General features: G+C 41.4%; 2 protein-coding genes across 5 annotated transcripts; one reads left to right on the plus strand and one right to left on the minus strand.

The window, feature by feature from the left end:
* Positions 1-25,436: 25,436 nt before the first annotated feature.
* Positions 25,437-48,263, minus strand: LOC126415391 (GTP-binding protein SAR1b). The gene is made up of 6 exons (XM_050083428.1): positions 48,116-48,263; positions 47,699-47,749; positions 39,372-39,491; positions 36,848-36,913; positions 26,190-26,425; positions 25,437-26,085 (listed from the first exon to the last, which is right to left on the minus strand). Exons 2-6 carry the CDS (start codon positions 47,739-47,741, stop codon positions 25,969-25,971), a joined length of 582 nt encoding a protein of 193 aa, XP_049939385.1. The 5' UTR covers positions 47,742-47,749; positions 48,116-48,263; the 3' UTR covers positions 25,437-25,968.
* A 180-nt stretch (positions 48,264-48,443) lies between these two features.
* LOC126415345 (uncharacterized) lies at positions 48,444-180,798 on the plus strand. 4 transcript variants are annotated; one of them, XM_050083425.1, is made up of 8 exons: positions 48,444-48,693; positions 76,472-76,670; positions 106,188-106,379; positions 113,833-113,950; positions 141,815-141,963; positions 155,998-156,880; positions 171,657-171,768; positions 180,337-180,526. In XM_050083425.1, the coding sequence occupies exons 1-8, from the start codon at positions 48,660-48,662 to the stop codon at positions 180,372-180,374; spliced, it is 1,725 nt and encodes a 574-aa protein (XP_049939382.1). In that variant the 5' UTR covers positions 48,444-48,659; the 3' UTR covers positions 180,375-180,526. The 4 variants fall into 4 exon arrangements, with proteins under 4 accessions (XP_049939382.1, XP_049939380.1, XP_049939381.1 ...); XM_050083423.1 differs by lacking the exon at positions 171,657-171,768 and having other exon boundaries at positions 180,337-180,798; XM_050083424.1 differs by lacking the exon at positions 171,657-171,768 and having other exon boundaries at positions 141,818-141,963; positions 180,337-180,798.
* Positions 180,799-238,354: the final 57,556 nt, after the last annotated feature.

Raw genomic sequence — 238,354 nt, forward strand, 5'->3', positions numbered from 1 at the left:
TCCCGTACGAAATCATGATAATGTGCTCCATTGAGCGTAGGTGGAAGAACATGGGGCCCAATCAAGACATCACCAACAATGCCTGCCCAAACGTTCACAGAAAATCTGTGTTGATGACGTGATTGCACAATTGCGTGCGGATCATCGTCAGCCCACACATGTTGATTGTGAAAATTTACAATTTGATCACGTTGGAATGAAGCCTCATCCGTAAAGAGAACATTGGCACTGAAATGAGGATTGACACATTGTTGATTGAACCATTTGTAGAAGTGTACCCGTGGAGGCCAATGAGCTGCTGATAGTGCCTGCACAGGCTGTACATGGTACGGAAACAACTGGTTCTCCCGCAGCACTCTCCATACAGTGACGTGGTCAACATTACCTTGTACAGCAGCAACTTCTCTGACGCTGACATTAGGGTTATCGTCAACTGCACGAAGAATTGCCTCGTCCATTGCAGGTGTCCTTGTCATTCTAGGTCTTCCCCAGTCGCGAGTCATAGGCTGGAATGTTCCGTGCTCCCTAAGACGCCGATCAATTGCTTCGAACGTCTTCCTGTCGGGACACCTTCGCTCTGGAAATCTGTCTCGATACAAACGTACCGCGCCATGGCTATTGCCCCGTGCTAATCTATACATCAAATGGGCATCTGCCAACTCTGCATGAACACTGACCTGTTGATGCTACATACTGATGTGCTTGATGCTACTACTGTAGAGCAATGAGTCGCATGTCAACACAAGCACCTCTTGACAGCAAAAACAGAGATCATTGGAGGGATTATAGTAACTAGTGGGCTGAGGTACGAGGACTGCAGCCTCTGCAGCAGTGTCAGCAGCCTCGTTTCCTGGCAGACCGACATGACCAGGAACCCACATAAACGTCACAGTGGCTTCACCAATGAGTGAGCAAGTGAGTTTTCCAGGACCCATTGCACTAAGGGGTGGGCAGTGTACAGCGTACATGGACTCTGAAGGCACAGAGAGTCTGAGCAGAGGACACAATTGAAAAGTCTGTGTCACCAGATGTACTCCGTGGCCTGATATAGGGTGAAGAGCTCTGTTGTAAATACTGAGCAGTGTGCCGGAAGACAATATCGAAAGACGTGGGCACCAATGACAAAGGCACATCCACGGTCAGTCAAAGAGCCACCAGTGTACACAAAGGTAATATCACAAATTTCCATGCAAAGGTCATGAAACTGCAGGCAATAGAGTGAGGCTGGAGCAGTGTCCTTAGGCAGCAAATGAAGGTCAAGGTGAACATGGGCCAAGGTGGTGAAGGACTCACACCCACCGGGAAAGTTGCAGCTAGTCCGAAATGAAGCTGGCAGAACAAGAGCTGAAAGTGAACTCCAGGGGGTAACAGGGAAGAGGGTCATGCCTCATACAGGTGATCAAAGAAGTACACATAGGATGGGTGGGCACATTTGGTAGAAAAATGGCATGCGTACCTACCGAGGAGAAAGTCACGGCAGTAGGACAGTGGTAGTTCAGCAGCTTCAGCATACAGACTCTCAGCCAGGCTAGTGTAAAAGGTGCCATTGGCCAAACAGTTCCCATGATGGTGGATAGTGTTGAGACAGCATAAGAGGGACGGATGTGCAGATGCATAAAAAAAAAGCACGCAGTCTAGTTTCAAACGGCCAAGGGAGCGGTAAAAACGGAGAAGGGTGTGTTCGATCTGCACCCCAGGAAGTACCATTGAGAAAACAGACGACACTGAGGGACTGCGTACAGCGGGCTGCCAGGTAAGACACATGGAAGGACCAAGAGTGTTTCCTATCGAGCATGAGCTCCAGGAATTTCGTCATTTCAATGAATGTAAGAGCAACAGGCCCAAGATGTAAAGATGGTGGGAGAAACCAATTGTGCCGCCAGAAATTCATACAGACAGTTTTGTCAGTGGAAAAATGAAAGCCATTATCAATGCTCCAGGAGTAAAGGAGATCAAGACTATCACTTAAGATGCCGGTCAGTGAGACAGGTCTGTGGAGAACTGCAGTAGATGGCAAAATCGTCAACAAAAAGGGAGCCACAGATGCCCGGTGAGAGACAGGCCATTATAGGGTTAATGGTGATAGCAAAGAGGACGGCGCTCAGGACAGAACCCTGAGGCACACTGGTTTCCTGGATAAATGTGTACGACAAGGCAGAACCCAAACACACCATGAAAACTCAGTCTTTTAAATTTCCTGAAGGAAACCAGGCAGGCAGCCACCAAAGCCCCATAAGTAAAGAGTATGGAGGATACCAGTTCTCCAGCAGGTGTCATAGGCCTTGTCCAAATCAAAAAACATGGCCACAATCTGGTATTTCCATAGAAAACCATTCAAGACGTGGACAAAATGCTCAAAATCCACACTGTCCAGTCATTAGTAAATTGTGAGACTCAAGCCACCATACCAGCCGGGCATGAATCGTATGTTCCATCACCTTGCAAACACAGCTGGTGAGCGAGATGGCGCAGTAGCTAGAAGGAAGGATTCTATCCTTACCGGGATTAGCTATGGGTATGACGGTGGCTTCACGCCAATGTCCGGAAAACTTGCCCTCGGCCCACATGTGGTTGTATGTACTAAGCAAAAAGCGCTTGCCCGCAAGAGAAAGGTGCTACAACATCTGAATGTGGCCAGAGTCTGGGCCTAGGGTGGAGGGTTGGGATGAACTGAGAGCATGATCTAGCTCCCTCATAGCAGAGGCGGCATTGTAGCATTCTTGATTCTGAGAAGAGAACAGTATCGCTCGATCCTCCTCTGCTCGTTTTCGATGGAGGAAGGCAGGGTGATAGTGGGAAGAGTTCAAAATTTTTGCAAAATGACTGCCCATAGTGTTGGAGATAGCAATAAGGTGCATGATGACATCATCTGCTAATGTCAGGCTGCAAAAGTGGGGAATGGATCGTGGTCCCAGAGACCCAGCCAACGTTGGCCCACACAACAGTGGAATGGGTGGAACCATTAAAAGAACCAGTGCATGAAATCCAGCTAGCTTTTTTGCTATCCCGAAGAATGTGACGACACTTTGCATGCACCTGTTTATAATGAATGTAGTTTGCCATTGTAGGATGGTGGTTAAAAAAAGAAGAGATCATGTTTCCACGCACAAATTGCATCGCAGCATGCCTCAGTCCATCAAAGACTAGGGCACGGCGTCGTGGTAGATAGGAAGTGCAAGGAATGGAATGTTCTGCACCAGTAAGGATAAGGTTTTTGAGATATTCCACCTGGTCATCACAACTGGGGAAATCGTGTTCTTCAAAGGTCGCCAGGGAAGAGTAAAGCCGCCAGTCAGCCTTAGCAAGCTGCCATTTGGGTGTGCACGCAGGTGGGGTAGGAATCAGCAAATGGATAGCACATGGGAAATGGTCGCTCAAGTAAGTGTCAGAAATGACGGTGCACCACTCAAGATGATGGGCAAGCTGGGCAGTGCACAAAGATAGGTCCAAATGGGAATAGATGTGTGAGGAGTTGAAAAAGAATGTGGGTGCTTCAGTGTTAAGGCATCAGAGGTTGAACTGTTTAAGAAGGTCAGCCAAGAGGGCACCTCTCTGACAGGTTCTAGGAGAACCTTAAAGGGGATGATGCGCATTAAAGTCACTGAATAGCAGAAATGCAGGACGTAGCTACCGAATAAGCTGAAGGAAGTCTGCCATTGTGACATTGAATGATGGAGGAACATAAATGGTACAGAGGAAAAACGTCAGGTGAGGAAGGAAAAGTCAACTGCAACAGCTTGGAGGCAGGTAGTCAGGGAGATGGGTCAGCTATGAATGTCATACCTTATGAGTAGCTTGATGCCCCCATGAGATGGAATCCGACCTCAGGGGGGGAAGTCAAAACATACTGGGAAGAAATGTGAAAGCTCAAAGTGGTCATGAGGATGCAATTTTGTTCCCTGAAGGCAGAGTATAAGGGGACACTGTGACGCTAAAAGCAGCCATAAATCCTCTTTGTGGGACCGAAGGCCATGAACATTCCATTGGAAGAGTGTCTTGATGAGGAAGAAATGAAAGTGGTGTCCCCCGGTAGCTGCCAAGTGACAGCCTGTGAACACTTGCTGCTACAGGGCACAGAAGCACAAGGAACCTGTTCCATGAGGTCCACAGAAGCATTGGCTTGCTTGTGCTGTTGGTCTGTAGTGTTCAATGCAGAAAAGCTGTCAACATGGAGGCCAGGCGGGCTAAGATATCACGTGCTGTTGAAGAGGATCTTTGCGTCAGCGAAGGAGAAGACCGTTGGCCTTTGTTGGACTTCTTTTAGCCTTTCCAGTTAGTAGAAAAGACTCAGGTGATGGTTGGCTGGAAGGATGTAGGAAGTCTTCATGGAAGCACTCCTTCTGTTCTTTCCAGCCTACCAGTTGTGTAGCTGGTGGCTTTGTCCCTTCAGGTGAGAGTTTGATGGATTGCTGCACAGCTGGACAAGGGGATGATGATGCTACCATCATACTAAGCGATTTCATAACCTCAGAGCTGAATCTGAGGTCGCATGTTTGCATGGTCATGTCCTCCATGTAGCAAGAGGTAACAAGACCAGAACTATAAGTGCCAGACGTGAGAACACAGGGTTTGCGACTAGTCAGTAACTTGCGAGCAACTGGGTAAGGCACTTTTTCCTTTACCCAGATCTCCTGGATAGCCCACTGATCAAGATAGGTGGGACAATCCTGTGAAGTGGAAGCATGGCTGTCATTGCAGTTGATACAGTTTGGAGAAGGAGGCAGACAATCACACTCATGCACATCCCTACCACAGGTTACACATTTGGCTGGGTGTCGACAAGACGTTCGAGTGTGGTTGAAAAGATGACCCTGTTAGCAGCACATCAGGTTCGGAATGTATGGTCTGACTGTGATAATTTCATAATTTGCTTTGATCTTGGACAGAAGCACCACTCTATCAAAGGCAAGAAAAAGAGTGCAGGCGGGCACTAAAAAGGAATCTCTACCTTTTTCATCACCAGATGGATGGCAATGACACCCTGAGCAGAGAGGTAAGATTGGATTTCAGCCTTGGTTAGACCATCGAGCACCCTAGTGTAAATAACACCACGGGAAGAATTCAAAGTTCTATGGGCCTTGACATGAACAGGATAGCTGTAGGGAAGTGAGGTGGCAAGCAGTTGTTGTGCCTGAGAATCAGAAGATCAGAAGTAGTCGGCAAAAGCAAAGTGCCTTTCCGTAAACGAGAGCAGGATTTCACAGAGCCGGCAATGGCATCAACACTTTTCTGAATAATAAACGGATTTACCGTTGCAAAGGACTGACCATCTTCAGTACATAAAACCATAAGGAACCGTGTTGCAGCTAGAAGGGTCTTTGAATCGTTAGCCACATTCAGTTTATGTTTTATCGATATTGATGGTGTAGATGATTGGCTCGTTGCAAGAAAATCCCCCATGATCGCATGTCTCCAATGAAGTGCTCCTTCGAACTGGGGGCCCCCTTCACAAGGGGCACATTCACCTTAGGTGATTGTTCACACCTCATGTCACACCTCCGAACATCTGAGACAGAGACCAGTTGGCAATTTGGGAAGGTAGCAGCTCAGGCAATCACCCCTCCCTGGGCCTGGTCTGTACCAGGGAGTACATGCAAACTCGACCTGTCTACCCAGGGCTGGGAATCAAGCGTTACCCAATCACCTGTTAAGCATCAGAAGTGTGAGCCTGCTGTCAGTAGTGCACAGGGAGGAAGAAGAAAAAGAGGGAACTCAAATGTCAAAGCAGAGGAACGAGCCCCCTGCAGGTTCGGGGGTAAGAATAGGCCCGCGGTATTCCTGCCTGTCGTAAGAGGCGACTAAAAGGAGTCTCAAACGTTTCGGCCTTCTGTGATGGTCCCCTCTTGGGTTTGACCTTCTTTTTTCCAAATTTCCGTTGTTAGTGCGTGCCATTTGGGGAAGGACACCTTACGTGGTGTTTTTCTATTGGTCCATCATGCACCACCATCTTGCATGTTACCTATTGTCGTGTGGGGGGGATTACACCCAACATCTTCTGGGTTGTCTCCTACTCGTCTTGTGCGCAATCCTCTTCTTAGCGCCCACGACAACTGTGGACCCTTTCAACACCTAAAATCCAGCATGGTAGCCAGTCTGTTGTGGTGGGGTCGTCATGTACCCTCTTGGTGGTAGCCCCCTGACCACGCAGGGATCACACTACAGATGCCAGAGCTGTTTCCTCCCCATGCATGCCAAGGAGTATGTGCCCATCTTGTCTGGGACACGGGGACTCCGGGCAACGGGATATCGGCCAGGTACCCATTGCTTTGGCTGGGTGGCGCCCTTGGGGAGAGCCCTCGTTCGGAGTAGGTGGCATCTGGGTGGATGTGGCGCAATGAAGCGCAATAAATCACACCAAGCTGGTGGTCGCACGGCCACCAGTGTCTCTAAGCGAGGCAGAGTTGAGTTTGATGCTGCGCAATATGACCCTCAGTCGTTCCCCTCGTTGGCTGCGCCATGGGAGGGACGCCGATCTAGTGCCAAGCGGGGGCCTTATGTACCGCAATACCTTGTCTGCAGCAGGACTGATGGTGACTCCTTTCTTACGACGAAGCCTCTGTTTTTTGTGGAACACCTGGAGGATAAGTTTGGGGAAGTGGCGGGGTTGTCTAAAATGAGGAATGGGTCCATCCACCTCAAGACGTCCTCCCCAGCCCAGTCATGAGCGATGCTCTTGTGTGATAAGCTGGGTGACGTCCCTGTTACCGTCACTCCCCACAGTAGCTTAAATATGGTCCAGGGGATTATTTACCATCGTGACCTCTTGTTACAATCCGATGACGAGCTGAGAGCCGACTTGGAACGACGTGGTGTACATTTTGTCCGTCGTGTACATAGAGGACCCAAGACTAACAGGGTGGCCACCGGTGCCTTTATCTTGGCCTTCGAGGGTCATGTCTTCCCCGAGAAGGTCAAGGTAATGGTTTACCGTTGTGACGTCAAGCCATACGTCCCTCCCCCGATGCGGTATTTCCAGTGCTGGAAGTTTGAGCATATGTCCTCCCGTTGCCCATCCAGCGCTACATGTCGAGATTGCGGACGCCCCTCTCATCCCGATTCTCCATGTGCGCCTCCGCCTGTATGTGTCAACTGTGGGGAGCACCACTCTCCATGCTCACCGGATTGCCCCGTTCCTCATAAGGGGCGGAAGATAATGGAATTTAAGACCCTGGACCGGCTTACTTATCGAGAGGCAAAACTGAAATATGAAAGGTTGTATCCTGCTTCCATTCGAACATCTTATGCTGCAGCCACGTTATCGTCACCCACGCGAGTGACGGTTGTCGCCTCATCTGTGCCGCCTTCAGTGGGCCCTCGGGGCCGTGCATCTCTGTCTGCCCCCCTCGTGTCTGGGGGCAAGCCTTCCTCTGTTGCCCCCTTAGCAGTTGGGGGCACTCCCTCTTCTGTCGCTCCCCTCACGCTTACTTTGGGAGTGACATCTCCTCCAAAACCGGGGGGCTCGATCCCTCCCCCACCTTCTCCGCCGGCGTTGCCTCTGCCGGTCCCTCTCTTGCGGAAGGGGTCCCTCGGGGCTCTCCCTTCCTCCGTTTCTTCTCCTACCCAGCCAGATGTCAGCCAGTGGCTGAAGGTTCCGCCACCTGCTGGTCGTAGGGCTTCTGCGTCGTCGTCAGCCTCCGATTCTCCTTCAGAGAAGCGCTCCCAGCCCTCTCACCCTAAGGGCCGACGTGAGAAGAAGGAACGGAATGTGTCCAAGAAGAAGGACGTTCCGGCGGTTTCAGTACCGCCTGCTGTACATAGTCCTGGCTCCGGGAATGAGGTGGAGATCCTCGCCTCTGCCGCGGATCTCGCCCTCACGGAACCCTTGGGGGCCTTTCCTATGGACACAGCTGACTCTCCCCCGGTGGCGGCAGTTGGCTCTGAGGTGCCGTCTGCCTCTTAGTCGCATTCACGCCCTCCCAGTCCCTTCCTGCTTCCATTCTCCAGTGGAACTGCGGCGGTTATTTCCGCCACCTGGCTGAGCTCCAGATGCTTCTGAGTGTTTCCCCTGTTCTCTGCATTGCTCTGCAGGTAACTTGGTTTCCAGCAATGCGGACCCCCGCCCTTTGCGGTTATCAGGGATACTATAAGAACCGTGCTGCCTGTCAACGAGCGTCAGGTGGGGTTTGCCTCTTTGTTCACCACTCTGTCTGTAGCTCGCCAGTACCCCTTCTGATGCTTTTAGAGGCAGTTGCTGCCACGGTTGAGCTCTCGCCGGCTATTACTGTTTGCTCTGTTTACGTTCCTCCGGATGGGGAGCTCCCCCAACATGTCTTGGCTGCGCTGCTGGCTCAACTCCCGCCACCATTGCTGCTTCTGGGCGATTTCAATGCCCACAACCCTCTATGGGGTGGGCCTGTCTCCGATGACCGCGGTCGGGCCGTGGAGCATGTGTTGGCTCAGCTCGACCTTAGCCTCTTGAATACCGGTGCTCCCACGCATTTCAGTGTGGCCCATGGCTCGTTCTCGGCCATCGATCTCTCTCTTTGCAGCCCCGGACTTGTCCCATCCCTCCACTGGAGAGTGCATCCTCACCTGTGTGGTAGTGACCATTTTCCTATCTATTTGTCACTGCCCCAGTGTCACTCTTTTGGGCACCTGCCCCGCTGGGCTCTCAACAGGGCTGACTGGCCGGCTTTTACTTCCGCTGCAACCATTGAGTCTCCCCCACAAGGTGACATTGACGAGGTGGTCCGTATCTTAACCACGTCAATCATTTCGGCGGCCGAGGCTGCCATCCCCCGCTCTTCTGGACTCCTTCGGAGGAAGGCTGTACCCTGGTGGTCGCCGGAGATTGCTGAGGCTATTTGCAACCGTAGGCGGGCTCTCCAGCGACATAGGTGGCACCCGTCTCTAGAGGCCCTCATCGCCTTTAAGAGGCTCCGTGCCTTGGCCCGTCGTCTTATTGCACGGCGTAAGCAGGAGTGCTGGGAGCGGTATGTCTCATCCTTGGGCTCCCGTGTCTCCCCCTCGCTCGTGTGGTCCCGGATCCGGCGGATTTATGGATACCAGACCCCTATGGGTGTCCCTGGGATCTCCTTGGACGGCGCTGTCTGCACGGACGCTGCTGCCATTGCTGAACACCTTGCCGTGCACTTTGCTAAGAGCTCTGCGACTGCCACTTACCCCCCCGCCTTTCGCTCTCTAAAGGAGCGAGCCGAGCAGACGCCGTTATCATTCCACACGCGTCGTTCTGAAAAATACAATGCTCCTTTCAGCGAGAGGGAATTCCTCACTGCCCTCGCCAATTGCCCTGATACAGCACCAGGACCGGACTGCATCCACGTGCAGATACTGAAGCATCTCTCCAGGGACTGCCAGAGACACATCCTCACCATCTTTAACTGCATTTGGAGCAAGGGCGTGTTCCCGTCGCAATGGCGAGAGGGTGTTATTGTCCCCATCTTGAAGCCCGGTGCGGACCCACTGGCGGTGGACAGCTATCGTCCCATTACCCTCACCAACATTTTGTGCAAATTGCTCGAACGTATGGTGGGGCGGCATTTGTGTTGGGTCCTTGAGTCGCGCAGTCTCCTCGCTCTATCCCAGGGTGGCTTCCGTCGGGACCGGTCTGCTACGGACAATTTTGTGCGGCTGGAATCTGCTATCCGTACGGCCTTTGCCCAGCGTCAGCATCTCGTTGCTGTATTTTTTGATCTGCGGAAGGCGTATGACACCACATGGAGGCATCACATCCTTCGTACATTGCATGAGTGGGGTCTTCGTGGTCGGCACCCAGCTTTTCTTCAAACCTTTTTATTGCGCCGCTCTTTCCGGGTGCTAGTCGGTGCCGCCTCTAGTTCATCTTATACGCAGGAAAATGGGGTCCCGCAGGGCTTGGTGTTGAGCGTCTCCTTATTTCTAATGGCCATTAATGGTCTGGCTGCAGCCGTGGGGTCATCTGTGTCTCCTTCTTTGTATGCCTACGACTTCTGCACCTCATTTAGCTCCACGACTACGGGAGTCGCCGAACGCAGGCTGCAAGTAGCCGTTCGCAAGGCAGCATCGTGGGCTCTGACTCATGGTTTTCAGTTCTCTGCAGCCAAGACTCGAGTTATGCACTTCTGCAGGTGTCGGACGATCCACCCTCATCCTGAACTTTACCTCGACGGCCACCTGCTTGAAGTGGTGGACACTTGCCGCTTCTTAGGACTCGTCTTTGATGCCCGGCTCACATGGGTTCCTCATATTACTCAGCTGAAGCAAAAGTGCTGGCGGCACCTCAACGCCCTCCGCTGTCTGAGCCACACATGTTGGGGTGCGGATCGCTGCACGCTGTTGCGATTATACAGGGCCCTTGTGCAGTCCAGGCTTGATTATGGGAGCCTGGCCTATGGGTCTGCATCACCCTCAGTGTTGACGTTGTTAGACCCCATACACCACTGTGGGGTTCGGCTCGCAACTGGTGCTTTTCGTACGAGCCCCGTGGATAGTCTACTGGTGGAAGCCGGGGTTCCCCCGCTGCGGATTCGCCACCAACGACTACTCGCCGACTATGCTGTCCACGTGCATTGCTCGCCGGGCCATCCCAATCGTCGCCTGCTTTTTCCTGCCGTGGTCCTCCATCTGCCTGAAAGGCGACCTAGGTCTGGGCTTTATATAGCTGTCCGCGTCCAGTCCCTGCTGTTGGAACTGGGGTCATTCCCTCTTCTCCCTCCCTTCCGAGTCAGTGCACCTACGCCTCCCTGGTGTTTGCCCTGTCCGTCTGGACTTGGCACGGGGACCCAAGGACTCGGTTCCGCCTGTGGCCCTCCGTCGCCGTTTTCTTGCGCTCCTCGCCTCGATTTCGGGCTGTGAGACTGTCTACACTGATGGTTCCGTGGTTGATGGTCGCACTGCCTACACTTTTGCACACACTGCCCATGTTGAACAGCGCTCCTTGCTGGCTGGCTGCAGTATTTTTACTGCAGAGCTGGTGGCCATATTGCGCGCTCTTGAGCATATGCGTTCCTGCTCAGGTACGTCCAGCGTCATCTGCAGTGACTCCCTGAGCAGCCTCCAGGCCATCGACCACTGCTATACCTCTTCTCCTCTGGTGTCCTCTATTCAGGAGTCTGCTTCCGCCATTACCCGCTCTGGTCGTTCGGTGGTCTTTATTTGGACGCCAGGTCACGTTGGCATCCCAGGGAACGAACGTGTCGACAGGCTGGCCAAAGGGGCGATCGACGCCCCAGCTTTGGAGATTGGCCTCCCGGCTCGTGATCAGCGGTTGGTGTTGCTCTGTCAGGTGCTTGGGATGTGGGCTGCTGAGTGGCGTGGCCTGACATCCCCGAATCAACTGCGGGCTGTTAAGGAGATGACCGATGTGTGGCGGTCCTCCCTGCGGGCTTCTCGCAGGGACTCTGTAATCTTGTGTTGGCTCCGCATCGGCCATACCTACCTGACGCACAGCCATCTTTTGCATCAGGAGAATCCCCCCGTGTCGGTGTGGGTCCCAGCTGACGGTCGCCCACATTTTGTTGGAGTGTCTCGACTGCGCACCCTCCGGCAATCTTTTAATCTCCCGGGCACTTTGCCTTTGGTTTTATGCGACGATGCCTCCATGGCTGACGATGTTTTAAATTTTATCCGTGGTAGTCCTTTTTATGGTTCCATTTAGTGAGGTCCTGCACTTTTCCCTTTCTGTGTCTTTTGTCCTCGAGTCTCTCACTATTTGTTGCTGTTTTGGTGTGTCGTCGGATGGTTGACTCTTTCCCTTTTTTTGTTCTCGTGGTCAGTCAACCAGTCTCCGGCTATCTTCTTCTCTTCTGTTTCTTTCTGTCTGGTGTTCATCTGTACTCTTCTTGTCTGTAGTGTTTGTTGCTGCATTTGTGTTCTTTTAGCGCCTGGGGGGCGTCTCCTCCCCCCTTTGGTTTTTACCTGCTCCGCCGATTTTCGGCTCGCCTGTTTTTGGAATGGAGGACTGATGACCTTAGCTGTTTAGTCCCCCTTAAACATCCCAACAACCACCACCACCACCAGAGGAACGAGAGGAGAAAGGAAACAAAGAAAGGAAAAGGGAACAAAAAACAGTGGTGACTCTATTCTTATGTCAGCAACAGACAATGCGGAACATCCCAATAACACCCCAGACCTGTTCCCCAAGGGAGGGGGGAAAAAGTAGCAAGAGGATAGACATGCAGCACAGAAGGGAAAAGATGCTGCAAAGGCTGGGGCCCCATGTTAGCCAAGCACGAACCTGCCGATGAGTGGCGAGCCCCCTGAGGGGAGAGAAAGTAGTTGGATAACACAGGTAAGATTGGAATATCCCAAGAGTGTGTACATGCTATCACTGCAATACTGTGGTACAGACACCTGTTTGTACAGTAGGGTGTCTCAAATGCTCATTCCTGACATGAAACAGCATTTTTAGCATGAAGGTGAAGGGTTTCGTAATAACAGTCTGACAACTGATGAAAGCTGGTTTCACCATTTTGACCCCGAAAACAAGAGTGTCTCAATGGAGGTCTGCCACAAAAGTTTAAGACAATGCCATCAGCAGGCAAAGTCATGTTCACAGTTGTCTGGGATGTTCAAGGTGTGGTGCATGTGGAACGCACCACCATAATCTCTGGAAGGTTCTGTGAGACCATCAGAAAACTGAAAGCCCAAATTCAAAGAGTTCATCTACATGTGAAGGACTCTCTCCTTCAGCATGACAAAGCCAGACCACACTCAAGTGTTGCAACATCAAACACCTTGGGTTGACTGTCATTGATCGTTTTCCTTAAGGTCTTGACTTCACCTGTTTCCAAAACTTAATGAATACCTTCAAAGAATTTGCTCTGACTGATGAAGTGGTGCAAGCAGAGGTGAGGCTGCAACTCTGTCAACAAAATCAAACTTTCTACAAAATGGTATCAACAACCTGTTCTCTCATTAGGAGAAATGTGTTCTTTGCAAAGGTGACTGTGTTGAGAAATAAATACATAGATGTGAAGAATAAAGATGTAGAATATTAATAAACTTTATTTTAAATAAAGAGCTTTAAGAATTTTCACATAAAAAACAGAAGCATTAATTTTCAGCACACCCTATTAACAATAATGAAAAGAAACTGGATTGGACATATAATAAAAAAGGTGAGTCTCTGAGGGGTATGTGGAATGCAATATGTGGTGATCATCATTTTCTGCCAAAAGGCATGTTTTCACATGGTAGCTCTCCAGGCTGTCCAATCTTCTGCCATCCTCTTCAGGTCCGCATTATTTCGTCTTCCCTTTATGTCGTCTATAATCGTGTATCTCCTTCTTCCTCTCCGTCTTCTCCAACAAAGCAGTCCTTCCAAAGCATCTGCTAGCAAGCACTCCCTTCTCAATGAATGTCCCAACCAGTTCTTTTTCCATTCTCTTATAACTTTCAGCAGACATCATCTCTCACCAACCCTTTCCAATACTCTCTCATTACACACTCTTTCCATCCAGCTTATCCTCTCCATTCTCCTCCACATCCAAATATCAATTGCTTCTAACCTATTTTCATCCTCTTGTCTCAGCATCCATGTTTCTGTCCCATATAGTGCCACACTCCAGACGTAACATTTGCCAAGCCTTTTCATTAGACCTTTATCTAATTTGCCACATAAGAGTCTCAACTTTCTGTTGAATGCCTCCTTCGCTATGGCAATTCAAGTTTTCACCTCCTGGTGACATCTCAAGTCTCCAGTTATTGTGCTTCCAAGGTATTTAAATGCACTTACTTGGCTAATGGTAGCTTGTCCTATTTTAATACTGGACAGTCTGCATCTTGTAATGATGACCATTCTCTTTGTTTTTGCTGTGTTTATTTGCTTCCCGTATTCCACACAAGCTACATTCAGACCTTTCAACATGTTATTCACTGGCCGCTCACTTTCTGGCACTAATACCATGTCATCAGCAAATCTTATACATTCTATTCTCTTTCCACCAATACATATTCCTCTTTCCCATCTAAGCCATTCGCAATCATCTCTTCAAGATATGCACTAAACAACAGTGGGGAAAGGCAACAACCTTGTCTAACACCTCGTCCAATGCTTCTTGCTTTTGACATTTCAATCCCAGCCCTTATCCTTACTTTCTGGTGTAAATATAGATTCTGTATCAGTTGTCTCTCTTTCCAATCTACTCCTTTCCTCTTCAAAATATCCATCAGCTTGTTCTACTGAACTCTGTCAAAAGCCTCTTCTAAATCTATAAAAACAGCAAAGATCTTTTCCATATATCTTTCCCCTATAGTTCTAAACAGGCCAATAGCGCCTCTCGTTCCTTTTCTTCTTCTAAATCCGAACTGCTCCTCAGCAATCCATCTATCCAGCTTGCCATATAGCCTTCTATTCAACACTCTAAGCAACACTTTAGCTGCATGAGAAATGAAAATGATGGTCCTATGCTCTTCACATTTTTAGTGTTTCTCTATTGGTATAATAACTGTTGCAAGGAAGTCCTCAGGCCATTCTCCTTTGTCATATATCTCATTACAGAGTTAGACTTTCTTTTCTTGCCTTGCTTCCCAGACTCTTCAAAAGTTCTGCTGGCAAATCATCAATTCCACATGCCTTCCTATTCTTAATCTCCTTTTCTACTTCTGCTTCCAAGATGGTGAATCCCTGTCCATATTCTGGCACGTATTGGTCCTCTTCAACCTTAATTTTGCTTTGCATTTCATCCCTCTTATACAGACATTCAATATATTCTTGTCATCAGTTCAAAACCTCTTCTTGTTGTTCTGCTAGAGTACCATCCACTACTTCTATTTCCATATTATTCCTCTTTCTTTTATGTTCAAAAACTATCTCACTAGCCAGACTATACATCTTCAGTTTCTACATTTTTCAACATTCTCCACTCTTCCATCTTTTTCAACAAGTTTTCTATTATCCTTTCTTTCCTGGTACTTTGGGATACTCTAATTCCTTGCATTTCCTTGGCAGAGTCCATGAGTCCTTCCCTTATTTTTAGACATTTGCCATTAACACTTTCATTAACACTACCTCTTTCCCATTTTTCCTTAAATCTGTTTTCCAAATCTGATGCCTTTCCTACTTCTTTGAGTCTTTCTATTTTTAATCTTTTACCTCTCCAGACTTGCATTTCTTCTGCTGCTAGCTTGTGGTCTGAATTTATGTCTGCTCCTGGATAAGCTTTGGCATTTTATAACAGTTCCTAAACCTTTTTTGTATCAGGATGTAGTCCAACTGATATCTTTCCCCATTAAAATTCGATATCCATGTGTAATGTCTCCTTTTGTGGTGTTCAAATTATGTGTTACCCACTGCTAATGAATTTTCTTTACAGAAACTAATTAGTTGTTCATCTCTCTCATTTCTTATTCCTAATCCAAATTTTCCTACTGTTTCTTTATCTCTTCCTTCGCCACCATTGCATTCCTATCGCCCATGATGATAATGCAAGCATTTATATTTTCTTTCTCAATGAGTTCTTGTATTTTCTCATAATATTCCTCCACTTCCTCATCTCTACACTGGCTGGTTGGCATATATACCTGTATTAACACCAAATCTTTTGAATTACCCTTCAGTCGTACCATTATCAGTCTTCCATCTATATATTGTACCTTCATTACTTTATGTTTCAGATTTATTCCTACTCAGTTTTCACCATTCTTGATTTCCCCCGAGTGAAAGAGCTTATAATCTCCACTTTCTATCACCCCATTCTCTCCCCCATCTCATTTCACACAAACCAAGGGTATCTAATCTGTTCCTTTTCATCTCCTGTTTTGCACATATGGTGCGAGAGGAAGATATTTCAGATCTCAGATGATATGATGAATGGCAGCATGTAGTAGTAGTAGTAGTAGTAGCAGCAGCAGCAGCAGCAGCAGCAGCAGCAGCAGCTTTATTCATCCATAGATATCTTTTTATGTGGATATAGGCCATGTCGAAGTATTTACAAGTTTAGACCAATTTAAAATAAGCTAATTTGTATACCCACACATTTTCAGACTTTCAGTTAGAGGCAATCATTAGATTTACTGCTGGTATACAATATTTTTTTTACAAATAGCTTATTACATAATGTACCGCCACACTGTTCACTCATATCTCACTATTAGTCACTGCACACACTATTCACACATTGTTTCGTAACACTTCACTCACTACACACACACACACACACACACACACACACACTCTCTCTCTGGTGATCTCTGGGCCATTTTCTGTACCACAACTTCCCATTTGCTATCCTGAAAAACTGAGTCAGCATCCCTCCATAATGAGTGAGATGTTGAGCTCAGAAAGAGAAAGAGGTTTTAGTATAGTGCTACGCGTTGCTTGGGGTAAGTATTTCTAGAAAGGAAAAAAGAAGGAAAAAACAAAGTGAAGGTGTTATGTGGAATGTTGGTTGTTTTACAATAATTATTATTAATTTATTTGTATAACTTTTTTTATCAAACCCTTACTCTGTTTTATCTAAGTAATCTTTAATGTATAAATGTATTGCATAATAGGTACTTTTTAGCTGCCTTCTTAAATAAGTGTAGTTTTGCAATTTCTTTAATCTCTCTTGATAATTTATTGTACAGTTTTATTCCTTGGTAGAAAATGCTGTTTTGAGTTTTATATTTATTTTTTCTTGGTAAATGTAAGTTGATCTGTCTCTTGTTGCATGGTCATGGGCAGAGCTGTTTGTGCAGTAATTACCAATGTTATTTTTGATGTGTACAAATGACTGGTAACTTTATTCACATGGTGCAGTTAAAATCCCCAGTGTTCTGAACAGATCTTTACAATGAGTTTGACTAGTATTTTTGGTTATTATTCTTATATCTCTTTTCTGGCATTTGAAAATTGTGTTCGTATTTTGTGTATTTGATTCTCAAAAAAGAATGGCATAGCTAAGAATTGAGTGGACATATGAATAATATGTAACTAAAAGACACTGCATGTTACACACTGATGATAGGATTCTAAGGGCGTAATATGCTGATGACATTCTGTTTGCAAGTACTTTTGTGCGTTCACACCACTTCAACTGAGAATCAATATTTATTCCTAGAAGTTTTGCATTTTTTACACATTCTATGAAGGTGCCTTCTACATTTAATTTAATGTTGTCATTTTTCCTCTTCCAACTGAAATTCATGGCATTAGTTTTCTTTATGTTCAATGTCACTTTATTGCTTATTGACCAATCATAAACTTCCTTGAGAGTTTCATTTGCTTTCTCAGCAAGGAGTTCTCATGTTTTCTCAGTGACTATAATATTGCTGTCATCAGCGAAAAGGGTTTTTCACCATGAGTAACACTACTGGAAAAGTCACTGATGTATATCAGGAGCAGTATTGTTCCTAATATGCTGCCTTGTGGAACCCCTATATTATTGTATTTTGGTTCTGATAAGTGTTTTACTAAATGTTTAGATCTATTTGAAGTATGTGTTATCTCTACTCTTTGTACCCTACCTGGTAGGTATGATCGAAACCAATCATTAGCTACCCCTCTTCTTCCTGATGTTTCTAATTTATTTAATAGAATCTTGTGGTCGACTGTATCAAACACCTTAGAAAGATCAAAAAATATGCCTGTGACACACTCATCTTTATCAAGAGCATCAAGTACAGTTTTTGTGAATTCTACTATGGCTGACTCCGTATTTTTGCCACTTTGGAAACCAAACTGTGATTCGCTTAAAAGATTGTATTTATTCAGGTAATTCATTAATCTGTCTTTTGCAATTGCTTCTATTATTTTTGAGAATACTGACAGCAGGGAAATGGGTCAGTACTTTTCTATATCTTCTCATTACCTTTCTTAAGCAAAGGTACAACTCTTGCCTGTTTAACTGCTCTGGAAATGTCCCTGATGTGAAGGATTCATTTACTATATTTGTTAAGGGGCCTTGTATAACCTCTATGCATTGTTTCAGTACACACACTGGTACTTCATCTAAGCCTACTGACTTTATTTTTTAGTTTTTGAACAGTTTTATTGACTTCATTCTCTGTGGTTGGAAGTAACATCATTGTATTTAGTGCAACATTATTTACGGTGTTATATTTGTTTTGGGGAATTTTTGCTGTAACTTCTCTGCAATACTTGAAAAATACTCATTTACATAGTTAGCTAAGTGTTGTGGATCATTTATTAACTTATCCCCCTCCCTTAGCAGTATATTATTCTGTGTTTGTTCGCCTCTCCCCGTTTCCTTTTTTTTTTATATATAAAACATCCCAGACTGCTTTGCTTTTATTCTCTGCATTATATATTATTTTATCATTAAATTTCTTTTTTGCAGCAATCAGCACCTTTGTACAGATCTTTTTGTATCTTTGATAGAAACTTAAGATTTCTGGATCATTGTGAATCTTTTTCATGGAACTGAGGTGTTTAAGTGTTTGGGAGGACTTCTTAATGCCTGCTGTTATCCATCTGCTTTTGTGAGATGTTGATACAGACATGAATACTTTTGGAAATGCCTTTTCAAAGTTCAATTTAAACAATGTGGACAATTTAAAGAATTTCGTATTCACATTGGTTTCCTTATACACTTCATCCCAGCTTTGTTTTTCTAGTTCTTTTGAAAAATCTTTTATTTTGATTTCTGATAGATGTCGTTTGTAGGCTTGAAGTTTTGGGTATGATCCAATGCCTGATTTTACCGTTGTTATTTGACAGTGATAGTCTGATACTCCGAGATCTTTTACAACTACATCACATTTTTCCCTGTCCAAATTTGTGGCCACATGGTCAATTATTGACGCAGTCATTGTGGTAACCCTTGTTGCACTATTGACCAATAGGGACATGCCAAAACTTTGAAGGATATTTATGAAGGTGCTGCTGGATTCATTTATGACATTAGTGTTGATGTTAATGTCCCCACACAGAATTATGTTGACCTTTATACTTGGGGCTTTATCTAGAACTTCTGTTAATTTATTGAAAAAAGTGTCCACACTACCACTGGGAGATCTATACACACACAAAATCATTAAGTTCTCAGTGAGATCAAGCTCTTTTAATTCAATAGCATACAGCAACATTAAACTGGAAGCAGTGGATCACAGGAAATGGAGATGCAAGGAACCTGTTAACATGACAGAATACTGATTATATCTGTGTCTTACTTCCTTTTTTTTTAAATGTATTTTCTGGATAACTATTTTGGAAAGCTAGTTTCAGATATTGACACAGCTTACTATGGAATATATTGAATTTCACATTAGCATATCTTTCCACGTACACCTCATTCCATGCCAACTATTTTAAGAATGTGATACACATTGTTGGAGAATGAGTATTGTCTATAAAAATGTTATCGATCAGGGTCTGCCTATGTTGCTGCATTGAGCTGAAAAATTTTCTACTGAAACCAGATGGAAGCAGCCAAATAATGATTCTAGTTCATTTTTCCTGTCAGCATCTTTCGAAGCTAGAAACTGAGCCTTCTTGCCTGACAGGTAACTCAATAATGCACCTGGATTTAGCATAAATAAAAGTTTTCTGGAGGGGCGATCTGTAGACTTACAATTACAACAGAATTATTCTACAGTAACAGCTCACAAGCACGTTTATAAGTTCTGGTTTATGCAAAAACTACTTATTTCAGTATCTTTGACTTTGTATCTGACTTTTACTTATGTAGCAACTCCTTTTTCAATGCTAACTCTACATGGACATGATGGTAGTTTATAATCCCAGCTATTTAACATCTCCTCAATCATGGTGGCAAATACCAGCAGCGTAACTGACCATGTCAGAAAAGATACAGAGATTTGGGGAGCATGTTAGTGTCTTGGCCACAAATTTGCCACATTTGAACCGAATGGCCCACATGTGGCACAAGCTCCATGTCCACTTAACCACTGGTTCCTAATTTACAGAAACTGCATGGTTGCTCTGTGTACATTGGGGAACACACATCTCTGTAAACCTACCAAGGACTTGTTGAATCTATGCCACACACTATCACCATTGCAGTGTTCCAAAGTTGGAGCAACACATTGTTCAGCAGGTAGTCATAATGTTTTGGTTCATCTGTAACTACATGATTATACATTTACTTCAAGGGTAAGGGTGAATTTACTAAGGAATGGCTTCACACAAATAAGAAATCTCACCAATGTGCTCTGCCTCTGATGAATGGATGGAAGACTTACTAAAGCCAATATGTGACAGCAAAACACACTACAAAGGGATCATGTAGAAATTTTAATGTGAAAGCAAGGCACCCAACATTCTTCACCGGGGACTTCTGGTATCATAACTGAAGACAATTTTGGATTTTCTCAAGAACAACTCCACACTGTTCTGACATGTCTTCTAATGCTACCTACCCAATAGTGTTGAGAATCTAGCAAATGACTGCTGTGGTCCACCTGATTATATTTCTCATTTCATTTTTGTTACAGATATAATTGTCTTTTCTACTCCTGTTTGTTTCCTGATCCACTTGTTTGTTTACACAGTTTAGTGTTTTTATTTTTCACATGAAAAGTTGTCTCACTGCCATAAGTTTAGTTTTGAAAAACTCCAGGCAATTACGTTTCTTTTGCTATTCTCTAACTGCTCCAAATACAAATTAGCCCTATAATAGTTGATTTTTCAGGTTCAGTTTCAAAAGAATTGTTAAAAAAACACAAACATCTGAGATAATGAAAATCAGTTTTTATACATAAGTTAAGGGACTAATGGATAAGGTACACAAACATTTGCCAATTATGACAGTTCTCAGGCTTATGCTGACTGCTGCACACATGGATATTTTACCACCAAGCCATGGCGTCAGGCGTGAGGCTCTACTGTGTCTGTTGACGAGCACATTGCATCAGGCGTAAGTCTCTGCTGTGGCTGGTGGTGACCTCGTGTCAACATATTACAGCATTGCACAATGATATAAAGAGAACTATCTCAAACCTAGAAAGATGGAATAGATTCACTTGCTATGCTACCAACATGAATATTTTTTTCTCTCTTTCAGACTCTATTCCATACTTCATACATTTACATGCTTTTACAATTTCTTATTCAAACTGTATTTTGCAAAATTTTGTTAATCAATGCGTTATTTACAGTCTGCAAGATAAGTATAAACAGCTCGTTCAGAAACGTTTTACTTGAAGTATTCACATTTCCCAGTTTGTGAAAATTCTTGGCACATTTTTGTAGATCCACATGCACACAGGTGCACCAATACTTCTGTATATAAAAGAAATAATCATTTATGCCAACTTCTCTACTCCTGCCTTACATTACTATTGATAGTATACTTTGTGGTAATTGTTCTTAACGTGTCTTTAAATAGGTGTAATCAAACAATGGAAAATCCAGGATGGAATAATGACAATATTATGAAAAGGGTAGTTGCTACTGACCACATAGCAGAGATGCTGGGTCGCAGATAGGCATAACAGAAAGACTGTCAAACAAAAGATTTCGGCCAAATAAGCCTTCATCACACACACACACACACACACACACACACACACACACACACACACACACACACACACAAGAGCACAGTCTGTCAGTAAGGATGACACTTGGGTGGGCAGGGGGAGGGATGGCAGGGCAGAAGGACTGTAAAGTGCTGCTTGTGGGAGCATACAGGGATGAGGTGTGGAGAGGGTAGGGCAGCTAGGTGCACTCAAGAGGTTAGACAGAGGGGAGGGTGGGAGTCAAAAAGAAGAGAATTAAACAGACTGTGGGTGCATTGGTGGGATAGAGGATTGTTTAGTGTTGGAATGGGAACAGGGAAGGGGATAGGTGGGTAAAGGATAACGACTAACGAAGGTTGAGGTCAGGAGGGTAACAGGAACATAGGATATATTGTAGGGCAGCCTGCTCGGCAACTCGATGGTCCAGCTGTTTTCTGTGTAGGTATTGTGCACAATGCCAGAAGCAGCCAGCAGCCATAATTCATCTTGTAAAGTTCCATTTCATTTAGGCTAATTCTAAGCCATCCAGTATTCAGCATGCAAAGGTTTGTCAGTCAGTCAGTGGCAAGCATTAGTAATGTAGAGATAACGTATAACCGCCACTTACATGACAGTTGACTGGCCGGTTGGGTGAAATATATGAAACTCAATATGAAGATCATCATTGTCATTGTCGTTGTGACAATGTTAGAAAATATATTAACTAAAAAAAAAATCTGTTCCAATGTAGCATGCAGTTATTTAAAAAATTAAAGATCCTTCCAAACAACAAATGAACTTTGAGAAGGCTACCAAGGAACATGATTGGCAGGTCATTTGTGTGGCTCCAGATTTTAATGAGTAGCACTATCCTTAGTTTCTGCTTGAGTGAAATCAGGTAGGCTAGGAAAGTGTATCATTCAGTTGCTGTATATATTTTGTGTATGTGAGTACTAAAATGTGTGTATGTTTCATGTCACATGGGGAATATGCTAGCAAGCGATACAGGCGGTGTTCTACCAGCGCAGCTCTCGGAAAATGCAAGTCACTAAAAGAAAGGGTGCCGAGAACATTGTGCTACCACTGTCACATCTGCTCTTCATTCTTATTAAACAGATGTTTGAAATTGATTTATAGAGGATGTACTAGTCCACAAGAGGTCTTTAACATGTAATGACCAATGTGTATTAAAGTGTTATCAATAAAGTGTGTTAATTTAAATGTGTGTCAACTACTTGTGTTGAGTAACACAGTGATTCTACCAAAAAGTATGGAAGAGATTTTTCAATTTTCCTGATTTCTGAATGACAGTGAAAAGCCTTTGTATCATGTACATTTAAAGGAAAGGGCTTCAATTTTAACTTTTGTTGACCTGTTAACACTGCTTTGGAAGTTATTAGCAAGCAGTCTGTTTTGTAAATATTAGGAACACTGGAACCTATACTGAAAGTCATCCACGGACAATAAATGAAAACTAATTTGTTTGAATCATAATTCTGAAAAACAGAAAGAGGAAGGCCTTAATTTCTTTAAAGTGACTAAATTTGAACAATCCCTTGACAGTGTTTCAATTAATTCCTTAAACCGAAAATTGACTGATGGTAACTCAAAATAACTTTGGAGAATAACAGACCATACATTCTCCCAAAAGTATTGATTGAAATTTTGTTAGAAAAACAGTTTGAAGTGATATACCTAAATAGTATCTATGGCACATCATTTTGTGACACAGTTAAGGCAATTCTTGGACTGTGGTGGTGATTTCCATAAAGTTTTCGGAGCAGTCCCTTCTGTGCTAGGAAGACTGAACAATCAGGTGGAGAAAAATTGTCACGAAATTTTAACCATGGATGGCTGATGCCAGGAGGAACCAAAATTACTAATGTTGTGTAGGTCAACAACGCACCATTTTTAAACTACGGAAACTTCGCGCCACGCACTCCGATTGCCCTGTTGCCGGATGCTCTGGACAACGTATGAGACAGGAATCTCTTTTCCATCAAGAAGAACATACAATTAACACAGTCACTTATACCTACCAAAGAAGGTAGCTGAAGGACATTAACTCCATGGGATACTGAAGACAGGAAAGCATATAATTATTCGTATGATCCAAGCAGTGTAAACAGCTGTTGGAGTATATGATTGTGGATTATATTAGGACGAGATATGTCACATTCACCTTACATACTCACCAACAGAATAAACATGAAGCAGTGGACACGTATTTACTAAATAATCCTGATACACTCTGAACTCATTGGGAGAGGGGGGGGGGGGGGGGGGGGGGAAATCAGGAACTGAGACAGCTCTCAGAGGTGCAGACACAAGGTGGTGGCCATTTACCCACGTAACTGTCTGGAGCAGAATAAAAGAGAATTAAGAAATCACTGCACGTAAGGCTATTCAAGATAAAGTAGTAGTCCACAAAGAACAGTGAGTGTAAAAATATTGTACAAGAGTGTGCAGAGATCTACTGTATGTAGTTAGTAGTGGGCAGAGGAGGCGTGAACAAAGTAGAAGAGAGTATTCCAGAGGAATTCGCATAGTATGATTCAAAGAGGTTGATGCCGAAGATAATTTAGCTTAATAATGGTTGAGAGATCAATTGTTGCGAATGACCATGTGGCGGTCACTTACAACAGTAAAGAGTCTTGATACCAAACTTTCAACACCAATGTACAAGCTTATATTAGAATATGTCTGGCAAGAGATAGGTTTTGACCCTGTAATGGATACATCATCTGAAATATAGTTGTTTTTGAAATTATATTCCTTTTGTACACAAATGACACTGCACGTGAAAAAAAAAAAAAAAAAAAAAATAATAATAATAAATAAAAATAAAAACAAAAAATAAAAAAATGCATTGATCAGGTTTGTGTATTTATTTAGTTTCAAATTGGCTTCGATTACTTCACTGAAATCTCGACAGATAAGGGATGCCAAGGAATTAACTTAGACCTTTAGAAAAACATGTACAGTCCACAAAATTTTTCTGTTTTGTGATGAATAATGTAAACTGATTATATTATAACAAAACAGACATTTTTGTTCTGTTGTAGAGATATTTTGATGCATTTCATTATAAAAATCACAATCTTAAATTTTGAGTTAGGTTATAATTCAAATATCACTTGTAATAACCTGCACCACGTTGAAGCCTCACCAATTTTCCCCCCCCCCCCCCCCCCCCCCCCTCCCCCCTCAACTGACCAGCTTAACACTTGTAGCTTTCACATTTCATACATGACTTATGTCATTCAAACGGCATAGGATATATGTGTAACACTATCTTTAAAACACCTTCCAAATTCTGCAAATTTGTGTTTCCTGGCTTTAGTTTACCTTGTGATGTATGAATGTTGAGGAACTCCTTAGTTATTGCACAAAGCAACGTGACATTTTTGCACTTTAGAATGTATATACACCAAAGTTTTTGTTATGTAGCTTCTCAAAATTTTTATCAGCTGTATTCACTAGCCTTTACCTTTTGCAACAATGTTTCTACCTTACTGAGAAAGTAGAGTACACATTAGTTCTTTTGGGTTATTTTACCTCAACTATTTTAATAAGACTCTAACCTAATCATTCAAAGTCAAGACAAATATTCCATCACCTCAATGAATTTTACAACAGCTTGTTACATTAAACAATTTAATATCATTCAGAATCTTACACATGCACACAACACAACAGTACTGCAACAAAATTTGAACTTTATCACTGATAAAGCTGTTCTACATGGAGATTTGGCCAACTATACACTATGGCATTTTACACAATTGTTACGCCTGTATAAAAAGTGATAACTCATTTGTTCTTGTTTAATGCAAAAGTATGTGTCAAAGTATGAACTACACATGAATGTTTTAGTATGAAAGCTCAAAGAACACTCCACATTACACAGGTTTGCTTGGGTACAAAAGAGAACTATATAAACTAAGTAAAAATTTAACTTGCACTGTGACGCAGTACACTTGACAGCTGAGCTGCACTGTAAAATACTGTACATTTTTTCCCAAAAACATGTCTGAAAAACTTTAATACTATACTAATGTCAGTAAATGTCAAACAGTTAGTGCAACTAAATGTTTTCAAGCTGACTGGTTTTTATTTAAGTTTGTCATTAACAATCCTATGAAAATCACATTGACAGTACATTTACCAGTTACAGCAAATGATAAAAACTGTTAATAGAAAATTGGTATATCAGTCATCACATATTCTCTACACTGATTAGTTTTACACATAAATAGTTACAACACACACACACACACACACACACACACACACACACACACACACACACACACACGTGCACCCGCACCCTTTTTCCTTTACAAGTTAATGCAAAGTAACCTCAAATAGTTACCATCCTATCACACAAATTGGTTTGGATCAACAATTTCACAACAAATAAACATCAGCATCAGCTTAGAAATGATAACTGAGATGGATTTTTTTTTTTTTTTTGAGCAGCAGATTCCTTAATGAAGCAACTGTCCACTTTAATGCAACTGATATATTACAAAATTTCACACGGTTTCATCTTAGAAATGAAATCACTATACTTCCCCATCACAACATTTGCATGAACATTCCTTATCTGCAACTGCTGATTTTTCAGTCAATGTACTGAGCTAGCCATCTAAAGCCTTCTCCATAGCCTTGTCTTTTCAATACAGAGCACATGAAAAGCTCCAAAGGGCGCCCAGGAAGTTCTGATCTGGGAATCTTAGCCTGTAAATAACACCAAATTACCAATTACTCTTAAATCACAAATAACATTTGTAAATAAACAATTAAAAATTTATAGTATTAGATCAGCAGTTTTTAAAAGTTACCTTTCCTGTCGTCTGTCCATAAAGAGCAAACACGTTTCTTAACTCATCTTCCGAAGCAGCACCAGGTCGGTCAATTTTATTCCCTAAAATGAGAACTGGGCAGTTGCTTAACTGCTCATCAGTCAGTAGTGAATCTAGTTCTCTTTTACTTTCATTGAACCGATCTCGGTCACAGGCATCAATGAGAAAAACAATAGCATCTACAGCAGGGAAATAATCTTTCCAAACTCTTCTTGCTGGAAAAAAAGGTAAAGCAGAAATTAATTTTTTAGTAGGCATTTGTATTAACTACAAGTGACTAATTTGTTTTTAGAATGACTGTTCCAGAATGTTACTCCACTACTATGGTACACAAGATACCATAAGAAGTGGCTAGGTAATGGTTGGATTAAAGGGACCAAACTACGAGGTCATCTCTCCCTTGAGGAAGAAAACTTAAGATAAATCCTAATTAACTCAATTGTATCCAAGAACCAAGAAAACCAAGAAACAGAAGGAAGTAGAAGGGAGAAACGGGTAAAAGGGTGAAAGTGGGAGAGTTGCCTCACCCAGAAAGCAGCTGGAGGCCCCTGGGACACATTATGCAACTGGAAACACACCCTTTGCATCTGACCGGTGCTTCGACAACCATTGTTATCACAAAACTAGCTACACAGACAAGATAAAATTTCAGGAAAGATAACAATGACAATGAGTCTGTCAACTATTGATGGATGTAAAAGAATAAGAAGAATTAAAAAGGTGAGAAGAGTAGGAGGCAGGTTGGATGACCGAACAAGGGCAGTCTGCGCTCCTTGGGTCAGAGCAGGTGATGGGGGTACCCCTCCAATCCCTCAAGCGGCCAACAAGGCTAATGTTCGTGTCACAGAGAAGAGTAAAAGAACACTTTCACGGGTAAAATGTAAAATCTAAATCAGCCACTTTGGTGTCAACCAGAGGTACTAGCGTATCAGCAAGATTAAGGTTTTGCTGTAAGGTGACCAAATTAGGGCAGCCCAGTAGGTAGTTGGCCATCATTAGACGGCCACCACGCCGGCAGTGTGACGGATCCTCATGCCCGAGGATGTGGCTGTGGGTCAACCAAGTGGGGCCAATGAGAAGCTGACAAGACAGTAGATTTCCTGCAAGAAGCACAAATGGAAGACTGCCAAATGGTCTTGCTCTCTGTTATGGTTTGCAATCTATTTGTACAAACGATGGCCTCCAACAATTATTAGCGTACAGTGGATCAAAGATCCGGTTCTGATACCCCCACCATCTCCAAAGTCAACATCCTGGTAGCCAACTTGAACAACCAGTCAGCATGTTCATGTTCATTCCCTAGGATCCCAACATGACCAGGCATCCATACAAAGACAACTGACCATCCAGCATGGTGGAGGTAATACAGGAGATCCAAGATAGTCACAACCAATAGGTGTCGTGTGTAGCACTGGTCGACAGCCTGAATACTACTCAAGGAATAACAGCTGATTCAGAACAACCTGCCAGTGCCAAGGACGAAGGTGGCCCAGGGCTCTAGCAATGGCCATCAATTCTGCAATGAATGCACTATATCCTTTTGGCAGGGAGCATCATTCACTATATCCAAACCATTTCATCCGTTGAACATATAGCTGTCAGTGTGTACCACATCCTAGCCTGGAAATACAACGATGTCCAGGAACAGACTGCGAAAAACAATAGTGTCTACTGAGTCTATTGATCTAAAGGAGAGATTGCAGCAGATCTGAGGATGGGGGTACACAGCATGGGGGCATGTGCAATTTCTTCCTGACAAGAGATGACAGTAGGGAAAGATGAAATTCAGAGCAGAGACTCTGTACGTGAACTGCAACAGTGACTCCAGATCTTGGCCTGTGTGTGTGTGTGTGTATGTGTGTGTGTGTGTGTGTGTGTGTGTGTGTGTGTGTGTGAGAGACAGAGAGAGAGAGAGAGAATCCTACCAGGAAAAAGGACACTATAATTCAGATGCTCAGGGGAGCAGCGAATGTGTATTGCACAGTGGAGCAGCAATTGTTGGCACATAACATGTAGGGAAGGGATGCCATCCTCCACAAGTATGATGTTCACAGAGCTGGTCAAAAGGCACATGTCAAGTCAGACCTCACAATGTTGTATTGGGGCCATGATCCACAATCCTGAAGGCAATACTGAGCCAAGCACTACACTCCCATAAGCAAGATGTGACATGATCAGAGCTTTGCAGAGCATTCTGCACCCCAGCCAGTATTACATAGACAGAAATAAATATTAAGATGTGACCATAATATTTGCTTAAGTTTGCCATGTCAACCAGGCATTGACGACAAATTCCAAAACATGATAAGACTCTACCACATTCAGCATTTGGTCCTCAAGATAGATATGTTGGGGATGAACAGTATGAAGGTAACAAAATGCTTGTCCTGTCTTGGCGGCACAAATCTGGATGCCATGTGATAGAGCCCAGGTCTGCACCTTTTGTATGGCACCCTGCAGTCAGCGCTCATCAAAACCCACAGTTTAAGAGCAATAGTAGATGCCGAAGTCGTCTGCATACAGGAGGTTGACGCTGTAGACCCCAAGGCTGCTGCTAAACCATTGGTAGTCACAGGAAAAAGGGGCACACTCACTCAATAAAGAGCCCTGTGGGACCCGTTTCTCTTGCATATTAGTAGTACTGTTGGAACCTGAAACTGGGAAGTACGGCAAGACAAGAACTTCCGCACAAAAATCTGGAGTCAGCTCCAGAAGACCCCACTATTGGGGGATAGTGAGGATGTGGTTATGCCATGTGGTGTCTTAAGCCCTATGCAAGTCAAAGAAGACATCAATAAGATGTTGATGCTGGGCAAAAGCTGACTGAATAGCACACTCCAGGCAGACTAAATTGGCAGGAGTACACTCTCTCCCATTTTCGTGATAATACAAAACATGCTGCCCTTCTTTGAACTTTGTCAATGTACTCCGTCGGTCCTATCTGATAAGCCAAAAGTCCCCCAACTGAAGGTACCAACACAGCTGTTTACTCACCATGCATTCGAGCAACTTGCAGATAATATTAGTGGGGTAACTGGATGATAGCTCGAAATTTAGTGCAGGCTTCAATGCAAGATGCTTAAAACAGTTTCCACAGCGAAACTTTGTTTCGGAATCTGGCAGAAAATCCAAAGAGATTCTGGTCATATGTGAAGTATGTTAGCGGCAAGGAACAATCAATGCCCTCTCTGCACGATAGCAATGGAGATACTATCGAAGACAGTGCTGCCAAAGCAGAGTTACTACACACAGCTTTCCAAAATGCCTTCACAAAAGACAACGAAGTAAATATTCCAGAATTTGAATCAAGAACAGCTGCCAACATGAGTAACGTAGAAGTAAATATCCTCGGAGTAGTGAAGCAACTTAAATCACTTAATAAAAGCAAGTCTTCTGGTCCAGACTGTATACCAATTAGGTTCCTTTCAGAGTATGCTGATGCATTAGCTCCATACTTAACAATCACATACAAACATTTGCTCGACAATAGATCTGTACCCAAAGACTGGAAAGTTGCACAGGTCACACCAATATTCAAGAAAAGTAGTAGGAGTAATCCACTTAATTACAGGCCCATATATTTAACGTTGATATACAGCAGGGTTTTGGAACATATATTGTGTTCAAACATTATGAATTACCTCGAAGAAAATGGTCTATTGGCACACAGTCAACATGTGTTTAGAAAACATCCTTCTTGTGAAACATAACTAGCTCTTTATTTGCCTGAAGTGTTGAGTGCTACTGACAAGGGATTTCTGGTCAATTCCATATTTCTGGATTTCCGGAAGGCTTTTAATACTGTAACACACAAGCGGCTTGTAGTGAAATTGAATGCTAATGGAATATGGAATATTATCTCAGTTATGTGACTGTATTTGTGATTTTCTATCAGAGAGGTCACAGCTCTTAGTAATTGATGGAAAGTCATCGAGTACAATAGAAGTGATTTCTGGCATTCCCCAAGGTAGCGTTACAGGCCCTTTGCTGTTCCTTTTCTATATAAACAATTTGGGAGATAGTCTGAGCAGCCATCTTAGGTTGTTTGCAGATGATGCTGTTGTTTATTGACTAATTAAGTCATCAGATGATCAAAACAAATTGCAAAACAATTTAAAAAAGATATCTGAATAGTGTGAAAAGTGGCGGTTGACCCTAAATAATGAAAAGTGTGAGGTCATTCACATGAGTGCTAAAAAGAAACTCGTTAAACTTCAGTTACACAATGATTCAGTCAAATCTAAAGGCCGTAATTCTACGAACAACTTAAACTGGAAGGAACACACAGAAAATGTTGTGGGTAAGGCTAACCTTTGACTGTGTTTTATTGACAGGACACTTAGAAAATGTAACAGATCTGCTAAGTAGACTGCCTACACTACACTTATCCATCCTCTTTTAGAATACTGCTGTACCATGTGGGATCCTTATCAGATAGGACTGACGGAGTACATTGACAAAGTTCAAAAAAGGGCAGCACGTTTTGTATTATCACGAAAATCGGAGAGAGAGTCACTGAAATGATACAGGGTTTGGGCTGGACATCATTAAAAGGTGTTTCTCATTGTGACGGAATCTTCTCACAAAATTTCTATCACCAACCTTCTCCTCCGGATGCGAAAATATTTTGTTGAGACTGACCTACATCGGGAGAAACAATCTCCACGATAAAATAAGGGAAATCAGAGCTCGTACGGAAAGAGATAGGTGTTCATTCTTTCCGTGCGCTATACGAGATTGAAATAATAGAGAATTGTGAAGGTGATTCGATGAACCCTCTGCCAGGCACTTAAATGTGATTTGCAGAGTATCCATGTAGGTGTAGATGTAGATCTCAAGGGGGGTGTTCACTCTGGTGCAATCATGCTCTCTCGGTTCAGATACAGTTAAAAATGGCAAGTATATGATGTTGGCAATCCACTGATGCATGTCTGAGCATTTGGTGTGGTATGGTTGTGGTGCCGTGTCAGGGCATCAGGATAGGGCACTGAGGAATTCCCACTCACTGAAAGGAGCACTGTAAGGTTCCAGGTGACGTGCAGTAAATGGTAAATGAAGTCTTTATGCCTACTGTTCAAGGACACAAAAATGCGGGCTGATAATTCTCAGATGCAGAGCCTCAAGTGTTATAAAAAGCAAAATGTTTGGCAACAGTGTTTGGATCAGTGTAAACATCACCATTCACACAGATACCAGGTACAGCTACAGGATACTGGTGTCCATAGAGGCGTCAAATCTTCCTCCAAACCTGTGAAGGAGGGGTATACGGTCCAATAGTAGCAACATAACTATCAAAGCATTTTCGTTTCTGTCATTTTGTGATATGGTGGACCTGGGCAAAGAGTCGTTTAACAGCAATGAGGTGTTCCATCAACAGATGTCACTTAATGGTGTTGGAGAGGCCGCCTGTGATCTCTAATAGTCCACCATGATTCGGCAATATAGTTTGGATAAATGGCTGCATCAGTCATGAAGACTGAAAACCTTTATTTTACAGACTGATTTTGGTCGCTGTGTGACCGTCTTCAGTACACATCCCAGAGAGCGGGCGTAGTTAAGTAGCCTGGAGGGCCAGGTGTAGGAGATGCGGAGGGCGATGGCATAGTCACTACAGAGGATGTCGTCATCATAGTAGTAGCTTAAGTCATTGTCATACGTGTAGGATGTAGATAATAATACTTCTTCTTGGTTTCTTCTTTTGTGAGGCAGTCAAGTGTCTTGTGTTACTGGATTTTCTTTCTGCTATTTGAAAATGGTGCTGTCCGGTGAACAGGGAGAATTGTGCTCCCACAGTTGAAATGGGCACAACAAGCATTTGTGTGCAACTGATGGACGCAATCCCTACAGATGAGGCTACGAAGGCTGGACTTGCAACGCAAAAACGTGTCCAGATCGCATGCATTTGTAGCACTGCATGGGAGGGGGAATGTACGGTTTGCCCAGTGATAACCCATCACCTTTACCCTCTCAGGCAACAAGTCACCTTCAAAGGCCAAGATGAAGGCTCCAGTATTCACTCTGTTGTCTTTGGTCGCTGCTGGACATGACGAACACATTGCACACCTCATCATTCCAAATTAGTATCAACTTTTCATCAGGCTGTGAATGAAGATCTCTGTGGCAAATAATACCCTCTACAATATGCAGATTTCAATTGGAGGTGGGGGGGTATAGTGACAGGAATATTACCAGCTTGTCACAGGTAAACAGTGCCTGTGAATGAGCAAGAGAGGCCATTTTGAGCAGAATGAAGCCATTTTTCTTTTTTAAAATTGCTTGGTCACTTCCCCAAACCTGTCCAAAAGGTATTCAATGCAGAACAATGGCTCTGTAGTCAAATCCCTGTCTGTCCTAGAACTAATCAGTATTTGGAGGGGGGGGGGATTATTTCTTGCCTTGTCTCTGAGCCCTATGTTTCGCCCATGGCATAACCTGGGAGGGGAACATTTTGGGGTCATACTTCTTCACACATTGTAATATGTCTTAGTTTCAAGAGAATGCTGGAGCTGTGCGGCCACCAGTGGAAGGAAGTTTAATTCACTTTAGCTGCAAATATTCCATCTTGGTACCACCCACTCTAAACGGGGGTTCTCCCCTTGGGCACCTCCCACCCACAGCAATGGTTACCTGGTCAGTAAACCATTGCCTGGAGCCCCTGTGCCCCAGCCATGATTACTTTTTGGATTGCATGGGAAGTTTCCAGCCCAGGCAGTAACAATGCAATCTCTGTGTGGTCACAGAGGGTTACCACTGCACAGGTATTTGACTGCCCCCCCCCCCCCCCATAATGGAATGCTGGGTTTTTGGCACAGTACCATTGCAAGAAAGAAAGATGCAAAGAGAGAAAGTAAAAAGGCGGAATATGTGCCACACTAGGTCACCTCCCCGCACAATCCACACTTACATAAAATTTAGAAAAAAAGTAGCAAGTCAAACCCAACAAGAGGACCACATAATTAGAAATGAAAAGTTTTAGAAGGCTGGAAGGCAGGAAAATGAGAGCCCTAAACACAAACCAGATCCAAGCACATTCGGCAATGAAGAGTAGAGAGGAAAAAAAATTGGAGGAAGAGAGACTTCCAGCATGGAAAGGAAGTAGTAATGCAAGGGTTGGGGCCTTGTGGGGTCCAAGTACGTACTCACGAAAGGTGGACAAGCACATACTCACAAAAGAGGATGTGATAGTTGGGATATTAACCTATGTCACTGTACAGACAATTTCTAAAAGTCACTTCCATCGCTGGGGTCCTCTCACTCCACGATGTAATCTGGAATATGATTTACTAACACTGGAAAAAAATTAACAACTTAACTGGTCATGCAAAGTGGCACAGTGGTTAACATAGTGGACTTGCATTTGGGAGGATGGAGATTGAAATCTGTCTGCCCATTCAGATTCAGCTTTCCTTCTTCAGTAGATGCTACATGCAGATGTCAGGAAGGTTCCTTTATAAATGACACAGTTAATTTCCTTACCCATTTTCGATAACCTCTGTTTAATGACTTCTTTACTGACAGGGTGTGAAGTCCTAATCTTCCTCCTTTCAGCAAATAAAACACAATGAACAAGCAGCATAGGTCCCAAATTTGTTGAACTACATTCACCAGAGAACACTGATAGGGTGTATACATCGACAAGGAAAACAAATTCCTGGATTTTTCCCGGGGGCGGGGAGGACAACTTTTTCCCTGATGACAATACACTCTTTCCCCGATGAAAATACTTTTTTGTATTAAATGACATAATACTTTCTCTCAGAACTGTAAAAACTATCAATCCTTTGATAGGTTAAGGTTTTATACACTGGCACAGAACTTTCCGGCACTTCAGAGAAAAACGTGTTTTGGGAAGATTTTTTTTATGTGCAGCAACATATAAGCTGCATATTTTTGAATTAATTTTTTCTTTCGTATTACAGAAGTATAAATTTGAATGCCATGAAACACAACACGTTAGTTTCTGAAACACTGAAATCTAGATTGTTATGTGCTTTTGTAAGCAATCATGGTCATGTCACGTGATTTTGCCAGTAGATCTTCAGAGCACAGGACATGTGATTAGTCGGTCAATAGCAACGTCAGTCAAGTTGGGCGAACACTCAAATAGGAAATGTTAATGGTTTAAATTAATATATGCAGTGAAGCTATAAGATAAACTAAACTTTACATATAATACTGCTCTCTAAGATTAATAAGGTACAAGACAAGCTAAGCTTTCACATATATTGATTTTTTTCTGCGTGTGTTACACACCAAGATACATCACAAAAAGGTGAGAATAAAATTCTAAATAATGACAATGTCTGGTCTTCTGGCCTCAAAATTCTTCTAAGGGGCTGGTCCTCAGAGTGTTGAGTTTTAAATGAGCGTCAAACATTCTGTGGTTAAGAAAGTCATCGCACATTCTCGCACATAACATAATTCATGTTGCTTAAAAGGAATTTTGCTTTGAAAGTAATGCTATTCAAACCACCATTCGCAATGTTTTCCCACAACCTGTTCGAAATACATTCTTTTCAGCAGTTGCTAGATGGCACCAGAAAACAGGTGTTACTGCCCATGCGCAGCTACTTTATGTAGGAAGCCCGTGTGGTGTTATGTATAAAGCATTAAGAGATCTTACATCACGCTATAAAAGAAACAGAACATCAGAGGATACTTCACGAACTTCATAAACCATAGTAACATGCATAATTTGGCTTAAAGTTCACATTCATTATGTTCAGATTCACAACGAAGTATGTCCCAACCTTGTATTAAGGTTTTCAGGATGTAAATTTTCTTGGGAGTACGAGTACTGTGTTATCTCATGTTTGGTTCTTTATTACGGCCTAACGCCATACATGCTAGAAGATGAAAACATGCACTTGAAATTCAACGAACAGTTGAAAACTAGCCAAATAAATTGACTGCCTAAGTGGAAAACATTAATAAAAGCCAAATTTCTTTAGCATACTGACAAAAATGACTTCATTGCTCTGCAAGGCAGTTAATTCTTGACTACCAAAAACGTGGAAATAAAATAAAATCGCATATTTTAGCCTTACGTAATTATGTGAACGTATTTTGATTCACTTGTAGCTCTCAGCCACAGACATCAGATTTCTTTTCACTTGATGCGAGAGCTGTAAACTAAGGTGAAACAGAAAAGTTACTAAATGTAAACAAGGATCATGCAGACAGTACCTTCCTTCCCACTACAACCGATACTGCTCTGCGCACGTGCAAATCTAGCAGCTTGGGTGCACCAGAAAAGTTTTTCCAGGTAGCATCTGGCTGCTTGTTGTTACTACTGATACAGCTAACAGCCACACTGAAAGTAGCCAGAAGTGGGAGAAGGTACTGTTCATACACAACTCAACTGTGCATGCGCATGAGCCCACTGGCAACTCAAATAAACCTAATGTAAACAGTTATGACGAAACGCTCATCGGAAGCAGTTTGTTGTTATGAAGTCTTTGTTGGCAGACATCTGCGTATGCAGTGCATTTTGCTGTTGTAAAAGGCATATTTCCTTTGAGATTTGAGTTTAATTTTTTTTCTCGTGCATATTTTATTGTTGTTGTACTATTCTACAGTAGTGGACAACAGTACTATTTTTTTGTTAGTGTATCAGTTCGTAGCAGTTAAAATTACAAAAATTTAACTGAAAACCAAAACAATGAAAAATTCCTGGAATTCTAAAAAATTCCCTGATTTTTCCCAGGTGAAAAAATTTCCAGGTTTTTCCCGGTTGTCCCAGGGTGTATACACCCGCATGATAATTTACAGATTTAAAATCAACCATATGTAAAGTACCATGGGTTTTAAGCACTCGAGAAGCCCGGAATTTTGAATATCCAAAATCCACAAAATTTATTTTTAAGCATCTTTGGCTTCGTTGGAACAAGCTCATAATACTGGCACAACAATGAACATTAAGTGAACACAGCAGTTTTACTGTCAACTTTTATGCCTCATGGGGGAGGAAGAATGTGACTTTCAATACAAAACCCTATCTTCCACATTTAAGCTCTCAGGTTTTCAAATCTCATCCTGTGCAATATCCAACAATCAGACTTTCCTTCTCATGCCACCCGGTAAGTCTCCCCTGACTCGGTGTTCTGGACCATTTTTCTGAATTCTACTCCTTTTTTAAAAACTCTCCAGTCCTTTTTCTTCAATCCTCTTTCTTCCCCTTCAATCCTTCTGGCAGAAGAAGAAGAAGCCAATGGCCCCTAATAACTACAAATTCATGGAAAATTCAGTTAACATGCAATACCTGTTATATATGTGTTCTGCCGCCACTTGGTGAGTAGATTTTTAACCAACCCAATTACATTATAAGGCATACTTTATTGTTAAGGCACACAACAGCATGTACAGTGGCATAGAAGCAGTCATTCTTTACACAGCCCATCTCTGAATATGACAGAAAGACATCTCATCTCATGTAGAGAGTGCAAGAAGTACCCCTGTGATGTACTTTGCAGCCTCCACAGAGAGTAGATGTAAACGACAGGTGTGAAAAGGTACAATACTTGAACAATTCGTCATAACAACTGAAATAAAACTTTAAGTAGTGATACACATCTCTGCTATAACTATGAATTTTTCCTCCAACACATGTATTCAGGATTTTTTAACTGCTCACATACCTTGATGATGTCCACCAAGATCAAATGTTGTAAATCTCATATTACCTATGGAAAGTTCTTCTGAAGCTGAAAAATAATTTAATTATATTAGCTATGTTGCATACACAATGAGGAATTTGTTAATTGCTCACATAGAAAAACAGAGGTTACACATCTAGCAATAGTTCAGTCCAAAACAGCAGCTAAGAAAAATGCTGTAACACGATTAAGCCATATGAAATCTAGAACTACAGTCAAGCAAACAGCTATATGAAACACAAATGCTGTTACTCAGTGAGAGATTAGTTATATATGAAATATATTCTGGAGGAAACACAAAAATATCAGAGCTAATTTCAATTTTGAACAATGGAATACAATAACTTACATGGCTGTAAGTATTTTATTATCTTTACAATAATCTTGTCAATTTACAGTAATCAGAGCCCTCTACCAACCGCTATAAATAACAGATACTAATATGACCTCTCCGGTTGTCTTCTGAAGCTGACACTATGCTATGAGTAATGTGTTCATTAAGTACTCTTGTGTTACCATTTTGAATTCCATGCAAACTCATAATGGCTGGTAAGAAAATGGCATGTGATCTGGGCTAAAATGCTTCTCTTGTTCCAGAAAACAACTATCTTAGAGTTGAATGTAATCCACAACATAGCTGAATGTTTACAAATAAAACCAACAATAATGATAACTTTCCAGTCTTGGAAGACTATGAGACTTTTACATGCAAAAATAGGCTTTTACACTAAGGTTCTCCATGTCTTTACCCTACAGATAATTAATGGGAGATAGAATCACCACCAAATTATGTGTGTCTTCCATTCACCACTATTTTAAAGCATCACCATACATTAGTTAATGCAGAAAAAAGTCTGGTTTACATTTAAATGAACTTTTGTTACATATCTAGCAGAATGGCTCAAATGTGAGTTTGTGTTTCACTTACAAGAAGTTCAAAATGGCTCTGAGCACTATGGGACTTAACGTCTATGGTCATCAGTCCCCTAGAACTTAGAACTAGTTAAACCTAACTAACCTAAGAACGGCACACAACACCCAGTCATCACGAGGCAGAGAAAATCCCTGACCCCGCCGGGAATCGAACCCGGGAACCCGGGCGTGGGAAGCGAGAACGCTACCGCACGACCACGAGCTGCGGACTTACTTACAAGAAGTAAACTGTCCTCAGATACATATTCATCTCTCAACTATGGCATCTTAATATAAGTCAACATCTGATGCTACTCCTGCACTTTGTCCTTTAATGTCTGTTACATCATCCTCCTCTTCTCCCATGTCTTTATGAATTGCATTCACACTATCTCAACAATTCATGGAGGGTAATTTCACAGTCCAAACACAGGAATTACATATCTTATTTTTTGGTATTTTTGTGTTTACTTAAGAATGTATGTAGAATATTAACTATTTGCATTACTCTTGAAAACATGTTCACTGTAAATCTTGACATGATACCCATGCATCAAATCAAATGATCTGAGAACTGTATGTAATGAGAGGAATAAATCTTATCGCATTTCTTTCTATGCATCCTATCCTGTTCTTTTTCTTTCACTTTAACTTATCCTTCTGTGGTGGTCCCCCCCCCCCCCCCCCTCTCTTTCCAGGTTACTCTTATTCACTTGTTTCTCTATCCTCTCGCTTCTTAAAGGCTTGCTGATCAGCCTTACTTCTGTACTATTGTAGCTTCGTTTCACTCCACAGTAGGCTTCTTTTGAGCAGCTGACAGTTCCTTGAAACATCATTTATGCACGTGCCATTCAACACATAGCAGAAAGCACACACGCACACACACACACACACACACACACACACACACACACACACACACACACACACACACACACAAAGTGTCCTCCAATATACTTCACACAGCTTCGTGCAATGAATTTATAAATGCCGCAATTTGCTTGATCGCTCTCTCATTCAGCTCTACAATCTGTGTGTAGGGTCTACATCAAAAGCTGTATATAGCAATGGAACAGTACAACTATTACAATATTATTATTTTATTTCTGTTTTTTACAAATTATCATGACAAAGATTACAATAACAGTGTACCCAATTTAAACGTAAGTGTTAGACAGTTCCAAAATTGGTAACACCTGTTGGTGTCCAGGAAAGAGGAGGAGCTTCTACAATTTGTTCCCTTTCAATGATTTAATAATTGTACTACATCTCTGATAGATTAACATGTAAGTCTATGCGCTAAATCCTTTCATGGTGTCCAGTAGACACTACAAAATTCATGACATGACAAACAATTTTTACTAATCAATGTCTTAACATCAGTCAATACTATGAACAAGAGTTAAATATATATTTATTAGAATAAGCCACAATAACTATGTAGACCTATTGAATTTTAATCCAGCACATTAACTATTTTTTACTGTATTTGAAAGTGCTAAAGCAAACATAACATTTAAAAAATGAAGTAATTTATTTCTATTGAACAAAACTGTCTTTCCTACAGTTTCAAATAAATAAAGGAAGTTCTTACTTGGATGCAATGTGGGAACATGCTGAGCTAAACGATCGTCCTTCAGCATGTGAAGAAGAGTGGTTTTACCAGCATTGTCCAATCCTAAGAAGAGCAGCTTGCCAGACTTTTTCCATAATCCTGTGAAAATGTTAATCATGCAGCTCTCATCATCTTAACAAAAATTTTCAATAAGTCAACTTACAGGTCAATGGAACAGGATCGACGAGATCTTCCTCCAACAACAGCTGCATTAATGTTGATTTCCCAGAGTTATCCAATCCTAAGACTGCATATATAGCCTTATGGCGGTTTAGGCCTTCCATTACACAAATGAAAAAGCACACCAAATAAAAATTGCAAGTGTAATTTTCAAAATGCACACCATTAAAATTTTATTAATGTTACAAATGACATACTCCATTTTAAATAATCAGGAGCAAAGAGCCTCCCTAAAATCAATACATTTCTTTGATGACAAACTTATTTAACTGCACTTGAAAACCAATTAGCTACAATTTTAATTTATGGACAGCTCTCTTAAATATTTCTCAGTAATAACTCCCTCGCCCAACTCCCAACTGTAAGAAACATTTTGGAATTTAATTAATTAATTACAACATTAATCACACAAAAAATCAATTATCTTTTTTTTTGTCTGGTGTGGCCTTATCTACAGATATATTTCAAAAATTAGGAGGAATGTGTATCTAAGGTTAAGGATGTACTAATTGTACATGTTAAACTATGTATAAATTATAAAATGACAGTATGTTCTTTCTTCCCCTGAAATACCTTTGTTCAGTAAACAAACATTATTTCCAGAATAAATCATCTCTCTAAAGCAGAGCATGCACTGATTCGTAACTACATGAAAGATTAAAACTGTGCGCTAGACTGGGACTGTTTTTAGGTTAGAATTAGGATTTGGACACACTGTTTTGAAAAAAGTGAAAACAACAGAGGAGCTGAAGAAAATTCTTAAGGCTGCACAGGAAAGTAATGTTAGGTTGTTTCATCAAATTATTGGAGGACTGAATAATAAGGTAGATGAGTTTCTTGTCTATGAGGAAAACTGACAGCTCTGAAAGCATCCTGTGCCTATCTGAGCAACAAATAACTGCAGGGTTAGATAAGTTGCCTATAAAAGATTACACTCCAGCAGCATACTCACGCAGAATATGGAAAAAAAAGAGGTGTTACAGATATTAATACAGAACAAAAGCTCAACAACACTGAGACAGATTTTGTGATGATCAGCACATAGATGTGTGCACTTGCAAATTAATACATACTGAAAAATAATTCACTTTTGATTTTAATCTGGATTCGTTGATGTGCTATCCGTCAGATAGCAGCATGCAGTTGATAGTCCGATTTTCTGAAGGATTCTGAGGAAAAAATCATCTGGAAACCTTCTTTGGTTCCTGCAATTTGATCTCAGTAATTAACTTTGCAACACAGTGGGTAAAGAAAACAGAACCCTACTTGATACTGTTTTCTTTGGTGAAGCCCAAAGCAAAAAAATTACTGTTTACCCTGTAGCAAATACTCTCTCTGATCATGGTGCACAATTAGTTACGATAAATAACAGTGCCCTACAGTATGGGTACTCCTAAGTGGAAATTAGATAATTAATGACTCCACGATAAATATTTTTAAGAATAGTTTACAAGAGATGACCTGGGCTGAAATTTATAATGAACAAAATGTTAAAAGAAAATTTAACCTATTCCATGACAATATTATTTGAAAAAGCTATCCACATAAGCTAATCAGAAAGGGCATTTAATATCCATGCAAAAAATCATGGACCGCTGGAAGGATTAAAGTATCTTCTGAAAAGAAAAGGGAAATATATCTGTTGTAGAGAACAAGCAGAGATCCTGCAATTATTACACATGACAAAAACTACTCAAAGTTACTAAGAAAGGTTATCAAAAATCAAGGAACATGCACACAGTGCCAGAAATCAGTAATTATGGCAACAGATTAAGGCTACATGCAATGTTGTGAAACGAGAGACAGGACAACCAGCCACAGAACAGAAAAACATCACTATTGAACTGAATCGAATGGCTATAAATGAGGAGTCCCACATAGCAATTATATTTAATGATCATTTCTTAATTTTACTAGGAAGTATTAGGGCAAACAGTTCAAGAGAAAAATCACATGAGTATGTTGAAAAAGTAACTCATAAAATTCAATCATACGAATGTACCAGCAACTTGTCCTTCCTCAATAGGGAGAAATCACATACTGAGTTCCCCAAGGTGCAATCTTAGGTTCGCTGTTGTTCCTTATACATGTAAACTACTTACGTCTAGTATACAACAAGCAGAATTAGTTCTTTTTGTGAATGACACTAGTATTGTATCAATTCAAGCATACATAAGGCAGCAGAAGAAATTGTCAACAAAGTTCTTGATAGTGTCACTGCTTGGTTTTCTATAAACAGTCTCACTCAATTTTAATGAGACGCAGCATATTAAGTTCTGCATATGTAGAGGTATTGTAGTACACCAATGGTAAGTGTAACATACAGTGAAGAAATACTAAACAGGGTGAAAACTTGAAAAATGTTAAGGGCCCATAATGATGATAATGTGAACAGTTTAGAATTTCGTTCATCCACATTTGCACTTAGATTCATGGCATCTGTTGGCGAGAGATAAACCAATAAGTTGACATATTTTGCATATTTTCATTCAATAATGTCATATGCCCCCCATGAACCATGGACATTGCCGTTGGTGGGGAGGCTTGCGTGCCTCAGCGATACAGATGGCCGTACCGTAGGTGCAACCACAACGGAGGGGTATCTGTTGAGAGGCCAGACAAACGTGTGGTTCCTGAAGAGGGGCAGCAGCCTTTTCAGTAGTTGCAGGGGCAACAGTCTGGATGATGGACTGATCTGGCCTTATAACATTAACCAAAACGGCCTTGCTGTGCTGGTACTGCGAACGGCTGAAAGCAAGGGGAAACTACAGCCGTAATTTTTCCCGAGGAAATGCAGCTTTACTGTATGATTAAATGATGATGGCGTCCTCTTGGGTAAAATATTCCGGAGGTAAAATAGTCTCCCATTCGGATCTCCGGGCGGGGACTACTCAAGAGGACGTCGTTATCAGGAGAAAGAAAATTGGCATTCTACGGATCGGAGCGTGGAATATCAGATCCCTTAATCGGGCAGGTAGGTTAGAAAATTTAAAAAGGGAAATGGATAGGTTAAAGTAAGATATAGTGGGAATTAGTGAAGTTCAGTGGCAGGAGGAACAAGATTTTTGGTCAGGCGAATACAGGGTCATAAATACAAAATCAAATAGGGGTAATGCAGGAGTAGGTTTAATAATGAATAAAAAAATAGGAGTGCGCGTTGGCTACTACAAACAGCATAGTGAACGCATTATTGTGGCCAAGATAGACACAAAGCCCATGCCTACTACAGTAGTACAAGTTTATATGCCAACTAGCTCTGCAGATGATGTAGAAATAGATGAAATTAATGACGAGATAAAAGAAATTATTCAGGTAGTGAAGGGAGATGAAAATTTAATAGTCATGGGTGACTGGAATTCGTCAGTAGGAAAAGGGAGAGAAGGAAACATAGTACGAGAATATGGATTGGGGGGAAGAAATGAAAGATGAAGCCGCCTTGTAGAATTTTGCATGGAGCATGACTTATCATAGCTAACACTTGGTTCAAGAATCATAAAAGAAGGTTGTATACTTGGAAGAATCCTGGAGATACTAAAAGGTATCACATAGATTATATAATGGTAAGACAGAGATTTAGGAACCAGGTTTTAAATTGTAAGACATTTCCAGGGGCAGATGTGGATTCTGACCACAATCTATTGGTTATGAACTGCTGATTGAAACTGAAGAAACTGCAAAAAGGTGGGAATTTAAGGAGATGGGACCTGGATAAACTGAAAGAACCAGAGGTTGTACAGAGTTTCAGGGAGAGCATAAGCGAACAATTGACAGGAATGGGGGAAAGAAATACAGTAGAAGAAGAATGGGTAGCTCTGAGGGATGAAGTAGTGAAGGCAGCAGACGATCAAGTAGGTAAAAAGACGAGGGCTAATAGAAATCCTTGGGTAACAGAAGAAATATTGAATTTAATTGATGAAAGGAGAAAATATAAAAATGCAGTAAATGAAGCAGGCAAAAAGGAATACAAATGTCTCAAAAATGAGATCGACAGGAAGTGCAAAATGGCTAAGCAGGGATGGCTAGAGGACAAATGTAAGGATGTAGAGGCTTGTCTCACTAGGGGTAAGATAGATACTGCCTACAGGAAAATTAAAGAGACCTTTGGAGAAAGGAGAACCACTTGCATGAATATCAAGAACTCAGATGGAAACCCAGTTCTAAGCAAAGAAGGGAAGGCAGAACGGTGGAAGGAGTATATAGAGGGTTTATACAAGGGCGATGTGCTTGAGGACAATATTATGGAAATGGAAGAGGATGTAGATGAAGACGAAATGGAAGATAAGATACTGCGTGAAGAGTTTGACAGAACACTGAAAGACCTGAGTCGAAACAAGGCCCCGAGAGTAGACAACATTCCATTAGAACTACTGATGGCCTTGGGAGAGCCAGTCATGACAAAACTCTACCATCTGGTGAGCAAGATGTATGAGACAGGCGAAATACCCACAGACTTCAAGAAGAATATAATAATTCCAATCCCAAAGAAAGCAGGTGTTGACAGATGTGAAAATTACCGAACTATCAGTTTAATAAGTCACAGCTGCAAAATACTAACGCGAATTCTTTACAGACAAATGGAAAAACTGGTAGAAGCGGACCTCGGGGAAGATCAGTTTGGATTCCGTAGAAATGTTGGAACACGTGAGGCAATACTAACCTTACGACTTATCTTAGAAGAAAGGTCAAGGAAAGGCAAACCTACGTTTCTAGCATTTGTAGACTTAGAGAAAGCTTTTGACAATGTTGACTGGAATACTCTCTTTCAAATTCTGAAGGTGGCAGGGGTAAAATACAGGGAGCGAAAGGCTATTTACAATTTGTACAGAAACAAGATGGCAGTTATAAGAGTCGAGGGGCATGAAAGGGAAGCAGTGGTTGGGAAATGAGTGAGACAGGGTTGTAGCCTCTCCCCGATGTTATTCAATCTGTATATTGAGCAAGCAGTAAAGGAAGCAAAAGAAAAATTCGGAGTAGGTATTAAAATTCATGGAGAAGCAGTAAAAACTTTGAGGTTCGCCGATGACATTGTAATTCTGTCAGAGACAGCAAAGGACTTGGAAGAGCAGTTGAACGGAATGGACAGTGTCTTGAAAGGAGGATATAAGATGAACATCAACAAAAGCAAAACAAGGATAATGGAATCTAGTCAAATTAAATCGGGTGATGCTGAGGGGATTAGATTAGGAAATGAGACACTTAAAGTAGTAAAGGAGTTTTGCTATTTAGGGAGTAAAATAACTGATGATGGTCAAAGTAGAGAGGATATAAAATGTAGACTGGCAATGGCAAGGAAATCATTTCTGAAGAAGAGAAATTTGTTAACGTCGAGTATAGACTTAAGTGTCAGGAAGTCGTTTCTGAAAGTATTTGTATGGAGTGTAGCCATGTATGGAAGTGAAACATGGACGATAACTAGTTTCGACAAGAAGAGAATAGAAGCTTTCGAAATGTGGTGCTACAGAAGAATGCTGAAGATTAGATGGGTAGATCACATAACTAATGAGGAGGTGTTGAATAGGATTGGGGAGAAGAGAAGTTTGTGGCTCAACTTGACTAGAAGAAGGGATCGGTTGGTAGAACATGTTTTGAGGCATCAAGGGATCACAAATTTAGCATTGGAGGGCAGCGTGGAGGGTAAAAATTGTAGAGGGAGACCAAGAGATGAATACACTAAGCAGATTCAGAAGGATGTAGGTTGCAGTAGGAACTGGGAGATGAAGAAGCTTGCACAGGATAGAGTAGCATGGAGAGCTGCATCAAACCAGTCTCAGGACTGAAGACCACAACAACAACAACAACAACAACAACAACGTCATATGGAATAATGTTTTGGGGTAATTCATTTTTAAGAAATAAAGTCTTCATAGCTCCAAAACATGCTGTCGAATAACACGTGGTGCTTAGTCATGATCATTCTGTAGACATCTGTTACAGATTTGGGCATTTTGACTACTACTTCACAGTATATTTATTTCCTCATGTAGTTTGTTGTAAATAATCCACTAAAGTGCAAAAGGAACAAGGATGTAATAATTACAATACCATAAGGAAAAACAACATTTGTTAGTCCACATTAAGGTTATTTTTAACACATAGAGTGGTGCATAATACTGCAAGTAAAATTTTCATTACTTATCCAGTGATATAAATGTCTGACAGAGCAAAGTAACATTTGTAAAGAAACTGAAAAAGTTAATTCCTGTCTCCTTGACAACTCCTATTTCATCAAAGAATTTCTATTATTGTAATGTGTATGAGATGGTGTGTGTGTGTGTGTGTGTGTGTGTGTGTGTGTGTGTGTGTGTGTGTGTGAGTGAGAGAGAGAGAGAGAGAGAGAGAGACCTACAAAATTGACAGGAGGTAGTCACAGAAGTTAATGTGCAATGTGAATCATGTAAAACAAACTGTTCCACATCATTACAATTTATAGTGCAATATGATTCATGGAACATGAAACTAATTAACTAACCAACCTGCTACCTTTCGCTTTCGCAGGCAAATGATTTGATACTCAGCTGGCAGAACACTTGCCACAAAAGGCAATGGTCTCAGGTTCAAATCTATGTCTGGTATGTGTTTTTCATCTGTTAGGATATTTCAAACTGATTCCTTCCTTTTGCAATGGAAAGATATGTGGTGGAACATTTAAATTAAGACCATGGCAAATGAAATTTAACTCCACTTTCTAATATGACAGGACCATTTTTAATTTGTGTATTGGGTGATACAGTTGGGAAACTTAATAATAAACTACGTCTACTGTTTTTATAGTATTTTAGCTGTGCCAATATACACAATACACATTTTTAAGTCACAACATAATCACGGATTTCTATTGTCACGAAGAGCCTTCACTGCTGTGTCAACATGACAAACATTTACCTATGCAAGTTCAAGTGCATTCTTAACACCTATTCGTGAAAGCTTGCTGGAATATATACAGAATTTCAGAACAATATACATTGACTTTTGTTAAAACTTTTAATATATGGGTTACCTGTGAATTTAGTGTACAATATGGATACATAAAAAATCAATTCAGCATGCAGTGGGGAAAACATGCCTAGTGGCTCCTCCTCGTGGCAGAAGGAAAAGAAAGAGGCATGAAGGGAAAGGACTGGTGAGATTTAGCAACTTAGAACATGAGGTCAGAGGAGGCTTACATAGGTCCAGTAAATCTTCCCTGACCTGGTATTTAAGATGACTTTTCCATAGCTATCTCCATTTCAAAAATCTAGCCAGCTCCTGTTCATCTTTCTTCCTTTTCCCTTAAACATTCTGCCACAAGGAAGCCACTTATCTGAGAGTTTGGGCATTTCTATATCTTTTATACTGTGTTCCATAAATTTTGTATCTTTTGTATGGTTCACACAATGAAAAGCCTTAACCAATTTTATCAAACTTTTTGGTGGTTATTCCCTAAGTAAATGTTCTGTCCTAATTTATCTAATTACCAGAAACAGATGATTAAAAGTTTTTAAATTTTGTAGTCATCTACCTTCAAAGAAATAGTATCAGAGCATTACTAGAAAAAGCAGGAATGAATTTAGGAAGGTTATGATTTAACATCCCGTGGACTGTGAAGCCATTAAAACTCTGGTGTAAATTTGAACGAGACAAGGAACAGGCAATAAATTTTCCATGGGTTATCCAAGAATCTATCGTGGAATTCACAATGAGTGATTTTGTGGTACCTTAGGAACTGTGAAGTGAAATGGTTAAAAAGAATTACTGAAACAATACAGTAACAAGTGTAGGCCTAAGTAGATTGACAAATCCAGACACTTTGAATGATGTTGCTGTAATCTATTACCAATGTCAATTTCCATGTTTGTCAACATTTGGAATCATATGGCTTGGAACAGGGCCATTTAATTTTTGTATACACCATTAATGTAAGCAAGAAAGCAACTGTCATTGCATTACACCATATGTTGAGAGATTTAAATGTTTTCAAGTGAACCAGCTGCTACTTGAGGCTTAACAAAAAACATTAACATCATCGGATTCGAAGAGATTTATCTGACAATGCAGTGGTCCTCCGTTCTGATGATTCGCCTCAGGCCTTGCAACGACACTACAGAAACTGACTACTATCAACATATAAGGTTTTTTTTTAAACATACCTAAATATCCCAGAACACCAGTGAACCAATCCCAGAGAAACATCGCGAATCCTGAAAATGAGCATATCAGATGTAAATTACACGAAACATTCATTTAAACGCCATAAAAATCATTAAATCGGGTAACACTGTTACACTACTTACTCACAGATTCTTTAAGTATATCGTTATTACAATGATCAATAGGATTTACAAAAAGGCGAAAAAAAATCAGTCTGCGTCCTGTCATTAATATTATCTTGGTATATATTAATACAATGCGTCAAAATTTGAATTACAAAAGTTCTTTAATCACAGGCATCTAAGTCAAGAGAAGAGTTTTCACGCATTGTCATTAAAATTAAATTAAACACGATAAAAAAAAGAAAATGTAGTGGTATAAGTCGTTGCAATAGTGCCTACACAGGCGTGGCTTACCTAGACAGTTTATTTACACGTACAGGGAAATAATTTCAATAATTTTGTAACTAATCCGAATCAGAATAACCACGATCACGATGACTAGCAACCTCCAGAGGTGATGCTACAAGGTGCATGTCACACAGAAACAGTTGGCATGAGGATGACGTACACTTCCTGACGACATAAAATTATTCAGATCGCAGATTGTACAAACAATTTGTTTATTAAATGTTCTATTTTTAAAAGAATTAGATAATTATAAAAGGTTCAACTGAATGACTGTTAATTGATAACGGTATAATATAACATTTTAACCAGTCAGATATTTGGCTCGTACTTCCGGCTTGAACAAATGAATTACCAGTTGAACACCTGCTATGAAATCCTGCGAAGGTGTTATCGCGGCTTGCCCAGGTTCCGAAGAGATTGTTAGTAAACACGAATGAAAAAGCTTTTTCAGCGGTGACAGTTACTAAGCCGGTGTAGTGAATATCTGGTCGTTTTAGAAGAAATGAAGAATGTAACATGCTTGTTGCGATCAGTTGTTAAACTGTGAATAATGCAATGTCCAAGAAGACGACGCGGCGTTTTGTGTAAGTATTTGTTCTCCCTTCTACAATAAGGTGCTAAACTTTTGATATAGATTGGTAATGAGCTGACATTATTCGATGACCGTGAATGAAGCGATGTATTATATAAACACGAAATTAAACTTCAGGATTTTGTGTCGTTCAATAAATAGCTTGATCAATCAATAATGCTTGCATTGTTTGATATTGTGTTTGCTATGCTGTTAACCAGTTACTAACCCGTGAAAGTCAAGTGATATCCGTCCGTCAGGGTATTAATTTCTGCCATTATTTGAAAAAAAAATTATTTGCATGTGCCGATTTGTTGAGAACTGGAAGGTAAGAGGTACTGAGAATTGTTACTGTGTGGATAGTTACGAAACAAACATCCAAAATAAAAGTGCCCCATTTTAAATGATTTCAGTTACGTGTTTAACTCGGTTTCTGCTTAGTGAAAAATTTTGCTTGTTTCGATTGAATGGAAATAAAGAAATGGGGGCTAACTTTTCTGTAACGTATACCGCGAGGTGTGGTCTCTGGGACCCCTATGTTGGAATCTAGATTTAAAGCGGCAGTCATTTGAAATTTTTAATTTAATTTGTATAACATTTATTTATAGTTAGTTAAGTGTTCTCTAAATATTCCTTGTTGCTTTTGTTGCGCTAAATGAATCACGTAGTATCTTGCGCCCCCTCCCCCGTTTTTTTTACGCACAAATTTAATTTTTCGAGAACTGAATTTTACATTCTAAAAAAATCATATCGTCTCTGTAGTGACTAAATTTTCACTTGAAATTAATTTTAAAGTTTCAATAAAATTGCTTTTGATAGGTACAAAAAGAAAGTGCAAAACTGACATTCGATGCTGGGATTAATATTTGGTTGTAACCAATATTTAAATATTTTCCTATAGAAACAGAAAGATCCACATCTCAATTGTCCTGAAGCTCTTTCTGTGCATGAGTGTCATGTTTGCTAGCATCACTGGCTATAGTAAAATTGTCAACTTATTCATCTATTTCTTGATCTATATCACTGACGTCGTCTTCCAGCTGCTGACCAACAGTTTCATCAGACTTAAGAATTGTTAAAACTCTCTTGTTCCTGTGAATACATTTTGCTTTATATCAAAGAAAATAGGCACTTAGTTCAGGGAGGTGCAGTCTAGGAGACCCCAACACATCATTAACATGTGTCAACAACAAACAAAGAAGGGGATAATGCAGCCAGTAACAAAACATTGTAGGGTTGTCAGTTTAAGGAGGATATAAAAGCATTCACCAGAACTAACCTTGGAGAGTGAATTTGAAAATTTTTGCATGGTCTGAGAGACCGCACCAAGTAAGTTGAGGATTAAAAGTAAATTCCAATAGTGAACAAATATGGAAGAGAATGGAGAAGCAGAGCAGAAAAATGAGTAAATCAAGACCAGGTAGACCATTACAAACAGATGATGCTAGTATTTCAGAGAATAGAATTTGAAAGTACTCATGCTAGGTGGAGAAAGAAAACTAACTGGAGAGGTGGAGAAAAAAAATAAACTGGAGATTGGCATTGGTGAAGTAGTTAGTTTGTCAGTCATTCACACTGAATAACAGATTGGTAGGCCTAGTGGTATGCTGCTATAATATAAACAAAACTTTCAAGTTTATTGAATGTCACTGTTGTTGCCCCCTGTTATTTTGTATGTTTTGCCAGTGGAGCAGTCTGGAATGTGTGGTGCTGTAAGATAAACAACAAAGCTTTTGTATGAACCTAAGAAATTAATAATTTTTATTGCCTTTGTTTTGCTAGATTTTACATTCAGTACCCAGTCATTCTAACCTATTTCATGTGCCGCTGCATGCATGCTGAATCAATAGATCGAAGTCCAAGGGCAGTTTAGAGCCTGCACATTCTTTTAATGTCCAGTCAGGAGGCATTGGAGAGGGGCCATGTGACTGTTTGCTGCATCTGTCTGCAGAGGAGTGCTTGTCCACCCACTTATGTTGATGATAAGACTGACACATACAGAATGTAGGTTAACCCCAAACAATTCCTTTGTAATCCAAATTTGCAATAAACACAGTCATTATCTTTAAACGTATGACTCCCTTCAGATGCCCACACCCTTCCACATCCTAACCAGGACCCACTACAAGTCTTCACTTCGTTATGCATCTTAAACGTGGACAAGAACTATGATGGTAAGGAAGCATGAGAAAGAGTTCCAAGATTGCCAACAGGTGTATTATTGAGTCTGGACACATGGTTGAAGCTTACTTTCTTTACCATAATCCTTTAAAAGTCATCAATTATCAGTCAGAATTAAGATGTGGGAGTAAAGTGAAAATGCATCTTGGGCTGTTTGCCAAAAGGATTCATTTGCTCAGCACCAAGACATACATATGCCTCATGTTGTGTATTATGGCACTAAAAGTGACAAGAATGATATTCGGTGTGATAAGACTGATAGTTGGGGACTGCGCCAGATGAGATTTGAAAATCTGTGGGCCACCTTTAAGGTGGAATATAGGTTAATATGCAAAGAATAAATTTCTCCCAAAACACACAAGTTAATAAATGCAAAAAGCTAAGTGCTTTGCATGTGATACAGGTGGGAGGGACAGCAAAATAATAGACAGGTCAGAAAAAAAAGATATAGAAAACTAACAGGGAAAGAGGAAAGAAGTAATTACCGAGAAGGAATGCTGAGACTGAAGAAATCAATGTAAATTATGGCCAGTTGGCTGCTAAGAGCCAAGAACATGTTATAGTGCCAATTCCCACCTGCAGAATTCTGAGAAGTTGAAGTCTGAGAGGGAAGGGGGGGGGGGGGGGGGGAATCAGAAGGCAAGTGTGGTGACACAGGCACCAAGATCTGACTGTCATGTTGTAGAGCAAGCTCAACAGGGTAATGCATACAGCATACTCTCCTATGGCCATTCATCCTAACTGGCAACTTTATGGTGGTCATGCCAATGTAAAAGGCCGAACAGTATAACAGCTGGTACATGACGGGTCATTTCACAGATGGCTCTCCCTTTGATTGTATATGTGTTGCCAGTTACATGAATGGTATAGGCGGTGGTAGGAGGGTGCATAGGGTAAATCTTATAGCAGGGATGATCACAGTAATCTCTTTCTTGCATATGCCCTATCTTCCATTTTCAAGCTTTTCAGTTTTCAAATCTCATCTGGTGCAGTCTTTCCTTCTCATCGTGTCCCGTAAGTCTCCCCAACCTGGGGTTCTCGTTGACTCTTATAGATTCTTTCCCTTTTCCAAAAACTCACCAGTCCTTTTCCGTTGCCCCTCTTCCTTCCCCTTAAACCCTTCTTCTAGGAGAAGGAGCCACTAGCACCAAAAGCTTGCAAAAATTCGGCATTACAGAAGTGTCCGATTCCATCCATCTGCTTTGACCTATGACGTCACCAGTAAGGCAAAAACGGCTACTTCCAACATATACAAAATTGTAACAGTGATGCCACTAGATATGCACACCAACATGTGGATAAAAATAAAAAATGACACAATAATGTCTCACTCCAAAAATAAAATGAAACTAATGGACAACATTAGAAAATGAGGGTTTGTGGTGGGCACAAGCTAAATATACGACAATAAAAAAAACACCGCACCATCCTAAAACAAATCATGTAACAAAAAATTAAATTACAACATTCCGCTGCAAAAACAAAACCATGGGAACCGGACATTTCCCTTGACTAATGTAGCTCAACCGCAGAAATTGAGACAGAAACCAACACCAACAACTCCAAAAAGTGAACTCTGACATTTCCCTTGACCTGTATAGCCCAACTGCAGTTATCAGTACCAAAAAACCAGTACCTACAACTTCAAAAAGTGGAACCAGAACCCCAACAACTCAAAAACCCAAATACATCAGCTAAAACGCAACCAACCTACCATAAATATATAATGGGAAAAACATCACTATTAGTATAGAATAAAACAAAAACAAAAATTATTTACCAATAAGTCTCTGGTGATATCACCCAGGTTGACCAACACACACACACACACACACACACACACACACGCACACAAACAAAAACCTTATTAACTCACCAAAAACTCTTCCACAACCCATGTTATTGCACCCGTTATCTAAACCCAAAACCATGTAGCACAATGCAACCAAAACTCAAATGAACCCAATACCACATGTTAAACTCAACATGTCCACATCCACCAGGGGGCACCACCAAATACAACAACTCGGACATCCACAAACACAACCAACTCAAAATCACTGCACCGTAGTGACGTCACACACCACAACATGGGTTAAACCCGACAGGTGGAATTGGGCACTTCCACTGACGCCATACTTTAATACCTTTCATGTATGCTTTTTCCTGCCACCGCTTAATGAGTAGATATTTTTATCCATTTAGTTATATTTTCAAAGATTGATTGTTATCGTTGAATGAAATATTTAAGATGTTCAGTTAATATTCTGAGGAAAGTAAAAGAGCTTAATGGTTTACGCTATGTTCAGGAAGGGGGGTCAATTAAAAAAAGTTGATGCGAAACACCAAACTGGGACAATTGGGTTAAGATGATGATCTTGTAGCTCACGGGCATTGTCTCGCCACCCAGTATGGAAACATTACTTGCTGACAGTTCATGAGCCATCAAAATGTGTTTACTCAGCTGCCAGAAAGTGATGGGAAGTGTGATAAAATTGCATGAACCCACACTTTGCTAGCTCATGTGACAGTAATTTAGATGTTAGGCTCTACATTAAATGTAGGTATTAGGCAACATTTAGTTGCTTGATACCCTGCCCATCATGAATTGTGAAGAATTTTTCTTTTGAGGGTAGTTCTGTGGGAGTTTTCATTGATTGGTTTCACCAAGTCACCTCCAAACACTCTCATTCTAATGTTACCTGGACTCCAGGTTTCTCTATTAGTCAGTCTTATCAGCACAACAAATTTTTTAAAGGCATCAAATAAATATGACAGGCAGTAAACAACCAGATCACTAAAAGTTACCTGACACTATCCATATCAAAAACAAATTAATCAAATCATATCTTCTGCTGAAATAAGTGATAAGATTTATGATAACATTAATGATTTGTCAAGATCAGCATTCAGCACACAATGTAAGAGATTATGACATTGTAAGTGCACTTTAGTCAACAGACCTTCAAAAACAGGAAACTTGATTGCTTTTCTTTGGGCTTGAACCACAGTGGCGCAAAATGTGTTGAACCTGATCATTTTCCTCCGTAGACTGTGATTATTATTTATTTTCTACTGTTGACCAATTCTGGCTTGTGTGCATTTGAAGTATTTAAATTATCACCGTAATTGTAATGAGTGTCTTGCCTTGAATTATGAAACATTAGTTTGTAGACAAACAACAATTGGCTGTAAACAACGCAGAATGTTGGTCATTCAACATCCAACTCACATTATTCTCACAACACATACTGAAAGCCGTGGATCAGGGCCGTCAAATTGTGCCTCAGGGAAGTATTTTGCACCCTTTGCTGTTCATGTTGTATGCTAATGGCCAAGTGGCCACTATTAATAGTAAATTTGGACATAATGCAGTTGTGTATAATTGATGTACTATCTGGAAAAGCAGATCTTAATTAGAAAGTGGCACAAAGACTGGAAACTTGCTTTACAAGTTCAGAAATTTAAAATTGTTCATTTAATGAAATACAGAAAAATAGTGTGCTACAACTATAACATCAATGAGTCACAGTTGCAGTCAGTCCATATGAAGTGATCCAATGAGGGTTGCTTGACCATTTTTAAATATTTTGATTTTTTGTATGTTATTACCTTATAATTGAGAAGTCATTTGTAAGTGCATGACGGTTTTTCAGTTTGGAGACGTTATCGTTAATTTGAATATCTCTGTGCTGGGTTAAGTTACAACATTGCAATTTACGTAATTGATTTTAGAAAAGTCTCCTCTACAACATTGTTTATTACACTGAATTCAAAAATAACATTTGAAATGACCTCCAAAGTTTGGCACTGAAAACTTAGAAAATCCAGAATGGGATTTTCACTCTGCAGCGGAGTGTGCGCTGATATGAAATCCACTATTTAGACCCAAAAATAACAACCAAGGAGTGATTTATCAGTGTGTATCTTTTTCTGTAGTTAGATGTCATAAATTACTAGTCTTAAATAGAGTGACAATGCTGACAATCGTTTCCTTAATTTTTTATAAATTTTTGGAATTTGAAAATCTTTATCTTTTGTAATGTTCAGAGCTAGTTATCTCCAGTGGGACTGAATATAAAAATTTGATTTGTGCACCTATATGATAGCAAACTACTGTAAAAATTTCCAACATTGATATGTGACTGTGAAGAAAGACATGAATTTTTGAAAATGACAAAATAATTCACATTGTGCTACAATTGATCTTATGGATGTTGCCTATTTATGTGGTTTATTGTAACATTGTAACAAAATTTAGTTGTAACATACATTTAGTTAACACTACGATCATTTGTTTAGTCAGCATTATTTATTTCAATAATAAAATATTAAACAATAGGAGCTTTTGGTTTATTTCTATGTTAAAAAAATTTGCCTGTTTAAATCTAGGTTTATTCTCAGTTTAGCACATTATTACAGGTTCAAAAATGTTGCAAGTAAAATAATAAAAATGTGAAATTTGTCTGCTGTTAAAAAGGCTACAGTTTTGTGCATGACTTTAGTCCTCAAGACAAAAGTAACAGGAGCTCAGTGGACAGACTTAACAGATTTTAAAGTCTGCACAGGAGCCCAGTAGTCAGTGACAAGTCTGTATATGAATTGTGCAGCACCACTACATTGGCTGGGTGTGGCATTGTTGTAAGCAGTTTGTTGAGAAACCTCTCTTAGAGTGGATGTACATACTCCATTGACAGTGCAGAATATTTTATCTGCTTTTGTTGTAAGTGTAATTTTTAATTAACTAAAATAATTTTAAAATTTAATAATAAATAAATTTGAAAGACTAACTGGAATGTGATAATATGGATGAAAAGTGCTCTATTGGACATATGGTAAGTGTAGTGTGTCACAAATCAGTGTAAGGTTCAGTTAAAAAAAAAGTTAATGACTTTGATGAAGATAGGCAAACTTTGTTAAAATTACAAGCAGTGTCCTCTGTTTCATCTGTTTGAGTACGATGAGAAAAATATACTCTGAAGTACAATCAGATTTTTGGAAAAAAATTCTCAGATACACTCAAAGTTCATAAAAAGCCAGTTATTAAAAGTTTGAGGGAAATAAAACTTGAACATTTGTACTTGCTAGTTACAAGTAAAGCTTAATTTGATTCCTGGAAATTTCCTGTGCCCAAATCGTTACTCAAAAATATTTGTCTTGAATTCAGGACCAGAATCATGTAACCATGTTAATGTAACCTTGTTAATGTCATGTAGATTTGTCATGAGGAAGCTATAAGTAAATTGGATTTTGCTGGTTCTAATTTGGAGGTGTCTTCTGCTTCAAAAATAGGAAATAAGTAGCGGAAAAAGAAATGTAGTTATCAAATTTCACACAAAATTAGAAGAGACTTAGAATCGCGCTTTAATAACGCAGATACCAATTGTACTTCAAGTAAGTGTTCAGTGATAAGTGTTCAGTGACACCTAAAGAGGAAAAAGTGTGGCTGAGCGGTTCTATACGCTTCAGCCGGGAACCGTGCGACCGCTACGGTCGCAGGTTCGAATCCTGCCTCGGGCATGGATGTGTGTGTGTCCTTAGGTTAACTAGGTTTAAGTAGTTCTAAGTTTTAGGGGACTGATGACCCCAGATTTTAAGTCCCTTAGTGCTCAGAGCCATTTGAACAATTTGAGGAAAAAGTTAAAAAAACAGTTCAAAAGGTCATAATTTCTGATTGTTTGGTTAGCTAAATCAAAAGTTAGTGAAAGAGCAAGGCAGTCTACCAGTTTTAAGAAAGAAGAAAGGAGTAGATGTAAGGGGAGAAACAGTTGAAAAGATCCAGCAGTTTTTTCATGACAATGAAAGCAGTAGACTGTGCAAAGATAGCAAAAGAGTTGTTACAGATGGAGTAAAAGTAACAAAGCAGAAACAACTAGTGCTGACAAATTTAAATGAATTTTAGGTAGCTTTCAAAATGCCCATTCTGAATGCAAAATTGGAAGGCTCAAATTTTGTGACCTTCTTCCTAAGTGGTGGTTTTGGCTGGTTCCTCAGGAGCCCACACTCTGTGTGTTTGTTTATATCGTCTTTGTTTATATCCAAATGTCAGACTGTTGACAGGAGGTGCAAAACTTGATAATGTGAACTACAAAGAGTTACTAGATTTAATGGTCTGTGGCACTAACAATTATGACTGCACTATGAGTGTGATGATAAATGTCATGCTAAAGAAACTGCTCTTGAATGGTTTAACAAATCTGAGGAGGAAATGCCCGACAGTGTTACCTTCAAACAGTGGGTCACAATGTACGGGGCTGAAATGGTATCAATGGTTAAATGTCAGGAAGAGGATTTTGAATCTTTGAAAATTTCAAAATCACTACTATGTTTCTAACATCCAGATACGTTTTTGGAGGACAAAAAGGCACAACTTTGTGAAAGTGAATGCATAGCCCTAACAAATTTTTCAGAAAACTTAAAGGCTGAAATATGAGGGTACCACTGGATCTTTGACCAGGCAGCAGTGCATCCATTTGTTCTGTACTTAAAAAATGAGAAAGATGAAGTTTGCAGTTCTTCAACTTGCATTCTAAGTGACCACTTGGAGCGCAGCACTTCGGTTGTCCATGTGTTTCAAAAGTATGTAACAAATTACATAAAAGAAAAGTTGCCCAAGGTTGAGAAGCTCATATACTTTTCACATGGAATTGGTTGTCAATCTACATCCACATCCATACTCCGCAAGCCACCTGACGGTGTGTGGCGGAGGGTACCCTGAGTACCTCTATCGGTTCTCCATTCTATTCCAGTCTCGTATTGTTCGTGGCAGTAAGGATTGTCGGTATGCTTCTGTGTGGCCTCTAATCTCTCTGATTTTATCCTCATGGTCTCTTCGCGAAATATATGTAGGAGGGAGCAATATACTGCTTGACTATTCGGTGAAGGTATGTTCTCGAAACTTCAACAAAAGCCCGTACCAAGCTACTGAGCGTCTCTCCTGCAGAGTCTTCCACTGGAGTTTATCTATCGTCTCCGTAATGCTTTCGCGATTACTAAATGATCCTGTAATGAAGCGCGCTGCTCTCCGTTGGATCTTCTCTATCTCTTCTATCAGCCCTATCTGGTACGGATCCCACACTGCTGAGCAGTATTCAAGCAGTGGGCGAACAAGCATACTGTAACCTACTTCCTTTGTTTTCGGATTGCATTTCCTTAGGATTCTTCCAATGAATCTCCGTCTGGCATCTGCTTTACCGACGATCAACTTTATATGATCATTCCATTTTAAATCACTCCTAATGCGTAATCCCAGATAATTTATGGAATTAACTGCTTCCAGTTGCAGACCTGCTATTTTGTAGCTAAATGATAAGGGATCTATCTTTCTATGTATTCGCAGCACATTACACTTGTCTACATTGAGATTGAATTGCCAATCCCTGCACCATGCGTCAATTCGCTGCATATCCTCCTGCATTTCAGTACAATTTTCCATTGTTACAACCTCTCGATACACCACAGCATCATCTGCAAAAAGCCTCAGTGAACTTCCGATGTTATCCACAAGGTCATTTATGTACATTGTGAATAGCAACGGTTCTATGACACTCCCCTGCGGCACACCTGAAATCACTCTTACTTCGGAAGACTTCTCTCCATTGAGATTGACATGCTGCGTTCTGTTATCTAGGAACCCTTCAATCCAATCACACAATTGGTCTGATGGTCCATATGCTCTTACTTTGTTCATTAAACGACTGTGGGGAACTGTATCGAACGCCTTGCGGAAGTCAAGAAACACGGCATCTACCTGTGAACCCGTGTCTATGGCCCTCTGAGTCTCGTGGACGAATAGCGCGAGCTGGGTTTCACACGACCGTCTTTTTCGAAACCCCTGCTGATTCCTACAGAGTAGATTTCTAGTCTCCAGAAAAGTCATTATATTCGAACATAACACATGTTCCAAAGTTCTACAACTGATTGACGTTAGAGATATAGGTCTATAGTTCTGCACATCTGTTCGACGTCCCTTCTTGAAAACGGGGATGACCTGTGCCCTTTTCCAATCCTTTGGAACGCTACGCTCTTCTAGAGATCTACGGTGCACCGCTGCAAGAAGGGGGGCAAGTTCCTTTGCGTACTCTGTGTAAAATCGAACTGGTATCCCATCAGGTCCAGCGGCCTTTCCTCTTTTGAGCGATTTTAATTGTATCTCTATCCATCTGTCGTCTATTTCGATATCTACCATTTTGTCATCTGTACAACAATCTAGAGAAGGAAGTACAGTGCAGTCTTCCTCTGTGGAACAGCTTTGGAAAAAGACATTTAGTATTTTGGCCTTTAGTCTGTCAATCTCTTTTTCAGTACCATTTTGGTCACAGAGTGTCTGGACATTTTGTTTTGTTCCACCTACTGCTTTGACATAAGACCAAAATTTCTTAGGATTTTCTGCCAAGTCAGTACATAGAACTGTACTTTCGAATTCATTGAACGCCTCTCGCATAGCCCTCCTCACCCTACATTTCGCTTCGCGTAGTTTTTGTTTGTCTGCAAGGATTTAGCTATGTTTATGTTTGCTGTGAAGTTCCCTTTCCTTCTGCAGCAGTTTTCTAACTCGGTTGTTGTACCACGGTGGCTCTTTTCCATCCCTTATGGTCTTGCTTGGCACATACTCATCTAACGCATATTGTACGATGGTTTTGAACTTTGTCCACTGATCCTCAACACTATCTGTACTTCAGACAAAACTTTTGTGATGAGCCGTCAGGTACTCTGTAATCTGTTTTTTGTCACTTTTGCTAAACAGAAAAATCTTCCTACCTTTTTTAATATTTCTATTTACAGCTGAAATCATCGATGCCGTAAACGCTTTATGATCGCTGATTCCCTGTTCTACGTTAACTGTTTCAAATAGTTTGGGTCTGTTTGTCACCAGAAGGTCTAATATGTTATCGCCATGAGTCGGTTCTCTGTTTAACTGCTCAAGGTAGTTTTCAGATGAAGCACCCAAAAAAATTTCACTGGATTCTTTGTCCCTGCCACCCGTTATGAACGTTTGAGTCTATATCCGGCAGATTAAAACCTCCACCCAGAACTATAACATGGTGGGGAAATCTACTCGAAATATTTTGTAAATTATCCTTCAGGTGCTCAGCCACAACATCTGCTGAGCCAGGGGGCCTATAGAGACATCCAATTACCATGTCTGAGCCTTCTTTAACTGTGACCTTCACCCAAATTATTTCACATTTCGGATCTCCGTCACTTTCCTTCGATACTATTGCACTTCTTATCGCTATAAACACGCCTTCCCCTTCACTGTCCAGCCTGTCTCTGCGATATACATTCCAATCTGAGTTTAGGATTTCATTACTGTTTGCTTCTGGTTTCAGCCAACTTTCTGTCCCTAGTACTATATGGGCATTGTGACCGTTAATTAATGAGAGCAGTTCTGGGACCTTTCTATAGACGCTCCTGCAGTTTACTATTAGCACATTAATATTGTTATTCCCTGTTGCATTTTGCCTACTCCTACCTTGCCGCGTCTCAGGAGACGTCTTGTCGGGCCTAGGGAGGTAATTCTCTAACCTAAAAAAACCCCCATGTGCACTCCACACGTACTCCGATACCCTTGTAGACCCTACATTTCTCCACCCGATAGCGGAGGTCGAGAAATTTGCACCCCAGATCTCCGCAGAATCGTCTGAGCCTCTGGTTTAAGCCTTCAACTCGGCTCCAAACCAGAGGACCGTGATCGGTTCTGGGAACGATACTACAAATAGTTAGCTCTGATTCCACACCGCGAGCGAGGCTTTCCGCCAACCGCCTGCACGAACTGAGGATGACCTCTGAACCCAGACAGCAGGAGTCATTGGTGCCGACATGAGCAACAATTTGCAGTCGGGTGCATCCAGTGCTCTCTGTCGCCGCCGGCAGGGCCTCCTCCACATCTCGGATGAGACCCCCTGTCAAGCAGACAGAGTGAACACTGGCCTTCTTCCCCGACCTTTCCGCTATTTTCCTAAGGGGATCCATCACCCGCCTAACATTGGAGCTCCCAATAACTAATAAACCACTCCCCCCATGTGCCTGCTCGGACCTTGCTGAAGGAGCAGCCACGTGTCCACTCCCAGGCAGAATGGGCGATGCCACATGGCCAGCCTCCATATTTACCCTCCGCCTCATGCGCCACGAACACCGCTGAAAAGCAACTGGAATCACTCAACAGAGGAAAGTCCACTGGACCTGACGGGATACCAATTCAATCCTACACAGACTACGCGAAAGAACTTGCCCCCCTTCTAACAGCTGTGTACCGCAAGTCTCTAGACGAACGGAAGGTTTCAAATGATTGGAAAAGAGCACAGGTAGTCCAAGTCTTCAAGAAGGGTCGTCGAGCAGATGCGCAAAACTATAGACCTATATCTCTGACGCCGATCTGTTGTAGAATTTTAGAACATGTTTTTTGCTCGAGTATCATGTCGTTTTTGGAAACCCAGAATTACTATGTAGGAATCAACATGGATTCCGGAAACAGCTATCGTGGGAGACCCAACTCGCTGACCCAGAAAATGTTAGATACAGGCTCCCAGGTAGATGCTATTTTTCTTGACTTCCGGAAGGCGTTCAATACAGTTCCGCACTGTCGCCTGATAAACAAAGTAAGAGCCTACGGAATATCAGACCAGCTGTGTGGCTGCATTGAAGAGTTTTTAGCAAACAGAAGCCAACATCCCCCAGTGAACCATGGACCTTGCCGTTGGTGGGGAGGCTTGCGTGCCTCAGCGATACAGATGGCCGTACCGTAGGTGCAACCACAACGGAGGGGTATCTGTTGAGAGGCCAGACAAACATGTGGTTCCTGAAGAGGGGCAGCAGCCTTTTCAGTAGTTGCAGGGGCAACAGTCTGGATAATTGAATGATCTGGCCTTGAAACATTAACCAAAATGGCCTTGCTGTGCTGGTACTGCGAACGGCTGAAAGCAAGGGGACACTACAGCCGTAATTTTTCATGAGGACATGCAGCTTTACTGTATGATTAAATGATGATGGCGTCCTCTTGGGTAAAATATTCCGGAGGTAAAATAGTCCCCCATTCGGATCTCCGGGCGGGGACTACTCAAGAGGACGTCGTTATCAGGAGAAAGAAAATTGGCATTCTACGGATCGGAGCGTGGAATATCAGATCCCTTAATCGGGCAGGTAGGTTAGAAAATTTAAAAAGGGAAATGGATAGGTTGAAGTTAGATATAGTGGGAATTAGTGAAGTTCGTTGGCTGGAGGAACAAGACTTTTGGTCAGGTGATTACAGGGTTATAAATACAAAATCAAATAGGGGTAATGCAGGAGTAGGTTTAATAATGAATAAAAAATAGGAGTGCGCGTTAGCTACTACAAACAGCATAGTGAACGCATTATTGTGGCCAAGATAGACACAAAGCCCATGCCTACTACAGTAGTACAAGTTTATATGCCAACGAGCTCTGCAGATGATGTAGAAATTGATGAAATGTATGACGAGATAAAAGAAATTATTCGGGTAGTGAAGGGAGACGAAAATTTAATAGTCATAGGTGACTGGAATTCGCCAGTAGGAAAAGGGAGAGAAGGAAACATAGTAGGTGAATATGGATTGGGGGGAAGAAATGAAAGATGAAGCCGCCTTGTAGAATTTTGCACAGAGCATAACTTAATCATAGCTAACACTTGGTTCAAGAATCATGAAAGAAGGTTGTATACCTGGAAGAATCCTGGAGATACTAAAAGGTATCACATAGATTACATGATGGTAAGACAGAGATTTAGGAATCAGGTTTTAAATTGTAAGACATTTCCAGGGGCAGATGTGGATTCTGACCACAATCTATTGGTTATGAACTGCTGATTGAAACTGAAGAAACTGCAAAAAGGCGGGAATTTAAGGAGATGGGACCTGGATAAACTGAAAGAACCAGAGGTTGTACAGAGTTTCAGGGAGAGCATAAGGGAACAATTGACAGGACTGGGGGAAAGAAATACAGTAGAAGAAGAATGGGCAGCTATGAGGGATGAAGTAGTGAAGGCAGCAGAGGATCAAGTAGGTAAAAAGACGAAGGCTAATAGAAATCCTTTGGTAACAGAAGAAATATTGAATTTAATTGACGAAAGGAGAAAATATAAAAATGCAGTAAATGAAGCAGGTAAAAAGGAATACAAACGTCTCAAAAATGAGATCGACAGGAAGTGCAAAATGGCTAAGCAGGGATGGCTAGAGGACAAATGTAAGGATGTAGAGGCTTGTCTCACTAGGGGTAAGATAGATACTGCCTACAGGAAAATTAAGGAGACCTTTGGAGAGAAGAAAACCACTTGTATGAATATCAAGAACTCAGATGGCAACCCAGTTCTAAGCAAAGAAGGGAAGGCAGAAAGGTGGAAGGAGTATATAGAGGGTTTATACAAGGGCGATGTACTTGAGGACAATATTATGGAAATGGAAGGGGATGTAGATAAAGAAGAAACGGGAGATGAGATACTGCGTGAAGAGTTTGACAGAGCACTGAAAGACCTGAGTCGAAACAAGGCCCCGGGAGTAGACAACATTCCATTAGAACTACTGATGGCCTTGGGAGAGCCAGTCATGACAAAACTCTTCCATCTGGTGAGCAAGATGTATAAGACAGGCGAAATACCCACAGACTTCAAGAAGAATATAATAATTCCAATCCCAAAGAAAGCAGGTGTTGACAGATGTGAAAATTACCGAACTATCAGTTTAATAAGTCACAGCTGCAAAATACTAATGCAAATTCTTTACAGACGAATGGAAAAACTGGTAGAAGCGGACCTCGGGGAAGATCAGTTTGGATTCCGTAGAAATATTGGGAACATGTGAGGCCATACTAACCTTACGACTTATCTTAGAAGAAAGATTAAGAAAAGGCAAACCTACGTTTCTAGCATTTGTAGACTTAGATAAAGCTTTTGACAACATTAACTGGAATACTCTCTTTCAAATTCTGAAGGTGGCAGGGGTAAAATACAGGGAGCGAAAGGCTATTTACAATTTGTACAGAAACAAGATGGCAGTTATAAGAGTCGAGGGGCATGAAAGGGAAGCAGTGGTTGGGAAATGAGTGAGACAGGGTTGTAGCCTCTCCCCGATGTTATTCAATCTGTATATTGAGCAAGCAGTAAAGGAAGCAAAAGAAAAATTCGGAGTAGGTATTAAAATTCATGGAGAAGAAATAAAAACTTTGAGGTTCGCCGATGACATTGTAATTCTGTCAGAGACAGCAAAGGACTTGGAAGAGCAGTTGAATGGAATGGACAGTGTCTTGAAAGGAGGATATAAGATGAACATCAACAAAAGCAAAACAAGGATAATGGAATCTAGTCAAATTAAATCGGGTGATGCTGAGGGGATTAGATTAGGAAATGAGACACTTAAAGTAGTAAAGGAGTTTTGCTATTTAGGGAGTAAAATAACTGATGATGATCGAAGTAGAGAGGATATAAAATGTAGACTGGCAATGGCAAGGAAATTGTTTCTGAAGAAGAGAAATTTGTTAACATCGAGTACAGATTTAAGTGTCAGGAAGTCGTTTCTGAAAGTATTTGTATGGAGTGTAGCCATGTATGGAAGTGAAACATGGACGATAACCAGTTTGGAGAAGAAGAGAATAGAAGCTTTCGAAATGTGGTGCTACAGAAGAATGCTGAAGATAAGGTGGGTAGATCACGTAACTATTGAGGAGGTATTGAATAGGATTGGGAAGAAGAGAAGTTTGTGGCACAACTTGACTAGAAGAAGGGATCGGTTGGTAGGACATGTTTCGAGGCATCAAGGGATCACAAATTTAGCATTGGAGGGCAGCGTGGAGGGTAAAAATCGTAGAGGGAGACCAAGAGATCAATACACTAAGCAGATTCAGAAAGATGTAGGTTGCAGTAGGTACTGGGAGATGAAGAAGCTTGCACAGGATAGATTAGCATGGAGAGCTGCATCAAACCAGTCTCAGGACTGAAGACCACAACACCACCCCAGGTGTTACTTGCTTCACCCACTGTCCCTGCTGTCGAGACATCTTCGCGGGTATGGGGCGCGGTTGGGCCAAACTCTCCCGAAGGGGAGTGGCGGGTTCATCTACATCTACATTTATACTCCGCAAGCCACCCAACAGTGTGTGGCGGAGGGCACTTTACATGCCACTGTCATTACCTCCCTTTCCTGTTCCAGTCACGTATGGTTCGCGGGAAGAATGACTATCTGAAAGCCTCCGTGCGCGCTCTAATCTCTCTAATTTTACATACGCGATCTCCTCGGGAGGTATAAGTAGGGGGAAGCAATATATTCGATACCTCATCCAGAAACGCACCCTCTCTAAACCTGGCGAGCAAGCTACAAAGCAATGCAGAGCGCCTCTCTTGCAGAGTCTGCCACTTGAGTTTGTTAAACATCTCCGTAACGCTATCACGGTTACCAAATAACCCTGTGATGAAACTCGCCGCTCTTCTTTGGATTTTCTCTATCTCCTCCGTCAACCCGATCTGGTACGGATCCCACACTGATGAGCAATACTCAAGTATAGGTTGAACGAGTGTTTTGTAAGCCACCTCCTTTGTTGATGGACTACATTTTCTAAGGACTCGCCCAATGAATCTCAACTTGGTACCCGCCTTACCAACAATTAATTTTATATGATGATTCCACTTCAAATCGTTCCGCACGCATACTCACAGATATTTTACAGAAGTAACTGCTACCAGTGTTTGTTCCGCTATCATATAATCATACAATAAAGGATCCCTCTTTCTATGTATTCGCAATACATTACGTTTGTCAATGTTAAGGGTCAGTTGCCACTCCCTGCACCGAGTGCCTATCCGCTGCAGATCTTCCTGCATTTCGTTGCTATTTTCTAATGCTGCAACTTCTCTGTGTACTACAGCATCATCTGCAAAAAGCCACATGGAACTTCCGACACTATCTACTAGGTCATTTATATATATTGTGAAAAGCAATGGTCCCATAACACTCCCCTGTGGCACGCCAGAGGTTACTTTAACGTATGTAGACGTCTCTCCATTGATAACAACATGCTGTCTTCTGTTGTTGTTGTGGTCTTCAGTCCTGAGACTGGTTTGATGCAGCTCTCCATGCTAATCTATCCTGTGCAAGCTCCTTCATCTCCCAGTACCTACTGTAAGCTACATCCTTCTGAATCTGCTTAGTGTATTGATCTCTTGGTCTCCCTCTAAGATTTTTACCCTCCATGCTGCCCTCCAATGCTAAATTTGTGATCCCTTGATGCCTCAGGACATGTCCTACCAACCGATCCCTTCTTCTAGTCAAGTTGTGCCACAAACTTCTCTTCTCCCCAATCCTATTCAATACCTCCTCATTAGTTACGTGGTCTACCCATCTAATCTTCAGCATTCTTCTGTAGCACCACATTTCAAAGGCTTCTATTCTCTTCTTGTCTAAACTATTTATCGTCCATGTTTCAATTCCATACATGGCTACACTCCATACAAATACTTTCAGAAACGGCTTCCTGACACTTAAATCTGTACTCGATGTTAACAAATTTCTCTTCTTCAGAAACGCTTTCCTTGCCATTGCCAGTCTACATTTTATATCCCCTCTACTTCGACCATCATCAGTTATTTTGCTCCCCAATTAACAAAACTCCTTTACTACTTTAAGTGTCTCATTTCCTAATCCAATTCCCTCAGCATCACCCTACTTAATTCGACTACATTCCATTGTCCTTGTTTTGCTTTTGTTGATGTTCATCTTATGTCCTCCTTTCAAGACACTGTCCATTCCGCCAAACTGCTCTTCCAAGTCCTTTGATGTCTCTGACAGAATTACAATGTCATCGGCAAACCTCAAAGTTTTTATTTCCTCTCCAAGGACTTTAATACCTATTCTGAATTTTTCTTTTGTTTCCTTTACTGCTTGCTCAATATACAGATTGAATAACATGGGGGGAGGCTACAACCCTGTCTCACTCCCTTCCCAATCACTGCTTCCCTTTCATGCCCCTTGACTCTTATAACTGCCATCTGGTTTCTGTACAAATTGTAAATAGCCTTTCGCTCCCTGTATTTTACCCCTGCCACCTTCAGAATTTGAAAGAGAGTATTCCAGTCAACATTGTCAAAAGCTTTCTCTAAGTCTACAAATGCTAGAAATGTAGGTTTGCCTTTCCTTAATCTATTTTCTAAGATAAGTCGTAGGGTCAGTATTGCCTCACATGTTCCAATATTTCAACGGAATCCAAACTGATCTTCGCCGAGGTCGGCTTCTACCAGTTTTTCCATTTGTCTGTAAAGAATTTGCATTAGTATTTTGCAGCTGTGACTTATTAAACTGATAGTTCGGTAATTTTCACATCTGTCAACACCTGCTTTCTTTGGGATTGGAATTATTATATTCTTCTTGAAGTCTGAGGGTATTTCGCCTGTCTCATACATCTTCCTCATCAGATGGTAGAGTTTTGTCAGGACTGGCTCTCCCAAGGCTGTCAGTAGTTCCAATGGAATGTTGTCTACTCCCGGGGCCTGGTTTCGACTGAGGTCTTTCAGTGCTCTGTCAAACTCTTCACCCAGTATCATATCTCCCATTTCATCTTTTTCTACATTCTCTTCCATTTCCATAATATTGTCCTCAAGTACATCGCCCTTGTATAGACCCTCTATATACTCCTTCCACCTTTCTGCCTTCCCCTCCTTGCTTAGAACTGGGTTTCCATCTGAGCTCTTGATATTCATACAAGTGGCTCTCTTTTCTCCAAAGGTCTCTTTAATTTTCCTGTAGGCTGTATCTATCGTACCCCTAGTGAGATAAGCCTCTACATCCTTACATTTGTCCTCTAGCCATGCTTGCTTAGCCATTTTGCACTTCCTTTCGATCTGATTTTTGAGACGTTTGTATCCCTTTTTGCCTGCTTCATTTACTGCATTTTTATATTTTCTCCTTTCATCAGTTAAATTCAATATTTCTTCTGTTACCCAAGAATTTCTACCAGCCCTCGTCTTTTTACCTACTTGATCCTCTGCTGCCTTCACTACTTCATCCCTCAGAGCTACCCATTCTTCTTCTACTGTATTTCTTTCCCCCATTCCTGTCAATTGTTCCCTTATGCTGTCCCTGAAACTCTGTACAACCTCTGGTTCTTTCAGTTTATCCAGGTCCCATCTCCTTAAATTCTCACCTTTTTGCAATTTCTTCAGTTTTAATCTACAGTTCATAACCAATAGATTGTGGTCAGAGTCCACATCTGCCCCTGGAAATGTCTTACAATTTAAGACCTGGTTCTTAAATCTCTGTCTTACCATTATATAATCTATCTGATACCTTTTAGTATCTCCAGGATTCTTCCATGTATACAACCTTCTTTTATGATTCTTGAACCAAGTGTTAGTTATGATTAAGTTATGCTCTGTACAAAATTCTACCAGACGGCTTCCCCTTTCATTTCTCTCCCCCAATCCATATTCACCCACTATGTTTCCTTCTCTCCCTTTTCCTACTGTCGAATTCCAGTCACCCGTAACTATTAAATTTTCGTCTCCCTTCACTACCCGAATAATTTCTTTTATCTCATCATACATTTCTTCAATTTCTTCGTCATCTGCAGAGCTAGTTGGCATATAAACTTGTACTACTGTAGTAGGCATGGGCTTCTTGTCTATCTTGGTCACTACAATACGTTCACTATGCTGTTTGTAGTAGCTTACCTGCACTCCTATTTTTCTATTCATTATTAAACCTACTCCCGCATTACCCCTATTTGATTTTGTATTTATAACCCGGTATTCACCTGACCAGAAGTCTTGTTCCTCCTGCTGCCGAACTTCACTAATTCCCACTATATCTAACTTCAATCTATCCATTTCCCTTTTTAAATTTTCTAACCTACCTGCCCGATTAAGGGATATGAGATTCCAAGCTCCGATCCGTAGAATGCAAGGATACTGGCCGGTAATTATTGACATCTGTGGTTTCCCCCTTTTTTGTAGAGAGGCCTGACAATGGCATATTTTAACCTGTCCAGAAAAATACCCTTAGTCAGTGATGCATTACATATGTGACTTAAAACATCAGGTGTAATTGCTCCACATTGTTTTAATAACTTGTTTGAGATGTCATCTACTCCAACAGAACATTTATTTTTCAAAGATTTAATAATTTGCCTTATTTCACAAGAGGTTGTTAGATGAAACTTAATCTAAAATTTTTCAAAACTGCCTCTTCCATGTACTGCCTGGCTTTTTCTTTTGAACTATTCTCATCAATTTTTTCTCCAGCACTTAAGAAGTGCTACCTGTGTTCTGTTGGTTAAGGTGGTCTCATTCTCTTTAACAGTAATACTAACTACCCCAGTGGTTACTTTTCCTGTCTCCCTTCTAACAACATTCCACATTGATTTGATTTTACTGCTGGAGTTGTTAATTTCTTTTCTAACATACATATTTCTTGATTGCCTTACAACTTTTCTCAGTATGTTACAATAATTTTTATAGTGTAAAACTACTTCTAGATCTTTACTAGTTCTTGCTGTCTCATACAGTTTTCTTTTTCTTTCTGAAGACACTTTAATACCTGTAGTAATCCAAGGTTTCTGTGAAAAGTTTGTGGTGTTACATTTAGTAAGTTTCTTTGGAAACAATATTAAGAAAGGGATATAAATTTATCAAGAAATATGCTGCATTTATCATTAACATTTGGCCCATTATATACATTTTCCCAGTTTACATTTCCTAAACTTTCTCTGAAGTAATCTATAGATACTGGGTTGAGCACCCTCACACTTTTACTTAATGGTTTCTGAAGTGTATACCCTGCTAGGTTAATCAGTTGTGCATCATGGTCAGATAATCCATTTACCACAGGGAAAGCATGTGTTTGTTCTGCATCCTCTTGCTGTAGAATTGCATTATCTATTAGAGTACTACTATCCTGAGCTATATGTGTAGGGAAATTGAAAACTGATTCTAAGTTATATGTTGTTAACAACACTTCTAGTTCACTTTTCCTGTCAGAATATCGTAGAAAGTTAACATTGAAATCACCACAGATTAATAACTTCTTCTTTTTGTCTGACAGACAGCATAATAGGGAGTCAAACTTTTTTTATGAATAGCTTCCAATCTCCTAGTGGAGACCTGTACACTGTTGCTAATATCAACACAACATTATCTAGCTGAAGTTCACATGCACAAACCTCAAAGTGCTGATCAACACAAAATTTGCTTACTTCAACAGTTCTGTATTTATACCCTTGTTTTATGAAAGTGGCAACTCCTCCTTTATCCATACTAGATCTACAAGTGTAAGATGCTAAATTATACCCATTTATACTGACATTTTCCATCCCCACAGTTACATGGTGCTCACACAGACAAAGTATATTGATCTCATTCTTATTTTTGAGATCATCTAAACACATTATCAACCCCTCCTCCTTTTTTTTTTTTTTTTATTCCCCTGAATTCTGGTGAAGTAAGTTGATACCACCCTTAGCGTTATCCCTACTTGTTGTGCATGAAGTTTCTTTTCTTCTATTTTCCTTGGTTGTTGTCTGTCTGGAATTTGGCTTTAACCTAAAAAGCCTGTCTGCCTGGTCCCAATAGCCAAAGGGATCACCCCTTGTGTGACTGTGCCCCCCCCCCCCCCCCCTCCTTTACAGTATCTGCTAATAGAGAAGCTAACTTTTCTTTCCATTCCTATTAAGGTGCAGGCCATGTGTAGTGTAACCCCACCTGCCAATAGCAACTGGAACAACACTCATGTGAGACTTTGCCGGTGTCTGGTGCATCCCGTTCAGCTCGGTGTTAACACACCTTACAGCAGTGTTTACCCAGGGCTGATCATGGCGCAAAGACCTCCACAAACCCCACATTTGTGTGCCCAGTTTCTGCTCCTATTTTATACAGGTCACTCCTAATACTATGTCTTGTATTCCTAGCCAGGCTGTTTCCTGCTCCCCCAACTATAATTACCTGATCTTCCTTCTCAGAGTCCTTGCATAGCTGACCTAAGTTTTCTGTAACCTGGCTAAGGCTAGCACTTGGTTTCACAAAACTTGTGACCTGGTACTCTGTCCCTAATTTCTCCTGAAGCTGTTGGCCCAAACCGCTCCCATGACTACTACCTATAAACAGAATTTTTTTTCCTATTCTCATTTGATCCCAACCTGTCTTTTTTTCTTTAAGCTAGTATTCTGCTTCAACCGACATTCAACTACATCTGGATGAGGCCCTTCCTGTACTACTTCAGATAGCGAGCCAAACTGATGTGCTAACTGAATTTCAGAAGTTTTATCAATTGTTTCCCTGTTCGCCCTTTGCTTGCTACCTTTTCCCAGCACCCAGAGTCCTTTTCATCCCTTAACTTACATAATTCCAAATTCGCAATTTCTAATTCAGCCTTAAGGGCACAAATCTTTGCCTCCTGTTCCGCAATTTTTCTGTCCTTTCTACATAACCTACACTGCTATGGAAGAGCCTCATTATCTATCCTCGTTTCCTCTCCGCTGCACTCGCCCCAATGAAACCACAACCTACAGTCTATACAGAACACCCCCTCTTTCAAATTTCTACAGCAACCACCACACTTGTCACACATGGTTTGATAGTAAGACGTAACACAGAAGCAGAAAATAACTTCAACAACACAATAGTTTCATAACCCATACTAATACATAACTAAAACCCTAATGTAAACAAACTTATAAACTTGCTTCTGAAACTTTTAACTAAACACACAAATTCTGGATGAGAGACACGAATTAATTTAACTTTGAAGCGCTAAGTCTAGTCAAAAACAAATATCTATGCTCATATGAAATTTACGCCTAAGTACTAAACAAACTCGCGACTGCCGGCCTTTATGAAATTCTTCCTTTTCGTTTAGAAAAGCGAAACCTTCAATAGATAATTACGTGAAAAAAACCACGACGTATGAAATAAAAAATTCAAGAGAAGCATTTTGCATTTTACAAATACAACATACCTGTATTTTAAGCATATCGAACAAAATATAATCTGTTTTCCCTTCTCATCCCATTCTACTAACCAAGAATTCCGGGTGACCTTTCCGAACTCTAACCTGTTTCCTAATCCTCTCCAGTTCTTTTCCCTTAACCACTCTTCCTTCATCTTCAGCCCTTCTGCCAGAAGAAGGAGCCACTGGCTCTGAAAGCTTGCATAAGTAAAACCTGCCGCCTCTTGGTGAGTGATCCAGTTTAAGACAGGTATTTTGCATTTGTCTTGAAAGTGTCTCTCCCTTAAGGATCATGAAGACATTAGACCCATTGCAGCATGCACAGAGACATTTAAGCACTTATTCTTCCCACACCCTATGTCTGAGTGGAATGGGAACAAATCCTTGTATATGGTACAATGGGAAATACTCTACCATGCATTTCACAGTGCTTTGCAGAGTATGGATATAGATGTAAGAGAATATAACTTCAATATAATAGAGGGAAACATTCCATGTGGGAAAAATATATCTAAAACCAAAGATTCTGTAACTTACCAAACGAAAGCGTTGGTACGTTGATAGAGACAATAACAAACACACACACAAATTTCAAGCTTTCGCAACCCATGGTTGCTTCATCAGGAAAGAGGGAAGGAGAGGGAAAGACGAAAGGATGTTGGTTTTAAGGGAGAGGGTAAGGAGTCATTCCAATCCCAGGAGCGGAAAGACTTACCTTGGGGGGGGGGGGGGGGGGGGGGGGGAAGGGACAGGTATATACCAGCACCCCCCCCACCCCCCCACCCCCAACAAACACACACACATATACAGACACAAGCAGACATTTGTAAAGGCAAAGAGTTTGGGCAGAGATGTCAGTCGAGGCAGACATCTCTGCCCAAACTCTTTGCCTTTACATATGTCTGTGTGTGTGTGTGCGTGCGTGCGTGTGCGCGCACACGAGTGTATACCTGTCCCTTTTTTCCCCCCGCTCCCGGCATTGGAATGACTCCTTACCCTCTCCCTTAAAACCCACATCCTTTCGTCTTTCCCTCTTTCCTGATGAAGCAACCGTGGGTTGCGAAAGCTTGAAAATTGTGTGTGTGTTTGTTATTGTCTCTATCAACGTACCAACGCTTTCGTTTGGGAAGTTACAGAATCTTTGTTTTTAGAATATAACTTCAAATTGAAATGTAAGGTAATATTGGGTTCAGTGTAGAGGATGTGATATTAATATCTGGCATTCTCTAAGTATAACGGTTTGTGCTGACCAAGAAAATGTAAGTGCAGATTTGTCATGTATTTGTTAGTTTTTTGTGGAGTGAGTTTGAGAGATACTTTCTTTCCTCAAATCTGGATCAAGAGCCGGAGTATAAGATTTAGAACAATAACAGCAGCCAGTCATCATAGAAGATGATCTCATTTAATGCATGACCAGTTTCAGGCTTGTGTCTATCTTCAGATAGTTTTACACTCAATTACATGTTTCAGTGCTCAATGTTGGAAGACACTGTTAAAAAAAAGTAATGTGATGACTAAATAGATCCAACTGAAACAATTGGAAGTTGCTAACATGGATCTTCCAGTTGTATGTAATTAAAATAATGATTTACAACGTCACTTAGCCACTTTCAATTGTTTCAATTGGATCTATTTAGTCATCATCAAATTTTGTTTTTTATTTAAACAGCTATCTCCAACATCAAAGCATTTAATGTAAATCCACACGAAGATGGGCACAAGCCCGAAACTGGTTGTGAATTAGATAAAATTACCTTCTATTGTGAGTGGTAGTGGTTATTATTCTGAATTCTATAAAGAAACAGCCTCTTAGTTCAACTGTGTCCTTTATGGAAAAAATTCACTAAACCTAATCGTCATGTCACAGTGATAGACTGAATCGTAGCATAGCCGGTAGCCTAGGTTAGGTACGAAGGTGTCAGTTTGATTGTGGGTTGATGAAGCCATTGCATATTGTCGCAAGATAAAGCTATTTTTTGCTAAACGCAGTTTGTGGTGAGAGATGTGTTTTGTAGACAGAGGCCTAGATTAGGTTGGAAGGTGACAGATTGATTGCGCGTTCGTAAGACCAGCAAATGAGTCTGGACAATCTTTTACATACATTGCACATTGTAGTTAAATTTACATCCCTAATGAGAACTCCTGTTTCCCCAAGCGTTTAGTTATTATTTTCAATTTTTTAAAGGCGTTTACAACAAGAACTTGCCTAGCCCAAAAACCTGTATTACTGTGGAGGTCCCATTAGTTCGTTGGAGCCTATGTTAATACTGCTTTGTGTTGAGTGTTTTCAGCAAGGCTCCTACCACTGCCATGCCAGTGACGCCATCAGTCTGTCAGTGTAGTATCACATTGTTAACTAATTCTGTTTCCTGTCTCGTGTCTGTATCGACAGAAACTTTTGGTGTATTGTGGTTCACTTTCTGTTGACAAACTGGATCTTGGTATTTGTCCAGACTTTACTAAAAGCAGTGATAACTGCCTGATTGTAACCACTAAAGGTAAAACAGTAATCAGCCTGAAAGTTGATTTGAACACCACAGTGCTTTATTAGGCTTTGTCCTATTGGTGGAGGTGTGAAGTTGCCTACTTCCACCTTCTAAACTGAATTGACTTGCCCAGTGTGTTAAAGGGGAGCCTACAGTTTGACATGTGTTCTGAGCCATGGTGCAACTTGGCATTTTTCACATGAACAAACATTTATGGAAGCAAAAGGAATGGTAAATGATGGAAAGAATTGCTAGGACTGAGTGTTGATTGATTCTTGATTGATTGAAGCTCTACACACACACACACACACACACACACACACACACACACACACACACACACACACAGTGTATATAAGCATGCTTTTATGAGGATGATACAGGGGTTTTGATGTGACCTTGATGAAGCATTTGCCTAAAATGGTTTAGGAAAATGATGGAAAACATAAATCAGGATGACTGGATAGAGAAAACACCTCCCAAATATGAGATCAGTCTCTTAACAATTGCACTGCCTCATTTGGTTAATCCATATTGAACAATTTTCTCAGACTTTTGGATTTTTAATCTGGCGTTTTATCACTGCACCACCAAGCACAGTACTTCACGATTACACTATGGTTACTTTGGTCTCACCTACTGTGGAGTTGTGGCAGCAGCAGCAGTTGTTGTTTCCATCTGTACTGCTTTAACAATGGTGTTGCAGATGTCAGCTCAATATTTACCTGAAGTAATTTATGGAGTCCATGAAAGAACTAAATTGCAATGGCCGGATGTGGATTAGGGCCTCCATACTTCCAAATAGAAGGTCAGTCTGTTAACAACAGCGCCGCCTTGGTCAGTTTATACCTAGTGAGTAGTTGGTCTCCTTTATACATTCTTACAGAATAATTATCTCGTCGTGTAAAAGGCTAATGCTACACTGTTAACGAATTTCTCTGTACCAGTCACTGTGCGCACCATCAGCTGACAGAATTGTGACGTTTGGTTTCCATTTAATGTATGAAAATTTACCATTTGCTTGTGTGACAAATTGAGTTATTATCCTTCTATTACGAGTAAAATGTTGAGTTCATAAAGAAAATACGAAGCAGAACTTCAATATATGATTTTTCCAAGGGGGAAATAATAGTGTGTAAATACACTGTGAAATTCGGGGGAAATAATAGTGTGTAAATTCACTGTGTAATAACAATTGTTTGACTGTCATTTACTGGGTTTAAATTTTTGTGTCAAACCCCCTACCATTTTGTTATTTTACTAATTCTTCATTGTGTAGCATGTATTGCTTAGCAGGTACTTTTAACTGCTTATTTAAATAAAATTGTTTCAGTAATTACTTTCATCTCCGTAGACATTTTAGTGTAAAATTTTATTCTCTTGAAGAAAGTGTTGTTTGTGTTCATACTTAAATGATAAATGTATTTTCAGTCTAGATCTTGATTCATGAACATGGCGAAAACTGTGTGGTTTTTTTTTTTTTTTTTATTTTTTTTTTTTTTATTTTTTTTAATGAAAATGTCAACAGGAATTTCCAATTCCTGCAAGATGAATATTTTTGTTGTGTTTAACTGATTCGTAGATGTCATTCCGTAGTGTAGTTAAAATCTCCAGTGTATTGACCTACCTTGACATAGAGCCTGATTACTATCTATTTATTTCATTTTTTTTATTCTTTCAGTCCTTTTCTGTTGCTTGAAAACTATTTTCGTGTTTTGTGTATTCCTTCCCTAGAAAAGAATTCCGTAGCTAAGAACTAGTTGTACATATGAATCATTTGTAACTAAAAGGCTTTGGCCTGTACTGTATGGCCTTTTAAAAACCAGGCTGAAGTGCTTACAAAAAGGCAACACTGTTTTGTTGGCTGCCTCAAAGCACATGCTGGATTACTTGTGTGTTTCGTTGTTGTCTTGTTTATTAGCTGAGAAATGAGAAGTTGCCTTTCACGAAATAGCTCGTACTGATGACATATTTCTTCTGCGAACTTTGGAATTATAATAACTCTTTATTAACAATGAAGTGTAAGTATATTTATTGAAATTAAACTAAAATAATTGAATTAACAAAATGATGTGTTAGCTGTTAACATTTACTATCAGACTATTTTTATTGCAAATGCTTGTAGCTTTAACGTAATACATTGGCTGATCTGATGCATCATGGTATATATTGTATTTTTCGTTTTGCAGATGGCTCCAAAATATTGCATCCCAGGACGTTTCAGCAACTATGGAAACTCCATGAAAGAAACAGGCTACTGTATTCTGATTTCCAACTGATGGGGACAGGGCAGCTACATTGTATAAAGCTATTCCACAAAAAGACTGGAAACCTTCAAAATATGCAGTTGTTTGCATCAAACATTTTGGAGACAGTGATTTCAATTATGTAGGTGTATCTTGCAATGAGGAAGGAAATATTCAAGAAGTTGGTAGTGATAGGAACCTATTGTAACCCAGTGCAGTGCCAAGTATATTCTCAGGTTTACCAAAATGTTTTAATAATGCCAGTACTTCATCTTATGTTGTCATGGTATGAGAAGAGAGAGATAACTTAAAATATTGGAAGAAAAACTGAACCAGTGGTTGAAAAAGGATTCAAATTAGCAGTAAGATAAATGACAGCAGTGAAAATAGTTCCAAGTGAAAACTGCATGTAGAAAATTCTTTTGTGTGCTTTTGGGTTTTATGGTGTGAAAGTCATACCCCCCCCCCCCCCCCCCCCCCCCCCCAATTCCTGTTAGTGGTGGTATACAAGAGAATTTAAAAGTTCAAATTTGTATTAAAAATTAAATTCTTAGAGTATCACAGCTGTCTTGAATACTTGCTGGCCAGAAACAACAGCGATGGTCCAGTTGCAGACCTGGTTGATTAGGTATGTTTGACACAGAAAATTTTGCTTCTAATAATTTAATATCTGACTTGGAAGGGGTGTCATTTGTATACAAAAAGATCCCATCTAGTGAACAAACAACAGAAGAAAAACTATATAAGGAACTACTTTTTCTAGTGGGTCAAATAGTGCTTATCCTCAAAAAGAAGAGAAATTACCCTTGTGAAACAATATCCTCGCATTCCTTTTGTATGAACAGTCAGCCTTGTAATGTTTTAAGGCATACCATATTAGTTTTGCCACATCCCAAGTACACTTTACAACATCCCAAATACATGCAAAGTCTGCAAAGAAAGCTTTGTTTGTCTGCTAATGTTGCAAATGAAAACAGGAATTTAGAACCAACTTTCTAATGCTAAGTGACAGAGATTAGCATGTTGTTGTCCAGATGGATGAAATCTATGTTCATTAGAAGCTTTCCTTTTGTAATGGCTCTATAATGGGGTTTGCTGAAAGTCAGCCTGTTTGTAGCACAATAACTTTGTTGGCTTTCATGATTTCGTCTACATTTGGTCATTTGAAAGAAATTGTTAGTTTAATTCCAGTAAGATACCTCACACGTTGTGAGTTAATGCAGCTTACATTAAAAGTATTGACTTTCATTTCAAGCTGTTGTTTCTGATAATTGCTTGAACGAAACATGTTTGTTATCTTGAACAATGAACCATCAGTTTAGGTCTGTATGCTTTTGATTTTGTACATATATTCAGGTATATTAGAAACATCTGGTTATGAAAGATATTGACAAACAGAACCCAGTAGAAAATTTACATCTATATGCAAAGTTTCCTGCTATTAAAGACCTATACAAAAGTGAAAGTATTTATTTATTTAGCAGCTGAGATACAGCATCTGTCATGATTGAAAACTACTCTTGTATGTCTAGATTACGAATGTAGTCTATAGTTTGTGGAGTCACGAGAGCAAAGTCACCAACACTGCCATTATCCTTTCTTGTCCTACATTCGGTGATGATGTGCTGGATCATCTGTTGTGTAGCCCCACAGTCACACCCAGGCATTGAACTTATGTTCCACTTGAAGTGGGAGGCTGCACAATTCACATGGTTAGTTTGGATTCTGTTTAGTGTCGACTATTGTCTGCGAGGGAGGCTGAAACCAGGTGGCGGCGTCTTGTTCACAGGCAGCATTTGTCGTTAAGTTTCTTCTGCCACTCAATGGTAGTTTGGTAATTGCTGTTCCTCAAGTTCATGCCATCTATTGTTGGTGGTTTCCTCAAACGCAGCCGACTAGCATTTGCGTTGCTGATGTCAGAATGTATCGGTAGTTCTGGATTGTCCATTACTTTGTTGAATTATCTTAAGAGAATATCTTTATGTCTGAGATCTTGCGGAGGGGTATGACTTAGTACTGGTAGCCAGTGTATGGGAGTAGATTTGATTGTGCCAGTGATAAGACGCATTGTGGCATTTAGTTGGGTATCTGTGATATTTGTATGGGCACTATTGAGCTGGTAAGCAGCACAGTATTCAGCAGTTGAGTACACTAACCCTAGAGCGGAGCACCACAGAATTGCGGCTGTAGATCCCGAAGTTGTTCCACATAGTTTATGAATTATGTTGTTGCGAGTTCTTATTTTTGTAGCAACATATTGAAGATGATGATTGAAAGACAGCATTCTATCCAATATGACCCCTAGGTATTCAGGGTATCTGTTGTGTCTCAATTTCTGGTTGTCCGTGCACATCTTTAACTCCGTATTACCCATTTTGTTGTTGAGATGAAAGCAACAAACTTCAGTGTTACTGGTGTTTGGTTCGAGTCCCCACTTTTTGATGTACTGAGTCAGCTTCTTGAGGTCTTCTGTCAGGATCTCTTTCGTTTGTTCAATGTTTTGTTTTCCGGTAGCAAATGCCCAGTCATCTGCATATCCGAATTTCCTTGAAAGCTTCTCTGGCATGTCTGAAATGTACAGACTAAACAACAAGGGAGCAAGAACAGACCCTTGAGGCAGCCCATTGTTCTAGATCTTTTATTGCTTACATCAATCCCCTTATACACACAATTGTCTTTGGCTCAACATGGATTTAAAATTTGTGCAGTTCTTCTACATGAGATAACTTTAAGGAGTGTGTAGAGTACTCCGTCTTTCCATACTGTATATAGGCCGCTGTTAAATCTATGAATGCCACTGAAGTTTTGAGTTTTCATTGATAGCCTGCTCCTATGTAAGTTGTAAGAGACATAACTTGATTTGTTATATTCCTGTATGGTCTAAAGCCCACCTGTTACACTGGAATTATCTTGAGTTATCAGGACCAATTCTGTTCAGTAAAAGTATTTCCAGGAGTTCATATGCAATGCTGAGCAAGGCAATAGGTCGGTAGCTTTCTGGCTTTTCACTTGGTTTATTTTTCTTCAATATAGCAATAATCTTTGTCAGTTTGAAGAGCATTGGTATCTGGTGTCTTTCAAGAATATCAGTGTAGAGTTTGGCGAACCAGGCATGAGCCTGTTTTCCACAGTGAGCAAAGAACTCTGGGTGTAGGCCGTCCTCACCAGGGGCTTTACCTAATTTAGTGTTACTGATGGCGGTGTTTATTTCTTCCACGTTGAATGGTTTGGGTTGTGTCGTTGGAGAGCTACATTTAAGGAGTTTCATTTCTTTCTTTATATCCTCAGTAAGATTTTTGCTCCTTTTGCTTTTGCAAATTATGACTATATACGAGGCAAGTTTGTTTGGATGGATTTCTGATGTCCGTGCAGTTGTTTTTCCATCTCCAAGCTTCCTTAGAAGAGACCAAGCTTCTCTGCTTGATTTTGTGTAGTCAAGTGAGCTAACTTTACCTTCCCATTTTTTCCTCCTGGCTGCATCTAGGCTGTGTACATCTACATTTATACTCCACAAGCCACCCAACAGTGTGTGCCAGAGGGCACTTGATGTGCCACTGTCATTACTTCCCTTCCCTGTTCCAGTTGCGTATGGTTCGCAGGAAGAATAACTGCCGGAAAGCCTCCATGCACGCTCGAATCTCTAATGTTACATTCATGATCTGCTTGGGAGGTATAAGTTGGGGGAAGCAATATATTCTATACCTCATCCAGAAACGCACACTCTCGAAACCTGGACAGCAAGCTACACCACGATGCAGAACGCCTCTCTTGCAGTCTGCCACTTGAGTTTGCTAAACATCTCCGTAACGCTATCACGCTTACCAAATAACATGTGACGAACCGCACCGCTTTTCTTTGGATCTTCTCTATCTCCTGTGTCAACCCGACCTGGTACGGATCCCACACTGATGAGCAGTACTCAAGTATAGGTTGAACGAGTGTTTTGTAAGCCATCTCCTTTGTTGATGGACTACATTTTGTAAGGACTCTCCCAATGAATCTCAACCTGGAACTCGCCTTACCAACAATTAATTTTATATGATCATTCCACTTCAAATCGTTCCGTATGCATAATCCCAGATATTTTACAGGAGTAACTGCTACCAGTGTTTGTTCCGCTATCATATAATCATACAATAAAGGATCCCTCTTTCTATGTATTCGTAATACATTACATTTGTCAATGTTAAGGGTCAGTTGCCACTCCCTGCACCGAGTGCCTATCCACTGCAGATCTTCCTGCATTTCGTTGCTATTTTCTAATGCTGCAACTTCTCTGTGTACTACAGCATCATCTGCGAAAAGCCACATGGAACTTCCGACACTATCTACTAGGTCATTTATATATATTGTGAAAAGCAATGGTCCCATAACACTCCCCTGTGGCATGCCAGAGGTTACTTTAATGTCTGTAGACGTCTCTCCATTGAGAACAACATGCTGTGTGCTGTTTGCTAAAAACTCTTCAATCTAGCCACAAAGCTGATCAGCTATTTAATGGTCATTGCTCTCAGTAAATCGCTGGTAAAGCTTTTCACTTTCTTCACTCCATCCAGGAATATATTCTTTGCGATACCCTCTAGGGACATGTTTCTTTGCTCCAGATATCATAGCTGCTATGGATCATTCATAAGCTTCATTTGTAGGTGGTATCCAACATATGCAATTGTCAAGTTCTTTCGTGAAGCCAGGCCAAATGGCCTTATTGAAATTCCAATGTGGTTGAGGGCTGGATGTGATCAGGGGGATTTGGGTGCAAATTTCGTGTATCACAGGTCTGTGCTGGCTATGAGGGAAGTCATTGAGCACCTTTCAATTAGTTGGTAGAGGTTTGTTTCCTTCGTCTATGGACACAAAGGATAGATCAGGACAGTACCCTCTTTTTCCAGGCTGCTGAGTTAAACGTGCTTCGGTCTTTGGCATCAAAGACGTGGAAGAGGTTGTTTCTGTCCATCCATTCCGCTGCTGCTTCACCATTTTCATCATTAGTTTTGTATTTACAATTCTGGTGGTGATGGTTGAAATCTCCAATGTAGACTCCTGGGTGTGGTCAGATGTCTGCAACATGATTGGGCCACTTGGAGTTCGGAGGTTTGTAGATGTTTGAAACCTCAGTGTCGCCTACTCTAATGACAATGGAGTGGATGTCCTCCTCAGTGCTAGTAGACAGAAGAAAGGCTTTATCTATAGTATTTCGCACATTTGTAGCATTACCATAGGCATGATGATATGTTGCTCCTAGAAGATCGCAGCCTGGTATTTTTCCTCTGGTTGCAGCTGCTGTTCCTCACTGGTGTGCGTTTCTTGTATGGCTACCAGATCAACTTCATGAGAGAGTAGCAGTTTAGATAAGGCTTCACTTTTAGCACGACTGATACCTTCAATATTTAGTTGTCGCACACGTAGGACAGATCCCAGGATCCTAGTGGTAGAAGAACCCTTTGAGAAATCATTCGTAATTGTCATAATTCCGTGTTGTATCTTGATCAGGAGGTTAAAAGAGACTTTACGTCTGATCGCATATTTGTTGTTGCTCCCTTAGCACCACCCAGGGGTCACATGAAGGTTACGTTAAGGTTAGACCTACGGACATGAGCAACATTGGACCCCCAAGTGAAAGGAATAAATTACTGAAACCTGCACAAAAATTTTGTCATAAAACTTTATTCCAAAATACAGAGATACAGAAAGTTATTTTAGTAGATAATACGAGGGCGGTTCAGAAAGTAACCTCCGATTGGTCACAGTGCGGGTTGTGGGGGGAGTAGCGACGCCATCTGTGCGTTCACGCACGCAACAAGTCAGTCGGCATCAAGCCGTGGTCGAGTGAACGTCGTACCTGCGATAGTTTAGTTTTTGTGGCAGTTTGAAATGTGTGCTGCAATAGAAAACCCCGCCAAATGTGAAGTGCGTGCTGTCATAAGGTTTTTTACAGCCAAAGGATATTCTGCAGCAGCTATTCATCGTGAGCTTTGTGCCGTGTACGGACCAAGAGTTATGAGTGAAGGAGTTGTCCGTGAATGGGTACGTTTATTTAAAAGTGGACGAGAAAACGTTCATGATGAAGAGAGGAGTGGTAGACCATCATTGGTGACTGACGAACTCGTTCAGACAGTTGATGCAAAAGTTCGTGAAAATCGACGTTTCTCAATGTCGGAGTTGTCTACTGGTTTTCCACAGATTTCTAAGACTCTCTTGTACGAGATAGTGACAGCAAGATTGGGTTACCGTAAGTTCTGTGCACGATGGGTGCCCAAAATTCTTACCGACCACCACAAAACTCAAAGAATGGCCTCTGCATTAGACTTTCTGTCACGTTATGAGGACGAAGGAGAACCATTGTTAAACAGAATCGTGACCGGTGACGAAACCTGGATTAAGTACGTGAACCCTGAGACAAAAGAACAATCAAAGATGTGGGCACATTCAAATTCGCCTACCAAACCAAGAAAAGCCTCGCAAGATTTTTCTGCCAGAAAACTGATTGCAACGGTGTTTTGGGATGCCAAAGGGGTGTTGTTGGTTGAATTCATGAAACGTGGTACGACCATTAATCAAGACGTGTACTGTGAAACAACAAAAAAGTTACGACGGGCTATACAGAACAAACGCCGTGGTATGCTGCCTTCCGGTATCGTTTTTTTGCACGATAACGCCCGTCCTCACTCTGCTCGCAGAACAACGGCCCTTCTTGAGTCCTTCAAGTGGGACGTTATCAACCATCCACCTTACAGCCCAGACCTGGCGCCAAGTGATTATCACCTCTTCATGCATTTGAAGAAATGGCTCGGGTCACAGCGGTTTGATGACGACGAAGAGCTCAAAGATGCGGTCACAGGCTGGCTCCAGGTACAAGCGGGTGATTTTTATGCAGAAGGAATTTCAAAGCTTGTGAAGAGATACGATAAGTGCCTCAATCGCTATGGAGACTATGTAGAAAAATAGTGCAAAGATGTAGTTGTAAGATGTATATATTAAAATATTTTTATTTAACTTGGTGTATTTTTTTAAATCAACCGGAGGTTACTTTCTGAACGGCCCTCGTATTTTTCAAGAAACTAACCTCTCTGCACTGAAATTAAGTAATGATGACTCAGGTACACTGATATTCCTATAAATTATTCACAAATGGTGGGAAAATTTTAATACGAGGGTAACACAAAAATTATCTGGACTTCCTTGAAAAAAACAATTTTTGCAGTAGTCATACTGCATCCTGCAAATGGGTGCTTACAGTTGGTACTACTATGGTGACTGTGCGCCTCACTTGACCTTCATCACAACAAGTGAGTCAGCAATGGCAGTGTAAACATGTCCACCCTGCTAGCAGTTCACACAAAGGAAGAGCAAAGGGCAGTGATAAGATTTCTTTTGTCAGGAGGAGTCAAAGGGGCAGAAATTTATTGCAGACTGTTAGCGCAGTTCAGGGACTTACTTACATTGCCATGGTTAGACATTTCAAGTAGATCAGAAAGTTCAAAAGTGGCCAGACAAATTTGACACAAACAGGAAGCAGGGTCCCTTCAGCAACTTACAAAATGGAGCAAGCTCAATTTATGGTTTTGCCAAATGAGCAGGTTACCATGAGTGGCGTAGCCTCTGCTTTGGTTCTGCCTGTACCATCATCCATAATGAATTTCGTTAAATTTGTGCATGATGAGTGCCACATCAGTTCACTGAAGAACGCACTCAAACGTCTTTAGATCTGCCAGTGCGTACTAGGTGATTACAAAAGAGAAGGCAAATCATTTTTGGAAAGAATAACGACCTATGATGAAACGTGGGCTCATCACAATGAGCCAGAATCAAAATGCCAGAGTTTTTAGTGGAAGTACCCCAAATCACCATTGAAGAAAAAATTTAAGTCTGCGGCTCAGCGGGAAAGGTTATGCTGACTGTACTTTGGGACACAAAGGGCTTACACTGAAAGATTGCATCAAGAAGGGAAAAACCATAAGAAAAGATGACTACTGTGAATCATTGACTAACGAACTTAAACCAGCAATTCACAGCAAACGGTGGTGTTTTTGTCATGGGAAGTGTTGTTGTTGTAGGATAACACTTGTCCTCACATGGCTTGCTTTGTGCTTGAAACCATCCAGAAATTGAGTTTGAAGCTTCTGCAACTTCCGACTTACAGTCCAGATCTTGCTCCATCAGATGTTTGTTTGTTTGAACTGCTGAAAGATGCTTTGCGAAGTCACAAATTTTCTTCAGTGGCAGAAGTGCAATATGTGGTGCATCAGTGGTTGCTGCAACCATTTGAAAACCTTCATTTCAGTGGAATACACAAGCATGCGAACTGCTGGACCAAGTACATTTCAAAGCAGGAAGACTATATTGAAAAGTGTGTGAATCAAACTGTGTTTTTGAAGTAAATAAAGTGTTTTATGAAATGTCCGGATAATTTTTTTGACTTACTTGCTTTGCAGTCCAATGAAATGAACATCAAAGAGGAACCTGCTGGAGCTGCCATTTTCATCTGGAGATGATGAAAGTTTCAAATTTACCAACAGTTTCCTAAAGTGGTCAGATGTGTGGAACAAAATGAGTGTTGCAAATAATTGCTAAGAAGATTCTTGACAAGGGACACATTTTTTGCAATGCATGATGCAGCTAAAACAATTAGAGAAGCAATTATACACTTTTCAATTGAACTGAAAATATCGTGCGTTCTACCATGTAAATTTAAAATTGATGGATTAGAAAACAACATCAGTTCATATTGCTGCATAAGAAGCTGAGTAGCACTGTGGTATAGTGGTTGTGATACTAAACTGTTGCGTGGAGGGTCGTGAGTCCAAAACTCACTTGGACTGTATAGTTTTAATTTCTATATTTGGCTCGAGTACATTCTAGAAGTATCCACAAATGTCAAGAATCATTGTACTGGAATGTTCTGTAGCTGTATATATATACTGTATGTGTTCTGGCCGGAGGCAGTTCACTCCGCGCTCTTGTATGTGCAAGTGCTGAATAAACCTTCGTTAAGTGAAGTTAGTGTTCATCATTCATCTAATTACACCTTCCTCTACGTGACATTATTCTTCACTGTTTAGAAGCTCCAGCTGATCTCCTAGCCGCCGCAACTAAAGGGTGTGACCTTCCTTGGAGGTGAGGCTGCAAAAAAAAAAAAAAAAAAAACCAATGGCAACCTCTGTCGTTGATCGCTACAAAAATAGGAAACTATGTTGATATCCTCGTGGATGGCCGACCAGCCCAAGCTCTTGTGGACTCTGGAGCATCATATTCAGTCATTTCAGAGAAGTACTATCGCCAGTTACAAGAAACCGTATTTGTCGACAGCAAAACATCTCTGCTGAAGGTGGCTAATGCGAAATATGTAAAACCTACAGGAAGATGTACCATTCATGTGGGTATAAGTGGCCATACACAGCCCTTAGAATTCATCGTCTTACAAGAGTGTAGTCATGACTGTCATTCTCGGACGGGGCTTTTTGAAAGCTGCTCAGTTAATTATAGACTGTGGTCGTTCGAAGATTATGCTAGACGAGATGAGATACTATTGACAGGAAGATGCGCATCTGAGTGTGTGGAGACTATGTGTGCTGGATGAAGTGATCATTCGTGTAGTCAGCGCTAGAAAGGTAACTGTCATGTGTCATGCCATGCATCAGCCCATGGATCTTGTAGTGGAATGTAAGAGGAACATACCACTGAAAAAAACTTGGTCATCCCAGCTTCTGTCATCTCGTTTGAGAATGGATTCGGTGAATTGTGGATAGTTAACTGTCGACGAGAAACACAGATCCTTCCAAGACGCATGTGCGTAGCAAACGCTGAGCTGTTAATTGAAGAACAGCTGAGTGTCATAGAAACCTTCCATGCTGAGTCTGTGGGTGAAATTAGCGCTACCGCTACGAGACAAGGTCTTCTAGGTCAACTATCATCAGATCTCACTAAGGAACAATAGAAGCAGCTACTTGCCATTCTTCAAGTTCTCTGAATGTTTCAATCTACAGGTGGAGAGCAAATTAGACAAATTGATTGTGAAGCACCATATTAGCACTCAACCAATAAGCCAGAGTGCATACCGTTTGTCAGCAACGGAACGTCGAATAATTTGCGACGAGGTAGAGAAAATGATGAAGAATGACAGCACTCAGCCTTCGCAGAGCCCATGGTCATCACCAGCGGTCTTCGTCGGGAAGAAGGATGGCAGCTGCCGCTTTTGTGTTGATTACAGGAAGCTTAATAAGGTAACTAAAAAGGACGTTTACCCTCTTCCACGAACTGATGATACACTAGATCCTCTGAAGGTGGCTAAGTTTTTCTCAACCATGGACGTGTACTCGGGATACTGGCAAATCAAAGTAGATGAGGCTGATCGTGAGGAAACTGCATTCATCACCCGTGAGGGCCTGTATGAGTTTAAGGTAATGCCGTTTGGTTTGTGTAATGCACCAGCACCTTTTGAATGGATGATGGATAATCTTCTAAGGCACCTGAAGTGGATGATGTGTCTTTGTTGTTTAGATGACATTATAGTGTTCTCAGAGACATTTGATGAACATATAAAAAGACTGAGGGCCGTTCTTAAGTGTCTCCAAAAAGGCAGACTGAAACTCAATCCAGGAAAGTGTCTCTTTTGGAGCAAAAGAAATCAAAATTCTTGGACACCTTGTGTCAAACGAAGGTGCGCTGCCAGACCCAGAAAAGGTGAGATCTATAACGGAATTTCCTATTCCTAAAAGTATCAGAGTTGTGAGAAGCTTCCTCGGATTATGTTCTTGTTATCGTTGTTTTATCAAACACTTTTGTATCAAAGCCAGACCACACCAAGAGTTGTTAAAAGCTGATGCTAAATTTATCTGGGGTGGTGCTCAACAAGATTCTTTTGATGTGCTGCGAAAAGCTCTGATGACTGAACCTGTACTTGATCTGTATGATGAGTGAGCACCTACAGAACTACACACAGGTGCTAGCGGGTATGGGATTAGCGCTGTTCTGGTGCAAATTTCAGGTGGAAAAGAGAAGGTTATAGCCTATGCTTCTAGGACACTTACAAAAGCCAGGATAAACTACTCAACTACAGAAAGAGAATGTCTTGCTGTGATTTGGGTCATGTGCAAACTTCAACAGTATCTCTATGGAAGGCCATTCACAGTTTTTACAGACCGTCATTCACTTAGCTGGTGAACAGGTCTTGAGAATCCAACAGGACGACTCGCCAGGTGGACACTATGTCTTCAAGAGTATGACATTACCATAGTGTACAAAAGTGGAAGAAAACACCAAGATGCTGACTGTCTCTCAAGAAACCCTGTGCAAGACCATCAAGACTTTGATGAAGATAGTGACAGTCTCGCAGCACTCCAGGATATCTCTGCTGTGCAGAAGAAGGATGCCAAGATATCTCAAATTAGGCTTGCCTTAAATCGGTCAGAGGATGTGAAAGGATAATTTAAGGTAGTTAATGGATTACTTTGCAAGAAAAACTTGATCCGTTTGGAAAGAGGTGGCTACTAGGGATTCCTAAACACATGCGCTTAGATGTTCTACAGAAATTCCATGACACACCTGAGGCCGGACAATTAGGATTTATTAAGACATATGATAGGATCCACAAGAGATTTTTCTGGCCAGGTTTATTTAGGAGTGTCCATCACTACATGTCGCACTGTCGAGAGTGTCAGAGGAGAAAGACAGCTCCTCAGAAACTGCCTGGCTGACTCATACCAATTCCACCAGCTGAAACGCCTTTCCAGCATGTTGGGATTGACCTCCTTGGACCATTTCCAACGCATGCTAGTGGCAGTAGATGGATTATTGTTTGCACTGATTATCTGACACAAAAGCTGTGAAAACAGCCGAAGCATCTGAGGTAGCCAAATTCACCATGGAAGACATTGTACGAGGTGTTTTTTAAGTAAGTACAGTTTTGAAATGAAAAAAAAAAAGACGTACTAAGATATCTCAATAATTTTATTTTTACATGAAAGCTTGTATCTTAATCTACGTACTGACACCATCACAGTCTGATTCTTCGCCGACTGTGAAGGACAGGTTGTTATAAGATTTATTAGTGCTAAAGGCCTAAAAGCGATCGATATTCATTGTGAGGTCTGTGCAGTTTACGGAGAAAACATTATGAGTGATGGAATGGTAAGAAAAGCATTTAAAGATGGCCGCACAAATGTGCTTGATGAACAATGGAGTGGGCATCCTTCAGTCGTTAATGAAAGTTTGGTGCAGGAAGTGTACAATAAGGTGAGAGAAAACAGACGCTTCATGATTTCCTCCATGCGGGATGACTTTCCTAATGTTCCTCGTAGTGTTTTGTATGGCATTGTGACCAAGCACTTGAATTACCGAAAATTGTGCGCACGTAGGTTACCGAAAATGTTGACGGATGTGCACAAAACCAAATGTTTAGACAGTGCATTGACTTTCCTTGAGCGGTACCACAATGACGGTGATGATTTCTTAAGCCAAATTGTTACGGGCGATGATACATGATTGGCCTACGTCACACCAGAATCAAAGCAACAGTCCATGGTAGTTGAGCAAGGGCATCGTTTTGCTGCAAGACAATGCCCGTCCACAAGTGGTGAATCAGACCAAAGATTTCATCACATCTTTTTGATGGGAAACTCTTATCATCTTCCGTACTGCCCCGATCTTGCGCCCAGTGACTAACATCTAATCCTGCACTTGAAGAAACACCTGGGCGGTCAGCGTCTTCAAGACGATGATGAAGTCAAAACAGTGGTGATGCAGTGGTTAACAAGTCAGGTGGCAGACTTCTATGAGGAGGGTATTCAAAAACTGGTACAACGTTAATGGCAGATGCCTCAATATTGACGGAAAATATGTAGAAAAGTAGATTAAGGTAAAGGCTTTAATGTAAAAATAAAATTATTGAGATATCTTAGCATGTCTTTTTTTAATTTAAAAACGGTACTTACTTCAAAAACATGCCTCGAATTAAAACACAGTGCCCCAAGGTAATTAATTACGTATTGTGGGAAAGTTTTTCAATTGAATCTTGTGACAGAGATAAACCGTCGGTGCAACATTACTCATCACATGATGACTGCCTACTGTCTGCAAACTAACAGGCTTACTGAATGCCTTCGTAAGACCTTGGCTGACATGCTATCAATGTTCGTCAATGTTGAGCAGAGCAACTGGGATGAGGTGCTACCTTTTGTGATGTTTGCCTACAACACCACCAAACAAGACACCACAGGATTTACGTCATTTTTCCTGGTGCATGGGCGGGAGGCGACTACGATGATGGACACTGTTTCTGTTACGTCCTGATGACGTGGACGACGTCTACATCGGCCACGTGTTAACCAGAGCTGAGGAAGATTGGCAGTTAGCTCTACTCCGCATGCTCTAGGCTCAAGAAAATGATCGCCGAAGGTATGACATGAGCCACCACCCTGTTGTCTACCAGCTTGGCGACCTTGTCTGGATCTTCACTCCTGTTCAGAAGGTTGGTCTCTCTGAGAAGCTCCTCAGGCACTACTTCGGCCCTTATAGGGTTGTAAGACAGTTGTCTGATGTTATGTATGAAACTGAAGATTTCGACCCTGACATAAGACGCTGAAAAATCAGAGATGTGGTCCACATCCTTAGAATGAAACCCTATAAGGATCCTGCAACCCAGGGTAAATTTGAAGCTCCAGCGACAGGCAACAAATGGAAACGTGATGAAGAGTGTAGCGGCAAAAGAAGTTCTAAGATTACTGCCAGGGTGAGAATCGGTCATCGGGAGTCGGAGTATGCAGGACCGATGACTCGTTCCTGGACTAGGATGATGTAACACCGAGATGCTGTTCTCTTGAGGAGGGAGCAGTGTAGCAGAAGCTGAGTAGCTCCTGGACTGTACAATTTTAATTTTTATATTTGGTTCGAGTATATTCTAGAAGTATCCACAAATGTCAAGAATCATTGTACTGGAATGTCCTGTAGCTGTATATATACTGTATGTGTTCTGGCCGGAGGCAGTTCGCTCCGTCCTCTTGTATGTGCAAGTGCTGAATAAACCTTTGTTGAGTGAAGTTAGTGTTCGTAATTCATCTACTTGCACCTTCTTCTATGTGACAATATTGACAGCTGTCATGTGTGAATTACAGTGTTTCAGTTGAACAGATTTTGGACTCTGAAAAGAAAATTAAGGTAAAAAAAAGCATTTAGGAATTCATTCTGCAGAGTATGGTAGATTGAAGTTTGAAATCTCCTTAATAGAATTTGTAAACACAGGGGAACCTAGTGAATTTGTTACCATAGAGCAAGGTTTTTTGGAGTCAACTGTAACTGAATATTTCACAACAGATTTTGATGTTTTTTGATATGTCTGATGTTATTTGTATGAGTTGTTGTGTTGCACATAAGGTTGTACATTGCTAGTTGTAAAACTACTGCCAGCTGTTTCAGTTGTCTTAATAGAAGTGGTTTGTGTTGTGAGCTATCAGAAGTGACATTGGAGTTTTATATATTTAAAGTATTCAGAGTATTGGTTAGACTACTTTTTAAATGCCCAGTTCTACAGCAAAATAATCGTAAAGTGTTCTCAGTTCTACAGCAAAATAATCGTAAAGTGTTCTGAGCATGTGTTGTGAACTTATAAAAGTGGAAGAGGCTATACAAAATGATACTGAATGTATTTTCCATAACTCATCTTTCAGTGTTCTCAATGTGATGTTACCATATTTCAACAGTATTTTTATCTCAAATTACCTTAAGGTAATGAATGACAGTTGCAGGAATAAAAACTTAGGAAATAAGAGGAAGCTTTTCAATCTGATGTAGTGTGCAATGTTTTTGATGTACAGTACTAAAATAAAAACAAATGTTACCCATAGCATTGTATTATTTATATATATATCCCTTCTACTGTTCCCTTAATATTATGTGACTAGTGCTGTAATTTAGAGCTAGAAATGTTTTTGCCCAGTGCAAACTGCACTGCAGCCACATGATGTTTGTCTGTTAAGTGCTTTATGGGTATTTTACAATTTACAAATATTGACTGTGAAATTGCTGATGGATTCCGTGCTTATTTTGGTGATGCTGGGCTGTTTCATCTTTTAACTCTAGTTCACACCCTTATTTGCAGTCTGTTGCACAGTAAAACTTCAAAACACTTCTCTCCTCACACTATTAGTTCAGGTGTCATAACTTAACGCTTTTGATGTAGACTCAAGTAACAAGGAACTCTATAGTCTGGTAGATTTTTACACTGCTAGGATAAAATTTCTATTATTTTTCTCTTTCTCACAACTGGTATAAAACAGCAAACATAAAGTCAAGAAATAGAAAACACACACACGCACATGTGAAATATATATTGCTTCCCTCATTGTTGAGTGTAGGTCAGTGGAGCTACATCTTAAAGAATGTGTTTCAGGAAATACCAGAGCAGCCAATTTTGAAATATTTTTCTTAAAATGATGAGCATTACCAATGTGTACAAATGCATAAAAAGTGCTGGACACTATTACCTTTTAACTACTGCCGTATTGTTTCCAGAGGGTCTAATTTGTCTTGTCAAGTTTAAGAATTTCTCAGCATTGTACTTTCACGTATTGGCTTCTCTACTGACGACCATGACAAGTGGCGTAGTAATGCTTAAATTAGATTAGTGGCAATGAATACTGTGATGTGAACTGAAAAAGACAAAAGTGGTACAAAGCTGTAAAGCTGTTAGTTTCTGCTTTACTGCTGGCATAATTATACATACACAATAAGTCGGTGAAAATGTCGGATTGGAAAAATTATTTTGAAGAAAGAGGTTGGCACTGGTTATGAAAAACACTGCTTGGTATTTTTCAGCTTAATTGTACAATTTTGAGACTAATGAACATTAATTAGAACTCCATTTATGCTTGATGGTGGTAGAGGGGTGTTGAAATTGGCAGTTAATTCTTTTAACATATGAATATGTTTTAAATTACAGATACTAAAATTCAATAAATATTCAGCTGAAGGGACATTTGAATAAGTAGCTATAAGTACTGCGAAACTATATTTAACTCTATTCAAATTACCCATATACCACAGCAAGTTTATTTGTATTTGGCAAATTCCCACAGTGATGTTTTCTGGCCACAGTAATTGGCCAACAAAAAGCAGCGAGCACAGCATTTCCCAACCAAACATTCCAGCCAATTAGTTGGAGGTGGCCGTGTCTTTAAACACAATGCTGATGAAATTATGTTTCTAATACGTGTCTCTCACAACTTTAGTTGACAATATTCATTCTTGGTAATTTTGCATTTGTTACACTATGGGTAGCAACGGCATCTCATTCAAATGTAATTTTCCTCTTATAACTGAAATTCGTGGCATATTTTGTTTTTATGTGTAATGTACAACAGAGCAAACTTCCTTGATTGTTTAATGTGTTTTTTGTTCTAGGAGTTGATTTTTTCCCCTCCAGTGGTTGTGATGATGTCCTGTAATCAGCAGAGAGAGTTATTGCCTTGTGACTAAGACTGTTTGGGAAGGGGATTGATCTCTTATCGCAGTTAACGTTGCTTCTTATATGCTGCGCTGAGGAACCCTTACATTAAAAAAACATGGGACACAATTTCTGGCTAGCACTTCCCTTCAGGAGGCAAAAAATTTAGTATAGTGCATGCAAAACACCATGGCTGGTAGATGCGCAGATAACAGGGCATGTGTGGGGAGAGTGGTAGTGGTGGGGGCTGCAAGTAGGCATTGTAGGGGAAATGCTGAGTGCTGGAAGGGAAGTGCTTTTCTAATCAGAAGCCTACACTCACATTTTTTGTAAATATTACACGGGTCCCATGCACAACCACATTTGCATGGTGACCATTCAGAAAGATCTGTCACATAGTCTTTGGTTAGTATCTAAAAAGAATTCCACTGAAAATGTGGCTATTTATTTTCACCTGGTTCATTAACCATTTGCAACTTCCAGAGCAGTGCCATTTGTAATCTCCAGAGATTTGTCACAAGTGGGGAATCTTTAAGTAAAACCTATGCATTTCTGTTGTTGCAATGTTAAAATTTGCTTATTTTAGTGGAGTTTACCCAGTCTCACCTCACTAACATGTTGGACAGATGCAATTGCAAGAGAATTCTGAAACAGTGGCTTATTACGTGAGGAACTGAGGAAAAGTAAGACCTGCCAGGGTAGCCGAGAGCGCTAATGTGCTGCTTCCTGGACTCGGGCGCACCGGCCCCGAATCGAATCCGCCTGGCGGATTAATGCTGAGTGCCGGTGTGCTGGCCAGCCTGGATGTGGTGTTTAGGCAGTTTTCCACATCCTGCTAGGTGAATACCGGGCTGGTCCCCACGTTCCGCCTCAGTTACACGCGTCACAGACATTTGAAAAACATCTGCACTATTTCATGATTTACACTAGACGCAGACAGTTGGGATGCACTGATTCTGTCCTGGGGGGTTCGGGCTGGCGGCAGGAGGGGCATCCGGCCATCCCTAAAACTACCATTGCCAAATCTGTTGTAACTACGCCGACCCTGGGATCGCTGTGGGACTATGGCATAAGGGAAAGAAAGAACTGAGAAAAAGTTAGGTCAGCATCTTATGAAAAAGCGCATCCTCAGTACAGAATAAACATTTAATGACTTCACTTATTTTGTTCCAAAACCCATAGCATTTCCCATATCACCAGGTACCGATGGCCTTTAAAAATTAACTCTTTCATTGGAAAAGTCAGTAGTTAGTGGAATAGCACATTTGATAATGAAGTTTTGCATAATAACTATACGACAAAATACTGTCCTGTCTGTGTGCTATAATTTGCCAAAATCTCATTTCAGTATCTCAAACTGTTTGTGAAATATGAGGAATGTTGTCGATATTTCAGTCTGGCTTTATTGCTGGTGCAGTCTGATTGCAAATGATTGTGCTACGTCAAATCAACTTTATCGAGAATTGTGACAGACCTCCACACAGATCTAAAGAAAAATTCAATATGTTCGCTAAATTTAATATGCAGGAACACATTATGTAATACATACCAAATGCAAAATCATACTGACACCTACTTTTCATTGCAAACTTTTTTGAATTACTTGCAGTGTCTTACTTCCACATAAATATCACACTAACTATGACCATTAATGAAATGATGGGCACATCATAGGGAACCTGACACATAAAGCTACAAGTAAAGCAAAAATTAATTTTTTTTTTACCCAGTAGTTTCCGTAAAATCGTTTGAGAAGGAGTGCAGGGCGTGCACATTGATTCTGTCATCTTTGACTGGCCAAAAGGTGGCAAACACGTGTCGGCCTCACCTTATGAACAAATGAATGAACGTGCCCAGCATTTTGGGCGAAAACTGGGTACTGCGCATTGGCCACCATATCCTGTTTGACCTATACTGCTGTTAGACACACACATATAAGTACACACGTTGTTAGCCTTCTAAACTACTTCCCTTCATTGTTGAGGAGAAAATAGTAGTTAGGAAAGGTTAAAAAGAAAAGCCATGTCACTCAGACTGCAGAATGAGAGGAATCTAGTTGTTGTGAGGACCATGGGAGACGAAGAAGGGGGAGAGATTAATGAGAGTAGGAGGTTGTAGATAGTACGTTGGTGTGAACATTGTCGACTATTGTTCAGTGGTGGTGACAGAGAGGAGTAAGGATGGATTAGAGAAGGGGTGCTCAACCTTTTCAGGCTTGAGATGTACTGCATGCAATTTGTTCATTTAGTGATCAGCTGACTTAAAAATTTGTTAATGTTTAAGCACAAACCAACACCACAGACAAAATTAACAATTTTAATTGCACCAAATACATAAGTTAATTTTCTCTTCATCAAAGGTTGTAGGCCTGCTACTCAATTTTCAGGGGATTACGCATGTGAAAAAAAAAAATTAAAATGCATACCATCATAAACGTTGAAAAATGTTTAGTGAGATACTTGGCTATGCATGTCATTGGCAAGTTTACAATAATCTCGTGAATAATTTGTCAGATAAAGCGTTGCACAGTCTGAAAGACGAGGACAGGTCTGTTTATTTCTTGCTGTGTAAATTGTTGCCTCTCATAGGTATGTTGATCCAGAAAACAATAAAATGTATGATGGCACTTTTAAAATGTTAGGGTAGGTTTCTACATTCACTAATTTCCAGAAGATATCTTGATTGTATCGTGACTTTTAGGAAAAGTCATTTTGAACTGATTTATTTCCTTACGGTTCAGTCTCACTGCATAGAAAAGAGTACTCATTTCACTTGAAATATCTTCCACATCCAGTTTTTGGAAAGGTTGAGTTGTGAAAGCTAGAACAGATTCCACTGTCTCGAAATCTAAAAATTTATTTTCAGACTCTGTCTTCAGTGCTGTCAGGTTGGCCATATACTACTTTGCAGACTTTTGCTCTAATGATTTTTGTTGATCCTTCAGGTGTGAATATATTTAAAGAAAGTGTGTACGTTCTGTTTTCTGTAACTGTACTATTCGAAGGTCAACTTTTTGCATGAATCACCTTAGATTTAGAATTATGATGGTTTAGTTTTTCCTTGAAGTTCTTTGTTTAACTCATTTAGCTAAAATGTTGTATCAGTTACAGATGGCAGGTTCAACAAGCAGCTCAACTTGTACAGTTATAAGTAATCTCCCTCTCTTTCAGACACAAAAGATTTTATTGCTGGCAGAAGTTCTCTAAATCTGTTACCTCTACTCAGCCATTAAACTTTGGTGCAGAATAGCAGGTCTCCACATAGGCTAACCATCTCTTCTAGTAGCATTCTAAACTTTCTTCTCAGCAGTGATTGTGATCAAATTGAATTTACAATTTTTGCAAAGATACTCATAATGTGTGCCATTTTCAAAATGTCTCTACAAAGCATGCACAGTCATACTTATAGGCTTTACAAAAAGTGATTGTTGTGATTGTAATTTACTTATAATATTAGAAAGTTTCTTCATCCTCAACTCACTACCAGCCACTGCTTCCAGTTTGGAGCTTTTGTGAAGTGTTCTAAAATGTCATTCAGTATTTCCCATTTTAGATATGACTAAAGCAGCATTACGTATCTTTATGCACTATAACAAAAAACTGTTCTCATTCCTCAGAGAAGTGGTAAACTTTTCTGTGTTTAACTGCATTTTCTTGCCAGTAACACATTACTAAGTGAGAAGTATAACTTGGCACATTGTAAAGCTCCTCACTTTTCTCATTAATGACTTTTCTGTTTATTTTTGCACTGTCTGACTGTCAGACTAAAGTATGGAAGGTTTAAATAGAGATTACACGAAAATAACATGACCATGTGCCTTAAATGAAAATGTGTCACTTATACTTCTCAAATTTTATAGTTACTTAATTAAAGAAGAAAGAATGTCGCTTTGAAATAACAACAAAACAAGTCAAATTAGTTTCTTGTTTCTTTTGCACTTAACACATTTCCTTAACAATGCCTACACTGATAAAGTCTCATTTAACAGTTACGTTTATTTTGCCTTCACTCTAAACCATTAATTGCTGCATTGCATTTCCACATTAATGAAACATAGAAGCTTATTCGTTTACATTTCGTTATCAATGTGTTTCTCTACCATGATGGCTGTGTTTCTCCATAACAATGACTGATCCTCAAATGTGAAGCTGTATCAACCATAAATCTCTAAATTATTCCCATGTGCTTTTCCATGAAATTATTGAAATACTTTGCTTCTATAAACCGATGTAACACTTTCAGATATACTGATGAATTCTTCTCTGGTTATCAGCTGGGTGGTGGCGTCGTCTTGTTGTAACATTTCAATGAGTTTTCCGCCCATCACTTCGCCAGAAGATGATGGGTACGAAAGTCATTGAAACGTGACAAGATGACGCCACCACCCAGCTGATGACCTGAGAAGAATTCGTCAGTGGAATACGCCGAGAAAGACTGCAATCGCATATACTTTCAAATATAAATTCCAAATTCTACCAGGTTCTACATGTTACTTATCTATGGCATGACAATGCATGACCACTCCATACAGAAGTTCGATACTATCTCTTCTCTCCATAAAAGATGGCACATGACCCTTAGTGCTGAGGCTTTGTCTTGATCTAGCAAGACAGTGCTTTCACAGAGAAAAGGTGTACTCCAAAAGTTCCAGAAGCCAGTGGTAAGTAAGTACAATATCAATATGTTGTGCCATCAAAGATAGCAGTACTCCTTAAAGCGTAGACTCTATTTCCAGTCATTAGCATTCGGCAACGGTCGGCAGACTTCATGCTGTAATGGTTTGGAGATGTTCGTTGCCAGTTGTACAGCATACTATTTGCTGGTATTGATTGTAGTGTCGCTGAGCTGTGCTAGCATTGTGATGTGTATTGTACTATTTTGATCACAGTTGTTTTGAAAATGACTGATGAGGCGGTTATTTGACATGTCAATACGAACAGCAATATCTATTTCCATAACACAAAGTATTTTACGCATCACCACCTCCGTCATTCATATTGTTCGTTCATGTAAGATCAAACATAGAAGTTTGTGTTGCCTACTGGAGGCAGAGCTGCTTCCTTTCCTCCACCCCCCTCCCTCCCCTCCCCACCCCACCTCACCCTGCCCTCTCCCACCAGACCACCTTCCTGCACACTGCACCTCATGACACAGCAAACGCTGAATGCTTTCCCTGCAACCCTCACTCACAAAGTGCCAAGTTTGTGAGTAGCAATCTTACCAAGCTGGAGGAAAGGCTGTTGCTTGGTGTGAGTGTTAAAGGCACTAAAATACTCTGGATATGAAAGAGGCAAAGACAGTGTTGTCAGATTTATCTTCTCATAACACGTGCAAAATACTTATTTTCAAAAAACACGTATTTTACAGAAGTAGCTTCTGTAAACAGAGTTTGGACAAAGATCATGAAAGATCAGCTCATGAAGCCAAGCAAATTGACTGGTTCATTGCAATCAACGGATTGAGCCGTCCTGGTTTAGACGGAGGGAAATAAACTTGGGGTTTGCCACTAACACCATAGGACTTGGACGAGCAGTTCAATGACATGTATAGTATCTTCCAAAGGGGTTGTGAGATGAAAATCAATAAGAGTAATGAAATGTAGTTGGCGAGAGCATTAGATTGGGAAATGAGATGCAGAAAGCAGTAGATGAGTTCTGATCTGCTGAAAGCAAAATGATTGATGGCAGAGGTAAAGATGATACAAAAGATAATTTCGAATAGTAAGATCAGGTTTCCAAAAAAGAAAGAGACTTTTAACACCCAACATAAAGGAATTAATTTTGGAAATTTTTTGTGTGGAGTGTAGCCTTGTACAGAAATGAAAAAATGGATGTTAAACAGCACAGATAAGTAGAATGCAAAGTCCAAGAAGAAAATAGATGCTTCTGAAATGTAGTGCTATCGACAAAGTTGGAAGTCTTACCTTCATAACAGAGAATCTCACTGATTTTGTGTCACAGGGATGAACTCAACCTCAGAATGGGTAAATGTAAAGTGGGGTCCCAAGAGAGGTGGTACAGGGCCTAGTCTTGATCTTAATGTGCATAAATTATCTTTCAGTGGCCTTAAGGTTGGTTCAAAAATTTTGTTTATGACAAAAACACACTAATCAACAGTGCAAAATCAGCTCAACCAGACAGCTCAGTGACAGCTAGAGAGACCAACAACTGGTTTACAACAGACTGTTTTAGTTTGGGCTGTCACATATGTACAAGTCTCAGATTTCATAATTACAGCGATGCTCTCAGACACGTTGTGACTTTAATCATTATTATTGGCAGACATTTGTGTCTCACAAATCACTTATCTCAGGTTTCTTCCAGTTCCAATAATAGCATTTCATCATCACCAGTATTGTAGTGTAGTGGCATTAAACATTTCTGAATTGCAGTCGTGTAGGCTGCAGCCTGGCTGTCTGACTGTGTGCCAGATGTTTGCCCACCTGTGTGCAGGAAGGTCTCGAGTCATTGCATTGCCTTGGCACTGCATCTGGACTGAAGTGATGACCTGTATGAGTTCCATATTGTAATGGGACAGGTCCAGGCAGGAGCCCATTGCCAAATTCAAGGCATTGGTTGCAGTCAACCGAAGCAGCATTTCAACATACTGACAAATTCCTCAGTACCAACCCATTTCTCTGGTTATATCCAGCCTTCAAGAAGGTTCAAAGGTACTGAAGTATTCACGAGTACTTTTCTTCCCCATTAACAACCCCCTTTTCATGTATATATACTTCTAGGCTAGCCTAGTAGATCATTGATACAGTTGGGCTATCCAGTGACATCCATTGTGTGTCAGTCTCTGCTATGGAGTCACTGACATTCTTCTGAGGCATTTGTCATTGATGCTGCTGGTCTGCAAACTGACTGCTGCCTAAGGGCCTAGCCATCATGTCACCTTCACTTGGCTGCCATCTCCATGACACTGTCAGCTGGAGGTCCTCCGTCCGCCACAGGTCCAAAGTATGGATGGAGATCATCCCAGTTCCATGCCACTGGCGTCCTATGATGCCAGATGCATCACCCCAGAGATCGGTCCAGGGTTTGTCATCTGGATGTTACTGCTGTCTCAACTAGGCTAGCCACTGGCCTACCTCACTCAGGACACCCAAGGCAAGACCCTGTCATGCCATCCTGACTTGGTAACAGCCAGCTGCTCAGCATGCACTGATAACCGAAGTTGCTGGCTACTGGACTTACTCTTTGAGAAGCGCTTACAGGGATGCATCCACACTGGTGTTCCTGAGTGCAAAGTTAAATGCTTGTTGCCTGCTTACTGCAAGCATGCTAGTTAACAATAAAGAACTTTTGACACCTGCACCCTCCACCCATCTCCAGCAGAGAACCACTTGCCCATTCCATTCTCTGTATTAACTGTACGATATCAATCAAAAGGAAGTAGGCAATCAGAATTTGAACAAATCAGCTGTGGTTTATCGCAGTATTTTATTTTGCCTCTTCTGTTGTTCATATGTATCTTCTGTTGTTCTTATGTATCTTCTGTTGTTCTTATGTAAATAAATGACCTGCCACTTGGCTTATCATAAGATAGATGTTTCGTTCTTGAAGATGACACAAGTGTAGGAGTAAATAGTAGTGCCAGTCCTTGTGCAGAAAAGGCAGCAAAGTATTTGAAAAAAAAAAAAAAAATAAATCTGCAAATGGTTCAAGTCAATAATTGATATACATACTCTGCTAACCACTGAAGATTATGTCAATAGAAAGCATCCATCATATCAAATATTAGGGCTTCTTCATATTCCAATTTTATTTGGAGTGTGTGGGGAAAGATAGTTGAAATGCATTTGTGTGCTCTGTAAATTAATCTAGTTTTGTCTGCGAAGTCACAGTGGGAGCAAACGATGCATACCAGGAGGAATACGAGGGGGTGGGGCCTCTACTATATTCCTTGATTCTTCTATTATTTATTTTCAGAATTGTGTGGATAGTATTGAACTTCTTCATCCACACTGTGCAAACCACTGTGAAGAGCATGACAGTGGGTACTTCCCATTGTCCCAGCAAGTTATTAAGGCTTCTTCCTGTTCCATTTGTGATAGAGCACAGGAAGAATGATTGTTGAAATGCCTCTGTAATTAATGCTGTTATTAATCCTAATCTTGCCATCACAATCTCTACGGCAGCAATAAATAGATCATTGAAAGCCAGTTCTTGAAACTTTGTAAGTACTTTAGTGGGATAATTGCCGTGTACCTTCAAGCATCTACCAATTCAGATTTGTGATCTTTTCTGTGAAGCTCTCCTGTGAGTCAAAAAACAAATTCTAGTTTTTTGACTGCTGCTTAACAGTATACACTAATGAACTAAAACAGTATAACCACCTGCCTAATAGCTTGTTTGTGCGTCTTTGGAATGAAAAACGTCACCAGTTCTGTGTATCAGGGATCTGATGGTATGTTGGTAGGTTTTTGGAGGTATGTGGCATTAGATGTCCATGCACAAGTCGTGTAACTTGAATAAATAACAGGCTGCTGATTTGCATATATGGTGATGGCACCTGGTAGTGACCCAGATGGCTTCAATATGACTTACATCGGGTGAATTTGGTAGCCGAGACATCAATGTCAGTTCACTGTAATACTCCTCTGACAACTGTAGCGTGGTTCTATTTTCGAGACATGGACAATTATACTCCTGAAAGGTGATATTGCCATCAGGAAAGACATAAAGCATGAAGGGATGCAGATGATTCGCAGCTGTCAGCGTGTCTTCGATTACTACCACAGGTCCCATACAAGTGCAGGAGAATTTCTCCCATAACACAATATTGGTCACACCAGCCTGCATCGATGATGTGCTGTACATTTCGAGCTGCGGTTCACCTTCATGATGACTTTTGTGTAGACAACCACCAACCTAGTGTAGCAAAAATGTGATTCGCTTGAAGAACCGACATGTTTCCATTGATCGGTGGTTGAATCCTGATGGTCCCATGCTGACTGCAATCATAATTGACTTTGTCGTTGGGTCAACATGTCAACACATACAGGTGGTCTGCTGCGGAGGTCCATGTTCAACAATGTACAAATAATGATGTGCCTGTTTGCACCAGCATTGTGCTCTTTCAGCAGAGAAGCCACAGATCACCAATATCATACTTTATAGAGCAGACAAGTCTCCGAACCTCACATTCTGTGAAGAGCCGTGCACATGCAATGATTTAGCGTCCAGTGGTAGTTTCAGTTCCTCCTACCTCTCACAGTAGATGCCACATTTGACGAGCTTCACTGTTTTCAAGATACTCATTCAGAGGCTCTGCGTAATAATAATCTGCTCTTGTCAAAGTCACTTATCTCAGTGAATTTCCCCATTTGATGCCCATATCTTCGCTAGGGGCATCATCATTATTTGTACATTGTTGAACATGGACCTCCGCAGCAGACCACCTGTATGTGTTGACATGTTGACCCAACGACAAAGTCAATTATGATTCCCCATTTGATGCCCATATCTTCGCTAGCCCCCCCATGAAGCATGGACCTTGCCGTTGGTGGGGAGGCTTGCGTGCCTCAGCGATACAGATAGCCGTACCGTAGGTGCAACCACAATGGAGGGGTATCTGTTGAGAGGCCAGACAAACGTGTGGTTCCTGAAGAAGGGCAGCAGCCTTTTCAGTAGTTGCAAGGGCAACAGTCTGGATGATTGACTAATCTGGCCTTGTAACAATAACCAAAACGGCCTTGCTGTGCTGGTACTGCGAACGGCTGAAAGCAAGGGGAAACTACAGCCGTAATTTTTCCCGAGGGCATGCAGCTTTACTGTATGATTAAATGATGATGGCGTCCTCTTGGGTAAAATATTCCGGAGGTAAAATAGTCCCCCATTCGGATCTCCAGGCGGGGTCTACTTAAGAGGATGTCGTTATCAGGAGAAAGAAAACTGGCGTTCTACGGATCGGAGCGTGGAATGTCAGATCCCTTAATCAGGCAGGTAGGTTAGGAAATTTAAAAAGGGAAATGGATAGGTTGAAGTTAGATATAGTGGGAATTAGTGAAGTTCGTTGGCAGGAGGAACAAGACTTTTGGTCAGGTGAATACAGGGTTATAAACACAAAATCAAATAGGGGTAATGCAGGAGTAGGTTTAATAATGAATAGGAAAATAGGAATGCGGGTAGCTACTACAAACAGCATAGTGAACGCATTATTGTGGCCAAGATAGACACGAAGCCCATGCCTACTACAGTAGTACAAGTTCATATGCCAACTAGCTCTGCAGATGACGAAGAAATTGAAGAAATGTATGATGAAATAAAAGAAATTATTCAGATTGTGAAGGGAGACGAAAATTTAATAGTCATAGGTGACTGGAATTCGAGTGTAGGAAAAGGGAGAGAAGGAAACATGGTAGGTGAATACGGATTGGGGCTAAGAAATGAAAGAGGAAGCCACCTAGTAGAATTTTGCACAGAGCAGAACATAATCATAGCTAACACTTGGTTCAAGAATCATGAAAGAAGGTTGTATACCTGGAAGAATCCTGGAGATACTAAAAGGTATCAGATAGATTATATAATGGCAAGACAGAGATTTAGGAACAAGGTTTTAAATTGTAAGACATTTCCAGGGGCAGATGTGGACTCTGACCACAATCTATTGGTTATGACCTGTAGATTAAAACTGAAGAAACTGCAAAAAGGTGGGAATTTAAGGAGAAGGGACCTGGATAAACTGACTAAACCAGAGGTTGTACAGAGTTTCAGAGAGAGCATATGGGAACAATTGACAGGAATGGGGGAAAGAAATACAGTAGAAGAAGAATGGGTAGCTTTGAGGGGTGAAGTAGCGAAGGCAGCAGAGGATCAAGTAGGTAAAAAGACAAGGGCTAGTAGAAATCCTTGGGTAACAGAAGAAATATTGAATTTAATTGATGAAAGGAGAAAATATAAAAATGCAGTAAATGAAGCAGGCAAAAAGGACTACAAAAGTCTCAAAAATGAGATCGACAGGAAGTGCAAAAGGGCTAAGCAGGGATGGCTAGAGGACAAATGTAAGGATGTAGAGGCCTATCTCACTAGGGGTAACATAGATACTGCCTACAGGAAAATTAAAGAGACCTTTGGAGATAAGAGAACGACTTGTATGAATATCAAGAGCTCAGATGGAAACCCAGTTCTAAGCAAAGAAGGGAAAGCAGAAAGGTGGAAGGAGTATATAGAGGGTCTATACAAGGGCGATGTACTTGAGGACCATATTATGGAAATGGAAGAAGATGTAGATGAAGATGAAATGGGAGATATGATACTGCGTGAAGAGTTTGACAGAGCACTGAAAGACCTGAGTCGAAACAAGGCCCCCGGAGTAGACAACATTCCATTGGAACTACTGACGGACTTGGGAGAACCAGTCCTGACAAAACTCTACCATCTGGTGAGCAAGATGTATGAAACAGGCGAAATACCCTCAGACTTCAAGAAGAACATAATAATTCCAATCCCAAAGAAAGGAGATGTTGACACGTGTGAAAATTACCGAACTCTCAGTTTAATAAGTCACAGCTGCAAAATACTAACACGAATTCTTTACAGACGAATGGAAAAACTAGTAGGAGCCAACCTCGGGGAAGATCAGTTTGGATTCCGTAGAAACACTGGAACACGTGAGGCAATACTAACCTTACGACTTATCTTAGAAGAAAGATTAAGGAAAGGCAAACCTACGTTTCTAGCATTTGTAGATTTAGAGAAAGCTTTTGACAATGTTGACTGGAATAATCTCTTTCAAATTCTAAAGGTGGCAGGGGTAAAATACAGGGAGCGAAAGGCTATTTACAATTTGTACAGAAACCAGATGGCAGTTATAAGAGTCGAGGGACATGAAAGGGAAGCAGTGGTTGGGAAGGGAGTAAGACAGGGTTGTAGCCTCTCCCCGATGTTGTTCAATCTGTATATTGAGCAAGCAGTAAAGGAAACAAAAGAAAAATTCGGAGTAGGTATTAAAATTCATGGAGAAGAAATAAAAACTTTGAGGTTCGCCGATGACATTGTAATTCTGTCAGAGACAGCAAAGGACTTGGAAGAGCAGTTGAATGGAATGGACAGTGTCTTGAAAGGAGGATATAAGATGAATATCAACAAAAGCAAAACAAGGATAATGGAATGTAGTCTAATTAAGTCGGGTGATGCTGAGGGAATTAGATTAGGAAATGAGACGCTTAAAGTAGTAAAGGACTTTTGCTATTTGGGGAGCAAAATAGCTGATGACGGTCGAAGTAGAGAGGATATAAAATGTAGACTGGCAATGGCAAGGAAAGCATTTCTGAAGAAGAGAAATTTGTTAACATCGAGTATAGATTTAAGTGTCAGGAAGTCATTTCTGAAAGTATTTGTATGGAGTGTAGCCATGTATGGAAGTGAAACATGGACGATAAATAGTTTGGACAAGAAGAGAATAGAAGCTTTCGAAATGTGGTGCTACAGAAGAATGCTGAAGATTAGATGGGTAGATCACATAACTAATGAGGAAGTATTGAATAGGATTGGGGAGAAGAGTAGTTTGTGGCACAACTTGACCAGAAGAAGGGATCGGTTGGTAGGACATGTTCTGAGGCATCAAGGGATCACCAATTTAGTATTGGAGGGCAGCGTGGAGGGTAAAAATCGTAGAGGGAGACGAAGAGATGAATACACTAAGCAGATTCAGAAGGATGTAGGTTGCAGTAGGTACTGGGAGATGAAAAAGCTTGCACAGGATAGATTAGCATGGAGAGCTGCATCAAACCAGTCTCAGGACTGAAGACCACAACAACAACAACATCTTCGCTAGGGTTATCACCTGTCCATGTCTGATCCACTTACAAACTTTTGTTACTGCGTCTTGTTCCTCCAACGCCACCAAGTGGCATCCGATGTTGTGGTTGCAATGGTCATAAGGTTTTGGCTCATCAGTGTATGTATTCATTAATGCCATTTATAGTTACCAATATTTATATTTTCTCAAAAAATAGTGAAAAACTGTGATTGTAGTACTAGGACTTCAAAGAGGCTAACATTAAGAGAGAAAAGTCAGATACACGTATTCAATAATTTGCTGAAGTATATATGTCTTCTAGGGTTTTTTGTTGTAATTTATTATTGTTTGAATGTTCTGGCATTTGGTTTACCATCATTCGTTTGTGTGAATAGTTTAAAGTTGGATTAAAAAACATTCTGCTGGGCACTTATAGTGGAAAGGAATTACTGATGAAATATTTTTTGCCCTTTACAGAACAAGTGAAAAAATTCAGCTTAGACACAGACAGCAACTTCCAGAACCAGTTGATGAAATGACAGCTGATGTTATGCATTATGCCTCGGATTCAAAGGATCCTTTCAATCTCTCTCATATGGCATTGTCAATGCCAGTAAATATTCATTATGGAAGTACAGCTGGTGCTAAACAAGAAGACAGTGACAACTCGTGAGTTTTATCTGCTTTCTTTAAATAATTAAGTATTAAAGCAAATTATTTTACCTGAGACATTGTGGCATGGAGCAAGTAAGTACACATTTTCTATGTGATCTGATGATAGTTTTAAGTTGTTATATTACTGAAGACCACACATTATTTTATGAAAAGAGTGGGTAATTGTGACTGTCATAGTTGCACTCCTGACAGGTCATAATTGCACCGTTTTCTACTTTAAACTTAATTTGTATTTTCGTAATTTGACCATACTAATACATCTGACTAATAATGGAATGAATGAAATAACTACTTGCACTGTAATTCATTGAAGTTGAACATAGAAGCTTAACATTCAAACTTACATCCCTCCCCCCTTGCCCCAACCCCAACCCCAACCCCAACCCCAACCCCAACCCCAACCACACCCACACCCACACCCACACCCACACCTACACCTACACCTACACCTACTCCTACACCTACACCTACTCCTACACCTACTCCTACACCTACTCCTACACCTCCTCACCCTTGGCTTCTGCCACTCTGCCCCTGCACATACTGTCCCTGTCCCTCTACTCCTAGCTACTGTCTTACGTCTAACCCCCTCACCCCTAACTCCCACCACCATAGCCTCTACACCCCCAGTGTAGGTCCTACCCCTGCCACCATAGATCCTATCCCACCCCATTGCCTCTACATCTACATAGATACTCCTCAAGTCACTGTAAAGTGCGTGGCGGATGTACCCTGTACCTCTGTTTGTCATTTCCCCTCCTGTACCACTCGCAAATAGAACAAGGGAAAAGCAATTGTCTTTAATGACTTTGTATGAGCCCTAATTTCTTGTATCTTATCTTCATGGTCCTTACACAGAATGTGTGTTGGTGGCAGCAGAATCGTTTGGCAGTCAGCTTCAAATGCTGGTTCTCTAAATTTACTCAATAGTGTTTCTCGAAAAGAAGGGCGCCTTCCCTCCAGGGATTCCCATTTGAGTAACCGAAACATCTCCTTAACACTTACATTTTGTTGAAACCTACCAGGAACAAAACTAGCAGCCCTCCTCTGAATTTCTTCAATGTCTTCCTTCATCCGACTTGACGCGGATCCCAAACCTTGAGCAGTACTCAAGAACAGGTCACACCAGCGTCCTATATATGGTCTTCTTTACAGATGAACCACTCCTTCCTAAAATTCGCCCAATAAATGGAAGTCAACCATTTGCCTTCCCTATCACAATTTTCACATGCTTGTTCCACCTCATATTGCTTTGCAGCATTTCGCACAGATATTTAAACTGATTTGATTGTGTCAACAGGACATTACAGGTTTGTTCTTCCTGCTCATCCACATTAACTTACATTTTTCCACATTTAGGGCTAGCTGCCATTCGACAAACGCCCACTTTGTCTTGCATCTTCCTACATTCACTCAAGTTTGACTTCCTACCGTACACCACGGCATCATCAGCAAACTACAGCAGACTGCTGCCCACTCTGTCCACTAAATCGTTTATGGATATAGAGTACAGCAGCAGTCCTGTCACACTTCACCAGGGAACTCCTGATGATACCCTTGTTTCTGATGAACACTCACCATCAAGGGTAACATGCTGGGTTCTATTATATAAGAAGTCTTCGAGACACATATTTGAGAATTACTCCATATTCTTGTACCTTCATTAACAGCCTGCATAGGAGCACTGTGCCCCTCCCCCCCCCACCCTGCTCCTCCTCCTCCTCCTCCTCCTCCTCCTGTCATCACCATAGCCACTACCCACAATAGAGCATCTGCTCCTGCCCCTGTCCATAAGCACATCAATTGTTGCTTCACTCTGCACTCACATGCCCACGCCTTGTTGACTCTACACCCATCAAACCTCCTTGTGCACCTAACCACCTTCTTGACTCTGCACCCCCAACCCCACCTCTAACACCTGCCAACTTTCTCGACTCTACACAACCTACCCCACCAATCACCCCTACAACTTTTCTTAAATCTATATCCCCACCACAACCCAGTACCCCCACCACAACCCTATATCCTTCTACCAAGCCACTACACCCCAACCCCTACTGTGCTGCCCAGCTGCTACCCCTCCTCCTACTTTCCCTGACCCAGCTAACCTCACCTCCTGCTGCCCTAGCCCTCGCTCCCACCACTCGTGACCCCCCTCCCCGCGCTATTGTCCCTGACGCCTGCTTTCCCACCACTCGTGCCCCTCTGCCGCCATTGCCTCTGATGTCATTGTCCCCCCCGCCCACTTCCCGTCGAACCTTCCCCCCACTCCCCGTCAACCCTTCCCCCAACTACCCAACGAACATTCCCCCCACTCCCTGTTGAACCTTCCCCCCACTGCATCGTCCCTTCCCCCACCCTTCCTTCATCCCTTCCCCCGCCCCTCCCCGTCCCTTCCCCCCTTCCCCCATCCCTTCCCCCGCCCCTCCCCGTCCCTTCCCCCCTTCCCCCATCCCCCTTCCCACCCTTCTCCCGCCCCATCGCTGTCTCTTCCTTTGGCCCTTCCCCTCACCCTAAGCCCTCCCCACTCTCTTCCCTTGACCCTTCCCCTCTCGCCCACTGCTCTCCCCACTCTTCCCTTGGCCCTTCCCCCACCCACTCTTCCCTTGGCCCTTCCCCTCCCCACTCTTCCCTTGGCCCTTCCCCTCCCCACTCTTCCCTTGGCCCTTCCCCTCCCCACTCTTCCCTTGGCCCTTCCCCTCCCCACTCTTCCCTTGGCCCTTCCCCTCCCCACTCTTCCCTTGGCCCTTCCCCTCCCCACTCTTCCCTTGGCCCTTCCCCTCCCCACTCTTCCCTTGGCCCTTCCCCTCCCCACTCTTCCCTTGGCCCTTCCCCTCCCCACTCTTCCCTTGGCTCTTCCCCTCCCCACTCTTCCCTTGGCCCTTCCCCTCCCCACTCTTCCCTTCGCCCTTCCCCACCCCAGTCTTCCCTTGGTCCTTCCCCTCTCATCCTCTGCTCTCCCCCCTCTTCCTTTGGCCCTTCCCCTCTCATCCTCTGCTCTCCCCCCTCTTCCTTTGGCCCTTCCCCTCTCACCCTTTGCCCTGACCCCCTTTCACCCTTTGCCCTGCCCCCCTTTCACCCTTTGACCTGCCCCCCTCTCTTCCTTCGGACCTTCCCCTTTCACCCTCTTCCCTGCCCCCTCTCTTCTTCAGCCCTTTTCCCCTCTCTACGTTTGGCTCTTCCCCTCTCTACCTTTGGCTCTTCCCCTGTATCTACCTTTGGCCCTTTCCCTGTATCTACCATCGGACCTTACGTTCTATCTTACTTCGACCCTTCCCCTCTGACCTTCCCTGCCCTCTTCCTTTGTCCCTTCCCCCTTGTTCTCTACCTGTCCATGCCCTCTTCCTTTGTCCCTTCCCCCTCGTTTTCTGCCCTTCCCCCTCGTTTTCTGCCCGCCCCCCTCGTTTTCTGCCCGCCCCCCTCGTTTTCTGCCCGCCCCCCTCGTTTTCTGCCCGCCCCCCTCGTTCTCTGCCCGCCCCCCTCGTTCTCTGCCCGCCCCCCTCGTTCTCTGCCCGCCCCCCTCGTTCTCTGCCCGCCCCCCTCGCTGTCTGCCCGCCCCCCTCGCTGTCTGCCCGCCCCCCTCGCTGTCTGCCCGCCCCCCTCGCTGTCTGCCCGCCCCCCTCGCTGTCTGCCCGCCCCCCTCGCTGTCTGCCCGCCCCCCTCGCTGTCTGCCCGCCCCCCCCCCCCAGTTCCCTGGCCTTGCCCCTCGTTCTCTGCCCTCCCCTACTTTGGCCCTCACCCTCTCACCCTCTCCCCATCGTCCCTCCCTCTCTCCCCCCGTCCCTCCCTCTGTCCCCCTCGTCCCTCCCTCTGTCCCCCTCGTCTGTCCCCATCTCCCCTTAGTCCCTCCCCTCCCCTCCCCCGTCCCCATCTCCCCTTAGTCCCTCCCCTCCCCTCCCCCGTCCCCTGCGACCCTCCCCCACTCCCCTTCGTCCCCCGCCTCTCCCCTTCGCTCCTCCCCCTTTCCTTTCCCCATTGTCCCTCCCCCCTCCTTTTTCTCGCACCCTCTCCCCTTGCCCCACCTCCTCTCATTTCGTCCCCCTCTTCCCTTTGTCACGCCCCCTACCCTTTCGTCCCTCTTCCCTTCATCCCTCCTCCTCCTCTTCCTGCCCCCTCTACACCTCGTCCCACCACCTCTCCCCTTCCTCCCTGCCCTTCCTGCCCTCTCCTTCGTGCCCCCCTCCCCACTTCGTCCCTCCCCGTCGCCCTCTCCCCTTCGTCCCTCCCCGTCACCCTCTCCCCTTCGTCCCTCCCCGTCACCCTCTCCCCTTCACCCTGCCACTCACCCCTTGTCCCTCCCCTCCCCCTCTCCCCTTAGTCCCTCCCCTCCCCCTCACCCCTTCGTCCCCAACTCCTTAGTCCCTCCCCTCCCCCTCTCCCCTTTGTCCTCGCCTCCCCTTCCCTTTCGTCCCTCCTGTTCCCTTTTGTCCCTCCCCTTCCCTTTTGTCCCTCCCCTTTCCTTTTGTCCCTCCCCTTCCCTTTTGTCCCTCCCCTTTCCTTTTGTCCCTCCCCTTCCCCTTTCTGTCTGTCCCTTCCACTCCCCTTCCCTTTTGTCCCTTCCACTCCCCTTTTGTCCCTCCCCTTCCCCTACCCTTCCCTTATGTCCCTCCCCCTACCCTTCCCTTTTGTCGCTCCCCCTACCCTTCCCTTATGTCCCTCCTCTTCTGTCCCTCCACTTCCCTTCCCCTCCGTCCCTCCCTCTCTCCCCGTCCCCCTTTCAGCCCTCTCCCCCCGTCCCCCTTTCAGCCCTCTCCCCGTCCCCCTTTCCGCTCTCCCCTCCCTACCCCCTCACTCTTTCTGCCCTCCCCTCCCTACCCACTCCCTCTTTCCGCCCTCCCCTCCATACCCCATCCCTCTTTCCGCCCTCCCCTCCCTACCCCCTCCCTCTTTCCGCCCTCCCCTCCCTACCCCCTCCATCTTTCGGCCCTCACCCACCCCACCTCACCCCCCCTCCCTTTTTTGGCCTCCCCCACCCCATGCCCCGCCCCTCCTTCTGCCCTACCCCCTCCCTCCTTCAGCCCTCCCTCTCTCTACCCCCTCCCTTCTTCGGCCCTCCCCCCTCCCTTCTTCCTCCCTCCTTCGGCCCTCCCCCCTCCCTTCTTCCTCCCTCCTTTGGCCCTCCCTTTTTCCTCCCTCCTTCGGCCCTCCCTTTTTCCTCTCTCCTTCGGCCCTCCCTTTTTCCTCCCTCCTTCGGCCCTCCCTTTTTCCTCCCTCCTTCGGCCCTCCCCCCTTCCTCCTTCCTCCCTCCTTCGGCCCTCCCCCTTCCTCCTTCCTCCCTCCTTCGGCCCTCCCCCCTCCCTCCTTCGGCCCTCCCCCCTCCCTCCTTCGGCCCTCCCCCCTCCCTTCTTCCTCCCTCCTTCGGCCCTCCCCCCTCCCTCCTTCCTCCCTCCCCCCTCCCTCCTTCCTCCCGCCCTCCCATCTTCCTCCCTCCTTCGGCCCTCCCCGTCCCTTCTTCCTCCCTCCTTTGGCCCTCCCCCTCCCTTCTTCCTCCCTCCTTCGGCCCTCCCCCCTCCCTTCTTCCTCCCTCCTTCGGCCCTCCCCCCTCCCTTCTTCCTCCCTCCTCCCTTCTTCCTCCCTCCTTCGGCCCTCCCCCCTCTCTTCTTCCTCCCTCCTTCGGCCCTCCCCCCTCTCTTCTTCCTCCCTCCTTCGGCCCTCCCCCCTCTCTTCTTCCTCCCTCCTTCGGCCCTCCCTCCTTCCTCCGGCCCTCCCTTCTTCCTCCCTCCTTTGGCCCTCCCCCCTCCCTTCTTCCTCCCTCCTTCGGCCCTCCCCCCTCCCTTCTTCCTCCCTCCTTCGGCCCTCCCCCCTCCCTTCTTCCTCCCTCCTTCGGCCCTCCCCCCTCCCTTCTTCCTCCCTCCTTCGGCCCTCCCCCCTCCCTCCTTCCTCCCTCCCCCCACCCTCCTTCCTCCCGCCCTCCCATCTTCCTCCCTCCTTCGGCCCTCCCCCGTCCCTTCTTCCTCCCTCCTTCGGCCCTCCCCCCTCCCTTCTTCCTCCCTCCTTCGGCCCTCCCCCCTCCCTTCTTCCTCCCTCCTTCGGCCCTCCCCCCTCTCTTCTTCCTCCCTCCTTCGGCCCTCCCCCCCTCTCTTCTTCCTTCCTCCTTCGGCCCTCCCTCCTTCATCCGGCCCTCCCTTCTTCCTCCCTCCTTTGGCCCTCCCCCCTCCCTTCTTCCTCCCTCCTTAGGCCCTCCCCCCTCCCTTCTTCCTCCCTCCTTAGGCCCTCCCCCCTCCCTTCTTCCTCCCTCCTTAGGCCCTCCCCCCTCCCTTCTTCCTCCCTCCTTCGGCCCTCCCCCCTCCCTTCTTCCTCCCTCCTTCGGCCCTCCCCCCTCCCTCCTTCCTCCCTCCCCCCTCCCTCCTTCCTCCCGCCCTCCCATCTTCCTCCCTCCTTCGGCCCTCCCCCGTCCCTTCTTCCTCCCTCCTTCGGCCCACCCCCTCCCTTCTTCCTCCCTCCTTCGGCCCTCCCCCTCCCTTCTTCCTCCCTCCTTCGGCCCTCCCCCCTCCCTTCTTCCTCCCTCCTTCGGCCCTCCCCCCTCCCTTCTTCCTCCCTCCTTCGGCCCTCCCCCCTCCCTTCTTCCTCCCTCCTTCGGCCCTCCCCCCTCCCTTCTTCCTCCCTCCTTCGGCCCTCCCCCCTCCCTTCTTCCTCCCTCCTTCGGCCCTCCCCCCTCTCTTCTTCCTCCCTCCTTCGGCCCTCCCTCCTTCCTCCGGCCCTCCCTTCTTCCTCCCTCCTTTGGCCCTCCCCCCTCCCTTCTTCCTCCCTCCTTCGGCCCTCCCCCCTCCCTTCTTCCCCCCTCCTTCGGCCCTCCTCCCTCCCTTCTTCCTCCCTCCTTCGGCCCTCCTCCCTCCCTTCTTCCTCCCTCCTTCGGCCCTCCCCCCTCCCTTCTTCCTCCCTCCTTCGGCCCTCCCCCCTCCCTTCTTCCTCCCTCCTTCGGCCCTCCCCCCTCCCTTCTTCCTCCCTCCTTTGGTCCTCCCCCCTCCCTTCTTCCTCCCTCCTTCGGCCCTCCCCCCTCCCTTCTTCCTCCCTCCTTCGGCCCTCCCCCCTCCCTTCTTCCTCCCTCCTTCGGCCCTCCCCCTCCCTTCTTCCTCCCTCCTTCGGCCCTCCCCCCTCCCTTCTTCCTCCCTCCTTCGGCCCTCCCCCCTCCCTTCTTCCTCCCTCCTTTGGCACTCCCCCCTCCCTCCCTCGCCCCGTGTGTCTTCCTCTCTTCGGCCCCTGAGTGCCCCTCCCTGTTGGTGCTTGCGTCCCCTCCCCTTTGGCTATTCCCAACTCTCCCACAGCTCTTACCCCTTGACATTTCTCCTTACTCTACTCCTCGCTGTTTCCCCCTTGCTCTCCACCTCAAGCGTTTGGTTCTTGCTGAGTTACTTCGTGGGAAGGGTATATTAATATGTGCAATCTGGGGTTTATTGACGAATGTTCAGTGAGTACTGAAGCTAATACCTTTACTACTTTTTTTCAGTGCTTCATCAGATGATCCTTTTAGGGACTCTTTCAGCAAATTGCAAGATTTGGAGTATTTTGATACTGATTCATCTAGCTGGGATCAAAGTGCAGCTAGCTTCATGTCTTGGTCTGATGTAAGTTGTTATTGTTTGCATTTCTTTTTTGATAATTTTGTACTTACCTTAGGTAGGAAGATAACTAATAAATTTAATGTTTTATACACTTAAATTGTTAGTGATAATGTAGGTTTTTGTGCATAAGCTTTCCAGATTGAATACAACTAATTGGAATCCCAATATATTGTAGTGTACTAGATAATGGGATATGACTTAATTCCTGAAATACTTGGCCAGCATTAGTTGAACTCAGGTTTTATGACTCAAGGAACTTCAACCATAAAATTAATTGAGGGAGGATCGGAAAGTAATAAACAATAATTTTTTATCCCCTGGTACTGCAGCTGGCATGTTGAAATTTCCTGACAATATAGTTTGAAGTTTGCACTATAGAGGGAATCTTGTTTTCACATGCTGCTCTAGCAGGAGAAGCCTGAGCTACAAAACAAAAATGGCGCACATGTTACCTTTGTCAACTTGTGAAGAGCTGCACAGTGTAGTTGAATATTTGTGGGCCAAAGAGCATAAACCAAGTGAAATTCAGAGAGACATGTGTGACATGCACGGGGATGACTGTGTGGACAAAAAAAATGTCTCCAGGTGGTGTCCATTCTTCCAAGAGGGCCATGTGAACCTTAGTGATTAATCACTCGCTGGGCAGTTGGTAACAGCTGCAACTCCGCAAAGTGTCAGACCCATTGAGACAGCAATTTTGAAAGACTGGCATGTGCAGCTGCGAATATTATTGCAAAAGTTCAACATTTCCTATGGTGCAATGTACATTATTGGTCATGACACATTGAAATTTTGTAAAGTTGTTTCTTGCTGGATACCTAAGAACCTGACAGACAACCACAACGTTTGGCGAATGATGATAAATGTGGATCACTTAATGCATTCCCTACAAATGGGCATGACGTTATGAAAGGAATTGTCACTGGTGATGAGTTGTGGGCATACCACTACATGCCCTTAAACAAGCAGTCTTCTATGGAGTGGAAACATGCCGATTCCCAAGTATCAAAAGAATTCAAAGTGATTCAGTCTGTTAGGAAAGCGCTTGTGACAGTCTTCTGGGATGTGCATGGTGTGTTATTGGTGGACTTGGCTGAACGCAGCTCCACTGTAAATACTACTGTCTACATTAAAACATGCTTAACTTGACAAATGACACAACTTTAATGCTGACGGTGTCAGACTTCATCATGACTATGCCCGCCACCATGTTGTTGCTCCTGTTCATGAGAAAATTTGGATGGGAAGTGCTCCAACATCCACCATACAATTCGGACCTTGCACCATTGGACTTTCATCTGTTTGGTTCCATGAAGAAATTCCTGACCGCCCGACGCTTTGCGATAGATGCAGAAGTGAAATCAGCAGTACACCGATGCCAATACTCTGACCAAACAAACTTTTACGAACAGGGAATATTGACATGGGGTGAAGCTGACCAACACAGATCTTTAATTTTCCAATTTGTCACATGACAAAGTAATAAAGACCAAAAGTTGTATTACTACAGCTCAGTACATGTGCTCTGATTATCTGTTATGTGATGATTATGGTTTGCAAGGTGACTTTAGTTATTCTGAAACTTCATCAGTAATTGAAACATAAATATGGCATACTAATTAAATTTTAATACTAATTTCAGAGTAACATTCAATGAAAGTTTAAGAACAAAATAATTGCTTTCTGAAATTCCAAAGAAACACCCACAAAAACATTTACTGTTCACTGAATTACATGTCGACAAAAAGGAAAAAAAATCCTGCATTGTTCTGACAACTCTGCAGATTCTTTACAACATCTAAAACACAATTGTGTCTCTCATCAGTTACAGGCCACACAAAATGAACTGTGTAACATTTAGCTGTTCTTGGCATTTTATAACAACTTTTGAATAGTAAGTAGGAGGATGGTTTGATAAGTCAGGTAAAAAAGCAGGAAAAATTTTTTGTTTTGTAAACAACTGACCTTATTTCTCGACAGAGTCCCTGTGAGAGATATATGCTTGGTCCAGCAATCCTGCTGCTTTTTTGTTCCATTGGAAAAGTAGGTTTTGTCAAACTCTGCAACATACTCAATCAGGGCACCCAACTTGCACACAGCTTCTTCGTAGTCAGTTCTCTATGCAGGATGCTATGTACTTGGTAAGTTGAGATGTGTAAAGTCTCATGAATTTTTATTCTGCAGTCTTGCATTACCATTTCATGGATTTTGTCAATGATTTCTTTTGGGGTGACCTCAAATGGACGACCAGAGTGTGGTTCATCTTACGTGCTTACCAGACCATGTTTAAATTCATTAATCTAAAAAAAATGGTCTTCAATGATATTGCAGAGCCTTCATGAACTTAATCCAGTTCTGTTTTGATATGTGCTGCAGTCCAGCCCTTCAAATGACAATGTTTCATAACAGCACAAAACTCGATTTTTTTTTTCATTTCTAGTTGCAATTGATACGCTAACCAATATAGACAGCTGTACACTGTACAGTGGTGAAATTCTTTATATGATCCTTGGAATAATCAAGCTTTCCAACCATGGAGGCACATCAAAAATGTTTCATTCTTTCATGGAAATTTACCACAAAGTATTAAACAGGTTGTATGCGTCCCGGAACGACCATGAAATCCAGGAAAAACTCAGAAATTTTTTTCATTGCTTTAATTTTCTGTTAAATTTTTGTAATTTTGAATGGTAGGAACCGATACGCTAATAAAGGCTATTATTGTATCCTACTACTGCAGAATAATACTGCCGCATTAAAACATGAACGAGAGAAAGAAATGAAAATGAAACTTAAATTGCAAAGGAAATTTGCCATATAAAATAACACGTACAAGCGTCTGACCAACAGCAAAATGTGTCAAAGGCTTTTGGAAGACTATGCAGTGCTTCATAACAACAAATTGCCTCCGATGAGCGTGACGTCACAATTGTTTACATTAGACTCATTTAATCAGTTACGAGCGGGCTCATGCACATGCACAGTTGAGTCGCACCTTCTCCCACTTCTGGCTACAGAAATGTGGCTATTGGCTGTGTAAGCAGCAGTAGCAGCAACCACCCACATGCTACCCGGAAAAGTTTTATTGGTGCACCCAAGCCGCCAGATTCACACGTGCACAGCAGGCCCGGATCTAGTGGGGGGGGGGGTGGAGGCAAGCTGGGGTATCTGAAATGGGCAGTAGTTTCGGGGGAGGGGCAAAATTCATATTCTTGAGGGAAAAAACCTTGTTTCACAAAGCACCTAGCATCCAGCACACGTCGATCTATCGATTATTCATATGATTTTGAAACGCACCTCTGCTGGTTTTTGAACACATTCTAAGTTGATTTCTGAACGAATTATAAGTTGATTTTTGAATGTGTGCATAGTGTATGTGATGTCTCTGCCAGGGGAATCCTCATCGCATCTAGAAATAAACTTTCCTGCAGACAAAACGGGACGGGGCTATACGAGCTGAGCACAATAAAGCCGAACCGGTGAATGCTAACTGCTGCTTGTTAATGTGGTTGATTCGGTTTGTGAATGTTCAGAGTTGTTTTAATTACTAGAGAAATCCATAGATTCAGACCACCAGAGTGGAAATAAACGACTAATAGGAACAACAGGTAAGAAAGTGGGGCAGGATGTCAAACCGGCTGACTGGAAGCAGGAGAGGCACTACAGGACATTTTAAATTCCACTGTCCTGAAATAGTTTGATGGCATCCATTACAAAATATACATGTTTGAGTTCCACAGAGCGAAATACAGTGACATGCGTATGAGATATGAGAATGGTGTTTGAAGAGGCGTGGCATTGCACTGCACACTTAAGACCAAATAATGTGTCATACATTTCCTCGGAGATATATGTTTTATGTATCTGACTCTTCAGAAAGATGGGTGCTACAAAATGAACTTATTTTTTAAAAGTTTTTTTAATTTTTGATGTTCTGATGGGCAGAGCAGTCTGAGTTATAGTGGTGGGGAGGAGGGGGGGGGGGGGGGGGGGGGGAGAAGAGTCTCCGCGTGACCCGTGGTTACATTTAGCGATTTTTCTGTTTCCTCTTCATTTACTACTCTCACATTAAATGAAAACTAGATGAATTTCTGTGGCTGGAAGCTATCAAATGAATTAAAATACATTCACATAATTACGAAAGCCTAAAATATGTTATTAGTTTCAGATTTTGTTTTATTTCCACCTTTCTGACAGTCGAACATTAATCGCATTGCAAAACAATAAAGTTATTTTTATTGGTTTGCTAAAGAAATTCGGCTTTTATTAAGCTTTCCTGCTGAGTTGACTAGTTTCAACTGTTTGCTGCATTTCAAGTGCACGTTTTCATGTGGCATTATGCCATAATAAAGAACCAAACATGATATTAATACTGTACTAGTACTTCAAGAAAATTTACATCCTGAAAGCCACACTGAAAAGCTTCATATCAGGTCGAGGCGTACATCATTGGGAATCTGGACATACGAACGTGCACTGTAAGGCGAACTATGCATTTTAGTATGGTCCACGAAATTCCGACGCTCTTGGAGTATACTCTGGTGTCTTGTGTTTCTTTTATGACATAATGTAAGATCTTTTAATGCTTTACACATATGAACAAATGGGCTTCCTACGTCACCTTTGCTGCACAAGCGCGGTGACGCCTCTTATCTGGCACTCTCTGGCAACTTTTGCAAATTTATATATGTGTACGTATAAATAGGAATAATAAGAAAGGGTACATAAATAAAGAGATTAATAGAAATCAATTATTTTCAATTAATGCCCAAATTTTAGTTTTTAGAGTTTCTCTCCTTTGAGTCCATATTAAGCTGAACTTAACTTCCTTTTAGTAGAGATCTACACACTCCATGTTAGATGCTTCTTCACTGATGCCGCAAAGCTTATTCTTCTTGACTGTGTAGGTAATGTAAATTTCATTTATCGGACTTCTTGCATATACATGCAGGCTGCATTGGTGACATGACATTTATGTATTGCACGGAAGAAAGGAAAACTTTCGTGGTTTTGCACAAATAATCATTATTATTCAGACAACACAAATGGCTACCACACAAATCTTACAAAAATTATGTCTTCTCCCCTCAAGAACTAAAGACGGAGTCTCCCTATTTATTAAAAAAAAAAAAAAAAAAAAAAAAAAAAAAAAAAAAAAAAAAAAAAAAAAAAAAAACATACAGCGGCCGCGTGGTTTTAAATTTTTGTTATAGTTTGGTGGGGCTTTTCCTTATGTACCTATACAATTGCCCCCACACTGTGACATGTGCACAGTGTTTTGTATAAATTTGTACAGCTTATTTAAGTTTGTGCCGAAGGGGGTACAATGACCTTTATTTGTCAGTGCATTTCTCTTTGTATTTTTGGGTTGGATATGTCAGCTTGTCTTGCTTACACATTATCTTACAGGAAATACATAACTTACATGTTGTTGTTGTTGTTGTTGTGGTCTTCAGTTCTGAGACTGGTGTGATGCAGCTCTCCATGCTACTCTATCCTGTGCAAGCTTCTTCATCTCCCAGTACCTACTGCAGCCTACATCCTTCTGAATCTGCTTAGTGTATTCATCTCTTGGTCTCCCTCTACGATTATTATCCTCCACGCTGCCCTCCAGTACCAAATTGGTGATCCCTTGATGCCTCAGAACATGTCCTACCAACTGATCACTTCTTCTAGTCAAGTTGTGGCACAAACTCCTCTTCTCCCCAATTCTATTCACTACCTCCTCATTAGTTATGTGATCTACCCATCTAATCTCCAGCATTCTTCTGTAGCACCACATTTCGAAAGCTTCTATTCTCTTCTTGTCTAAACTATTTATCGTCCATGTTTCACTTCCGTACATGGCTACACTCCATACAAATACGAGGGCTTTCCACAAAGTACATTACGTTTTGGAATTAAAAATCAATAAAGTATTGGAAATTTTTTTATTATATACAGATGAAACCCACACTTATATACAACTTTTCTACATAGTTGCCATTTAAATTAAGGCACTTATCATAGCGATGGACGAGCTTGGAAATTCCTTCGTCGTAAAATTTGGCCGCCTGCGCCTTCAACCACGTGGTTACCTCTTCTTGAAGCTGTGCATCATCATCAAAACGCTGCATAGCCAACCACTTCTTCATTGCTGGGAATAAGTGGAAGTCGCTCGGTGCCAGGTCAGGACTGTACGGCGGATGAGGAAACAACTCCCACTTAAAAGATTCGAGAACTTCACGAGTGGCATTTGCCGTGTGGGCCCGGGCATTGTCGTGAATCAGCAAGATCTTTGAGCCCAACTTTCCCCTACGCTTGTTTTGTATTGCTCTTCTGAGGTTGTGCAGAGTTTGGCAATACCTTTGAGAGTTTATTGTAGTGCCTCTTTCCAGGAAATCCACAAAAATCACACCTTTTCTGTCCCAAAAGACAGTCACCACGTGGTTGAAGGTGCAGGCGGCCGAATTTTACAACGAAGGAATTTCCAAGCTTGTCCATCGCTACGATAAGTGCCTTAATTTAAATGACAACTATGTAGAAAAGTAGTATTTAAGTGTGGCTTTCATCTGTATATAATAAAAAAATTTTCCAATACTTTATTTATTTTTAATTCCAAAATGTAATTTACTTTGTGGATAGCCCTCGTACTTTCAGAAACGACTTCCTGACACTTAAATCAATACTCGATGTTAACAAATTTCTCTTCTTCAGAAACGCTTTCCTTCCCATTGCCAGTCTACATTTTATATCCTCTCTACTTCAACCATCATCAGTTATTTTGCTCCCCAAATAGCAAAACTCCTTTAGTACTTTAAGCGTCTCATTTCCTAATCTAATTCCCTCAGCAACACCCGATTTAATTCTACTACATTCCATTATCCTCGTTTTGCTTTTGTTGATGTTCATCTTATACCCTCCTTTCAAGACACTGTCCATTCCGTTCAACTGCTCTTCCAAGTCCTTTGCTGTCTCTGACAGAATTACAATGTCATCAGCGAACCTCAAAGTTTTTATTTATTCTCCAGGGATTTTAATACGTACTCTGAATTTTTCTTTTTTTCCTTTGCTGCTTGCTTAATATACACATTGAATAGCAACGGGGAGAGGCTACAACCCTGTCTCACTCCCTTCCCAACCACTGCTTCCCTTTCATGCTCCTTGACTCTTATAATTGCCACCTGGTTTCTGTACAAATTGTAAATAGCCTTTTGGTCCCTGTATTTTACCCCTGCCACCTTCAGAATTTGAAAGAGAGTATTCCAGTCAACATTGTCAAAAGCCTAATTGTAAATAGCCTTTCGCTCCCTGTATTGTACCCCTGCCACCTTCAGAATTTGAAAGAGAGTATTCCAGTCAACATTGTCAAAATCTTTCTCTAAGTCTACAAATGCTAGAAATGTAGGTTTGCCTTTCCTTTCTAATATAAGTTGTAGGGTCAGTATTGCCTCACATGTTCCAACATTTCTACGGGATCCAAACTGATCTTCACCGAGGCCAGCTTCTACCAGTTTTTCCATTTGTCTGTAAAGAATTCGTGTTAGTATTTTGCAGCTATGACTTATTAAACTGATAGTTCGGCAATTCTCACATCTGTGAACACCTGCTTTCTTTGGGATTGGAATTACTACATCCTTCTTGAAGTCTGAGGGAATTTCGCCTGTCTCATACATCTTGCTGACCAGATGGTAGAGTTTTGTTAGGCCTGGCTCTCCCAAGGCTGTCAGTAGTTCTAATGGAATGTTGTCTACTCCCGGGGCCTTGTTTCGACTTAGGTCTTTCAGTGCTCTGTCAAACTCTTCAAGCAGTATCACATCTCCCATTTCATCTTCATCTACATTCTCTTCCATTTCCATAATATTGTCCTCAAGAACATCACCCCTGTATAGACCCTCTATATACTCCTTCCACCTTTCTGCTTTCCCTTCTTTGCTTAGAGCTGGGTTTCCATCTGAGCTCTTGATATTCATACAAGTGATTCTCTTTTCTCCAAAGGTCTCTTTAATTTTCCTGTAGGCAGTATATCTTAACCCTCGTGAGATAAGCCTCTACATCCTTACATTTGTCCTCTAGCCATCCCTGCTTAGCCATTTTGCACTTCCTGTCGATCTCATTTTTGAGACGTTTGTATTCCTTTTTGCTTGCTTCACTTACTGCATTTTAGTATTTTCTCCTTTCATCAAGTAAATTCAGTATCTCTTCTGTTACCCAAGGATTTCTACTAGCCTTCGTCTTTTTACCTACTTGATCCTCTGCTGCCTTCACTATTTCATTCCTCAAAGCTACCCATTCTTCTTTTACTGTATTTCTTTCCCCCCATTCCTGTCAATTGTTCCCTTATGCTCTCCCTGAAACTCTGTACAACCTCTGGTTCTTTCAGTTTATCCAGGTCCCATCTCCTTAAATTCTCACCTTTTTGCTGTTTCTTCAGTTTTAATCTACAGTTCATAACCAATAGATTGTGGTCAGAGTCCACATCTGCCCCTGGAAATGTCTTACAATTTAAAACCTGGTTCCTAAATCTCTGTCTTACCATTATATAATCTATTTGAAACCTTTTAGTATCTCCTGGGTTCTTCCATGTATACAACCTTCTTTCATGATTCTTGAACCAAGTGTTAGCTATGATTAAGTTATGCTCTGTTCAAAATTCTACCAGACGGCTTCCTCTTTCATTTCTTAGCCCTAATCCATATTCACGTACCACGTTTCCTTCTCTTCCTTTTCCTACTGTTGAATTCGTCACCCATGACTATTAAATTTTCGTCTCCCTTCACTACCTGAATAATTTCTTTTATCTCATCATCCATTTCCTCAATTTCTTGGGCATCTGCAGAGCTAGTTGGCATATAAACTTGTACTACTGTAGTATGCATGGGCTTCGTGTCTATCTTGGCCACAATAATGCGTTCACTATGCTGTTTGTAGTAGCTTACCCGCACTCCTATTATTTTATTCATTATTAAACCTACTCCTGCATTACCCCTATTTGATTTTGTATTTATAACCCTGTATTCACCTGACCAAAAGTCTTGTTCCTCCTGCCACCGAACTTCACTAATTCCCACCATACCTAACTTTAACCCATCCATTTCCCTTTTTAAATTTTCTAGCCTACCTGCCCGATTAAGGGATATGACATTCCACGCTCCGATCCGCAGAACGCCAGTTTTCTTTCTCTTGATAGCGGCGCCCTCTTGAGTAGTCACCGCCTGGAGATCCGAATGGGGGACTATTTTACCTCTGGAATATTTTACCCAAGAGGACGCCATCATCATTTAATCATACAGTAAAGCTGCATGCCCTCGCGAAAAATTATGGCTGTAGGTTCCCCTTGCTTTCAGCTGTTCGCAGTACCAAAACAGCAAGGCCGTTTTGGTTAGTGTTACATGGCCAGATCAGTCAATCATGCAGACTGTTGCCCCTGCAACTACTGAAAAGGCTGCTGCCCCTCTTCAGGAACCACACGTTTGTCTGGCCTCTCAACAGATACCCCTCCGTTGTGGATGAACCTACGGTACGGTTATCTGTATCGTTGAGGCACGCAAGCCTCCCCACCTACGGCAAGGTCCATGGTTCATTGGGGGGGGGGGGGAGGGGCAAATTACATTTGGAATTATAATTTACCAAGTATTTACATGAGGGCACTCCAAGAGTGGTTACTCGTCTCTTTGCAACATTGCTCGTCTCTGTGCGCATGTGCGCTAAATATGTTTGTTGACTGCGCAACAACCTTTAAATGTTCCACATATCATTGGGTACGGTCGTTTGCGATTCCACTCCCACTTTTAGTGTCATTTTCACTCTGAGTGCCATATTATCCATCGAATAGGTCGTTGGGACATAATTTTCAAACGTGAGTGCGATGCATGTGCGTTTACTTTTCAAGAACCAGTGCTGTGGAAGATAATTCACCTTTCTTACGGCCTGGGAAGGATCTTCTCCGTTGTATCCACATTTTCTGTGGGGTGAATATGGCACATCAACACCTGACATCTAGGTAAGTGGTGCTAACACAATTGTAGTTTGCTGATTAATATATCAGACATTGTGTAGCATGACATTACCATAATTGATTTGTTGCACTATTGCACAAGCGTTAGGATACCACTATCTATTTCGTTGTTCAATTTGGCGTAGTCCTTGAGGTTTTTTCCCTTTCTGTTAATTTTTCAACTTCATCTTTTACATATGGCTCGATATACACTTAAAATTCACATAAACATTTTGACATAACAATGCATATTACAATGGCTTACATCTAAGGCTGACACTCCACCCATTATTTGTATCAAACGTAGAAAATTCTTAAATACTAAAACATTACAAAATTCCTTTACCAATTACAGTTACTGGTTGTTTGTTAACTTCAAAAAAATTAACAAGTAGTTTATTTACATTCCTTTACATTGTGTTACTATATGTGCATATGATACTAAAAGGTATCAGATAGATTATATAATGGTAAGACAGAGATTTAGGAACCAGGTTTTAAATTGTAAGACATTTCCAGGGGCAGATGTGGACTCTGACCACAATCTCTTGGTTATGACCTGTAGATTAAAACTGAAGAAACTGCAAAAAGGTGGGAATTTAAGGAGATGGGACCTGGATAAACTAAAAGAACCAGAGGTTGTACAGAGGTTCAGGGAGAGCATAAGGGAGCAATTGACAGGAATGGGGGAAATAAATACAGTAGAAGAAGAATGGGTAGCTTTGAGGGATGAAGTAGTGAAGGCAGCAGAGGATCAAGTAGGTAAAAAGACGAGGGCTAGTAGAAATCCTTGGGTAACAAAAGAAATATTGAATTTAATTGATGAAAGGAGAAAATATAAAAATGCAGTAAGTGAAACAGGCAAAAAGGAATACAAACGTCTCAAAAATGAGATCGATAGGAAGTGCAAAATGGCTAAGCAGGGATGGCTAGAGGACAAATGTAAGGATGTAGAGGCCTATCTCACTAGGGGTAAGATAGATACCGCCTACAGGAAAATTAAAGAGACCTTTGGAGATAAGAGAACGACTTGTATGAATATCAAGAGCTCAGATGGAAACCCAGTTCTAAGCAAAGAAGGGAAAGCAGAAAGGTGGAAGGAGTATATAGAGGGTCTATACAAGGGCGATGTACTTGAGGACAATATTATGGAAATGGAAGAGGATGTAGATGAAGATGAAATGGGAGATACGATACTGCGTGAAGAGTTTGACAGAGCACTGAAAGACCTGAGTCGAAACAGGGCCCCCGGAGTAGACAATATTCCATTGGAACTACTGACGGCCGTGGGAGAGCCAGTCCTGACAACTCTCTACCATCTGGTGAGCAAGATGTATGAAACAGGCGAAATACCCTCAGACTTCAAGAAGAATATAATAATTCCAATCCCAAAGAAAGCAGGTGTTGACAGATGTGAAAATTACCGAACTATCAGCTTAATAAGTCACAGCTGCAAAATACTAACACGAATTCTTTACAGACGAATGGAAAAACTAGTAGAAGCCAACCTCGGGGAGGATCAGTTTGGATTCCGTAGAAACACTGGAACACGTGAGGCAATACTGACCTTACGACTTATCTTAGAAGAAAGATTAAGGAAAGGCAAACCTACGTTTCTAGCGTTTGTAGACTTGGAGAAAGCTTTTGACAATGTTGACTGGAATACTCTCTTTCAAATTCTAAAGGTGGCAGGGGTAAAATACAGGGAGCGAAAGGCTATTTACAATTTGTACAGAAACCAGATGGCAGTTATAAGAGTCGAGGGACATGAAAGGGAAGCAGTGGTTGGAAAGGGAGTAAGACAGGGTTGTAGCCTCTCCCCGATGTTGTTCAATCTGTATATTGAGCAAGCAGTAAAGGAAACAAAAGAAAAATTCGGAGTAGGTATTAAAATTCATGGAGAAGAAATAAAAACTTTGAGGTTCGCCGATGACATTGTAATTCTGTCAGAGACAGCAAAGGACTTGGAAGAGCAGTTGAATGGAATGGACAGTGTCTTGAAAGGAGGATATAAGATGAACATCAACAAAAGCAAAACAAGGATAATGGAATGTAGTCTAATTAAGTCGGGTGATGCTGAGGGAATTAGATTAGGAAATGAGGCAGTTAAAGTAGTAAAGGAGTTTTGCTATTTGGGGAGCAAAATAACTGATGATGGTCGAAGTAGAGAGGATATAAAATGTAGGCTGGCAATGGCAAGGAAAGCGTTTCTGAAGAAGAGAAATTTGTTAACATCCAGTATTGATTTAAGTGACAGGAAGTCATTTCTGAAAGTATTCGTATGGAGTGTAGCCATGTATGGAAGTGAAACATGGACGATAAATAGTTTGGACAAGAAGAGAATAGAAGCTTTCGAAATGTGGTGCTACAGAAGAATGCTGAAGATTAGATGGGTAGATCACGTAACTAATGAGGAAGTATTGAATAGGATTGGGGAGAAGAGAAGTTTGTGGCACAACTTGACCAGAAGAAGGGATCGGTTGGTAGGACATGTTCTGAGGCATCAAGGGATCACCAATTTAGTATTGGAGGGCAGCGTGGAGGGTAAAAATCGTAGAGGGAGACCAAGAGATGAATACACTAAGCAGATTCAGAAGGATGTAGGTTGCAGTAGGTACTGGGAGATGAAGAAGCTTGCACAGGATAGAGTAGCATGGAGAGCTGCATCAAACCAGTCTCAGGACTGAAGACCACAACAACAACAATGTGCATTTAATGCACCCGCATTTTTTATTTTCCAGTCATGCGTACATCAGTTATGAGAGTTTAATATTTTCACAAGGAGAAACAGAGAAAAACAATTTAATCAGGATTTTACATTATGCATTGCTGACTTAAAGGGGCTCCGGAAAGGCTCAAAATCATGAAAAGTTCAATTTTTACTTTTTTGCGTTTTCTGAATCTGCAGACTATTACCTTTTAATAGATATATAATTTATTCAATTCCGAAGACTACAACTATTTTTAAATTTTTTTTTAAATGTGTTCTACATGGGCGTGACCCACTGTGGCGCTGTTAAACTGCTGTCAAATGGTGTTATTATTAACGTCCGTGTTCATCAGGTACATTTTAGTGATGTGAGATAAAGTATGTGTTGTGGCTAACCTGTGATGGTTCAATATATATCGCTGGTGTGATTGTCGATTGTTTCATGTTTATTTACTCTGTTGTTATCTCGAAAATATTCGTAATTAATTCTGTTTCTTGAGTCTCTGTTTTGTTGAAGTATAATAATGAGTAAAAGTAAAGTTATTAGAAATCTTCTGAAGGCTTTTAAGAAAAGGAGAAATGTTGGAAAGCCAAAGGTATGTGTTATTACTGTAAAGAATAAAGACGATAACCAAGTGAGTGAACCTAACCTCTCAAGTACACCTGCCCATAGCAGTCAAAGTGGGAAAGAAAATACTTCACAGAAGAAGCTTGGTTCAATGAGTGAAAGCTATGAATGTTTTATGGGCGAATCGGATGTGAATGAAATATTTGATACGTCGGTTCTCAAAGGAACTTTTTCAAACTGTGTAAGATGTATTCATTGTAGTGAAGTTGGTCTGGAACTCTCCATAATAAAGCACGTAGGACTTGCTAGTGAAATACAACTGAAATGTGATAAGTGTTCATACATGACCACCTTTTGGAACAGTGTTGCAGTAACTGCAACTGAAGAAAATGGTAGCAAAATCTACGAACACAACATTAGATTTGTTTATTCCTAGCGTTCAGTTGGTAAGGGTGCTACTGCAGGTGCAATTTTCTGTGGCATCATGAATCTTCCAAACCCCCAACCAAGTTTACGACCTACAATAAATTAATAGGGTCTAAAGTAGAAGATGTCTGTATAGAATCTATGAAGAACGCTGTGGAAGAGGCAGTAATGGATAATAATGGTAACAGAGATTTGACTGCAGCGTTCGATGGTACCTGGCATAAACGGGGACACACATCTCTTCATGGTGTAGTATCTGCCACCAGTATGTATACAGGGAAAGTTTTAGATGTAGCAGTAATATCAAAGTATTGTAGATCTCCACAAAAATATAAAGGTACACATGAAAATAATTGCAAAGCTAACTATAGTGGCAGTAGTGGAGGAATGGAAGTGGTTGGTGTTGCCAGTATATTCCAGCGTACTGAGGCGTGTGATAAAGTGCGATATGTTAATTACCTTGGTGACGGTGATTCTAAAAGTTTCAAACATGTTCAAGGACTGAAGCCCTATGGTGATGATGTTGTAGTGCAGAAATTTGAGTGTATTGGACACGTACAGAAGCGAATGGGAACAAGGCTTCGGCGACTGAAAGCTTCGTACAAAAAACAAAAACTCAGTGATGGTAAAGGGTTGGATGGGAAGGGAAGGTTAACTGACAGTGTAATTGACAAAATACAGAACTATTATGGAATGGCTATTAGGCAAAATGCACAAAGTGTCGACGAAATGAAGAAGGCTGTTTGGGCTCTTTTTTTTCATACTTCTTCAACCGATGAAAATCCCCAACATAGCTTGTGTCCCAAAGAAGAAGACAGTTGGTGTAAATATAACAAAGGATTGCTAACTGGTGAAGTGTACACTCATAAGCATAGTCTGCCTCAAGCAATAATGGAGGTGATAAAACCTATTTTCAGAGACTTAGCAGCACCTGAACTGTTGAAAAAGTGTATTCACGGAAAAACTCAAAACCCCAATGAAAGTTTAAATAGTGTTATATGGTCGAGAATCCGCAAGACTGTATTTGTTGGAATAGAACCACTTCACTTTGGTGTGTATGATGCTGTTGCAACTTTCAATGATGGCAACATTGTAAGGTGCAAGGTATTTAGAAATATGGGAATGAAGATAGGTTCTAACATGGTACGAGCGATGCTTGCTTTAGACAAGGAACGCCTTCGGGCTGCAGACAGGGCTGTAAAGAGTCTAGAAATACAAGCAAGAGTAAACAGGAGGAGGAACAAGAGGAAGCTGGAAGAGGAGTTTGCAGAGGATGAAGATAATCCATCCTATGGACCTGGAATGCACTAAAAAGTTAGTCCAACCTTTGTCGCTCGATTCCCAAAACTTTTATTTTCTCATACTAATTACATGTTTTCTAAGAATCTTCCAAACATATTTGTTTCAAACTTTCAGTAAATGTTACACAGTACCTTCTGCATAATTTAACACAGCCTTTTTCCAAAAAACAGTATATTTTTGAATATGTAAATAAAAAATTGCAAAAAAATGTTGTGATTTTTCATTACAATTGAAAAAAAATCATCTTTAATAACTGAACTAAAATTTTGTAAAATCCCTGTGTTAAGGTGTAGCCCATATTCCAATAAATAATCTGTAAAAAGTTCAACTTCCTACCTCAAATACTTTGTGAGGAAAGATGTAATTTATAAGCGTTATTTTAACATTGCAAGTATAGGGCGTTCCGGAGCCCCTTAACTGCGCTTTGGCGCCGCTTCCTGCATTGGGGAGGGAATAAGGAATACTATTCTACTCATTTATGGATTACTAAGGAAATGCTATTCATCCTTTCTTAAATCACTTATCAGGGAACTCCCTTTTCATGGAACCGAAACATGTTAACGACTCGTGTACTATATACCATTGTGTTGCTTATAATTGTTTACGTGTAGCTTTGTGTTTGTAACGCAAAAGTTTTTGCATTACGCCGTGCTTACCTCTTTACGATTATGTGGAAATGATGTCGTTTATATTCTCATGTGACGTGATATAAGTTGATTAGTTTTATTTGAGGTCACTTGCCTCCATGTTTATGCACACTTTGTAGTCAGAAGGTAGGGGTATTTTGTAGTTGCACTGCTACGATGTAGCTCATCTATTGCTGCTGGTATATTTTCGTAATCCTTTACTCCAGCACTGCAGCCAGCAGAGGAGCCACACCTGATCGCCCAGCTCCTCCCCATATAGTCTGTTGCGAGTCCATCCCAGCCAAGTAAAATGCGCCTCACTAACTGTTTGATCCACATGACCTCCCCCCCTCCCCTGGTGCAACAGTTTGAGTACTTCCTACTGGAGGGACTGAGGAACCATTAAGTGAGCAGTGTCACTTTCTGAATGCTTGAGAAGGGCGCCCATCTTCACTGAGATGGCTCAACGGTGCCCAAAATAGCGGGGTGCTACAGGATTGCAGATGTCCTTTTAATGCTATGAGGCCACCCATGGTGAACACAGTCCAGAGCTATGCTCAAGCTGGTTCCAGTGCTGTTTCATTTACTACACAATTAAAAGCCACAGGGAAGCCTTCCAACAGATGAATCTCCTCAGATTCTATATGCAAGCAGGAGTCCTCTGACGTACAAAACTTGGCATTGGAGCCCACTGGTAGCTGAGACAGGAGGTCTACATTGAGACCTTAGTATTGGACCGTTACAACAAATCACATTAATAATTAGACAACAGTAAAGCCCAACATGTCTTTGCTGTCCAGGCTGGTACGGGCTAAGAAGAACTTAATAGGCCCATTAACAGCCTGTGGTCTGTAACCAAGTACAAATGGCACCCATACAAGCACTAGTGGAAGTGAATGACCCTGTACACAATAGCTAAAGCTTCATTTTCCAATTGTCTATAATTGCATTGCACCTTGTTCAAAGTTTTGGAGCCAAATGTGATTGGCCTGTAGTGGAGTCCACCCAATGTGACAGCACCTCTCTGATACCATAGGAGAAGACGTCAAATGCCGGCACGGTAGCTCAGCTTGTTCGGTCAGAGGGCTGCGTGCTCTCTGTAATAAAAAAAAAAAAAACTGAGGCAAGGAATCAACGATCAACTTGAACGGTTGTCTTGTGACGTCTGCCCAGACCAAACACAACAGACTATATGGGGAGAGGGGGGGGGGGGGGGGGGGGTGGAACCTTGTTGTGATAACAGATCATATGGCATCACGAAATATAACTGTATCATCCGAACCTCGACTGGGCCAGAACCAAACTTGTTCGACTACTCGGACTGACAATACTCCAATCTGTCTCCTATAAATTTACCATGCCAAGAAATTTTAAGCTAAATGAATCAAGAATAATCAACCTTTCTTCAAATTGGCTGAACATATCATTCACTCATGTAAGTAATTACCCAAAAACTATAACAATACGAATGATCACCCACGAAACCAAATCAAGTAGATTCCCAGTGATGAAATATTCTAAACAAGCTGAACAACTCGTGGCGTGTTTTTACCTACAAATGCAATGGTGGTTAACACACAATGCATAAAATTAATCAACAGAGCACACTAATTCGTAAAAGGTTAAATGTAGAACAGAAAAACATGAAAATATAGGTAAACACTTACAGACTACATAAACAAAGAAAACAGGCAACTAAAAGCAAATGAAAAGAAACCAAAACTTTTTAACTCTTGTCTCATTAGTATTAGTTACTATTGTTTGCAAAGTTTGTATGGCTGTGAAAAGAAATAATTAATTGAATGAAACTAAGTTTTAACTATTGTGAATGTTTTTGAAGATAAAGCTGAACAGTATTACAATTTACAATTATGTAAAATGAATGACTAAGAAAATTTATTGTTTTTTCTATGTAAAGAATTTTTACATCACTGATTAGAACACTGTAGTTAGTGGTTTGTCTCAGTCCAAAAGGGGGAATAAAAATGTATATCAGCATGTAGTGTTACCTTCATACACTGCAAGACCAGCAGGCTTGGTACAGTCAAAGTGTACAAGACATCGATTACTTAGAAGTTCACCTTTAAATCCTGAAAAGTGGTCTGACAATCAGTGGCCCAACGAAACGGAACACCCCTGTGGCACCTACGATTCAAAGGAGCCATGATCTGAGTGGCATGTGGTATGAAATGAATGCAGTATGTCAACTTTCCCATGACTACTTGCAGTTCTGATACATTTGAGGGAGCAGTCAAGTCACGAATGACTGCTAAATGTGACTGTGATGTATGAGTGTTGTGCACATCAACCACGTTACCCAGATACTCCATTTCTGTGTTGAAAAATGAACACTTTGAATTGTTACACTTTAAACCTGCCTCCGATAACACTTTGAACAGTGCCTCCACGTTCTGCAAATTTTGAACTGACATGTGGCCAGAGATGACTGTGTCATACAAGTAATTAGTACACATGGTGCTTGCAATGTAAGTTGCTCCTACTACCTCTGAAAAATTGCTGGGTCCAGTGTCCTGCCGAATGATAAATACTGAAGTTGGAAAAGATCCAGATATATGTTAGTTACAAAAGTGTGTTTAGATCCCTTGTCCAAATGCAGTTGCAGGTATGCCTCTTGTAAGTCAATCTTTGGAGGGGTGGGAGGGGGGGAAATCTTGCCCTAGCTTAACCATTAAATCTTCTGGGCGGGGAAAAGGAAAAGAATCAACCACAGTTTTTGGGTTAATATTAACATTGAAATCTACAGACCTGATGGCTTCAAAAGAACAATCAAAGTGAACGCGCATTGGCTGGCAGACACTGGTTTAATGACATCATAATCCTGCAACCTCTGCAGCTCAGTTGCCACCAGTCCCGTGAATTGTGGGGCTCAGGATGGGCAAAAGAAAACTTTGGCTGTACATTGTCTTGTAAAGTGATGAGGGTCTCAGACCCTTGTGTCTTGTTCAACTACCACCAAACAAAGAACTATATTTATCAAACAAGGCACTGACAGAGGCAAGTGGCACAGCTGAATTTGCTTGCAGCACGTTGTCATGAATTGTTGATCCAAACAAGTCAACTTATTCACACCAAAAATATTTTTCCAGTCACATGAACATAGAACACGAAACAAAACTGTATTTGTAGAACCACCAAAAGTGGCAGGCAAACTACACACATCTAAAACAGGATTGTTCTGCCCATTAAATGCTGAAAGTGTGGTACTGGCTGCTGTAGTGGAGGGCTACATGACTTCATATGTGGCAATATTAAGTATTGTAACAGTCACCCATGTCTCTAATTGAAATTTCACATTTTTATTTGCCACATGCAAGTGTAAGAACAGTATATTAGATCAGCTGTCTATCACTGTAGAATGTTTGTCCTGGTAAGCAAATTGAGCTATGGACTGATATTCGTGCACGGATGCAGCAGAAACAATATTCACTTTTGTTGGGACAGAGTTCAACAGAGACATGGAAAACTGACTGGCATTCAGTTGCTGAAGACACACTGTCTGTACGTGGTCCCTTTTGCTGTAAGTGAAACACTTTGCCTGCTGTCATGTACTGTGCCCTGTCATGTGCACCGAAACAATGCGAACAAGGCTTCCTCGTTTGCACAGTCGGTGTCAGCTGGTGGCACCTCGCAGCTCTCAAGGGGGTGGGAGGAGAGGTTGTGGGGAGGGGGTCTTTTTCCTCTTTCTTATTGGCATCCTGCAATGCTGTGAGGACAGACAGAATCTTTTTGGTGGTCAACGGCTGGAACGTCGATATAGATTATCAGCAGCATTGTATGCCTTCCAACAAAGTATTTAACTAAATAAATAATCGCATCTGACTCACTGATAATGATAAGTGTTGGCTGACTGACTTACACAACTGTCTGTTCATTTTGATAACTGAGGACCGTAGTTTACACTTTAACTCAGTACCAGCTACATGTCATTATCTTAATGAAAGATATCCTGCAACTGATTGGATCATGTTCCTGCAACTGACTGGATCGTTATCCTGCATACTTACTAATAGAGTAGATTCAAATTTGGTTTCGTATATTAATCAATAACGTGAAAAAAATCAAAATCAGATAACCCAGAATAACAAGCAAAAGAGCAATTTGGTTTCACTCTGAGCTGTATTGCCAGAAAAAAGACAAATTTGTACATAGTTCACCATGTGATCAAAAGTATCCGTACACCTGGCTGAAAATGACTTACAAGTTTGTGGCGCCTTCCATCAGTAATACTGGGATTCAATATGGTGTTGGCCCACCCTTAGCTTTGATGACAGCTTCCACTCTCGCAGGCATACGTTCAGCCAGGTGCTGGAAGGTTTCTTGGGGAATGGCAGCCCATTCTTCATGGAGTGCTGCACTGAGGAGAGGTATCAATGTCAGTTGGTGAGGTCTGGCACGAAGTAGGTGTTCCAAAACATTCCAAAGGTGTTCTATAGGATTCAGGTCAGGGCTCTGTGCGGCCATCTCCATAACAGGGATGTTATTGTCATGTAACCACTCCGCCACGGCCGTACGTTATGAACAGGTGCTTGATCGTCTTGAAAGATGCAGTCGTCATCCCCGAATTGCTCTTCAACAGTGGGAAGCGAGAAGGTGCTTAAAACATCAATGTAGGCCTGTGTTGTGATAGTGCCATGCAGAACAACAAGGGGTGCAAGCCTGCTCCATGAAAAACACGACCACACCATAACACCACTGCCTCCGAATTATACTTTTGGCACTACAAACGCTGGCAGATGGCGTTCACCGGGCATTCGCCATACCCACACCCTGCCATCAGATTGCCACATTGTGTACCGTGATTCATCACTCCACACAATGTTATTCCACTGTTCAATCGTATGCTCCGTGCACCAAGCGAGGCTCATTTGGCATTTACTGGCGTGATGTGTGGCTTATGAGCAGCCGCTCAACTGTGAAATCTGAGTTCTCTCACCTCCCACCTAACTTTTATAGAACTTGCAGTGGACCCTGATGCAGTTTGGAATGCCTGTGTGATGGTCTAGATAGATGCTGCCTATTACATGTTATGACCCTCTTCAACTGTCAGTGGTCTGTCAGTCAACAGATGAGGTCAGCCTGTATGCTTTTGTGCTGTACGTGTCCATTCACATTTCCACTTCAATATCGCATTGAAAACAGTGGACCTACGAATGTTTAGGAGTGTGGAAATCTCGTGTACAGTCATATGACTCAAGTGACACCCAATCACCTGACCACGTTTGAAGTCCGTGAGTTTCACGGAAAACCCCATTCTGCTCTCTCTCATGATGTGTAATGACTACTGAGGTCGCTGATATGATGTACCTGGCATTAGGTGGCAGCGCAATGCACCTAATATGAAAAACATATGTTTTTGGGGCTGTTCAGTTACTTTTGATCACATAGTGTGTTTCATGTAAATAATTTCTGCTTCTGTGAGGATTCCCAGAGCATACCAAAAATGGATAACAATGGAAAAGTTTTCCACACTGAATAATTAGCGAACGAGTTCTTCTAGTAGAAGTGGACATTTGTGGAATCCGAAAAATTAGGATTACACAAGTATGAGACTGAATTTCAGAAGTATTTGTCAATTAAAATTTGAACATTCTGGTACTTGGAAACTACTGTATGGATAGTTTTTGAAACAGGAAGTTTTTGGAAAAAACAAAATGCTAGTGGAGATAAGGGAAGTGACTGCTTAAAAATTAGCTACAACAATTTAGCCAGAAAAATCTATTAGCTCACTGCTAATTTCATCATGTGTTCTCACTGCAAACTTAAATTAGAAATATTTCATTATAAAAACCAAGTGCACTATTCCTCCTCAGTGCTTGGCAAATTGCTCTATGAACAATAAAATTTCATGACCTGCTTGAGTAGTACCTTGGAAAGAGGTTAGAAGGCGAACATCAACAAAAATACCAGAAAGGCAATGGAATGTTGTTGAATTTAATTGGGTGATGCTGACAGAATTAGATTAAGGAAATTATACACTGAAAGCAGTTGTTAGGTTTTGTTGGTTGAGCAGCAAAATAAGCGGTGTTGGACAAAGTAAAGAGGATATAAAATGTGAACTGGCACTAGTGATAAAATCATTTCTGAATGAGAAATTTTGGTTGTATTGAATATAAACTTGTGTCAGAAAGTTGGTTTTGATGGTATTTATTCTGTGTACAGGGGTTGGACAAAAATGTGGAAACACTGTGAGAAATGCATGTTTGAACATAAATGTAGATGTTGGCCAAATCTGTTGGTGGCACTGTTGTATCAAGTGTCAGTTGTAGTCAAAACAGTGTTCTTTGTAGTTGTGAGTGCATTATGTTAGAGCCAAGTGAATTCGAAAGTGGGCAAATTGTTGGTGCTCGTATGGTGGGTGCTTCTGTAATCAAGGTAGCCAAAGTGTTTGGTTTTCAAGAGGCACTGTAGTGAAGATGTATGCAGTGTACAGGGAAAGTGGAAAAATGTCATCCATTAAGCCAGAACATGGACAAAGGTGTATGTTGAATGATCTTGAGTGACGGTCATTGAAGAGGATAGTAACAAAAATAAAATTATGTAAACAGTCACTGCAGAACTGGATAGCACACAGGCGAACCCTGTCAGCATCAAACAACATGAAGAGAGATCCAAACACACAGAATTGCAGGGAAGCTGGAATTTCCAAACCATGCGTCAGTGATGTGAATGACCACAAAAGCAGTGCAGAAGCCATAAAACCTGGACTATGGAGCAATGGAAGAAAGTTATTTGGCCAGATGAGTCTTGTTTCTCACTGTCCCCAACTTCTGGCTAAATTTATGTCTGCCGTACACTGTCCGAAGCCTATAATATAGTCTGCTTGCTGCCAAGAATAGAACATGGTGGGGGTTCAGTGATGGTTTGGGCAGTCATATAATTGTATTCTGCAAGGTCACATTCCTGCCAAAAAATTTGTGGAAGGTTTGGCTAATCATGTCCCTCCCACGGCACAATATTTGTTCCTCAATGGTGATGTTTCAATATGACAGTGCTCGTACTCATACAGCTTGGATCTTTCAGGACTGGTTTGTGAGCATGAAGATGAATTGTTGCGTCTCTCCTGACCACCAGTCAACATATCTTAGTGTTACTGAGAGACTTTGTGGTCTGCTTTGGAGAGAGGGGTGTGTGATCGCTATCCAGCTCAGTCCTCATTAACTACATTTGCAACTATTTTGCGGGAAGTTTGGCATAGTATTTTCTTGAAAACCAAACAGTACTCATATTTATCCATCCGAGATGACTGGAAGCTGCTTTGATTACCAACAGTTTTCCTACGCCATATTAAACATGGTAATGAGTTGTGTTTTTGGTGTTTCCATATTTTTGCCATCCGCTGTAAGTGAAACGTGCACTACAAACAGTTCAGATAAAAAGAAACTAGAAGTTTTTGAAATGTGGCACTACAGGAGAATGCTAAAGATTAGATGGGTAGATTGCATAACTAATGAGGAGGTACTGAATCTAAGTGGTATGTTTTGTACGGCATGGCTAAAAGAAGGGATTGGTTGAAGTTGAAGAAGAGGCATGGGGACAGGAAGGGGAGAGGTACCAGCTTAGTTGCATCTGGGAATTTACAAGGATAGGATAGGATAATGGTCTGCAAGATTTAGCATCAGAAGATATGTGCTGGAAAGGGGGGGGGGGGGGGAGAAGGATGTAGAGAAGGGAAATGGCTATGCAGGTGAGCTGTGGTGATGGAAGGTGTTTGCGATGGTGGACTGAGGACAGAGAAGTATGTAGAGACTGGTGTAAGACAGGGACTAGCTTAGTTTGAGGCCAGTGAAGTTCTCCATTTCCCACCTGCGCAGTTGAGAAAATCGGATGTTATTGGGATGGATCCAGATGGCATGGCATGAGCGGTGAAGCAGCCATTGAAGTCAAGAACACTGTATTGTGCTGCATGTTTGGCAACTGGGTAATCTAGCAGACTTATGGCTACAGTTTGGAGGTGACCATACATACAGACTGAATTTGTTAGTATTCATGTCCACAAAGAATGCTGCATAGTGGCTGCTACTAAGTTCGTAGACTACATGGTTGCTTTTGCAGGTGGCCCTGCCTCTGGTGGGGTAGGAAATGTCTGTGATACGACTGTTGTCTCCCCAGTCACCTAATGTCTTCCAACCTGCTAACTGGCCACAAAGGAATGCCCCCCTCAAGACTCAGTCCACCCACGTATGAGGCAACTGAATCACATTCTCGGCCAGTGTTTCAGTTACCTATTATCTTGTCCTGTAATGAGAAATAGCCTCCCCACTGTTGTCTCACAGTGGTACTTGTCCAAACTATGCAATATCCTAGCCTGTCCCTATTCGGATCCATCCATGAGATGAGATGGTCAAAATCAAAGAAGATGGCTCTTTGGACTGAGGAGAACCAGGTTGAGTGAATGAGAGAGATGATGCTGAGGTTCTAGAGAAATGTGGATAGGGTTTCCTCACCGTTGGCCTATGTTGTCATGAGTGAATCTGAACTAGGTGAAGGGTATAGGACACTGGGAGTGGTCAGGAGAACGCATTAATAGGTGGGCATCGGATGGTGGCTTATGAGTGCCCATGGCTGTAGTGCAGTTTTGTTTGTAGGCGATGCCTTCAAAGGAGAAGTAATAATGAGGATACAGCTGTTCATTGTGAGCAGGAAAGAGGTTGTGCATTTGGAGTCAGTCAGGTGTTGGGAAAGGTAGTGTACACTGGCAGCCAGGAAATGGGCATTGGGGATGTTAGTGTAGAAGGAGATGCCAATGATTGTGATGAGCAAGGTTCTAGGTGGTAAAGAGACAGGAAATGTGGAGAATTAGTAGAGGAAATGGTTAGTGTGTTTTGTATAGAATAATGGGTTGCAGGCAACAGGCTGAAGCTGTTGGCCTACTAGGGCAGAGATTCTTTCTATATGGATGCAGTGTCCATTAACAATGGATGGTTGAGTTTATTGTAGATTCATCCTGGAATCTCTTCTCTGAGTCTGTCTCCCTCCTAACCCCCACAGCTCACATGACTCTCACTTTGTATATGCTTCGTAAAACCCATCCACACAGGAGGCCTCATACCTTTCATTGCTGAAATCACACAGCCACAACCTTCCGTAGTTCCTGTTCTCCACATGCCTCTATCCTCTTCCCTGATCTCACTCCAGCCTCTCCCCCTCCCCTCCAACTCTCTCTCTCTCTCTCTCTCTCTCTCTCTCTCTCTCTCTCTCTCTCACACACACACACACACACACACACACACACACAAAACCCAGTTATTCCTTCCCCTTCCTGCATCATCTGTATCCTCAAATAATGGCTCCAGCCAAGATTGCTGCTAGACCCAGTTGGGTCACAACACCTGGAGATAGCAGTGTGCATGCATGTGTGCACCTGTGTGTGCAGTTTTTTTCTTTGTCTGTCTGATGAAGGACTTTGCTGAACCATTTAACAGTCTGCAATTCATTGTGTGTGCTGTTCCATGCCTTCTCTATGTGGGGAGTAGCAATCTGTTCCATACTCATGTTTTTAATAATTTTTCATACACAAGATGTGTAGAGGTCTACAAAAACCAGTTAATTTTTAACCGAAAACGTGTAAACAGTCTTACATAACATACTTCAGACGAGTCAGTTTTGTATACCAACTTATTGAGAGTGTAAGTAGCAAGAATCAAGCCTATCCTCTTCCGTGTCACTGCACCTTACTGGTGTTCAGTAAATTACTAGTAACCTCACATGTAAAAGAAATAAAGTCCCATAACTTTTGCCAGAATTATTATAAGTCCAACTCTCTATGCACCATAATTTGACCAAATCAGACAATTCGCGTAATTAATATCAGTCCTAATATTGAGTTGACAAAAAAAAATTTACAATTCCAAGTAAAGTATGCAGCTGTTTTGTCACCCAAACCCAAACTTGACAAAGTTGCTGCATCTGACAACAGGACAATCTTGATTGTCCCCATCCTCTTGTCTGCATTATAAACCAGTGGTTGATTTTCTTGCATCACTTGACCCACATCTGTCATTTCAGACACACTAGCACAATTATAAAATGTATGGTATTAAAATTACAAAGGATTTAGATTAAATGTGTACCTCATACATACTGTTGCTTCATTGTTTCTTACATAAATGGTTAATTAAAGTACTAGTATATGATGCATACTTTGATAAGCAAAAGAAATGTCCTTAATTTTATGCACAACATAAATGCAACAAATGATTTTACATTTCCTTTCATGTGGTGGCATTTGAATTATTGTGCCCTATACCATTCTTCTTAATTGTATTGGCTAATTAACACTGATTTATGTGAAATTAACAATTCTATCGTCTCATGTGTTAATAATGCCTTAGTCTAACGTGTTTGTTTCCATTTAAGATCTGTCTGGGAATTGGTTATTTTATTCGTTATCTGTGTCTCGTTATTATAATTACAAAAAGACAGATTGTAGTTTCTGCCCATAGGTATCTCACTTGTAGTTGTCTGGTATTGTGAATTAGGTACTTTTATTGATTAGTGCTTTACTATTGCAGACAACTTTATTACCAGTTGCCATAAAACTCAGCTTGTTGCAGCAACAACTTCATCTTTGAAGGCTCATTTAGAAAGAGTATATGCAGACGTGCCAACTCTCCTGATTTAAGCGGGAGACTCCTGATTTTTCCTTCTTCCTCCCGATTTCCCGACAGTGAAGACCGATCTCCCAATTTTCAGAGCAGTTTCAATACTTTACTTACTATGTGAAAATCCTGCACCTTCGATATGTTGGTGGATGACAAGGTATAGCTGCTACTTGTCTATGTTAACTTGGTAGATTGGTGCGGTGGCTGTTGGGAGTGGCAGTAGGCGTAGCTCGTGCTTCGTGATCATTTAAGAATGATTTATTCATGCAAAAACTGTGCTAATGTCAAAACAGAAATCTAATATACGTTAATTTGTTTCCTCGGATCGTAATTTCGAACTGTAGTTCTCTCGAAAGTGCTTCATTTGAATGTGTGTGAATCCAAAGAAACCTGCAGAGCTCATCATTCATATTGTTCAGCATGTTGAATGATAAATTATACAGTCCGAAGGCTCAGGTATGTCCATTATTTAGTATTTACATGTAAATAATAAAGCAAATGTAATTGAATTGTTACAGTTATTGAATTATTGCAGCTTTAATTGCCAGGGATGTGTTGTAATTCACAATAGTACACCGTTAAAATTCTCCCGATTTTTCACTTTTGAAAGTTGGCATGTCTGTATAAGTATTCTTTGCATCTTAACAGAATTGACTGCTTTATTTGCTAGTTTAGATGTATTCATTGCCGTAATAAAGACTTAATGCTGACTTGGCATACACACAGTCAACCAGCTTTCCTGCCTGGAACATCTATTTGCTACATGACAATCACATCCTTAACTACACTATTCACACTTTGACTGATTTTGCTCTCACCTTGAAGGATGATGCATCAGAATTACTTACTCACCCTACAAAACTGCCTGCCAAATTGTGCTATTTATTAAAGAAACTGGATTTCACTGTGTACTGTAATGACTCCTTTAGTGCTATGTCAGTTTTCTGGGTGTGGCCTCCAGCCAGGTTCTTCCCCTGAAAAGCACTTTAGCTGTCTTAGCATTTAACCTTTTGTATCTCCTACAAATCTTTGCATTTATGCTGTGACTGTCTTTGCTTATGACTCACTTATAACATTGCCATCAACACAACTGTTTAGGAAAACAATCAAAAACAATTTGCATACATGATTGCAACAGATTATTACACACACGTGATTGTCAAGTCGGTGTGTGGTACTGTCTGTCCCTGCAATATCAGTGTGGTTTGGCAACCAGCTAATCTGTATCCTCACTGAACAGTTTCAAACACTACCACCTTTTTGGCCTTTTACTCTTTCTTTAGCCTCAACAAATTAGTGTTGCTTGTACTAGCGTACTATCTTCTATTGTTGCACTAATTTTTCATGACACCTAGACCATGATGAAGAGAACATCCACACTTTTTTTCCTCCTGCTTTATTATTATTAGCTGTGTACTGGGAGGATGGAGGGGCTGGTGACTGTTCTCTTGCAATACTCACTATCATCTTTAACCATCACGTCTCATATAGACCATTTTGTTCAATTTACATTGTTTCCTGTTTCATTGAGAAATGTTATTTTAAATCAGCTATTCTCATTTGAATTTTCTTTACCTGGTAAATGTTGTTGTTGTTGTTGTTGTTATTTTATATATTACATTAATTTGGGTTTCCAGCAGGAATTTGAATCAGCTACAACAGAAAGAATTCAGAAACTCATGGATGATATTGAATGCATCTTATATGATGAACCTTTGGAAATGCCACCTAGCAAGGAAATTATTGATGAATGCCGAATGTGGAAGGAGGCATTTCCACATATGAGGTAAACACAATTGAGAAGTTTCACTGCATAATGAACAGTGCACCAATAATTTTGTATCTTTATTTCTGATTGCAGTCGTGAAATCTCTAGTTCTCACATGTTTTCTTTCATTTCATTGCTGTCCCAGTGCACATCACCCAAATGTATTGTGCAGGTCTTTTGTTATTGCGACTGTTCATGTACTAGTTGGAAAGTCACCCCTGATGTTGTTTATAAACATATACACAGTTATCATTAGCGTTACCTATGGGTTGAACACTCCACTCAAATGGGCTGCAGAGTTTCAGTTGAAAGTAAAGCATCATTAGGGAGCCATTATAGAAGTCTGCTGTACAGTAGAATGAACATCCACCATGCAATGAAGGACAGTTGTGACCAATGTTCAGGTCGACAACCAACACATTGTCTAAGGCTTGTTGGTCAGGAAAGCTGCTCAGTGTGTGGACTGGAACGGAAGTGGTGTGTTGCAGATATGGTATCAGTTCCAGTTGACAGGTAGTGTTGAGAACTTACACTGCACAGGCCATCCTTTTTGTCAGGAGCATGGGATGATTAATATCTACTACTTTTGAGTTGAAAGAGCTTTGGGCTGAGTGCTCCAGAACTGAATTTGGCATTTGAAATGGCTACAGGATGTTATTTATCACATCAAACTGCTAGGAGATGCTCACATGACGTGAATCTCCATTCCCACTGATCAGGATGAATACCACATTGTACACCACAGCACTGTGGATTCTGTTACAAATGGGCAAGAAGTCATCTGAATGGACACCTGAGGAAAGGTGTCAGGCGTTGTTTATAGAAAATCTTGGTCTGTTTGTACCCTGATAATCACAGACAGTGTGTTTGGAGACAGCCTGCTAACATTGAACACCTCCAACACTGTGCCCCACATGTGCAACATGGAGGTTGTGGTGGTGGTGGTGGTGGTGGTGGTGGTGGTGGTGTAATGTTCTGTGGTGGCATTACATGGAGCCGCCGTACACCTGTTGCAGTTTTTGAGGGCAGTCTTGCTGCTCTGTAGCAGGCGGATGAGATTTTACAGCCAATAGTGGAACTGTATCACCAACATTTTGGTGACAATTTTATCTTGATGGATGATAAGTCAAATGCTCATCATGGTGTTCTCATGAATACTTTTCTTCAGCATGCTAGGATCACCAGAATGGGGTGCCCTGCCTATTCCCTAGATGTGAACCCAATCAAACATATAGGGGATTGATTGAAATGAGCTACATTTGTACACTGGGCAAGAAGTCATCCAGAATGGACACATGATTTATGAACAATTGCCATTGAAGGGTGGGACAATTTGGTACAAAGCTGGCTTTATGATTTCATTGACGGTATGCCATGACAAATTCAAGCTTGCATCTGAACAAGGGGAAGTTTCACGACCTATTGACATTGTCCAGGAGTGCTGCGAACCTCCGCCCCAACCCCCTGCCGGAATGGGAAACACATAATTTTGTCATTACACTTTTTTGTCATCTGGGCACATTGCAAATGAATATAAACACACACTTCAAGAGCCAATTTTTGTTTTCTGTGCCATGGATTTCAAATTAAAGGGGTGATGTGAAACTTTTGTTGATATTTGTGTATTAAAGGCAGTACATTCCCTTGTTTCAGACCTTGTTGAGGGGTCTGGGAAGGATGATTGAAAAGAATGTAAAACAAGTCTGAATGCCACTGTGTTTTGCTAGGCATGCTTCTATTGGACATGGTATGGCCTTGCCGCCCTCCAACCTTTGAACTAACTTACCCAGTGAGTAATAGGGGAACCTTTAAATTTTTCATGTTCTCTTAACCGTGATGCAGTTTGAAATTTTCCATGTTAACAAACATTGTTAGAGGTGAAAGGAATAATAAGTGACAGAATGGAAGTTAAATTTTTGCAGGGTGTTTCATATAGATCAGGGCATAACATCAGTCACCTGTTGTGTGCTGTTAAAGACCCCTCAGATGTCTGTCTAGAGATTTCATGGGTGCTGCTGTTGCAGCTGACTGCAGTTTGTAATCACAGTAAGTGCCAAGCCTTTCAGCAAAGTTTGCTTCACACATTGGGGTAGATTTGTCACCATATTCCCTCTTCATTTAATGAATTTGAGTATATGTTGCTTTTATCCCTCTTCCAGGATGTTACTTATCAAGCATTGACAGAGCAACTATATCTGAAGTAGAAGAGGCAAGTACATGTCAACTCAATGGGTCTCTCCACTGCCAAAATTTCGTTGTATCCATTTGAAGGTCTAGAGGCTGGTAATGTGGTCTTTCTTACATTCACCCTCTGTGAGACTTCCTCTTCGTGTTGGGCTATTTCAACAGTATGATGATTCAGTACTAGAGTTTTACCATATACTCTAAGCCACTTTCTGTACCCTAAATGATGTGATGATTTTTTAAAAGGCACAGTAGCCTTACTGCAGCCTGACACAAACTGATCTCAGTTGACACATCTTAAAGCTGTTAGTGTGTCACATCCTACTTTCATTGTATGAGGTGGCACAGTGGTAAAACATTAGCCATTTACTTGAGAAGAACAGGTTTCAAATGCAGCCATCCTGCCGAGTTTTCTAGAGGTTGTGCTTAAGTATGTTGGAAGTCCCATTATTGTTAGATTACTCAGTTGATGATCAGTGGAAACACCGACAACTATAAAGTATGTAATATTATGCATTCAGAACAACGTAAACTGCAGTGAGACATAAAATTGGTCCCTGTCACTAACAAGAGATGCCAGGCTGAAATTGTGTAGGAAAATCATAAGGAAATTTATTTCATGAAAGAGGTAGTTAACAATACCTTCTTTTGACTATTTCTAGAGTCATTCTTCCTGGATGAGGAGAGGAAGAAATGATAATGCGTGGCTTCACCTATCACTTAAGGTCTAAAAGCAATTAAATTCTGACCCCCCCCCCCCCCCCCCCCCCCCCACACACACACACACACACGCACGAATTACATGACAAATCCATCTTATGGATTTCATCAGTAACAATGATGAATTACACTTCTTGTAGTCCATTCCATGATATTGGTCCCAGGCTTCCTAGTGCCAAAGACAGTGTGTTTCATATACCAAGCAATAAGTCAAAGTATAACAATAATGGAAACTCCTGGATGAAAAAGAATGTTAAGTAAGCAAAAGGCAACCACTTACCTATAGAGGACTGGTGCATGGCACACGCAAACATGTAACAGATAATAGTTAATACTAGCTTTCAAGCTCTTGTTCCTCTTCTAGTAAGAGTATACACATTCACACATGGAACCCCACAGAGACTCAAATGTACACACTTATGATAGTGATGAAGTAATAAGACAAAACTTGTTTCCATTTGGTCACATTTATTATATAAACACAGCTGCTGAGAATTCTTCCGGGTTCTATGGCCATGGTCCATGGAACTCTTCTATCCCTGACATTTCGTCCAAAGCTACATTGGACATCTTCAGAGGTGCTCCTGGTTGTGCTGAGTCTGCCAATTTGGACGAAACGTCAGGGATAGAAGAGTTCCATGGACCATGGCCATCCAACCCGGAAGAATTCTCGGCAGCTGAAACATTTGGTCGTGAAAGCCTTCATTGTGTGTAAACGTAGTTCACAGTCATCAAATTTCACAATAACAATGACCTTTGGCCATGTTTTTCATGGCTGCCCATTTAATTTTTACAGGCCTCCACACAAAAAAAGTACTGGAAGTCTTAACAGCTTATCTCAAAATTGACTCAATCAGAACTGCCTCTGGTTTGCCTGTTCCCACCAGTTTCAATGGCTGTCAGGTCACAAGAACAAAGTACAAATATGTACTTCATAATGGGATTGAGAGGACATGGAATCGGATTTTGGGTGAAAAAATTGATGATTCGTTTTAGTGGTTTATTAGATTCCTCCAAGTTTCCTCTTTCAAATGACACATTGTACATGGCTCTTCAAGAATTATAAATATTTTATTTTTATAGATTTGTGAGATTGGGTTTTGTGCTTTTTTGATACGCCTCTGTCATGGCTGACCATAAACTTTTTGGCAGTATATCCATGTGACTTGAATTCAAATATCCCACTTTCCAGCGGCTCTTTATACACCACTTGTGTGAAATTGTTTGTCTCTTCTTTCATGAAGCTACTCTTTGATGTTTTGACTTTGGATTGTTTGTTGTTGTGTTGAGTTTTTTCGCATTTTGTGCTTCATTTTCCGCAGTGGAAATGCCTAGAGCTAGGGCAAAAGTGTTTAAAAAGCGTGTGAACTGGCAAAAGAAAAGAAAAGATGATTCACTAGTAACAATGATTTCTTCATCATTGTTGGTGGAAAATGTGAGTCCACTTACTTTTAATTTGCAGAACGAATTCCTCCAAATGAAAACAGTTCTTCTCATAAAAAACTCAGAGATTTGGAAGAGAAATATAATTTATTTGATGAAGGGAAGTAATTTTTTGAACTATTCATACGCGTCTACTGAGCAAAGCTCTTGAAAACTGCTTGTCATGTTGTCATGGAAAGATTTCTCTGACAGTAGAATCCCATGTGGTCTGGCTGCACAGTTTAATTTAATACGCAGTGTTTGTAAATACAGCTGTAAGTTTCCAAGCTCTGTTTCAGTAACCACCAATAATGGATACAAGAAAACAACTTTATACTGTAAATCAAACAATGGAAAATCCAGGATGGAATGTAACAATGTTATGAAAAGGAAAGTTTATACTCACCATGTAGTGGAGATGCTGAGTCACAGATAGGCACGACAAAAAGGCTATCACAAATATAGCTTTCTGCCATTAATGCCTTCGCCAACAATAGACACACACACACACTTGCACTCTCAGGCAACTGAAACCACACAGTGAGCAGCAGCACCAGTGCATGATGGGAGTGGTGACTGGGTGGGCATAAGGATTAGGCTGGGGCAGGGAGGGGGAGGAATAGTATTGTGGGAGTGGCGGACAATGAAGTGCTACAGGTTACTCGGAGGGCAGGGAAAGGAGGGGAGGGGGGGGGGGGGGGGGGGGGGAGTACCGGAAAAGGAAAGAAGCAAAAGGATGGAGTGTGATAGTGGAATGAAGGCTGTATAGTGCTAGAATGGGAACAGGGAAGGGGCTGGATGGGTGAGGAGAGTGACTAACGAAGGTTGAGGCCAGAAGGGTTACAGGAATGTAGGATGTGTTGGAGGGAGAGTTCCCATCTGTGCAATTCAGAAAAGCTGTTGTTGGTGGGAAGGATACATATGGCACAGGCTGTGAAGCAGTCACTGAAGTGAAGGATGTCATGTTTGGCAGCGTGTTCATCAATAGAGTGGTCCACTTGTTTCTTGGCCACAGTTTGCCAGTGGTCATTCATGCATGACAGCTTGTTGGCTGTCATGCCCACATAGAATGCAGCACAGTGGTTGCAGCTTAGCTTGTAGATCACATGACAGGTTTCGCAGGTAGCCCTGCCTTTGATGGGATAGGTTATGTTTGTGACTGGACTGGAGTAGGTGGTGGTGGGAGGATGTATGCGACAGGTCTTGTGTACAAAAACAAATCTCCCGTGTCGTATATTTCCAGTCTTCCACCACCTCCATAAGTCCCACCGTCTGGCCACAGAGGAACATTTCCCTTGTTACTCAGTACCACCCAGGACTGGAGCGACTGACTTACATTCTCTGCTAGGTTTTGACCACTTTGACTACTTTTCGTCATGCCCTGAAATGAGAAATGTCCTGCCCACTATCCTTCCCACCCCTCCCACAGTGGTATTTCACCACCCATCGAACCTACACAATATACTCGTCCATCCTTACACAACCTCTGCTCCCAATCCCTTACCTCATGGCTCATACCCCTGTAATATACCTAGATGCAAGACCTGTCCCATACATCCTCCCACCACCACCTACTCCAGTCCAGTCACAAACATCACCTATCCCATCAAAGGCAGGGCTATGTGTGAAACCCGTCATGTGATCTACAAGCTAAGCTGCAACCACTGTGCTGCATTCTATGTGGGCATGACAACCAACAAGCTGTCTGTCTGCATGAATGGCCACTGGCAAACTGTGGCCAAGAAACAAGTGGACCACTCTATTGATGAACATGCTGCCAAACATGACATCCTTCACTTCAGTGACTGCTTCACAGCCTGTGCCATATGTATCCTTCCCACCAACACCAGCTTTTTCTGAATTGCGCAGGTGGGAACTCTCCCTGCAATGCATCCTACATTCCCTTAACCCTCCTGGGCTTGATCTTCATTAGATAATGTCCTCACCCACCCAGCCCCTTCCCTGTTCCCATTCCAGCACTACACAGCCTTCATTCCACCATCACACTCTGTATTTTTACAGCTCTCCTTTCCCAGTACTCCCCCCCCCCCCCCTCTCCCTCCCCACTTCTTCTCTGCCCTCCGTCTAACCTGCAGCACTTCACTGTCTGTCCTCCCCCTCCCCATCCCATCCTCCTCCTTATGCCCATCCAGTTGCCACTCCCATCATGCACTGGTGCTGCTGCTCGCTGTGTGGTTTTAGTTGCCTGAGACTGCAGTTTGTGTGTGTGTGTGTGTGTGTGTGTGTGTGTGTGTGAGTCTATTGTTGGCAAAGCCGTTAATGACCGAAAGCTACATTTGTGACAGTCTTTTTGTTGTGCCTATCTGCGACTCTTTGTAGCGTAAATGTGAGGTTAGTCTATAGGTTGTGAGCAGTTGGTAAGGGCAGAGCAGTAGGTGATATGCTATATGGATTCTAAATCTTCCCAGTTTACAATTATGTGCTTGGATCTGCAGTTGAAGATGTAGGATGGAAGATGATTCAGGAAGCTTTGGAAGAAGCAGTGAAAGAAAATGATGTTGCAGTAATGACCAAATACTGTAATGCATAGATAGGATGAAAAATGAACAGGTTGAACACTGTGTTGCTAATTATTATGGTAGTAGTGGAGGCATGGAGATTGCTCCCATGGGGGGGGGGGGGGGGGATTATTGCTCTTCTGAGTGGTATAATGTTCGCTATGTCCAATATCTGGAGATAGTGACTCTTAACATATTTCTAAGAAGTCTTGGAAAGCAAACCATATGGGAACAGTGTAAATATAAGCAAACTTGAATATACAGGACATCTGCAGAAGAGAATGGTGTCAGGCTGAGAAGGTTGAAATCAATTAAGAAAGGGAAAAATCTCGATGATGGGAAAACCTTGGAAGGGAAAGGAGGATTGATTGATTCCATGATAGACCACATTGCTGTGGCTTAGTAATTGGGCAAAATACAGACAAAATGATGTAGTAGTAGTAGTAGTAGTAGTAGTAGTAGTAGTAGTAGTAGTAGCAGCAGCTTTATTCATCCACAGATCTCTTTTTACAAGGATATTGGACATGTCAAAGTATTTACAAATTTAGAACAATTTAAAATAAGCTAATTTGTATACACATATGTTTGCAGACTTCTAGTTAGAGACAATCATTACATTTTCTCCTGGTAAACAATACTTTTTTTTACAAATAACTTATTAAATAATGTAATGCCACATTGTTCACTCACATCTCACTATCAGTCACTGCACTCACTATACACACATTGTTACATAACACTACACACACACACACACACACACACACACACACACACACTGGTGATCTCTGGGCCATTTTCTGTACCACAACTTCCCATTTGTCATCCTGAAAAACTGAGTCAGCGTCCCTCCATAATGAATGAGAGAACGAGGTGTTAGTATTGTGCTTTGCATAGCTTGGGGGTAAGTATTTCTAGAAAGGATAAAAGAAGGAAAAAAACATAAAGTGAAGGTATTACTTGGAATGTTGGATATTTGTATAACATTTTTTATCAAACACCTACTCTGTTTTATCTGAGTAATCCTTCAATGTATAAAATGTATTGCACAACAGGTACTTTTTAGCTGCCTTCTTAAATAAGTGTATTTTTTCAATTTCTTTAATCTCTTTTGGTAATTTATTGTACAGTTTTATTCCTCTGTAGAAAATGCTGCTTTGAGTTTTATGTTTATTTTCTCTTGATGAATGTAAGTTGAGTCTGTCTCTTGTTGCATGGCCATGGACGGAGCTGTTTGTGCAGTAATTACCAACGTTATTTTTGATGTGTACAAATGACTGGTAACTTTATTCACATGGTGCAGTTAAAATCCCCAGTGTTCTGAACAGATCTTTACAATGAGCTTGACTAGTATTTTTGGTTATTATTCTTATGACTCTTTTCTGGCGTTTGAAAATTGTGTTCATATTTTGTGTATTTGATTCTCAAAAAAGAATGGCATAGCTAAGAATTGAGTGGACATATGAATAATATGTAACTAAAATACACTGCATGTTACACACTGATGATAGGATTCTAAGGGCGTAACATGCTGATGACATTCTGTTTGCAAGTACTTTTGTGCGTTCACACCACTTCAACTGAGAATCAATATTTATTCCTAGAAGTTTTGCATCTTTTACACATTCTATAAAGGTGCCATCTACATTTAATTTAATGTTGTCATTTTTCCTCTTCAAACTGAAATTCATGGCATTAGTTTTCTTTATGTTCAATGTCACTTTATTGCTTATTGACCAATCATAAACTTCCTTGAGAGTTTCATTTGCTTTCTCAGCAAGGAGTTCTCATGTTTTCTCAGTGACTATAATATTGCTGTCATCAGCGAAAAGGGTTTTTCACCATGAGTAACACTACTGGAAAAGTCACTGATGTATATCAGGAGCAGTATTGTTCCTAATATGCTACCTTGTGGGACCCCTATATTATTGTATTTTGGTTCTGATAAGTGTTTTACTAAATGTTTAGATCTATTTGAAGTATGTGTTATCTCTACTCTTTGTATCCTATCTGGTAGGTATGATCGAAACCAATCATTAGCTACCCCTCTTCTTCCTGATGCTTCTAATTTATTTAATAGAATCTTGTGGTCGACTGTATCAAACACCTTAGAAAGATCAAAAAATATGCCTGTGACACACTCATCTTTATCAAGAGCATCAAGTACAGTTTTTGTGAATTCTACTATGGCTGACTCCGTATTTTTGCCACTTTGGAAACCAAACTGTGATTCGCTTAAAAGATTGTATTTATTCAGGTAATTCATTAATCTGTCTTTTGCAATTGCTTCTATTATTTTTGAGAATACTGACAGCAGGGAAATGGGTCAGTAATTTTCTATATCTTCTCATTACCTTTCTTAAGCAAAGGTACAACTCTTGCCTGTTTAACTGCTCTGGAAATGTCCCTGATGTGAAGGATTCATTTATTATATTTGTCAAGGGACCTTGTATAATCCCTATACATTGTTTCAGTACACACATTGGTACTTCATCTAAGCCTACTGACTTTATTTTTTAGTTGTTGAATTGTTTTACGGACTTCATTCTCTGTGGTTGGAAGTAACATCATTGTATTTAGTGCAACATTATTTATGGTTTTATATATGTTTGGGAGAATTTTTGCTGTAACTTCTCTGCAATACTTGAAAAATGCTCATCTACATAGTTTGCTAAGTGCTGTGAATCATTTATTAACTTTCCCCCCTCCCTTAGCAGTATGTTATTCTGCGTTTGTTTGCCTCTTCCCACTTTCATTTTTATAACATCCCAGACTGTTTTGCTTTTATTCTCTACATTATATTATATTATTTTGTCATTAAATGACTTATTTGCAGCAATCAGCATCTTCATATAGATCTTTTTGTATCTATGATAGAAATTTAAGAATTCTGGATCATTGCAAATCTTTTGCATTGAACTGAGGTGTTTAAGTGTTTTGGAGGACTTCTTAATACCTGCTGTTAACTGTCTGTTTTTGTGAGATGTTGATACAGACATGCATACTTTTGGAAATGTCTTTTCAAAGTTCAATCTAAACAATGTGGAGAATTTAGAGAATTTCATATTCACATTGGTTTCCTTATACACTTCATCCCTGCTTTGTTTTTCCAGTTCTTTTGAAAAATCTTTTATTTTGATTTCTGATAGATGTCGTTTGTAGGATTGTAGTTTAAGGAATGATTCGATGCCTGACTTTACTGTTGTTATTTGATATAGAAGGTCTGATAGTCCGATATCTTTTACAGCTACATCACATTTTTCCCTGTCCATATTTGTGGCCACATGGTCAATTACTGATGAAGTTATTGTGGTTACCATTGTTGCACTATTGGCCAACAGGGACATGCCAAAACTTTGAAGGCTGTTCATGAAGGTGCTGCTGGACTCATTTATGATGTTAGTGTTGATGTTAATGTCCCCACGCAGAATTATATTGACCTTTGTGCTTGAGACTTTATCTAGAACTTCTTTTAACTTATTGAAAAAAAGTGTCCACACTACCACTGGGAGATCTATACACACACAAAATGATTAATTTCTTGGTGATATCAAGCCCTGTTAATTCAATAGCTGATATTTCAAAGTGTTTTTTTTTTTCACTTACGGTAGTGAGGTCATGTCTTGATTTGAATTGTGTTCCTTTTTTGATATAAATGCATGATCCTCCTCCCCTTGAAGTAATACTACATGTTGGATTTCTGTGTCTCTACACCAGTGCTCAGTAATACAAACTACTGTGCAGTTCAAAGATTGGAGCTCAACTTCTAATAGTTGTATTTTATTTTTTATTGATTGCATGTTTTGATGGAGGATTATTAAGTCTGTGAAATGCCCCATGTTACTTTTTCCAATGGTTTGTTTTTCTTTGTGACATCTGATATATGTGATATTTGAGGTGTTAAAATCTGTCTTGTGAGTGATTGTTTCAGTATTTTTTAAAGTGCTGGAGATACTCTTTAGATAGGGGAACCTGTTGTATGGATTTATCCTAAAAAAGACCTACTTTTCCTATCTATGACAACAGGTATTTGACCATGTGTGGCCCGAGATCCATCCCCTATACTTTCATGAATCAGCTGTACCAGTCTTCCCTTCCCAGTCCAGTTTAGGTGTAGTCCATGCCTAGTGAAACCTCATCCGTTGATAGTCCCACCGGGCACCAGATAAACATGAGAAAAGTTGGCTGTCCTCAGAGCCATCCGTAACTCCACATTGATTCGCCTCACAGCTCCATCAAGGTGTGGTTGATCATGACGCCAGAACAGCTGAACAAAGTGTACGCTGGTGCCATGAGTCAGGGAAGCTATCTTGTACAGGTTGCCACCTATGTCATATGCCCCATCCCTGTCCCAACTGTTTCCCACCCCACCCTTTATCACTACATGGTCCTCTGTTGTAAAGTCCTTACATAAGGACCCTAGATCCTCTATTACATGACTTAGCCCTGCATTTGGCTTGAAGATGCTGGTGGCCTGGTACACTGCTCCTAAACTTTCCTGTAACTGAGGGCCTACACCTCGCATGGCTACTACCTAGCAGCAGCACTTTCTTCTTCCTAACACTCTGTACATTCCTAGGCTTCTTGGCCTCGGTTGAAGTGTGCTGCACATTTCCTGCTCCTCATTCTACCTGAGGCTTTTCTACACTTAACTTTCTCAACGGTAGATACCTGTTTTTGGTGTTGATACCTGTTTTTGGTGTTGATGATAAAACTGTCAGATCACATTCTCTTTCTTCCTATCCTCCTACCAGCTGCCAGTTCCCAACCACCCTCCTCCCCCTTATCACCCTTGATCCTTATGAGTTCCTTCCTTGCTTCCTCCAACTGTGCCTGAAGGACACAGATTTTCCATTCCTGTTCCCAATGAAAATTTTTCCTACTGCATACTCTGCAGTTCCGGGAGAGAGCCTCTTGTGTTCTCGCAACATTCTCCCCACTGCACCCTACCATTGAAAATATTTCCTACAAGACCAGCAACAAATCCCTCTACTCACTGCCCTATAACAGCTCCCACATTTCTCACTCATGGTGTCATTTTTGAAAGAATAATTAAGTTTAAAGAATGATTTAAATTTGGCAAGGACATGAGATTGGCTGAGTGTAAACAAAAAACGACACAAAGGTCTTATGTGCAGAGGTTGTTTTTTTTGTACTGATTTAGAGATACAATGACAGAAGAATGAATTTGTAATTAATTTGCTTTTAGAGAATTTATGTTGTCAGGCATGTTTAGCCAGGTTTTTAAACGTTTATAACTCAGAAAATTTAGGCCTAGATCGAATCTATCTAACTAGTTAACAGTATGAAATGTGTTAGTTAAATACAATTTAGAAATGTTTAATTACATTTTATTGCGATAATAGACACTGATGAAACTAGTTGCAGTCTTTTTTAAACGAATTTTGCACTATCAAGAAAACTTGAATAGAATTTTTCGTGTTTATGTTACGCAAAATTTCGGTTATGTCGCGATTATCGGGGCTTCAGCTAAAGAACAAGGTTTTTCAAGAACAAGTGCTGTTGGGACGCTAATATTCAGTTGTGTGACAAGAACGGACACTACAGCAAGTATAAAAAACAAAGAAAATTTAAATTTGACACTATTCCCTCTTAAATAAGTTCTTTTAGCAGACAAAGAAAATACCTGTGATCTCACTCAGCAGCCATCTTGGCATCCAGAGATGTGTAAAGTGTTTCATTTTAAAGGAATTGTGCTGGGCTTAGATTTATTGAGTCTGTAGTATTTCCAAAAACAAGGCGTATTTAATATTGTGATTAATATTTTATTAATGTTAATTCATCCAGTGCATTTCGGTTCCAGTTGTATGTGTAAAATATGATCTTTTGGTCTCTAACATTAGTTGGAAGAAATCTTGAAAGCATAATTACATTGAATTTCAGTATTTCAGAGCATATTTCATTGTCAACATGTGACACAGTTTTGGAATTAGCCAAAGGAGTAGATCCCCATGAAACCTGATACGATCTTCAGTTGTTATAGATCCCCCATGTGCGGTAGCAAAAGCTGAGGTAATGAATTTAACTTGTTTCAACATCTTAAGATGGATTTCATACAGGTATCCTAAAATACAATTCCAGAAGGATTGTACGGTACTTAGGAATCAGCAAGCAGTCAGCAGTGTTGTACTGTTGTTAAAAACATGCCGTATGATTAAAAAAAATAGAAGTTATGTGATATTAGTTTAGGTAAGGATCACAGAGTCTCTTGAGAGATGTCACAATCAACTTTTCTTCAATAGGTGATAATTGATTACTTAAATTATATCTTAAGTAGCTCACAAAAGTAGCCTTTGTAGAACAGCTTAAAGTGGGTTGCAATGTAAAGGTGGAGATGTAGATGTTCTCTGAATTGCTTGGAGTGAATATTTGGATGCAACTGATTTTATGTGCCTTCCTTGATCAGTATAGGCTTCTTTTGTCTGTAATCGACTGTTAATTAATAGTCCTGCCTTTTCCATACCTTCCTTCCCTGCTTCAATCACTGTCACTGTGAAAGATATTGGCCATACAGGTGTAAGAGTACTTAGCTAAGTGAGCATAAATAATTACAATCAGATTTTTCATTAACCCATCTGCATCAATGTCAATGGACCACTCTACTTCAGTTTTACATACTCTAACACAACACATAAAAGTGAATGAAATGTGTAGCAATAAGGGTGTATCAATTTTCCTATGTATATCATAAAAATAGAGGGGAAAAAGAAGAAAACAGTCTGGAGCTTGCTGATTCATCATGAACTACTTGATATGTGGCATTTTAACTAATTTATAATGTGTTACTTTAGCATGTTTGTGAGATGAGTTGCCTGGGCAATTAATTACATCATATAGCACCTGGTTGTGATAATGAGTTGCTGCATTGTCGCCGGCCGCGGTGGCTGAACGGTTCTAGGCGCTACAGCCTGGAACCGCGTGACCGCTACGGTCACAGGTTCAAATCCTGCCTCAGGCATGGATGCGTGTGATGTCCTTAGGTTAGTTAGGTTTAAGTAGTTCTAAGTTCTAGGGGACTGATGACCTGAGATGTTAAGTCCCATAGTGCTCAGAGCCATTTTTGCTGCATTGTCGAGATATTGTGCTAAGAAAACTGAAGAAACTGGTGGCATTCCTGGGAGGACATCATACATCAAAAGCACTAATAATATGAGATCTGGTAATTTAATCATCTTTTCTCTTGCAGAGTTAGGGGACATGGAATCAAGATGATTGCAGTGCCTCAAGAAGAGGAATCTCATGAAAGCATTATTCAAGAAGAGGTTTTTGCTGTTGATGGAGTTGTAAATGATGCCAAAGAGAGCAGTTCTTTAAAAAGAAGGGAGTCATCGACTGATAACTCTTCTGCCCATTGTAAGGAAGTTCCTATAACAGAAGAATCTAAATCTTGCCAGCTTGAGAATATGGTGGAAAACTATGTGTTACAACAACTTGCTTCATATATACAGTCAGAAGTTATTAAAAAACTTACGTGTGATGTACAGAGTAGTGAATGTAGTTCAGGTAAAAAGTGTGACAAATTACCAGATGTATGTTTCCAAAATTCCACTTCTCCACAAACTGTGGTATCTGTGCTAAGTGATTCAGAATCTGACGACACAAATTCAGCTCGGACAGTTTTGTCTAAATCATCACGTACTAGGGAGGTGCTAATTAGCAGTTCATCAAGATCAGAACTTCGTGTGCAGAATAATAATGCATTTTCCACACCACGTATGTTTGATGTTGGGAATTACACTGCAGAATATCCATCATTCTCTGTTATTGGTTCAGCACCAGTGAGCTTGCCACCACCTAGGACTGCTAGTTCATCAGTACATGAGGCACGATCATTTCATAGTGCAGCAGAAAGAAACAAAAGACAGTATGCTGACAGACGATTCAGTTGTGGATTTACAGCTCGAGAGAGATCTTCACACCAAGTCCAAGAAGCAGATGAAAAGAATCAAAAATATAAGGCATTGCTTTACAACAGCAATAATCGAAAGCAATTCTTACCACCAAATCCACAGGATAAATTAAATAAACGTTTAGTATTACCTCCAATTGACAAAGTGGAAACTCAGAAGGTAAACCTCAATTACCCAATTTATTTTATGTCTGTTTTATGTAAATCGTGGCTGCAGCCAAATCTGAAATGAAATTATTGTACTGTTCTTTGTTAATTTAATTGTAGATTATTCAGTAATATTCCTTGAAGAGTTAACAGCTTTTTTTATAAATGATATTACGTAAACATTTTTAGGCTTTCGTTCCTAACATCAGTCTGCTGCCTGCCTTCCAAAATACTATTGAGAGCAAGCAGCCATTCACTATTACAGCTTCTTCCTTGTCAGACTCTTACACTGTAGTGTCAGTTACTGTTTGTGAAGTACAATACTGGTATCAGAACAGTATACTGAAACTTCTGTGACAGCTGTGTTCTTTGCACTCTTGTACATGGGCACCTCAAGTTTGCACAACAATAATTTTGAAATCCCTAAGCCTGGCCCAAAAACCTCTGCCCCCTTAGAAGCTGTGACATTTAGTGATCTGTGATGCATAGAATTTATTTCATTAAATGCAGTTTAAGGTCATAAAAATTGTGAAGGCTATTGATTTTCTGCATAACTGAATATGGTCTCTGCAGACTGAATTTTTTTGACCACAATTTTTGCGTTCATAATCTGGAATTCAAAACAAATTTTTCTATCCTTGCTTGTTTCTGGTTCCTACACCATTTCTGTAGTGTGTCCCAACCATACATTCCATCTGCACTCACTATCCATTCAACCACACACAAGCATCTGCATGACTTAGTGATAGTCATCTTGTATGTAACTATGTACTTTTCAATGCCTCTTACATTGAGTCAGTTGTGATGTATTTATGTATAGACATTTGTAACCAATGTATTAATACTCACAAGGGAACCTCCCCATCGCACCCTTCTCAGATTTAGTTATAAGTTGGCACAGTGGATAGGCCTTGAAAAACTGAACACAGATCAATCGAGAAAACAGGAAGAAGTTGTGTGGAACTATGAAAAAAATAAGCAAAACATACAAACTGAGTAGTCCATGCGCAAGATAGGCAACATCAAGGATAAAGTGAGCTCAGGAGCACCGTGGTCCCCTGGTTAGCGTGAGCAGCTGCGGAACAAGAGGTCCTTGGTTCAAGTCTTCCCTCGAGTGAAAAGTTTAATTTTTTATATAATCAACTTCGCTCTCCAAAATTCCAGGACATGTTTAGATTTGCTTGGACATATGCAGGATTTGACGGTCTACACACGAAAAAATTTGAAAACGTTAAAAACATATGTTTTGGCAGAGCACAGGGAAAACTGTGCGACTGTGAAACTTGCATTCATTTGTTGCAGTTTATGTGACAAACTCTTATGTTTTCATCACTTTTTTGGGAGTGATTATCACATCCACAAGAAAACCTAAATGGGGCAAGGTGGTAGAATCTTTTTACCCATTCGCCAAGTGTACAAGTTAGGTGGGTTGACAACATATTCCTGTCATGTGACGCACATGCCGTCACCAGTGTCGTATAGAATGTATCAGACGCGTTTTCCTGTGGAGGAATCGGTTTACCTGTGACCTTGCGATCAAATGTTTTCAGTTCCCATTGGAGAGGCACGCCCTTTCATCTACTAATCGCACGGTTTTGCGGTGAACAGAGACGTCAATGAATGAACGAACAGATCATAGCTTTGCGAAAATAAAGAAAATAAACTTTTCACTCGAGAGAAGACTTGAACCAAGGACCTCTCATTCCGCAGCTGCTCACGCTAACGACAGGACCACGGCGCTCCTGAGCTCACTTTATCCTTGATGTTGCCTATCTTGTGCATGGACTACTCAGTTTGTATATTTTGCTTATTTGTTTCATAGTTCCACACAACTTCTTCCTGTTTTCTCAATCTATCTGTGTTCAGGTTTTCAAGGACTATCCACTGTGCCAACTTATAACTAAATCTGAAGGGGGTGCTATGGGGAGGTTCCCTTGTCAGTGTTTACCGCCCAGGGCAACACGTATTTAAGTCCAGACAAAAGTGCTTAGGGGTTTTTCTTAAAAACCTTATCTAATAACAAATACTTAGATGCTAAAATGGGCCTGAAGAAACCTAGATATTAAAACAATGGCATTCTGTGCTTTCATCATCATAATATATGTAACAATATTCATAGAACTGTTAGCTCACATCGTGGTGGTGCCTACTGTGAGTACCCATCACATTTAGTTAGCTACACATGCGCCTGTGTTGAGCTGAAAAAATGATGTTAGATGGCAAATACCTCAGAAAGCTATGGAAATCTTGGCAGAGTACCAATTTGGCAAACGTGGTTTTCTTATGTTGGAGGCAAGTCAATGCCATCAGTCCTTTGTAACGATGAGCTTTTGGAATATTTCATCAGACATGACATTGTGTGCTGTAGGGCAGTGGTTGTCAAACTTTTACGCAGAAGAACCAATACCGACATTGTGGGCTGTCATCTCGGGCCACGTATGTACCCATCGTATTATTAATTGATAACCTACATAATTTAGTTTGTTATGAGTCCCCAGTAGACTAGCTATAGTAAGAGCACCATAAGTTGGCTGGCGGTCCCCAAGCACTGATTGTTAGAAAGTTGGTACCTTTCAAAACACTTTGTGTAGACGGTTCTTTGTTTGAGAGTGCTGATACCCGCAGCAACCTCACAGGTGTGACAAACCAGACCAAGTGCTGTTATGCTGTGTGTGACAGCAGATCATTAATTGATGAACAGTAAGAGCACTTCTTTTTAAATGCTTTGTGCAATAAAAGAGAAAGCCACAAATGTATTTTCATAATATTACAATAGTTATAATTTAGTTTCATATTGCTTGCTACAAATAAATACCACATTTGAAGATGACCACCTCTGTAACACGCATTCAAGAGTCCGTGTTACTTCCATTTCACAATTTATATCACAGCAGTTGATTGGCACGAGTCACTCATGCCCTATGACTTGACAGTACTGGAAGACAAACAATGGAGCATTGACCTTCTCTGATCCTCTAACCCTGCAGTGGCCATGCTGAGGTAAGTGGCCAACTTTTTTTACAAGAGGGACCATGCTTATTTGTCATCACTGATTTTGCCCAAATTTATGGTATACGCAGGGAGTGGCTAGAAATGAAAGTAACGACAGTGAGACCTGTGAATGGCAAAGCATCTAGAAAAAAAAGTATCATTTTTGGTGTGGATCGGGCGAGGCATTCATGTAGTTTCCAGGCAGCAGTTGGCGCAGCTGAAACGGTGCAGGATGGCAGTGTGAGGGTCGTGGTGTCGGTCCCTATGTGGAAACTTCTTTTATTTTTATGTTAGACTGCAAATAAACCAAACTAATAGTCGGTGTATTGTATGTATTAATATTCTCGAGAAGGCATGAAAAGGAAAGTTAAGGGAAAATTTGGGATCATAAATAAATTTCCAGGAAGAAACTGTAAGGCATACATGAGAACTTCATGTATAAAATTAGCCGTTTGTATTATTTTACAGTTGATGATATACATGTGCTGAGATGATATTCATTGTAAAAACAGGGGAGCAGTAATTTTCTCGGCATCTTGTGCATGCTAGAAATGTTGCTTTTTACAACTACTTGGTTGTTTTAAAATTTCTGTAGAAAAACAAATGTGGTTTATATTCATAAAAGGTGTTCTCTCATCAGTCAGTTTGGCAGCAGACCAAGCATAATGCATCATTTCGCCAAATACTAATGAGGGTAACTGGAGATGTACAACAGAATGTATTTTGATGCATTCTTCTTGGGATGTGAGAGATAAGAGCAGTTTTGAAGATTTGAGTAGTTTTGAAGATTTCTGATCAAATTTTCACTTGATGATAAAGATAGATATCACAGAGCCGCACTAGCAGAGTGCATATGGGGGAAAACACTTTAATACTGCATACTGCATTTCTTCATCTTGACAAATCTTGTTGTAAATTGTGGATTTGTTTGTCCTCCCCACAAGGCAGTTAACAGAAATGATTGTATAAGACTGTTGTGAGTTTCCCCAAATTTTGATGAAGTAATGGTGACATTCCTATACTTTGCCACATACTATGGACTATTTTTGAATCCTCAGTCCAAAATTTTCCTTTTCCATTCCTGAAACATTCATGGACACATTATATTGAATATTATTTTAGATTATTCATTTTTAAGTAACATAAAGTGTCCGCCTAGGGATTTGATCTCACGAACCTTGGATTATTGTTCTCTACCAGTATTATTTCCATTGTGCCAAGTGCTGCCTGGTAACTATGCTAACACAAATGGCTCATGTGTCAGCCGACACGTGTCAAAAATGTTAATTTCTTTAAATTTCTGTCACATTTATTTCTGGCAAAGTCCTGCATGAATACGGCTGAGAATCACAGGTCACACTGAGTACATGATTCAGCCACAGTTTGATGACAACTGCTGTAGAGTGTGCGTATCTTGGCCTAACTACTCTATGATGATGGTGGTAGCTTCACATGAGAGCAACACTCAACCTCAATGTAGGCTGTGTGTTGTTAAGAGTGGATGGATGTAGAGGCAAAACAGTTGTTAGAAGGTAACATTGGAGACATCTGCCATGCATCAGTTTTATTGTTTTACTCAGGTATGTAGGGCTATGCCTTGATCAACCTATATATCCCCATCTACTTGTGGGAAGTTTATTGTTTCAGCAACCAATCCCAGTGGCGTAGGTGTTTGAGCAATACTCAGACCTAAGCAACCTAATGACCTTCAGAGAATAGTCCTCAAAGAACTAAAGTTTCAAGTAAGTGATGAATAAGAACAGAGCAATAACAGAATATTTTTATTGTAGTTAAAATAATAACTCTTAAAAAGGTTTTTACACATACGAAGCTTTACAATATGTCACTGACATTCTGCTATATAATGAAAAGCTTGTAAACTGTAAATTACTTCAAGAAACATTTATTCACTGTGAACTCAGCAGAGATCAAAACACAAGCATGTTTCATGAGTACCACACTGTAAAATTGCTCCACAACAACCTGAATTTCAGGAAGAGTATTGGTTTCTATAGAATTCTTATGGGAGTAGACAGAAGAACTGATGGAGGAATGGCAGTAAGTAGTTTTACCAGACACTGAAACTATCATGAAGATGTTACTCTGGTGAACTAGAGAAAAGAGCTACATAGTAGCAAAGCAGTCTGTGGTAAATATGGAGTCGGGAACTCCACATTGATGGCTCCACATTAATGACCCATAGTCTGTGTTAATTGCTCTGGAATTCATGCTGTGTGGACTTCTTGAAGTGCAGCTTTCATAGAAGAGAAAAAAATTGAGGATGTGTAGATCATAAATTGCACTTCTTATATTGAAGCTAGAAAAATCTTTCAGGCATTAAACCATCAGTACTATCTTCACCATTCACGTCACTAACAAAAAAATAGTGAATACAAAAACCATCGATGTAAGGAAAAGATATATTACTACTTACCATAGAACTCTCTGTACATGCAGGCCTTGAAATGCCGGTCCGAGTTGCCAGAGATGGTGGTCATGTGTGCCTGAGGTGTGCTTAATTGTGTGAATGAATGTGCGCGTGTTTCCTCTTCTGATGAAGGCTGTGGCTCGAAGCTATTGTGTAAGTGTCTTTTAGCTGTTGCTGTCTGCAACTTAATGTGGCATCTTTATGGTAGCAGCTATCTATCCTAACATAGTTGATATTTCAACATAGAGTTATCATTGTCTGAATACGAAAGCAGTTAATTTTTACTGTGTGATAAGAATATAGAAAACATTTCATTAATATGTACAATATTGAAATATGTATACCACATGTTTAACAGGCAGTTTTCAAACTGTAGCAGGAACATCACTGCCAATCAGTTTGTTTCTCTAGTCACAGTGTATTGTCCATCATCTCCAGCTATCCTTCTTCTCAATAGCTTGTGACATTACTCTGTACACCAGCTTGCAACTTGATGAGTGGTGTGAGATAATAAGAATAGATAAGAAGATATCTCCTTTGATTATGGGTCATTTCTCAAGTGTTCTCGCAATTGTACATCATTGTATTATACAGGATCGATTGCTTTATAGTGTAACAAAATTGCAGTTTTGCCAAATATATAGTAAACAAACCACTGGAGAGCTTTCTTTTCAGAAATGTATCAGGTCTGTCCAGGCCTCTATAGAACTGCAGCCATCTTTTTGCTCCAATGTTGACATAGGACATTGTTTCCCACACCCATCTCTAAAAGGCAGCTCATTAGATGAATCATGAAAGGGTTCAGCCTCCTCAAGTGACTCGTAAAATGTTGCTGATTCGAGGCATGCTGCCACAGGATGGTAGATCCGAAACTGTTCAGTACTGAGGAAATTTGATAATTTCTTTATTTTGTCCATCTCAATTGTGTAAGTATACATTGAGGTGACAAAAGTCATGGGACAGCAATAGCACATATACAGGTGGTGGTAGATCACTAACACAAGGTATAAAGGGGCAGTGCATAGGCAAAACTGTCATTTGTATTCAAGTGATTCATGTGAAAGAGAGAGGGCCAAAGATAGGGTACATGGATTATGGTGGCAATCATTAAAACCCAGGCATTCTTCATTATAGTGGCATCTTGTCATGAAATTTCAATCACCATCTTTATCCTCAGAATGTGAAAATATTTTGATGGCGCCCACTTACATAGGTATGAATGATCATCATAATAAAATAAGAGAAATCCAAACTGCACAGAAAAACTTAAGTGTTTGTTTTTGCTGTGCACTGTTCAAGAATGGAATGTTAGAGAAATAGCTTGAAGGTGGTTTTATGAACTTTCTGCCAGGTGCTGAATTGTGAATTGCTGAGTAATCATGTAGATGTAGATATAGGTGTAGATGTAGATGTAGATGTAGATGAGAAGGTTTCCAACATGATGAAGGCTGCACTCACTTTGAAAACAGAATTGTAGTTGGAGCTAGATGCATGGGACATTCCATTTTGGGAATCATTAAGGAATTCTGTATTCAGAGATCCACAATGTCAAAAGTGTGCCAAGAGTAACACATTTAAGGCATTTCTTTACCCTGTGGACAACACATTGGCAGTGACGGCTTTCAATTAATGACCAAGAGCAGCAGTGTTTCTGTGGGGTTGTCAGTGCTAATGCACAAGCAACACTGTTTGAAATGACCACAGAAATCAATGAGAGATGTGTGACAAATGTATTTGTTAGGACAGTATGGCAAAATTTGGTGTTAATGGGCTATGGCAGCAGACAACTGGCATGAGTGCCTTTGCTACCAGCACGACATTGCCTGCAGCACCTCTCCTGGGTTCATGATGGTAGCAGTTGTACCCTAGATGACTGGAAAACCTTTGCATGGTCAGATGAGTCCTGATTTCATTTGACAAAAGCTGATGTTAGGATTCGAATGTGTCACAGACCCCATGAAGCCATGGACCTAGCTTGTAAACAAGGCACTATGCAAGCTGGTGGTGGCTCCTTAATGGTGTGGGCCATGTTTACATGGAATGGATTGGGTGCTCTTGACGTTTGGCTACTTGGAGATCATTTGCAGTGATTCATGTACATTATGTTCCCAAACAATGATGGAATATTTGTGGATGATAATGCTTCATGTCATCAGGTAACAATTGTTTATGATTGGTTTGAAGAACGTAATGGAGAAGTCAAGCAAATGATTTGGCCACCCAGATCACCCAACACAGAATCCCACTGAACATTTATGGAACATAATTAAGAAGTGTGTTTGTGCACAAAATCCTGGACTGGCAACACTTTCGCAATTGTGGATGGCTGTAGAGGCAGCATTACTCATTATTTCTGCAGGGACTTCTAAGAATTTGTTGAGTCCATGCCACTTCGAGTTACTGTACTACGCTGTGCAAAAGCTGATGACACAATTTTAGGATGTATCCCATGACTTTCGTCACCTCAGTGTATAATTTTTGCTGCAGTTGTTACTGGTTTCGGGTTGACATGCCTATTCTCAAGCCACAACACCTGGTTTGGTTGTGTCAGTCAGGTGCAACAGTAGACATATAAATTAATATTGATGAGAATAGTTATTACCCAGAGTTTGACTTTTGTATAGAAGTTATTTGTGCCTTTTGGAACCATATTGTAGACTAGTTATGGTTAATAATAACCACTGCAGAAAGCCTTTACATTCAGGCAACTGAGACAAACAAAATAAAGAGATTATCAAAGTCTCTCTGTGATAGAAGGTTCCTGAAGGGGGTATCGTTTGTCAACCATTTTTACACATTCAAAGTTTTCTTTGGCAGCTATAAAGACAGTTAAGATGCGTTTAGATGGACCATATTTTTTGGCAATATTGGGCCGCTGTAGCGTTGCCATCACCATTGCTGCAATGTGGCTGAAATGGATGGCAATTTTACAGTATGGCTGAGCAATATTGTTCATGTTGCAGGTAGTTGGTGACGTATTGCTGACGAGTTGCCGGTGTTGTCCACCAATGGGGGAGAATACTTTGTGTTGCGGAGCAATATCTATCTCCATTCTTGTCTGTAAATGCTTCCCTCTCATGCTCACCTCTGTTTCCTGCTTCTCTCACTGACAGCACTTTAGTCATATGTCTGAGTGAAAACAATATCATTTTGCTTTTGTTCAAAAGCTAGCACACATACATATGGCCACATTTTGTCTCGAATGGTTGTATCTTCATGTGTATGTGTGTATCACTTTAATATTCAATTTCAGTTTTGTTATAGATGATTAGACCAGTGTGTGTGACTTGAAAATCTTGAAAGTTTACGTTATGTATAAACAAAACTATGGGATCCTGCCCACTCACATAACATAGGGTGCCTAGGAAGCTGTTTTCTCAGATAGCCAGACAACATTCAAGCAGATCTTATTAATGGAGATTATTACATTAAAGTAAATTGACAATACTTAATTTAGCCTTTTTACTAAAAGGTGTTGCAAGCAATTGGCAACATGCAAATAATCAATGTCCTTCGATGTTTCCATGCAAGCAAATCACATAAGTTCATAAGTCACTGCTATCAAGTTTATATCACACCTCGTCTTCTAGTGTGCCTCTTCTAGTGTGGCCGAGGCTAAATGAAGTGCCGCTTATATTCTCTCCACATAGGGGCCGCTCCTGTCGTGGTGTGGTGCTATTCAGCATATTATTGGCTGACATCGTCTCAAAGCCTTATCAGCTGTTACATTTCAGTCTGACATGCTGGCACTTGCTGTTACGCCAGAACATTCCTCCCCCCAAAGTGATGGACAGTCATCGTGTAGGGAGCGCAACAATGGCAGGTGAGGCCGGAGGGTGGATGCTGCACTGGGTCGGAAGCTGTGGCTACAGGGGCATCAAGCTTCCGGATGTACCCCACCATCCAGCCTACGCTCTGGTGGAAATGTCCCCTGCCAAATGACCAGTAGGGTACACGCCCACCCCTGAAGGTCAATAACAAGATGTGTAAGACATCGGCTGCTGTGGTGTGGGTGGGTCCAGCTGCATTGCTAGGACAAGAGGAGGTGAAGGCTCCATCTGAATGGGGTCATCCTGTGGTGTCATGACACCTTCTGGCAGCTGCTGGGGTGGCGCTGTCCTCTGGATCCATGAATCTGGGGAAAGAGACACAGAGGGATCACCTGGCACATGGAAGTGACTGAAGTTGATTGTGATGTTGGCAGTGCAAGTCTTATGGGCTGAAATAAGATACATGCAAGCGTCAAGTTGATGGAGGATCTCACCTCATGCCCACCATTTGCTGCCGCTCAAAACCCCTTAAAGGACAATATCATGCGACGCGAAGTGATACTTGCAGCTCTCCTTTGGCTCCGGCTGCTGAGGAAGGTGGAGCATGTGGAGCAGTGTCTGATGGTGGTGGCCGTGAAGCAATTCCACAGGTGATGGTCCATCTCGTGTCTGTGGAGCGAAGTTTGGCCATCTGTTGCCTGAAGTTTCTGACAAAATGTTCCGTTTGACTGTGGATGAAGCGGTGCACTTGTTAGATTGTGTATGCCATCGCGTTCACAGAATGCACAAAGTAGAAGACAACACCACAATTGTGCTATGTGGCATTGTCGAGTTCATTGGCACAGCAAAAGGGAACTTGATATATGAGTCAACCACAATCAACCAAAGAGTGTTCCAAAAAGGTCTTCTAACAAAGTCGATGTGCACACATTGCCATGGTGGCTGCAACTTAGGCCAAGCAGAGAATTTTTGTGATGAAGCGGACTGGTTTTCCGCACATGCGTGACACTGTGATGTCATCCGTTCTATTTGAGTGTACATACCCTGCCAAGATAAGTGTCGACACACTAACTGTTTTGTATGAACAATCCGCCAGTGTCCTTGGTGAAGTAACTGCAACACTTCTTTATGCAAAGCTTTATGGATCAACACACTTGACTGTCCACTGTCATTTTGAACAAGATTCACTCTTTTGTGTATAGTGAAGCTATGCTGACGTGCAAAGTGTCCTCCTTAAATTTCATTGGCAGATATAGATTTCAGCTAGAAACTAGCCATTCTCGATGCACTATCATTTTTGATCAATGCATGTAATGCCTGTTCGTCGGGCTTCATCCACAGTTCATTGAATACTACTCAGTAGTCCCCTGCAGCCACAGCTTCCGATCCAGTGCACATATCACTAAAGTCAGTTTGCAGAAGAATTTTGGAACATATACTGTGTTTGAACATTATGAATTATCTCAAAGGAAACAATTTATTGACAAACAGTCAGCATAAATTCGGAAAATATCATTGTTGTGAAACACAACTAGCTCTTTATTCACACAAAATAATGAGTGCTTTTGACAGGGGTTCTCAAATTCATTCCCTGTGTCTAGATTTGCAGAAGGCTTTTGACAATGTTCCTCACAAGCTACTACTAATCAAATTGCATGCCTACCCAGTATTGTCTCATTTGTGCAAGTGGATTCATGATTTCAAAGGTCACAGTTCATAGCAATTGATGGAAATTCATTGAGTAAAACAAAATTAATACCTGGCATTCCCACGGAATGCTTTTCCTAATCTACGTGAAAAATTTAAGAGAAAATCTAAGCAGCCCTTTAAATTGTTTGCAGATGATGCTGTCTTTTACCATCTTGCAAAGTCACCAGGTGATCAAAACAAACTACAAAATGATTTAGACAAGCTTATCTGTCTAAATCTGTCAACTACATCTACATCCACATCTACATCCATACTCCGCAAGCCACCTGAGAGTGTGTGGCGGAGGGTACCTTGAGTACCTCTATCAGTTCTCCCTTCTATTCCAGTCTTGTATTGTTCGTGGAAAGAAAGATTGTTGGTATGCCTCTGAGTGGGCTCTAATCTCTCTGATTTTATCCTCATGGTATCTTCGCGAGATAACCATAGGAGGGAGCAATATACGGCTTGACTCCTCGGTGAAGTTACGTTCTTGAAACTTGAACAAAAGCCCGTACTGGGCTACTGAGCATCTCTCTTGCACAGTCTTCGACTGGAGTTTGTCTATCATCTCCGTAATGCTTTCGTGATTCCTAAATGATCCTGTAATGAATCACACTGCTCTCCGTTGGATCTTCTCTATCTCTTCTATCAACCCTATCTGGTACAGATCCCACATCAGTGAGCAGTATTCAAGCAGTGGGCGAACAAGTTTACTGTAACCTATTTCCTTTGTTTTCCGACTGCATTTCCGTAGGATTCTTCCAATGAATCTCAGTCTGGCATCTGCTTTACCGACGATTAATTTTGTATGGTCATTCCATTTTAAATCACTCCTAATGCCTACTCCCAGATAATTTATGGAATTAACTGCTTCCAGTTGCTGACGTGCTATATTGTAGCTAAATGATGAAGGATCTTTTTTTCTATGTATTCGCAGCGCATTACACTTGTCTACATTGAGATTCAATTGCCATTCCCAGCACCATGCGTCAATTTGTTGCAGATCCTCCTGCATTTCAGTACAATTTTCCATTGTTACAAACTCTCGATATACTACAGCATCATCTGCAAAAAGCTTCAGTAAACTTCCAGTGTTATCCACAAGGTCATTTATATATATTGTGAATAGCAACGGTTCTACGACACTCCCCTGCGGCACACATGAAATCACTCTTACTTCGGAAGACTTCTTTCCATTGAGAATGACATGCTGCATATAAGTCTATAGTTCTGCACATCTGTTCGACGTCCCTTCTTGAAAACGGGGATGACCTGTGCCATTTTCCAATCTTTTGGAATGCTGCACTCTTCTAGAGACCTACAGTACACTGCTGCAAGAAGGGGCGAAAGTTCCTTTGTGTACTCTGTGTAAAATCGAACTGGTATCCCATCAGGTCCATCAGCCTTACCTGTATTGAGCGATTTTAATTGTTTTTCTATCCCCCTGTCACCTATTTCGATATCTACCATTTTGTCATCTGTGCGACAATCTAGAGAAGGAAGTACAGTGCAGTCTTCCTCTGTGAAACAGCTTTGGAAAAAGACATTTAGTATTTCGGCCTTTAGTCTGTCATCCTCTTTTTCAGTACCATTTTGGTCACAGTGTGTCTGGACATTTTGTTTTGATCTACCTACCGCCTTGACATAAGACCAGAATTTACTAGGATTTTGCGCCAAGTCAGTACATAGAACTTTACTTTCAAATTCGTTGAACGCCTCTCGCATAGCCCTCCTCACACTACATTTCGCTTCGTGTAATTTTTGTTTGTCTGCAAGGCTTTGGCTATGTTTATGTTTGCTCTGAAGTTCCTGTTGCTTCCGTAGCAGTTTTCTAACTTGGTTGTTGTACCACAGTGGCTCTTTTTCCATCCCTTATGGTCTTGCTTGGCACATACTCATCTAATGCATATTGTACGATGGTTTTGAACTTTGTCCACTGATCCTCAACACTATTTGTACTTGAGACAAAACTTTTGTGTTGAGCTGTCAAGTACTCTGAAATCTGCTTTTTGGCACTTTTGCTAAACAGAAAAATCTTCCTACCTTTTTTAATATCTCTATTTACGGCCGAAATCATTGATGCAGTAACTCTTTATGATCACTGATTCCCTGTTCTACATTAACTGTTTCAAATAGTTCGGGTCTGTTTGTCACCAGAAGGTCTAATATGTTATCACCACAATTTGGTTCACTGTTTAACTGCTCAAGGAAGTTTTCACATAATGCACTTTAAAAAATTTCACTGGATTCTTTGTCCCTGCCACCCATTATAAACGTTTGAGTCTCCCTGTCTATATGTGGTAAATTAAAATCTTCACCCAGAACTATAACATGTTCAGGAAATCTACTCAAAATATTTTCCAAATTATCCTTCAGGTGTTCTGCCACAACAGCCACTGAGTCAGGAGGCCTATAGAGACATCAAATTACCATGTTTGAGCCTCCTTTAACCATGACCTTCACCCAAATTATTTCACATTTCGGATCTCCATCAATTTCCTTCGATACTATTGCTCTTTTTATTGCTATAAACATGCCTCCCCCTTCACTGTCCAGCCCGTCTCTGCAGTATACATTCCAATCTGAATTTAGAATTTCATTACTGTTGACATCTGGTTTCAGCCAACTTTCCGTCCCTAGTACTATGTGGGCATTGTGACCGCTCATTAATGAGAGCATTTCTGGGACCTTTCTGTGGACGCTCCTGCAGTTTACTATTACCACGATAGTATTGTCATTCCCTGTTGTGTATTGCCTACTGCTAGCTTGTCATGTCTCAGGAGGCATCTTGTTGGGCCTAGGGAGGGAATTCTCTAACCTAAAAAACCCACATGTGCACTCCACACGTACTCCGCTACCCTTGTAGTCGCATCCTGCGTTTAGTGCACGCCTGACCTATTCAGGGGCACCCTACAATTCTCCACCTGATAGCGGAGGTCGAGAAATTTGCACCCCAGATCTCTGCAGAATTGTCTGAGCCTCTGCTTTAAGCCTTCCACTCGGCTGCAAACAGGGACCGCGATCGGTTCTGGAAATGACGCTACAAATAGTTAGCTCAGATTCCACCCCATGAGCAAGGCTTTCTGCCTTCACCAACCACCTGTATGAACTGAGGTTGACCTCTGAACCCAGACAGCAGGAGTCATTGGTGCCGACATGAGCAACAATTTGCAGCTGGGTGCACCCAGTGCTCTCTATTGCCCCCGGCAAGCAGACAGAGTGAATACTGGCCTTCTTCCCTGACCATTCCGCTATTATATTAGGGATTGCAGTTACAGATAACTTAAGTTGGGATGCTCACATAGATAATGTTGAGGGGAAAGCTAAGCAAAGACAGTGATTTATTGGTAGAACGCTGAGAAGATGCAACAGGTCTTCTAAAGAGACAACATACACTACACTTGTCCGTCCAGTTTTGGAGTGTTGCTGCGTGATGTGGAATCTGCATCAGATAGGATTGATAGAGGGCACTGAAAAAGTTCAAAGGAGCACAGCTGATTTTGCACTGATGCAAAATGGGGAGAGAATGTCGCAGATATGATACAAGAGTTGAGATGGCAATCATTAAAAGAAAGCTGTTTTTCTTTGTGGCAGGATCTTGTCCCAAATTTTCAGTCATATACTTTCCCATTTGGATACTCTAATATTTTGTTCGTGCCCACCAACATAGGAAGAAATGGTCACTGTAGTAAAATAAAAGAATTCTAAGCTTGCACGGAAAGCTCTAAGTGTTCATTTTTCATGCATGCTGTTGGAGAATGGCTGGGTAGAAAACTAGCTTGAAGGTGGTTCGATGAAACTCTGCTGTGCATTTTAGTGTGAGTTGCAGAGTAGTTGTGCAGATGTAGGTAACAAAATATTTGTGTTGCTCAATTGTTGTGTCACATATACTTTGTAATTTCTGTTTTCAGATGTCGGCATCCCATGGGCCAAATAAAACTCTCAGTGTTCATGGGTTTGGATTTTCAAGATCAGAATTTATTAAACCATCAGTAGCTCAGCATCCTGGAATGAGTAAATTTGGTAAATAAAAATCACCATGAGGAAATTTGGAATTGAGGGAGAAGGGAACAGATAGAGAATGGTTGTGGTTGTTGTTTGTTTGTTTGTGTGTGTGTGTGTGTGTGTGTGTGTGTGTGTGTGTGTGAGAGAGAGAGAGAGAGAGAGAGAGAGAGAGAGAGAGAGAGAGAGAGAGAGATTGATTTTGTGTGTGAGATTGTGTGTGTATGTGACAAAATCTTTAATATCTTTTAGAATATAATGACCTCGCTTGTTTTTGTTACAATTCTAAGTGTTAAGTTGTTGTGTGTCCAGAAACAATAATTGAGCCCTGTTTTAACCAAATTCCATATTCACCTGGCTACACTGAAGTGACAGAAGTTATGGAATACTTCCTAATGTTGTGTCAGACCTCCTTTTGCCCGGTATAGTGCAGCAACTTGATGTGGCATGGACTCAACAAGCTGTTGGAAGTACCCTGCAGAAATATTGAGCCGTGCCATCCATAACTGTGAATGTGTTGCCTGTGCAGGATTTTGTGCACAAACTGAGCTCTCGATTATGTCCCATGTATGTTCTATGGCATTCCTGTTGGGTGATGTGAGTGGCCATACCATCTACTCGAATTGTCCAGAATGTTTTTCAAACCAGTAGCGAACAATTGTGACCCAATGACGTGGTGCGTTATGATCTGTAAAAACTCCCTCGTTTAGGAACATGACATCCATGAATGGTTGCAAATGGTCTTCAAGTAGCTAAACAGAACCATTTTCAGTCAATGATTGGTTCGGTTGGACTAGAGGACCCAATTCATTACATGTAAACGCAGTCCACATCATTATGGAGCCATCACCACCTTCACAGTGCCTTGTTGACAGCTTGGTTCCATGACTCTGTGGGGTCTGTGTGCACTCGAATCCTACCGTCAGCTCTTAGCAACTGAAATCAGTGCTCGTCTGTCCAGGCCATGGTTTTCCAGTCATGTAGGGTCCAATTGATGTGGTCACAAGCCCAGGACAGGTGCTGCAGGCAATGTTGTGCTGTTAGCATTGGCACCCACATTGGTCGTCCGTTGTCATAGCCCATTAATGCCACATTTTGCCACTCTGACCTAACAAGATATATTCGTTGTACATCCTACATTGATTTCTGCAGTTATTTCACAGAGTATTGCTTGTCTGTTAGCTCTGACAACTCTATGGAAATACTGCTGCTCTTGATCGCTAAGCGAAGGCTGTCGGCCACTGCATTATCCTTGGTGAGACGTAATGCCAGAAATTTGGTATTCTTGGCACACTCTTCACACTGTAGATCTTGGAATATTGAATTCCCTTACAATATCTGAAATGGAATGTCCCCTGCATGTAGCTCCAACTATAATTCAGCATCCAAAGTCTGTTAATTCCATGAATCACTTGCGTACAAATGACAATACGGCCAGTGCACTGCTCTTTTACACCTTGTGCATACAATACCAGTGCCATCTGTATATGTGTATATTGCTATCCCATGACTTTTATCACCTTAGTGTATAAGACAATGTTCGCTCCCAAAATTCATCATTTGAAAAATGTAGAATCGTCTTACATTTGCAGACAAAGCCTTGGTTACTGAGGTCAAGGAGGGGTTGCCATTCATTTGCAGATGAAAATTTGATAATTGAGGTCAAGAGCAGATATCATGTAAAGGTTTCAGAAAGGAGGGATGAGTTGCAGTGGCTCCAGCCTGGCTGAATGTGGGCAGGTTAGAAGTGAACAGGCAGCAAATTTTATTATGCTACGACCCACGGGATTGCATCCCGCATAACTTGTGCCCTTGAACATCTACGATGTTTGAACTGCAGTTCACCTGAAAATAAACTTAGGTGGAACTGAATGGACATTGCAAATGGACAAATACTCAGCAATAGTATACATTTACAGGAAACAAATTAATTCTTAACGAACTAGGAAAAGACAGATTGCTACGTACTGTAAAGAAGACATGTCATTTTGCAGATGGACACAATTAAAAGATGCTTATATAAAGCTTTTATTCTTCAGTAAATCACACACACACACACACACACACACACACACACACACACACACTATTCACAACACACAAGCAAGCACACCTCACACAAAAATGACTGCCAACTCCAGCATCTTGGGCTGGGCATTCTGGTCCGAGATGCTGGAGTTGGTTTGGTAGTCATATGTGTATGTGTGTGAAACATGTGTGTCTCTCTTTTACTGATGAACAAAAACTTTCTGTAAGTGTCATTTAATTGTGCCTGTCTGCAACTTGACATGTTTTCTTTACGGTAAGCAGCAATTTGTCTTTTGCAATTCTTCAAGCTTTCCCGGCGAGGGGTTCTCATGTTGATTAATCGGGTTTCTGCCAGTTGTTCGTGTCCTTCATGCACGGTATTTCAATTCCGTGACTCGCAGTCTTCTTCAGGTGCTGTCTGATACTGATTCCAGTGTGGAACGAGTCCGGTATTTATGCCTACGTTGTGCTAGGCGTTCCCTCTGCCATCCGCGCTGTGTCTGGCGCTCTGTCCGTGGTGTGTGCCAACCAATAGCAATGGCTGTGAATTTTCTTCTAGCTGCAGCTGTTCCGAATGCTATGCGTATACTTTGTGGTTATTATCTTTTGTCATTATAGCTGAGTTAAGTTCTTAATGGTGTCCAAGCTGTGCTAGACGTTTTATCTTCTGATTGTCGTTATTTGAGTCCTGTGAATTAGGATGTTCTGTTACTGTGCTGTGTCATGTTAGGCATTCCGTCCGAAGTTCTATAAAGTTTAGCTTATTAACAATGCCTGACACACAAAAACTGGCCTTATAGTTCATGATCAGATTGTTGCTCAGGCCTGGTCAAAAGCATAGTCTCTTTGGGAGGCCATCTGCATTCAGTTTTTGCATTATCTGAATTTTGTATGGATAGTGTTGCAGCCCTTTGTGCAGTATTTGCTGTACACTATGATACAATATATCAGGTTGCAGCACATGCTTGTGTGCAGAATGCCAGGGACTTCAGCTGAAGGCTTATTCCACTCTTGCAACATTTCAGATGTCTACTCAAGTTTTGCCCTTCCACCTTTCTTTTGCACTGTACCACTCCTTCTCTCAAAGTTCCATATTCACATTTTGATAACACTTGCCAACTGAACAGGGGAATGACGTGCAAGATTGTAATGAGCAAAAAATGTATGCTGAGGAGCCACATAGCTGTCATTCTTTTTGTAAAACACCTTCACTCATCTGAAATGACAGGCAAGCATAGATTGCCACACAGAGAGGCGTTTGGTTACTGACAGGAATGATAAAAACTATAAATACTTAAGTTTTCAGGCAAAATCCTTCCATAAAAGTCACAGTTACATGTTCGCACCTGGAGGCAGTAGGTCTTGCAGGTCTTCTGGAAAAAAGGGATGGGATCTGTAAATCTTGATGAAATGTTGAAGAAACCGTAAGGTTTTAAAAGATGCAAACAAGGTTTTTGGAACATTTTCAAAATTTTTAACACAGCAGTTTTGCAAATGATAAATTGGTATTTGAAAATTTTTAACACAGCAGTTTTGCAAATGATAAATTGGTAAAGGGGCTGGCCATGTTGTAACTGACAATTTTAAATCGTTTTCACTGTGTGGGTCATTAGTATGACTAAAATCTGGATTTCTAAGTGCAATAAAATAGTAAAATAGGCAGAAGAAAGGTGAAAATAAACACCAAAATGAGCAAAAATGAATACATGCAAATATGATAGCTTCACAGTGCTCTTCCATTATTGAAGGGTGTTACAGTACACAAGGGAGATCATCCTGAGATTTTCTTATGTAAAACTTCTGCTTCTATCAGTGAAGAATGACTGTGCAGTGAAAATGTTCTTTCGACATTGTACGATGTCACAGTGCATGTGAAAAACACAGTTCTTCTTCAGTGAATTCCTCTTCACTAGAAAGCTTTTTCAAAATTTTTTTCACTGTGTTTTGTAACTGGAATTTTTGTCTAGCAACTGATTCAGTGTCTCAAATGGAAGTCTTGTATCCTCTTTTGTTTCTGACAACAGTGTTACTAAAATCTAATCTATCAGAGAAAGTGAATGTTTCAAGGAATTATTTCGAGCATCCAGCTGCTTTAAAATGTCAGGTGTTGTGGAGAAATGATTATGAATATCCTGTATTTTTTCTTGGATGTCACTTTTAGAAAAACATTCTTGGGCTGCAGCAATATTGACTGCACCTTGTACATTTAGGGAATTGATAACATTTTTCACTTCAGTGAAATGTTCCACATAGTACGACAGCCTGTAACCACTTCCCCACCGAGTTAAAGTTGACTGAGGAGGTAAAGCCAAATTTGGAAGTAGTTCATGGAAGTTTTGAATTCTAATTGATGGCTTGATAAACACTTTCTTGACACTAGAAAGAGATGATCCATGTCGTTATACTGACTTCTGTCAGTTTGATCAACACAATACAAACTGTGAGCAAGGCATGCCAGATTAATTAATTTAGAGTGAAGAACCTTTAATCCAGTTCTTGCTTTAACGATACGTGGAACAGCACTGAGAAATAACAGTACACTGTCGTACCATATCCCTTCTAGCTACAAGAAAGCGTACGAGTTATTGACAAATTTAGCAACAGTTGGATGATTTACTTGGTTGAGTATTTTTGTATTAAGAAGAAATGATCTGCTCCCTGCTTTCATAGCAGCAACTACAGCACTAATACACACCATCTTGATGCATCTGTGATTTTATCAATAGAAATCTATATGTTTTTGTGCTTCAGTATATTTCAAATATCACAAATTTCATCTTGAAAACACTATGGCATATACACCAAAGCGCCAAAAAAACTGGTATAGTCATGTATATTCAAATACAGAGAGATGTAAACAGTCAGAATATGGTGCTGCGGTCAGTAACAGCTATATAAGGCAACAAGTGTCTGATGCAGTTGTTAGATTGGCTACCGCTGCGTAGTCGGTGCACAAGCGTTGGGATACTGCATCTTCGAGGTGCGTGTACTGTGAATATCAGGAATCCAGTCAAACATCAAATTTCTGACATCGCTGTGGCCAGAAAAAAATCCTGCAAGAATGGGACCAATGATGACTGAAGAGAAACATTCAGCATGACAGAAGTCCAACACTTTCACAAATTGCTGCAGATTTCAATGCTGGGCCATCAGCAAGTGTCAGCGTGTGGACCATTCAATGAAACATCATTGATATGGGCTTTCAGAGTCGAAGGCCCACTCATATGCCCTTGATGACTGTGCAACACAAAGCTTTATGCCTCACCTGGACCCGCCAACACCAACATTGGACTGTTGACGACAGGAAACAAGTTACCTGGTTGGATGAGTCTCATTTCAAATAGTATCTAGTGGATGGACGTGTACAGGTATGGAGAAACCCCCATTAATCCAAGTGCCCCGCATGTCAGCAGGGGGCTGTTCAAGCTGGTAGAGGCTCTGTAATAGTGTGGGGCACCTGCAATTGGCATGATATGGGATCCCTGATACCTCTAAATATGTCTCTTGACAGTCGACACATATGTAAACATCCTGTCTGATCACCTGCATCCATTCATATCTATTGTGCATTCCGATGGACTTGGGAAATGCCAGCAGGACAGTGTGACACCCCACATACCCAGAATTGCTACAGAGTGGCTCTAGGGACACTCTTCTGAGTTGAAACACTTCTGCTGATCACCAAACTCCCCAGACATCAACATTATTGAGCATACGTGGGATGCCTTGCAACGTGCCATTCAGGAGAAATCCCCACCCCCTCTACTCTTACGGATTCATGGGCAGCCCAGCAGGATTCATGATGTCAGGTCCCTCCAGCACTACTTCAGACATTAGTTGAGTCCACACCATGTCGTGTTGCGGCACATCTACATGCTCCTGGGGGCACTACATGATATTAGGCAGGTGTACTAGTTTCTTTGGCTCTTCAGTGCAGGTTTTGTGCAGTGTAGATTTGTCAGGTACCATTTGTTTGTGTATTTTTCTAAAAATACATGAAGCTGCACATTATTCAGTTTCTACTACAAAATGTAGGAACCCACTAATGCCTAGCACAAGTCTTTGAAAAAATGTATCACTACAACTCGATTGTTCACCAACATTGCTTCTAATCAGCTGCTAGTTTAATTTAGATTTATTCTTAAACCTCTTCTAATGGTGTGTGGTATTAATGTGGTGCACAAGGATGTATTTTTTCCTTCACAGAAACAAGTTTTTCACGCACCAAATACAATAAAACACATTTATCTTCATTGAATACATTTCTACCAAACTCATTTACGTATTTGGGTAAGAATGGTGATTGAGAGGTTTTTGTAGGTGGCATTCCCTATTATGACAGCAAAGAATCATGCACACTTAAACTAACAAGCATTGCACAACATGCTGCAGCTAGGAACTAGGGGATTCACTTACAGTTCCAGTGACATCGTTCCAATGCGATAACCAAATGATGACCCACCCATCTGCCCAATCATAGCAAGTTTTTCTCCTTTTAGCAGTGTTTCATAACATCCTGGCTATACTGTAGCTTTGCTTTCTTATGCATTTGACAGAAGTTAATTTTTATAAGCTGATAGAAATAGAATCACTGCTTGAGAAATAACAAGTTGGATTGAAATAATATAAGCACTTTTAAAATCACAGTTTTTTGTATAATGTGCTGTTTTATTTAGAAATGATAAAATAAGTAAGCAAAAATGTTTTCTTGTAAAATAAGCATAAATAAGCACAAATAGACATAATTAAAATTGCTTATCTAGGTGTGTCTTACAAAGCATAACCTTTCTTCTTATCCCTAAAAGTGTGGAAAAAATTTTGTTTTGCTTAGTAATCTGAACATTATTTATGACTGATTGGGAGAGGGGAGAGGGAAGAAAAAAGACAGACATTATCAGCTTTGGATCTCACAATGTTCTGCAGTTCCTGGTTTAATGTCCTTTGATACTCTTAGTAATCAAGTCAAGCTCATTAAAAGTACTCTAATTAAGAAATTTACCTTATGTTAATTTAAATATGACACTAAATAAATTAAGAGGGGGCAAAACTTATCTTTTCTTTGATTGAAGCAACATTCATTAAAGCAAGGTAAAAAGGGTGCCAGAGTTGACCTCATTTAAGGGAGTTCTTGGACCATAAGTTTTTGGCCCATATTATAAAAGTCCATGCCCTGTATTTGGTTTTGCTTTCATTTAATTTTCATAAACCTGCCATTACCCAGCAAATATAATAACTGTTATCCTGTAGGTATTAGCACAGAACTTTCGAATAATCAGTATTAAACAGAACACTTATTCTAACCTGTTAGACAATCCTGGCAGTTTACACCTATCAAAAGGAAACTTCCCATCACCCCCCCCCCCCCCCCCCCCCCAAAAAATCCCTCCTTCAAATGTGGTAAAATGGCCCAATGGATAGCCCGTAGAAAATGGGAAGGTGTACTGAAATGTGAAAAAAGAAACAAAATAGAAACAGTGAATACTCCAAGCTCAAGATATGCAACATCGAGCAAATTCTAACAAGCTCAAGGTATGCTACATTGTGCAAATTGCAAGAACCACTGTGTCATGGTTGTGTGGTCATTGTGTTGCACTGCAAAGTGGGAGATGCATATTCAAATCCCCCATGTACCCCTTTCTTTTCACAAGATTATGAACTTTCCATCTGGTCATTGCCATAAATGTTTGCCTTCTGTAGTCTTTGCAATTGTCATACTATACACTGGTTGTCGAGTATGAGTTGTGTGTAAAAATATATAACCATCGCAACTAAACGTGATGGATAGTGATAGCAGGAGAGAGAGTGCATAGAAATCTCACAAAAATGAAAACAACAAATAAGCAGGTGTGCACTGTGTTACAACAAATAAATTCAAGAGTCAAAATATTCAGAATGAAACGCAAGAATCATAACATGTGGTATTTGTGTAGAACAAATAGGAAATATGTGCGTCTGAAGGTCCCTTCTGTACACCTCACTGTTGCAAATGAATGTTACTCCATGACACAGACTCCAATTTGAATACAGCAAATAGACACGTCAGTGACTGTGTGGGGTGGGGGGTAATAAAAATGTGGCACTAGTCCCAAACTGTGACCACACACCACACAATCACAATGCACAATGCCACGGCTATTCAAATACTCTTGATGTTACACATCTTGAGTTTGGAGACTTCATTCCCCCCCCTCCCTCCCCGTGCGCCTTCATCTTGTTTTAGTGCTTGATCTGTGTTCTGTTTTTGAGGAGCTATCCGCTGGACCATCTTACGTCTAAATCTGAGTGGGGGCTGCGATGGGGAGTTTCCCATGTCAGTAAGATGACAGGTATCTTATTACTTCACTGTTGCTAACTCTTGGTTCTTGCTGTTGGAGACATAGCCACTTGTGAAAGAATGCCTCTTACCAGTAGTCTGTGTCAGCTCTATATAAAAAACATTTGAGGAATGTTGTTCTAAATGTTGATGTTGGATTCGTGTTCAAAGCAAATGAGATTAAAATATAAATCCTTTGCAACTGAAAATATAATGCATTTAACGTCAGAGTTTTCTCTTTTTTTCAGGTAGGCGTAAGAATGAACAGCAGCTTAAGAAAGTTTAGTATCCATGATTATGTCAGTGCAGATGTGATGTGGCTCCTGAGAAGTCTTAATTTGATTCCAAATGTAACAGTATCTCTGCCAGTAATTAAATATACACCATTGAAAAGGTTTTACTTGGTATTTATTACCAGATTTATGTGGCATTCTTTGTGACACAAAAACAGATGTCTATTGTGATTGGGGATTTTGTATTGAAGCAGGGAATTATGCATTGAAGCATTGTGTATTAGGATTACATAGGCTACTTGTGGTAGATATGCAGTGATGATGACACTGGCCAAATGTAGAAAGTCAAGGTAAAATAGGCAAGAAACATATTCTTGATAAAAGTGTTGCATATTGTTATTAATCTTAAAGTGCTACAATTGAGGCATATTTTGTTGGACAATGGTACTTGACAACAAATTCCTAATGGTATATACTAAAAATATATCAATGACCTTTCATCAGTAACATTACCAGATGCCAAGTTTGTTTTGTTTGCTGATGATACAAACATTGCAATAAATAGCAAATCAAGTGTAGTCTTAGAAAGATCAGCCAATAAAATATTTGTAGACATTAATCACTGGTTCCTAGCCAATTCTTTGTCACTAAACTTTGAAAAAACACACTACATGCAGTTCAGAACTTGTAAGGGGTGTCCCAAGAGTATATGTCTAACATATGATGACAAGAAGATAGAAGAAGTGGACAGTGTTAAATTCTTGGGATTACAGCTTGATAATAAATTCAACTGGGAGGAGCACACCACAGAACTGCTGAAGCGTCTTAACAAATCTCTGTTTGCAATGCGAATTTTGTCAGACATAGGGGATATAAAAATGAAAAAGCTGGCATACTATGCTTACTTTCATTCCATAATGTCATATGGGATTATTTTCTGGGGTAATTCATCAAGCCAAGCTAAAGTTTTCCGGGCACAAAAACGTGCAGTAAGAATTATATGTGGTGTGAACTCAAGAACATCCTGCAGAAGCCTGTTTAGGGAACTAGGGATACTAACTACAGCTTCCCAATATATTTATTCCTTAATGAAATTTGTCATTAAAAATATATCACTTTTTCAAACCAACAGCTCAATTCATGGAATCAATACTAGAAATAAGAATAATCTTCACAAGGATTTAAAGTCACTTAGTCTTGTACAAAAAGGTGTGCATTATTCAGGAACACACATTTTCAATAACTTGCCAGCAGCCATAAAAAGCTTAACAACCAATGAAATTCAGTTTAAGAGAAGCCTAAAGGATTTATTGGTGGCCAACTCCTTCTACTCCATTGATGAATTTCTGAGGAAAACCAACTGATTTGTATATAAGTACAACATAACTTCTGCACAATTTCAGTGCAGTAATGTGTTCACTGAAAATTTGTGTGTGTGTGTGTGTGTGTGTGTGTGTGTGTGTGTAAGTATAATCTAACTTCTGCACCATTTCAGTGCAGTAATGTGTTCATTGTAAATAAGTATTACAGTAGTTGTATTACATGTTTCTTACCTTATAAATAAATATAAAACTTTTTTATTTTAAATTCAGTGCAATAGTATTTGTAAAATGACTCTTAGTGTTCATTAAAAAATGACGATCATTCCACTTGGGACCTGTGGAATGGTACATTAGCTTATTTGTTTTAGTTTAAATATTTGTCATGTATTGTTGTTTTTCTGACATGTTCCACATCCTGGAGGACCTCCTCACTACGGATCAATTGGAATGAAAGTAAATCTAATCTAATCTAAAAAATGCCCTTGCTGAAATTTGCAGATTAGATGATTTCTCAACTGTGACAGACGATTCTGATGTGGGATGTATTTTGGATGTAGAAAAAGACAGCTATGAGTCGTCATAACTTACTGGTACACCTGTGATCCTCTAAAAGAAAGAAAAAAGACACTGCATTTCACAGACTTAAAAATATAACATGGAATCATACAAAGTGTTGTAAATGAAGCACTCACAGAGGTAAAATAAATTGATGGATGCTGTTTCAAATGTTCATGAAAGCTCTACAGAAAATTAAAAACTGTTATTACCCCATATCATAATTGAGATAATAATGTTATAGAATTAAAATAAGTTGTCTGAAACTGATACAGTGAAAAGTCTGGGATGAAATAACAACAGTATGGAAAGGGTGAACTGCTACTCACCACATAGAAGAGAGATTGAATCGCAGGCTTCCTAGTGTTGTTTTTCATTGTGCTTGTCTGGCACTTAGTGCCTCCTTCATATGGTGAGTAGCAATCAATAATTTCCATACGTGCTGAAACTCATAGTGTTAACACATTTGCTTGTGTTTCACATGAACAAAAATAACCACCACTTTATTTATAATATACCACCAACAAATGTGTGCTAATGACATGCTCTAATTATGGACTTGAATGAATTCATAAAAGCTACACCTAAAATATTTTTACATTAATGCTCTGAGTAGATTTGTGTGCTTTACAATGAGTAAAATTACATACATTTGAAGATATGTTTAAATATTTCACGGTAATGAAGTAAATTTTAATTGTATAAAATGAAATAAAATAAGCAGGATAATTAATGGACGTGACATTTTACTGCTCTCTTAACATCCAGAACAGCTCCCATCTGAGGAAGTAATTTCTTCCAACTTTAAATGAAGTATTAGTCTCAACATCTTTTAAGTCAGGTTAAGCAGCAGATGTTGCTGTTGAAGCATCTCTACCAGAAAGCTCAAAAGAAGGCAGTTGTTCTTGTATGCTCATTTTTTTTTTCTCTTTTAGTAAGTAACACAGACAACATGATTTTAATTTAATCACAAATGAATTCATCAAAAAAGTAATTATGGTTTGGATTGACAAATCTGATAAATTTGTAGAAGGAAGTGGGAATGCATATCTACGAGTATGGCTCTTGGAATCATTATGCTCACACTTCAAACAGGTGCCACATACAGTTGTTAGCTGACAGTTTATTTTGATTACCTGTGTCGTGTTTCATAGGAATGAATAAGAACAACTGTTGAGTAGGTATAAGTTCTTTTTATTTTAAAAACGGGAACTGTGATTGAGATAAAAATGCCATGTCATATTAAGGGGACAAACCACAAAAGGAGGCTATTTGACACTGATTTTTTTGGTTTTTTTTTTGTGGGAAGAATTAATTAGAATTTAATTAAATTTTGATATCATTTCTTTCATATTTTGAACAGTTTTTGTGAATCTTTTTGAATAATTTCAGCCAAAAATAACAAAGTTATGCTGTGATGTCTGCTGATGGTTGTGATTATAGTCGTCCAGTTGCTGAAGTGTAGCCATTCCGATTATCATCTGAAATCAAACAGTTTCTGATTTTCTATTAATAACTTATTTTCTAAGAATATGAACCTCAAGGCAGGTATAAACAATGAAAATCAAAAATTTTGCAGGCGTTGGAACAATATACTTGGATTTTCACAATTTCTTTCTCTAATTATGCAAAGACAAATACCCTTAAAATCATATCATCATCTCACGAGTTGGTTCATATAATTTGTAATTTTATAAAGAATCATACTATCAATTTTCATAATGATCGGTTGTATACTTTTTGAGTTAGACTGCACGGAAATGTGAAAAAAGTCATCTCGAGATAAACGTGTTTGAAAAATAAATTCTTGGAAACTAGAAATTCAAGGAAGTTAACAATGATGTAAAATACTTACCAATTAATCTGCGATTCCAGCATCATATTGTAAACCTTCTTCTTCCTCATAGGCTTTGTTTTGTGCTTTCCAGTTAACTACGTCAGTTTTGCCGGTTCACGCCCTGGTTATCCATTTGTTCACTGTAATTGAAGCTTTGCGTGCCTACTACAATTCTTGCCTTGTTCAAGACCATCAGAAGGAATGAATTTCTTTCACTGAATAAGCCTGCTGCTAAATACGATTCCAACTCAACGGATTTTAGTCCAGAGTGCAAGTGTTTAGGAGCTAATCGCCAAATAGTGGAATTAAAACTTTCATTCACATTTTGTGTGTGGCCACCTAAACATCTCTCCAGTAATTTATCCCTTGATAAATCTTCATATATTGGAAGAATTTCCTTCCGTATGTCGGGGTGCAATGGAGTAGGGTGCGGTTCATGTTGCGTTCCGTGGGCTGTTTGTTCTGCCACTCGCACCAGCTGTCTTCTCCCTCTGGGCAATACTTGTGTCGAGGATTTTCATCCATGGAAATCATATGATAGTATGTCGCCATAATTACTTTTTTCATGTCTTGCACACTATCTGTATGTCTTCGAATCACTAGTCCGTAATAAGTGCTGAGCTTTTTCACTAATCACTCTGTGAGTTTGCCTTTTCCACCAAGGTTTTTAGTTTTTCGAATGTTTCAGAGTCGAGTCCCCATTCTCTTCTGGATGTGACCTATACATTTTCTTTTTAAAACTTGATGATCATAACATCTAAACGAATGCGAATTTCACTTTGAAATTTTGACAGCATATTCCTGAATGGTTAACCTAATGATTTATGCAATTAAAAAAAAAATCAAATTTTTTGAACCTCCTAATGTGGTTTCCCTCCTTAATGGATATCTTGACTGAACATCTACATAAGAAGAAACTGAACATACAAAGGTTATCGTGTTCATTAACTCCATACAATAACTGGGTGTGAAGAAAATTTTGAAACAGTATTTGGAAAAATTAAAACTTAATCCAAATGAGTTTTGGCATTAATAAATGATAGTGTACACACTGTGGGTCCATCATAACATACCAGACACAAGAAGATAATGAAAACAGTAAGCTAGCAAAAAGTTAAGGACACGGAAAGAACTCAGAACTTTGGGAGAAGATATAACTGGCTTTTTTCACATGAGGCACAATATAATCATAATTTGGAAAATGATATAATTGTAGCTAACTGTTCATAAAAAATTTGATCCAACTATTGCTATTATGAACTGAAGACAAATGGGTTATATGTGCTTTAAATGAAAATTGTGTAGAGTTGGAAACTACTTTTCTGAGGGAATAAAGTATAAGACACATCCATAAAGTAAGTTTCCATGGGGTTGTGAACAGAAACAAAACACAATTTAATTGAAAGATTTGTTGAAACAGATACGTGAAGTGTTGAGCTATTTTTCAACATATTCACCACTGGAATTCAGACATTTGTCATACCACAGGGACGAACTTTTGTATCCCTGTGTCAGAGAAGTCTGCTGCTTGTAGAACGTGTCTGGTCCATAGAGCCATGATGTGTGGCCAAGCATTGTTGTGAGCAAGGCAACATCGGTACTAAACCTTCCGCACTGCTTGTTCTGAATGGCCTGGTGCAATTTATTTGTTGTTTTGCAGTAATGCTCAGCCTCCACCATCTCTTGATAGAGATTCGACTAGGAGAAGTCCCCTTCTGAGCCGGAGTACCGAACACAACACTTTCTGTGCCAACACAGTTGGCTTGAATTTCATATTGCAGGGAGAGCCATTGTGATGCCAATACACTGACTGCTGCTTTGGTTCTATGATGATCTGGTCCAGAAACTTGTCACTGTTGTCATGGTAATGCAGCAGGAAAGTTTCAACAATTCTCCATAATGCTTTCCTGCACAAGCTCCACAAGCTGGCCTGTAATGATGGATGGCCTCATGCTGCACTCCTCCTCATGAAGATTTTGGCGACCTGCCAATACAAGACTCCGTTTCCAACTGCTGCCATGAAGCTACTGTGAGACCTTGGAAAGTTCTGTTAGCACATGTGCCCTCCAATTTTATTACTCTGTCACATGCATATACTTGCTCAATGCTGCATATGGTTAGCTAGTTGTGAGATGAGTGGAAAACTTAGTTTATGGATGCACCTCATAACTGGACAGTTGAAGTTAGTATAATAGAGACTGGTAGTATGTTACATATATAGAAAACAATAATGTGAATGATGGACAGTGCATATGATGGCAAGTCATGACCAAAGAGTAGTTTCAAACAGAAACTCATGATTAGTGCTCACAATTGATGAACAATGGAAAAGCTTTTTCACAAAGAACTGTGAATATCACACAACGTAAATGATCTTACGCTGACGAGTTTCTGCTGTCACAGCCCAGAATGAGCTGTATGCAAATGGAACATCCTTCATCTTTCCGCTAATGGAAGATTCTTTTCCTTAGAAGCGACAAGAGGTGCCACATTTTGCCACAGTCTGTTTTTAGACTTTCTTGGTTACAGTTTATGTAAACTCATTTCCGTTGATTTCCTACTGTTACTATCTCTTATTAATGATGATAATTCCCACACAGTATACGTTGATAAAAAAAGTGCTACAAATTGAACAAATGAATAATGTATTGGTTCACCTCTGACTATTTTATGAGCAGTTATTCAGTTTGGCATCGATTGATTGAGTTGTTGAATGTTCTCCTGAGGGATACGTGCAAAATTCTGTTCAACTGGCATGTTAGATTGTCAAAATCCGTAGCTGGTTGGAGGCCCTACCCATAATGATCCCAAGATTCTCAGTTGGGTAGAGATCTAGTGACCTTGCTGGCAAAGGTAGGGTTTGGCAAGCACAAACACAAGCAACAGAAACTCGTTGTGGGGGTTGGCATTATCTTGCTGAAGTGTAAGCCCGGGCTGGATTGTCATGAACGACAACAAAACAGGGCGTAGAATATCGTCAATGTAACTTTGGCTGTAAGAGTGCCGTGGATGGCAACCAAAGTGGTCCTTCTACGAAGAGAAAAGGCACCTTAAGATCATCACTCCCAGTTGTTGGGCCATATGGTGGTCAAAGTCAGGTTGATATCCCACCTATGTCCAGGGCATCTCCAGGCATGCCTTTGGCCCAGAATCTCTTTAATTGGAGTAGAGTTGTTGTCAGTGATGAGTTCTGCTTCAAATTAAGCACTGATGACCAGCAAACAAGTCTGGAGACACCCCTGACAGTGGTATGATACCAGCCTGACTGTTGCCCACCATACAGCTGAACAACCAGGAGTGATGGTCTGGGGGCCATTTCTTTTCATAGCAGGACTCCTTTACAAAACACCGGTATGTCGACAATATTCTACAATCCATTTTGTTGCCCTTCATGGCATGCTATCTTGGGCTTACATTTCAGCAAGATAATACCTGCCAACAAACGTCGAGAGTTTCTACTGCCTGTCTTCATGCTTGTCAACAATACCTTTGCCAGCAAGATCTCTAGATCTCTCCCCAATTGAGAACGTTTGGAGCGTCATGGGCAGGGCACCCAACTGGCTCAGGGTTTTGACTACCTAATCTGCCAATTGAACAGAATTGGACATGATATCCATCTGGAGGACATCCAACAATTCTTATCAATCAGTGCCAAGCCAAATAACTGCTTGCATAAGTGCCAGATGTGGACTAATGCGTTACTTACTTGCTCAATTTGTGAAACTCTTTCTCTTGAATAATTAAACCAATTTTTCTGAAACTGTAATCAGTTATTTGTATGTACATGTACATGACCTTTACTATTTCTGTCCCCATTTTTTTCCTTCCCAGAATGCATTAAATGCAGAAAGTTGGCTGAAAGTGAAAGTGAATAGCAGCAAAATTCTAAATTGAGGCTGAAATACACTGAGGTGACAAAAGTCATGGGATAACAATATGCACATATACCGATGGTGTTAGTATTGTGTACACAAGATATAATGGGGGAATTCATTGACAGAGCTGTCATTTGTACTTATGTGATTCATGTGAAAAGGCATCCAATGTAATTATGGCTCCCTGACCGGAATTAACAGACTTTGTGTGGTGTTGACAGATTGCCAACACTACGCACATTATTTAAGGGAGGCGGCCATTTAGCAAGCAGGCGGACTTTATGGTCTGAAACAGGATACTCAATGAAAGCTATAAAGAAAAGTACGTAGCTGCTGGAATACTTAACTTTAATCCACCATTTGTATACAGCGTTCTTGATGAGACATTTCATACGATAACTATCAAACTATGTAAGGCTAATGGCGCCTTGCTAGGTCGTAGCCATGGACTTAGCTGAAGGCTATTCTAACTATCTGCTCGGCTAATGAGCGATGCTTCGTGAGTGTAGTCGCTAGCAGTGTCATCCGTACAACTGGGGCGAGTGCTAGTCCGTATCTCGAGACCTGCCTTGTGGTGGCGCTCGGTCTGCGATCCCTGACAGTGGCGACACGCGGGTCCGACATGTACTAATGGACCGCGACCGATTTAAGCTACCACCTAGCAAGTGTGGTGTCTGGCGGTGACACCACACTTTGTACCTGGAATGGTAGTTGGAGCTAGACACATGGGACACTCCATTTTTGAAATCGTTAGGGAGTTCAATATTCTGAGATCCACAGTGTCAAGAGTGTGCCGAGAATACCAAATTTCTGGCATTACCTCTCACCATGGACAACGCAGTGGTTGATGGCCTTCACTTAACAACTGAGAGCAACGGTGTTTGCATAGATTTATCAGTGGGAACAGACAAGTAACACTGCATGAAATAACCGCAGAAATCAGTGTGGGATGGATGACGAACATATCCGTTAGGACAGTGCAGCAAAATTTGGCTACAATGTGCATGGCAGCAGGTGCGAGTTCCCTTGCTAACAGTACAACATCACCTGCAGCGCTTCTCCTAGGCTTGCGACCATATCTGTTGGACCCTAGATGACTGGAAAACCATGGTCTGGTAAGATGATTCCTGATTTCAGTTGATAAGAGCTGTTGGTGAGGTTCAAGTGTGGTACAGACACCATGAAGCCGTGGTTCCAAGTTGTCAACAAGGCACTGTGCAGGCTGGTGGAGACTGCATAATGGTGTGGATTGTTTTTACATGGATCATTGACTGGAAATGGTTATGTCCAGTGGCTTGGAGACCTTTTGCAGCCATTCATGGACTTTACGTTCCCAAGCAATGATGGAATTTTTATGGATGACAATGCACCATGTCACTGGGCCACAATTGTTCACTATTGGTTTGCAGATGATTTGATCACCAGACACGAATCCCATCAAACATTTATGCGACATAATCAAGAGGTCAGTTTGTACATAAAGTTCTGCACCGGCAACACTTTTGCAGTTGTGGACATCTGTAGAGGCAGTGTGGTTCAATATTTCTTCCAAAGACTTGTTGATTCCATCCCACATTAAGTGGCTGTTCTACACTGGGCGAAAGTCAGTCTGACACAATATTAGGAAGTATTCCCTGACTTTTGTCACCTCAGTGTTCATATCCCAATGGTAGACTAGTGGTGGCAGCATGTTTATAGCTGTAAGTAGCTGTAGTGTCTGATAACCAATATAAGGAATGACGTTATTACAAATAGTAAAATAATAAGGTTGAAGTTACGCCAAAAATGGGTCAACTGTTATAACAAGACTCTTTTATAGACAATGTATTTTGGAGAATATTGTGTTTCCTGATCATAATACTATAGAATGGGAGAGTGTTATAACCTTTAATCACTAATAAATTGCGTGGATATACAAAAGTAGAAATAATAGCGGGTTACATGTTATTAACTCCGTATCTGTCATTCGACTCCCGTGCCGTGACATGCGGTCGGCGCCGTTCATAGCCAGGTGGCGCTCCAGCGCTCGGCCGAGTGCCTCTATCGCCGTGTTCGCGTACTGACGTAGCGGCACTTTTAAATCTCGTGGCACTGTCACAACACTTTTCCCCCCTTGAAAAAAAAAACACTCACTTCCTTGGAGACACGGACAGTGCGGAGACATCCATGGCCTCTTGGGAGGCCCCGAGAAGATCCCGTGGAGCAACACGAGAGTATGGTCGAAAATGTCCAGGACGGAAGCTTGCGCGTGGAACGTGCCTCCTGGACGAGATGATGGGTGAAAACTCCGGAGCAGCATCCATAGGTGTCGTGGACCTGGGGGTGTGCCCCAGCGAGATGGGTTCCGGAGAAGGCGGCGTCGCGACTGGGGCTGGTTCCAGCGTACTCTGAAGTGGTAGCGACGTCGGCTGCAGCAACACGCCCGGAAGATCGGCAGCAGCGACAGGTCTGGCTTCTCGGGCTGGTGGAGACGAAAGAAGGGGCGGCGGCACCGGCGTGGCCACCACTCGTGGGCGCATCTGGTCATAATGGCGAACAACCATGCCGTCGTCCATATGTATTTCACAAAGCCGGCGGCCGCGAAGAGCCTGGACCACCCCTGGAATCCATTTAGGGCGAGATCCATACCCCCGTGCCCACACATCGGCGCCCACTGAGTATTTTCTCGCACTAGGGGACACAGTACAAGGCCTGACAGGGTGAAGCAGGTGCAGTAGAGTGCGCGGTTGGCGGCCATGCAAGAGTTCAGCAGGGCTGTGATCACCCAGAGGCGTGAAGCGATAAGAACTCAGAAATTGCAACAGAGCGTCATCTGTGGAAAAATCACTAAGGAATTTTTTCATCTGGCTTTTGAAAGTGCGGAGAAGGCGCTCGACCTCCCCATTCGATTGCGGATGGAAAGGCGGTGCTGTAACATGATGAATCCCTTGTCCTGTACAAAAATCACGGAAAGCCTGCGAAGAGAACTGAGGGCCATTGTCCGTGACAATCGTGGATGGAAGACCTTCTAGCGCAAAGATTTTGGACAAAGCCAGCATCGTCGCCACAGTGGTGGGCAACGGACATCGAACAACAAACGGAAACTTCGAGAAGGCGTCAATCAACAGTAGCCAATAAGTGCCGAGGAAGGGGCCGGCAAAGTCAGCATGCACCCGTTCCCACGGCTGCGCCGGATCAGGCCACGGAGAGGGCATAGTACGAGGTGCAGCCAGTTGTTGGGCACACTGACCACACGCAGCGACCATGTGGGCGATGTCCGAATCAATACCGGGCCAATAAACGTGCCTGTGGGCCAGGGACTTAGTCCGAGAAATCCCCCAATGGCCTTCATGCAATAGTTTGAGAACATCTGTGCGAAGAGAGGCCGGCACCACGACCCGTGGAAATGCGCCATCCGTGGCCAGAAGAACACCACCCTCACGAACAGACAGACGAAGGCGCAAGGCATGGTAGTTGCGAAGGGGATCCGATGCCCGGCCCTTGGTCCTGTCCGGCCAACCCCGTTGAACAAAACTGATCACCTGACGCAGGACCGGGTCCCACGCAGTAGCCGACGCGACGTGCGAACCGGTAAGTGGAAAACCCTCGACCGCACGACGTTCTTCCTCATCAATGTGGAAACAGAGTAGTTGATCTCGATTGAAAACCGGGTCGGGGCCCATCGGCAAACGCGTCAGCGTTGGCGTGCTGGGCCGTGGGGCGATAGTGAATCTCAGTGTTTTCACTATAAGGCCCAACGTTGCAGGCGGTGAGCTGCCTTATCTGGAAGCGACGCCGAGGGGCTGAACAGAGAGACCAGCGGCTTGTGGTTGGTGATGAGGTGAAACTTAGAACCATACAAAAAAACGCTGAACTTTTTTAGAGCATAAATGATGGCGAGCGCCTCCTTTTCAATTTGAGAGTAACGCCATTGGGCATTGTTGAGGGTCTTGGAAGCATAGGCGATGGGTCGTTCCGACCCATCCTCATACCGATGGGTGAGAATAGCCCCTAGGCCATACTGTGACGCGTCAGTCGCCAGAACCAAGTGCTGACCCGGACAGAATGTGGCAAGACAAGGCGCCGACTGCAAATGAGCCTTCAGGCGGACAAAAGCCTGCTCACACTCGTCGAACCAGCAGAAAGGAACGTTTTTGCGTAACAGCTGATGCAGAGGATGAGCCACCGCCGCCGCGGAGGGAATGAATTTGTGATAATAAGCAATCTTGCCTAGAAACGCCTGAAGTTTCTTGACCTTAGACGGCCGGGGTAGAGCGATAATGGCCGCAACGTGCTGTCGTAGAGGACGTATACCCTCACGGGACAAGTGGAAACCAAGATAAACAATGGAGGGTTGGAAGAACTGTGACTTGTCCAGATTGTACTTCAACCCAGCCGAATGCAGAACCCGAAACAGTGAATGCAAGTTGCGAAGGTGCTCCTCAGTGGAGGCCCCCGTGACAACAATGTCATCCAGATAATTTATGCAGCCGGGAACGGAAGCCGTGAGCTGTTCCAAAAACCGCTGAAAAATGGCCGGCGCGCTAGCGACGCCAAATGGTAACCGCTGGTACTGATACAACCCACAAAGAGTGTTGATGACGAGAAATTCCTTGGAAGACGCATCCAACGGCAACTGATGGTACGCCTCCGATAAGTCAAGTTTGGAAAAGAACTGGCCCCCAGCGAGCTTGGTAAATAACTCCTCAGGACGGGGAAAAAGATAAGTGTCAATGAGGCTCTGAGCATTGACAGTGGCTTTAAAATCACCGCACAATCGCAGACTCCGGTTTGGTTTAGAAACCACCACGATTGGCGATGCCCATTCACTGGAGGTAACAGGAAGGAGAATTCCTGAAGCTGTTAACCTGTCTATCTCAGCCTTGACAGGCGCACGCAACGCCATCGGAATAGGGCGTGCCCGAAAAAACTTAGGGCGAGCTGTAGGTTTAAGAGTAATGTGGGCTTCAAAATCCTTGGCCCGACCCAGACCAGCAGAGAACACGGACGAGAATTCAGAACACAATCCATCCAGCTGTTGATACGGAATATCCTCAGATATGAGGTGCACATCATCATCAATGGAGAATCCGAATAACTGGAAAGCATCATAACCGAACAGGTTTTCCATGCCCGCGTGATCCACCACATAAAACGTGAGGGGCCTAACAACAGACTTGTAGGCAGTGGAAGCATCAAACTGGCCAACGGTAGGAATTTTCTGCTTATTATAAGTTCGCAGATATCTCATAACGGGAGACAAGGGAGGGGAGCCCAATTCCAAATACGTGCGAGAATTAATGAGAGTTACTGCAGAGCCAGTGTCCACTTGCATGCGAATGTCTTTATCCAGAACACGAACAGTAACAAACAATTTATTTATTTGAGAAAGCACACAGTTAACATCCATGTCCGACGCCTCGTCCTCGTCGACAGGAACTTTAGGGGACTGACACACAGAAGCAATGTGGCCTTTTTTCCTACATGAATTACATGTGGCCCAACGTTTTGGACACGCGGCCCTGTCATGCTGTACAAAACAACGTGGACAAGAAGGAAGTGCGGAACGAACCTGCTTCTGTGGTTGCTGTTTTTGCTGCGAGCATGGTGGCCCAACGCGACGTTGTTGACGCGAGTGTACCGCCGCCACATCGTCGTTCCCCTGTGAAACGCACATTGTCCGCGTCGAAAGTGGTCTGTACAGCGCCCACATCACACCACGCGTCTATTTGCGCACCAGCAACGTGAGATACTTCAAAAGATTGAGCGATGCTGAGAACTTCCGACAACGACGGGTTTGGCAGTTGTAAGGCACGTTGCCGAACTTCTTTATCAGGAGCAAGCCGTAGAATAGCGTCCCGAACCATTGAATCAGCATAAGACTCATGATGAGTGTCCGTGACAAACTGACATTTCCTACTCAGACCGTGTAGTTCCGCCGCCCAAGCCCGGTAGGATTGATGGGGCTGTTTATGACACCGGTAGAACGCCACGCGGGTGGCAACGATGTGGGTGTTTTTTCGGTAATAGTTAGACAATAATTCACACATTTCTTGGAAGGACAGAGAGGCAGGGTCCCGCAGAGGGGCTAACTGAGATAGCAGCTGATAGATCCGTGGGGAAATCCAAGATAGAAATAACGACTTACACATAGGAGCGTCGACAACGCCGAAAGCCAAGAAGTGTTGCCGCAACCGCTTCTCATAATCCTCCCAGTCTTCAGCGGCCTCGTCGTAAGGAGGGAACGGAGGTGGAGAAGAGGAAGACAGACGATGAGTAAGCGACGTCGACAACGCCTGAATAGCAGCCGTCAGCTGTGTTTGTTGTGCCTGAATAGCAGCCGTCAGCTGTGTTTGTTGTTCAATGAGTGCTTGCATAAGCTGTTCCATGTCTGCCCCGACACGAACACACAATTCCACAACGCAGGAAAAAAATATCCGACCTCGTCGCCAAAAAGTGTTATAACCTTTAATCACTAATAAATTGCGTGGATATATAAAAGTAGAAATAATGGCGGGTTACATGTTATTAACTCCGTATCTGTCATTCGACTCCCGTGCCGTGACATGCGGCCGGCGCCGTTCATAGCCAGGTGGCGCTCCCGCACTCAGCCGAGCTGCGGAGCGCCTCTATCGCCGTGTTCGCGTACTGACATAGTGGCACTTTTAAATCTCGTGGCACTGTCACAACAGAGAGTTATGTGATTAAAACTGATTCCAAAGACAAGAATGTGTGTGAGATTGTTCTGACTGTCTTAAGATTGCTCTTACCAAATATTTGAAGAAACAACATGTAAAGGTAATGTCTTAGACTCCCAGTACCTAAACCATGTTGTAACTAAACCTCCCAGTAATTAACAGAACCAAACTGGTAATCATAAAGCTGTGGCAGTATCAGTGTGACTACAGTTGTTAAAGATATATTAAGAAAGGGACAGAATACAGATCACAGAGTATTTGAGTAGTCATCATCAAAGATTCAGTTCTGGTGATGAATGTGTCAAGGGCAAGTGGATAAACTCAAAAGCATTGTACAGTAAGCCTTAGATAAGTATCTGCAAAGCAGGAAATGACCCCTGTGGTTCAGTAGCTGTGTTAGAAAACTGCAATGAAAGCAGAGAATGCTGTATCTCTGAATTAAGAAAAGTTAAAGCATAGTTTACAAACAATAGCTAAATGAATCCAATATGAGTGTGAGGAGAGCAGTGCAAGAAGCCCTCAGTGAATTCAAAAGCAAAATTTTGCCGATACACGAGTAAATATTCTAAAAGTTGTGGTCTTTTGTAAGTTAGTATGCAGATCAAAATCAACTGTTCAGTCATAAGTGACTTTACTCACACCAAAACAGAAGGTGACTGAGAGAATGCTGAAATACTGCATTCCGCCTTCCTAAATTGTTTCACACTAGAAAATCTTTGCATGAATGCTGTAATAGATGTAAGATCCTGAAATAGAAAATCATCTGATATTCATCCAAATTCTGTACCTTCACACATGCTGCCCCAACTAAAAACGTATGCATGTTTCTGTTTTCTGAGCCATCTAATTCAAATATGAAATACCATAAGACAATGCCATTCTTTGAATTATATAACAAATAACTGATTATTACTCATGTTTTCCTTCTCACTAATTAATTTTTAATCCCTTCAAAACATCCATATCATTCCTGGTTTGCTTTTGAAAGCTTCTAATTGATAATCCGCATTTTTTCCTTGAAATAAAAAAAATTACTTTAAAGGCATCAGCTGTGCTAATGTCTTAATATCACTATTTAATCATTTATTATTATCTTTTCTTTACAACTGAAACTTAATGTGTATCACATGCAACTAGGTTCTGCTTTAAAAAGAAGTCTTCTTGACTGTCCTATGGTCTTACCACAATCTTCCAATTGTTTCGCATTATTACATATTTGACACACACAGTATTTTCTAATTTAAGGATTAATGACATTTTCTGTCAACAAAAATGTTAAGTTCTTTCAGGTTCAATACTGTCATAATGCTGACAGTGCCAAAAATATTTCACTGCACAACATACATCACAGTTATTGGACAAGGGAAATTATGGGGAAAAGAAGAAGGAGATGGGGAACACCATGGAACACTTGTTCCGGTGAAGAAATGAAAAACCAAGGGGGGCAAATTTTTAGCAGTACAAACAATTTATTGAGGTAGACACTACTACATTTCATTTAACATAAACAAAAAGGGAATATGTGATCTGTACACAGTTAAGGTATAATTTGGCAGTGCAGGTTCTCAGTTTATCAGTGCTGTTTATGTGTGTTGCTGCAAATGGAATTTTCTGCTCAGGAAAGTGGAAGGTGGCTCTCCAGAGTGTCTCACGAAAACTAAAGGGAAAATGGTGTGCGAGTCATGAACTGCTGGATTTTGTCCTGCTTGGGAAGCTGTGGCAGTCGCAAGCTATCTGTCCTTGAATAGTCATCATGTGGCAGTCTTCAGGTCCTCATTGAAAGCACTGGTCCCAAACAGCAGCACGATTCACAGCAAAAGGAGGAGCATTCATGCATATGGTGAACTGACAGTTCATCACTCATGAATGCTTGACTAACATATGGATAGGAATTCTGCATGGAAGCACCAGTAGGCAGATTGCAGTAGTGGGGGGAAAGACATTCCAGACAGTAACTGTCCACTAAGGTGCTGGTGCTTTGGACAGTGTCTAGGTGCAACTGTGAGGGGAGAGTGGTCTGCTATGTCACCAACTCCCCGTCCCCCCTTGGCCTCTCCTGTGAAAGGTGGACATCAGGGGTAACTACACTGAATGTAGCTCCGGGGTGTCAAACACTAGTGTGTGTTGATTGATATGCATTGGTTGCAGTAGCACGTGCGGGTGACAGGTGGGGTCCATGGTGCCTACCAGGCACTGTGTTGACAGAGGGGCGTGGTGGTGCAGCAAGTGAAGGGGGGAAGCAGGTGGCTGCTGTAGGCAGTCGGAGTGATATGATGGTGATGACAACATGCTGAGCATGGTGGTGGGCGGGGCAGTCTAGAACACTTGTCAGATGACCAGCAGAACAGTGTGCTGGACCGCATGGCTGAAGCTGTGGCTGGTGAGATGCAATGTAGTTGGGACTGCAACTCAGGAAACAAGGTGCTGTGTAGTACAGCAACAGATGCTGAGGGGGCATCAGGCAGGATGAGGAGCTGTAAAGCGGTGAGTCTCAATGAGTGTGGGGTGAGGAGGAGGCACTTGGGCAGGCAGGGCACATACAACATGGGCACAGTGAGGTAGTATGCGCTGGAGTGCGCGTGCATTGGTGAATGCTGCTGCTGCTGTGCGCCAGATACGCTAATGAGATGCTGGCATGTCAGCGGGGTACGGTGGTAACTCGGGGTGCTGGAGAAGTGTCACCTGCGACTCTATCTGGTGGTGGTGGTGGTGGTGGTAGTAGTAGTAGTAGTAGTAGTAGGAGTAGTAGTAGTAGTAGTAGTGGTGAGGTGTTAGATCCAACATCGTATGTCATGTGCTCAGTGTCAGGCTCCATGTGCTGAGAAGTGTAAATGGGAGGGAAAATGAAGGGGAGTGAGGTGGCTGCATCTGGGTTCCATGTGCCAGCTGGTGATTCAGCAACCCTGATGGGTATGGTGGTGGGGGCAGCGGCGCTGCTGGCGGCAGTGGCTGTAGCATCAGTGGTGTCAGCACTGGTCAAGAAGACCTTGACCATCAGCAGTGTATGGGCATTGTTGAGGGTGAGCACATAAGCTACTTTTAACCCATCAGTGGACACATCTGAAAGGCCGCCATGAAGATGCATGCTAAATGTTTCTTTTTGTTTCATTGTAAAATGAGGTGACAACCCAGGTATTGTGGGCAGAGTGGGGATTGGCAGATGTCAATATGGAGCATTATATGAGTGCACAAAGTGAGGTCATGGCGCACAGAAGTCGAGCACTCAGCATGGTGCCATGGATGTGTCGATTGGAGTTGGTCCATACAGTTTTGAAGCTGCTGGACATAAGCTGGGACACAGGTAGTACTGGTTTGGGGCTGGTAGTGCTAGAGGCTGCCCATATATCAGGTTGGCTGCAAACACTTCCAAGTTAGCCTTGCAGGCCACCCACAAAGTTAACAGAATCAGTGGCAGGGTGGCAGACCATTTTGTGTCGTAGTAGGTAAGGGATTTTAAAGTGCAATAGAAATGTTTCACCGTGCTGTTGGCTGCAGCATAGTAGCTGAAGGTAAAATGACTGAGGGTCCTGCAAGTCTTGAGCAGGGTTTTGAATCAACAGGAAGTGAATTGGTGTCTGTGGTTTGATGTTTGTGGCAGGGGCAGCTGAAATGCGAAACCCAGGCATTGATGAACACCACAGCAACCGTTTCGACCAAAATGTCCGGGATGGGGACGTCTTCTGGAGAGATCGTAAACCAGTCTAGCACTGTGAGAAGATTGCAGCAGCTGTCTGAAGATGGAAGGGAGCTGATGAAGTTGATGTGAGCATGGGAGAACCAGTACTTGACAGCGAGAAATGGAACACGGGACATGTGGACATGATGTCTGCACTTGAATGCGCTGACACAGGTTGCATGCATGGGCCCAAGTGCAACATTCCTGTTGGACGTAGGGCCAGAAGAAACATTCCTGGACATTCGCGATAGTACAAAACATGTTGCTTTTCTTTGAACTTTTTCGATGTACTCCGTCAGTCCTATGTGATAAGGATCCCACACTGCACAGCAGTATTCTAAAATAGGACAGACATGCGTAGTGTAGGCAGTCTCCTTAGTAGGTCTGTTACATTTCCTAAGTGTCCTGCCAATAAAACGCAGTCTTTGGTCAGCCATCCCCACAACATTTTCTATGTGTTCTTTCCAATTTAAGTTGTTTGTAATTGTAATACCTAGGTATTTAGTTGAATTTACGGGTTTTAGATTAGACTGATTTATCATGTTACCGAAGTTTAATGAATTCCTTTTAGCACTCGTGGATGACCTCACACTTTTCGTTGTTCAGGATCAACTGCCACTCTTCGCACCATTCAGATGTTTTTTCTAAATTGTTTTGCAGTTTGTTTTGATCTTCTGATGACTTTATTAGTCGATAAACGACAGCATCATCTGCAAACAACCAAAGACGGCTCCTCAGATTGTCTCCCAAATCGTTTATATAGATAAGGAACAGCAAAGGGCCTATAACACTACCTTGGGGAACGCCTGAAATCACTTCTGTTTTACTCGATGACTTTCCGTCTGTTACTATGAACTGTGACCTCTCTGACAGGAAATAGCAAATCCAGTAACATAACTGAAACGATCTCCCTGTATGTACTGCAGCCTGAAGCTTGCACAGGATAGAGTAGCATGGAGAGCTGCACCAAACCAGACTCAGGACTGAAGACCACCACAACAACAACAACAACAACAACTGAGACGATATTCCATAAGCACGCAATTTTACTACGAGCCGCTTGTGTGGTACAGTGTCAAAAGCCTTCCAGAAATCCAGGAATACGGAATTGACCTGAAATCCCTTGTCAATAGCACTCAGCACTTCATGTGAATACAGAGCTAGTTTTGTTTCACAGGAACGATGTTTTCTAAACCCATGTTGACTGTGTGTCAATAGGCCATTTCGTTCGAGGTAATTCATAATGTTTGAACACAATATACAGGGTGTCCCAGCTATCTTGTCCACCCAAAATATCTCTGGAACAATAACAGCTATTGGAAAATGACTTTCACCGGTATCAATGTAGGGCTGGGGCCCATGAATGGAAACATTCTAAAATGAAAGCATATGTTTTTTTTAACACAAACTTATGTTTTTTAAAATGGACCTCCTATATTTTTTCTTCAGCAATCCATAGCATGACAAAGCACATGCACAATGGTGTTGCAATTGCATCGCAATATTCCCATTACATCCCGAGATATTAAGACACGAAGTTGACGCTTGAAACACCCGACATGCGCTGATAGTGCACGTCCTGAGGCTCAGGCGTGAACCCCATGCTGCCCGTGATCGCGATGTGATTGACATGTGTAATCACACCTCCACACTTATCAAGAGGTCCGAAACGAATAATACGGTCTGCTGCCATCCTGCATTAACGTCGTACATTCCAGCAGGTATTTATCCCATAGGCTAGGGGTGATGCGGTTCTGTAACATATCTGTTTACCGCAACGTTAGTCACAAAGTTAACTTCGCTTATCATTAATCTGTTACTAAAAAGGTAATGCCGTTCAATGTTAAAACTTTACTTTACTGTAGATCTAATGCAAGTGACAGTTAATCATTCACTCGTAATAGTGAAATTCATGTTGATTGTTTTAGTGAAACGAGCAAGTGGACTAGAAGTTTTGCCGTTGTTTAGGTAAAAATGTTTTGATTTGGGAAGTTCATGTAGGACATAGAAGATGAATGTAATGAGTCATTTTCCAATAGCTGTTATTGTTCCAGAGATATTTTGGGTGGACAAGATAGCTGGGACACCCTGTATATTCTAAAATCCTGCTGCATATTGACGTTAACGATATGGGCCTGTAATTTAGTGGATTACTCCTACTACCTTTTTTGAATATTGGTGTGACCTGCAACTTTCCAGTCTTTGGGTACGGATCTTTCGTTGAGCGAACGGTTGTATATGATTGTTAAGTATGAAGCTAAAGCATCAGCATACTCTGAAAGGAACCTAATTGGTGTACAGTCTGGACCAGAAGACTTGCTTTTATTAAGTGATTTGAGTTTCTGCACTACTCCGAGGATATTTACTTCTACATTACACATGTTGGCAGCTGTTCTCGATTCGAATTCATCTTCCTTTGTGAAGGCATTTTGTAAGGCTGTGTTTAGTAAATCTGCTTTGGCAGCACTGTCTTCGATAGTATCTCTATTGTTATCAGGCAGAGATGGCATTGATTGTTTCTTGCCATTAACATACTCCATATATGACCAGAATCTCTTTGAATTTTCTGCCAGGTTTCGAGACAAAGTTTCATTTTGGAAACTGTTATAGGCGTCTCGCACTGAACTCCATGCTAAGTTTCGAGCTTCTGTAAAGGATCGCAAATCTTGGGGATTTTGCGTATCTTTAAATTTAGCATGTTTGTTTCATTGTTTCTGCAACAGTGTTCTAACCCATTTTGTTTACCAAGGAGGATCAGCTCCTTCATTTGTTAGTTATTTGGTATAAACCTCTCAGTTGCTGCCGATACTATGTCTTTGAATTTAAGTCACATCTGGTCTACACTCATATTATTAATTTGAAATGAGTGGAGATTGTCTCCCAGGAAGGCATCAAGTGAATTTTTATGTGCTTCTTTGAATAGGTATATTTTTCGCTTATTTTTCGAGGATTTGGAGATTACAATATTCAATCTCGCTACGACAACCCTGTGTTCACTAGTCCCTATTTCGATTTTGATGCAGGTTATTAACTCAGGATTATTTGTTGCTAACAGGTCAAGTGTGTTTTCACAACCATTTCACGTGGGCTCATGAACTAACTGCTCAAAATAATTTTCAGAGAATGCGTTTAGCACAATTTCAGATGATATTTTAAGCGCACCTCCGGAATTAAACATGTATTTTCGCCAACATATCGAGGGTAAATTAAAGTCACCAGCAACTATTATCATATGAATCAGTTACATGTTTAAAATCAAACTCAAGTTTTCTTTGAACCTCTCAGCAACTGTATCATCTGAACTGGGAGGTCGGTAAAAGGATCCAATTATTATTTTATTCCAGTTACTAACAATGACCTCTGCCCATACTAACTCACAGGAAGTATCTACTTCAATTTCGCGACAAGTTTAACCACTTCTAACAGCAACAAACACGCCACCGCCAACCATGTTTAGCCTATCTTTTCGGAACACCGTTAGGTTCTTCGCAAAAATTTCAGCTGAGCTTATATCCGGCTTTAGCCAGCTTTCAGTGCTTATAACGATTTGAGCATCAGTGCTTTCTGTTACCACTTGGAGCTCTGGTACTTTCCCAACACAGCTATGACAATTTACAACTGTTATACAAGTGGTTCCTGTACCTATGTTCTTCCTGTGTTCAGCCTGCACCTTTTGTGACTGAAGCCCATCTGACCTTTCCAGTAGTGAGATTGGCTAGCACCGTAACCTTGGATTTTCGTATACTGATAACTTCAAAGGCTTCATCATATAACTGATAGAATGTTTCAATTACTTTATCACTGCCTGTACTGTGCCTGTGGTTTTTAATACAAGAACTGCAAGTGGTCTCCAAGTAGCTGAAACAGTCAGTGTTTGGTTCAGCTGGACCAGAGGACCCACTCCATTCCTTCTAAACACATTCCACACCATTATAGAGCCACCACCAACTTGCATAGTGCCTTGTTGATAACTGGGGTCTATGGCTTTGTGTGGCCTGTGCTTGATCCCTGTCATCATCTCTTACCAATTGAAATCGGGACATCTGATGAGGTAGTGGCTTACCAGTCATGTAGGGTCCAACTGATAATGGTCACGAGTCCAGGAGATGCACTGCAGGCAATGTCATGTTGTTAGCAAAGACACTGGTGTCGGTCATCTGCTGCCATAGCCCATTAATACCAGGTTTCACTGCACCACCCTAATGAATACGCTCGTCATAAATCCTACATTGATTTCTGTGTTTTTTTTTTCCTTATTTTGTATTTTTATTAAAAAAAAAACACACACACACACACACACACTCCGTGTTGCTTGTCTGTTAGCACCGACAACTCCATGCCAACACTGCTGGCCTCAGCTCTTAAGTGAAGGCCATTGGGCACTGCGCTGTACATGATGAGAGGTAATACCAGAAATTTGGTACTTTCGGCATGCTGTTGACACTGTGGATTGTGGAATATTGAATTCCCTAATGATCTTCAAAAGGGAACATCACATGCGTCTAGCTCCAACTACCATTCTGCATTCAGAGGCTGTTAATTCCGATTGTGTGACTATAATTATAGTGAATTGCCTTCTATACACTATACTACCACCATCGGTTTATGTGTTATCTGATGACTTTTGTCATCTCGTTCTACAGCAATAAAATGTTGGTTTACCTATATTCTTAAAATAATGACCCTCAATTTATGTATTACAATATTTGGAGTAGTCCTTTTTAAAGGATATAGTTTCACCAATATACACCAACATTCAACTATCACAAAAATGCATGCCATTCCTCTGTAGTCACAAGGCAGTGGACTAAAAAGGTCCACAGCCATAATATTCCAAAGGCCTTCTGATATTATTGGAAACAAAATAGTACTGTAGGGATCTGGTCCCAGACTCGTACAGTCATTGGGTGAGAGCGGGGCAAGATGCAGTGATGAGATGCTAGTTATGCTGCAGAGCACCAAACAAACATAATTGACAATAACACATTTTTTTAGGTAGTAGTACAGTATTGTCTTCCAAAGCACTGCACCGAAGCTGGGCAATGATGAGATACCAGTTATGCTGCAGAGCACCAAAGAAACATTATTGACAATAACACATTTTTTCGGTAGTAATACAGGATTGTCTTCCAAAGCATTGCACTGAAGCTGGGCCAGTGGAGTAGTGCCTCTTCAATGTTGGAAGGCCGGCTTGTGCTCGTCGTGCAGTATCCCCAGCACAGCAAAGCATTGGGTGCCAGCTCCTGTGTCGTGGACAGCTATCGACTGTGGAATCCAACAGCCTTCAGTTCTGCATATCAGTCTCCCAAAGTTTTCTTGTGGACATGGAAGATTTGCACTCAGGAGTCTCGCTCCAGGTCCACCTGAAATATTCACCGGCTCGCAGGGGTCAGCTCTCAGCCCCCCTTTGGGGAACAGAAGCCAACAGCATCATTGTCTACCATAGCAACAGGATGAGCAGTAGTGATGCACACACACTTGAAGGCAGATGATGGACAGTCTCCAGGTCAGGCAGGTCAAGCCCCCAGCAGATCTCCAGGTTGATGGTGGCCTCTGTGCCCCATCAGCCTTGCGTCGGAAGCTGGCAGTGCAGCTAGCAGCAGCAGCATCCTTCAAGCCATACATGTGATTCCGTAGATGATTGGTAGCTAGGCGTGCCGAGGGTCGACCTCCATAGACTCCACTGTCAGTGTACCGCTGCAGCTGACAAGGGCTGAGACTGCTGTGCAGTTGGCAATCAGCATTCAGCAATTGGTTATTTGTTAAGAAGAACAAGGTATTTATGTTGGCACTTCCATGTGCTCTATGCTCGTGGGAATGGTGATGACATCATGTGTCTTTTTCTTGGTAAATGTTAGTTCAGTCCAGCTCTTGTTCCATGGTCATGGACAGAACTGTTTGTGCAGTAATTACCAGTGTCATTTTTGATATGTACAACTGACTGGTAAATGTATTCACATGGAGCAGTAAAATCCCCAGTGTTTCAAACAGATCTTTACAATGAGTTTGACTACTATTTTTGGTTGCAATTCTTATGGATCTTTTGTGGAGTGTGAAAATTGTGTTCATATTTTGTGCATTTGTTCCCCAAAAAAGAATGCCATAGCTAAGAACTGAGTGTACGTATGAATAGTATGTAACTAAAAGACACTGCATGTTACACACTGATGATAGGATTCTAAGGGCATAACAGACTGATGACATTCTGTTTGCAAGTACCTTTGTGTGTTCACACCACTTCAAATGAGAATCAATATTCATTCCTAGAAATTTTGCATTTGTTACACAGTCTAGAGAGGTGCCAACTACATTTAACCCTTTAACTGCTCTGGACGTGTTAACGTGCGTGCCTTTGTACCTGTCCCTGTGTGCTCTGAACGTGTTTACGCGCGCCACCAGTCCTTCTACCTAGTACTCTGAATGTGTCTACGCATACAGGGACAGGTACAAAGGCATGCGTGTTAACAAGTCCAGACCAATTAAAGGGCTAATTTAACATTGTCATTTTCCCTCTTCAAACTGAAATTCACAGCATTAATTTTCTTTATGTTCAATGTCACTTTATTGCTTATTGACCAATCGTAAGCTTCCTTGAGAGTTTCATTTGCTTTCTCTGCAAGGAGTTCTCCTGTTTTCTAAGTGTCTATAATGTTGCTGTCATCAGTGACAAGATAATTGAAAACATCCTGAAGAAGATCCAAGCAGAGGGATCAAAGTGTTGATTGTTTATAAAAAGTATAATGTGACCTAACAACCCAGAAGATTTTAGCTTCAGCGACAGTGGCCACAAAGGCTTGCAGACTTACATAATTCATTAATAGTTTAAAATAAAAGTGGAAAGTAGCTGACCTGCTGCCTGTGCTTACATAGTATGTCTCTATCTTCTTGTAGCCATTGAAAACAGACAAATTAGCGTGACAAAATAGAGTTCTTCAAACTCAGCTTTCATCTTTAGCACTGACTATTCGTATTGCCCAAATAGTGGTATGATCCATGATTACAACTTGATTTTTGAGCACAGTTTCAAAGAATTGGAATCAGCAGTAGCATACTGGTGATTTGTTGTTGTATCTGACCACTAACCATTTTTGAAAAAAGCAACAAACAGTGTATGGCCTGAGTTTTCTTTCATTTGCTTATTTAATTTAATATTTTGATTTCATGTATCTTGAAAGTGAGGGAGTCAAAATTTTTAAACTTTGTTCGAGTTATATATTTATTACTGGAAATAATGGGAATAAAAAACTGAAAATCAGTTATCTTTTAAATTGGTTATTTTGAGGAGTTTTAACTGTCAGGTTCATCTGCCATTGGAAAATACTGATATAACCGAAAACCCGTTGTTTCAGTGATAACCACCATCCCCAATGACAGGTGGCAGAAAACCTCAGGGTCCAGCTTCATCACTATGTAGTGCACCTCATAATGTCATGGTGCTCCTCCTGGAGGGTGCTGGAAGAACAGATGAGGAGGGGGAGTTCCATGAGGAGGTCAGCAAAAGAGGCAGAATAGGATAGCTGCTTGACAGCAAAGTGAGGGCTGTGCAGGATTTGCAGGGGATGTGATTGTGGGATGTGCCATAAAAAATACAGCAATTCGCCAGGTCAAGGAGCAGGCTGTAGTGGCAATTTAAACTGGCACCAAGGATTGGATCTGTGATGTTGACAGTGGAGAAAGTCCATGGGAAATCTTGATTGTGGCCTAGGTCAACAGATTGGTTGTGGGAGCAGCAGGTGACAATGACTGAGCCATTAGCTGCAGTGAGGGGTAAGGGGGAATGTGGATGGCAGCTGGAAACTGGTAACAGCTTATGAGGAAAACAGGATATGTCAGATCTGGCATTGACTACATACACCATAGAGAAGGAAATGTTGCTGTTGTCATGTACAAACCAGTTCTGCAAGATCATGTAGCAGTCATGGTTACTTACTGCTGGTCGGCACTGATGTTTGGGTCCCATGGGCATGCTGCATGACAATTTGCAGGATTGCTGCCAAAACGTTCATGGTGCCAGCAGAGACCACCGTGGTCCTGAAAGTTGTGGTAGTCACCAGGTGGCTGGGGGGAGATGGGTGTGCATGCATGGATATTTGCACTAGCGGCTATCAGACTGGCGTCCATCAGGTGTACATGTGGCACAAAAGTCACATGTCATACCCACAGTGCTCTTGGGTGTTGCACGACTGAATCAGGCCTGATGCATGGGTGGATGGGTGTACGAGTTTGCCATTCATGTGAGTCACTAATGGAGCCGTGCCTGTGGGGAAGGGAGAAGTGCCTGGGTTTGCTGCATGTTTGGACAGCCCTGCAAATGACTGCTGCGGTCCTGGGCCATGGTCAGTGAATATGAGCATGCGTGTAGGCTCTGGGTGATGGTGGAAGTGGTTAGTGAGGGGACAAGCATGTTGAAGTCTCTGTCCTCTAAAATGACCACCCACCAGTGTTCGCATCATCGTGCGTGGCCAGATTGTGGCAGCAAGATGTTTTAGCCATTTCAGGGATATTAGCTGTTCGGGCATTATGATGTACTCAGTACGTGTCAGTACATTCTTCAGATGAAAACAGTGCATGTGTGCTGCAACTTGGATGATCCTAGTTGTGGTATCAAATGGTCTTCCACTGTGCCAAAATGGTTGGGCTGTGGTTGGTCTGTGGTTGGTTTGAAGTGATGTCACAAGCCTCCACAGCATCTGTAGGCTCGAGTTGCAAGACCACTAATGTAAACTTTATAGAGTCACTGATAATGTGGAAACCTGCAAATATTCCTTCAGTGGATGAAAACTGCAGCACGAGGTCATGAGCGTTGAACAGCAGCAGATGGGTGGAGGCTCGGCCTGTATGGAGTTTTGAAGGGGTGTCCTGCATCTGAGCAGTGGTGCCCCCTGTGAGTTCTGTACAGTGAGTGATAAACACCTGAAACTCAGCCATTTGTGCTTGCAGGTCAGGAGTTGTGGAGGAGCGAGAGGTTGTTGGCGATCAGCTGGAACCTTACTGAAAGGGCATGGTACATTGGTGTTGCCATCACATCCATAATTAGTGCTTCAGGTATAGAAGCATTGAATTGCGGGCCGTACTATGCACTCAAGTCAGTGGAGCAGGTCAGTGGCTTGGTGGTGTGCTGCGCACATGACATCAGCAGAAGCATGACACAGGTGAGTACAGATAAGGGTGGTTGGCGGTTGGCCATGGTGCTTAGCCTTGGCTTGGGTAGTGAATGGAAGTGAAACTTTGTCAGTGCTGACTAACAGCACCCCATGTACGTCAACAAGCAAGACGCAAGACATGACATGTGTGGAGCATGCAGCAGGGGGGGAGGGGTTGCTTTCACTGAATGTAGGCCATTCACTGGGGTCATCAGTGTAAGAAATGGTTTTCTACTCACTAGCAGAGCTAGAAATATCCTACAAGCAGATTTGCTGAAGGATGAGCATATCCTAGGAAAGGAGGAAAATGAAACTAAATGCAATGATGGGCATGACATATTTACTGAACGAGGTATATCTACCACAGGGGATATTTAATGAATTAACATGTGGGCATGCAACCCACAGTGTTGGTGAGAGTTATACAAAATTTAGGAGAAGACACATGTATTATGGCCAAGCTACCATGTCTCAGCCTGGAAAAAAAAACACCATTAATGAGCCGAAACAAAGGCATAGTTACAGAGGGTGGGTTCACTGGTTCTCACTGTTTACTCAAATAGCTTGCAATGCTCATGCTGCATAGTCACACGAGGCTGACTTACTGGTATGTAGTCTTCTGGCTGCTCGTACGCCTGCCTAGTAGCACTGTATGGCAAGTTGTTAAGTTTTCTGTTGTGTGATGAAATACTTCATATCACTCAGCAGTAGCATCCAGAATCACTTGCTTATTGTCCATAAGTAGTGTGTGAGCCACAAAAAGGCAGGCAGGGAGAGAATCTATGCTGCCAAGGCACTTGCTACACATTTAATATTTGGTGTCAGCCACATGACTTCTGCTGAAGCTTTTGTGTCATCTGCTAAGGAAAATGAGTGGCAGGAGCTACATTGAGGAATGTGTCACCACAGTTGAAACCACTGTATTTGTATAAGTTTATCTTCAACATTTTTTTTTTACGTATATATTAGTAACAATATACACTGGTGAGTGATGGAATTTCCAGTAGTTGTCATGTCAAAGTGCATTTCTTTTGTCCTAAATTGAGTGCTTTGGTACAATGTGCAACTGTCAGACTTAGTTCTGACCTTGCAACTGGCCAGACATCCAAAAGGTGTATAGTAGCTGTGGCCAAATTCTTGAGGCCAAATGCATGGTGATCTTTAGCTCTGTGAAACGTTAGCAGCTACACCATAAAGAAAATTTTCTCTGTTATGGATACTGAGAAGACCATACTACACAAACACCTTAGTTGGTTGCATGTTTGAGGGCACTGATATTAGTGCAAGAATCCTGCCAATGGGTGCCCAAAGCAAGTAAGAAGGGCCCCTGGACCAGTGGCCTGTGTTCATATACACCAATATAATGTATCAATTTGTTGAAAATGTACACAAGTTGTTGAATTTCTCTTGACAGCTTGGTAAATTTATGTCCTTTTTGTGGTATTATGAAACAAATTATACCCTTACACAAATCTGCTGTTACTCTTCATAGATGAAAGACACAGGAATTCACAGGAGAATGTAGGGCACCAGTTTGATCTCAATTAGTACCCTGTAAGAGATTTGTATATTTAGTGAGACAGTGCATCACATCATCACTTCTGAATTATTTTACAGTGGCATTAAACACATACAGATGCAATTTTGAGGAATATGTGCAATTTTGGTGTTCAGTCTCAGAGAACTGCTGAGATATCATTGATTTATGAAGGTTTCCTGGCATTTATGGTATTTTACGTGGTCCACGTCACACTACTATGTCATTGCAAAATGAGGAGTTACACCCGCCAACATAAATATGCACTAGTTGCTCACTAATGTATAAATGTTTAACACTAAATAGAATTTTAGAAAATACAAGGGAAAGGTGGGATAAATAAGGAATAATAATGGTTTACTGTAAACTGAGCCTCGTATACCCAAGTCTTTTGGGATGCCCAAACGAAAAAGTTTGTTTTTTGATTGGAGTAGATTCTGATCAACATTGTTATTGGATATGTAACTTACATTGATGCGCCAAAACATTATGACCACTGCCCACTGCCAGACTGAATGCCATCTCGTGGTGTTGGGTGGCGTTGCAGGCACATGATGTGGAAAAGAGAGTATACAAGCTGAGCAGAGAGAAATGGGGAATCATTCTATTGATGACATGGGCTCCAAATGTGGAAATCCACTGACATAAGAGACTGACAAAGAGCAGATTGTTGTGGCTCAGCATCTAGGAATGAGCATCTCGGAAACTATAGAGTTGGTTGGATGCTCCTATGCTGCTGCTTTGAGCACCTATGGAAAATTGCTGAAGGATACCCATGCCTCATCCTGTAATGTGGAGGCAGTGATCATAGGCAGATCTGACAAAGTACAATACTGGTGCAGGCACAAGTAGTTTCAAGCTCCATTCACAACCTTTGTAGAACGCGAGGCTCTGCAACACATGACTCCAGAGTCTTTCAGTGTTAACCCAGTGGCAATGTGCAGTAGGCATGGAACCATCAGAATTGGATTGTGAATTCGTATCATCTGATAGGATTAGTCACATTTCGTTTTACGTCATGATCATGTTCCTGTACACTGTTATCCAGGCAAACAGCTACTCAAAACATGCATTATACTGTGGACACAGGCTACTGGGAGAGGGGCAGTGGGAGGGAATATTATGCTATAGAGGATATTCACACGGGCTTCTGCAGAATACAGGGTAGTAATAAAAGGCAGTATGAAAGTTGCAGAGTGTGAGCAGTATTGCAGACCACCTGGAGCCCTTTATACTTCCTGTATTCCCCAAGGGCAGCCACAAGTCTCAGCAGGGTAACTGTCCATTTCACAAGGCCATGAGCATGATGGTGAAATTCCCCTGATGTCTTGGTCACTGAATTCACCTGATCTGAACCCAATAGAACACATCTGTGGCATTCTCAGGTACCAGCTTCAGAGCACAAACCATCAGCCAGTAATTTATGGGAATTTTGTGACCTGTACATAGATGTCTGGTGCCTTGTTCCTCCAGAAACCTAATAAGGACTGCACAATTCAGAAAGTAGTGGAGATTTTGAATCACAGACAGGCACAACTAAAATACTACTAAACACATAAGTTTTTGGCCAGAAGGTAGGGTTCATTTTAATGATTGCTGCACAGCCTGTGCTGTCTGATCCTTGCCGCCAACACCAGCTTTTCTGAATTGCACAGGTGTGGTCTCTCACTGATGTTTATCCTATGTTGCTGTTACCCTCCAGGTCTCAACCTACGTTAGTCATTGACCGTCACTCACCCATCCCTTCTGTCTCCATTCCACAGCCTTCTATTCGACAAGTGCACCCACTTTCTTTTTACTTCTCTCCTTTCCCACTCCCATCCTGGCCTCCATCTAACCTCTTGACTGTACCTATCTGTCCTACCCTCTCTCCATCTCATCCTTGCATGCTCTGATAAATAGCACTTTACCTTCCTTCATACTTACCCTGCTCTTCCTTCCCCTTCCTGCCCCAGCCTCTCCTTACCCCTCCACCCAGACTGCTTCTACCATCATGCGCAGTTGCTCACAGTCTGGCCTCAGCAGCCAGACACAGTGGTCGCGCGCGCGCGCGCGCGCGCGCGTGTGTGTATGTGTGTGTGTGTGTGTGTGTGTAAGCTTTTTTTGCATGAGTATGTGTTTTTATGTTGTCTATTTCAGAAGAAGGCCTTCTGGCGGAAAGCTTACATGTTTAATCTTATTGTTGTGCCTGTCTGCGACTCAACATCTGTTATATGGTGAGTAGCAACCTATCCTTTTATTCCATCCTGCATTTTCCATTGTTAGAATTACTGCTGTATTGCATTTCAAAGAGAAACTAAGACACTATTAAGCAGATGGTCATAATGTTTTGTCTCATTTCCCTGTTTGAGAATGTTTTTTAATATTTGGTTCTGAAATTCCCCTTGAAACATTTACTGCCAGTAATTTTATGTATCTAAAGTTTTAATACTTCTTGGCCTGAGTTTATGTATAGTATATTAGTCTGCAGCCTAATTTATTGTTTTGAAAGAGGCTATTTTTATATAGATTTATTTATTTATTTATTCATTCACTCACTCTTTGCCTGTGTACTTTATCTTTTGACATTGTATCAGGGCTTAGTTACAACAAATATAAATTTACAATAATGACATAGGATCACACTGTACAGCCACATAAAATGTTATATACCTATATTTATTATTCCATTGCAATGTAACATCTGAAACTTTACATTTTAAATACGCACTCATTACACAAGGTGATCCATATAGACCTGTCCTGGAAAATATTTACACTAAGATAAATATTTTCTAATGCGTAACAGTGCGAGTTCAGTGGGTTCACGTACCCTGACAGGCTGAAAAACGTCACATCTAAAGAAATGAAAAACTGAGAGTTCGTAAGTTCTTATTCTACATCACTCAGAAGTCACCAGAAGAACTCAACGTTTGAAAGTTCAACTGGATACAGTAACTTGTGTGTGGCATTACATTTGTGAGGATACAGAAGCAGATATTTTTAATAGTGTTTTGCTCAATGGTTTCGTAATTCCCACTTACACAGATAAATGATGTTAAGATTTTGTCAGACTTTGTTCAAGTCTTTTCTTCATTCAAGCAATATTTTCTGGAATTCAGACTCTCTTTGGATGGTTACAGTTCACATTCACTACAGACCCTGTCCCAAGCCATTTTGCCACTAAGTTTTGCAATGCAGGATTTTGCTTGAGGTTTTGTCAAAACAGTTCAAATCTTAAACTCTTTTTACAAACAGTTCCTCACACATTAGCATTACACTTGACAAAGAACATGTTTTTTATCATGAGTTATCATTTTTGTGCTGCATTCCACTGGTCCCTAAACACATCTGCTCATCTGACTCATTCAAAAGTAATGACACAGTGAAATACTCAGGACAAAGTATGTGGGAGTTGCATATGCACAGATATGTGACATTAACTGAGTAGTGCATTGAAAGCACTGTTCCCAACATTTTCTGTGATGGGCAGTTCTCCTGTATATTAACTAGAGTCTGTTCTATGTAAGACTTATAAATATATTCAGGGCCAGTTTTATTTTCCCCGCCCTGCGTGTGCTTATATGTGGGATACTCTCTTAAGCATTATTTTAATTCCTTAAACACACACACACACACACACACACACACACACACACACAGTGCGTACAGTTAAAATATTATCTTGTATGAAAGCTTGTCTACAGGACTGTCTGCATGGCACATTTGCTATACACTTCATTCACTTTTTCTGAATTACAAATATTACTTTTAAGTAACTGATTTGTGCCCTCATCCATGTATTAATTGAATACAATAGATATGGGATCACAGGGGTCGCTGTTCATCATTCTGAGAAGCTTCACTTGCTATTTTGTGGGTAAGGAAAATCTGGGAACTTTTCTTTGTACACTGTGAATCTGCCTCAAATCCCCCCCCCCCCCCCTCCCCTTCCCCACTCTGTGCAATCCCAGTTTTAAATGCTTATTGGCTCTTTAATTATTTTAACAATTATATAATACATTTTGTTCTGTTTGGTTTGAAATACACATACATTTTTAAGGTTGATTTATAAAAAGACAACTGACAAATCTGCCATTGCACAGATATTCGTGTTGTGTTGGTAAATGTGCCAACACCTTGTAGATAGAGGAGGCCGAAATCTAACGCAGACGGGCGTGAAATCTGGAACAGGATAACTATTGAATGGTAGCAAGAAAAGTACGTAGCTGCTTTATACTTAACTTTTATTCTTTGATGAATACAGCATTCTTCTCGAGACATTTATACAATAACTCTCAAACTAGGTAAGGCTAATGGCGCCTTGCTAGGTCGTAGCCATGGACTTAGCAGAAGGCTATTCTAACTGTCTCTCGGCAAATGAGAGGGAGGCTTCGTCCGTATTGTCGCTAGCAATGTCGTCCGTACAACTGGGGCGAGTGCAATATCGTATCTCGAGACCTGCCTTGTGGTGGCGCTAGGTCTGCGATCACACAGTGGTGACACGCGGGTCCGACATGTACTAAATGGACCGCGGCCGATTTAAGCTACCACCTAGCAAGTGTGGTGTCTGGCGGTGACACCACAATTCGTTTTGCCAATTTTCTGTTAGAAATGAAAACAAAAAATGAATGGTATTTGTAGTACAATATCGAAAAAATTTAATTTACATGTATTCATGAAACTACCTTTGAAATTGTGTTTTTGTGTGTTCTAATAGTTTAATTCATAAGTTCATTCCATATTTTAGTGTGAGGGTTGACTGAAAAGTAATGTCTCCACCTTTGTAGCTCTTCAACAGTTGGTAGCATTGGTATGCGGCAGGTACTGGCTTGTTCCGTAGCCTCATCTCTACAACTCCAGTTGGTGGGAAGCCTTAGCATTGAACTGTTGTGTTGTTACAGTGTCAAGTATGGAACCCTACGCAGATGGTCGGTCAATGCGATTTAAGCAATGTGCAGTCATTGCATTCTTGACAGCAGAAGGTGTCACACCAAAGGAGATTCATCAGAGAATGAAAGCAGTTTATGGTGATTGTGTTGATGTGAGTACTGTGCATCATTGGGTGAGTAAGTTTAAAGATGTTGAGGCGGGAACATCTTACCTGCATGACAAACAAAGAGTTGGACTCTTGCGACAGCATCCACCGAGTTTCACAAGAAAAATGTTGACAGATTGATTCAGGATGATTGTCATATCATTCAGAGAGAAACTGCAAGCACAATTGGCAGTTCACAAGAACATGTGGGTCACATTATTGCAAAATGCCAAACCACACACTTCACATGCCACTTCAGCAGAACTTCAGAAACTGAATGGCATCCACCATACAGTCCAGAGTTAGCACCGTCTGACTTCCATCTGTTCCAGATGTCATCATTATGCTTCTGATGAAGACGCAGAGAGAACTGTGAGAATGTATTTGCGGAAACACTGTGTTGACTTCCTCCGTGACGGCTTCAGAAAACTTTTTCATCATTGGCAGAAATGTATCCAGTTGGCTGGTGATTATGTGGAAAAATGAATATTGGTAATTAAAGATCACATTCTAAGGATTATTTCTGCATTTGATTTATTAAAATATTCCTTTCCAAACCCAATTAATGAAGGTGGAAGCATTACTTTTCATTCAACCCTCGTATTTGAGAGTTTTAATATTGCATTTTAACAATTGTAACATGTACATTGGCACAGTCTGTAGCACAATAGTCATTTGTTTGTATGTCTTGAATGGCTGGTAACCACTGATTACGGCTCAGTCAGTCATCAGCCTTCGTTGGTGAAGCACCAGGAGACTAGGAAGTCACATATTTAGCTTTTCTGTTTGCGTTTATAGCTTAATTCATAAATTCTCTGTGTGTGTGTGTGTGTGTTTTGTGCTTGAATAGTTTAATTCTTAAATTCATTGCATATACTTGTATTTGAGAAGGGTAGTATTGCATTTTTGTGATGGTACATGTACATTCACACAGTCTGTAGTGCAGTAGTCCTTTGTTTGTATGTTTTGGCTGGCTAGTGACCATTGACTCAGTCAGCAGCCAGCTTCCATTGCTGAAGGACCAGGAGATTAGAAAGCTACATATTTAGCTTTTTCTGTTTGTTTCCATAGTTTAATTCTTAAGTTAGTGGTAGGATGGATGGATGTGTGCATGCTGCATGTAGATGTAAGGGGAGCTGGCTGCAATTTGCGAATAGTTGGAGATGCTTATCGCCGCAGTCAGCTGTCTGCTGTCTCAGGGAGCCGTAGCAATGGAGAACCTGGTGCACTGCACGGGACACCTCAGGTGTCACTTGTTTTTCTCAAGGGCTCTGCTGTCAAGGAACCTTCCACTATACCTAACATGAGGAATTTGCACTTGCTGCAGAATGAGTGGTGGGTTGTTACGTGGTTTGTGTTGCTTGGGGCAGAAAGTAAATGTGGAGATTGGCCATCTGTTCTTGCCCATTCACTCTGTGAATGGACAGGTGGTCTCTCCTTTAGCAATAGCCAAGCAGGCATGCGGGGGGAAGAGTTTTATTAGTTATCGGGAGTGCCAATGTTAGGCATGTTATAGAACCCTTTAGGGTAATAGCATTCAGGGCTGGAAAATAAATCCAATGTGCATCTAGTGTGTCTGCCGGAGGCCTCATCAGAGTATGGAGGACCTAGCCTGTTACTATCCAGGGTGCAGCAGTCTGCAAGTTGTTGCTCATGGTGGCATCATTGACACCTGTCACTCGGGCTCTGAGGCCATCCTCGGTTCCCACAGGTGACTGGCAGAAACAGTGAAGACCTCGCTCAAGGGGTGCAAGCAGAGCTGACAATTTGCAGCATTGTACCCAGAGTTGATTGGGGTTCTTCAGTTGGCTATTGAGTGTGCAGGGTGCAGTCGTCTGCAAGTTGTGGCTCAAGTCGGCAACTGTGTCCCCTGTCACTTGGTTTCTGAGGCCATCCTCAGTTCATATGGATGGCTGGCAAAAATGATGATGCTGGCCTTGTGTACATGATGCAAGCAGAGCTCATAATTTGCGGTAGCACTCCCAGAATTGATTGGGGTCCTTTAATTTAGAGAGGAGGGTTTCAACCAAAAGCTCTGTTGATTCGGTTATGGTCTTGGCTGCAGATATCGGACCTGCATTATGGGATGGAGCATTGTGGGACTTTCATTGATAGGTCAGGTGTGCACTACATGAAGGAAGCAACTACTCACATACCAGAGTACTTGTGGAGTGCACATGGTTTTTTTTTTAGGCTAGGCAGTAGTTTGAGGTCCTCTGAAGAATGCTTGCCAATTGATATGCACAGAGCAAAATCGTATCATGTACAAAGTAGAGACAGTTTGACTATCAAAATTTTAACAAGAAATTGGTGAAATATTCATAACAAAGTTTCTGACTCACTGCCCTCTGGGAAATTTGTCACACTCAAATTATTCTTGGAACTAATAGCTAGCTGAAACCCGAAACAGAAAGCTCCAAAATATTTAATGAGGCATGGAACTGTATGGAAAAGACAGATTAGACACCATAGGAGAGGGAGTGTTCACTGCTGGCAAAAATATTGTTTTTATTGAGGTCAGTGTTGAGTCTGACTCTGAAATTATTTGCATGTGGGAGAGCAGGCCTAGGGTAATTAACAGATGTTTTTATCATCCACCTGATTCTGCCTTAACAGTTTTAGAATCATTCAAAGAAAGCGTATGCTCAGTAGTGAGACAGTACCCAAATCATGCCATATTAGCTGGAGGCGACTTCGGAATGTCTATGGATTCACTGTTGGTGGTATGGACAGATAGTTTCTGAAATACCTTTTAATATGTTTCCCAAAAATTACCTTGAATAATGAGTTAGTCAAGTGTTCCCTAAAGTGAGCTAGTGTGATTGTGCTGGTGATCATGAGTGGGATCAGGAGAGATTGAGTGCAGTTTTATCTGAGGTTGCTTTTTATCTCTTTTCTTACATATTCTCCATTTTAACCACATTTGTTTCTACTAATTTTGTATGGGTGCTGATAACCTTGTTGTTGAGCACCACTAACACACACACACACACACACACACACACACACACACACACACACACACACACACATTATTATTCATTGTGTGTGTGTGTGTGTGTGTGTGTGTGTGTGTGTGTGTGTGTGTGTGTGTGTGTGTGTTTTCATGGTATTCATTTATTTCATCATCGGAACAACAGCTAACTAACATAGATCAAGCATACCAGATACACATACATTTGAACAACAGCAGAAATCAAGTAAACATACAGAACACACACCATGCTGCAGCTCCAGACATGTTGGAGTGGGAATCAAATTACCATGCAGAACTGTTTCCTAGGAACCTGATGCAGCGTATGATATATCAAAGCAGGACACAAAATTGTTTCCGGACTTTGAGTTTCCACTGTATCCAACATGTAAACTATTCACTGAGTTGCAGCAAAGTCATTTCAGAATGCTGTTGCTGTTCAGAACTACTTATCAACTGACTGGCAGTGAATGAAACTTGTTAATGTCACTTTAGCACCCAACAAAGACTTTTAAGCTATGGTAAAGGTGGAGAAAGTCTGGCAAGGTACAGCAGTACAGTTCACCGATGTGGAGTTGGCTCACCTGTGCTGCAAGCTGATAAATGTCGAGGACTGCATGACAACTGACAACAACTATTCTCTCAAGGCATTGATATTCTCAGCAGCATCAATGCATTCATGTTTGAGTGTGATGCATCAAAGTTAGCACAGTGCTTATATCTGAAGCAACCAAATGTCATAAACCTGCACAGTTTGTATACTGCAATATGGATCACCATGGATAAGACACACTATGGTGATCACATGATGAAGTACTCTTCGATGATGTTGAAAGTATGTGTTGGAAAGTAAAGTTCGTGGGCAGGAGTTAGACAAGTGTATAAGGGGAGGTAAGTGTGTTATACCCAAGTCTGTTAGTGTTATTCCTAAAAACAGAAATTCCACACAAGCAGAGTTTACAGATGGCATACCTAAGTCTATTAGTGCTCCAATTGGTTTGAATGCAATACAAGCTGAATTTAAGGCACGCATAAACCAGTTCTTTGGAAAACATTGCAGAGTGATGAATGGAGTTGATGCAGAAAAAAGAGAGTGGCAATGTTTTAAAGACTATGGTGTATTTTCTGCAGTTAACAAAGTGAAAAAATGTACATCAACAATGTATAAAAGTATATAATGTATATACATATATTATAATAAATAATATTTTTACCAGTTATAATAAATTACAATCCACCTTACATATGTCCAATGAAGCTTAATGGTTTGATTGTTGGAGAGACAGTGTCAGTAGTTCATACATTTTTATTTACAGTCCAGTTGTCATTATATTGAAGAGACTTCACACATTTTTTCATGAGGTGAAACTTAACAATTCAACTTCTTCAGTGTCAGAGAGCAGTTCATATATTTTTCAGTTGTTTTTTGGACTTAGTAGTTCACTATTAGAATACACAAAATGACAAATGAAAATAATGCAGCTAAACATTTTGTAATGGCCAACTATCACTGATACTGAATTTATTTAGACAAAAATGCTCTTACTCTATGTAAAATAGGATTCCAGCTTGCAGCACATAACAAAATCAAAGGCTTACATTTAACACAATTAGCAAAGTTTATGCATAGAAAGTGTAGCGCTCCCACCTCTTTGAGGAACAAATTTTAGACATGTGAATGCTGTCAATAACCCTCATAGTCACATGCTGTTCAGTGATTGTGCACTTGATGCTTTAGGACTAACAACCAGTAGAGTAAGTTTAATATTGGCTGCATACCTTGTTCTAATTAATATGTATTGTTCTGACATGCAGTATCTGTAAAATCTATACTCTTCACAAGAATCACAAAGAAATACTTGGAAACCCAGAGAGCATGGATCACCATGGATGAGACTCACACTATGGTGACCTTTCAAGCCTCCAGCACAATGTAAACACACAATTTGACATTTGTTTCAGTTATAAAAGAATTCACATTTACTTAGTTTGTCTGTGCACTGCTCATTAGCTAATAACCAAACATAGAACGATGCTAGACATGTCACATATGTATTATATGTAGGATGAGCTAACATGTTGCAGGGGGGGATATCGTGCATGTTATGTGTTGAACTGCACACCATTAGACCAGGAGTTGTATTTACATTCTGCACTGGCTATAAAGCATCATACGAACACACTTTGAGGTGTAACAGTTGACTCAACACAAACACCTACTTTCATTTCATTATGTTTTTCATAAACTTTCATTCACATAATTTTTATGATGTATATGGCATTCACCCAGTACAGGTGAGAGAATTTTGCACATGTCTTTAATACATGTATGGAAATGGCTACAATCATGGGCCACATGTTTCCATGGACCAACAGGTGCCATGCAGCAGGAAAAATTCTGTGCAATTACTTTGTGAATTGACTCATACTTTTTTTCTTCTTGTTAGACAAAGCAAAATGTGTAGTCATGATTAATTGTAAGTATCAAACTGACTGGCACCAAAGTATGTGCAGGTAAAACATGGAGGATGTGTGTTGTAGTAGGGCCAGCTTCAGGGATTTTGCCATCCCATCTCAAAATTTCAAACGCCAATCCCCCCCCCCCCCCTGCCCCGCCCCCCGCCCCCCCCCCCCCCCCCCCCCCCCCCCGCCCTCCATGCATTTTCAAAAATATTCAAACTTTTTCACAATGTCATTCATCCATGATGTCTTCTTTTCACATACATACTTATTCATATTTTTTGATTTGAATACGTCATTAAGACCAGAGCCAGGATAGGGCACCAGTCAGTGAAACAGAAATTATATGTTTACAGTGTAATACTTTTTGAGTTATAACTCCAGAATTAAGTTATGTAGCTTGCAGAGTAAATAACTAAAATCTGTCCAATTTTTATCATTTCCTGAGCAGAGGGGGGCACATGGTGTGGAGAGAGAAGCATCATGATTGCCACAGGGAGAGTAACAAATGGAGAATAGAGGCAAGTATAGTTCTCACAGTATTTCCAACGCTCACATTTTGTGCTTCATACCAAATGCTTACTCTGGTTTAGTTTAAATGATGCAGGGGAGAGACAGGTTTCATGAAAACACATATTTGCATAGACGTTTGTCTTTATATGTGGTATTTATTCATAGCACACCACAAAAACAAAGAAACAAATGCATAACTGTTCACTGCAGTGCTGAACAGTGGTAGATTGCATACATTAGCAGAAGCTGCAAAAGGCATGAAACATTGCAAATTAAGTCAACAAAATCCAAGCAGAACTGTGGGTTTCAGGTAATAAGACAAAGTAAACAGACTGTAGTATGTGAAATAGCATCTCCAACAGTGGCTTTGCAAAGGCATATGACATTTTGCAACCTATTTAGTTGTTAGACAAAACACATGTAGATCTCTTGAACAACAAATATTTATTAAGTAAATGAATGAAAAAGTATGATATACATAAATAAATAATAACAAAAATTAATGATAAGCATACATTTAAACACTTACCTATTATTACTGATACTTTTTTTTGTTTTTTGTTTTGGCGTCAGTGAACCCTTGTATGACCTCATTTAAATCCACACATTCAACTAGCTCATCTTCAGTTGACGCTGTTGCCAGACCATACATTTGTGTCTGGCCCATTTGTGACTTTACATACTTTTTAATCAGTTTAGGCTTTGAAAAACTTCTTTCTCCAGCTGCCACTGTCACACCTTGCATTAGCAGAATTCATAAGGCTACACTTACGTCAGATGCAAAGCCATACTCATGTATGAGTTTCAAAGTCTGAGGTGGTGTGTTGCCAGGCTTTACCAACCTCGAGACCAACTTAAATTCATTGTTAGTGTTGACGAGATTGATGTCCTTAGCCTGCCATTTACTAAAATTGTCACACAGCTTGGAACGTCTGACACTTAGAACATCCTGTGATACATCTTTAATTTCAGTAACTTCATATAAAAAAATCAAAAAGCTCACTGTGACTTTCAAGCTGTTATAATCTCTCACTGAGAGCACATGGTACAACTCCCAGTACTTAAAAGTAAAAATGTATTTTGTGCTGGATTTCTGGATCTTCAATTTTCTCCTTTTCTCCCACATACTGGAATTGTTGCTTGTGCCATATCTTTTGTATTTGCACTGTACACTTACTTTTGGGTGTTGTATATTGAGTGGGTTACCAGTTCCTTTTCATGTAGTAGATAATCTTAGAATTTAAGGTCTTCCTTGTAGTTTGTGAAAAACTCTGTTGTCTTTTCAAGTAAGTCAATACCTTTCGATATATCTATGGCAGTACTAAGTAGGTTTTTGCTGACAAAATTAATACGGAATAATGTATCGCCACTGAACAAAAGAACCTAAAATTATGGATAAGGTCTGCCAAACTGCCAGCCTCACGTGCAACTATTCTGTTTGTATTTTGTCTTCACTTTTTTCAGCCGGTGGATCAAAGGCCTCTCCTATGTTATCCTTAAGAGTGGCAAATGCATCAGTCCTGTTTTCCCATCTTGTTGTACTCAGTGGTTTCAACATTAGGGTAGATATAAGAGCAATCGAGACTGCCCAACGTCCCAAAGATGCGGAAAAGAAATAATAAATTTTTCTCACCATAACAAAAAAAGAATGCACCCAGATATTATAATGCCTTTGCCGCATCATTCATAACTAGATTTAGGGAGTGGCTGTGACAGCAAACATAAAACATCTTACGAATTGTATCTAAAATCTGCTTTTATATTCCTGTGTTCTTGCCTTTCTTATTAGAACCATTGTCATAGCATTGCCCCTCATATCCCCCATAAGTATTTTAATTTTATCTAACTGTTTTAATTCTACCTCTGTAAGCCCAAACCAGATGTACCTGTTATAGGTACAAAGCCAAGAAAATGTGACTTACATTTAAATCACAAATGTCAACATTAGTAGAACCCGCATTAACCGAAAATGCCTGGATGTCTGAAGGAACAGATACTTTCAATAGTTTACAGCCACATTAAACACTTGAAATGTATTCACAAATTGTGAATATGATTATACATCAGCTGTACCATTTACTAGAAACACATGAAACTTTTTTTCTGGACATGGTCTCGAACCCGGATTTCCTGCACTTATTATGAATGGTTGCTTTAACCACTTTGGCCATCTAAGACATGTCCAGGACCAATCAAAACTTCCATATATTCTAGTGTCTCATCCCAGACTGCTCACACTTTATGTGATCCCTGCACAGGAGGAGACAATATTTTGCTCATCAGTTTGCCTTTGCTATGGCATGAAATACAGGTATTGTAGTGTGTCTATTTTGGAGTGCCACTGTAGTTCAATGCAAATGTCCTTCAGACATGCATGCATGTCCAAAGAATATTTCCATCAAATTACACTGACACTGTAAAATACAGACGCTGCAATACTTGTATTTCATGCCATAGCACAGGCGAACTGTTGAGTAAAATATTGTTTCTCACTGTGCAGAATGACATAAAGTGACAAGACACTAGAACATATGGAAGTTTGGATCGGTTCTGGAGGGGGCTCAGATAGCTGAAATGGGTAAGGTGACCACTCACAAAAAGCGGGAAATCCGGTTTGAAGGCTGATCCAGCACAAATTTTCATGTTTTTTTAGTAATGATGTATAATTGTATTTGCAATTTTTGAATACATTTCAAGTATTTAACTATTAGATGTAGTCCATTAACAAACACTGTTTCTCTACACCAAAACTGCCAACTGTTGGCTGCTGGCAACCAGAAGGTGAGAGTTTGCAACACCACTGTGGAGATGGAGTGGCAGTACCTAGACAACAATTGCGACATGAGACCTGTAGCAACCAGCACAGCTGAGTACTGCATTGTTGGCTGTATCGTCGACGCTTCTGCTGTACAAGATGGAAGGTCACAGGACAGTGTGTGAATTACATGTAAATGCTTTATTTGTTGGAAAAATGTTTATACATAGCCAGTAACTATTAAGTGTATCCATAACACTTAAAGAAAGATCAGCTGTGGTCAGATATTGAGAGGGCTTACTTTCTGACATAATATGACAATGATTATGACCATGACTTATGGCTCAAAACAAGCAGTTTTGAAAGTATCGGTACTTTCATTTATTGTAGCGAAAAGTAATGGCTAAATTGTAAAGAAAGTTATTGTAATACAAGCAGTTTGAATATGTCAAAAACAGATAAACAGCTTGTGTAGTGCAGTTTAATTGTTTCAGTTCCAAACAAAAAGTTTGCTAGATTTTTTCTGTATGGTTTTAGTGTCTATTGATTATGACTTAAACACTGAGAAAGAAAGAAAATGAGGGAAAACTTAAGTTACAGAAAAAGCAGAAAAAATTAGTTTAGAGGAGTTTGTCAAGAAGAAAGAGATGTAAATGGCATTAATGGAAGATCCAAAGGAGTGGGAGTGGTGTGGGAGGGATGCCATCCATTTTCCCACGTTAAATGCTGCTTAATCAGAATTGATGAGTTGAAAAAACTATGGCATGTCAGGGCCAGTTCATACATTACTTATGAAGTGTTTTTGTACTACTGTAAGTGTTTAAGGTAGCTATATAGCAGTATTATTTGCTGACATTTATCTTTATTTCTTTATTATAACATTTTTTGTTTCTTCAGGGGATTTCAAGCCGATGCATATAAATGCCAAGTGTTGTGTAGGTGCATGATAGAAATTGAGTTCGCAGCACTGCCATTAACAAACTTTGCAATTTTGAAAGATGCACTCGAGGTGACCAACTCCAGCTCTTTGTCACCTGTTTCACAACTCCAAAGATAATTTATGGTACGACACTAGATTATTTGTAGTTCTAATTTATTCTGATATTTCTCCATTTATGAAAAACCTTCACTGTCATATTTAGTTCATCCTTTTGGAGCCAGATTAAAATTTAAGATTTTGCAGCCCCAAAAATCTTCTGCCCTGGCATTGTTTGCCCCCACCTAGAGCCAGTAGGAGGGAGACTGGCTATTTTGAATTTCCCACAAATCTGTGAATTTTCTCCCATTTATACATGGGAAATTAGCCTTTGATGTCAGAGGGGCATGGGGTGGCAGCTGGTAGAAATTTATTTGGCGATGTTGCATGACATCATAGAAGAGGAGAAAATTTGGTAACAGTGCAGACTGCACTTGAAATAGCACAGCTATACTACTCTCCATATTGATAGGAAGATTGGACCAACCTATTAATTCACATAACTGTAGAATACTGGCAATAAATTGTACTGTTTGCCACTACAACCACTCCAGTGATTGGCAGCAGTTATAAAACTACCTGGTGGAAGACTTCCACAGATCATACAGCTGGACTGACATAATTTAGACATCAGCAACAAAAAATAACAGTACTGTTCATTCTACAATTAAGATATCACCAATAAATGTTCAGAATGTGGAAAAAGAATGTAGGTTACAGTTTAACATTCTGTTGAAAATGAGGCCGTAGGGGACAGAGCAAGAGCTCAGATTAGGAAAGGATGGAAAAGAAAATTGGCTGTGCCCTTTTCAAAGAAGCCACCATGACATTTGCCCACAACGATTTAGGGAATTCACTGAAAACCTAAATCTGGATGGTATGATGGGGATTTCATATGTTTCCCAACCAGATGCGAGTCCAGAATGTAGAAGTTGGGCTGGATGACCTCAAATGGGGATGGCGGAAATGCACTGCTAGCAGTCAGGAAGATACGCAGTTCACCAACCTAAGTGTGACTGCAGTGGCTTGGTGTGAAGACACCAGAAAATTGCCCTATGTCACGCCATAAAAATAGCATTGTTAAATATTCTTTTTATTCCATATGAAAATACAGCAGTTTTGGTAGTGCTGGATAGTGGCTAATGCCCTGACACAGATTGGGCTTGGTTGGCAAAGCATGCTTAGCTCAGCAATGGCTTGTTGTCATATCGGCATTGTGGTGTCCTACTGGACAGCGAGCAGCAGCCAGGCAAGGTGATGCATGCTCAGGTGATGCAGCTGGAACAGTGTTTATCTGCACAGTTAATGATACCTCCATGGCTAGATGATACTAGCTCAATCCAAGGGCTCTGAAAGTAAGTGGCAAGCAATGATCAGAAGTTAGCTACCCATTGGGTAGTAGGCACCAAGTCAACAGCATTCGAATTTAGTGCAGGCAGCAAGCCTGCAGCTAGTTATAACACATCAATTGATGAAACCACAAATGTGAACTCCTGTGTGTGACTGAATACTCCTTGAGAGACATGGTTATAATGATAACACAAAGTAATAGTTCTGCTTAAGGACTCCTATGTAATAATTCCATATGTCTTTTCAATTAAGAGATTTAAGGACTTATGATACCTATGCTGAGATGATAGGTTTCTTATAGTTGTCTTACAAGGAGGGTTAGTCTTTCCGAAAATTCGTATTTGTGAACTACTGACACTGTACCAATCTTTGTTTTACAAACACGTAATTATGTCATCTACCAAAAAAGCAACATAAGGGTATTTGTTTCTTCCCATCCATTGTAAAGTTTTACCAATAATAATTGACGAGTACATGATTCTCCAGATTCTTCCATCATATTTGCTGATCGAACATTCCATGCATGTACTGCCTGTCGATAGTGTCCAAAGGCCACAATATTTTGGCGATCAGACATGTTGCCATCGTCAGGTGCACTGACAAACCGAGCTCCTGAGAGTGCACCAACTGCAAGCCTTTCCCTCTGTGGTCCACACTGAAGGATGCATGTCAGTCAGCAGTCATGGAGAGACATTCATTGGCTTCTGTTGTAGCTCTGATGTGGTTGCTTTGTTCGTCCTGCTCTCCGGATCATTGTGGTTGCTGAGTGTCTTCTTAATTAGACCCAGTGCTAGTTCCCAAGCCTTGCTGAGATTATAGCCACAGTACGGATTGATAAGATTATCCATGGTGCGAATTTTGATGGCTTCTCTAGCGAAAACTTTTCCAGTGTTTGAAAGTCTGCACTAAAATGCTGGTACATTCATATTCCATTGCATGTTTATCTGACAAACAGTACACTGTGACTATCGACTTGCTGGGATTCATTAGTTGAGTGAGCTGCTGGTGTTCTCAGCATTGATCTCTGGTTGTGTCTGTTTGTCCAATATACGTCATGCCACATTGTCACAGAATCTAGTATACCCCAGCCTTCTGCAAACCAAGGTCATTTATGACACTTCCCAATAATGCCCATGCTTTACTGGACAGGCAAAAGACAGTGCTTACACTGTGCTTTTTCAGTATGCACCCGACTTTCCCCAACTGCTTGCTGGTGTATGGTATAAGGACTATGGCTATGGCTACTTCTCCCTCCATGATTTCTTCCGTGTCCACAGGTTGTACTATAATGACGGGGTGAAGAGCGCGATTAATCTGCTATCCATTTCTTTGGAATACAGTTCTGTGATGTTCTAATTCTGGGGGCAGAATATATGTGCCTAAGATGTTGTGCACTTTGTGTACACGTGTTTTCCAATCCATTCCATCCCTGTGCAAGGGTTGTGGCAGCTATCTACGTGCAAACATAGGACAATGTGGATTTTCTTCTGGCGCTCACCATGGTCCAGGGGACCATCAACTCTTCTCTTGACATGACTTCCAAGACTGGTGGCTGCTCTTCTTTGTACTTCATAGTGAACTGATGTTGGGATATATGTTCAGATGTACAAGGAAGTGAAGGAGTTGGTCCCTTCGATGGGGCCAGATGACGATTGTGTCAGCCATATAGATAAAAGCTGGTGGGTTTCCATTTGGATGACATCAGGACCTCTTCCTCAAAGCTATCTACACGAAAATTCCCAACTACTCGCGACAATTGGCTGCCCATTGCGACTCCCTCCATTTGCACATAACAATCTCAACTAAATAGAAAATACATGGAGGTTAGGACATGCCTGAAAAGGTCAGTGGTCTTCTCATCAAAGTTCTGACCAGTGAGTTCTAGTGACTCATTTAGAGGCTCCCTGATGAATAACCAAACGTCATCAAAGCTCACCATGATACCTGAGTCATTCAACCTGAAACTGTTGAAGCGTTTCACAAAATCCACAGAAGTGCGAATGTGATGTGGGCATTTATCCACATAGGAACTTATTATCTCTGTCATCAGTGGCGGCATTGGGCGTCGACAATCTCTGACGGCCTTGTTGAAGGTGTTACAATTTTAACTACTTAGTTGTCTGTCTCTATTTCCGCACGAATGTAGCAGTATTTGTGTAGGGTCGTCTGGCAACATCATGACAGTTAAGCCCCATTACAAGGTGCACCTAAGGTGTACACCTATGTGGCAGCACGCCAAGCGTACAAGTTTGGGACTGCAGACTTGTTCTGGTAGGCCTATAACACTACACGATTTGCCCGGGATATACTTGTCGCGAATCAGCGCATGCGCACTGAACGGCAGTAATGCATGGAACTCGAAGGAGACTTGTTTTGTTGTAAAGTCGTTCATACAGACTAAAAAAATTTTGTAAAATAAATTATTAAATTATGTACTTAGAGAGAACACTGATCGCCACATTAAAGAAAGATGCATGTGAAACGGATACATTTGCTTTTCTTTATACCATGTTCACAGCCCGCTTGGTATGCACGGTTTTTCCTAACTGACACTTCGATCCAACAAGTAAATGCAATAATGCACTGTGGAAGAGACAGTACAGACAGGAACATTATCTTGGCCAGTAATGACAGCCCTCTGAAACCAATCCTACCAAGTGACACTTCGCTTTTTTTTTTTTTTTTTTTTTTTTTTTTTTTTTTTTTTTTTTTTTTTTTTCCCCCCCTCAAGTTATTGAACCAGTACAAGTGAACAAGTCTTTTATCTGTGAAAGTGTGGTGGTACGAATTTCAGCCATACATACTAAAGGCACTCCACCCTATCGTAGTCTGTATACAAATACATTTCTTAGCGTATTTATTTGGCTGCTATCATACATGACAGAATAAAATAAAATAAAAATACTCTGCCATGTATGATAATCGCACAGCCTGTTTGCTCTATACTATGACACTGAGTACCAGTACTTTAAGTACCCTATGTACTTATCAGCTTACTTACCACAAAATTTTTTTTAGATCATCATGTCTCTTGACCCTCAAGAGACAGAGACATAGGGAGAAAATGAAAATACAGTGCACCAAAAAGAAAAAGGAAGGGTGAGACGATTATATCCAACTAAGCTGTGAGTTTGAGTATGATGAAATTTTTAAAGAAAACTTCAGGGGTAACTGCTGCAGAGGCCTCTGGTGAAGCTCTTATCCAAGTGTCTTTAGTTTCTGAGACAGAACCAACTTCAGAGTCGATCGAATCTGTTACCCTTTCTGATACAGCATCAGAGTTGGGTGAAACTGCTGTGAACTGAGATTGTGAGCCGATTAAAAACTTCAAAAATGATGATCAAGAGCAAACCGTTCATATAAGAGAGTCATTTAAAGAACTAGATCCAGGAAAGTGGGTATTTCCAGTAACAGATTCGAAGCATCATGATTTAATTCAAAATGATCCCCAACAAAACCTAGAGAAACCTGATGAAAGTTACCCCAAAGATGCAAATAAAAAACATTTTACTAAATTTCCTTTTACTAGAAAATTGAGTAACGGCGAAAGGCAACATCACAGATGGTTAGCTTACTCCATATCTCAAGACAAAATTTATTGCTTTCCATGTCGACCTTTTTAAAATTTGCAGACACAGATGGTAAAAGAAGGATGTTGTGACTGGAAAGATCTGAGTAGGAAATTGCAAAGGCATTAACAAAGTCAAGGACACATGGAGTGCATGATTAGATCGATTGAATTCTGTAAAGGAATCAAATACGGAAAAACAATACTTAAGGAAAACGAGAGACTGTTTAGGGAATCACAAATGTAATGTTATAACTTGTTTGAAAGATTGATCGACATTATAAATTACAGGTTATTTCAAAATGAATATACGGGTTTTAAGGCTTGGTAGCATTTATTACAATCAACTTATACATAACACATCAAATGAAAGAGCAACTCAAACAGATTTGTTTGTATACCCGTGCGCAAAGGGAAGAGTATGGAACGACCAAGAATGAATGAAAAACATCTTGAATGAATGAGAGTCTATCATGCGCAGTCCCAAGAAATCAGTTCGTCCTTGTCGTTCGCAGTTGTTACAAGCTCTAAAACCTACATTCTGCCGTTTACGTGCCAGCTTAGCAAACGAATCTGCATGAGATGAAGATTTTCTGGATTGGGTCATCCTCAGTGGTGAATCGACATTTCACCTAACTGGAAATGTGAACACACGTAGAGTGTGTATCTTGGGATAAGCAAATCCCCACGAGATGGTACAGTTGCAACGAGACTCCTCTCGAATTTTTCGGTGAAACAACTGTGACTGGTGTTTCTCAGCAGGAAAATGGGGCACCATATCGCTGGCATAACCCAGCACGCGACTGGTTAAGCGACGTAGTACCCGACCGCTGGATTGGCCGCAAGGTGCCGGATGACAGAGCTAGTTTTATATGATCTTCATGTTCACACATGATCTACCCAATGCGAGTTTTGCTTTGGGGGTTCATAAAGGATGATGTGTATATGTCTCCGCTACCAGGTGATCTGTCCGACTTAAGAAATAGCACTATTGCAACAATTACTGTAGACATAGTGATCTAGGTTTTGGAAAAACTCTCCTATCGACACGGTGTGTGACGATGGTGCTCACATTGAACACTTTTACGAAAAACTGTTATAGTTGCTCTTTCATTTCATGTGTTATTTATAATTGTAAGTTAAAAGTAATAAATGCTACAAAGCCTTAAAACTCATATATTCATTTTGAAACACCTTGTACTTGGCTTCTCACAATCTGGCGTTTAGAGGGCATCGAGAATCCTTTCACCTGAAGGGTAGCGGTAACAGTGGAAATTTTGTAGACCTATTTAAATTGCAAGATATTAACGAAAGCAGATTTGTCAGCATTATCTGAGCCACGGCATACAAAATGAACTAATTACTTACTGTTCAAATCCGTTATCAACGAAATTATAAACAGAGTCATACAAGCAAAATATTATGCCTTCATGCTCAATTGTACCAGGGATTCGAGCCGTGTTGAACAAATGTCAATAATATTAAGATTTTGTAATTCCTAAACTGGAGAGAGAGAGAGAGAGAGAGAGAGAGAGAGAGAGAGAGAGAGAGAGAGGAACATTTCATTGGGTTTATTGCCGTCACAGAAACAATGGGAGAGTATTTAATATATGTTATTTTAACGGAACTGGAAATAACGATCTAGACATCCAAAGCTGTCGAGGACAGGGAATGACAACGGTGCAAATATAGTTTGCATTAATACAGGTGCTAGAACAAGAATAATCAATATTAATCCACGAGCTTTCTTCTCGTCATGCGTATGCCATTGTTAGAATTTGCTTTTGCTAGTTACCGCTAACACTTGTACAACAGCTAAAACATTTTACGACTTCATCAATAAAGTTTATGTGCTTTTTACAAAATAAAGCTGGCGTTGTGATCTAATTGAAACTGACGTTGAAACCTCTGTCTGAAACATGGGAAAGTAGAATAGGAGCAGTAAAAGCGATATTTTTGCAATTTGATGATGTCATCGAAAGTGTGAGTAACTTGAAAAATAGAACTGATGACTCTGAAACTCTTAGCGACTGTGAAGCAGTCTTGAAGGAAATGTTAACTTTTGAGTTTATTGTTGCAATACACGTATGGTATGAGATTTTACTACGTGTCAGCAACATAAGTAAACTATGGCAATCGGTTCAAGTGAACGTGAAAGTCGCTATTGATACTTCACGTTGATTTTGTGACTGTATTCAAGAATTCCGTAACACAGGATTTAAAATAAGCGTTGCCGAAGCTCCATTGTTTGTAGAAAAAGTAGTTATGAAATTGAGTATAGCAGAGACAAAACGAATGTTCGGGTATGAACAAATTGATGAACCTATACAATCTGCTGAAATGCCGTACAGAATTAGCTTTTTAACACAATGTTAGAAGCTACAATAGTTGACTCCTACTCCACTGACGAATTTCTCAGTAAAACCAACTGATATATCAGTTGGTTTTACTGAGAAATTCGTCAGTGGAGTAGGAGTCGACTATTGTAGCTTCTAACATTGTGTTAAAAACTTCTGCACGATTTCAGTGCAGTTATGTGTTCATTGTAAATATATGTGTGTGTGTGTGTGTGTGTGTGTGTGTGTGTGTGTGTGTGTGTGTACCATCTAACTTCAGCACCATTTCAGTGCAGCAATGTGTCCATTGTAAATAAGTATTATAGTAGTTGTATTACATGTTTATTACCTTATAAATAAATAAAAAAATTTATTTTAAATTCAGTGCATTAGAATTTGAAAAATGACTCTTTCATATAGTGTTCATTAAAAAATGACGATCATTCCTCTTGGGATCTGTGGAATGATACATTAGCTTATTTGTTTTAGTTGTAAATATTTGTCATGTATTGTTGTTTTTCTGACATGTTCCACGTTCCACATCCTGGAGGACCACCTCACTACGGATCAATCGGAATGAAAGTTAATCTAATCTAATCTAATGAGGGACTCCAACTTTTAAAAATCCAACCTACAGGACTCAAACAAAGAAGCAAAACAACTTATTCAGTACACACTAGAAAATAATTGGGAAGAAGTATATCCAAATCTACACATAATAGTCAGAATAATGCTCCCGAGAGAAGTTCCTCAAAGTTAAAATTGATTAAGACATACTTAAGAAGCACAATGTGCCAAGAAAGACTAACTGCGTTGTCAGTACTATCAACAGATGCAGAAACAGCGGCTGGCACTAACTACGACGTAATCTTAAAAAAAAAAAAAAAAGTTCAGTGAGGCGAAAAGTTGGAGGTTTAATTTATTTTAATGTGTGTTTGTTTAATGGAATTTTTGTCATTGCAATAAACCCTGTATATTATAATAATAAAGTTTGTGTATAATTATTATAATCAATGTCATTTAATTTAACATTTTCTTTCCGACTATTCGTCGCCGACGTTCAGTTTTCGCCTAGCGCCGCCACTGTCTGTCAAGTATTTTGATAGCAAATATGTAGGAGCTCTGATGTCGCTCACAGTGGGATGTAACGAGATTGCATCTTTCAGGACCTTGGGGAATCCATGAAGTCTTAGTGATACACACACTTGCGGTGACAATTTCTTGATGACCCCTCCGGTTACTCCGATGTTTTGAGAAGTGCCCTGGTCCTGTTTACTGCATTCTTGGTGGATCTTCATGTAGGAGTCATCATTAAGCAGGCTTTGAATCTTCTCAGTGTAGTCCTTATGGGAGAGAACAACAGTGGCACTGCCTTTGTCAGCATACAAGATAACCATCTCAAGGCGCGCTCTCAGATTCCAAATGGCCACTCTGATTTTGCTGGTAATATTTTACTCCATATTAGTTTCAGTTCTCATCAGAACATAACAAATTTCATGATGCACTTCTTCCGCTGCGCCGGCCGTTGTGGCCGAGTGGTTCTAGGCGCTTCAGTCCGGAACCGCGCTGCTGCTACGGTCGCAGATTCGAATCCTGCCTTGGGTATGGATATGTGTGATGTCCTTAGGTTTGTTAGGTTTAAGTACTTCTTAGTCAAGGGGACTGATGACCTCAGCTGTTAAGTTCCATAGTGCTTGGAGCCATTTGAACCATTTTTTTCTTCCGCTGCTTCATGCGGTAGTCGCATGGGAACCTGTTCAACTGCACTGACGATGTCCAAGGCCAATGTAAACATGTGGCTAGTGACAAAGTTATTTTGTCGCCACAAGGACCTGTACCCCCAAGATTTTATAGATTCCCCAAGCTCCAAAAAGAAAAGGTGCAATTACGCCCCATTCTCAGCAACATCATACTGTTGAAATTGGTCATAACGACGTCGAAGGGACCGAGGGTTTACTGTCCCTACAGCCGATAGTTGCACAAATCGGGTTTTTGCTTTGTTTTTTGATAAAAATTTTGTATTTGTGAATTTTAGGCTACCATAGAGCTGACACTTCAAAAAGTAGCAGAAATCCATTTCACCTACAGTATTTACAATACAGTATTTGTGGAGGGGGACTGAAGCGGAATGTTTTTTCATGGTCATTCAGTACGTATAGCAATAAAATGCCAGCAAAATGTGAAAACATCTAATAAGTGTAGAAACAAGTAGCAAAAATGTTAACTGTTCAGTAATGTCAAACATGGTCTTGGTTAGTGAATGAGGTAGTAGCTGAGCAAGCTTGAAACTTACTGTAAGTGCTGTATAGTACAATAGTGATGAATGACACAACTTTCTTCCAGTTACTGTATTACAAAAATTAATCAACAGCACCAAAATGAAAAGACAGTATTATATACATAATTACACGGAGGCCTATACTTTTTCCTATACTTCTCTTTAAACCGTTGTACAAATGTGTTGCACTATACCTACCACACTGAAAATATCTAATACAGATAGTGGCCGGCCGGTGTGGCTGAGGGGTTCTAGGCGCTTTAGTCTGGAACCGCGCGACCGCTATGGTTGCAGGCTCGAATCCTGCCTCGGGCATGGATGTGTGTGATGTCCTTAGGTTAGTTAAGTTTAAGTAGTTCTACGTGCTAGGGGAATGATGACCTCAGCAGTTAAGTCCCACAGTTCTCAGAGGCTAACACAGATAACCACGAAACATCAGTAACAAATAAACTGATATTCCATTTGTGTACTTTGAACAACTAACACATATTGAAGTTTAACTTTCTATTTTTCTACAGTCACAGCAAAGACAGTGTTGGTTTGTTTTTAACCTGTTACCTTAACTTTAAAATGCAACAGAGTAATGCTCACTATAGTATACTGCCTTACCAAAGGTAAACAGCTACCTTCGATTGCTTTTTGAATTTAAGTTGTGCGAACACATTTTGCATTTGGCGATGTATCCATTTTAACATCTGATTTGAAACAAACAGTCTACTGAAAACGAGACTTGGAAAATAAGTATTACATTATTGATAGTGTGGGGAGTCTGAACAATAATACTGCTGACAGACAATGTATACATTCTCTTCAGGAGCCATAGTTTGTACACTTTGTGCTTTCGTATCGAACGGATACTGTGTATTGTACTAAGTGGAAATAAAATGGTGTGTACAGAACACAGCGTGGTTGTGATAATTCACTATCATATCGCGTAGACTGTGAAAACTCTTTGCATTGGTGAATCCGAGTCGTAAAAATGGGATTTGCGTTCGCGGTCGTGATCACTCGTGCCACGCTTACTACAAGATCGTCTCGCTGAATATTCGACGTTGTGTGAAGTGACAGTGATTACTGACATAGTGGACAGAGTGTAAATCTTGATCAACCTCAAAGTACTAGTGTATGTTGTGTGTTGACAGTGAGAACTTGCAACAATAGTTACTCAACAGATCTGGCAATCAGAACACTACATCAGTGCTCCACGTATGCATCGACGCAGTGCCCTCAATGTATAGAAAATTTCAAGTAACAAACCGCAACGCGACCGACCACTGCATCACCAAAGCATGCCACAAAACAACAACAATGGCCTTCCTCCCCCACATTGTCAACTCGTCTCCTTCCGGCGGCGACTGCCACTATCTCCGATCTCAACGGCATAATTTCTCCTGGCAGCCGTGGTGATTGTCTTGAATTTCAAGCTTCTACAGACTCATCTCAGGTGGCATTCCATACCAAGACAGAACAACAGCAACTGGCAGACAACCGTGGCACCATGTTACCTTCCCCCACCAAAGTCGCCATCCAGCAGACAGCATAACAACTACAAACTGCAACATGCTACGTGCATGCAATTGTCAGCATACCACGCTCCTTCACCAGGCTGAACGTTAAGCTGCCGCCATTCTTCGCGGACGATGCAATGTTATCATTTGCTACAGCTGAATGCTTTTTTGCTAAGGCAAGCATGCTGAACTAGCGAGTCACGTCATCCTGTCACCGCCGCCCTCCAATAAATATGAGATGGCGAAACAAGTGATTCTGAGAAGACACACACCGACTGGAAGAACAACTGCATCAATCTGCTATGAAGCATGCCTTGACGATGGCACTCTGTCACAGCTATGGCACCACCTCTGGCATTCAACTGATACGGAGCTCATTGACGATCGCACGTTGTGGACCATCTCACTTGAAAACTTGCCGACTACGGTCCAAACAGCACGGATAGCCCACGAGCAGCAACCGATAGAAGACTTACACTGGGTGACAGAATATATGTCCTCATGTGTTGCGATGACCACCACCGAGATGAACTGCCTCAAGACAGCACACCAGACTGCAGTATCGGTTCACTACAACGCATTACAACGCAATGTCTGAAACGCCCCAGCACTATCAATGTTCAGCCGTCGTGCTGAACAACCACAGTTGAACTTGACACTGCTGACGGTGTGTGATGGTGCCACTGAACATTCAGTGATAAGGTACAAAAATGCCGATCCCCATGCCGGCACCCAAACACCACTGGCGGCCAGGAATAGGTGCACTCGCCCAACACACAACAACAAATCACCTTCCTGCCATGATCACCCCAACAGGAGGTGGATGCATGTTCGTCACAGATGTCAGAGAGAACACGCACTTCCTGACTGACACAGTGCCTGATGTCAGTATACTACTGCAGCACCTCACCTTGGCATGATCCACCCAGAACCCTCCACCTCCTGGGCACCAATGACATTCCCATATGGGTATGTGGCAGTATGACCAGAACAGTGACTTTCGCTGATGGGGTACATCACACATAGACTTTCTACATAGCTGATATCATGCATAACCTCATGGTGGGCTTCTTGTGACACTTAAAACTTTCCATGACTTGCAGCACAATGAATCACCACGACACACCTCATCATTGGGGCTACACCTACTGTTACTACAACATTGGGATGTACTGCTGAAGGCCCACTGATCCATCCCCCACACCAGTGCCACCTAATGCAAAAAACCTTCACTGCACAAGACAAACTGACTATAAACCACTTACAGCTCCTGGATGCACACGAAGGAAACTACTCATTTTGCCTATGCCTTCAGTCACTTACACAGGAGTTCAAAACAGCACACGCTACAATCTATGCATTAAAACAGTAATGCACACGCCAATGTTCGGGACCCACAGCTTCCTAGTCGGCTGCGCCAGAACCATGCTCATAGCCAACCTGGATGGATAAGTTGGACAGGCATGCACTTTGTGCTCTGTCTCACCTGCCTCCCTGGCAAGTGCCAGTGTCCCCTCAGTAGTGTATTCATGTACCATATGGAATAGAATGGTCCATAGGATTATTACTACACTGGGACTCGTGGTACAACACAAGGCATGTAGACTAGATCCTCTAAAACTCTACACTGTAAAAAATGTAGTCGATTAAATGATGTTGGGTGGTGTCCTTTAACAATCTGATAGCCTGTGGGACTCATAAATAGAAGTGGTTCTGAAGAAAGACTGATAGCTCCGCGTGTGCGGTGATTTTGGTACATTTAATGCTCGAACCGTGCATGATTCCTATCCAGAACTGAACATTCAAGACTTTACCCATCATTGATTGCAACAAAGCATACTACCAGGTTCCCATACATCTGGACGATATACAAAAAACTGCCATCCTCACGCCTTTTGGTTTGTTTGAGTTCTTGGTAATGTCACAGGCACTCAAACGCCATGTAGACGTGGTTCAAATGGGTCTGAGCACTATGGGACTTAACTTCTGAGGTCATCAGTCCCCTAGAACTTGGAACTACTTAAATCTAACCAACCCAAGGACATCACACACATCCATGCCCGAGGCAGGTTTCGAACCTGCGACCGTAGCGGTCGCGCGGTTCCAGACTAGCGCCTAGAACCGCTCGGCCACCCCGGCAGGCCATGTAGACGTGGCTGCGTTTTATCAAAAGTGCGCTTTTTAACGTCCCAAATTTCTATGCCTATGTAGACGATATATTAGTGTTCTCCAAAGACAATGAAGCACATGACAGACATCTCAAACAAGTTCTCGGTGCGTTAGACGAAGTGGGGGTCGACATCAACGAGGACAAACTACAGCTTCACTGAAACAAGTCACATTTCTAGGATACACCATCTCTGCTTCATGAATGACCGGCTTCACCCACACAATGGCTGACGACAGTGGGTACAAAGCACCACTTCCTGCCTTGGTGTTCGGCTGATCACGATGCCTTCCATGACACCTCAGGGATTACGAACTCTCATAAGCAACAGCAATCATTCATCACAGTGATAATGCTTCCATGTGTGCTCTGCACTTCACGGGGTGGCTTTGTAGGGACTCTGAACAACAATACCACTGACGGACGATGTGCATACTCTCTTTGTGAGCCATAGTTAGTACACTCTGTCCTTTCATGTCGAATGGACGCTATGTGTTGTACAAAGTGGAAATAAAACAGTGTGTACAGAATGCAGTGGGTTGGTAATAATTCACTATCGTATCGCCTACGCTGTGAATACTCTCGACAATAGTAAACTTCAAATAAATAACAAACAAAAATGAACATTGGAAGCTATAGCCGATATATTTCTCCGAAAATCTGATAAAAATACATCGTTTTATAAGATAAGTCGCAATAAGCGATGTACTAAGCCATCTTTAAAATGCTCGTACATCGTTTACATAGCATTTAGACGAGAGCATTAGATTTCGCTGTTACAGCCAATACGTCGTTAAAAAATGGTTCAAATGGCTCTGAGCACTATACGACTTAACTTCTGAGGTCATCAGTCGCCTAGAACGTAGAACTAATTAAATCTAACTAACCTAAGGACATCACACACATCCATACCCGAGGCAGGATTCGAACCTGCGACCGTAGCGGTCGCTCGGTTCCAGACTGTAGCGCCTGGAACCACACGGCCACTCCGGCCGGCAATACGTCGTTAAAAGCGAAGTCGCTTTAAGCGGTGTCACCTGTATTTGCTGGCAAAGTACCTGACAGAGATACTAAGTGCTTATGTGGGTAAATGCCTTCAACACATCCACAGTTCTGTGGGTTTTGTGAAACACCTCAACAAGTTCAGGCTGGAGGACTCAGATATCATGGTGAGCTTTGATGACGTTTGGTTGTTCACCTGGATGCCTCTGCAAGAGTCACTAGAACTCATTGGTCAGAAATTTGACAAGATGGCCATCAACCTTTTATGGTACATCCTAACCTCCATGTATTTTCTATTTAATCGACACTACCATGTGCTAAAGGAGGGACTCGCAATGGGCAGCCCACTCACAAGTGGTTGCGAATTTGTATGTGGAGCTCTTTGAGGGAGAGGTCCTGACACCATCTAAGTGGAAACCCAGCTGCTTTCATCGTTATGTGGATGACACTTTTGTCATCTGGCTCCATGGAAGGGATAAACTCCTTGACTTCCTTGTACATCTGAAG

The sequence above is a fragment of the Schistocerca serialis genome, chromosome 1, assembly GCF_023864345.2.
Source record: "Schistocerca serialis cubense isolate TAMUIC-IGC-003099 chromosome 1, iqSchSeri2.2, whole genome shotgun sequence".
Taxonomy (NCBI): Eukaryota; Metazoa; Arthropoda; class Insecta; order Orthoptera; family Acrididae; genus Schistocerca; species Schistocerca serialis.

Excerpts from the sequence above, each read along its gene's own strand:
- LOC126415391 (XM_050083428.1), bottom strand. The coding sequence starts at position 47,741 with ATGTTTCTCTGGGATTGGTTCACTGGTGTTCTGGGATATTTAG. Across the intron at positions 39,492-47,698 it reads TGGTGTTCTGGGATATTTAG|GATTATGGAAAAAGTCTGGC; the intron begins GTATGTTTAAAA and ends ACATTTTCACAG. Across the intron at positions 26,086-26,189 it reads ATGGACAGACGACAGGAAAG|GCTAAGATTCCCAGATCAGA; the intron begins GTAACTTTTAAA and ends TGTTATTTACAG.
- LOC126415345 (XM_050083423.1), top strand. The coding sequence starts at position 48,660 with ATGCAATGTCCAAGAAGACGACGCGGCGTTTTGT. Across the intron at positions 106,380-113,832 it reads CAAGAAGACAGTGACAACTC|TGCTTCATCAGATGATCCTT; the intron begins GTGAGTTTTATC and ends ACTTTTTTTCAG. Across the intron at positions 156,881-180,336 it reads ACAAAGTGGAAACTCAGAAG|GTAGGCGTAAGAATGAACAG; the intron begins GTAAACCTCAAT and ends TCTTTTTTTCAG.